The 244,723-nt window shown below is 44.4% G+C and overlaps 4 protein-coding genes and 1 pseudogene across 15 annotated transcripts; 2 read left to right on the forward strand and 3 right to left on the reverse strand.

The window, feature by feature from the left end:
- Positions 1-23,337: 23,337 nt before the first annotated feature.
- Positions 23,338-47,840, reverse strand: CTR9 (CTR9 homolog, Paf1/RNA polymerase II complex component). Of its 2 annotated transcripts, XM_030831392.3 has the most exons (25): positions 47,600-47,840; positions 45,965-46,063; positions 44,001-44,240; positions 43,370-43,487; positions 42,806-42,895; positions 41,594-41,742; positions 40,363-40,470; positions 37,378-37,485; positions 37,034-37,270; positions 36,717-36,806; positions 36,474-36,602; positions 36,180-36,363; positions 34,785-34,873; positions 34,088-34,273; positions 33,913-34,000; positions 33,622-33,770; positions 31,464-31,580; positions 31,176-31,321; positions 30,192-30,263; positions 29,159-29,294; positions 28,861-29,007; positions 28,102-28,259; positions 26,946-27,042; positions 26,607-26,719; positions 23,338-24,432 (listed from the first exon to the last, which is right to left on the reverse strand). In XM_030831392.3, exons 1-25 carry the CDS (start codon positions 47,642-47,644, stop codon positions 23,997-23,999), a joined length of 3,531 nt encoding a protein of 1,176 aa, XP_030687252.1. In that variant the 5' UTR covers positions 47,645-47,840; the 3' UTR covers positions 23,338-23,996. The 2 variants fall into 2 exon arrangements, with proteins under 2 accessions (XP_030687252.1, XP_030687251.1); XM_030831391.3 differs by having other exon boundaries at positions 36,474-36,806.
- A 22-nt stretch (positions 47,841-47,862) lies between these two features.
- Positions 47,863-224,840, forward strand: IRAG1 (inositol 1,4,5-triphosphate receptor associated 1). 11 transcript variants are annotated; one of them, XM_060303505.1, is made up of 23 exons: positions 47,863-47,963; positions 75,136-75,350; positions 75,713-75,770; positions 146,899-147,056; positions 162,451-162,551; positions 164,023-164,093; positions 165,789-165,962; positions 167,029-167,106; positions 167,848-167,900; positions 168,105-168,152; positions 169,449-170,066; positions 172,249-172,327; positions 186,902-187,025; positions 190,674-190,704; positions 193,096-193,236; positions 193,723-193,854; positions 195,868-196,009; positions 203,522-203,571; positions 204,105-204,212; positions 205,884-205,948; positions 215,103-215,222; positions 216,541-216,672; positions 221,560-224,840. In XM_060303505.1, the coding sequence occupies exons 4-23, from the start codon at positions 146,988-146,990 to the stop codon at positions 221,801-221,803; spliced, it is 2,580 nt and encodes an 859-aa protein (XP_060159488.1). In that variant the 5' UTR covers positions 47,863-47,963; positions 75,136-75,350; positions 75,713-75,770; positions 146,899-146,987; the 3' UTR covers positions 221,804-224,840. The 11 variants fall into 11 exon arrangements, 10 of the variants coding, with proteins under 10 accessions (XP_060159488.1, XP_069902244.1, XP_060159487.1 ...); XM_060303504.1 differs by lacking the exon at positions 47,863-47,963 and adding an exon at positions 61,936-62,347; XM_060303506.1 differs by lacking the exon at positions 47,863-47,963 and adding an exon at positions 65,377-65,422.
- Positions 50,976-55,384, reverse strand: LOC115839440 (large ribosomal subunit protein eL42-like). The gene is made up of 2 exons (XM_060304337.1): positions 55,362-55,384; positions 50,976-51,291 (listed from the first exon to the last, which is right to left on the reverse strand). The coding sequence occupies exons 1-2, from the start codon at positions 55,382-55,384 to the stop codon at positions 50,976-50,978; spliced, it is 339 nt and encodes a 112-aa protein (XP_060160320.1).
- LOC115839567 (ras-related protein Rap-1b-like) lies at positions 173,999-174,957 on the reverse strand (annotated as a pseudogene).
- Positions 224,841-227,773: 2,933 nt separating the features above from the next.
- On the forward strand, positions 227,774-241,006 carry LYVE1 (lymphatic vessel endothelial hyaluronan receptor 1). Its single transcript, XM_030831373.3, has 6 exons — positions 227,774-228,211; positions 231,637-231,808; positions 231,918-232,057; positions 237,974-238,279; positions 238,936-239,014; positions 239,555-241,006. The coding sequence occupies exons 1-6, from the start codon at positions 228,127-228,129 to the stop codon at positions 239,739-239,741; spliced, it is 969 nt and encodes a 322-aa protein (XP_030687233.1). The 5' UTR covers positions 227,774-228,126; the 3' UTR covers positions 239,742-241,006.
- The last annotated feature ends 3,717 nt before the right edge of the window (positions 241,007-244,723 follow it).

Below are 244,723 nucleotides of genomic sequence, written 5' to 3' on the forward strand. Positions count from 1 at the left end.
AATTCAAGGTGGTTATTCCTCTTTAGGTCATGTTACTGGAAGTAACCAATATACGATTCCTGTAATCAAGGGCAGTGCTGAGAATCACAAGTCTTATGACTTCAAAGGGACGTTGCTAATGCATAACGACAAACTTGGTGACATTTATCTTTTCGTCACCATACTGAACTATGTGGTGAACTGAGAGGTTCATCACCCTCATGGTCAAGACAAGTGTAACAATCCTATCATCATTCTCAGTAATTGTAATTGTTCTGTTTCAAGGAAGGTTCCCCCTTGAAACCCCAGAGTAGCCCAGTAAAACTGGCTCCTTAATCCAACTGAAGCCCTGCATGGAGGTTTAAAATATATTTTCAGAAACCACTTAATAAGCATTTGCTCAAATTGCCCTTGTTAACCAGCTCTAGGAATGTGACAGTCCTAGGCAGGCTTTGGCTTGGGTAGGGGCTCTTGAAAGTGTTGCTGGAGTCCTGGTTGCTCGTCTTAGCTTCTAAGAGCAACCTGTACTTAGTTTGGGGGGAGCCTCTGGGCAGACAGTAATACACCATACTGCTAAATCTGATTAATAGAACCTTTGTCTTCAGTGTTGCACCTGCTTATTCTCTGAGAGGGGTGGTAGGTAAAACCAGTATTTGTGTCCTCTTGGCGTCAGAAGCTAGCTCTCCCTGTGCCCTAGCAGACCTCTTCATTCTAACATGATTCATAGCTTTTGGTGGATATTGTAAATACCATGAAATTAAAGCTAAGTGGAGACTTGTGTAAATTAACTTTAGATAGAATATCAAGCTGACTTTACTAGGCTGTAGAAATAAATGGCATTCCTGGCGCTCTGCCCAACCCTCCGCAAGGGGGAAACTGATTTTTAACCCAGCAAGTGTGGCCTCTTTTGTTAGAGAGGTGGGCCTTGGCTTCAGTTTACAGCCAGAATTCTCCCAATTCAGCTAGAGAATTGGGCCAAAGGAAGTCCCAGAGTTCGACGTAGTGTGTGGCGGCTTGTCAGAAGTCAGACCTGTGTCCCCCCAACCAGTGCTTCAAGAACAACTCAGATGCCCCTTAAAGAGCAACACCTCCCCACTCCCATCTTGTTCAAAAAACACTGAACAGGGTGTTTTACAACCTACCATTACTATGGAATGACAATATTTGGATGTACTGGGCATGTGCCTTGTATGAAGGACATAATGCTTTTAGTATCAGCACACTGTCTACACTAAGTCTACAGTGACGTATCTTAAAGATAAGATTCCGCATCTTCGGGCTTCCCTGGTGCCGCAGTGGTTGAGAATCTGCCTGCCAATGCAGGGGACATGGGTTCAAGCCCTGGTCTGGGAAGTTACCACATGCCGCGGAGCAACTAAGCCTGTGCATTACAACTACTGAGCCTGTGCGTCTGGAGCCTGTGCTCCGCAACGAGAGGCCGTGATAGTGAGAGGCCCGCGCACCGCGATGAAGAGTGACCCCCGCTTGCCACAACTAGAGAAAGCCCTCGCACAGAAACGGAGACCCAACACAGCCAATAAGTAAATACAGTAATTAAAAAAAAAAAAGATTCCACATCTTACCGCCGACGTTGGCTTTTCCTTAAAATACAGCAAAACAGGGTTGCCTTCATTTTGCCAGCTCTTTCCCCACCCCCCCAAACAGGCTGCACTTCACTCCTACACCAACACTTAAGATCACCAGTAACTCCAGTGCTGCCTGTTACCCAGTATGTTTTGCTCATCTAGGAAGCATTTGACAGTAAATCACTCCTTGAGACTTCTTTTCAGGACACCTCTTAGTTTTCCTTCTTCCTCTCTGTTCCTTCTTAAGTCTCTAATGGCAAATGCCTGATGTCAGACCCAATGTCCAGTTATCAAATCTTGTTAATTCTTCCTTCAAAACATTAGAAATTGGACAACTCACCTCTTCAGCTGTGGCTCCCATTTCTCACCTAGATACCACACCACCCCAAACTGGATTCTCTGCTTGGCCTTTGCTCTCCTTTTAGTCTCCAACACAGCAGCCAGAGGAAGAGGAATCCTTCAAAACAAAACTCGCTTAGGACAAAATGCACCAAAATGACTTTCAACCTAGATTTTTAAGTGGAAATACTTAAAATTGATCTACACAGCCCTAGGTCTGATCTAGTCTCCCCTTCTCCCTGCCTCTACCCGCACCCTGTTTCTCGGGTTGTTTCCTGCCACTGGCTCTTGCTCATTCTGTTCCCACCACCCTGGCCTCCTTTGAGGTCCCTGGGCTGGGACATGCCAAGCACTGGAGGTTTTCTGTTCCTGCTGCCCTCTGGAAAACTGGATGACTGGCTCTCTTCCCCTGTCAAGTCTTGGCTCAGATACCACCTTTATTAGTAAGGGCCACACCTGTCTACCATATTTTAAATGTAATGCTGAGCACATCCTTCGTCTCTTTCCTGCTGTAGGTATCTCCACGTCTACCATTGTTACGTGACGTGCTGCGTATTTGCAGTTGACTCCCTCCAGAATGTGCGGAGCATGACATTTTTGACTGTCTCATTCACTGCTGGATCCCCAGAACTTGGTGCCTAGCATGCATAAGCACTCAAGTATTTGTTAAACCAAATCACAAATTAGCAAATGATCCTACATGGCAGGATCTGGACATAGAAGAAAGGAGGAATGGAAAGAACTTGGACTTAAGCTGTAGATCTAGGGTTCATTCCTGTCACTTACTAGCAATGTGATCTTAGGCAAGATATTTCATTTCTGAGTTGATTTCTTTTGAAAACGGGGCTAATGTTTAAGGGTTGCCATGAGAACTAAATAAGGTGGTACGTGGAAAGTTACTAGCAGAGAGGCTCACACAGTAGTCCTCCGATGTATATGTGAACGACCTTAGCAGATTTTCCAAGACTTCTCGCCATGAGAACTGCTTCCAGCCTGAGCTTCCAATTGCCAGCTCAGTCCAGTGGGCATTTCTCAGTCTTCCTACTTGACCTATCAAAAGCATTCAACAGTTGACTCCTCTCTCTCCTATTTCGTTTGTTTTCCTCTCAGGCTTCTCCTTGGTCTCCTTTTACAGCCCTCTTTTGTTGCCTGGTTCATGAATGTTACTGTTCTGCTTTCCTCTCTCAACACTGTCACTCCTGTAGCTCCACTTACCACCTGTGTGCTGATGACATCTGTATCTTGAGTTCACACCTCTTTCCAAAACGTCCAACTTGTGCATCCCACCAGCTTCTGGACGTTTTATCTGAGTGTAACACAAGCACTTCAAACTCAACATGTCCAACGCTGAACTCTTACCTTCAAACCAACATTTCCTCTTCTGGCTCTGAATGATACCCCATCCAAGCCAAAAACCCAAGTCATTCTTTACCCCGTTTTTAGCCAATCACCATGTGTTATCCATCTTACTTCCATTATAGCTCTTCAAGCCATTTACTTCCTATTTCTTCACTGCAGTGCTATAAAACCACCCACATCAGACTCCAGAGCGTTCCCTGCCAGTATCTGAACAAATTGCCCAGTGACACCAGGTCCAGGTCAGAGGCCTGGGCAGAAGCCCACAGTTGACAGCTTGAATCATGTGTCCACCCCTTGTTGCCTTGGTTTCCTTTAGTGGATCAAGCGTCTGGGTTTTGGGGCCCCTCTTGTGTCAAGCAGGCCCTGACTCCCAGCTATATAGTGTAGGGGGGGAAAAAGGAACTTTGGGAGGGATTTGGGTGGACAGCTAGGGAAGAAAACGATCACTGTCCACTGTGAGTCCACTCTGTACCCCGCTTCCCCACCTAGCACTTACTACACTGCATTGTGACCAACTGCTTAATGCTTGTCTTTCCACTTTCTACTCCTCCAAGAGGAGGGTGGGGACTGTCTCATTCATTGCTCTGTTCCCAGTGCCTAGCACAGTGCTGGGCACATATTAGGGAGCAGTAAATAGGTATTGAATGCGACATGAATCTAGGTTTTGAGAAACCCAAATTTTATGCAGTTGGGGATGTGGGGGGAAGTTGTGGCTCTTAAAAGAAGACAAAATTGCGTTCCGGGCCCAGAGGAGTCCTATGTAAGAAAATGGCCTTGAAACATAAGCTTCGTTGACTTCATGGTAACTCTGAGTGAGAGACTAGAGTCTATACACTACATTTTAATAATTTTCATACCTATCTGTACCCACTAGACAGAAACTAAAAACGGTATTTATCAAAAAATCCTTGTTGAAGGGACTTGACTTTTTCTCCTTAGTGGCTGCCCAGGCTTACCATTTCCCAATGCTTCCAGTCTAATTACAAAGCACCCAGTTCCCCACATTACATTATTTGTACATGCAAAAGTGAGTTCCTCATCTGTGCCAGCCTGGCGCTAGGGGTTGGGACACAGCATGAGTTAAGATGCCATCTCTCCCCCCAGGGAGCCCACTGTCCAGAGGGGGAGCAGACAGGAGCAGACCCTTGTGGCCATAGAGCAGGCAGTGGACACACTGAGATGGGAGAAAGGGGCCACCTGAGGGGAGAGGAGGAAACATCCTGGAGAAGTTGAGACTTCAAGGAAGAGTTGCTTTCCCAGCAAACGTTTGAGGGAGGGCTTTCCAGGCACAGGTGCCTTTCTCCTGGCTCTGCAAGGCTCCCATCTCCCTTCCACTCTACACCAGGACAGAGTCCACTTCCAAATGAGGGGGCATCTTTCATCTTCTGCTGGAGGATAGCAGCGGTGCAGTGGGGCCAGGAGGACAGGGAATCATTTACCTCAATAGATTCTGAGACTTCCAAGGAGCATCCTCCAAGGAAAGCCAGGGCTCTCGCCAAGGGAACTTCTCAACTCAGAGCAGAGAGGAGCAGAAGCAGGACACTGAAGTCACACAGGCTGTCCAGACCCACAGGCTGTCCTCTGAGCCTACATCACCTGGAGGATGGGATAGAGCAAGGCCACCCATCAGGATGCTGTCTCTATAGCGCCCTCTGCTGGGATCCCAGGAGAAAGACCCCCTTGGCAGGATATTGTATCCTTGTTCCACAGGAAAGGCCAAGACCTACTGGGCACGCTCATCAATGGGAGAAGAGGCAGTGAAAATTTTGGCCTCAATGATGCAACGCTGTGACTGATAAGCAGTGAATCCTTGAGGGCTGTTCACGTCTGCCCGGGACGTACAGAGTCACATACCAGAGACTTCATCCCAGGTCCCCCATTAATTAGTTCCATGAGCTTAGGTCAATCACTTTACCTCTCTGGGCTTCATTTGCCTTATCTGTGAAATAATCCTTGGTTTGTCCACTTTCTAGGGTTGTTGTGAGGAGACAGATAGGTAATGGAAAACAGCGTTGGACAGGTGTGGGATTGCTCTCCAAATCCATTCGTCTCATAAATATTTATTGAGTCCAAGCTATGTGCCAGGCACTATTCCAGTGCTGGGGATATAACAGTGAATGAGACAAAGTCTTCTTATGGAGCAAACATTCCAGGTGATTGGAGAGAAAGAGAACAAACACATGTATAATGTCAGTAGTAAAAAGTGCTCTACATAGAGAAATAAACAGAACAAGAATGATGTAAATGCTACTTGAAATAGGGTATTATGAGGACGTGACCTCTGAGCAAAGACCTAAATAAAGTGAGGGAGTGAACTCTGCAGATATCTGCAGGAAGAGGGGGCGCAAAACCAATGGCCTTGAGGTGGGAACACAGGTGGAGTGCCTGAGGGTCAATGCAGGGGTCAGTGTGACTGAGTAGAGTAGGGGCCTGAGGCTGGAAAGGGGCAGGGGCGACACGTGGAACTAGTAGGACATGGTAATAACTTCGGTATTTTTTCTAAGTGGAATGGACTGTCTTTGGAGGATTACTATTATTATTTATTAATGATATTAATAATGCATTAACACTATCCAGTGCTATGCTGTGGCTTATTACTATGATTATTCTAGCTAACATTTCTTGGGCATTTAGTATATGCCAGGCTGGACCAGGTACATTAATCATTCCATTTCATCTTCCCAAGCTCCCTGAGGCAGGTACTTTACCATCTGTATTTCATTGATGAGGAAACTGAGGCTCAGAGAAGTTAAGCACCTCACCCAAGATCTTTCATTTATTCAGCCAGCGTTTAGGAGCAACTTTCTTCATGCTCTTTCGAAAGTTTTAAGTCACAGCATCGTGATTTGGACCCTGCACTGCATCTCGAGAGCCAGCCCTCACCACCACGTGCACAACTGCATGTTGAGGGGACAGAGAGGGGGAAAGAAAGAAAGAGACCCGTCCCAGCGACAGTGAGCCCCTCCTTCCTGGGGGTGCGCAGAGCTAGTGAGTATGTGAGGGTCACAGGACCTGAAGTGAGGAGGAGTCAGCCTCCAGATCCCCCTGTAATAGGTTGTTGTGTCCCCCTCAAAAGATATGCTGACTTCCTAACTCTCGGTAGCTGCCAATGTGACCTTATTTGGAAATCAGGTCTTCGCAGATGCCATGAAGCTGTGCCAGAAAGCACAAAGAAATTTAACACAGATTTAATCATTATTCCTGGGGACACTATCACACAATCTAAAGAGTTAGCAGAAGTTGTAAACAAGCCATTTTAAGGATCACTTGAAAATTCTGTATGCTAGGGACTTCCCAGTCCAGTGGTTAAGACTCCATGCTTCCACTGCAGGGGGCAGAGGTTCGATCCCTTGTCAGGGAACTAAGATCCCACAATCCATATGTTAAATGGAGATGGAAAATACCCCACCTACTGGACAAATGGAAAGGCCAAATGTCCTAATGTGATGCAGTTGAGCACTTGTAACTCGGGTGCCAGGAGCAACGTTGCTCCTGTAGTTCTTACGTGCCGCCCCCAAAAGGACCTATGTGTTACCAGAGCTGCCGGAGCCGCTACCCCCTCGGCCCCACTCCCTGCAGCCTGAACTGGTTACATATCTTCCCACTGGGCCTCCCTCCCTCCTCAGGCCAGCAGAAGGCTAAGTGCCCCCTGTCATCCACCCTGGACCCCCCGCCCCCGAACGTCTCCATACACCTGATAATCTATGCCAATTCCCTGCCCCTGCTCTCTGAAGCCCTTCCTCCATACCCTCTGGGTCCCACAGTCCATCACCAGCAAATGTCCCTGTATCCCCAATCTCTCTCTGAACATTCCTGCCACCTTGTTCTGAAGGAAACCCAGCTGTCCCCTGATGCCGTCACTTCCCCTGCTGTCCTTCCTTTCACGCCAATGGCCTCGGGTGGGCCAGTGTCCACCTTGCTTCCCACCAACGCTTTCCAGCCACGTCTGCCCTTTCTTCCGAACACCCAGATCCTTTGAAGTTTGTGCCATCAGACGTCACTACCTCCCCAGTATGTTGACTTCCCTGTTCTTCAAGATAACCATCTCACAGCTTCTCCTCCTTCCCTAAGCCTTATCTGACTCTCCCCTCCCTGTCTCTCCACACCCCAGCCCTAGCTGGTGAAATTGCCTTGCCAGGCTTTTCAGCCCCAATGAAAAATAACTGTGGGTGTTCCCCCAGCGAGGGCACATTTGTAATGATATACAACCTTGCTACTCCAAGTATAGTCTTTGGACTAGTATCACCTGGGAACTTATTAGAATCGCAGAATAACTGGTCTTACTCCGGACCTACTGGATCAGAATCCCATTAAAGTTTGATGAGCCTTGATATACAACCTAATACAGCCCCCCTTGCTGACCACCAAGGATTGTACTGTGTCCCCAGCTGTGGTGGCCTGGGACTCAGCTTCTACTTCATTGAGAAGCAATTCTATTCCCCCATCTCTTCCTACCATTGAAACTACCGACTTGCCAACAATTGTCCCCACGTGACTCTCCTCCTTTTACTATGGATCAAAGGTCCTAGCTCTTTCCGGGACTTCCCTGGTGGCGCAGTGGTTAAGAATCCGCCTGCCAATGCAGGGTGCCTGGGTTTGATCCCTGGTTAGGGAACTAGATCCCACACGCATGCCGTAAATAAGAGTTCGCATGCCATAACTGAGGAGCCCATGAGCCTCAACTAAGGAGCCTGCCTGCCACAACTAAGACCTGGCACAACCAAAATAAATAATAAATAAAATAAAATAATAGTTAAAAAAAATAAAAAGATCCCAGCTCTTTCCAAAAGCCAAACCCTCTCTCCATTCTCAGACCCCATTCCCTGGGGCTAAATAACTATAAGTCACTTGCTGTCCGCACCACAGGGAACAGAGGGCCACTGGCCATAGCACAACTGTCCCTGGGATTACACTGTCAGCTCATATGACAACTGAGAGCTTCAAAGCTGCTTTGAATAGGGGTTTTGCACATGATCAGCTCTATGCAATGTGAGATTGCAGCATGAAGAGTCCCTGAGTCTTCCTGGAATCAGAAGAGTGGAAATCTGACTTCTGCAATTTCTATGAACCATGAAAAAGAGGGATGCTGATGGCTCCAATTCCAGAAAGTTCAGACTAGACCGATAAGAGGGTTGCAGGTGCTGAAGCAAGGTTTGAACATCCATTAAGCCAGTCCCAGCATTCGTCCCTCCTTTAAGTGCTCACGACCAAGGAATATGGTGGTGCTGCCTTCTCCCACCTCCTTGGCCCAAGAGTGCTCCTTTGCATTGCTTCGCTGCCACGAACACTGGGGGCAGCCGGAAGAGAGAGAAGCAAGGAACGTGTCTGCAGGCAGGCACGGCGCATACATGCAGGTCAGGACAGCCTGGCAGCGGGCTGTGGCAGGAAATGAAGTCTCCACTTCTTTCCAGTCAAGGAAATTGGAGCCCTGGCTCCCACTGGAGAAATCAAAGCAGCATTGTTTCAAAGAACAAAACAGTCCAGGAGAGAACAAAGGTTTTGGCATTGAGCTCTCTCGGGAGAAGATGCTGTCAAAGACACTCCACCCCACTTAGAGGAATCCAGTCTGTCTGGGACTAAAAACCAACCCACAGGTTCATTTATTAGGCTTATGCTCAGAGGGGTCATCTTTCGGTAGTTTGACTAATATTTGGTGCCTTCACAATTGTCAAAATGAGACCAAAATCTGGTGGGCCGTATTAAAGGTTTCTAAGAAACTGCAACGTTACAACTGCAACGTTACAACTGCAATTTACAACCATGTGGAGAGTCTGGCAGTGCACTTGCTGATGGCTGCCGTGTCTGGGAAGGGGCATCTGGGCTCGGACCAAATGGCTGCCATTGACAGTCCAAGTGTAAACATGGCTCCAACAAAACAAATTTGCCAAAATCCATTGTAGGAGAGAAGGATGGAGTCACCGGATACCTCAGAGCAGAGAGTCCAATCTTTTCCTGCAACCTCCATTTTTAGATAAGAAATTTGATTTTAAGAACAAAATATAAATGAGCACCTACTTCTTGTTGTCTTATGCTGGGCCCTTGGAAAAGAGATGAAAAAGATATAATCCTGGTCCTTGAGTTCACTGTCTGGTGGGGACATATGAATAGATCCTTTCAATCAACAGTCTGGGGTCATTCAGGGCAGAGCTAAGGAGCCTGACACACCTCACTTTCTATAGGAACACGCAACAATAACCAGTATTCAAATTATGACCCTGAATCATCACAAGAGGGTTAATACCTCACTCAAAGGTATCGTATGTGGGAATGGAGAGGGCAGCAACAGAGAAAGGGCACACAGGAAGCCTGTGGTAGGGGTATAGGTCTTGCATTGTTTTCATATTTTATTACATCACATATTCTTCTGTGTTCATGATAAAAGTAATGAATGAAGCTGAGTCTTTGACAATACTGAGTCTTCTGATTGAACTGTACCTTCCTTTCCCCAAATCCCAGATGTCCAGCACAGGATACAATAAATTTTCCTTACTGTTAAATCGGTTTGAAACAGTGTTTTCTGTGACTTGTCACTAAAAGCATCCTAACTGCAAACATCTAGCTGATGTTTCATGGAAAACATTCTGGGGAACACACTGGATTAGAGTTCTACTTAGGAGATAGAATTGACAAGAAGGTGAATTCACAAATTTAGTGACCTCTGGATAAGAGGCTTGAAAAATCCAGCCCTGACGTCTTTTACCTAAAATTGTCCTCTTTGCTACTTAGCTGTGGACTACATAAAAAAAAGCAAATACAGATTTGCTCCGGGAGTGTTGCCGCAGGCAATCTAGAATTGATCAGCTATGTCAAGGGAGATGAATAAAAAGTTAAGATATTTTCCAAAACTCAATATTTTCAAAATGAAAAATGTTACAAAAACATTTTTTTGCTGTAGTAAGCAGAATAAGCAAAAAGAGCAAATACATATATTTCATAAGCAAAAAATATAATCTGTATTGATGAAAAATGTTTCCAGTCACTCGACACAGAAAGACCTCAAGTTACTAATGCAGTTGACAAAGACTAGACAGTCTGTTTAAAATTCTCGGCAATGACCCTGGAACATGTAACTTAGAAGGATCTCAATCTTATTTTATAGGTAGGGATACTGAGGCTGAAAAGTGAAGCATTTTGTCACACCAGTGGGGGTGACAGTCAGGCTAGAGGCCAGGGCAGCCTTCCTATTGCCGGCGCTTGGTGCAAAGTAAGACTCTGAGGACAGGCTGCAATCTGTTCATCTACTCCACCCAAATCAGTGGGCGCACTGAGATCTAGATGAACTGGATTAGCCTGTAACATAAACCCTTTCCTGTGCCCCTGATGTTATACTGCGAGCATCACAACTGACCTGCACTGCTCTAACTTACCCAAATGACCAGAGCATCAAAACTACCTTTAGGAAAAGGCTGTGCTGCCCTACACTCCAGATTCTAGTTTTAGGAGTTGACTCTTATCTCTTTTAAATGGTCTTTCTTGCCTCTATTGGCTACTTACTCTCCCAGGGAAGAAACTATTCATTAGTGGAATCAAAACAAAGGATACTTAAAAATATTTTTCTCAACAGGAACTAGGAAGAAGTAAGCATTTTTAAAAGGATGACCTATGAAAGGGTAACTGACCCAGCCCCACTTGGTCTGAACAAGGATCCGTAAGTTTGACGAATACCGTCAGACATTCGGAACTAATTTGCTCATAGGGAGGACGTTACTGGGAATTGATCACAGGCTCATCACTGAATCTGCCTTCATAATCCTCCCAACAATCCGACGAGTTAGCTATAGTCTTCTGCTATATTAGAATAGTTGCCCAATTAGGAAACTTCATGTTATAAACATAAGCAACTCCAGTGGAGGAAGTGAGTTTCAAGTCAGAATAACAAAGTGGTTTTTCTTGCCACAATTTAAGCAAAATTTATTTTAAAGCTTAACAGCTAGAATTATGGTTGTGGAACTTGGTCTGGTTCTGAATTAACATCAAAGCCAGGGCAAATAGCATTCTCTAATTGTGACAGATCCAACTGAGGCTTTCAAAACATACAGGGTAGGAGAAATGGCTCGTGTTAGAAAGTGGCCTAACTAGGTAAGTAGCTTGCCTCAGGTCCCACGGCTTGTTAGTGGCAAAAGGGGAGATTCCAGGACTCCTGGACTCCAGTATCTCTGCTCTTCACCAGCTATTCCCTGCTGCCTTCTGCTAACACCAAGTCCACTAAGAAACGGAAGGCGAAGGTTCCAGTTCAAGGAGGGGACACAGAAAGATCCTGAATTCACCTCCTCCCACAGACATGCTGAATCTACAGCTACATAGGGAACAATTTTCTCTGAAAAAAAACCCCCTAAAAACTGGCAGAACAACTCCTTCCTACTGGGTACATGAGAAAAAAACCACATTAAAGTGGGTAGGAAAGGCTGAAACACCATTTTGTTATGAAGCCCCCAACCCACAACGGGCACAATGGGAACGGACCCCAAAGCCAGAGCGGCTCCCTGAGGAGCAGACGGCTTGAATCCCACGTTGTGCACTCCACCTTTCAAGACCTGCTCCCGAGACGAGCCCCCGAAACATCTAGTTTTGAAAACCACCGGCTCACGCTCCAAAGACCCGTGGGGCCCTGGCAAACCGAGAAACGTCTCCAGAAGAGCTCACACGGACTCGCGCACCCAGGACCCAGGGCAGGGCAGCCTTTGCAAAGTGCCCAGCCTTGAGGTGAAAGAGGTTCATCTGCTAATTTTAAAGCATCGGACTGAGGGGCCCCGGCCTGCTGGTCCGGACGGAGGCCTGTGGTTTCCTTCCGCGCTCCTTCTGCCTTGCTAAAGCCAGCAGGCACTATCTTTTTCTTTTTCTTTTTTTAAATCTCTTTTATCTTTAAAAAAAATTTCTTTCTTTTTTTTTTTTTTTTTTTTGCGGTACGTGGGCCTCTTACTGTTGCGGCCTCTCCCGTTGCGGAGCACAGGCTCCGGACGCGCAGGCTCAGCGGCCATGGCTCACGGGCCCAGCCGCTCTGCGGCATGTGGGATCTTACCGGACCGCGGCACGAACCCGCGTCCCCTGCATCGGCAGGCGGACTCTCAACCACTGCGCCACCAGGGAAGCCCCAAAATCTTTCTTTTTAAAAAATTAAAAAAATTTTTTCAGTGGGCACCATCCTTGCAACTCCCCCCTACCTGGCTCCAGCTGGGCGCCATCTCTCCTCCCCTGCTGCCTTCCAGAGCTGGGATCTCCTGGAGGGGAGCTGCTACACTCGGCCGGTGCCCCGGGTTTTACATCTGGTGACCCAGTTTTTACAGCTGTAGCCCAGGGGACGCCCCCCCATTGCCTAGCTCTGCAGGCCAGGGGGGCCTTGAGTTCCCTGGGCCCATGGGATTGTAACAATCAGAGAAACAGTTGTTGGCAGACATCCGAACCCCCAGGCAGCACAGACAGCAGATTGAAACTTACCCTGTCTTTCTGTTGAAAGAGGCCTATTTGCTTGTCCAGCAGCTGTGGCCTGAGGGGCAGACACACTTCAAGGACCCGCTCAGGGAACAGAGGCCGGTGGACGCCATCTTTGTGTTTTCCCTCTGCCGTGGCCCAGCTTACCTGAATCTGAAATACCTCCCACCCTCACGGCCAACAGACCCAGGAATTCAGCCTTTTTGTGAAAGAGGCCTATTAGTGTATTATCATTGCTGCTGCCTGAGAGTCTGGCTTCCAATCAGCCTTAATCCAGGTGCTGATTGAAATCCTCTCCTCTGGGACACTGACAGGTGTCAGCACTCCCTCAGCTACTAGGAGCTATTAAAAATAAAATAGGCTGCTTGGACAAGCACAACGGTTTGAGAGACAACCAAGAGCTAGGGCCGGGTTAAGCGATAAAGTTTATCTGTCACCATACATCGTTACAAAAAATTTTTTTTCTTGTGATGAGAACTTTTAAGATCTCCTCTTTCAGCAGCTTTCAAACATGCATTACAGTATTAACTATAGTCACCATGCTGTACATTACAGCCCATGTCTTATTTATTTTATAACTGCAAGTTTGTACCTTTTGACCCCTTTTACTCTTTCACCCACACTCCACCACCCCCTGCCTCTGACAACCCCAATCTGTTCTCTGTGTCTATGGGGTTAGGTTTGTTTGGTTTTGTTTTTTAGATTCTACGTATAAATGATCATATGGTATTTTTCTCTGACTTATTTCACTTAGCATAATGTCATCAAGGTCCATCCAAGTCATTGCAAACAGCAAGATTTTCTTCTTTTTTATGGCTGAGTAGTATTCCAGTGTGTGTGTGTGTGTGTGTGTGTGTGTGTGTGTGTGTGTGTGTATAATCACATCTTCTTTATCCATTCACCTATTGATGAACACTTAGGTTGTTTTCATGTTTTGGCTATTGTAAATAATGCTGCATATTTACAATATAGGACATTTACAATATACAACATAGGGGGGACATATATCTTTTTAAATTAGTTTTCATTTTCTTCTGATAAATACCCAGAAGTGGAATTCCTGGATCACATGGAAGTTCTATTTTTAATTATTTGAGGAACGTCCATACTGTTTCCATTTTTGTAAATAAGATGACAGACGTTAATTAGATTAATATGGTGATCATTTTGCAATATATACAAATTTCAAATCATTGTGTTGTACACCTGAAACTAGTATGATGGTATATATCAATTACACCTCCAAAAAAAACAACAAAAAAAAAGGAAGGGGGCTTCCCTGGTGGCGCAGTGGTTTAGAGTCCGCCTGCCGATGCAGGGGACACGGGTTCATGCCCCGGTCCGGGAAGATCTCACGTGCTGCGGAGCGGCTGGGCCCGTGAGCCATGGCCGCTGAGCCTGCGCATCAGGAGCCTGTGCTCCGCAACGGGAGAGGCTACAACAGTGAGAGGCCCGCATACCGCAAAAAAAAAAAAGGAAGGCTGATTCTGACACACAGGCTCCAGGTAATGGAAATGCTCTGGGTCCCCGAAGACAGTGTCAGCACAGCAAAGGCAACAGGTCAGTCAAGTGTCCTTTGTCAGAAGGGCCTTTCCCATCCTCAGAGGCATTCCCTGCTCCTCAGTCCTTTCTGTTATATCCAGGCTCCAAAATGTGGCCAGAAGGAGCTGCACCTGAAGAAACTGCACTGTGGCTTCTGATATCAGCAAAGCGGCTGGCAGAGAATGTTCCTGTTCTGCTGATCTGATGGCTCGCCTGGGAGAAATATCCATATTAAGATGGAACTGATTCAAAAGTGCAAATGAGGATGTGTACTCAAAAGCACCAGTATAGCAAAACCTGAAGCGGGCAGTGAAACATTAGAGAAATCACTCTCCTCCTTAGGTTAAATCCCTCCATAAATAGCTCTCCAAGGGAACTTCTACCGATGGACTTGGGTTTAGTTATTGCTTGAAGTGAGTCACCGTTTGAGAAATGATTACTAACGTCGTTGGATTTGTCATTTGGGGATTAACTAAGTCACCCCAAGTTACATGTGACATATTGGAAAAAGTAGGGAGAGAGGAGACAAAAGACCTGGATTCTAGTTTGAACCTCACCCTTACTAGATTCTGAATTTCAGGCTCTTCACCTTTCCCGGGGGGATATCTGCCCTGCCTTCCTTAGTTATTCTAGTTCCTGGAGCTGCACATACAGCTCTCCCCTCCGAGAACACCCTCCTTTAACTTTCCACTTGGTGGGTCCTTTGAGTCACCTCAAGTCTCCCATCCTTCAGGAAACCTTGCCTTGATTTTGTTCTCCCTTTGTTCCCAAAACCTGTGCAAACATCACTCCATTTGAGGACAGGAAAGACATTTCACCTCTGTGTTCTCAACGTCTAATATAATGCATTTCATACTTGTTGACTAAACTAATTGCAGTTCTTTTACAAACAGTACAGTGCTACATAAAATAATTACCCTTACGTTGTTAATCACAAAGTTATTAAAAATAAAAATAGATAGTAGTGCCTTAGTTTTCTTGCATCTTTAAACATTATGTTTTTCTTTTTAATTGAAGTATAGTTGATTTACAATACTGTGTTAGTTTCAGGTGTACAGCAAAGTGATTCAGTTATGTATATATGTGTATATATATATATGTATTCTTTTCCACTATAGGTTATTACAAGATATTGAATATAGTTCCCCATGCTATACAGTAAATCCTGGTTGTTTATTTTATACATAGTAGTGTGTATCTGTTAATCCCATACTCTTAATTTATCCCTCCCTGTCTTTTCCCTTTGGTAACCATAAGTTTGTTTTCTATGTCTGTGAGTCTGTTTCTGTTTTGTAAATAAATTCATTTGTATTATTTTCTAGATTCCACACATAAGTGGTGTCCTGTGATATTTGTGTTTCTCTGTCTGACTTACTTCACTTAGTATGATAATCTCTAGGTCTATCAGTGTTGCTGCAAATGGCAATATTTCATTCTTTTTTATGGCTGACTAGTATTCCATGGAATGTACATACCACATCTTCTTTATCCATTCATCTGTTTATGGATACTCAGGTTGCTTCCATGTCTTGGCTATTGTGAATAGTTTCTTGCATCCTTAAAAACACTCCACAAAACTACAAAAAATTATAAAGCTTGAGAGGGGCCTTCAAGATGGTGGAGGAGTAAGATGTGGAGATCACCTTCCTCCCCACAAATACATTAGAAACACATCTACGTGTGGAACAACTCCTACAGAACACCTACTGAATGCTGGCAGGAGACCTCAGACTTCCCAAAAGGAAAGAAACTCCCCAGGTACCTGGGTAGGGCAAAAGAAAAAAGAAAAAACAGAGACAAAAGAATAGGGACGGGACCTGCACCAGTGGGAGGGAGCCGTGAAGGAGGAAAGGTTTCCACACACTAGGAAGCCCCTTCGCGGGCGGAGACTGTGGGTGGCGGAGGGGGGAGCTTCGAAGCCGCGGAGGAGAGCACAGCAACAGGGGTGCGGGGTGCAAAGCGGAGAGATTCCCGCACAGGATCGGTGCCGACCAGCACTCACCAGCCCGAGAGGCTTGTCTGCTCACCCGCCGGGGTGGGCGGGGCTGGGATCTGAGGCTCGGCCTTCGGAAGTCAGATCCCAGGGATAAGACTGGGGTTGGCTGTGTGAACACAGCCTGAAGGGGGCTAGTGCACCACAGCTAGCCGGGAGGGAGTCCGGGAAAAGGTCTGGACCTGCCTAAGAGGCAAGAGACCATTGTTTCGGGCTGCACGAGGAGAGAGGATTCAGAGCACCGCTTAAAGGAGCTCCAGAGACGGGCGTGAGCCGCGGCTAACAGCACGGACCCCAGAGACGGGCATGAGACGCTAAGGCTGCTGCCGCCACCGAAAAGCCTGTGTGCGAGCACAGGTCACTATCCACACCCCCCTTCCGGGGAGCCTGTGCAGCCCGCCACTGCCAGGGTCCTGTGATCCAGGGACAAATCCCCCGGGAGAACACACGGCGGGCCTCAGGCTGGTGCAACGTCACGCCGGCCTCTGCCGCCACAGGCTCGCCTTGCATCCGTACCCCTCCCTCCCCCTGGCCTGAGTGAGCCAGAGCCCCCGAATCAGCTGCCCCGTCCTGTCTGAGCAAAGAACAGATGCCCACCGGCGACCTACATGCAGAGGCGGGGCCAAATCCAAAGCTGAACCCCGGGAGCTGCGTGAACAAAGAAGAGAAAGGGAAATTTCTCCCAGGAGCCTCAGGAGCAGCGGGTTAAATCTCCACAATCAACATGATGTACCCTGCATCTGTGGAATACCTGAACAGACAACAAATCATCCCAAATGGAGGAGGTGGACTTTGGGAGCAACTGTAGACTTGGGGTTTGCGTTCTGCATCTAATTTGTTTCTGGTTTTATGTGTATCTTAGTTTAGTATTTAGACTTTATTATCATTGATAGATTTATTAATTTGGTTGCTCTCTTCCTTTATATATATATATATATATTTCCTTTTTCTCTTTTTGTGAGTGTGTATGTGTTTGCTTCTTTGTGTGATTTTGTCTGTATAGCTTTGCTTTTACCATTTGTCCTAGGGTTCTGTCTTTTTTTTTTTTTTGCGGTACGCGGGCCCCTCAATGTTGTGGCCTCTCCCGTTGCGGAGCACAGGCTCTGGACGCGCAGGCTCAGTGGTCATGGCTCACGGGCCCAGCCACTCTGTGGCATGTGGGATCTTCCCGGACTGGGGCACAAACCCGTGTCCCCTGCATCAGCAGGTGGACTCTCAACCACTGTGCCACCAGGGAAGCCCAAAATTTTTAATAATTTTAAAAAATTTTATTTTAATAACTTTATTTTTTCTTCCTCTCTCCCTCCCTCTCTCTCTCTCCCTCTCTCTCTCTCACTCTTTCTTTTTTTTCTCCCTTTTCTTCTGAGCTGTGTGGCTAACAGGGTCTTGGTGCTCCAGCTGGGTGTCAGGCCTGTGCCTCTGAGGTGGGAGAGCCGAGTTCAGGACATTGGTCCACCAGAGACCTCCCAGCTCCAAGTAATATCAAACGGTGAAAGCTCTCCCAGAGATCTCCATCTCAACACTAAGATCCAGCTCCACTCAATGACCAGCAAGCTACAGTGCAGGACAACCTATGCCAAACAACTAGCAAGACAGAAACGCAACCCCACCCATCAGCAGAGGCTGCCTAAAATCATAATAAGGTCACAGACACCCCCAAAACACACCACCGGACACGGTCCTGCCCACCAGAAAGACAAGATCCAGCCTCATCCACCAGAACACAGGCACCAGTCCCCTCCAACAGGAAGCCTACACAACCCACTGAGCCAACCTTAGCCACTGGGGGCAGACACCAAAAACAATGGGAACTATGAACCTGCAGCCTGTAAAAAGGAGACCCCAACTGCAGTAAGTTAAGCAAAATGAGAAGACAGAGAAACACAGGGCAGATGAAGGCACAAGATTAAAAAAAAAACACCAGACCAAACAAATGAATAGGAAATAGGCAGTCTACCTGAAAAAGAATTCAGAGTAATGATAGTAAAGATGATCTAAAATCTTAGAGATAGAATGGAGAAAATACAAGAAGCATTTAACAAGGACCTAGAAGAGCTAAAGAGCAAACAAACAATGATGAATAACACAATAAATGAAATTAAAAATTCTCTAGAAGGAATCAATAGCAGAATAACTGAGGCAGAAGAACGGATAAGTGACCTGGAAGATAAAATAATGGAAATAACTACTGCAGAGCAGAATAAAGAAAAAAGAATGAAAAGAATTGAGGACAGTCTCAGAGACCTCTGGGACAACAATAAATGCACCGACATTCGAATTATAGGGGTCCCAGAAGAAGAAGAGAAAAAGAAAGGGACTGAGAAGATATTTAAAGAGATTATAGTTGAAAACTTCCCTAATACGGGGAAGGAAATAGTCAATCAAGTCCAGGAAGCACAGAGTCCCATACAGGATAAACCCAAGGAGAAACATGCCAAGACACGTATTAATCAAACTGAAAAATTAAATACAAAGAAAAAATATTAAAAGCAGCAAGGGAAAAACAACAAATAACACACAAGGGAATCCCCATAAGGTTAACAGCTGATCTTTCAGCAGAAACTCTGCAAGCCAGAAGGGAGTGGCAGGACATATAAAGTGATGAAAGGGAAAAACCTACAACCAAGGTTACTCTACCCAGCAAGGATCTCATTCAGATTTGACAGAGAAATTAAAACCTTTACAGACAAGCAAAAGCTAAGAGAATTCAGCACCACCAAACCAGCTCTATAACAAATGCTAAAGGAATTTCTCTAGGTAGGAAACACAAGAGAAGGAAAAGACCTACAATAACAAACCCAAAACAATTAAGAAAATGGTAATAGGAACATACATATCAATAACTACCTTAAATGTAAATGGATTAAATGCTCCAACCAAAAGACATAGACTGGCTGAATGGATACAAAAACAAGACCTGTATATATGCTGTCTACAAGAGACCCACTTCAGATCTAGGGACACATACAGACTGAAAGTGAGGGGATGGAAAAAGATATTCCATGCAAATGGAAATCAAAAGAAAGCTGGAGTAGCAATTCTCATATCAGGCAAAATAGACTTTAAAATAAAGGCTATTACAAGAGACAAAGAAGGACACTACATAATGATCAAAGGATCAATCCAGGAAGAAGATATAACAATTGTAAATATCTATGCACCCAACATAGGAGCACCTCAATACATAAGGCAAATGCTAACAGCCATAAAAGGGGAAATTGACAATAACACAATAATAGTAGGGGACTTTAACACCCCACTTTCACCAATGGACAGATCATCCAAAATACAAATAAATAAGGAAACACGAGCTTTAAATGACACATTAAACAAGATTGACTTAATTGATATTTATAGGACATTCCATCCAAAAACAACAGAATACACTTTCTTCTCAAGTGCTCATGGAATATTCTCCAGGATAGATCATATCTTGGGGCACAAATCAAGCCTTGGTAAATTTAAGAAAATTGAAATCATATCAAATATCTTTTCCAACCACAATGCTATGAGACTAAATATCAATTACAGGAAAAAATCTTACAAACACACGGAGGCTAAACAATACAATACTAAATAAGAGATCACTGAAGAAATCAAAGAGGAAATCAAAAAAATACCTAGACACAAATGACAACGAAAACAGGATGATCCAAAACCTATGGGATGCAGCAAAAGCAGTTCTAAGAGGAAAGTTTATAGCAATACAATCCTACCTCAAGGAACAAGAAAAATCTCAAATAATCAACCTAACCTTACACCTAAAGGAACTAGAGAAAGAAGAATAAAAGACCCCCAAAGTTAGCAGAAGGAAAGAAATCATAAAGATCAGATCAGAAATAAATGAAAAAGAAATGAAGGAAATGATAGCAAAGATCAATAAAACTAAAAGCTGGCTGAGAAGATAAACAAAATTGATAAACCATTAGCCAGACTCATCAAGAAAAAAAGGGAGAAGACTCAAATCAATAGAATTAGAAGTGAAAAAAGGAGAAGTAACAACTGACACTGCAGAAATACAAAGGATCATGAGAGATTACTACAAGCAACTATATGCCAATGAAATGGACAACCTGGAAGAAATGGACAAATTCTTAGAAAAGCACAAACTTCCAAGACTGAACTAGGAAGAAAGAGAAAATATAAACAGATCAATCCCAAGCACTGAAATTGAAACTGTGATTAAAAGTCTTCCAACAAACAAAAGCCCAGGACCAGATGGCTTCACAAGTGAATTCTGTCAAACATTTAGAGAAGAGCTAACACCTCTCCTCTCAAACTCTTCCAAAATATAGCCGAGGGAGGAACACTCCCAAACTCATTCTACGAGGCCACCATCACCCTGATACCAAAACTAAAGATGTCACAAAAAAAGAAAATTACAGACCAATATCACTGATGAATATAGATGCAAAAATCCTGAACAAAATACTAGCAAACAGAATCCAGCAGCACATTAAAAGGACGATACACTATGATCAAGTGGGGTTTATCCCAGGAATGCAAGGATTCTTCAATATATGCAAATCAATCAATGTGATAAACCATATTAACAAACTGAAGGAAAAAAACCATATGATCATCTCAATGGATACAGAAAAACTTTTGACAAAATTCAACACCCATTTATGATAAAAACCCTCCAGAAAGTAGGCATAGAGGGAACTTACCTCAGCATAATAAAGGCCATATATGACAAACCCACAGCCAACATCGTTCTCAATGGTGGAAAACTGAAACCATTTCCTCTAAGATCAGGAACAAGACAAGGTTGTCCACTCTCACCATTATTCTTCAACATAGTTTTGGAAGTTTTAGCCGCAGCAATCAGAGAAGAAAAAGAAATAAAAGGAATCCAAATCGGAAAAGAAGAAGTAAAGCTGTCACTGTTTGCAGGTGACATGATACTATACAGACATAATCCTAAAGATGCTACCAGAAAACTACTGGAACTAATCATTGAATTTGGTAGAGCAGAAGGATACAAAATTAATGCACAGAAATCTCTTGCATTCCTATACACTAATGATGAAAAATCTGAAAGAGAAATTAAGGAAACTCTCCCGTTTACCACTGCAACAAAAAGAATAAAATACCTAGGAATAAACCTACCAAAGGAGACAAAAGACCTGTATGCAGAAAACTATAAGAGATTGATGAAAGAAATTAAAGATGATACCAAAAAAAAAGAGATGATACCAATAGATGGAGAGATATAACATGTTCTTGGATTGAAAGAATCAACATTGTGAACATGACTATACTACCCAAAGCAATCTACAGATTCAATGCAATCCCTATCAAACTACCAATGGCATTTTTCACAGAACTACAACAAAAAATTTCACAATTTGTATGGAAATACAAAAGACCCTGAATAGCCAAAGCAATATTGAGAAAGAAAAACGGAGCTGGAGGAATCAGGCTCCCTGACTTCAGACTGTACTACAAAGCTACTACAAATCAAGACAGTATGGTATTGGCACAAAAACAGAAATATAGATCAATGGAACAGGATAGAAAGCCCAGAGATAAACCCACGCACATATGGTCACCTTATCTTTGATAAAGGAGGCAAGAACATACAGTGGAGAAAAGATAGCCTCTTCAATAAGTGGTGCTGGGAAAACTGGACAGCTACATGTTAAAGAATGAAATTAGAACACTCCCTAACACCATACACAAAGATAAACTCAAAATGGATTAAAGACCTAAATGTAAGGCCGGACACTATCAAACTCTTAGAGGAAAATATAGGCAGAACACTCTATGACATAAATCACAGCAAGATCCTTTTTGACCCATCTCCTAGAGAAATGGAAACAAAAATAAACAAATGGGACCTAATGCAACTTAAAAGCTTTTGCACAGCAAAGGAAAACATAAACAAGACGAAAAGACAACCCTCAGAATGTGAGAAAATATTTGTAAATGAAGCAACTGATGAAGGCTTAATCTCCTTTAATATGAGCTGCTCAATATGAAAAAAACAAACAACCCAATCCAAAAATGGGCAGAAGACCTAAATAGACATTTCTCCAAAGAAGATATACAGATTGCCAACAAAAACATGAAAGGATGCTCAACATCACAAATCATTAGCGAAATGCAAATCAAAACTACAATGAGGTATCATTTCACACCCATCAGAATGGCCATCATCAAAAAATATACAAACAACAAATTCTGGAGAGGGTGTGGAGAAAAGGGAACCCTCTTGCACTGTTGGTGGGAATGTAAATTGATACAGCCACTATGGAGAACAGTATGGAGGTTCGTTAAAAAACTAAAAATAGAACTACCATATGACCTAGCAACCCCACTACTGGGCATATACCCTGAGAAAACTATAATTCAAAGAGTCATGTATCACAATGTTCATTGCAGCTCTGTTTACAATAGCCAGGACATGGAAGCCACCTAAGTGTCCATCGACAGAAGAATGGATAAAGAAGATGTGGCACATATATACAATGGAATATTACTCAGCCATAGAAAGAAATGAAATTGATTTATTTGTAGTGAGGTGGATGGACCTAGAGTCTGTCATACAGAGTGAAGTAAGTCGGAAAGAGAAAAGCAAATACCGTATGCTAACACATGTATATGGAATCTAAAAAAAAAAAAAAAGGTTCTGAAGAACCTAGGGGCAGGACAGGAATAAAGACGCAGACGTAGAGAATGGACTTGAGGACACGGGGAGGGGGGATGGGTAAGCTGGGACGAAGTGAGAGAGTAGCATGGACATATATACACTACCAAATGTAAAACAGAGAGCTAGTGGGAAGCAGCTGCATAGCACAGGGAGAGCAGCTCGGTGCTTTGTGACCACCTAGAGGGGTGGGATAGGGAGGGTGGGAGGGAGACATAAGAGGGAGGGGATATGGGGATATACATATACATAGAACTGATTCACTTTGTTATAAAGCAGAAACTAACACAACATTGTAAAGCAATTATAATCCAATAAAGATGTTAAAAAAATGAATTACAAAACTTTTGAGTAAACAACCTCCAGCTTAGCTCAGTTTCTTCCAAATATTTGCATATTTTTATAGATGCTAAATTTTCATATACAGATGTACTGAGCAAAAAAAAAATGACACAAAGTTACACATAAAAGTTGGTAAAAGAATTTTATTATGTGGCTTAGGTAGGTCTTCGCATACTACTAACAGAAAAGCATTTTTCCACATCTTACTCAACCTAACAAATGATATATTTGTCGTTTTATCTACATGGCTGCAGTATTACACTATTGAAGAAAACCTTCCTTTCATTTGTACTTTGGTGCAATTATACAGTAGATACGTCTTCCTCCAGAAAATAAAAATATTCCTGATCTAAACTTGAAATGGAACAAAGACATTAATACCAAGTTCCTCACACCACTTGGTAAAAGATTGCAATAGAAGTCCTAATAATATGCTGCTTAACACACAAAGAAGATGAGACATCTGCCACAGTTTCAGTCAAATCTCGGGAGGAATGGTTCAGCATGTGGGTTTATCTTCCTGGGGTTTTCACATATGATAGGTGGAACTGTACCATAATAAAGAATAGTCACCTTTTTCTCAAGAGACTCAAATATTGGACTCTCGCAAGGGAAACATCTTTTGGGACATAGTAACGTACAAATGGATAGGAGAAAAAAATTGCCTTAAGAAAAATCCACCACTGTTTGACCAAACACCTGAAATGTTTTTATCACAGCTTTCATATATTAAAAAAGTTTCCTGCGGAGATGAAGCTTATTCATGAAATAAAGCCTAGTCGCTATCATCTGAACCACGTTCTGAGCCCTGATCCGAGGCCTCGTTGTTGGATCCCTCGGGTTCGGATTCATTGCCGGAGCCTCTGCCGGAGCCTCGGCCGGACCCCTCGTTGTCAGATGCTCTCTCGGAGTAGTGGTCCGACTCGGCGCTGGGGGACGCGGGCTGAGAGTCCATCTCAGAGCCCCCCGAGCGGCTCCGCCCGGACTGCAGGGATTCGTTGTCAGACTGTTCGGAGCCCGAGGGCCTGCGATTTCTGGTCGGCTGGTCGCTGTCTGAGTCCTCATCTGAGTGCTGCCTCCGGGGCCGCCGGGGGCTGCCGGCCTCGCTGCCGGACTTGTTCTGGTTCTCGTCGGAGTCGCTCTCCTCCGAGGAGGCGCCCGTCTTCCGCCGCTGGCCCTCGTCGGAGTCGCTGTCGCTGTTGCGGGGATGTCTGGCAAAGACAAACGCTCGTTAGACCAGGGTTCTGGCCAAGGGAGCCTCGACAAACCGGGGATGCGCTTGAAAAAAGAAGGGCATTTGATGTCTTGACCGGATCGCTGTTGACACAGGTGTTCGTTTTGTGATATCCTTTGGTGTGCTTTTTTGTAAATGTGATAGGGTTATTAAGAGAGGATTAAAAAGTTAAAAAGAATAAGGCACTTTAGCTCTGAGACAGAACATAGACAGTGAAGGGTGACCGCACTGGTCATCCCAGGCACCCTTCATCAGAATGAAGCATTTCTCAATTTCGTACGTAAAATTATGAAAAGGAAGGGATACATTTATTTATCTTTATAAACCAATACACAGCGGCAGAGGTGCAACCTGGGACCTCACTGGGCTGCAGAGACTCTGAAGAATGCACTCTGTCCCAAGGCTGGCTGGGAGGGAAGCTCCTCTGCGCCACTGCCATCTGTGCTAGAAGATCGCTGAGGAGCAAAGTCACCCTTTCTGTCCCAGGATCTGCTTCTGCTCCGGTGCCCTCCGCCACGACTAGACCTACTCAACATAGGAAGCTGGGGCTAAATAAAAAGGTTCTGCAGCTTGTTTGTGTACTTTTGCCAGAGTTCCCCCTCTACTTATCAGATGTTAAGGGCAGGGGACCTGTGCTAATGCTTGGGGGTGCAGTGGCACCCAGGGAATTTTGGCTTCTTGGAGGGAAGAACATTCCCTTCACCACTGTCACAACTGCTCCCCCACCAGAGCTGTGGAGAGGAGCACATGCTTCTCCTCGGGCATATTCGTTAGTTTTGGTTTTCATAACAGATATTCCAAGAAAGGAATATTAAATCCTACAGGGTCAGTCTAAGAAGGGTGAGGGAGGTGAAACATACTACTCTCCCTAGAAATGAAAACATCCCTGTAGACCGAAGAAAGGCTCTTTGTGCTTACATCTGAAAGAAGAAACCTAGACACACATCACATAACTCATTCTGTATACACGCTACGGGCCAGTGGGCCCCGGGATCTAATTCACTCCATTCCATCTGGCCAAATAAGCAAACACTTCATGAAGGTCTAACCATCACTCTGTAATCAGTGGACCAGGGTAACACTGTGGGCAAGGGTGAAACAGTGTTTTAGGGAAAAGCAATCCAAATCTGTGTCAACCAGCATCTTCAGAGAAAAAGGGAACTGCAGATCTTTACAGACGCTTTACCCTACCAGACCAGCCCTGCACCAGGACCCTTAGCCCCTTCGACATGCTAACCTCTCACCCCTGCCTCACCTCTAACCAACCAAGACTCTCTCTTCCTTTTATTTTTTAAAAAATTCTTATTATTTTTATTTTTTATTGAAGTACAGTTGATTAGGACTCTCTATTCTTCTTCTAAGACTTAAACAGCCTTTCTTCCACAAAAAAACACCTCAGTAGTTCCCCCCACTACCTAAACTCCAGATTACATGTGGTCACTGAAGAGCAATAAATGCAAAATATAAGTGATAACACTTTTCCCACTATAATGTAGTTTTGGTTTATTTGTCATTCTCCACTGTCTCGAAAGTACAAATTCCCTGGGGGCAGGGTCGATGTCTTTATCCTCTGCATCCCCAGCTCTCAGCTTGCTATCTCATAGCATGGATGTTCAAATGTCTGTTGAATGGATGAATGAAATGATGGCCGTCAGAAGAACCCAGCATAGTATGGTATTAAGAGCCTTAGTCTAGGAATCCAAATGCAGAGCTTGAGGGGCAAGTTCAGTACAAGTAAAACAGAATATTGTTTCACCAAGTAGGCTGTGAGCTAGCGGAGTCTACGATAAGCCCTCCATAGAGCAGGCAGTGCTGAGTCATCCCTGCCTGACAAGGGAGGAAATGGTCAAGAAAGTCCCTTTCTCCCTGTGACCAAGATCAGGCTACTCTTAATACTTTAAGCCAGTCAATGGCAGTGTAGCAAAATGATAGAAAATTTCAGCTAATATTCACGAAGAAATGAGATTTCAAAATAGGTTTCCTTCTTTAAGGGACAAACATTTAGTAGGACAAAATGACAAGACTGGAATGAGATGTGTGCTCAGGCTTCTTCCTGCTCTAAGATTCTAAGAAGCTGCAGAGATGACGCTTTGGCACAGTGACCACTCTTGGTTATCCTTCACTAGGAGAACATAAGTGAAAAATTCCTACCCTTCATCAGCAATTTTCAGTTTATCTTCATCAGATGAATCGTCACTTGATGATATTATGGCTTTGGATTTTATTTTTCCCTTCATTGAAGGAGGCAGACGTTCTGGCTTGGGCTGAAGAAAGAAGATCAAACGTAATAGATTAGTCAAGACTCTTTATGTTAGGATGTCTTGTTAAATTGGGTTTGCACTGCAGTGATACTGATACAATCAAACTGCAACCAACAAACTTCAAAAACAAGTGTCTGTGCTTGAAGACACTGCAGGGGAAGAATGTATTCTAGAGTACCGCAGTCTTTGATGCCTACTGGGGATGAAAACCACAGAGCTGGACACTTACTGCCTTCTTCTTCTCTGCTTTTGGTAGACGGCGCTTTTTCGATTTGGGGCCATTTTCTGTTTCATCTTCATCAGATCCTTCATCTCCCTTCGGAGGTCTAAAATAGTGAACACCAAGAGAAAGTTTGTCAAGGTTCACTCGTGCCTATAAAACCCAAGACTTCTGTGCCATTCAAACAGTATTAGTCATTTTGAACACCCTTCTTTACAGGGGCTGGCCTCGAGCAGACTTTACACCCCTCAAGGGCAGAGACCACAACTTACTCTTGCTGCACATGGCTCGGGAGTCTGCAAAAACTGAATTTATGCCATGTCTGCTGACTAACTGAGTCACTTTTAAGCCCTCTTACTAATCTAAGATAAGCGTGAATCTTGCCCTTGGTGAGTGACAGAAGATGTGAGAAAAGACCCAGGCTCCAGACTCAACCTCCTTCCCCTCCTCTTTCTTCCCTTCCAACTACTCATCCCAGGCCTGCTAATATCCAGCCACAGCTTCAATTCCACAGGTCTGAATGAATTCCACAAGCAGAGCCAGACACGGGTTGGAAAGAACAGGTCTAGCTAACACTGGAGGTTCCCGGACACAGAAGCACCATGAGAGGAACAGACAGCTTAGGGGCACTTCCAGGTGAGAGGGGGGCAGGGCACCACTTATCCTAACAGCGGATGGCACTAGGAGGATTAAAAGGCCCTTCTTTCACATAAATTCACATTTTATACATCCTGTAAAACCAGGAGGTGGGCCATCGCTACTTTACAGAGAGGAAACTGAAGCTCAGTGGCTTTTCTAAGATTTCAAAGATGGACAGTCAGTGTGGACACACTAACGTTTCTCATCCTAAACTGCATAGATTTTCCAATAAATATTGCAATTTTCAGTCATAAGAAAGGCAATTATTGACTGACTCGGAGCACTCAGAAGGAAAGCTGTGGACATGTGTGGAGACTCCAAGCACGCCGGGAATTTGGTAGTGGGGTCCATTTTAGGATTAAAGTAGGAAATGGGGGAATGAAAGGCTTCCCTGTCTGGGGGGATCAAGTGATAAAAAGGTGTTCACAGATTCTAAACCTAAGATTCAGAAGGTGAAAGGTCTTTTGCCACTTTCATGAGGTGGTTTAAAACCCAGGTGATTTAAAAGGTTATTCCATGACACTACCTTCTCCTCTTCTTCTTCTTTCTCTCGCCACCCTCCTCCTCCTCGCCTTCTTGCTCACTACCACTGCCCTTCCTTCTCTTCTTCTTTTTGGATATAGGCAGGTCATCATCGGTGTCATCGTTGACAAACTCATCAAACTCTCCTCCTTTCTTGGACCGCTGAAACCCAAACAAGACCACGGTCATTGCTTTCCTGGCTGGTGGAATGTGGGTGGAATGCTAAGGTATGAAAGAGGCCACTTCCCATCAGTCCTCTAAGTCAGAGGTCTCCGACCCCTGGGCCATGGCCCGGTACTGGTCCGTGGCCTGTTAGGAACCGGGCCGCAGAGCAGGAGGTGAGCGGCGGGCGAGCGAGCGAAGCTTCATCTGCCGCTCCCCACTGCTCCCCATCGCTCCCCCCAACCCCTCCCCACTGCCACCATCCATGGAAAAATTGTCTTCCACGAAACCGGTCCCTGCTGCCAAAAAGGTTGGGGACCGCTGCTCTAAGTCACGTGGAAGAAGCGCATGGTGAGGCCCATACTTTAAAAACTTCTAATTGGGATGAATGCCTCAAATAGCAAAAATCATCAACTACAAAGTTGCTACAAGGTAAACTGTACTCAGCTAACAGTGAAATGCATTTCTAAATACTGGACACCATTTAAAGCAGTCTCTGTTGCAAAACTAACTTTTAGCAAAGGAGGAAGCCAAAGCTCAGGACTAAGGACTGAGTGAATTTAACCAATTAGCTTCGTTTCTAACTGGAGTCATATCTTACCCGTCCACCACTGCCACCTCTTTTCTTTTCTTTTGTTGCTTCAGTCTCTCCAGTAAACATAAGAATATTTTTGGTCTTCTCTACGTACTGGGCCCGCTGTTCCAAAAGTTTCTTTTGCTCTTCTTTTTCTCTGAGACGTTTCTCTTCCTATGAGGAAAAAGAGTAGGAAAAAACCTCATCACAATGTTCTTATGACAGAAAAAAATCATGGCTATCATCAGAAGAACTTCTTTTTTAACATACAAAGTGTATGTATGTACACCTTTAATTCTAGTATAACTGCAAACACAATACATACCTGTTCTTTGAGAAGTTTCTGCCTTAACAGTTCTTTCTCTTGTTCTTGTTTGGCCCGCAATTCCCTTTCTTCTTCGTCCTGTTTGCGCGCCCTGGCCACGTGGTACTGGGCCTGGCTCAGTAAGTCAGAGCATTGCCTAGAACAATCCAAATTTAGAGAAATATGTATGTAGCTAATATACTTTTTATTAAAAAACTCAGAGCATCTGTATTCCTTACACACATTTAAAAGTTTGAAGCAGGATCATTAGGTGATACCTATGGGAAGTCTTTTTTTTTTTTTTTAATTCTTCAGCCCTTTTATTTTTTTTAATTTTTATTTTATCTTATTTTTTTGGCTGCTTTGGGTCTTCGTTGCTGCGCGCAGGCTTTCTCTAGTTGTGGCGAGCAGGGGCTACTATTCGTTGTGGTGCGCGGGTTTCTCATTGCAGTGGTTTCTCTTGTGGAACATGGGCTCTAGGCACGTGGGCTTCAGTAGCTGTGGCATGTGGGCTCAGTAGTTGTGGCACACGGGCTCAGTAGTTGTGGCACACGGGCTTAGTTGCTCCGCGGCATGTGGGATCTTCCCAGACCAGGGATCGAACCTGTGTCCCCTGCACTGGCAGGCGGATTCTTAACTGCTGCACCACCAGGGAGTCTTAGTTAGGAAAATTAACTTAGTTTCTCAGAAGCCAATACTGTCAACTATGTTAAGTTTGCAAATTATAACCGTCCTCCCAAAGCACAGCTAAAAAGATTCCCGACACTATCTTTACATGTGACAGATTCAGGAATCGTGTCTTGATTCTGACTACATAGCTGACATTAGTGAAATAGAAAAGTATTTTCCCATACAACTTAAGTACTTGAACTTTGCCATATTCCCTGAAAGGACCCTTAGGAAAAAGCCTTGGTCCAGGTTGGAGTGTCCCAGAGAGGAGTGTGAAAGACTGACCTCTGGAAGGTCAGAAACCCATTCACTACTGTGTCACTCTCCCAGTCCACACTGCTATCACTGCCTCACCCAGAGTCACCTTCCATAAATAGTACATTACCTGGCTTCTGTAGCAGCAAGGGCCAAATCAAATCTCATTTTATCTCCAACTTTACTCAAGTAACTGAAATATCTAAATAGAATGAGAAAATAAAATACTTTACTTAAAAAAAAATTAATGAAATACACCCTTTAGATTTTTAATCTGTTCTTAAAAAAACAGTCTGAGAGGAGGCTTACATACTGATTGAAACTTAATGAATACTTAATACTTAAATGAATGTATTCATGAAGGGCTGTTATCTCAATAGGAAAAATATATATACAACTCACTTAAAAAAAGACTCTCATCAATATACCACTCAATATTAGTAAGTTCTTGATGATAAAGTTAACGGTATCAGTAAATTCACAAACCACCAAAAATCAATTCCAGCAATGAATATTTACTAAACACCAAATTTACTAAATATGTCAGCATGGAGGTTAGGAGGCTTAAGCCATGAAAGCACTTACAATCTACTAGACAAGGCAAAGAATAATTAAACAAGAATTCAAATAAGGCTGGACAAAACCTGAAGAGATGTCAGGTTTTAATTTTACCATACACTGAATTACTAAATAAGTACTGTAAGGTTACATAAATTTTGAGCTGAGCTGAATAAATTTATTCAATATTTAAGAGGAAAGGTCTTAATCTCAGCTTAAGTAAAACTAATATCACATAAAAAGTCACTAGTATAACAAGTAAAACCAGCGTAAGTGGAGTCTAAAAATTTCTAGTGTGTAAAATACTGGGTCATATTATTGACAGGTCAATGAAAAATCTAGGGCAAGTTTGCAAAGCCAGCCAGCCAGTTCTAGGGGTCGGACTACATGATCCAATTCTATCAGGATCCTGGCTACGGTTGGGTGCCACCTGGCGGAAGCAGTCTGCTTTGGCTTAAAAATCGCTGGAATGATTCTAATAGAGAATGATTCTCTTTTGAGCCACGTGGGTTTAAAGAAACAAAGCATTTCAAAGGTTGTTCCTACAAAATCTTACCTGTGTGCAAGCTCCAGTTCTTTCACAGCATTGAGTACTTCCTTCAGATTACTCTTTTCATCTTTCAGGACAGAGGTAGCTAATCTTTGCAGGACCAAGGCCACATTAAACATAAGAACTGTATCACTGGGTGCCACGTGTCTAGCCTATAAACAAAAACAAAGCAAATCTTTCATATGGTATAATGACATGAAAAGGATTTTAGTCAAATAGAGTGTTAGGTGTGTAAGCATGCGTAAAACAGGATAAAAAATACAATGCAGCATAGAATTGAGTTCTCTTTTTTACCTTCAGCAGAGTCTGTTTGCATTCCTGTAACTTGCCACACTTGAAGAGAGCCCGGGCCAAATAGAGCACAACTTCAGTGTTCTGGTGCTTATAGAACTTTCTGAGGCAGTTTTCATACTACAATAAAAGAAAACGTTAATTAAAACACAACAAGGATTAAATGATATTGTCATTTTGTGACAAAATTTCAAGCGATTTTAAAGCTATGTGAAAAGGTATTTTGTCTTTTGAATGGTTAATTTCAGAGACTAATTTGAGAACGATATTTTACACTCACCAGCATACATTTTTCACAACATAAAAACCTGGCAAGAAAAATTACATACTAGAAATAGTTTTTCCATTTGAAATTTCGACCAACACTGAAAGGTTAAACAGATTGGAAGGTCTTTTTTTTGTATCTTCAGCAATACTATCTAGAACAGGCTCACTGACAACTTATTAGAAGTCATACACCTGGCTCCTAAGGTGCTCTACCACCTTTCTTTAGGACTGGTGGAAACTACTGGCAATGAGAATGATAAATCTCACTGTTCTTGCTGTTAATTTCTTAGTAAAACCAATATAGCAATACTGGTATTAATTTTGCTGTGAACATATCACTTTCTGACCATGGAACACATCTTATCATAGGTAAGTTCTTTTTTGTGGAAGATGGTTAGACGGTTTTTCCCTGAATATCCCTAGAAATTAATTTGCAGATCAAGAAGGCCCACCTCCAAAAACACAACCTCTGAGACTACCATATGCAATCTGGGTTCTGTAAGTCCCTGTGACCAGAACCTTTCCAATATTCTGAATACAATAATACCCATCCTTTTTAGAAAAATGGTTAACCACTTCCCAGAACCTATCTTCTTTTTTTTAAAAAAATAAATTTATTTATTTTTGGCTGCGCTGGGTCTTCCTTGCTGCACGTGGGCTTTCTCTAGTTGTAGCAAGAGGGGGCAACTCTTGGTTGCAGTGCGCGGGCTTCTCATTGTGGTGGCTTCTCTTGTTGTGGAGCGTGGGCTCTAGGCATGCAGGCTTCAGTAGTTGTGGCTCGCGGGCTCTAGGGTGCAGGCTCAGTAGTTGTGGCTCACAGGCTTAGTTGCTCCGCGGTGTGTGGGATCTTCTCAGACCAGGGCTCGAACCAGTGTTCCCTGAATTGGCAGGCAGATTCTTAACCACTGCGCCACCAGGGAAGTCCAGAGCCTGTCTTCTAACTTTGGTCAGAAACCTGTTTTTTCTGACCATAATAATTCCCCCATAAGAGCATTTTTACTTTTTACTATGCAAAAGATGCTAAGCATGACTCTTTTACTTCAAGTTCAAGTAATCAACAAATATGAAAAGCATAATAAAATTCTATAGCCATAGGCTCTCCTGGTGGTGCAGTGGTTAAGAATCCGCCTGCCAATTCAGGGGACACGGGTTCGAGCTCGGATCCGGGAAGATTCCACATGCCACGGAGCAACTGAGCCCGTGCACCACAACTACTGAGCCCACATGCCACAGCTACTGAAGCCCACACGCCTAGAGCCCGTGCTCTGCAACAAGAGAAGCCACTGCAACGAGAAGCCCACACACTGCAATGAAGAGTAGCCTCCGCTTGCCGCAACTAGAGAAAGCCTGCGCACAGCAACAAAGACCCAATGCAGCCAAAAATAAATAAATTAAAAAAAATAATTCTATGACCATGAAAACTTATCCCCATGGAGTTTCATTTTAAGTGTAATTTAACCCTCCTGAAACTCAGTTCTCTCATCTGAGAAGTAAGAGGGTAAAACAAGCAAACGGATATTAAATCCCACTAACTTCTGGGTACTTACTGCTATGCGAGGCAAACTAGTGCCAAGTACGGTGCCAAGTATTTTTCATTCTGGATGCTCAAAAAATTCTATGAGATTAAGGTACAATTATTTCTGTTTTATAGATATGAAAACTGGCTCAGAGAAGATGTCCTTTGTCCAAGACATGCAATTAGAGGTGGAACCAGGACTCACATCTCTGTCTGGACACCAAAGACTGGCCTTAACCATATATAATTATAAGCCTCTGAATAGACACAGTGTCGTAAGAGATAGCACCCAGCTCCAAGGCAGGACCAGAATGGTTAAGGAAACAAGTGCTCGACAATGAACACAAAATAAAAATATCTTGAAAACTAAGACATTACCATCTGAACGGCGCTGATATATTGCTTTTGTTCCACATAGATGTGTGCTAGGTTCAACCACACATCACTGATATCTGCCGTTGCTTCTCTTACTTGGGCAAATACATCACGAGCTTCACGGAAATATCCTTTGTGGGCCAAAACAGCTCCTAAAGTTATAAAAAGGTTCACAGAATTAGAATTTTCTAATTGTAGCCAGAAAAACAACTAGAGAGAAATTCTGATCTGCAAACATCCCTCCAAAAGCATTCATTTCACAAATTATTATGGATATCCAAACTGTATAACTACCTATGCCATTAGCAGCATACAGATTCTTTGCATCATTTCTGAGTACTTGTTTGTAGATGGCCAGAGCACGATCTTGATGACGCTTTTCCTATAAAAAGATACAAACATTATAAAAAAATTCAAACAAGAATCAAATAAGTATCAATTTTGTTTTAAAGAGATGAAAAAAGATTACCTTTTCTCTGTCTCGGGTGGGCTGATGCAAAGTTTGGAGCCAGACGTTGCCAAGGGCTAGCATAGAATAAGTGTCACTCTGAGTAGCTGGTTGTTTTAATATCCTCTCGAATTTCTTCTGGCCTGGACCCCATTCTTGTTTTGCCAAATGAAGATTACCAATCAAAGACCAAGCATCCGGATGGTCCTAAAAACACACATATAAAAAGAAGCAAAATCTGTAATTTGGATTCAGAGAGATCAATCATCTTTCCACAACAGCTGATTACTGGAGAGGTTTACAAGCTACATTTACAACAGTGTTTTTCAAACTGAGAGTTGAGATGGATCAGTGACTTGTAACATCAATTTAGTGTTTAGTTATCACCATAAGAAATGCAACAGAATGGAATACAGTAAAAATGTCAATGTACTGCCTATGGAAAGAGCACAAAATGATTTGTAAAACTTTGATTTCAGTTGTCTGTATACACATATGTGTATGTACTAGGCTGTAGTGTGAAATCTATTTCTTACCGTGGGCCACAATCAAAACGTTTAGATGACTTCTATACCCTTTAGTATCTTTAACAAGTAAATGAAAAAAACAGGGAGATGCCAAGTCTAGAAATATGATAGCCATTAAAAGGAAAAATTGATTTACTGGGGGGAAATGGTGAAATAATTATTTTTCAAATTTAAGAGTTAATATTACCAACCTGATTAATCTGAAGAGCTTCCTTAAACCAATCTGAAGCCTCATAAAAATTTCCTTTATCTCTAGCCATGGCTCCTAGGCGCAGATAGCCTGAAAATATACAAGTTTTCATGTTTAAAATATTAGCTATAAAGTAGAATCATAATTTTAAAGTCATACTTTTGAAACAATTGTTTTTCATTAATACATTAATAATGAACAGAAAAGTCCCACAGGTGAAACTATATCAAGCATCAATATAGCTAATTAATAACCTAATAAATTGAAGAGCAACTCTGCCACCATCAAGTCTTCCTGTTTGAAATCTCAGATTATCTCTTCCACTCTATTCCCCAGGCTAGCACCCTGGACCAAGTCATCATCTCAAGTTAAGTTATTTTAAAAGCTTAGCATTGTTCTGTTTCCAATTTCTCTCTGATGCACGGCACTGTGCTTGGCATATGGCACTACAGTGAAAGCACAGACTACTAGGGATTACTAGTTAGAAAACCTGGGCTCTAACTGCGGCTCTTCCACTTAAATAAAAAAAGTGCCATACGAATGTTGTTATTTTCTCCAAAAAATGTCACTCTCTCCAGGAAACAACAATGGCTTACTACTGCCTATCAACTCAGTTCAAATTTAGCCTGACATTCAACTAAAATCTTATTTATTTTAAATCACTTTTGCATCCATAACAGTACGACAGGGGCCAAATTGCTAGCCCCTAATTTGACCAGAGTCAAAACCTCATAGCTTTAGGTTCTTTTAAGGGAAGTACAGCATATAAAATATTTTTAGTTAAAAACCTACCAAATTTCACATTGTCTAGGTTGTAAAAACTCAAGGTAGGACATTTTTAGTAATAATTATTTCCAGGAAAAGCACTGTTCTTTCTATTATAAACATTGCAAAATGTTTATATGAATTCAAAGCAGGACCCATCATAAAGATAAACCCATCACCAAATATGCCAAGGAGTTGTTAAAAGCCTAATAAAGGTAGCTGACCCACTGAAGATGGCCTAGTCTATAAAATATGGTCCAACTGGTTTTTAGTTGTTTCTTTTTGTTTCTAGCATAAATTTAACTGAAGCTGCATCTTTTTTTCTTTTTTTTTTTTAAGGCCACAAATTTGCCTTGAAGAAAAGGGGGCAGGCATATAACCTTCAAAACTGTTTAACTTTTTTTTTTGGTCGCACCGCAGCTGCACTGCGGGGCTTACAGAATCTTAGTTCCCTGACCAGGGATCGAATCCGGGCTCCCTGTAGTGGAAGCATGGAGTTCTAACCACTGGACCGCAAGGGAATTTCCTAAAACTGTTTACTACTGGTTCTAAGAAAGATTTTTTTCAGGCTAAATTTTTTGCTGCTGTTGTGGACATTTTAATACACACAAAAAAAGTTTAAAATTCCTACAGTCAACATAATTAGGATGTTCCCGTAAGATGTTTTTATATAGTTTTTCTGCTTCATGGAATTCACACATCGCCTCATACAGCCTGGCTAAATTGTATGATGTTGTAACAGAAATGGCATTGTAATAATGTTCATCATGCTCAGCTTCTGCCTTTGCACGATCCAATGATGCCAAAAAGTATTTCTAGGAGAAAGAAAAGAAAATTACATTGTTAAAAGACTTGGTTGATACATAGGAAAAAGTGTGCATTGAACTTGATAGTATAAAAGAAGGGAATATTTCTACGTTCCTACCTTTGCCTCTCCCAGATTTCCAAGCCTGAAATGGAGGGCACCCACGTTATTCAGAATCTCTGGGGGGACATCGGCCTGCACTTTCTCCTGAAGGATCCGTGTCGCTGTTCCATAGGCTGACAGGGCACCCTGTATTTTCATGGTGGACAGAATACAGTGTAAGTGAAAATGAGAGGAAGAGAAACACTGTATTAGGCTTACCAAAAACACATCAGGTAGCAGACGGAAAACATGGCTAAATACCTGTATATCGGTCTGTTCTAAGATTTGTGCCAACTCAATCCAAGCTTCAACGTCATCAGGATACTGTTCTGTGACCTTCTTCAAATGGCCCTGGGATGAAAGAGATCATTAAGCTAAAGCATTCCAACTCTAGGGTATGACATTCAAACGTGGTGGCTACTCTACCCTGTTTGATAAGTCAAATGTTAGTTCGACTACAACAAACTCAGCTAACAGAACTGTGTCCATCATATTTCTACCAGCAATAACAAGACATGAGGAATGCGCATCTAGAGATAGCTAACAGAAAATAAAATTTTTAGATTTTTAAAACATACCTTGGCGATATCTCGTTTTTCTTGGTCTTCTGAGGCGGCATATAGAGAGCCAAGAATTTTCATAGTCTCATAATTATTAGGATAAGCTTTCAAGACTTTCTCAAAGCACTGAGATGCATTCTCTTTGTCACCTCGATAAATGTACATTTGTCCCAAACCAAAAAAAGGCAGCACAAAAGAGGATGAGGCAAACTGTGTGGCTTGATAGTAGTACTGGAAAGCTTGGTCATAATCTTCCTAAAAAATGAAATAAAACAAGGCCAACAATATGTACAAAAGTTTTTAAATGATTTGGAAAACCATTAAAGAATTAGATATTTAGAGAGGGTGTAAAGTTAACTTACCTGGACGTGGAATGATCTAGCCAACTGATAGCAACTTTCTGCTTGCATGGCCTCCACTTCTGTATTATGGAATGCATGGAGAGCCAAGTGCTGGACTTTACTGTAATCCTGAACAAGGAAGATCCAAAACTCAACTGAGTGAACCCAAACAACTCTACCAGTCTCAGTCATAAGGCTTCCCCAAATTTCACTTTTAAAATTTGTTCATTGAATGAACAATAGCAGCACTGTATCCAGAATTACAAATCATCTTCCTCATTCCCCTTGCTGATAAATTCAGGGAAGATGGGAACTAACAGTTGTACAGTACTTAACATTTCCCCAGTACTATTACTTCATTTAATCCCCACAACAATCCTTTGAGGCATTAGTCCCTATTTCTGTGATGAGAAAACCCAAGAGAGGTTAAGTCCTTTATTAACAGTAATGGAAGCAGTTACAATTTATTGAGAACTATTATATCCAAAGCCCTCTGCTAGGTATAATACTTATATTAGTTCTAAGCTTAATCAACCTCCCTGTAAAGTGTGTCATTATTACCATTTTATTGATGGGAAAATAGACACTTAAAGAAGTAAAGTTTGTTATCTAAGGTGAAAAGCCAGAATCTCGATTTAGTGGGTTGTTTTTTTTCTGACTCCAAGGCTATGTTCTATCACATGAGGGTAGCAAGTGCCAGCACCTGGACTTGTACTCAGCTCTATTTGAATGCATGGGTCATGACCTTTCTATTAGGCCTGACTTTCCTTTGGATTAGTCTCCCAAGTGTCTCAAAGTCAGAGTTCATACATCAGGGGTAGAAACAACTTTCCAGTTTTAATAGGAATGTGTTTTATTCATTTGACTAGAAATCTGGTCTGAAGTAGAGTTTTTGTTTGGTCAATGACCACTTTCGACATTTTTTTTTTTTAACATTAGAAATAATAATGGGATTGCAGCTTTTATCAGGAACTGAGTGCTTCACATTAGATAAGTATTTAATATGCATATTACATTTAATCCTAACTACCATCCCATATATCCTATACAGTAGGTATTATTACTATTTATAAGTGAGGCAATTAAAGTTTAGGGAAATTATTAGTTTATTTGTGCAAAGCAACAGAACTATATACAATGGTGATGCCAGAATTTGAACCAAGTGATTCAAACTCCACACTTTTAATTACATGACACAGCCTTCTGGCTTAATTTATATACTGTTCACTGGAATGAGCGTATGGAAATACCCTGCCTACCTTCTAGGGCTGTTGTAATGACAAACTGAGAAAACATATGTAAACATGCTCTGTAAACCTTAAAGACATATATCCAGTGCAAGATGACCTCATGACACCTGGCACAGTGCTGATCACAGATCAGGTGTTCAGTAACACCCAAATATACTGGCTTGATTTACATATTTCACCTACGTAATCTTTTCTTTTTTTTTTTTTTTTGCGGTACGCGGGCCTCTCACTGCTGTGGCCTCTCCCATCGTGGAGCACAGGCTCCGGACGTGCAGGCTCAGCGGCCATGGCCCACGGGCCCAGCCGCTCAGCATGTGGGATCCTCCCAGACCGGGGCACGATCCCGCGTCCCCTGGATCGGCAGGCGGACTCTCAACCACTGCGCCACCAGGGAAGTCCATCACCTATGTAATCTTTAAGGTTCTGAATATACTGATTGTTCTCAGTAGAAGCAAGTCTTTATCTTCTGCAGTGGAAGGGTGACTAGCATTGAAAATTAAAAACTGAATTATTTTCATTTGGTTCAAGGAAGCTGTCCCAACTGCTGTGAGCACTGACTACTAGATATGCCCTCAAATATTTAGAATCATCCATCCTCTGTTTTTGTGCTGTTGCTGTTTTTCCAGTAAAAACCAAACTAACTTGTGTAGCTGTTTTATCTTAAACAGTAACACTTCATTTACATATGAGATACATTTCCATCCTCTCCTTAAGTAGTTGCCTTTTAGTACTAGAACAGCTATAGCATAAAGCTTAATTAATAATTCATTATGAAAGGGGGGTATGCTTCTACAGCCAGAGAGAGTAAAGCATCATGGTGAATAGCTGTGTGACCTCAGGCTATTAACTCTTGCTTCCATACATCCACAAAATGAGGAAAATATTACCTACCACATAGGACTATTTTGAATATCATATAAATTCATAGCACGCACTATTAACAGTACTTGGCATTTTACAAGCATACGATGCATATTAATAGCAACAATAACAGCAACATAGCATCTATTACTAATAAGGATTGATGCAGTTTTGTGAACTCTTACCTAAACTGCTATTTAATTAAAGTTCTGGGTATAATTTAGTACCTGGTTTAAAAATGACTGATTAAACTCATGCTTACTAACTATATAAAAACTCTTTTAGTATTTGAGAAACCTAGAATGCCACTGCTTCTACAGAGTTAGTGGCAACTTAAAAAATTACATCATGATCAACATGTGAAAATAAACAAGCAAAAATTTCACCATGATACACTCTTACTAAACTACTAAGACCATTTCATAGATCTGTGCCTGTCTTCTTTCAGCTACCTAGTGACCTTCTTCTAAAAACATAGTTCAAGAGCTCTCTCATTCTTGGTGATGAAAACTCTCCTTAATCACTTCCTCTTTCATTTCTTTACCACAGCAGAGCAGAGACCTTTATTTTTACATTTACATTTGTTCCCATATCTGTGTTTTCTATGAAATGACTCCTTGAGTGCAGAAACCACATCTTACTGAACTTCACATCCCTATCGCAATGTTGGGTACAGTATACAGGGTCAATAATTATTAAATGAATGAATGAATGAATGAACAAACATACCCAGATACTAATTAGTATTCCCAGATACTAATCCAAACTCTAACTTGAAAAAAAACTCTTGATTCAAATTTCTTTCCAAGTTAAAAAGATAAAGTATCACCTGCAGTACAGAAAAACAAAAATCAGGATTTAAAATTAAACAACTTTAATAAATGATTTCTCCTACCTTTTTGAAGAAAAAGTGATTTGCCAAGTGGTTCAATACCATAGGGTTGCTAGGATCAATAGTATAGGCTCTGGAAAGAAGTTGGACACCATTTTTGATGGAATCAGCCTAAAAGAAAAACAATGATGGCAGGGTTGAGTGAAATATTACTTAAATAGCACTTTTTCAAAGTTTCCTTTATAGTTGAAGAAATAAGATTATACAAATCTAAGTTCAGATAGCAAAATATAGCTCTTGTTTTAGTTAACTTTCATCAGGGATTAAAAAATTTCCAACAGTGATGGTGAGAATGAAAATTGGCATAGCCACTGTGGGAAACAGTATGAAGGTTTCTCAAAAAACTAAAAACAGAACTACCATATGACCCAGCAATTCCACTCCTGGGTATATATCTGAAAAAAACAAAAACACTAATTCGAAATGATACATGCACCCCAAAGTTCATAGCAAGATATGGAAACTGCCAAGATAATGGAAACAACCTAAGTATCCATTAACAGAAGAATAGATAAAGAAGATATGGTATATATATATATATATATATATATATATATATATAAAATGGAATACTACTCAGCCATAAAAAAGAATGAAATTTTGCCATTTGCAGCAACATGGATGGACCTGGAAGGCATTACGCTAACTGAAGTAAGTCAGAGAAAGATATATAATGTATGATATCACTTATATGTGGAATCTAAAAAATACAACAAACTAGTGAATATAACAAAAAAGAAGTAGCTTCACAGATATAGAGAACAAACTACTCGTTACCAGTGGGGGGAAGCGGGGAGGGGCAATACAGGGGTGGGAAAGTGGGAGGTACAAACTACTGGTGTAAGATAGGCTCAAGGATGTACTGTACAACATGGGGAATATAGGTAAGATTTTGTAATAACTGCAAATGGAAAGTAATCTTTAAAAATTAAAGAAAAAATAATAAAAATAAATTCAAATAGTGAGGTAAACTTTTAGAATTTAGCTTTCTTAACAAACTTAACTGCAGAAACACTGCCACTGGAAAGCATTTCCTGCCCTTTGAAATTGGGTGCATGTAGTAAATATACTTGATATCACTGTCCTAAATGATTTACTGCTAAGGCAAATAACAGAAAAGACTCCAAAAGATTGCATTTTTTAACAGCTCTGTTGAGATATAATTCAATATATAATTCAATACTACTCACCTGACAAATCAGTCAGGAACTAGACAGTTTTTTCACTCACATACCTCTTTATTGTTGAGTTCTAGAACAGCCAGTCCCACCAATGCTCCCACACATTTGGAATTGAGTTCCAGGGCTCTGCTGAATGCCAGACGAGCCTTCTCCAATTTGTTAAGTTTCACAAAGCAATGGCCCATTCCTAAACGAACTTCCGCTACAAAAATAAAATCAAGTCATTCAGTCTGTCAAACTAGGGCATTTTTAGGATTAAAATTTTTTTAAATGCTTAAACATTCTCTATTTACAAGTTGCAAAATCGCAGAATTAACTTCAGTATAACTACACTATAAAATCTTCGGGTGTATCACAAACTTGGTTTCACTGGAGGTCAGAGCATACCACTCTCCCCTTACACCTCCCAACACTTACCCCCTCATCAAGGATACCTTTCTCACCATAGAACAGAACACCTATAATAGTGGTATTTTTCTTGTCTTCCAATGCTCCTGGCTACACTGCACCTTCAGTATCTAATTTTTAAAGAGCAATTTTTAAACAGAGAACAAAAAGCTTCATTAAGGTCTTAAATATAGTGACTGACTACATGCACATCTGCAGAGCTATGCTTATAAATGCTTCCCAATTCCAAAGCCATGCCAAAACACAACCATGTTTCTAAGGATAACCTCTCCACTGCTCACTAGTTCCTACCCCTTCTCATCTAAGGACACTGCTCCTGCAACCCTGCCCTATTTTTCCCACATCATCAAATTTTCCCTCTCAACTAGATCATTCTCATCCATATACATTCTCGCATCTTAAAAAAATCCCCTCTTGATTCCATTTCCCTTTCCAGTTGTCAACTCATTCCTACTCTTCCCTAGATAGTAAAACTCCTTGAGAGATCTACATTTGCTGCCTCCCAATTCCCTTCCTTCCCTTTTCTCTTTTGACTCCACCCTAATGAGTATCTCACCTCCACCATTCCAGTAAAACTGCTTTATCAAGGTCACTAATGATTTGTATGCTGCCAAATCCAATGATCAACTTTCATTCCCTATTTTACTTGGCCTAACAACAGAATTTGACACTGACACCCTCTCCTTCTGGAAACATTTTACATTTGACTTCAAAATTTGCTAAATGAATGAGATTTTGGAAAGAAAACTAGTATAGGGCAAAAAGATTATATTATGATCTACTATGCAGCTTTTGAATCAAATACCAATATTTTAAGTTGGATCATACACAGCCTAGACTTACAGTTTTTCTCTTACCTGGACATCCTGGGTTAGTTCGCAAGGCTTTCTTATAGTAAGCGAGAGCTCCTCTGTAATCCTTCTTGTTGAATGAAATGCAAGCTTTACCTGTAATGATTTTTAAAAATAAACATGCACTTATTAAAGAACACAAGTCTCATATGCTCTCTACTAACTCACCTAAATCAAATATATCTCTCAGTAACAAACACTTGAAAACAGCAAAAATGATTTCATATCTAAACTTGTTTTCCATGAGGGTATATTAATCTATGCCTATAAATAGAACGGTACTATATTATGTTAAATGTTATAAAATAATTAAAGTAGCTTAGAGTTGTCCAAATAGATTGTTTATTGACGCTTTAGAAGTGTATAACAAATTATGCTTAACTGGTATACATCTTATTTCTGTAATTTCAACAGAAATAATGATCTATTGTAATAGTTTTATTTTTAATAAGGTAAAGCTCTTCTACTTTGCCGCCCAGCCCAGTTACTAAGGAGTCATCAACAAAGAAATACATTCTAGGCACAGATGAAAAATATAGATTCCTAAGATGGTTGCCAAAAGTGACTTACCAAGAAGGGCTGGAATATTATTTGGAGACTGGTTGAGTACGAAATGAAACTGTGCATCAGCCTGATCCATTTTGTCACCTTCAAGTAGGCAGAAGCAGGCTCTTCCCAACAAATGGTTCTGAAAAAGTAATGCATCATCTTAGACTTGACTTTATCCGGGACTAACCACAATTTAACACAAATGTGTAACATGAAAATAAAAACCATATAGGAAGGAAGCAGATCATCACACAAATTCCTTTATCACTGTAATGTGTTTAAACTACCAGTAAGCAATTCTTAATTGCAAATTGAGGAACTATCCCAAAATGCAAGTTGTCTGTGCCAGGAACGATGACAAAAAGAAAAGTTCAAACTCCTTAAAATACGCTTGAAGTTCACCTGAGGATGTTGGAATTACCAACTCAACATGTGGTTAAGTTTCACATGCTAAATTTGCCCATATTACTTCAACAGTATCAGGACCAAAGAAATTTCCATTCTATTAAGGAACCCTTCTTTTTGACTATTCTTATCAACTATGTTATTTTAAGAAAAACTGAAAGAAAATCTGTTGCCTATTACACACATTTTACTTTCATGCGGTATTTTTTTCCCTTTCATAAATTCAAAGATATCTGATTTAATTTACCTGATCATACATAATAATTTTATCTGCCATCGTATACAATAGGGTTGCCTGTGTAATAAGATCTTTCTTGTTGTCCTTATTCTTCTCCTTCCGAGCCTGTTGTACATAATAGGCTGCCAATGTATCCAAGCAAGTCATCTGGTCTTTTTCATGGTCTCTATAGTCCAAATTGCCATCTATACGCGCTGCTTCCAACAACTTTACAAACTCTTCTGTTTTTCCTTGCTTGTAGTATTCCAGCTATAAGGTAAAGAATCAAACTAGAATTACTGGAGGATATGTCAATACAAAAAGTTGTACACAAATGTTTATAGCAGCTTTATGTGTAATAGCCCTGAACTGGAAACAACTAAATTGTTGAGCAAAAGGTGAATGGACAAACTGTGGTCTATCTGTATAACGGCTACTGCTCGGCAGTAAAAAGGAGCTATTGGGTACATGCTACAACATGGATAAATCTCAAACTAATCTTTAGTGACAAAAAGCAGATCAGGGGTTGCCTGGGCACTGTGGAGGGGCAAGGGAGAGGTGGGAGGAAAGTTTTAGGGGTGATAGATATATTCATTATCTTGATTGTGGTGATGATTTCACAGGTGTACATATATGCTAAAAATTCTCAAATGGTACATATGAAATATATGCAGTTTACTATAGATGAATTATACCTAATAAAGCTGTTTAAAAAATTATAATCACTACAAATGCTTCCATCTTCTTACCTAGCAATAGCTGATTTCAAACTAAATCAGAGCCCAAGAGAGAAAGCAATAGTGAGAGGGTATAAAGAATTCCAAACAGAAAACTTGGGTTCCAGTTATAGATCCATCAAAAATTGTCTGTGACTTTGGGTCTGCTGAATAACTTCCCTGGGTATCTGTTTCATTCATTAATAATAAAAGGAATAGCCACCATTTATTAACCCCTTACTGTAGGCCACAAACAATGCCAGGAGCTTCATATACATTATCTCTAATCTGTACAACCACCCTTAAGGTGAGTGCTAACAACCCCCTATTTTAGATGAGGAAATAGGCTCAGAATGTAGATCATTTGTCTAGTTAGTAGCCGAGTTGGAATTTGAACAAAGGACTCTCTAATCCCAAAGCCTACATTCTTTCTAGTGTAACAACCTACAGCCCACAATGCTTTATGAATTTATTTTACTACAGGTTCCATGCTAACCCTCCAAGACTTCAATTTTCATGTAAGTGCTGTTAAAGGAGGCATTTGTACTAAAAAAATACTAAGTTCCCTTCTGGTTTTAAAAAATATGTGACAAGCATTAATGTCTTGTTCTCCAAAGACCAGGAAAACTTAGCACTTCAAGTCAGGAGGGCACTGCTTGTCACTGAAAGTATCTCTCTGTAAATCCATACTTAAGAAACTCTTTAAGAGTTAGCCTTAAAAAAAAAAAACAAAAAAACAGACTTAGGCTTGAGCACTGGACACAAGCCCGATTCCAGATCTACTTCTCTGACTCTTCAAGGTCAGAGGCCTCCTGTATATCTTTATGTGAAAGGGACCTGTGACAAACTTGCTTAGGAATAATGATCAAAGTATTCACTGTATTTTATTCATAATCATTTACTATAATGTTCCCACAAAAAAGAAACATCATTATGCAGCTGGTGCTGGGGAGGGTAGAGGGTGTTAGATTGTTTAAATTGTGGCACCTCGTTTTTTCTGTTTATCTACAAACCATAAGCCAGTCTTCACTGAGTAATCACTAAATAATCAAATGCTCAATATAGAGTACTCTTTAACTTAAATGAATTCTGCTTTCACCAACATATACTAATTTACCAGAGGCCAACACATCACTTAGTAAACTTGCCTTTAATACAATTAACTTCCATATACATGGTACTATCATTCACCCAAGCTGGCTATTACTGTAACTGAAAACAGAACCACGTATTTTTTCCAGTCAACATATAAAAAATATTTGTTACATGAATACTCACCGCCAAAGCAATCCATATGTGCAATTGTGTGTGTTCCTGTTTCAGAATACTGATAACTTCATCTCCCTCCGGTAACTGATCGAAGTCAAGTTCAATGACCTAAAATACAAAATGTAGGTTTTAACTCTTATTTTTCTTTTTAAAATTCACATTTCTTCTTTGACTGCTGCTTTCCTAAAGATACATCAGTATGGTTATACATAGGATTTGTGTTCACTTTCAATAGGGCTGAACAAGCATACGTTAAGAAACGTTTAAGGAGCATATGACAAATACGTTATATGGTAATATTAAAGCATAGCAAACAAACCCTGATATTTGTCCTCAAATCACTAGAACTATAAAATGCTACAAAAGCTTTTCTTACTGAAAAAACTAAAAGGAAGCCCTGCGTAACGTATAATGCAGGTAAAGTACAGATAAACACCCCAGAGACTCAGGCCACAGACTCTGAGACTCGGTCTGACAACTTTTTTTTTTTTTTGGCTGCATTGGGTCTTTTGTTGCTGCACGCGGCCTTTCCCTAGATGTGGGGAACGGGGTCTACTCTTCATTGCGGTGTGCGTGGGCTTCTCCTTGCGGTGGCTTCTCTTGTGCCTAGAGCACAGGCTCTAGGCATGCGGGCTTCAGAAGCTGTGGCTCGCGGTCTCTAGAGCGCAGGCTCAGTAGTTGTGGCGCACGGGCTTAGTTGCTCCACAGCATGTGGGATCTTCCTGGACCAGGGCTTGAACCCGTGTCCCCTGCACTGGCAGACGGATTCTTAACCACTGTGCCACCAGGGAAGTCCTGGTCTGACAACTTGAGAAGCACAGTCCTAGAGGCAATGCAAAGTTGAGTGCCACCGTACACACTAATCATGGAAGCATCATTTGTGTCACACACACTCCTGAATGTGGCACAAAAATAACAGTAGGAAAATGTTCTGGAATTAGATAGTGGTGATGGTTACACTACTAAAAACCACTGGATTTTACAGTAAGTGAAACATATCTCAATATTGTACCTCAATCAAAAGTAAGAGTATGAGATATCGAATAAGACAACATCAATTCTGAGGACTTTACTCAGACAAGCCACAGGCCACCCATAAAAGAGGCGACAGGAAGGGAAATGGGGTTAATTCTATCAGCACACTGCAGCGGCTATTATCTTGGGGTCTCTGTTTCGTTGATGGAGCCTTGTGTGGCAGATGTGGTGCACCATGATACTCGAGTTTCTAAGGGAGGAAGGGCGACATCCTATATATTCCCAGGGAGAGACACTTAGTTTGAGTAGCAGAGAGAACACAGTGACATCTGCGCCCACCTCTGCGATCTATGAGGTGCCTTACATTTTATCAGGCACTGTCACACCCCTGCGCTCCTGAATTAGGAAAAGAGCAGAGTACTGTCAAATACGGACAGGTTGGTGGGGAACTTTCAAGAACTCCTTCTCGGGGTGGCTTCGAGGTTGCGCGGACCTGATGTTCCCAGCCTGGGAGGGCGCTGGGGCTGGGGAAAGACGTGATAGGAGCTTCGGCCGGGTAGCTGGATCTGGGGAGAGGGTGCTCTCGCTTCGGAAACGAAGTCGAGAGAAAGGGGGAGGGGGAGATCTCCAAGTTCAAGGTCCCCACCCTCCCCCATTCTCTACACTTACCTCGTCAGTGTCCCGGAGGGGAATCTCAATGGAGCCCCGCGACATGACGAGATCAGAAGGCGAGCGGGCGTTCGGCCCCGCCGCTCCGCAGCTGGTGCTCCTGGCTTCTGGCTCGTCCAGAGGCTAGCGGCGGCTCGGGCTCCGGCCGTGACTGCCGCCCCGCGGCGCAGCCGAAGCTCGGGCTTCTCCTTCCCGTCAGCAGCTCAAACAACGAACAGCAGACTGCGACCGGCGACTTCCGGCAGCCCCGCCCCCTGCCCCGGAAACTTTCCCCGCGGGAGGGCCTGTCCGATGGGAGGGTTTCTCCTGTGGCTCAGGTTCTCCGACTTTAGGAGGAGCCTTTCAATAGGATAAGTCTTTGCAGGTGAATTTTTAAATTGTGCTTTACCTTGTCATTTATTAAAATAAGGCTTGTTTCTGAAGTAGTAGGACATCTGATCATTAGTAAAACATTTTAGGCTTATAATTTGTCATTATATTTTTCTGGGCAGTTGTTTTATGATCTATGTCATAGTTTCTTCTAGGTGTTTTTTTTTTCCCTTATCCCTTCCCCACCTCTAGGTTTTTTTTTTTTTTTTTTTGCGGTACGCGAGCCTCTCACTGTTGTGGCCTCTCCCGTTGCGGAGCACAGGCTCCGGACGCGCAGGCTCAGCGGCCATGGCTCACGGGCCCAGCCGCTCCGCGGCATGTGGGACCTTCCCGGACCGGGGCACGAACCCGTGTTCCCTGCATCGGCAGGCGGACTCTCAACCACTGCGCCACCAGGGAAGCCCCACCTCTAGGTTTTTGATAAACTTTCATCTTTAAAACATGAGCTTATTTTCAGGAATTTAAAACTATATAAAATGCTCCCTTAGGTAAGAACTGGGAATGTAAAGATTAACAGAACTAATTTGATTGTCAGTAAAAAAAAACTATGATAGAAATCTTAGTTCTGGCAAATTAGAATAACCAGAAAATCCTCCTTCTATAAACACCTAGATATGCTGAATTAAAAAACAACAAGAACAGCGTAGCATAGCATGTCCTTGTAGATACATAGCTGAGAGATCTACTAATCTGAATAACAGAAATTGAAGCCTGTACTAAGACTACCCAGATGGTGGTGGGTACAAGCAGGATTCTGTTTTCTATTACTGCAGGGCATTGAGTTTTAATGCTCTCACAGGGACAGAGTTAGAGGCTTTGGGTTCATGCTAGAAGCCTTAAAAGGCTATTCCCTACGTAAAAGGGGGTAAGGAAAAAAATCCCTAAAGAAAAAAAATCCCACCAATACAGGTAACAGTCTGGCCTCAGGATATAAAAGTTGCAGCTGGTGATGGGAGACGAGTTGGGTGGGAGAGGGGTGGGAGAACTTCCCTGGTGGTCCAGTGGTTAAAACTCCACGCTTCCAAGGGAGGGGGCACGGGTTCGATTCCTGGTCGGGGGAATAGCATCCCACATGCCACCCGTCTCGGCCAAAAAAAAGAGAAGTTGCAACCACGGGTCTGTATATCAGGTACGTTGGGTGTTGGACATTTCCCACGTGGTCTGGGAATTCCCAAGACAAGAAATTAGCACAGGAATTATCCCTAAGTGTGTGGTATCTCTGGCATGTTTGGGCAAGTTACTTAATACTTTTGATTGATTGGTCCTTACTTCCCCTAGTGGAAATTAAATAATGGTGACTAAGAGGTATTGAATATTTACTTGTTTCAGCACTTTACCTGCCAAAACTCATTTAATCTTCAGAACAGCCCTATGACATGGATACAGTAATCTGCCAATGGTGCGAGGCCATGGTGGGTGGTCATATCTGTCTCCTGGGACCGTTATGGAAATAAGATGAGGTGTAAAGTGATAGGCCAATACTCATGTGACTTTACTTTGGAAACTGCAACCAACTCTCTATCCCTTGGAGTTTGCTCACTTCAGATAGGACACACACTCTCAAACTCTTCACTTCCTCTCTTTCTTTTTGTCCCCAAAGGTAGGAAGCACAAGATCCCTCTTATTTTAAGGATTTTATTATTGATCCTGGTTGAAGGAAGGAAAGAAGATGGACTTTGAAGTGGCTTTGAAAGATGGGTAGGATTTGAGTAGGCAGAATGTGGGAAGCGTTTCAAGCAAAATCTTAATGGCAAGAATTACACTCTTTAAAGGCCAGTGACAAATGAATACATCCCAGCATTAAAACTTACCAATTCTTTGACATCCATCATGTGTCTGTCGACAAATATTCAATTAGCAATCAAGTTAAGAAGAAAGAGGATTTTATTTAAGCCAAACTGAGGATGATAACCCACGAGACAGACTCTCAGAAGTTCTGAGAACTGTTCCACCTGTTAGAAGTCGAAGGCACAGTCATATAGCAATACGTTTGCAAGACAAATACATCAAAATGGTACACTGATATTTTACCTAAAGTTCACCAAAGATGCATAGTCCAGATAAACATGTACAAATCGAGCTGTTAAGTCACTATGACCACCTACAGAGTTGGGAAGAAATGTGAATCTTCTGAGAATTTATGTTGCTCGCATCAGAAGAAAGAAAAAAAATTGATGTTTAGTGTCGAGTAGGCATCCCATCTTTGAGGAGCTCTGGTTAACGTGTGATGCAGATGCACACTGCACATTAGGGAGGGAGGGAGGAGGCCCAAATGGACAGAAAGAATTTTATGTTTCTTTAAAATATAAATTTTATTTTATCGTGTCCCATCTCCTCCAGGAAACCTTCCTTGTTAATATCATTCAAGAATCTGTCGCCTGTTCGTCTTATTGTCTCCAAAAATAGCTTGGCATTGAACTATATTCAGTTTGGAAGACAGTATATATCACAGTATACTTATTTATTTATTTTTTTTACATTTAAAAAAATTGAAGTATAGTTGATGTACAATGTTGTGCTAATTTCTGCTGTACACCCAGAGGGGTGGGATAGGGAGGGTGGGAGGGAGGCGCAAGAGGGAGGGGATATGGGGATATATGTATACATATAGCTGATTCACTTTGTTATACAGAAGAAACTAACACAACATTGTAAAGCAATTATATTCCAATAAAGATGTAAAAAAAATTTCTTCTGTACAGCAAAGTGATTCAGTTACACATATATGTACATTTTTAAAAATATTCTTTTCCATTATGGTTTATCACAGAATATTGAATATAGTTCCCTGTGCTGTACAGTAGGACCTTGTTGTTTATCCATTCTATATATAATAGCTTACATCTGCTAATCCCAGCCTCCCACTCCATCCCTCCCCCGACCCCCTCCCCCTTGGCAACCACAAGTCTGTTCTCTAAGTCCGTATATCACAGTATATTTAAAATACCTATTTTTAAAAGTAAACAATCTCAAATTTTTATTCTCTTCGTAATAAAACAAAATAAACTCAGAACTGGGTCACTTGGCCCTTTCTTTTTTTATCTCCTCCCAGCACAAAGTGTTTATTACACCTCTTGATAGCCAGCATTCTCTTAGATCTGCAGTTGGGCTCAACGCATGCAAGCCTCAGCACAATTGTCTTTGTAGTTTTAGCCTTTTTCTGGAAAATCGACTTAATCTGGCCACCATAGCCACTCTGCTTCCTGTCATAATGCCACTTTCCCTTGACCTTCTCATACTGTGTGACTTTGTGGGGTTGGTGCCTGACACACTTCTTGCAGAAAGTCCGGCTGGTTTTAGGAACATTCACCGTGTTTGCAAGACTGCTATCAGCAGGGAAACAAGCTAAAATACCTTTTCTTTTTTTAAAGATTTTAAAAAATATATTTATTTTATTAATTATTATTTATTTTTGGCTGCGTTGGGACTTCGTTGCTGCGCGCGGGCTTTCTCTAGATGCGGCGAGCAGGGGCTACTCTTCGTTGCGGTGCGCAGGCTTCAGTAGTTGTGGCACGAGTGCTCAGTAGTTGTGACTCGCAGGCTCTAGAGTGCAGGCTCAGTAGTTGTGGCGCATGGGCTTAGTTGCTCCGTGGCATGTGGGATTTTCCTGGACCAGGGCTTGAACCTGTGTCTTCTGCATTGGCAGGTGGATTCTTAAGCACTGCACCACCAGGGAAGCCCTAAAATACCTATTTAAAAAAATATATTTTATTTATTTATTTGGTTGTGCTGGGTCTCACTTGTGGCAGGCAGGCTTCTTAGTTGAGGCTCTCCTGCTCCTTAGTTGTGGCATGCATGGGGGATCTAGTTCCCTGACCAAGGATCGAACCTGGGCCCCCTGCATTGGGAGCTCAGAGTCTTAACCACTGCACCACCAGGGAAGTTCCTAAAATACCTGTTTTGAATGTAGTCTTTTCTCCCCTCTGACTTTCCTCAAGGTCAGAATATTTTTCAAATACTCCCCTCTCACAGTGTAAGGAGCCTAGAATTCTCAGTACATAAATAGATTTTGAATTGCTTGATAAAAGCCACAGTTGGAAGCACAGCAAAGGATATTGCTTCCAAAAGCAAACGTACACAAGGAATTTGCATACCATTGCTTTGTGTAGATGAAGCTTTCTGCTTGAGTGTTTAAATAAATATTTTGAAGATATTCTCAGAACTTTGAAAAGTGAAGATTGTTCTTCTCATTCATCCCTAAAAATCATGAGAAGCATTTCAGATTCAAGGAAAGATGGATTATTTTGACTGAGTCATCTTAGATTTTGTATATTAAAAGATGTCTGTTTATAAAATGAGTTTAGAACAGTTTAAAAATACTTTTACCTGATTCTTTGTCCAGATTTGTGTATGTGATAAACATACCACTATATTCTGGGACTTGTTAGGGCAGAGAAAAAATTAATGTGCACTCCAGTGAGAATTCTTTTTACTTACCCTCAGGGTGACTTTCCGCCTAAAGAAGTATGTTATAACAACTTAAGAAATTCTTTTCCAGCTATCCTACCGACTTACCCCCTCTATGAGTGTGGGAAATCAACTCAACTGTGTAGTTTATGATTGGTCAAGTTAGTGGTTTACACAGTGTAACCAAAGTAAGCCAATTTATCAGTGCTTTTTCGCTGAGGGCATGCCAAGGCCCGGTCATACTGAAATATCAATATTTACCCCAGAGTGTAGATGACTCCTGCCAGTGAAGCCTGTTTACGAAGCCTGTTTACATATATATGTAATTTTAAAAGGCATTTGGATCAACATTTCAGCACTATTCTTATTTTAAAATAATTTTATATTATGGTGGGATAAAGGGAAAACTTTTCAAGTTTTGGAGAGATTTCCCATTCTTCTGTTTCAGAGACAGGACTGTTGCTTACAGCAGTGCTTTTCAAACTCTTTAATGTAACAAGCATCACCTGGAGAGCTAGTTAAAACTCAGATTTCTGGGTCCCAATCCCAGTTTCTGATTCAGTAGGTGTGGGGTGAGATGGAGAATTTGCATTTCTAATGAGTTCCTGGTGATGTTGGTGTTCTTGGTCCAGGTACCACACTTAGAGAACCGCTGCTGAGAAACCCTGGGCTTAGAGAATCCTAGAGTTGGACCTCTGAATACTTACATTACGTCAGACACTGTGCAAATCACTTTACATCCATTATATCTAATCCAGATGACAACCTTACAAGTTAGGGACGATTATTCCTATTTTATAGATCGAGGAACTGAGGCTCAGGAAGTTAAGTTATCCAAGATCACACAGCTTGTAAGTGGCAGAGCCAGAATTTGAACTAGGGTTTTCCTGTCTCCAGATGCATGTTACTTCTCTGTTAAAATATGCTTTTTTATCTGGATTAAAGTTCTTCTAGTCCCAGTTTCTTCCTCACATGGGAATAATTTCTCTAACATCCCTGAACCATGGCTCTTTGGCTTTTGCTCAAATCTGTCAGGAAGGGACACTCACTACTTCATGAAGAAAGTCTTGTTGGGGACAGCTAGAGTGATCAGCCACGTGGTTTGCCTGGGACCAAGTGGTCTCCCAGGGTAGGACTTTCAGTTTTAAAACCTACACAGAGCCAGGCAAACCAGAATGACTGGTCACTTTAGGACGGCTAAAGCCATTTCAAATGCTTTGTTATTAGCCCACCTTCTTTTCTATACTTTTCCATTTCTGTTGGAGTTTTGTCTAATTGGGTCTTGTACATGATAGTCCTTCAGATATTTGAAGATGATGATCCTTCCACCAGTCACCAGACTACCTTCATGTCCTTTGACCTTTCTTCACATAACATAGTATATACAGCACTTTCTATGTGTCAGGAACTCTTCTAGAAGTTTTATGTATATTAACCAATTTAATTTTCACAAAAGTCCTATGAGGTATGTACCATTATTATCCCCATTTTACAGATGGGGAAACTGAAGCATAGTTAAGTACTCTGCTCCAGGTCACAGTTTTTAAGAGGCTGAGCCAGGATTTTAACCCACAGAGTATGGCTCCAGAATCCACACTCTTAATCACTACGCTTTACTGCTTTCCACTTAGTCAGTAAGGGTCTACCAAGTACCGACTATGTACTGAAAAAGATACAGAAGAGAGACACGGTCCTTGTCACCATGGAGTGTATGGTCTAGTGGGAGACACACAAGCAACAAGTAATTAAATTAAAAAAATTACAAATTAGGATAAGTGCTATGAAATAAGTAAGTGCTAAGATAGAAAATATTGGTGAAGCAGTTCGGGTCCAGTCAGGAGACAGAAATCACACAGGAGGTTAAATAGAGGAAGTATAACATAAAGAATTATTAATTGTGATAAATGAGTAACCCTATGATGTAAAGACACTTTGGTACCCTAGGGCTGAGGGAGCATATCCAAAGAAGGACAATCCCTTAGGAGGAATTCAGCTTTCATTGGAGAATGTGTGTATAATTGTCAGCTTGGGCTGCCATAACAAAATACCAAGACTGGGAGGCTTAAACAACAGGAATTTATCTCACAGTTCTGGAGGCTGATAAATCCAAGATCAAGGCGCCTGCTGATTAGGTTACCTGGTGAGGGCTTTCTTCCTTGCTTGCAGATTGCCACCTTCTGGCTGTGTCCTCACATCACTGAGGGAGAGGAAAGCAAGCTTTCTGACAAGGCACTAATCGCACCGTAAGGGACCCACCCCCATGACCTTAGCTAACCCTATTTACCTCCCAAAGGCCCCATCTCCACATACCATTGCACTGGGGGTTAGGACTTAATTAATATATGAGTTCTGGGGGGAAGACAAGTCAGTCCATAGCAGTGTGGTTCTACCATGGGATAGCAGAGAAGTTGGCTGATTTGGGTAAACTGGAGCTGTTCTGGAGTCACTGGACAAGCAATAGCCCAGCTTCTGGGATGCAGGAAAGGGCACAGGCCATCAGTGTGGGTGGTCTGGGCCCTGGCTTGGGCAGGAGCCCTTTAGAGAATGTAGGCTGCCCTGAGGCTCAAGTTTTTTTTTTGTTTTTTTAAAATTAATTAATTATATTTTTGGCTAGGTTGGGTCTTCATTGCTGCTTGCAGGCTTTCTCTATTTGTGGTGAGCAGGGGCTACTCTTCGTTGTGGTGTGCGGGCTTTTCATTGTGGTGGCTTCTCGTTGTGGAGCACGGGCTCTAGGCGTGTGGGCTTCAGTAGTTGTGGCACACGGGCTCAGTAGTTGTGGCTCACGGGCTCTAGAGTGCAGGCTCAGTAGTTGTGGCGCATGGGCTTAGTCGCTCTGTGGCATGTGGGATCTTCCCAAACAAGGGCTCAAACCCGTGTCCCCTTCATTGGCAGACAGATTCTTAACCACTGCACCACCAGGGAAGTCCCTCAAGTTTTTGAGTTTTGTGAAAAGGTTATCCTACGAAGGCCGAGGCAGCAGGGTTACAGAGGGACAGCGCTCTTGGCCATGGCTGGGGCAGGCTCTAGCCTATGTCCTCACATCCACCCCTCCAACCCTGGAAAATGGCATGAAAGCCCCTTGCTAATGCAGCATCCCTCCAGTGCATTCGATTAAGAAAGTGTTCACATCTCGCTCACTGTAAAGGAGACACACTTAAAGGAATTCTGTTGTTTATCACAGAACATATATTGAAAGGGGCATTCATAGCTGAGACCATAATTTCATTACAAACAGTTGAGTGGCAAATTAAAAAAAATGTTAAAATATAATATAAATCCAAGGTAAAAGTTTTCAAGTCCTTTAACTTTACTCCAGAGAAGTACAAAATGAAAAGGGAAAATCTCACTCCTTCCCTTCCCATCTCATTTTCTCTCTCCAAAGGTAAAAAGCAAAACCTGTGATTCCTTCCAGGAAAAAAAAATACACTTACCCATATATGTGTCAATGCTATAAATTATACAAAGGGGATCATTTTCCTGTACAGCATGCTTTCAAGAATAAAAGAGAATTAATAAAGTTAATTAAAATTAAATTATTAACAATAATGTATTAAAAGTCTTTCCCCATTGGCATGTCCAGATCACCCTTATTCTCTCTAATCTCTGCACATAATTGCATCATGTAAATGACAGATGATTTTTTTCTTCCAGTTGTATAGAGATAAGTGACATACAGCGCTATATAAGTTTAAGGTGTACAGCATAATCATTTGATTTACATATATCATGAAGTGATTATCACAATAAGTTTAGGGAACATCCATCATCTCATACAGATACAAAATTAAAGAAATAGAAAAAAACACTTTTTTTTCTTGAGATGAGAACTCAGGATTCACTCTCTTAACAACTTTCATATAAAACATACAGCAGTGTTAACTATATTTACGATGTTGTACATTACATCCCTAGTACTTACTTACCTTATAACTGGAGGTTTGTACCTTTTGACTGCCTTCATCCAATTCCCCCTCCGCCCAACCCTTGCCTCTGGTAACCACAGATCTGATCTTTTTTTCTATGAGTTTTAAAATTTGTTTGTTTGTTTTTGAAGTATAATTTTTTTTACATCTTTATTGGAGTATAATTGCTTTACAATGGTGTGTTAGTTTCTGCTTTATAACAAAATGAATTAGTTATATATATACATAATTGACTTCTACACTATGTTATTTCCTGTTACACAACTTAGAGATTTAATATTTCTATATATTCCACACTGATCACCACAATAAGTCTAGTTACAATATGTCACTATACAAAGATATTACATAGTTATTGACTATATTCCCGCCAATGTACATTTCATACTTGTGGCATTTATTTTGCAGCTGGAAGTTTGTACCTCTTAATCTCTCTCACCTATTTCTTTCCTTCTCCTACTCCTCCCCTCTGGCAACCACCTGTTTGTTCTCTGTATCTGTAACTCTGTTTCTGCTTTGTTATATTTGTGTATTTGTTTTATTTTGTTAGATTCCACATATAAGTGGAACCATACAGTATATGTCTCTGTCTGACTTATTTCACTTAGCATAGTACCCTCCATGTCCATCCATGTTGTTGCAAATGGCAAAATTTCATTCCTTTTAATGCCTGAGTAGTATTCCATTATATACGTGCCACATCTTCTTTATCCAGTCATCTACTGATGGACACTTAGGTTGCTTCCATATCTTTGCTATTGTAAATAATGCTGCAATGAACATACAGGTGCATTTTTTTTTGAATTAGTGTTTTTGTTCTCTTCAGATAAATACTCAGGAGTGGAACTGCTGGGTCATATGGTAGTTCTATTTTTTTCCATATTCTTTTCCATATTAGCTGAACCAATTTGCATTCCCAACAGTGCAAGAGAGTTCACTTTTCTCCACACGCTCACCAACATTTGTTATTTGTAATCTTTTTGATAATAGCCATTCTGACAGATGTGAGGTAGTATCTCATTGTGGTTTTGCTTTGATTTCCCTGATGATTAGTGATGCTGAGCATCTTTTCATGTGCATGTTGGCCATCTGTATGTCTTTCTTGGAAAAACATCTATTCAGGTTTTCTGCCCATTTTAAAAAATCCGGCTGTTTGTTTTTTTGATGTAGAGTTATGTGAGTTCTTTGTCTATTTTGGATATTAACCTCTTATTGGACAAATAGTTTGCAAATATATTCTCCCATTCTGTAGGTGGCCTTTTCCTTTTGTTGATAGTTTTCTTCACTGTGCAAAAGCTGTTTAGTTTGATATAGTCCCATTTGTTTATTTTTGCTTTTGTTTCCCTTGCCTGAGGAGACGTATCCAAAAAAGTTACAAAGACCAATGTCAAAGAGCATACTGCCTAGGTTTTCTTCTAGAAGTTTTATGACTCCAGGGCTTATATTTAAGTCTTTAATTCATTTTGAGTTTGTTTTAGTGTATGGTGTGAGAGAGTAGTCACAGTTTGATTCTTCTGCATGTAGTTGTCCAGTTTTCCCAGCACCATTTATTGAGACTATCTTTTGCCGGTTGTATATTCTTGCCTCCTTTGTTGTAATTAATTGACCATAAGTTGTGGGTTTATTTCCGGACTCTTTACTCTGTTACATCGGTCTATGTGTCTGTTTTTGTGCCAGTACCATAATGTATTTTTTTTAAATGTTATTTATTTTTTATTGAGGTACAGTTGATATTAGTTTCAGGTATACAACATAGTGATTCAAAAATTTTATAGATTATACCCCATTTACAATTATTATAGAATATTAGCCACATTTCCTGTTCTGTACAATATATCTTTCTAGCTTACTTACTTTATACATAGGATTTTGTACCTCTTAATCTTCTACACCTATCTTGCCCATCCCCCCTTCCTTCTCCCAACTCATAACCACTAGTTTGTTCTCTATATTGGTGAATCTGTTACTGTTTTGTTATATTCATTCCTTTGTTGTATCTTTTAGATTCCACATGTAAGTGATAACATACAGTATTTGTCTTTGTGACTTATTTCACTAAGAATAATACCCTCCAGGTCCATCCATGTTGTTGCAAATGGCAGAATTTCATTATTATTCATGGCTGAGTAGTATTCCATTGTATGTATATGTGTGTGTGTGTATATATGTATCACATCTTCTTTATCCAATCATCTGTTGATGGGCACTTAGGTTGCTTCCATATCTTGGCTGTTGCAAATAATGGTGCTTTTAACATATGGGTGCATGTATCTTTTCAAATTAGTGTTTTCATTTGCTTCGGAGATATACCCAGGAGTAGAATTGCTGGATGATATGATAGTTCTATTTTTAGTTTTTTGAGGAAACTCCATACTGTTTTCCACAGTGGCTGTACCAATTTGTATTCCCACCAACAGTGCAAGAGGGTTTCCTTTCCTCTGCACCCTCACCAACATTTATTTGTAATGTTTTTGATGATAGCCATTCTGACAGGTGTGAAGTGATATCTCATTGGGGTTTTGATTTGCATTTCCCTGATGATTAGCAATGTTGAGTGTCTTTTCATGTGCCTTTGGTCATCTGTAGGTCTTCTTTAGAAAAATGTCTATTCAGTTCTTCTGCCCATTTTTTAATCAGGTTTATTTATTTTATATTGAGTTGCATGAGCTATTTATATACTTTGGATAGTAACTCCTTATTGGTCATATTATTTGAAAATATTTTCTCATTCAATAGGTTGTCTTTTCATTTTGTTGATGGTTTCCTTTGCTGTGCAAAAGCTTTTAAATTTAATTAGGTCCCATTTGTTTATTTTTGCTTTTGTTTCCTTTGCCTTAGGAGAGAGATCCAAAAAAACTTGCTATGATTTATGTCAAAGAATGTTCTGCCTATATTTTCCTCTGGGAGTTTTATGGTATCCAGTCTTACACCTAGGTCTTTAACCTATTTTGAGTTTATTTTTGTATATGGTGTGAGAAAATGTTCTAATTTCATTCTTTTCCATGTAGCTGTCCTGTTTTCCCAGCACCACTTATTGAAGAGACTGTTTTTTCTTCATTGTATCTTCTTGCCTCCTTTGTTGTAGATTAATTGACCATAAGTGCATGGGTTTATTTCTGGACTTTTTATTCTGTTCCATTGATTTCTGTGTCTGCTTTTGTGCCAGTACTACACAGTTTTGATGACTGTGACTGTGTAGTATAGTCTGAAGTGAAGGTGATTGTGATTGTTGTCTATTTGGGTTCTTTTGTGTTTCCATACAAGTTTTTAAATTATTTGTTCTAGTTTTGTGAAAAATGCCATTGGTATTTTGATGTGGATTGCACTGAATCTGTAGATTGCCTTGGGTAGTGTGGTTATTTTAACAATATTAATTCTTCCAATCCATGAACATGGTGTATCTTTCCATCTGTTGGTGTCATCTTCAATTTCTTTCATGAGTGTCTTATAGCTTTCTGAATACAGTCCTTTTACCTCCTCGGTTAGATTTATTCCTAGGTATTTTATTCTTTTTGATGGGTTTGTAAAGGGGACTGTTTTCTTAATTTCTCTTTCTGATAGTGTATTGTTAGTATAGACATGCAACAGTTTCTATATATAATAATTTTGTATCCTGCAACTTCACAGAATTCATCTATGAGCTCTAGTAGTTTTTCCATGGCATCTTTGGGATTTTCTATGTATGGAATCATAGATGATGGATAATTTATTTCACTTTTAATGGACACTTTGGGTTTTGCTTTTATAAAAATTCTGCCAGAAAGATAACTGTACATATGTGACTGAATTTTTGTAGGTATAACCATATTTTTTGCTATATGAAAAGACATGTGCCTTTTAAATTTTTGTATTTATCAGATTTACCTGTAGTAAGAAATTGCATCAATTTGTACCCCCCTCCCATCAAAAGTGGATGAGAGGATTAATTTCTTCACATCCCTGCCAGCATCAGAGAAGCCTTGTACCAGTTTGATAAGTGAAAAAAAAAATGTTTTCTTACCATTTTGATTTGCATTTCTTTAAGTATACATGAGTGAGAGCATCTTTCTGCATGTTTATCATCCTTTGAATTTGCTTTTCTATGATCTCTTTCTATCCTTTGCACACTTTTCTGTTGGGCTTTTAAATATATATATATATATATTCATTTATATCAGTTCTATTTAAGTTAAGGAAAAGAGCTCTTTGACAAATATGTTTTAAATTTGTTTTCCCTGTTTTGGAACCTAGCCTTTCATTTAAGTTTCAGTTTTTGTTGTTGTTTTCCTTTTTTTTCATACCAAAGTTACATTGCTACCTAGACAAGTTGACTAACTTTTCCCCTTCTGGCTTCTGGATTTCATAGCCTTCTCAGAAAAGCCTCTTTCTTAGATTAGTATTTAGTTAACCCCCTTTTTAGAGATATTTTATGATTTATTTTTTACAGTTCATATTTGATCTATCTGGAATTGACTTGGGTGTAAGGAGTGAGATAAGAACCCAGCTTTGTTCTTATCTCAGTAGGTACTGACTAGTTGTGCTACCACTACTTACTTTTATTTTATTTACTCTTTTCCCCAATGATTTGAAATCTCACCTTTCCACCTTTACAGTAAATTCCCTTGTGCGTTAGAGTCTATTTCTTATTTTTCTTTGGTTTCATTAATTTCTTCTCATATCAAACTGCTTTATTAATTGAAGTTTCAAAATATGTTTTGATATCAGATAGAACTAAAAGTGGACATGTTTTGGATGGGGAAGACAGAGAAGGTCTTGCTGATGGGTGACATTTAGGCTGACATTTGAAGAATAAGAAGTAACCAGTTTCATGGAGACGAAGGTAGGAGCATTCGAGGTAGAGGGAGCTGCATATCCAAAGGTTGGGAGACAGAAAACAGCTTGCCTTATTTGCAGAAGCTAAAAAAAGACAAGTGTGGTGAGCACATGAAAACACAGGAGAGAAGGACACAAGATGGAGTGGAAAGATAGGCCAGATTTTGTAGGGACAGCTTGGTTTTGTCCTAAATACAAATGGAAGCACTTAATGGATTTGAAGTAGGAAAGTGACATGTTCCAACTTCTCGATGTATAACATTGTCACTCTGGCTGTTACGTGGAGATGGGCAGGAGGAGAACAAAAGTTGCAGTGAGGAAGAGTTGCTTCCTCTTCATCCAAGTAGCTTCTCCTTGTTATATTTTATCCCAGCATCTTATTTATTCCTTTTTGGGATAGTTTCTTTCTTATTCCTTTTTGTGTCCTTAGTGCCAGCACGGAGTCTAGCAAACAGCATGCAATAAACATTTGAATCATGTATGAATGAAAAAGTAAGTTCTTTCAATTTTCACCCTGGCCCTGGGGAATGAGAGTTTTAAATCCCTTACAGCTTTAAAAAGATTAATTAAGCATCTGAGAAGCGATGGGTGGGTTAAAATATTGGTGAGTTATGTTCCAGCGGCCAGACCAAAGGGGGACTCTGAAAGAGTTGGGGAAGAGTCCCGTAGTCCCGGGGTGCTGGTGAACTCCAGGGCTGTGTAAGCAAAACCCCAGTAGAGGGCAGTAGAGGGCTGCACAGGACTGGTTCCGCCCGATTGGCCAGGGCCCAGGCGAGGGCAGGGAAGGGGACAGGGACGGGAAAGGGGAAGGGGAGGGGCTGGACAGCAGGCCAGGCAGCTAGAACCCGCACCAGACTAGGGGTTGGGGAGCAGGTGACCTTCTGGTCTCTCGTCGGAGTCTAAAGTGCGCTGATGGAGAGCATGAGGCCACCTTTCTGTGTTTAGATCGTGCTGCTTCTTAGCTTGCAGAGTATAATGAAGCTGTTTTACTGTGGGCCCCTTGCTGCTGGGAAGGGCAGTCTCCTGGAACAGTGATGGGAGGAGGGAGAGAGGAGGGGGTGGGGAGGAAGGGCCCTGAGGTGAAATGGTGAGCACAGATGGGAGTTTTGGCCTTGGCTGCGAGGGAACATGTTTCTTGGAGACTGTTCTGCAAAGCAGGGAGTGAGACGGTGTCCCTAAGTCACAGCCAGGAGCTGGAAAGAGTCAAAGGCGGACAGCGCTTTGCGGAAAACAGGAGGTAATTATTGGCTCCGCAATGTACGTTGTAAGAAACAACTTTGAATGTTTCTTATGCTCTCTGAATTGATTTCCGTTCTGTTCGTTTTTGTTAGTATAGTTGTTTTAAAAATTTCCAACCTCTCATCTGTGCTTAGGGGAAAAGGATTTTGTACACACATTGGCCAGAGGGTTAAAAGGGGAGCACAGTGCCCCCTAGTGGCCATCAAGGTGATAGCAGCAGAGATCAGAGTGAAAGGCCCCAAACAGAAGCGACACTTAATTTGGACACTTGTTCTTCTCAGCACACACACACATTTCACATACACACATATACACACAATCACATAGCATAGTACGGTTTTAAAATTTTTCCAGTTTTATTGAGATATGATTGACATCCAGCACTGTATAAGTTTAAGGTGCACAGCGTAATGATTTGACCTGTGTACATTGCAAAATGATTACCAAGCACACCTACACTTATATACACACATCTCACACACATTCTCACACAGACACATCACATACACATAGCACACTCATACTTTACACACACTGGCATATCACACATACAGGATGACACACACGCACACTGATAAAGGGTTTTGTAGCAGATAATACGGTTGCCCACCAGTAGCTATCCCACCGTGTATAACTACAATGTGGTTTAAGTCAAGGATCAAGTCAACTTTTGGTTTTGGGGTAGGTTCCAACTGACCTAAGTCATCAACATAATATCAACCCCCTTGGCATAGGAGTGGGCATGTGACCACATCGATCCATTAGCTGTGAATGAGGAAGCATGTCGCCCTGGAAGCTGCCAGGAGCCATCCTGCTACCCCAAGAGGCCAGTTTGGAAAGAGCTGATGGGGGTGAGGGGGGAGGGGAGAGACTCAGGCAAGCAGGTGTAGCCTGCTAAACATTGGGAGCCTCTGAACAACCCAGTGCTAGAAGCTCACCCTGCCTCTGAACTTTAGGCTTTGGGGACAAATAAGTTGCCTGGTATTTAATGCCTTCAGGTTGGGTTTTCTGTTTCTTAGATCAGAAAACCTCAGAACAGATCGAGTCCTCCCGGAAGTCATGTGTGGAGGGGCCCAGCTCTGCTTTAAGAAGGAGGACTGTTCCTTTCTACCCCTCCTTTGACCTCTTGGTCCTCAAAGTGATTATGATGGACCCGGCACAGTTCTTGGAAATTTTCATGGATAACAGAGAAGAAAATAGTATTTAAAACCAAGCCTCTTTGGCTTCGAAGGAAAGTGACACAATTCCGATTTGTGCAGAAATAAATCTCTAGATGGATCTTGTCCCTGGCAGAGGCTGAAATAAGATTCAAGCCAGTGTTTTTGAATTTCAAAGGACAGGCAACCTTGGCTGACAACACAGATTTTGTATACGCAGTTGGCCCTCTGAATCTGCTGGGTTTCGCAGCTGCTTCGTCTATTTTTTTTAAATGAATTTTTTATTGGAGTATAGTTGCTTTACAATGTTGTGTTAGTTTCTGCTGTACAGCAAAGTGAATCAGCTATATGTATATATATATATCCCCTCTTTTTTGGATTTCCTTCCCGTTTAGGTCACCACAGAGCACTGAGTAGAGTTCCCTGTGCTATACTACTATAACTAATGAGTAGTTTCTCATTAGTTAGCTATTTTATACATAGTATCAATAGTGTATACATGTCAATCCCAATCTCCCAATTCATCCCACCCCTTCCCCCTTCCTTCCATACATTTGTTCTCTACATCTGTGTCTCTATTTCTGCTTTGCAAATAAGATCACCTACCATTTTTCTAGATTCCACATATATGAGTTAATGTATGATATTTGTTTTTCTCTTTCTGACTTACTTCACTCTGTATGTCAGTCTCTAGGCCCATCCACATCTCTGCAAATGACCCAATTTCGTTCCTTTTTATGGCTAATATTCCACTGTATATATGTACCACATCTTCTTTCTCCACTTCTCTGTTGATGGACATTTAGGTTGCTTCCACATCCTGGCTATTGTAAATAGAGCTGCAATGAACATTGTGGTACATGACTCTTTTTGAATTATGGTTTTCTCAGGGTGTATGCCCAGTAGTGGGATTGCTGGGTTGAATGGTAGCTCTATTTTTAGTTTTTTAAGGAACCTCTGTACAGTTCTCCATAGTGACTATCAATTTACATTCCCACGAACAGTGCAAGAGGGTTCCCTCTTCTCCACACCCTATCCAGCATTTATTGTTTGTAGATTTTTTGATGACAGCCATTCTGACCAGTGTGAGGTGACACCTCTTTGTAGTTTTGATTTGCATTTCTCTAATAATTAGTGATGTTGAGCATCTTTTCATGTGCCTCTTGTCCATCTCTGTGTCTTCTTTGGAGAAATGTCTATTTAGGTCTTCCTCCCATTTTTGGGTTGAGTTGTCTGTTTTTTTGATATTGAGCTGCATAAGCTGTTTGTATATTTTGGAGATTAATCCCTTGTCAATTACTTCATTTGCAAATATTTTCTCCCATTCTGAGGGTTGTCTTTTCTTCTTGTTTATGGTTTCCTTTGCTGTGCGAAAGCTGTTAAGTTTAATTAGGTCCCATTTGTTTATTTTTGTTTCTATTTTCATTACTCTAGGAGGTGGGTCAAAAAAGATCTTGCTGTGGTTTATGTCAGAGTGTTCTGCCTGTGTTTTCCTCTAGGAGTTTTGTAGTGTCTGGCCTTATACCTTTGGTATAATCTATGACAAAGGAGGCAAGAATATACAATGGAGAAAAGACAGTCTCTTCAATAAGTGGTGCTGGGAAAACTGGACAGCTACATGTAAAGGAATGAAATTAGAACACTCCCTAACACCATACACAAAAATAAACTCAAAATGCATTAAAGACCTAAATGGGTTTCACAGCTTCTGATTCAACCAACCACTCAGTACTAGGTTAGATGAATCCATGGATGAAAAACCCACGGATACGGAGGGCCCACTGTACCCATTTTATATAAGCGACTTGAACATGCGTGGATTTTGGCGTCCGAGGAAGCTCCTGGAACTGATTCTCTGCGGATGCTGAGGAAGGACTGTATACGTACTCATTTAAACCCTTTAACCACCCTACAAGGTGAGGATCACTTATCCCATTTTACAGATAATGAATCAGGCTCAAAGAGGGTGTCACGTGCTCAGTGTCAAACAGCTACGTAGCGGTGGCACTGGGCTTTCAACCCAGGGCCCTTTGGCTGGAAAGCTCTCGGTCTCCCTTCCAGGGCAGCATACCACCTACCACACCGCTGGCCGCCTCCTGTGTGTGATTTGGTCTGGGTGGGCCTCTTGGGGCGGCGGCTGCAAAGAGGTAAGAGGAAAGTTATCCTTGTACGTTTATTTAACGTTTCATGGGGGCAGTGGTAGGAATGGGGAAGATAGAGAGCCTCTTACACCAGGGTTCTGATCGTGCTGGGAAGGAGCCTGAAATGGACCTTGAAAAGTCAGCCTCTGCCAGGGAGGCAGTGTGGTGTGGTGCTGGCCACCCAGCCTCGGAGCCCTACTGGACCTGGGGTCAGGTCTCAGGGTCACTGATGTGTTAGCTCTGTGACTTGGTAAGTCACAGACTGTGACTTTAACCCGTTGAAGTCTGAGTTTCATCCCTAATAATTAGACCTACCCCCTAGGGTCTTCATGTGGATTAAATAAGAAACCATGGGGCTTCCCTGGTGGCACAGTGGTTAAGCATCCACCTGCCAACGCAGGGGACATGGGTTCAAGCCCTGGTCCAGGAAGATCCCACATGCCTCAGAGCAACTAAGCCCGTGTGCCACACACCACAACTACTGAGCCTGTGATCTAGAGCCCGCGAGCCACAGCTACTGAGCCCACGAGCCACAACTACTGAGCCCACGTGCCACAACTACTGAAGCCTGCGCGCCTAGGGCCCGTGCTCCACAACAAGAGAAGCCATCGCAATGAGAAGTCCATGCACCACAATGAAGAGTAGCCCCTGCTCGCCGCAACTAGAGAAAGCCTGCACTCAGCAATGAAGACCGAACACAGCCAAAAATAAATAAGTAAATAAATAAAAATTTTTAAAAAAGAAAAAGGAACCACAAGTAAAGTACCATACTGAGCACAATGCCTGGTGCCCCACCCCCTCCGCCACCAATGGCAGATGTTATACTATATTAAACACATAGCGCTCCTGCAGATTTGGGCAGGTATTCTAAAGGCCCCTTCTCATCCAAATGGTAATCCTCAAACACTGTTATAAAGAGAAGGCAGAGAAAGGCAGCTCGTGCACAATGCTTTTCTTTTTTTTTTAAATTAAAAATGTTTTAATTGTGGTAAGATACACATGACATAAAATCTACCATCTTAACTCTTTTTAAGTGTACAGTTCAGTAGTGGTAAGTTCATTCATATTGTTGTATAAAAAAATCTCCAGAATTCTTTTCATCTTGCAAAACTGAAACTCTATACCCATTAAATTCTCCATTCTCCCCATCCCCTAGCCCCGAATCAACATTCTACTTCCTGTCTTTATGAATTTGATTAGGTGAGTGGAATCAAACAATTTGTTTTTTTGTGACTGGCATATGTCACTTAGCCTAGTGTTCTCAAGGTTCATCCATGTTGCAGCATGTTCAGAATTTCCTACCTTTTAAAGGCTGAATAATATTCCACTGTATGTATATATTTTGTTTATCCATCAGTGGGTACTTGGGTTGCTTCCACCTTTGGGCTACTGTGAGTAATGCTGCTATGAACATGGCAGTATAAATATCTCCTCAAGACCCTGCTTTCAATTCTTTTGTGTATATACTCAGAAATGGAGTTGCTGGATCATACAATAATTCTATTTGTAATTTTTTGAGAAACCATGATGTTGTTTTCCATAGTGGCTGCAGCATTTCACCTTCCTACCAGCAGTGCACAAGGCTTCCAATTTCTCTACGTCCTTGCCAACATGTATTATTTTCTGGTGGCTTTTTTGTTATTTGTTTTTTTTAAGGTAACCATCCTAATGGGTGTGAAGTGGTGTCTCACTGTGGTTTTGATTTGCATTTCCCTAATGATTAGTGATATTGAGCCTCTTTCCATGTGATTGTTGGCCATTTATGTATCTTCTTTGCATAAATATCTACTCAAGTCCTTTGCCCATTTTAAAATCAGGTTGTTTATTTTTTTGTCATTGAGTTGTACGAGTTCTTTATATATTCTGGTTATTAACTCTTCATTAGATAGTATATGATTTATAAATATTTTCTCCCATTCTGTGGGTTGCTTTTTCACTCTGTTGATTGTGTCCTTTGATGCACAGAAGTTTTAAATTTTAATATAGTCTAATTTATTCATTCTTACCACAATGCTTTTCTTCCTTTTTCTCCCTTTGGGAGTATGTTGGTGGAAAGTGGGGTGAGCTTAGCCATATTCTACCTCTTTCATTGCCTATTGGTGTGAAAAAGGAGAAGGAACTCCTTACTCCATAAGACAAAAGAGCAGCATCCCTCATGAGACTTCAGCACAGAGGGATTTAAATACAGCTGTTTATTTTCTACTTAGTTTTTTAAAAATTGAGGTATAGTTTTTTTAATACATTTATTTATTTATGTATTTTTGGCTGTGTTGGGTCTTCATTGCTGCGCGCAGGCTTTCTCTAGTTGCGGTGAGCAGGGGCTACTCTTTGTTGTGGTGCACGGGCTTCTCATTGCAGTGGCTTCTGTTGTTGAGGAGCACAGGCTCTAGGCGCTTGGGTTTCAGTAGTTGTGGCACATGGGCTCAGTAGTTGTGGTGCATGGGCTTAGTTGCTCTGCGGCAGGTAGGATCTTCCCGGACCAGGGATTGAACCTATGTCCCCTGCATTGGCAGGCAGATTCTTAACCACTGCGCCACCAGGGAAGTCCCGAGGTATAGTTGATGTACAATATTATGCAAGTTTCAGGTATAAAACATAGTGATTCACAATTTTTAAAAATATTTATTTATTTATTTAATTTATTTTGGCTGAGCCGGGTCTTAGTTGCAGCACACAGGATCTTCGTTGTGGCAAGCGAGCTCCTTAGTTGCAGCATGCGGACTCTTAGTTGTGGCAGGTGGACTTCTTAGTTGTGGCATGAGGACTTCTTAGTTGCGGCATGCATGTGGGATCTAGTTCCCAGACCAGGGATCGAAACTGGGCCCCCTGCATTGGGAGCTTGCAGTCTTAACCACTGTGCCACCAGGGAAGTCCCTGATTCACACTTTTTAAAGGTTATATTCCATTTATAGTTATTGTAAAATGTTGGCTATATTCCTTGTGTTGTACAATATGTCATTATAGTTTATTTATGTTATATGTAGGAAGGGCAAGATAAGGGTGGGGGTTAAGAGGTACAAAATAAATCAGTTTATTGAAGACTCCTGGATTCGGGAAGCTGGGCCTAGAAATGTTGGCTTTCAGACAGCCTGGTGCCCCCTCTGACATCTGGCCTAGGAATCAAGCTGGAGGTGGCAGGAAATCTCACCACGATGTCCAGCCAGGACCTGTTTCCAGATTGTCAAGGCTGGGGAAGGAGTGCAGGTTAGTATCCCCTGGGAGCTGGCTGGAGCTAAGATGAGGCAGGCAAGAGACCAAGTGCACAAATATTTAAGGAGACACTCACTCCAGGTGCTGACCTTGCACTTGCATCAGCCATAGAGGGAGTACCTCCTTCTACTTTGTGCCCCTGGAGCCCCGTTGCCTCATTCCAGTCCTGGCTCTGCCTGGGGGCAAGGATAAGGGCACACAAGTGTGTGTGACCCACATTACAAGGATGAGTGCTCGGATCAGACCACCTGTTGGGCAGGCCCAGTGGATCCTGACTGTAATGGACTCTCGGATGTCTTTCCTTGGATGGATGATCAGACCTCAAGGTATGAGGCAGAAGAGATCTGGGTGGACGCCAGGCAGAGGCCATACTTCTGCTGCCCCTGTTCTTTCTGCTGGCATTGCAGTTGAGGGACTGACTGAGCTCTCTCTGGTGGCGTGAGCAGGCATCCCGGTGTCCTGTCTCTAGCCTCATGGATGTTGGGAGGCCAGGATCATGCATTTTGCTGGTGACCTTGTGGCAGGAGCACTGGTGGTTTTGGAGCGAGCAGCTTCCCTGGTGGCCCAGATCTTCTTTGGGAGGCTTTTCTGAAAGCTCAACCTAAAGTCTTTTCTACATTTCTCCTAGTAGTTCTGTAAGACACTTAATATCCTGTCATAAATCCCTTCTTACCTAACCTAGCTGGAGTGGATTTTGTTCTCTTCAACTCACCCATACAAATGGGATGGAGAGACTTTTATTGCTGAATTCCTCTTAGAGAAGTCACTGCGTGTGTGCTTTGGAAGGATGCCTTGATCCGTCCTTGGAGAGAGGGTTCTTCTCCTTCCCCACCAACCCTCACCCCACCCTCACCCCGGACCTAGGTGTCAGCGGGCACTAAGGCTCAGGAACTCTTTAAGCTGCTTCTGAAAAAAAGGGGGAAAGAGACAAAAGTGTGGAGAGAAGGCAGAGGGACTCAGTGGTGGCAGAAGTCCAGGTGCTGTATAATATGACCCTTTCCCAGGACCCATTCTCCCATATTTTGTAAAACCTGTATGTATAAATGCTTGGTGGGATTGAATTTTTCTATCGTGGAAGCCAAAGGAGTGGCTGAATTTTGTGTTGGGGTTGGGGGATGTCATATGGGGACAGAAGTGGTGTGTGAGGAAGCTAGAATTTCAAGAGGTAGAAGGGCCAGGAGACTGAGGCCCCACAGGGAGCCAGCAGAAATGCTCGAGAGCACGTGGAACTCTCTGGTCCACGGGATTCAGAAGTCCAGGCCCCCTCACTTGGACATCAAGGTACAGAAGCCCTCGGTGGACGTCTGGAGGACGTGGGAATGCATTCAGGATTGGTTCCTTCTTGTTGTGCTTGACTCTTTACCTTACAACTTGACCTCTCTCCCCCATGAACTCTCAAAATACTTTAGCCACAATCCTTCAGAGTGCCCGTCATGTTGTCCTCCATATTCATGTGCATTTTTGTTTGTTTGTTTACCTTCTCTGTGAGACTCTTAGCTTCTGGAAGGCCTGTCTCTGAAGTTATTACATGCACAGTGTTGTGTGTATGTGCCTGTGTGTATTTTTCTGGGGAGAATACCCAGAACTTTAATCACATTCTGAAAGGGGTCCAGGATCTAGAAAATGTTTAGAAGCTGCATAAGGAGGCCTTTGGGGGGACATCTGGACACTGACTCTTTACTGCAATTCAAAAAAGAGTCATCATTCAGAAGTCAAATCCATCTCGTCCTCATGCTTGTTTCCCATCTAAGGCTCACGGGCTACGCAGGAACCCTAGACTTGGTTTCTGGTTTCAAGATTCTGTCAATTAGGGGCTCAACCAAGCAGTGTGTATTTATTGCCTCTTGCTCAGGACGCCTTGCCCTGCACTCAGAGAGGTTTACAAGCCAGGCTGACACCAGGCAAGTCCCACTGTGGGTGGGATTGATGGCTGTTGTGGGCTTTCCAGCCTGTTGTTTCTTAAGCTATAAATATTTATCAAATGAATGCGAGAAGGTCAGTCTCCCAAGTATCTGAAGCACTGTGTATGTGTATGTGTATGTGGGCGCAGGGATGGGGAGCCTGCTGGAGAATGAGAGCCCTGTGGAAGCTGGCACGTGATGTTGGTACATTAATGATTGAAAACAAGAGCAATAAAAACCCCATCACAAGTCAGTGTCTCTGCAGCCCAGGACTGGGGGGAGGTGAGCTCTGTTCTAACCTGCACATCCCAGGTACACAGCCCAGAAACCACAGGCAAACATCAGTTGCTGGCTTCCTGACATCTGCTGGGCTTATAGACTTTCTAAAGGTCCCACATTTATCCCTTAAATGAGTCCAGCGACACTTCCATTTGGCTGACAACTTTGCATGTGTGGATGGGTTCAGTGAAGGAGACAGTAAAAGACTGTAGAGGGCCAGCTTAAGTTTCTGTTGGCATTTTATGGTTTTTAACTTGGAGCGACTGGTTGTTAAAATGAAATGGCTTCACTCCCAGTTGTAGTTAAGGCTCCAAGATCCTGCCACTTGCCAAAGTAAGATCACCTCTGAGTCCTTGCAAAGGGGTGGCCTCTCACTCATTTAAGGATATGAAAGAGTTGAAGTCAAGGGGGCCAGGAGGAGTAGACATAGGAGGGAGAGTTTGAGGCAAGCTGTCCCTGTGCTCTGAGCCCTTCCACTCCAACTCTAGACGAGGTTCTGGAAGGCCTGAGCATTTTCTACCCTCAGGAAGCACATAGCTCCCACTCCAGAACTATGCCACACTAGCCACAGTCTCAACAGCAAAAGGATATCCCCGTGAGCCAGTGTCTGGGGCTGCTGCCACCTGTGCCGTAGGAAAAGCAAACACCTCCACGGCAGACTCGTCAGCAGAAATAGCAGAAGGGATGGGAGCTTGGCTCACACCTGATTCCTGCCCTCCAAATCTTGCTTTTGTGTGTTTTACAGAGTGGAACCTAAATCCTTTCCAGAGCGTCACCTGCACAGAAGTCTGGGAAATGTAGTTTTATCTTAGCAGCTCCTGCAGAGCAGGGAACACCAGAAGGAGGTTGGAATGGGGGCTGAGCATCAGTTCACCTGATCTAACACATTCCTACTCACACTTCAAGGCCCAAATCAGATTCTACCTCCTTTCAGAGACTCCTCTCCCACTGTCCTCCCTTCCCCAGGAGAAAACTTTGTCCTTTGTGTTCCCACAGCTTATATAATCCAGTATGACTTGTCAGTCTCCTTTGTTAAGCCAAAAGGTTTTTCTTTCTTTTTTTTTTCAAAAATATTTATTTATTTTTGCTTCTCTGGATCTTCGTTGTGGCACGCGGGATCTTTAGTTGCAGCATGCATTTGGGATCTAGTTCCCCAGCTAGGGATTGAACCTGGGCCCCCTGCATTGGGAGCACAGAGTCTTACCCACTGAACCACCAGGGAAGTCAAGCCGAAAAGTTTTTTGAGGGCAGAGAATTTTTTTTTAAAATTGTGGTGTAGTTGATTTACAATCTTATATTAGTTTCAGATGTACAACATAGTGATTCAAAATTTTTATAGATTATACTCCATTTAAAGTTATTGTAAAATATTGGCTATATTACTTGTGCTGTACAATATATCCTTGTAACATTTATTTTATACAGAGTGGTTTGTACCTCTTAATCCACTACCCCTGTCTTGCCCCTCCCTCCCCTCTCCGCATTTGTAATCACTAGTTTGTTCTCTATATCTGTGAGTCAGCTTCTGTTTTTTTTTTATAAATTTTTGTGTAAAGCTTTTTTTTTTTTTTTTTTTGCAGTACGTGGACCTCTCACTGTTGTGGCCTCTCCCATTGCGGAGCACAGGCTCCGGACGTGCAGGCTCAGCGGCCATGGCTCATGGGTCCAGCCGCTCCAGGGCATGTGGGATCCTCCTGGACCAGGGCACGAACCCGTGTCCCCTGCATCGGCAGGCGGACTCTCAACCACTGCGCCACCAGGGAAGCCCTCAGCTTCTGTTTTGTTATATTCATTTTATTTTCTAGATTCCATGTATAAGAGAGAAAATAGAGTATTTGTCTTTCTCTGTGTGACTTATTTCACTTAGCATAGACTCCAGGTCCACCCATGTTGTGGCAAATGTCAAAATTTTATTCTTTGTTATGGCTGCATAATATTCCATTATATGTATATTTATACCACATCTTCTCTATCCAGTCATCTGTTGATGGGCACTTAGGTTGCTTCCATATCTTGGCTGCTGTAGATAATGCTGCTATGAACATTGGGGGCATGCATCTTTTCGAATTAGTGTTTTCGTTTTCTTCAGAGATATACCCAGGAGTAGAATTGCTGGATGATATGGTAGTTCTATTTTTAGTTTTTTGAGGAACCTCCATACCTCCATACTGTTTTGCACAGTGGCTGTACCAATTTACATCCCCACCAACAGTGTACAAGGGGTCCCTTTTCACCACATCCTGGCCAACATTTGTTATTTGTGGTCTTTTTACTGATGGCCATTCTGACAGGTGTGAGGTGATATCTCACTGTGGTTTTGATTTGCATTTCCCTGATGATTAGCAGTGTTGAGCTGGAGGGATATCTCCAGCTCTGTTCTTCTTTCTCGAGATTGTTTTGGCTGCTTTTGCTCTTTTGTGTTTTCATACAAATTTTAAAGTTATTTATTCTAGTTCTGTGAAAAATGCCATTGGTATTTTGATAGGTATTGCACTGAATCTGTAGATTGCCTAGGGTAGTATGGTCATTTTTACACTATTAATTCTGTCAATCCATGAACACAGTATATCTTTCTATCTGTTTTTGTTAGTCTTCAGTTTCTTTCATCAGTGTCTTATAGTTTTCTGAGTACAGGTCTTTTACCTCCTTTGTTAGATCTATTCCTAGGTATTTAATTCTTTTTAATGCAATTGTAAATGGAATTGTTTCCTTAATTTCTCCTTCTGATAGTTCATTGTTACTGTATGTAAATGTGGCAGATTTCTGTACATTAATTTTATATCCTCCAGCTTACTGAATTCATTGATGAGCTCTAGTAGTTTTTTTGTGTCATCTTTAGGATTTTCTAAGTATAGTATCATGTCATCTGCAAACAATGACACTTTTACTTCTTCCTTTCCAATTTGGATTTTTAAATTTCTTTTTCTTGTCTGATTGCTGTGGCTAGGACTTCCAATACTTTGTTGAATAAAAGTGATGAGGGCTTCCATGGCGGCGTAGTGGTTGAGAGTCTGCCTGCCAATGCAGGGGACACGGGTTTGAGCCCTGGTCTGGGAGAGTCCCACATGCCGTGGAGCAACTAGGCCCGTGAGCCACAACTACTGAGCCTGCGTGTCTGGAGCCTGTGCTCCGCAACAACAGAGGCCGCGACAGTGAGAGGCCTGCACACTGTGATGAAGAGTGGCCCCCGCTCGCTGCAACTAGAGAAGGCCCTCGCACAGAAATGAAGACCCAACACAGCCAAGAATAAATAAATAGATTTATTAAAAAAAAAAAAGTGGCGAGACTGGGCATCCTTGTCTGGTTCCTGATCTTAGTGGAAATGCTTTCAGCTTTTCACCATTGAATATGATGTTAACTGTGGGCTTATCATATGTTATGTTGTTATGTTGAGGTATGTTCTGTCTACACCCACTTTGTGGAGAGTTTTTATCATAACTGGATATTGCATTTTGTCAAAAGCTTTCCTGAATCTATTGCAATGATCATATGGTTTTTGTTCTTCAATTTGTTAATGTGGTGTATCACATTGATTGATTTGCGGTTGATGGTAGGGATTTTGTGTGACTCATTTTTGTGTCTCTTGAAGCTATACAAGGGCTGATAGGTAATGACTGTGGTGTTTTAGAATATGCCCACAAATTCTTTCTTCTTGCTTCAAAAAGTGGAGGTTCATTCCCCTCCTCTTAAGTCTGGGCTAGGCTTACTAATTTGTTTCTAATGAATAGAATGTGGCAGAAATGATGTGTGACTTCTGAGTCTAGGTCATAAAACATGTGGCCTGATCACCCCTGGATCACCGGCTTTTGGGGAATCCAGCTGCCATGTTGTGAGGACACTCAGGCAGCCCTATGGAGAGGGCCACAGGGCAAGGACCTGAGGTGGCCTGCCAACAACCAGCACTAACTTGCCAGGAATTTTCTTCTCCCAGGAGGGAAACTTCCATCTAACCTGGGAGGACATTCAAGGCTCTTACTTCCCCTGATCCATTAAAGTGGTTACAAACCACAGCTTGTTGACTTACCTTTGTTTCCTATGAGTTGAGGCACAGTGGACAAGATAGAACTGAGGCTCTCTGTCTTCTCTGTTTTCATTCAGTGTTACTGGTTGGTTTTGGCCAAGCCTGATTAATCCTGCCGAGAAGGGTGAGAAGAGATATCAACAACTCAGAATCCCCTCACCTCTCTTTGTCGAAGAGGAGCTTGTGGTCCTGGTGAACCCCAGGTTTTTTGGCATGGCTCTCACCAGAGGAAGGAGAACCTATCAAGGAGTGGTCTTCCGGGCCCCATACAGCCCTGGTACACTGCGTGCGGGTGAGTGGTCTGGAAAGGCTGAGGGAGAAGGGTTGTTAGCCAGCAGTAATAGAAGAGCATTAAGCCTGGCTTTCTGAGCAATGCCTCCAACGGGAGAGCCCACTCTCTCTCAGCTTCCTGAGGCAGTTGGGGAAAAATGAGCAAACTAGCTGAGGGTAAAAATTTGCTTCTCCAAGAGGGCAGGGCCTTGGCAATCCTTGGCCTGCTTTCCCCATGCTGAAATCCTGCATCGTCTTTTCTTTCTTACTTGCACAATCAATACATTTTCATTGTAAAATAAACAAAGTTCAAATAATATATTTATATGGAGTAAGAAAGTGAATGCTCTCCATTATAACCTCAATCCCATTTCCTCCCCACAGGAAAGAAACTACAGCTAACAGATTGACACAGAGCCTGCCAGACCTCATGGATACAAAGGTATCACACTGTATATATGGCCCTGCAACTTGTCTGTTTGTTTCATTTGATGATAAATCATCAACATCTTTTGTTCATGTCAGCACATACAGAGCTAACCCTCTCTCTTTTCTAATAGCTTTTTAATTTCCATAGTATATGTGAGAGGAAGAGGAAAACTATGCTAAGAATAACCACTTTTTACTGCCTTCTCTGGAGTGGGGAGTGAGAGTGTTGAATGGAGCATTTGGGGGGGTTTGGGTGGGGGAGTGTTGGGGAAGGTGTTATGGAGAGCTGAGTTGCTCTTTAGAATGGGGGGGCGGGATTTGCAGCCTCAGAGGTCATCTGGGTGGACAAATGAAAAGGGGTGAGGGGAATGCAGGAAGTCAGAGGTTGCTGGCAAGATGGAATAGAGTGCCCTGCATAGTGATCCCTCACATGCCCTCACATCTTTAGCAAGCTTACTAAATTCATGAATGAGTATATTCCTCATCTCTTGAATGTTTCCTTAGAATGACATTGCAAGGGTGCTATTACTGGGTCAAAAAGCAGAATTTCTCTACGGTTCTTGTGACATCGTTTGTTAAACTTATCCCAAAGCGCTGTAAGAATTATGCTGCTACTTATAAAATTTTACCTTTTCAAAATGTACATTAGATTAGAATATACAAATAATGACATTTAAAATGCTTATCCATGTCCCACAGAAGGTAGGGTGAGGAAGTCCTGCAATGGTGTGAAGATGGGTAAATAGAGCTCAGAAGGGAAGCAAGTCCCCTGCCACCAACTTCCTGAAGGCTGGCCTTGGTCCCAACTGGCGAAGCCCATAAGCTCATATCTGAGACCCCAGACACTCAGGGAAGCGATGGTTGCTTGCTGATAGTGGCTAGGAAACACTTGGGAAGTGGCTGGGGCACATCTGCTGGGAGTGTTAGGACCCTATCTCGTAGGAAGTCAGGGCTCAGAATCAGGAGAGAAACGAGGAAGGCGTGTTCTGTCCAGAGCTGTTAAAGGCCTTTCATGACCCTTGGACTTGAACCAGGCAGAGTAGGGTGGAGAAACCCCAAATGAAAGCCAGGATGGCTCTAAGCCTGCAGTTGGGGCAACTGCCTTACACGGGATTTCCCCCATTTGCTTCATTTGCACAAGATAAGTTATTTCTCCAGTAGTTAGACAAGAAGCCTCTTCTCAACTCTACCTTGTTCTCACCAAAGTCAAACCTACAGGCATCATCCTCAGAGACCAGTTACTTCTGACCTTGGACAGCATCTTCCTTGAGGGGCTCCTGTAGTCTCTCTCCACCTTCTGGCCTTGAATTTCAGCCTCTTTGGTCTCCGTGGGTCCCAGATCCTGCATTTCTGCCCCTGTCTTGTCCTTATTCCTTTTCAGGCTCAATTCCTAATAACTGCTCGTCTGTTTCCTGCCTTCACAGAATTCTCACTGGCTTCTCTTAGTGCCCAGTGCCACCCACCCTGTAGAACCATGACTGAACCTGTCAGGTCCATGAATACTGGCCTCACCCTCTTGCCAAATCCTGTCAGCTGGGCCTCACCTGTTGGCCCTTGCTGGCCTGTCATCCACCCTGGCTCCTGTGTGGCCATCTGGGAGCTGCCAGGTGTTGTCTACCCCAGTGGCATGTCAGGAAGCCCATTGTGTTGACAACAATGAATTGAATGTGTCCACATGGAGAGCACGACTACCAGGCAGAGCTCACGTGGGCCTGGTTCCCATGACAGAATTATTCATCAGGACTTCCCTTCTTTCTGAGGCAGTGGTGGGTGGTGCAGAAAAGAACACGGATTTCAGAGTCAGGCAGCAGAGTTCAAATCTTGGCTCCACAACTTAATACTTTGGGCAAATTTCTTAACGTTTCATAGCCTCAGAGCCCTCGTTTGGAAAAATGAGGATAAATAAAAGTACCTGACTCATTGGGTTGTTTTAGGGCTAACTGAAATAAGTGATCATGACTTATAGTGAGAATTTTTCAATGGTAAGAGTGTTCATTTGTTAGGAATGTCATAACAAAGTACCATGAACTGAGTGGATTAAACAACAGAAATATGTTGTCTCACAGATCTGGAGGCTAGAAGTGTGAATCAAGATGTCTGCAGTGTTGGTTCCTACTGAGTGCTGTTTGGCAAGAATCTATTCCAGGCCTCTCTCCTTGGTTGTAGATGGCCATCTTCTGTGCCTGTTCACATGGTGCTCTCCTTTGTGTGTGTGTGTGTGTGTGTGTATCTGTCCATATTTCCCTCATTATAAGACACCAGTCATTGAATCTGGCCCACCCTAGTGACCTCATCTTAACTAATTACATCTGCAACAATCCTGTTTCTAATATGGTCACATTATGAGGTACTGGGGGTTAGGACTTCAACCCATAACAGTAAGTTATCATTATTTGTCAGGAGCTCTTATAAAGCTCTGATAACTGATGGGATTTTAGTGGAATTCAATGGTAACCATTCAACCTTCTAAGAGAACTGCGTTCTACTGAGATACCTATTGTATCAGTCACTCTCTGTTAGTGGCAGGTTTGTGGGGCCCCATAAGCCTCCAGGTTTGTGTGTAGGAGCTCATCTTACAGAGGTTTTTATTTTTCCCTTTTCCCTGAGCAGCGGTGGCAGTGGTGGTCGGGTGGTGGACTCCCAATTGTCACACAGGCTATCCCCGAGCCTGCTGTGCATGCTGGAACCCTAGGGCTAGGGCCAAGGCCAGATCCTCTGTTCACCTCCTTTTCCTCCTACCTCCAACCCAAGTCACTAGGAAAAAGCTTCCTGCCTCATGGCAAATTCCCACATCTCCGGGAATTCGTTCCCTGAGAAGTTCAGGGGATGACAGCTCACGACTCCCTCTGTTCTGTAGGAAACCTGGGTTCCTATGGGAGGGCAGGAGTGCAAGCAGTGCCCAGAGCTGACAACTGGGCCTTCTTTATGCCAGACCAGAGGAAGTGGGGAAGCTGAAAGCCAAAGACGTCAGGGCTTGTGCAGAGCGAAACAGAAGCCTTTTCATGACCTCTATCACTTCTGCACACCTCAAGCCATCTTGATGCTGTTCATGGGAGCGCAATGTAATGTCATGGCTGACTCTCCCTGCCCCTCCTCCAAGAGAGCCATATCATGCCCTGAGAAGGACACACGAACGTGGGTGCTTGAGTCTGGGCTGCATGCTTCTGGCATTAACGTCTCAGCATCTTAACACCCAGGTGACCTGGGTTCGGACAGTTGTTGTGTCTGCTTCTCACCAGGTCAAGGCTCTGTCTCTGAACACTGCGGCAGGATTTATGTGGCTGGAGACAGTAGTGAGCCCTTGGGATGTGGCCACGCCTAGGGGCACTGAGACTTCCTCCCCAGCCTCATTCTTGAGGGCGTGCTGGCTTTGTGAGGACACAGGGCCAGGATCTCTATTCTTTCTTTCTTCTATTAACTGCCCCAGAACTCCCTGTCTAATTTCATCCTCTAGATAAGTTCAGCTTCAGCAAATATTTATTGAATATACACACCATGCTAGCAATTTAATACATGACACTGCCCTCAAAGAGCTGACATTCAAATAAGGGTTAAACTGAAAACACAGGCAGAGAGCGACAAGGATGGCTACTTAGATGATGACAAGTACTTAGAGGCAGAGAGAAATGAGAAGTTACTTCCAACTAAGAAGGCTTTATGGAGGAAGTGGAATCTAAAATATGTGGTTATGGGGCTTCCCTGGTGGCGCAGTGGTTAGGAATCCGCCTGCCGGTGCAGGGGACATGGGTTCGAGCCCTGGTCTGGGAGGATCCCACATGCCACGAAGCAACTAAGCCTGTGTGCCACAACTGCTGAGCCTGTGCTCTAGAGCCCGCGAGCCACAACTACTGAGCCCGTGTGCCATAACTCCTGAAGTCCGTGTGCCTAGGGCCTGTGCTCCACAACACGAGAAGCCACTGCAATTAGAAGCCTGCTCACCACAACAAAGAGTAGTCCCCACTCACCACAACTAGAGAAAGCCCACGTGCAGCAAGGAAGACCCAACACAGCCATAAATAAATACATAAAAGAAATAAATTTATTTTTAAAAATAATAATAAAAAAATAAATAAAATATGTGGTTATGAGGAACCTAGGGACAGGACAGGAATGAAGACGCAGAATGGATTTGAGGACACAGGGAGGGGGAAGGGTAAGCTGGGGCAAAGTGAGAGAGTGGCATGGACTTATATGTACTACCATGTGTAAAATGGATAGCTAGTGGGAAGCAGCCACATAGCACAGGGATATCAGCTCAGTGCTCTGTGACCACCTAGAGGGGTGGGATAGGGAGGGTGGGAGGGAGACACAAGAGGGAGGAGATATGGGGATATATGTATATGTATAGCTGATTCACTTTGTTATAAAGCAGAAACTAACACACCATTGTAAAGCAATCATACTCCAATAAAGATGTTAAAAAAAAAGAATGAGCTGTAAAGAATAGCTAGGATTTCAATGAGTGCAGAGACAAAGGAGGGCTTCAGAGGGGAAAGAATAGGCTGAAAAGATAGGACGGTTGGAACATGCAGAACATTATAGGAGAACAAGAATTTAAATATGGCTCAAGCACAGGGTGGGGATCCATGTGAGACTAGAATGGGAAATGAAATGAGAAGGGAAAGTTGTGCCTGGATTGTGTAAGATCTTGATGTCCCATTGAGGGATTTAGACTTTATTCTCTAAGCAGTGAGGATGACACTGAAGAGGTTCAGACCAGCTTGAGCACCTGATCCTGACTGCGCCTTAAGAAAACTGATGGAGTAGCTTTCTGTGCAGTGGATTTGTGTGGTAGGAGTTGGGGGTAGGGAGGGCAAACTGGAGGCTGCTGCAGTAGTCCAGGAGAGAGATGAGGTGGGGCCTCAGACGTCTGGGTGGGTCAGGAGTCAGAGTGGATGAATGATTACTTACAGCAGGATAAGCAGGAGGGCTGGAGGCCAGGATTACCTGCTTTCTTCCCCAAAGCCCCCAGCTGGGCAGATGCTAGAGGAAGTGACCCAATGGCAGGTGCACACTGTGGATTCTGATTGGCATGTGTAGTGACCAAGGGGTAAGCAGCAATTGTTTCATTGTCCCTCAACAGCATGGATCTAAAGTAAGTTGGTGATGCATCTCTAGCGGTGAACCTGAGGACAGGGAAGCCCAAGTCGGCAACAGCTGGAATTCCAGATAAGTAGCCTGGAGCCAGCAGTTCTGTTATGGATCCTGCCTAGTTGTGCATTTTGACTGGGCACTTTCTTCATTCTGTTCCATACTCAGGCCCCTTGGTCAGATCAGCAAGTGTCTGGGCTACCTTGTCTTTCAGGTTTGTCCTTATTCAGGTGCCAGAGTCCAAGAGTCATGAATTCCATCCTCGGGCCTGATCCCCGTAACCTGAGCTTCTTCCCCAAAGCCTCCCAGGTTTTCCAAAACCCAAGCTTCAGTTGTAAAAAGTATATAAAAATAGCAGCTGGTCCTGTGCCCTTCGGGCATCTTTTCATATGTCTGTTGGCCATTTGTATGTCTTCTTTGGAAAAATATCTATTCAAATCTTCTGCCCATTTAAAAAATTTTTATTTATTTATTTTTAATTTTATACAGCAGGTTCTTATTAGTTATCTGTTTTATACATATTAGTGTATATATGTCAATCTCTCAGTTCATCCCACCACCACCCGCCCCTCCCTGCTTTCCCACCTTGGTGTCCATACATTTGTTCTCTACATTTGCATCTCTATTTCTGCCTTGCAAACCAGTTTATCTGTACCATTTTTCTAGATTCCACATATATGCGTTAATGTACGATATTTGTTTTTCTCTTTCTGACTTACTTCACTCTGTATGACAGCCTCTAGGTCCCTTCACATCTCTACAAATGACCCAATTTTGTTTCTTTTTATGGCTGAGTAATATTCCATTGTGTATATGTACCACATCTTCTTTATCCTTTCGTCTGTCTATGGGCATTTAGGTTACTTCCATGTCCTGGCTATTGTAAATAGTGCTGCAATAAACGTTGGGGTGCATGTGTCTTTTTGAAATGTGGGGGGTTTTTTTGACAGTTAGACCTGAGTCTTTTTATGCTAGGTTTGATCAAGAGTACACAGTCGTGGAGGAATATGATAGGTCAAGAAGTAAGAGGTAATTATAGTAAACTTGGGGAAATCTAACAAGGCCTGCTTGTTCAGATTCTTCCAGGTGTCACTTTGTCTTTGGAGACAAGGATGTTCCTCTCACTTGAGGGTTTTAATGCTTCTTTCAAGGGAGAAGGGCAGAGGAAGGTCAGAGTGACCTTCTTGCTTCCATCATTTTCTCAAATTTCTTCTTAAAATATACGGTACACCAAGATGCCATATTTTGGGGTAGTGTGTCCTGAACCCCATCAATGTGTACTATTTGAATGCTCAGTTTATAGACTTTGGCTCTCATTCATTTATTCCAAAGCATGAAGCACTTGTGGGAAACTTTTTTGTTTCTTGGGGCATATTTTCCTTGAAACTGGATTCTTCATGTATCCTTTCCTTGATATGTTTTTTCCTTTCTTTTTTTAAAATTTAATATAATTTTTAATAGAGCAAATTCTTATTAGTTATCTATTTTATGCATATTAGTGCATATATGCCAATCCCAATCTCCCAGTTCATCCCCCCCACCCACACACACTGCTTTCCCCCCTTGGTGTCCATACGTTTGTTCTCTACATCTGTGTCTCTATTTCTGCCTTGCAAACCGGTTCATCTGTACCATTTTTCTAGATTCCACATACATGCGTTAATATACGATATTTGTTTTCTCTTTCTGACTTACTTCACTCTGTATGACAGTCTCTAGGTCCATCCACGTCTCTACAAATGACCCAATTTCAGTCCTTTTTATGGATGAGTAATTCCATTGTATATAAGTACCACATCTTCTCTATCCATTCATCTGTTGATGTACACTTAGGTTGTTTCCGTGTCCTGGCTATTGTAAATAGTGCTGCAGTGAACATTGTGGTACATGACTCTTTTTGAATTATGGTTTACTCAGGGTATATGCCTAGTAGTGGGATTGCTGGGTCGTATGGTAGTTCTATTTTTAGTTTTTTAAGGAACCTCCATACTGTTCTCCATAGTGGCTGTATCAATTTACATTCCCATCAACAGTGCAAGAGGCTTCCCTTTTCTCCACACCCTCTCCAGCATCTGTTGTTTGTAGATTTTCTTATGATGCCCACTCTAACCAGTGTGAGGTGATACCTCATTGTAGATATTTTTTTTAATTTAATTAATTAATTAATTAATTAATTTATTTTTGGCTGCGTGGGGTCTTCGTTGCTGCGTGCAGGCTTTCTCTAGTTGCGGTGAGCAGGGGCTACTCTTCATTGCGGTGCATGGGCTTCTCATTGCGGTGGCTTCTCTTGTTGCAGAGCATGGGCTATAGGCGCACCGGCTTCAGTAGTTGTGGCTCACGGGCTTAGTTGCTCTGCTGCATGTGGGATCTTCCTGGACCAGGGCTAGAACCCATGTCCCCTGCATTGGCAGGCAGACTCTTAACCACTGTGCCACCAGGGAAGTCACCTCATTGTAGTTTTGATTTGCATTTCTCTAATAATTAGTGATGTTGAGCAGCATTTCATGTGCCTCTTGGGCATCTGTATGTCTTGTTTGTTTGTTTTTGCGGTACACGGGCCTCTCACTGTTGTGGCCTCTCCTGTTGCGGAGCACAGGCTCTGGACGTGCAGGCTCAGCGGCCATGGCTCACGGGCCCAGCTGCTCTGCGGCATGTGGGATCTTCCCGGACCGGGGCATGAACCCGTGTCCCCTGCATCGGCAGGCGGACTCTCAACCACTGCGCCACCAGGGAAGCCCTTGTTTTTTAATATTGAGCTGCATGAGCTGTTTATATATTTTGGAGATTAATCCTTTGTCTGTTGATTCGTTTGCAAATATTTTCTCCCATTCTGAGGGTTGTCTTTTTGTCTTGTTTATAGTTTCCTTCACTATGCAAAGGCTTTGAAGATTCATTATGTCCCATTTGTTTATTATTATTTTTTATTTCCATTACTCTAGGAGGTGGGTCAAAAAAGATCCTGCTGTGATTTATGTCAAAGTGTGTTCTTCCTCTGTTTTCCTCTAAGAGTTTTATAGTGTCTGGTCTTACATTTAGGTCTCTAATCCATTTTGAGTTTATTTTTGTGTATGGTGTTAGGGAGTGTTCTAATTTCATTCTTTTACATGTAGCTGTCCAGTTTTCCCAGCACCACTTATTGAATAGACTGTCTTTTCTCCGTTGTATATTCTTGCATCCTTTGTCATAGATTAGTTGACCATAGATGCATAGGTTTATGTCTGGGCTTTTTATCCAGTTCCATTGACCTCTATTTCTGTTTTTGTGCCAGTACCATATTGTCTTGATTAGTGTAGCTTTGTAGTATAGTCTGAAGTCAGGGAGTCTGATTCCTCCAGCTCCCTCAAGATTGCTTTTTTTCCCTCAAGATTGCTTTGGCTATTCAGGGCCTTTTGTGTCTCCATATAAATATTAAGATTTTTTGTTTTACTTCTGTAATAAAAGCCTTTGGTAATTTATTAGGGATTGCATTGAATCTGTGGATTGCTTTGGGTAGTATAGTCATTTTCACAATACTGATTCTTCCAATCTAAGAACATGGTATATGTCTCCATCTGTTTGTGTCATCTTTTTTTTTTTTTTTTTTTTTTTTTTGTGGTACGCGGGCCTCTCACTGTTGTGGCCTCTCCTGTTGTGGAGCACAGGCTCTGGATGCACAGGCTCAGCAGCCATGGCTCACGGGCCTAGCCGCTCCGCAGCATGTGGGATCTTCCTGGACTGGGGCACGAACCCGTGTCCCCTGCATCAGCAGGCGGACTCTCAACGACTGCGCCACAAGGGAAGCCCCTGTTTGTGTCATCTTTGATTTCTTTCATCAGTGTCTTATAGTTTTCTGAGTACAGGCCATTTACCTCCTTAAGTAAGTTTATTCCTAGGTATTTTATTTTTTTTGTGGCAAAGGTGAATGGGATTATTTCCTTAATTTATCTTTCTTATCGTTCATTGTTAGTGTATGAGAATGCAAGAGATTTCTGTGCATTAATTTTGTGTCCTGCAACTTTACCCAATTCAATGATTAGCTCTAGTAGTTTCCTGGTGACCTCTTTAGGATTCTCTATCTATAGTATCATGTCATCTGCAAACAGTGACATTTTTACTTCTTGTTCTCCAATTTGTATTCCTTTTATTTCTTTTCCTTCTCTGATTACAGTGGCTAGGACTTCCAAAACTATGTTGGATTATAGTGGTGAGGGTGGACAACCTTGTCTTGTTCCTGATCTTAGAGGAAATGGTTTCAGTTTTTCACCATTGAGAATGATGTTGGCTGTGGATTTGTCATATATGGCCTTTATTATATTGAGGTAAGTTCCCTCTATGCCCACTTTCTGGAGGGTTTTTATCATAAATGGGTGTTGAATTTTGTCAAAAGCTTTTTCTGTATCCATTGAGATGATCATATGGTTTTTATTCTTCAATTTGTTAATATGGTATATCACATTGATTGATTTGCCTATATTGAAGAATACTTGCATCCCTGGGATAAATCTCACTTGATCATGACGTATGATCCTTTTAATGTGTTGTTGGATTCTGTTTGCTAGTATTTTGTTGAGGATTTTTGCATCTATATTCATCAGTGATATTGGTCTGTAATTTTCTTTTTTTGTTGTATCTTTGTCTGGTTTTGGTATCAGGGTGATGGTGGCCTTGTAGAATGAGTTTGGGAGTGTTCCTCCCTCTGCTATATTTTGGAAGAGTTTGAGAAGAATGGGTGTTAGCTCTTCTCTAAATGTTTGGTAGAATTCACCTGTGAAGCTATCTGGTCCTGGGCTTTTGTTTGTTGGAAGATTTTAAATCACAGTTTCAATTTCCTTACTTGTGATTGGTCTGTCCATATTTTCTGTTTCTTTCTGGTTCAGTCTTGGAAGGTTATACCTTTCTAAGAATTTGTCCATTTCTTCCAGGTTGTCCATTTTATTGGCATAGAGTTACTTGTAGTAGTCTCTTAGGATGCTTTGTATTTCAGCAGTGTCTGTTGTAACTTCTCCTTTTTCATTTCTAATTCTATTGATTTGAGTCCTCTCCCTCTTTTTCTTGATGAGTCTGGCTAAGGTTTATCAATTTTGTTTATCTTCTCAAAGAACCAGCTTTTAGTTTCATTGATCTTTGCTATTGTTTTCTTTGTTTCTATTTCATTTATTTCTGCTCTGATCTTTATGATTTCTTTCCTTCTAACTTTGGGGTTTTGTTTGTTCTTCTTTTTCTAGTTCCTTTAGGAGTAAAGTTAGACTATTTATTTGAGATTTTTCTTGTTTCTTGAGCTAGGATTTTATTGCTATAAACTTCCCTGTTAGAACTGCTTTTGCTGCATCCCATAGGTTTTGGATCATCGTGGTTTCATTGTCATTTGTCTCTAGGTAATTTTTCATTTCCTCTTTGATTTCTTCAGTGATCTCTTGGTTATTTAGTAGTATATTGTTAAGCCTCCATGTTTTTGTGTTTTTTACAGTTTTTTCCCTGTATTGATTTCTAATCTCACAGCGTTGTGGTCGGAAAAGATACTGGATATGATTTCAATTTTCCTAAATTTACTGAGGCTTGATTTGTGACCCAAGATGTGATCTATCCTGGAGAATGTTCCATGTGCACTTGAGAAGAAAGTGTAATTTTCTGTTTTTGGATGGAATGTTCTATAAATATCAATTAAATCTATCTGGTCTATTGTGTCTTTTAAAGCTTGTGTTTCCTTATTAATTTTCTCTCTGGATGATCTGTCCATTGATGTAACTGAGGTGTTAAAGTCCCCCACTATTATTGTGTTACTGTTGATTTCCTCTTTTAGAGCTGTTAGCATTTAGCCTTATGTATTGAGGTGCTCCTATGTTGGGTGCATAAATATTTACCATAGTTATATCATCTTCTTGGATTGATCCCTTGATCATTATGTAGTGTCCTTCCTTGTCTCTTGTAACATTCTTTATTTTAAAGTCGATTTTATCTGATATGAGTATTGCTACTCCAGCTTTCTTTTGATTTCCATTTGCATGGAATATCTTTTTCCATCCCCTCACTTTCAGTCTGTATGTGTCCCTAGGTCTGAAGTGGGTCTCTTGTAGACAGCATATATATGGGTCTTGTTTTTTTTATCAATTCAGCGAGCCTGTGTCTTTTGGTTAGAGCATTTAATCCATTCACATTTAAGGTAATTATCAATATGTATGTTCCTATAACCATTTTCTTAATTGTTATGGGTTTGTTTTTGTAGGTCCTTTTCTCCTCTTGTGTTTCCCACCTAGAGAAGTTCCTTTAGCATTTGTTGTAGAGCTGGTTTGTTGGCGCTGAATTCTCTTAGCTTTTGCTTCTCTGTAAAGCTTTGGATTTCTCTGTTAAATCTGAATGAGATCTTTGCTAGGTAGAGTAATCTTGGTTGTAGTTTCTTCCCTTTCATCACTTTAAATATATCATGCCACTCCCTTCTGGCTTGTAGAGTTTCTGCTGAGAAATCAGCTGTTAACCTTATGGGAGTTCCCCTGTATATTGTTTGTCATTTTTCCCTTGTTGCTTTTAATAATTTTTCTTTGTCTTTAATTTTTGTTAGTTTGATTACTATGTGTCTCAGCGTGTTTCTCCTTGGGTTTATCCTGCCTGGGACTCTCTGCGCTTCCTGGACTTGGGTGGCTATTTCCTTTCCCATGTTAGGGAAGTTTTTGACTATAATCTCTTCAAATATTTTATCGAGTCCTTTCTCTCTCTCTTGTCCTTCTGGTACCCCTATAATGCAAATGTTGGTGCATTTAATGTTGTCCCAGAGGTCTCTTAAGCTGTCTTCATTTCTTTGCATTCTTTTTTCTTTATTCTGTTCTGTAGTAGTGAATTCCACCATTCTGTCTTCCAGGTCACTTATCCGTTTTTCCACCTCAGTTATTCTGCTATTGATTCCTTCTAGTGTATTTTTCATTTCAGTTATTGTATTGTTCATCTCTGTTCTTTAATTCTTCTAGGTGTTTGTTCTTTAATTCTTCCAGGTCTTTGGTAAACATTTCTTGCATCTTCTCAATCTTTGCCTCCATTCTTTTTCCGAGGTCCTGGATCATCTTCATTATCATTATTCTGAATTCTTTTCTGGAAGGTTGCCTATCTCCACTTCCTTTAGTTGTTTTTCTGGGGTTTTATCTTGTTCCTTCATCTGGTACATAGTCCCCTGCCTTTTCATTTTGTCTATCTTTCTGTGAATGTGGTTTTTGTTCCACAGGCTGCAGGATTATAGTTCTTCTTGCTTCTGCTGTCTGCCCTCTGGTGGATGAGTCTATCCAAAGGCTTGTGCAAGCTTCCTGATGGGAGGGCCTGTTGGTGGGTAGAGCTGGCTGTTTCTCTGGTGGGCAGAGCTCAGTAAAACTTTAATTCACCTGTCTGCTGATGGTGGGGCTTAGTTTCCTCCCTGTTGGTTGTTTGGCCTGAGGCGACCCAGCACTGGAGGCTACAGGCTCTTTGGTGGGGCTAATAGCGGACTCCAGGAGGGCTCATGCCAAGGAGTACTTCCCAGAACTTCTGCCGCCAGGTTCCTTGTCCCCGCAGTGAGCCACAGCCACCTCCTGCCTCTGTAAAAGACCCTCCAACACTAGCAGGTAGGTCTGGTTTGGTCTCTTATGGGTCACTGCTCCTTCCCTCCAGGTGCTGATGTGCACACTACTTTGTGTGTACCCTCCAAGCATGGAGACGCTGTTTCCCCCAGTCCTGTTGAAGTCCTGCAATCAAATCCCACTAGCCTTTGAAGTCTGATTCTTTGGGAATTCCTTCTCCCATTGCCGGACCCCCAGGTTGGGAAGCCTGACATGGGGCTCAGAACCTTCACTCCAGTGGGTGGACTTCTGAGGTATAATTGTTCTCCAGTTTGTGAGTCACCCACCCAGTGGTTACGGGATTTGATTTTATTTTGATTGCGCTCCTCTTACCAACTCACTGCAGCTTCTCCTTTGTCTTTGGATGTGGGGTCTCTTTTTTGGTGAGTTCCAGTGTCTTCCTGTCGATGATTGCTCAGCAGTTAGTTGTGATTCTGGTGCTCTCGCAAGAGGGAGTGAGCGCATGTCCTTCTACTCTGCCATCTTGAACCAATCTCTCTCTTCTGCCCATTTTTTAATTGGGTTTTTTGTTTGTTTGATGTTGAGTTGTGTGAGTTCCCTTCTGTAAGTAGTTGTGATTGTGGTGTGCCTTTGGGAGGAGGTGGGATCAGGCTCTTCTTACTCCACCATCTTGGCCACATACCAGCAATCTTTTACAAGTAATGGCAGGGACTGGTTTTTGAGAGAAGTTATAGGCATTTGGGGGATTCCAAAACTTCTATTTCACATGAACTCATTAGTCTTTTTTTTGGGGGGGGGGCTTTCATTATTTAAGGCAGTGGTTCTCAAATTTCAGTGGGAATTTCTTAGAAACCTTGTTAGAAATGACAGATTTCCCTGTACTACCACCTCCAATCTGGGGTAGAATCCAGGAACATCAATTTAAAGCATGCACAGAAGGTGATCACATGTTGAGAAACACTACTTTAGGAGGAGACTTCCAGATGTAAGCCTGCCTTGACAGAGTAATTAGGAGAGGATATACAATTCCAATTTCATAGAATTGTATTTTTATTTATACAAGGGATTTCGTCGAATGCAAAACCAAATGCAATAGGATTTTTAGGTTATCAGGAGACTTTTCTTTTAAATACATTCACAAATCAGAAAAGAAATCTCTCACTGAGTGTTTTCCTAGTTTTGGTTCAAAGCATATGGTCACCCTTCTAAGGGTAAACTTTAGCATGCTATTTGTTCGGATGAAATGGTAATTGCTGACTCTCCAAATGCCAAGTGTGGGGCTGCTTAAGGCCTTGAACGGTCTGGGCCTGCCACAGAAAGACTCTGGCACTTGGAGTATTTTCAGTGTTTTAAAATTCCTGAGTTGTTCTTCGCTGGATAGGTTTGTTTCTAGAAATGGGAACCTCTCCTTGTGAATTAGGACAAGTTAGCCTTCTGCTTGCTGTACATTTGCTGCAGGGTGTGCTTTGGGCTCTGCCCCTCTTGCCTCTTTTCTAGCAGAGCTGGACGCTCCCAGTGTGGGAATGGTGGCAGAGAGTTGCAGCCAGAGATGGACTTGAGGAGGGGAGGTGACCATTCTTGGCAGATGAGGAAGGGGTATGGAATCCAGGACACTGCAGAGCAATCTTGACCTTTAGGGCTGGACCTGAGCAGGTTAAATTTTGACTTTCAGGATGTGGAGACAGAGAATGGGAATCTTTCTTTGGAGAGGCTCCTGGTGCTACAGTAGCAGAGGGAGTGTCCAAGAGAAAAACAGGCAAAGACAGAAAAATGGGGTCAAATTAGAGGAGGAAAAGGGACTGAAGTGATGAGTATTAGAGGGAGGTAATCAAATGTGGTTTAGGGAGAAAATTCTGGAGTTAGAGAGGTTTGGGTTTGAATCAGAACTCTACACCTGCTAACTCTGTACACTTGGAAAGGATACTTCACCTTTATAAATCTTAATTTCTGTAAAATAGGGGTAATAATACTACCTACTGATAAATTCCTGTGTGGATTAAAGTAATTCATATGAAGTGCTTAACAGAGCTTATCTGGCCTATGGTTACTATTGATTGACTGCTAACTGTTACAACCATAAGCCACCTTCTTGATTTTGCATATAATTGTTATGAACTGCCTTCCCAGCTTGGAGTACAACTAAAATCATCTTCCTTAAAAATTTTAAGCACCCGCATGCCTGTCTTTTAGCAGGAAGTCCAGTATCTTCCACTGGAGGTATTTTTTTTTCCCCTTGAATTTTCTAATAACCTCAGAGCCTTAGAGACTGTCCAAAGGGACAGTCCTGCCTCCAAATGCTAGGCAGAGAGAAGACCCTAGAGTCTCATTGGTCCAATGATGATTTTGCTGCCCCTGTTTTTGTTGCCATCATATGGTGTCATAGTTGAAAACATGTCTCAAGTAGTTGTGGATTGTTGCCATAAAAATGCCCTCACTATTCTAGAATTCTCTGTGGTAGATTGTCTCTACCCTCCTTGTAAAAGGATTGTATTTCTCACTCCACTGCTCTCCAGGTTGGCCCTATGACTTGCATTGGCCAGTGAGATGGAAGTAACATGTGCTGCTTCTAATCAGAAACTTCAAGAACCATCACTCTCTCTCTTTTTCTTCTGCCACAAAAATGGCAATGTGGGGTTGCTCCTTCACTTTGAGTCCTGGAATGAAGAGTTTATGGAGCAGAGCTACAGCCAAACCATAGCCAGCATGTAATATGACTAAGACATAAACCTTTACTGTTGTAAGCCACTGAGACTTTGGAGATTTTTGTTACTGTAGTGTAACCTTCTCTAGCTGACTGATATAACCTCTTGGGTCACAGGAGTGTCTCTTATTTAGGTTCTAAAGTTACAGCTCTTTTAGTTCATACATTTGACTCAGGCATTACACCCAAAGCACACCACCACGTCAGGATGGCTTGGTTGAGAGGGACCTGCAGCCTCAGCTGCATGCTCCACCAAACCCCACTTCCCTCGTCCGTGACCACTTAGGCTCTTACCACGAGCTAGATCACCCTCATGATGTGTTCCCCTCTGGGGCCCTTGGTATCACTTTCTGCTCACAGATTCCAATTGGTGCCCTCCCAATATGTCAGTGAGATTGTAATAATGTTCCTGCAAAAGGAAAGGGTCAGGGGCTCAATGCCCTTGTCTCCTATGCAGATTTACCACAGTAGATATATCACAGATGTTTGGGAGAGGTAGTCTTTGTCAGGCTACAAGAGTTTGTTACATCTCTTTCCTGTGCACGAGTACTTATTTGCCTTATATTTGTTAGGGGAGGTCACTCAGCTGATTTTTTCCCCACAGTAGGTACAATCTACCCCAGTGTAGTTTGCTATTCCTACTTCTAACCATAGCAAAAACTATAGGGTTTTTTTTTTTTTGAAATTTACATTAACAGTCCCTCTGTTATATGTAGATGTTATATGGAGGTCTTATTGAGAGGATCTGGGGGCAGAGGGAAGACGTAAATGCATCACAATGAGGCAGCATCATTTGTCCTACCCCATTCTCCTTTTTCTCCTTCTAAAAACTCCAAAAAATAAGATTAAACTCTGAGAGTTCAAAGAATTACTCTAATGCAACATGAAAGGAGAGATCACGCAGGTCTTCATATTAACACAACTAGTGAAGGTATGTGAAGGGTCCAAGGTCAGCAGTGGATCTTTTAAGCAGGAAGGAGGAGGGCAGACTTAGCCGGACTCAGGGAGAGGAGCTCTTGATACAGGGAGTGGAGTCCTTTCAGTCACTGGTGTCTGTTCTCCCTCTGCCAGAGGGTGTAAGCAACCAAATAGCATTTTAGAAGTGTGTCTCTGGCTGCTCTGGGGGGACTGGATTGGATTAGACAAAGGCAAGAGTAAAGACAAGGAGACTCATTAGCAGGAAGTAGAAAAGAAACAAGTTTATTGGATGAATGAATGAATAAATGAATATTGAGATGTGGATTTTAAGCTATGGCTTGAGTCCCTACTCTAGCCAAAGGACATTCTCTGCAGTGTGTGTCATGTTCCCTAAGGACTGTGATGGGTCTTCAGACTTCTAGAAGAGTAAAACCCTTCCCTATTGCTCTCCTATTGGTGTTTCTGGAGCTTGATCGCCAGCTGGTATCAAATCTGGTTCTGTGCTTTGGCACACTCCCCTTCTTCACCTCTCGTAGTTCTGAGATGTGTCTTGCTTAATAGCAGACAATACCTTTTCTCAGAGCCTTTCTGGTTCACATGATATTTTTAGCCCATCAGAATCTCCACCCCACCCCCTATATCCACATTTGAAGCACAAGCAGATTCCTGTGGGTCATGGGTGACAGCCTCCATGCAGAGCCAAGGTTGCTGCCCAAAGCTATGCATCTTCCAGGGGGTAACTTCTCCGCTCAGTCCCTTACTGCTCTTAGGGAACCCGTCACCCAGGTGCCCTGCCCTCAGGGTCCTGCCGTATAGTTTTCCATTCCCAGAATGCTTTCAACATTCAGGAAAAAAAACAAAAACAAAAACTGAGCAGCATCCCCATCCAACAAAAATGAGGGCGGTCCCAACACCCCTCAAAACTAGATTTTGGAGAATCCAAAACATGCAGATGTCTTTTGCTTTTAATCCAGAAGAAGGAAGGATGATCACAAAGGAAGGCTCAGATCCAAAGTGAATTCTTTTGTCTAGTACATGGTTTATTTTAAATGTGAAAGTTCAAGCTTACAAAAACAAATGGATTGGATCGGGCATTTGTGAATTCTGAAGCATAGACATTTCTCCATGTTTGGAGGGTGTGCTCAGATATTTGTTTGTGCAATTTTTGTCATTGTTGAAATAAAAGAGGTACTGAGCCTGAGGAACATTGCACCCAGAATGATGTGAAAAATAAATAAATGATGCTACGGGGCCCAGAATCCCAAGGAGGGGAAGGAGAGTAAATATGGCCCTGGTTGGTATTATCCTCATATGGCCCCAGGGTACCTGGTGGAGAAACCTCTTTCTGATATATCGCACCATAAGTTGGGTAGATTTACTGATTGAACGGAATAAATTGGGCAGGTAAACTGCCATCAAGAGGACTGACCTACAGAAATGTTCTTCCCGCTTTTCTTCAATTTTTACCTACCTGATCTTGTTAAAATCTCTTTTTATGAACTTGGCTTTAGATTGCACTGACTTCAGCAGGGAGCTTTGAGAAAGGGATTTCCTGGGGATGAAAATCAGATTCATTGTCAGCAACTGGATTGAAGGAAAGAGCCAGGGCCTTGAGATGTTTGGGTCCAGCTCTTTCAAAGAATGGCTGTGCGATTCTGGATAAGGTATTTCATTTCACTCCCTTAACCGGAAAATGCAGACTGAACATTTTTGGGGATTACATTTTGAGAACAAGCGATGGATTTAAATTGCCGTGTATGGTACCTGGTACAAAGTAAGTCTTGTAAGTCATGATATAACTCATGATGGAGAAGAAACACTCTGCCTACTTTGTGGGGGCAAAAGAACAATTAGGAGGCAATTACGTTGATGACATGGCAAGAAATCATGGAGGCCTAGACCAGAGTAGCAGCGGTAGAAGTAGCAAGAAATGGTCAGATTCTGGACATATTTTGAAGATAGAGCCAACAGGATTTTCTGATCGATTTCCTGTAGGGTGTGTGGGGAGCAAGAAGGGGAATCATGAATGAGTCATGTTTTGTGTTTGAGCAGCTCGAAGGATGGACTTGCATTTTACTGAGATGGAGAAAGCTGAGGGCAAAGCAGGTCCTGCAGGTTGCATGGGTTAAGTTGGAGCTGACTATGAGACACCCAAGAGGAATGTTGAGTGGGCAGTTGGATATATGACTTTGGAGTTGGGGGCGAGGTCCAGACTGGACACGAGCATTTGAGAGTCTTCAGAGAGTTTAAATAGGTGGTATTTAAAATCACTGAGCTCGAATAAGATCCTCTTGGGAGTGAGTACAGTTAGAAAAGAATCTAGGTCTGAGAACCAAGCCCTGGAGCCGCCCAGCCTTCCCTATCAGGGAGATGAGGAAGAACAAAAGAACCTCCCCGTCCTTCTCCTCTTCCTCTTTCTTCTTCTTTTGTTGTTATGAAAGGGGACTGTTCTATTTAATTCACTTAACCTTCACTTGAACAAAACTACTTGCAAGAGGTCTTTTGGGTTTGCTCTTAAAAAATGATGTATGCTCTTCGCAACTTCAAAGTCTTTTAAAAAGGAAAAACACCCAACTCTGGGCTGTGGAAGAGGCCTCGTGGTGCAGGCACCCAACCAGTAAGTCAGTGCATCTGGAGATCAAGTTCCTCTCAGGATTAGTGAAATCGAGCTTTTGTTAGAATTAATTTAATGGTGCAATGTCAACTTGCAAACCTCAAAAATCCTTTTATGCTTCACATCTCTTTCCCTTTTTCATAAAAAAAAAAAAAAAACAAAACCCATCCCTATGTGAAGCCAGAAAGGACAATCTGAGAAAGTTTGGCTCTTCCTTTGGTGAGATAAACAATCTTTTGTATCATGGCACCAGCGCAGAAATCCTGTGTTTGGAGAACACGCTGAGACTGCAGAGTTACTCAGGATAGTTTAGGGGAGGGCAAGGTAGGGATAGCTCAATTTTTGTGATAAAGATCTGGGTGCCTCAGTGGACAATGGGTTTTCGATGAGCCAAGAATGACTTGGTTGTTACAACCAACAGCCAACTCAATAGTAGGTTGAATTCAAAGAGGTCCTGGCCATAGGAAATGAGAATTCTCTGAATAAAGAGGCTGCTGGTTGGTTGACGCCAGTATCTGGCTCTAAAAAGGGCCACTGTATTTAACGCATGGCCCCAGCTCTGACTCTTAGACCAGAGAGAGATACCTCCTCCAAAGGTAGCTAATGACTTAAGAGACTTGGCTTAAACAGACAAGCTAGGCCAGTCAGATGTTCTTGAAAATCTGAAACAAGACACTTGTCAGGTGGTTGGGGGAAGGAAACAGCTGGAGCTGAGAGACCATGTGAGCCACAGCAAGGGAAAAGTCCAGAAGAAGCAAGAGTAGAGAGAGGAGAAGGAGGAGGGAGCAGATGCACAGAGAGAAGGAGAGAGGAGAGAGGAGAGAGGGGGGTGAGAGGGAGAGAGAGACAGGCAGAGAGAGAGGGTTACATGGCCTGAGGGAGACAGAAGGACAGAGACATTAAGACAGACAGACAGAGTAGGGGCCTCAGGTCCCGACAGCTTTCTGCTCCCTTGAGGTCTCGGTATGCTTTCTTAGGTTTTGGGGGGATTCAGTTATCACTGGCACAGCCCCCTTTACACTTGAGCCAGCCAGAGTGGGTTTCTGTTCTTTGCCACTTAGAGAGTCCTACACTAGGGCCCCTGTCTTTGAGGACCTCACAGTTAGGTAGGGGAGGCAGAAAAGTTCCAACAACAAGTGACAGATGTCTAATATCGAGTTTCTCTTTGGTGTGCTCCAGCATTCCCATGGGCTATGAATGGGAAAGAGTAAGGCTGAGATACTGATTCCTCTCAGCTCTCTGCGTGTGTTGGTGAGGTCTGGGGCCACCATAATCCCCAAATGACCCCCGACAGCCATGAACAACTTTGTCCATTTACACCCATGTACAGGTATGTAAGCCATGAAAGCTCTGCTCTGATGGATGTGTGTGAGCACAGGGTCCAGGGGAGCCCAGAGGAGGAGACAGATTCATCCAGACTTCTCCAAAGAGCAGTACCGCCTTCTCTGAAATCCTCCCCAGTCCTCTACCCGCTTTGGGGATATCTAAGATCACCCTGGTATCATAGTCCATTCTTACCCACATCCTCCTTCCTTTTTCCACCCACACATGTCAGCACATAGTTGCTGAGTGCATGATGAAATGAGCCTCATCGCCATCACATCCAAAACCTCACCAAACCCCATAATTAACCCCTGCAAATTGACTTCTGATTCCACTTATTGACATGGCCCTCCCAAATGTCCAGTAGCTTGTTCACGATCTTCACCTTTGACTTAAAGGTCTCCTAGAGATCCATATTTCTAAAATCTAGGCCACCCGTCTGGACCTCTCTCAAGCAACAATCCTTGCAACCCCGTATTTCTAACCATCTGCTGGGCATCTCCACTTGATTGTCTGCATCCAGGTATCCCACCAGCATCTCACACTGAACTCATCTTTCTTAACCAGTGAGTGCCTGCTCCTGGCTGCCCTTTGGCATTAGCATTTCTCTCCCTGTCCAGGGGCAAAACTCTGGAGTCACCCGACCTCTTCTTTCAGCGCCTCACATGCAGTTAGGTCACAAATTTATTGAGTCTATGTCTTTCTGCCCACCCTCATCACTGCTGTTGCCACTTCTGTGAAGAGCTTCATACGTCCAGCTGTCCATGTGTCATCTCCACTGGGATGTTTCATAGTCATCTAAAACTTCACATGTCCAAAATGGGACTCTTGTGAGTCTATTACTCCTGTCCCCCAGTTCACTTTCCCATCTCTATAAATGACTCTATTATATATCCATTTGCTCAACCTGGTCATCCTAGACATCTTCTTCTCTCTTGAGAGCCACATCTTTATGGGGTGTTTCAGGAGCACCCAGGCTAATTAATGTTTACCCCAGCCACCCCACCATAGCCATGTGTTGTTCAAATATTGAGGTACTTCCCTGTCAGTTGGTAAACAGCTCCTGCCCCGAGACCCCTGACTTCTCTCCCACCACCCCAGTTGCCCTGGACTCCCCCCCAGAATTCCCTGGATCTCCCCATGATCTGGCAAGAGAAGAGTTCGTGCCTGGAACTGCAGGGGGCCTCTAGGACCCAGCAATTCCAGCAAGACAGCCATTGGTACCTATTTTAATTGGCCAGCCTGTGGGCCATAACAGGTCTTTTGAAGATAATCCCCAGTGTTACCCATTTTGAAGAAGAGGAAACGACACTGGAGAGATTAATTTATTTCCCCACAGTTCCTTGGGATTCATCTGGCTCCAAAGGACATTTATCACTAATCTCCTGACTGGTTCCCCTGTCCTAGAAGAATCTTCCCAAAGCCTAGCTCTCATTACGCACTGGTCCTGCTTAGAAACCTCCTGGGGCTCCCAACCCACATGGAGTCAAGTCCAAACTCAAGCCTAGGGTTCAAGGTTCCCTTGTAGTCTGACCGTCTCAGCCCAGCCCCATGACAGAAACCCTGCCATGGCAGCCCTGAGCACTTTCCTGCTGCCACATTTAGGCCCACACCACTTACTTCTCTAGAGACACCATCCCAGACCCACTCTCCACATCTTGAAACCTTGACCTGTGTGGGTGCATGACTGCCTCAAATGCCCACTCCTCTAGAATCGAACCTTCCTTAATGCCCCCACATCTTCCTTGGAATGCCTGCAGCCCTTAGTTCAAGTTCAATGAACCCAGCCCAGCCCATCCATGGTACTCACCACGTTCTTCCTTACAGAAGAGTTTTACTCTAACACCTTCTGTAAGCATACCGACAGACAGTTTGCAAGCCACTTTTACACACCCCATAGTCATAGATGTTACTTACTTTCTTGACTCTTATACCATAAGCTCCTGGAGGTCAGCAGTCACGTTTTGCTCGCCTCTGCAACCTCACTGCCTAGAAGAGGCCCAGGCCCAGGGTATGTGCACAGTGCATGTCCTTGAAGCAAATGGGTAAGTCATGCTCTGGAGGCAGAGTGGAGAAAGTGGAGGACAATTTTTCCAGTGGTTGTTCCCTTCCAGGGCTGGCCTAATGCAGTCAGGATGCCAAGATCTTTTCTCTCCCCAGCGCACCCTGGGACCACTTGTGAATTCTTCCTTTATTCATGGGTTATAATCCTTTATTATCATTAGTTACTTTGATGCTCATATTGCCTCAGATTTTGCCAGTGAGAGCCCCTTCAAGTGGTCCTCTGTACTTTTGACATGTCACCATCATTCTTGAAGCAGTTCCTTACTTTTGGGCACAGTAAGATGTTCCAGGCTCATCTTGAACTTTCCCATCCCAGCCCTAGAATTACCCACTTCTCCAAGGAGGCCTGGATCCTTTTACTGGCGAATGGTATTTATAAACCAAAATTTGTGTGCAAAGTGTGTTCATTGCTACTGGAGCATTGTTATTTCCAGGCCTCTCAGTGGACAGAGCTAGAAAATAGATATATGTCATGAACACACACATCTGTATATATGTATATAAATGTAAATAAATATGTTTACATGTACATGCCCATATACATATCTACCCATCCATTCATCCATCCATCCATCCGTCCAGTTTATTCCAGTACTATAATTCCAACACAGCACTGCATGGTTTATTCTATTTTCTCTCCTTTCCATATTGGTCATTCCCTCCTTTGACAGTGAGAAACTTGACCTGCATTATTTACAATGTATTTACTAATTTAGTTAATCCTAGAAGGCACAGAAAGCATTCTGAGAATTGCTAATCCATATGTCTATGAAAAAGAAGTCTACTCAGTATTTGTTTACAGCTCTTCTTTCCCTTTAGCCGGAAGAAGGCATTTAGTCCAAGTGCTGTTGTACAAAAGTTACTTGAGGTAGTTCCTTGCCAGCCCTTTCTGCCCACAGATTTTAATCACCCCCTTGACTCTACATCTCATTTCTGTCCTTGTCACACCTGGCTTTTGAAGTCCAGAGCCTCTCAGGGGCACCAGAGTGGCTGAGCCCCCTTCTCTGGGGGTTGTCCAGGGTCCCAGCTTCATTAGGCAGCCCTCCTCCATCCTCTTGCCAGTTCCAGGAGTGTGTGCACTCATGCCCCACCCCATCCCCTTTATGGCTAAGGATTTGTTCCTTTTTAAGGCTTCCTTTGCTATTATTTTAATGGGATCCTGGGAGGGAGAGGAGACACCTTATGTTCCCAGTCTGCACTCTTGAACTTGACATCCAGGGACTCTAGAGTCACAAAGATCTGGGTTCACAGATTGTGAGGCACTAGCAGGCTACTTGACCTCTCCATGTCCCAGATTCCTCATCTAGGACTTGGGGATGAGAAGCCCTACATCACGTGGATTTGGTGAGGACTGACTAGACCTTATATGTAAAGTAGCCAACACAGTGCCTGGCACCATGTTCAGTAAATAACCCCTGTCATTGTCACCTTCATTGACACCTGGATGCCATTCCTGCCGATTTGGCCACTCATCTGTTCGCTTACTCATGTGGGGCCTCCTAAGTGCTGGGTATTGCGCAGAGTCCCTAAGTATAAGAGGGGTGAGGAGGCCAGCACTGCCAGTGCGGTTATCCCAACAGCCAGTCCCTGAGCTGGCAGTGTTCTTGGCAAGCTGCTGCTTCTCCTGGCTTGGTCTCCCTCAGCCCCAGGACGTGCTTTTGGCATGGGATTTTTAAACTTTTTCCCTGGCCTTGAGTCAGAGGGCCTGTGGGGAGAGCTTCCCCCAGCTGTGTGCCAGTGCGCCTCAGCTGGCCCACCTCTTTGATGCTGAGGACACACGATTGTCTCTGATGGATTGAGTGATGAGCTGGAGATTTTGGTCGAGTGAGGCCAAATCCCTGTGTGGCTCCAGGAACGAGGATAAATATAGCCCGAGTAATTGCTCATGCTCTTTTAAGGATTAAAAGTCAGCTTTCAGGCAAGCTGTGAAGCTCCATGACCAGGACAGCAAGGGACTCAGTGCCTTTTTTAGAGCTGTGGTCAGCACTCCTTGTGCACTGCTGGGTCCCAGGCCTCCAAACGCTGTTTCCATTTAAGTAAGGGGTCACCTCCACTGGTCTACACCCCATGATGGCAGGGATGGCTCTGAAGTGTCCCTATTACATCTCATCAGCCAACCCTAGTGTGGCACACTCAATAAACATTTTAAATGAGTATACGAGCTATGAGAAGGCTATATTTTTAAAATAAGCTTTAGAATAAGATCTGTAGTCCAGTTAACAATAACGTACCAATGCCCACTTCCTGGTTTTCGTATCAAACAGCAGCCATGTACAATCTCACCACTGGGGGAAGCTGGGGGAAGGTGCGTGACACTCTTTGTACTATTCTTGCAACTTCCTGTGTGTCTGTAAGTATTCCAAAATAAAAAGTAAAAAAACAAAAATAACCTTTAATCAGGCTCATGCCAATACTCTGACATTTGGGGGAAGCAGTGCTGGAAGATGAATTGATTAAATCCCTTTCCAGCAATGCTTGTTTTTCATTACTATTTTTGAATGCAAACACATGACTTATTCATATGATTCAAAACTTGAAATGTATAAAGAAGATATACAGTGGATACCCTTTGCCCCAGCCACTTAGATTCCCTCCCCATAGGCAACTAATGTTAATGTTATTTGTTTCTTGTGCTAATTTTAGCAAGATTGTGTGCACACACAGACATATGTACTTGTGAGTATGTGTGAATATGAGCACATTTGTGTGCATGTATATATATCTATACTGTCCCGTTATCTTACTTTTTCCACTTAACCATGTGATCTTGGGGGCTTTTCATGTCACTACACAACGAGCTTTCTCATCCTTAGTTGTGGCTATACCCATCACCTTTCATGGCCCCCAACTGGTGGACATTTATGTTGTTTCCAATCCTTTTGCTTTTATAGACAAAGCTGCAATGAATAATCATGTTCATTTGTCATTTCCCAAGTGTGGGAGTGTGTTTGTACAATAAATTCCTAGATGTGGAATTGGGTCAAAGGATACGAGCCTTATAATTTTGATCATGCTAAATTGTCTTCTATAGAGCATGCTCCATTTCACATGCCTATCAGTAATGTGTTTCATGAAATGCTTGTGTTAATGCAATGATTTTAAAAGTTATTTGGTGACCCCTTTGTGAAAACTATGGAACTGTACCCAAGAAAAACAGAAATCACACAGTGTGGGGTTTTTTTTGTTTGTTTTTTTTAAAATTTTTTGGCTGCGTTGGATCTTCGTTGCTGTGCGTGGGCTTTCTCTGGTTGAGGCGAGCAGGGGCTACTCTTCATTGCGGTGCACGGGCTTCTCATTGTGGTGGCTTTTCTTGCTGTGGAGCACGGGCTCTAGGCACGCAGGCTCCTGTAGTTGTGGCTCGCGGGCTGTAGAGCACAGGCTCAGTAGTTGTGGTGCACGAACTTAGTTGTTCCATGGCATGTGGGATCTTTCTGGACCAGGGATCGAACTCGTGTCCCCTGCATTGGCAGGTGGATTCTTAACCACTGTGCCACCAGGGAAGTCCCCACACAGTGTTTTGCATACAATTTCAGTTGGCTCAGAAACCCCTGAAGGCTATCCATAAACCCCAATTTAAGGAGCCCTGGCTGAAGAGGAGGAAGTATGGTACAGAGGGGAGAGCTTTAGGGCCAAACCACGTAAGTTCACCTCTTAGCTCTACCACTTACTGGCTGTGGAACAACAGAGAAGTCTTTTCGCCTCTTCAAGTCTCAGTTTTCTTTCCAAAAGAATGGTATAATAATTCTATTTCATAGGGCATTTATGAGGGTACATGCTTTTATGTAGAGCATCTAATATAGTGGTTGGAATATAGTAGGTGCTCAACATACAGTCTGTATACACACATACAGACACATAGAAACACACACACAGACACAGACATACACACACACCCTCCCTCACATGCACACGAAGGCTTCAGTTCCATTTCTTTGTGTTTTGGGGTTTTTTTTGGCTGTGTTGGGTCTTCGTTGCTGCGCACGGGCTTTCTCCAGTTGCGGTGAGCAGGGGCTACTCTTCCTTGGGGTGTGCGGGCTTCTCATTGCAGTGGCTTCTCGTTGTGGAGCACAGGGTCTAGGCACGCAGGCTTCAGTAGTTGTGGTGCACGGGCTTAGTTGCTTCGTGGCATGTGGGATCTTCCCAGGCCAGGGATCGAACCTGTGTCCCCTGCATTGTCAGGCAGATTCTTAACCACTGCGCCACCAGCGAAGTCCCTTCAGTTCCATTTCAACCTGTTTCTAGTTGTCTTTGTAGTATTTGCTGCTAGATTCACAAAATTAACTTTTGGAGCATCATTCCCTAAAGTGAGGTCTTTGGACTAACTACCTAAGAATCACCTGAGGGCCTTAATTAAAATATAGATTCCTGGGTCCCACTTTAGATTCACAGGATTAGAATTTCTGGAAGAGGGGTCCAGAGAACTTCACACTTGGGGGTTCTGTTGCACAATGAAGTTGGAGACACAGCACTAAAGAGTTTGGTAAATTCCTTCTATTCCCTACACCTGCAATTCTAGTAGTTACCACCATGTGGCTTTACCAGGGGGGCCTGTTCCCAGCAGATGTATAGGGGTGGACGCCTGAGAGAAAGCGTGACTAGTAACCAGGAGAGTCGCCTCTGGTTCCATCTGCAAAAATACAGTTATTTATGGGTGTGACAGACGGCATGCACTGCAGTCTCATCAGGAATCTCTCTCATAACAAGCAGGGAGGAGAGACAGTCCAGGACTGGATGCCCATGGAAGGGGCTGGGATGGAAGCCCAGTGGGCCAGGTTTGGCAGAGAAAGCCTGCCATGGCTGGGGTGACTGACCCATGGCCAGGAGCTGGGGATAAGGACTGTGTACAGCCAGGCAGCTGTCCCCAGGAGGCCTTGAGACTACAAGCCTTGAAGTACCAACCCCTAGAGCTCTCAGCATGACAGGTGAATGCTTTCTGAAGTGTCAAGTGATGGCCTCCGGCTAGAATTGCCAGATTTAGCAAATAAAAATACAGGATGAGCAGTTAAATTAGAATTTCAGATTAAAAAACTTATTTTCTTTTAGATATACAGATTGCCAACAAACACATGAAAGGATGTTCCACATCACTAATCTTAGAGAAATGCAAATCAAAACCACAATGAGGTATCACCTCACACCGGTTGGAATGACCATCATCAAAAAATCTACAAACAATGAATGCTGGAGAGGGTGTGGAGAAAAGGGAACCCTCTTGCACTGTTGGTGGGAATGTAAGTTGGTACAGCCACTGTGGAGAACAGTATGGAGGTTCCTTAAAAAACTACAAATAGAACTACCATATGACCCAGCAATCCCACTACTGGGCATATACCCTGAGAAAACTGTAATTCAAAATGAGTCATGTACCACAATGTTCATTGCAGCTCTATTTACAATAGCCAGGACATGGAAGCAACCTAAGTGTCCAACGACAGATGAATGGATAAAGAAGATGTGGCACATATATACAATTGCATATTACTTAGCCATATAAAGAAATGAAATTGAGTTATTTGTAGTGAGGTGGATGGACCTAGAGACTGTCATACAGAGTGAAGTAAGTCAAGAAAGAGAAAAACAAATACCGTATGCTAACACATATATATGGAATCTAAAAAAAAAAAAAGGTTCTGAGGAAACTAGGTCAGGACAGGAATAAAGACGCAGACGTAGAGAATGGACTTGAGGACACGGGGAGAGGGAAGGGTAAGCTGGGACAAAATTAGAGAGTGACATGGACATATATACACTACCAAATGTAAAATAGATAGCTAGTGGGAAGCAGCCGCACAGCACAGGGAGATCAGTTCGGTGCTTTGTGACCACCTAGAGGGGTGGGATTGGGAGGGTGGGAGGGAGACGCAAGAGGGAGGAGATATGGGGATATATGTATACGTATAGCTGATTCACTTTGTTATAAAGCAGAAACTAACACACCATTGTAAAGCAATTATATTCCAATAAAGATGTTAAAAAATAATAAAAATAAAAAACATATTTTTTAATATAAGTATGTCTCGTGGACTTCCCTGGGGGTACAGTGGTTGGGAATCCACCTGCCAATGCAGGGGACATGGGTTCAAGCCCTGGTCCGGGAAGATCCCACATGCCACAGAGCAATTGAGCCCGTGTGCCACAACTACTGAGCCTGCGCTCTAGAGCCCGCGAGCCACAACTACTGAAGCCTGCACGCCTAGAGCCCGTGCGCTGCAACAAGAGAAGCCACCGGAATGAGAAGTCCACGCCCTGCAGTGAAGAGTAGCCCCTGCTTGCCACGACTAGAGAAAGACCACGCGCAGCAATGAAGACCCAACGCAGCCAAAAATAAGTAAATAAAAAAAAAATAAGTATGTCTTGTGCAATATCTGGGACATACTTATACTAAAAGATAAGTGTTGTTTATCTGAAATTCAGATTTAAGTGAGTGTCCTGTATTTTATCTGACAACCCTACTCAGGGCTTCTCTGAGCTGCCTCTAACTGCAGAAGAGGGCTGGAGCCCACATGTGACTGGTTCAGGGCCCGCAGTGCCATGATCTTTCTCGCGGGTGTGCTGCACCCAAGGTGGTGAGGAGTGAGTCAGGGCAGGGTGTGGACTTCCAGGAGACAGGCAGCCCTTCCTCACCTGTGTCCAGGCAGGAAACTAATTTCTGTTGATCAGCAAGTTTGAGGTGCTGGCACTCTGCTAAGCCCTTCAATATTATCTCATTGAATCCTCCTGCAACCCTAGGAGTTAGGCACGTGTGATCACTATGATTCCCACTTTAGAGAGGAGGAGACTGCTGAGTCTCCATGAGGTTAAGAGCACAGGACTGTCAAGTGGAAGAGAAGGAATTGAAGCCCCGGGGCTGGTGCCAGGTCTGGGATTAGCTCATCTTCCAGGCCCTTCTCTCTGTTAATCCCAAGGGCTTAAGGTGGGGAGCAGCCTCCACCTCCGAATCCCTGGGACAGGAAATGTTCCCAGTTTCCCTGGCACTGGGCCAGGGTCTTGTCCAGGCTCACATGCTTGCTGGAGACTCCAGGCTGGGAGACAGATCTGCCGAGTTCCCCTGGTCCCCGTCTGGCCAGGACATGCCCAGCGGCATGAGCTGCCCGTGGGCACTGCCCTCCGCTGTGCCGGTGCCCGTGGGAGGGGCCCAGGACCAGCTGCTGCCTCTCAGGCCCAGCCTGCGCTGAGCCCCGGGGTGGCCTGGCCAGCTTCCCTGCCGTTAGCCCCCTGAGCCAGGCCAGAGGGGTCCCTGAGGAGCTCTGGGCTCTAAGTCCCAGCCCCTCTCCGAGGAGGCGGGCAGCGGGGCTCGGCAGCCAGAGGCTTCTCAGCTCTGAGCTCTGGAGCCAGATGTAACATTGACCTTAAATGGTAAAAGCTCCCCAGAGTGAAGAGAGGCTGGCCGGAGGAGGAAAGGGGAGTAACTCAGTTTTAGGTAAGTCGTTGCTATCTCCAAGAATAACCTGCCTCTTCAGCTGGGAGCAAGGGAACACTTCTCCTCCTTAAAGGTACAGGGTGCTGGGATGGGGGCGCCTGACTTTAACTTTCCAGGGGAGTTGGCTTGGTTGGATGGCATTTCAGCCGAGTATTTTTATTGTTGCTGTCATAATTTTCAAATAAGAAGTGAATCTTGCCCGTCCTAACTTAACTAAATTGTGCTCCTTTTGCTTGCTGTTGTAAAGCATGCACAGGTTAGGGTGCAAATGTGGGTCTGGCTGGGCGTCCGCGACCCCAGATTTCCTGTGGGCCCCTGTGGAGCAAAGAGGGTCCCCAGATTACATGCCAGCTGGTCAGGGCTTTCCCCACACCGCCTGCTACCCCTTCCCCACCCCTGCTCTGTGCTTACTTATGCCTCTCTCTGCCCCCCACTCCCACCCTGTGCCACCCGCCCCCTGTCCACCTTGGACCTTGTGATGGCCCAGCCCTGTCTCCCCGCCCTGACCTGCCCCTGCTTCTGTCCCTGCACTTCCCATCCTGTATTCTGGTCACAGCCCCTGATTTTTGTCCCTGTGCCCATCTCTCCTGTTTCCAGCTTTGCCCCCGTGCTCCTTCCCTGCACCCTCAAGGGGTTGCCTGTGCCTTGCTTGTGCCCCTAGCCTGCACACCTCCAGGAGCTCGGAGTCAGAGCTATTCCTAGAGTGAGCGGCACTCAGGCTGCCTTTCTCCAAAGGAAAGGCCGGTGGAAGCCAGAAGCCAGAGAGGGGCCCAGTTGTCTGCTCCCTCCTGCCCAGTAAACGGCTGTAAAAGGCTGGAGATGCTCTGCGGATTGAGTAAATACAGTGCAGGATCTGGGACCCCTGGCTGGCGCTCCCACCTCCCAGAGCTTGGCAACTGCTGCCTTTTTAACACTCACTCTTCAGACTGCTCTTTGAGGGTCTCGGGAGAAGTAAAGCAGCCCACGGATCTCCTACAGGAAAAAGGAAGCAGCTTCCCAGGGCTGTTAGGCTGGGAGCACTAGGGAGCCAGACCGGCCAAGGGTTCTGTTGTCCCCACCAGGGGGCAGTGACGTGCTGGTGAGACAGGTGGACTCTGGACTGCCCCTCAGCCGTCCTCTCTGTGGCTTGGCAGTCAGCAGAGGGACTGTTTGATGAGGAGGAACAGAGGCCCTGATGGGTGGGGAGGAGAGATTTAGGAGCCCCCAGACTCTGCTCTTTGAGCTCTTTGAGGCAGGGGGACAGAGATAGAGAACTCAGTTCTCTTGTAGTAAAAGCAAAAGGAAGCAGGAGAGAAAATGGATATGAATTGACTTTGTGCCAGGGTCTGTGCTAGAACTGTTATTTAATTTAATCCCTGTGGTAGAGGTGAGGACATTGTGGATGAAAGAGGTAAAGCGATATGCTTAAGGGAACACAGTCTGTAGGTGATGAGCAGGGATTCCAGCTCAGGCCAGCTTGGTCCAAAGTGGGCACTTCCAGTGTTAGATGCCACCCTGCCTCTAGTTAGTAACCAGGGTCTCGGGCAGTTATTGAGCATCACCGTCCAAATGATGGGAAAATCAAGAGGATTGCATTTGCCCCATGAACCTTGGAGGCCAGACCCTGAATTCAGGTGACAGCCCAGGGCAGCCTCACTGGTTGAGATGCAGAGGCAACACCGACTCCGTGACCTTGGACACACCCTGCCTTCTCTGCGAGGGCCTTCCCCATGGGAGAAGGAAAACAGGTCAGCCAGCCAGACAGAAAACCTCTCTGCTAATAGGCTACAGATGTAAAAAAAGAGTTAGAGAAAGCTGGGCTTAATCACCTCTCATTACTTTCTTCCCAGTACTTTTAAATTTATAATTCTTATTCAGAGTTTTTCCCTGGTAATAAAAGTAATGTGTATTCTTTGCTAAACTTTCTAGGAAAATATAGAAATAAGTATAAGTAAGAAATTCAGAAATAAACATAAAGAAATAAAAGTTTCCTCTGGAATCCTATCACTCAGAGATAAATATTGTTAATATTATGGTGTGTTTCTTTCTTTATATTTCTCTATATTTTATAAAACTAGGGCCTTATCATGTGTGGTTTTGTAGTCTGATTAAAAAAACTTTTTTTTAAGGGAATTCCCTGGCAGTCCAGTAGTTAGGACCCGGCACTCTCACTGTGGTGGCCTGGGTTCAATCCCTGGTAGGGGAACTAAGATCCTGTAAGCCGCGAGGTGCAGCCAAAAAAAAAAAATTTTTTTTTAAAGTCTTTTTTTTAGAGCAGTTTTAAGTCACAGCAAAGTTGAGAGGAAGGTCTGCATAGAGATTTCCCAGATCCCCCTGGCTCCCACACATGCAGAGCCTCCCTCAACATAGCAGCCCGACCAGGGTGGCACATTTATTACAACTGATGTGCCTACACTGACACATCATAATCACCCAAAGTCCGTGGTTTACCTTAGGGTTCACTCTTGGTGCTGTACATTCCATGGGTTTGGACAAATTGCATAATGACATGTATCCACCATTATAGTATCATACAGAGTATTTTCACTTCCCTAAAAATCTTCTGTGCTCCAGCTCTTCATCCTTCCCCACCAACCCCTAACAATCACAGATCCTTTTACTGTCTCCGTAGTTTTGCCTTTTCCGGAATGTCATACAGTTGCAGACAAACACTATGTAGCCTTTTCAGACTGGCTTCTTTCACTTAGTAATATGCATTTAAGATTCTTCCATATCTTTTCATGGGTTGATAGCTCATTTCTTTTTAGTGCTGAATAATATTCCATTATCTAGATGCACCACAGTTTATTTATCCATTCACCCACTGAAGGACATCTTAGTCTTTTTTTTCAATCTTTTAAACACCAACGTATAGTTGATGTGTAGTATTATGTAAGTTACAGGTATACAACATAGTGATTCACAATTTTTCAAGGTTGTACTCCATGTATAGTTATAAAATATTGCTATATTCCCTATGTTGCACGTTATATCCTCGTAGCGTATTTATTTTATACATAATAGTTTGTACCTCTTAATCTCCTACTCTTATCTTGCTCCTCCCCCTTCCCTCTCTCCGCTGGTAACCACTAGTTTATTTTCTATATCTGTGAGTCTGTTTCTTTTTTGTTATATTCACTAGTTCATTTTATTTTTTAGATTTCATATATATGTGATATCATGCAGTATTTGTCTTTCTCTGTCTGACTTATTTCACTTAGCGTAATGCTCTCCAGGTCCATCCATGTTGCTGCAAATGGCAAAATTTTGTTCTTTTTTATGGCTGAGTAGTAGTCTGCTTTTTTTTTTTTGCGGTACGTGGGCCTCTCACTGTTGTGGGCTCTCCCGTTGTGGAGCACAGGCTCCAGACGCGCAGGCTCAGCGGCCATGGCTCACGGGCCCAGCTGCTCCGCGGCATGTGGGATCTTCCCGGACTGGGACACGAACCCGTGTCCCCTGCATCGGCAGGCGGACTCTCAACCACTGCGCCACCAGGGAAGCCCTAGTCTGCTTTTTTTTAACTGAACATTCTATCATGATTATTTTCTCATGTCATCAAAGATACCTCAAAACATGATTTTTAAGGGGTTGTATCCTACCAAATAATTTTAGCTGTGCAAAATTTAATCATCATTCCTCTCGTTGGGCATTTGCAAATGTGGTTTTTCTTTGGGGCCTGTCTCAGTGGCACACACATGATGGCTTTTCTGTCCCTTTTGTGGAGTTTGGAAACTCTGCGCTCCCAGGTGGGCTTGTGCAGTACACCCTAGAGTGTGGGCTTGTTCTGCAAGACGATATTAAGTGGGATACTGACTCAACTCGCAACACATGGACTCACATCGGAATTGCTTTTTAAGTTCTTTTCTGTCCATCTGAGTTAGCCCAGCAGTGCAGGTGCTGCAGGACTTTCAGTACTAAAACCAGACGTCAGGCAAAACCAGGCAAATCAGGGCAAGTTGTTCTCCTGGGTTTGAACCTAGTGTGCAGGTTTGAACAGGTGTGGTCAAAAGAGCACCGGCTCCAAGTTGGGAGGAGGGCTTGGCCTTGACCAACTCTTCCCTTGTGATCACAGTGGCAGCTGGTGCCTGGAGCTTGAGGCAGCATCTTGCCCTGCTGGAGAGCGCAGGCCCTGGAGTGACCATGCAACTCCACCACTGACCAGCTGTATACCTTGAGCCACATCTAACCTCTCCAAGCCTCGGTTTCCTCTCCTGTAAAACAGAGATAATGATGGTGTCCACTTTGTAGGATTAAATCCCTCAGCCTGGTGTCTGCTCTTAGCACCCAGTAAACATTAGGTATTATTATTTCTGGCCTCTGTCCGTCCCCCCTCAGAGATTCCATCAAGGACGCTTCTGGACTGGTTGTGAGGCTCTGACTGACCGTAATTCTGGGTCCCAGTCTCACCTCCATTAATGCGCCAAGGGCAGTAGCAGACTTATGCTCTAGATGACTGGCCATTGGTAGCTGGTGGGGTCTTTAAGGAGGCTCAGTAAAAACACCTTCTTCCTCCACTTAAGTTCTAATGCTCGTCGAGAAGTCAGCCTAATATCACCCTTATGACTGATAAAGTTAATAGGAGAATGTGGTTTCCATTCCATTCCAAAGGCAAGCAGGCTTTCTAATATTGAATTGAGCAGACTTACCCCCCAGCCCTATGTAGTGCCCTCCAGGGGAGGCAGGCCCCTTTAAATCTTAGAGCCTGGAGGAGCAGAGCAGAACGTGTGTCCCAAGAGGAAGGGAAGAGGAAAGGGCTGACTATTCATGTTAACACTTCTTGAACTCACCATCAGACAGCCATTCCCCGGGGGCAGAGCCAGGAGTCTTACATTTTTAAGGCTTCTTCCACATGGAAGGAACAGTCATGTATGGAGAAGAAGCGTTATGCTTCTAACAGAACTGCAGTGATGGTCTGGCCCAAGTCATGTTGCTAAGCTGCAGGGCAGCCATGTGGTCCCAGGAGGGCAGGCACCCCAGCTCCTCTGCTTTCTGCCTGATGGAACGTCACCCTTTCTCCTCCTGAGATGCCTGAGAGGCACCTGTTTGAGGACAAGTGCTTCCCTGGACAAGATAAGCATCCAACTAGAAGTATCTGGTGTGATCTTTTTCTTTTTTTTAATGCAAGTTCCATTTAGGTAGCTCCAGTGAGGGAGAAAATGACCATTCTCTCCTCTGGAATACTTCATATAGACAAGAGAAGAGAGGGAAGGAAACTACCTTTGTTTGGACATGCTGTACATACCAGGCATCTTGTGTATAATAGCTCATTAAGTCTGTACTGTGGCCATATAAGGGAGATATTAATGAGCAACAGATTCAAGGAGGTTAGGCCACTTATCTAAGAGTGTTAGCTAGTAACCAGTAAGTGAAGAATGGGATGTCAAATCCAAAACTATCAGATCCCCAATCTGTAGCAATTCCCATCACTCTGTGGCTTATACACCAGGCCACAGTGCAGAGTGAGAATGTCCAGCCCTTGTCCCTGCTCCTACAGTTTGAGCCCAGGAGGCCCCCACACTGCTGCTCAGAGCAGAGGCCCTGAGCTTTGGGGGCAGGAGTCTGGGGCAGCTGTTCCACTAGGCCAGCTCTCCTTTGCATCTCTCTTTTGTCTCCTTTTAGCCTGTGACTGTCTTTATCAGGTCTCATAACCTTGTCCATGAACAAGACCCTTCTTCTGTTTAGTTGGAAAATACAAGTCTAGAACCATGAACTTTTTATTGGCAGGAAATGCCATGTCCTACATTGTGAGCCTTGAGTCACTCTCTCTGACTCACCAAGGCTTGTGTTGGAAAAGTTCATAGATATGGCCATGGTCACCCAATCTGCCACAGAGGCAGCATGGAGTAGGTTGGGACCTCAGGTTGTCAAATCAAATGACCTGAATTCAAGTCCCAGCTCTGCAACTTACCGTGTGACTTTGGGGGAAATGATCTAACTTCTGTCTTACTTTTCTTAACCGTAAAATGAGGCTGATGGTGATAATGATATAACTTGATCAAAGAGTTGTTGTGAAGATGAATGGATTGATGTATCTACAGTACTTGTATGTGTATAAGTACTCAATAAATAATAACCGTTATTTAAGCTCAGATTAACACCAAGCACAGGTAACTTCTCTATTTTGTGGCTCCAAATGGTCATGTTTCCCTAAGGGCTGTCTTGCCATGATATTTTCAATTTGTTTGGGGATTAGTTCCCTGGTAAAAAGACTGTAATGTCCTTCTGGACTTCTTAGCTAAGACATGTTTCCTGTTTCCCAGCTGAAACAGGAAACTGGTCCCTGATGGAAGGTGATGCTGATGAGGCTGAGTATTATTAGGAGGAATCTAGATGGTGGATGCCAAGAGGACTCCCTAAGGAGCATGATCTTGGGGATATTCAGGGTCCTGGACCTATCTCTAAGCCTGGTCATTGGTCTGGAGTTGATTATGTACATGGAGACTGACTCATGATAATCAAACTCACAAGAGACTGAAGTATGTAATTCTGAATGTCTGTGTGCTAATGTATTGGGAGGGATTACCCTTTCCAGTGACCACAATGCCTGGGAGATGGAGATTTTGCTCAGAAGGTGGAAAGTTCTGAGGGGTATTTCATGTAGGCCATAAAGTGGCCTGATAGCCATCTCTGCCTACAACGGAGAGACTCCCCCAGAGCACAGGAGAGGTCTCTCCCCAGGGAACTTTAGATAAGCATTTCTCTTTGGAGTTTGCTTTGTCTTCTGTAGAAAGATGGGATTTGTTGGAAGGTAGTTCAGAGAATCAAAGGAAGGAGTAGACCGTTAGGCTCCAGGAAGACAGCCCCCAGGGCAGTGCTAGGGACCTGGCAGTAGGAACTTGCCAGTGTTTTCTCTAGAGCAGAGGGGTTCTCTAAAGCAAAGGGTTTTTGACGGTTCATCTCATCAATTAAAAAAATTTTTTAGTATGCATCTCTAATTTATGTGTATTTATTTTTTTATGTGTATTTATTTTAAATTATATTCATGAGCTACTGTATTAATGTGAGTTATTTTATAAAACATGTAAAATTAGAAATTTTATGTTTTTAACAGTGCCAGCAGCTTTTTTTTTTTTTTTTGCTTTCCTTAAAAGAGTTTTTTTTTTTTTTTTTTTTTGGTACGCGGGCCTCTCACTGTTGTGGCCTCTCCCGTTGCAGAGCACAGGCTCCAGACGCGCAGGCTCAGCGGCCATGGCTCACGGGCCCAGCTGCTCCGCGGCATGTGGGATCTTCCCGGACCGGGGCACGAACCCGTGTCCCCTGCATTGGCAGGTGGACTCTCAACCACTGTGCCACCAGGGAAGCCCTAAAAGAGTATTCTTTAGTAAGAGAAATGTGATTAATTGTGCCTCATTATATTTTAAGATCTCAGTACTTTGGAGAACCCCTGGCTTTAATGACTCTCATGGTTAAACCAGCCACTGTACCAATCAGTCTCCCAGTAAGGAACCAAATTCAACTCAACTGGCTCAAGAGACTTTAACAAAGGACTATTTATAGAGGTTTGGAAACCACAAGGGATGAGGCCCAGGTACGCCCCCAATCTAGCAGCAGCAGGGAGCCGTTACTAGCCCTACCCAGGAGGGGTGAGAGAAGAAAATAATGTGATTGGAAGCCAGTGAAGAGCCGGGGAAGAGGGACCATCCAGGATGAGCTGTAATTAGGGAAGGATACAGTCACTGCCACAGATGTAGCATGGAAGAAAGGAGGGGGCAGGGAAGGAAATGCCCAACCTGTCTCTCCCCCCACCTCCTGCTGGCCCATTGGCCAAACTCAGCCAGCAAGCATGGAAGCCCAAGTGATGCATCCCATAGTTGTCATCTGGGAGCAGAGAATGGATCCTGGGGCAGGGCAGGGAGAGGGAGGCCAGACAGAGGATAGCCAGCTCAGATAGCTGATGTGGAAGAAGGGTATCCTTACTTACTGAATTCTAAGTGAAATTTTCAATTTGATCCACCAGTTTGTAAAAACTTTTTTGAGAGTTGCTTGTGGTGTTAGTGGTAGTAATATCTTCACTCCTCATTTTTTGCAGGAGGCTTTTAAGGCACTTGCGCATTTTATGGTGGTTGGCTTGGTTAAAACTAGATAAATATATTTCATGAATCCACTTGGGCACATTCAAGATATATCATACTTCGCTGAAAGCAAATGACTACATGAGTGCAATGTCAGTCCCTTAGCATTGGAGAATTTCCCCTGTTCCCTCAGGACATCTCACAAACTGGTTGTGACAGTGACCTTTCAACATTGAATGAAGGCACCATTGCCAGTCTACTTATTTAATACTAAGGAAGTAAAAATAAATAACAGTTTCCAACTGTCTTCCCATATTCCACTGGATCATCTTGCATATTCCCTGGGCTTGCATACCCCACCCTGAAGACCGCTGCAGTAGGGCTCAGCTCCTATCTTGACCAGGTTCCAGTGGTTCCTAGTCTCTGTCCAAGGTCTTGGGGGAGAGACCCCGATGGGCCCAGCTTGGTTGGGTCAGTACCAATCAGCCATGGTCAGGTGACAGGAACATGGGGTATCGATGTGGCCATGGGGAGCCATCCCTTGTATATAGGGGTTCCTTTTAGAGAAGGGAAAATTGCTGAAAGCAAAAGTCTCTTCAAAAGATCTCATCACATGCTTATAATTGTCTTCCTGTCCTGCCTTCTGGAGATCCTGGTCAAGCCTCCCATCTCTTCAGCCACATTTACAGACAATTTCTTGGGTTACTTCCATAGATGACTAATCATATCCCTTGCATGTGGTTTTTCACATGGCTGTACTTCAGACGGCAGCCTTGTTTCCCTGCTGTTGTCCCCGTGTAGAGCCAACATTCCCAACAATTCTGGGGTTCACAGGACCTTACACTGGTTGGGGCAGACTATTTCTCTGGTTAGCTGGGTTCAGCAGAGAAAGATGGGTGTGGTGATTACCTCAAGGATGTGGCACATTTAGATCCAGAAATGCTTGCAAGTTGTCCCTCTCTAATGACTGTAAACCATAGAAGTTGCATAGGCACGGGAACAAAGAAAGCCTGACTTTTCAGAGTCCTGGAAGGGGACGTTCAACTTGCTGAAATCCCCAGGAGCTTGTTTCACTTGACAATAACAAGAGTAATAATAATGTACTTATTTCTATCACAGCTATCATTTATTGAGCACCGGCTACATAGTTTGTTAAATGCTTTACATACATTATCGCATATTTCTGCAATGCCTTGTAAGATCGGTAATAATAATATCTATATTTTACTGATGAGAAATCGAGGCTTTCTGAGGTTCGCTAGTTCACTCGGGTTTACACAGTGGAAAGTGGCAAGGTCAAGGCTAGGTTGCCCTTGATGCAAAACACACACAGCCCATCAACAGATAGAATCTCACACTTGGAACTATCAGGCCAGGAGGAGATAGACGCTGGGCCAGTAAGAGTTTTCAAAAGGTTAGATCATTATGGGTTTATTGAGAAGTATTAAGGGAGGCTAGAACCATGGCAGGTTTAAGGTGGTTCTTGGTAGATAGTGAGTGAATAAAAGAATGAACCCTCCCAGGTCTGAAAACAGTAAAAGCCTTCCAATGTCCACCCCTGGTGCTGAAATGAAGACAGCATATAAGCAGTGGTCCCAGGTCCTAGGCTTGGCTCTGCTTCCAACTCATTTTGTGCCCTTGAGCACAAAGGTCCCTTCTGAGACCTTGGTTTCCTCATCTGTGAACAGTTCACCCTCCAAGGCCCAGTGGTTCACCCCAGTGATTGCATGATTGAGGCCAACCCAGAGCAATAATTGTGTCAGATGCTGCATCTGTGACAAAGGAGGATCGCAGATGTGTTAGAAGGGTCAGCTGTTATTGTCCATTCTCTAAAAGCCCATGCAGTGCTTTTGGGAACAGTCAGAACTGGCGTCAGGTCCAAAGTAAATGGATGGCTGTGTTTTTAAGAAAACATTTACTGCTGAAGGGACTGCTTATTCATTCTCTTTTTATTAACAAGGCATTTGACTCATGCTTTGGACAGTTGCTGCTCTGATCATTGTCGCTAACAAAAGCAGCCTCTGGAGCCTGGTCCCTCTTCCCTTACACTATGGGGCCAGCTGCTCCCAGCCCTCCATCTCTAGGAGCACATGAGTGTGTCCTGTGGGGTGGGGATCGGGGACAAAAAGACTGGAAGTCCCTTGGAAGGGATTTGGGGCACCAGAATTTGGGGGCCTCCAAGAGGCATTGGGTACCCCTCAGAGCTCCCTACGTGGAGATCTGGAGAACTGAGGAGACTCAGAAAAATGGTATAAGCAGCTAACTACATCTTGGGGACTAAGTCTAATGCAAGTTGAAATGCCCATCTCCATCCTATAGCCAGAAATTCTAGAAGAGACCATCCTATATGGAATATATAGCCAGCACTAAGTGAGTATATGAATGCCAAGAGCTCCTGGATGGCCTTGGCTGACAAAACCGTTCTCTGTTGCCCAGTAGCACATTCTCGTTCTGTATCTCATGTGATCCTCCCAGAGGACCATGGAGCCACGTGATCTGTGTCACCTTTCATGAATTCTTCAGATTTCACAGTCTTATGCACTACAGATATCATAGCTCCTTCCATTGCCCCCACCCCTGCCCCCAGGGCCACAGTAGGATTTTGGTGAGCTCTAGGCTTTTTTTTTTTTTTTTACTTTTTGGCTGTGCCACGTGGCATGCGGGATCTTAGTTCCCTGACTAGGGATCGAACCCACACCCCCTGCAGTGGAAGCGCGGTGTCTCAACCGCTGGACTGCCAGGGAAGTCCCTGGCCCCTAGGCATTTTTGACTTCATGAGCCCCTTCTTGCTTATGAAATTTATAACTCTGTTGGTGTAAAGATAAATATATTAATGTTATCTATTAAAACATTTTTTTACCTAAAAGTTCATTTTTTTTCCTTCTGACTCTTAAAAGCAATTAAAACATTTTAATGGGCACTAGGCGCTGTTCCTACCCGATATAATGGATGAGTCAGCCCTGGCCCCTCACCTTACTGTTCAGAGCATGGTCTAGGGAAGAGCAGCAACAGCATCAGCTGGGAGCTTGTTAGAAATGCAGACTCTCAAGTGCCGCCTCAGAACTACTGAACCAGAATCTGCAGCTTAACAAGACCCGCAGGTACTTTGTGTGTGTATTATAGCCTGAGACATGCTGTCTACCACACTGTCCCGTGGTACCGCTGGGGATATCTGAATCATAGGTCACACTGTTACCCCAAATTACAGCAAGAAGTTCAGTAACAGAAAATCCTATGTGAAAGATAACATCTAGCGTTAAATGGCTGTGTAAATGCCAAGAATTCCTGGACGGCCCTGTGTGCCAAAGGTGTCCTCCTCTGTTACCCAACTGATGTTCTCTCTCCTCTTCCCCTCCCCCACCCCCATACACACACACACACACACACACACACACACTCAGTGGAGAAGTCAGTCCCAGGCGGAGGGGTCTGACCTCTTTTGCTTCTGAGTTGGTCCTTCCAGTTTTTCTGTGAAGCACCTGGCCTCCAGAGCCATCTCAATAGAGGTAGAGGCAGATGTAGGAGGCATAGCCCTAAGTTCCTCTACTCAGAGGTGACACCCAGTCTCTTGGGCAGAGCTAGTTATACGGCCCCAGTCAACTGCAAGGGAGGCTGGGAAATGCAGGGGAACACAGGAGTATTCAGGGAGCACTAACCATCTCTGCCCCAAGTGGAGAATCAGTGAGACAAGTAACAGCTACTGCAGGGCCTGAGGCCTCCCAGAGGCAAGACATTAAGAAACCAGGATGTGAACAACTAGAGACTCAGAGTTTGCAGAGAAGTCTTTTAAAAGCTGAGAGAATTAACTCAGAGACAAATGCCTGCCCTCCCCCAAGGTCTTACTCTTCCAGTAAGGGGGAGGGGAGAATCAACTGGGCAACAGAGAATGGTTTTGGCAGCCAAGGCCATCCAGGAGTTCTAGGCATCCATAGACCCACTTACTGCTGGCTATATATTCCATACAGGATGGTCTCTCCTAGAACTTGTTGCTACAAGTTGGAGACTTAGTCCCCAGGATGCACACTTAAAGCAGCTAAGATTTTAGGTCGGTTGCAGCAGCTACTGTAAATTACCCTAATTCATTACCCAAGCACCCTTGTCACAGACCCCTCTCCCATCTCCCCAGAAGGAAAGTGACAACCTGTCACTCATGCTGTCCTCTCCTCGTGGCTTGACCATCCAGCCTCTGCCTGCCTAGTGCTCTAACCCCACCTGCTCTGTGCCTTGCCCCTGGATTAGAGGCTTACTACATTCTATGTTATAGGGAAGGAAACTTGAGATCCCACTGGAAAATAAGTAAGGAGAGTGCAGAATCTTGGTCTTCTGACCTTTACATGCCAGTCTGTGAGGGAGAAAAAAATGAAGTAGAAATAAAAGGAGGCTTTCACAGGCATCAAGGGTAGGAAGGGTTATTCCTAGGGAGCCACAGCTGTCTTTTAATTGGCTTTGCACCATCTTCATTAAGAGGTTTTATAATATCAGAGGCCACTGTTGGCCTGGGGGCGAGGCTCGAGAAGGATTGAAAATGCCAGCTAACATCTAGTGAACGCTGACTATGTGCTGAACATTGTTCTAAGAAGCTTATGTGTAGAATATAATTTACATTGTTATCATCATCCATGTTTTACAAATGAGGAAACTGAGGCACAGATAGATTAAAATAACTTGCCCGTGATCACACAGCTACTACGCAGCAGGGCTGAGAGGTGATCCCAGGCAGCTTGGCTCCAGAGCCCACGTCACAACCACCATGCTCCCTGAGCTCTGGATACCCACTAATTAGAGGGCTTGGGGGCATCTCTGACCAGTACTTTGAGGAGGACACATTGAGCTACTCCTTGAAAAAGGAGTCATTCCATAGTCATTCCATTTGACATTCCGTAGTCAAATAAGTCTGGGAAACTATCTATACTTTCTCTCCCTCTCGGAGATTTATCCTGCATCTTTGCTTCTTAAGGGCTGAGAAGGCCTACAGGACAGAAACCTGCCTCATGCTGTCATCCGCAAGTGTATCAAAATGTGGAACCTTATTTTCAGAGCTCATAGCATCACCCAGAATGAGGGTTGCAGAGGACATACTTTGGGAGAGGCTGGCTAGGGACATTTGTGCTTGAGCGGCATCTAGAAAGCCCTCACCCCTTGCAGGACTGCCGAGGCAGGCTTTAAGGGGGCCAGGTCAGCTCCAAAAGCTGGGAGGCAGCCGGTGGCCAGAGTGGGGACAGCACGGGCTCTTACTGGTTTCCAGTCCTGCCTGGTCACCCTCAGCTCTGTTGCTCTGGAGGAGTCGCCACAGGGCACTGGGTCTCAGTCTCCTCATCTGCAAAATAACATCTTCTTCCTAGTGCAGTCGGGGGATTGAGTGAGCAGATGTCCCTAAAGCGTCAGCGACAATGGTACGCTCTGATGAATGGTGAATGTTGTCATTCTGTTGTCTATTTTGCTTGCCTTATTCTTTACAGTCTTCTAGGTGGTTCCACGTGGAACTAGGATATGAGGGTTGGCAGCTTCCAAGGAGCAGGCTGGGCCAATTCCACCCCGTCAGGCTGGAGGTCGTTGTGCCTCTTTTCTGCTCCAAAGAGGTCAGGGGACTCCCCAGTCCAAGAGAGAGTTTCCTCCTGAGAAGGGGAAGGGGATGCTCTCGGGTTGGACGAAGGAATAGGCAGGAAATGTCAAGAGCTGAGGTTGAGCTGTGGGACACACTCAGATTTAGCTTCAGATCAACATCAAAAGGGAGCATTATCCCAGGACTCCGGCAGGTCCCAGAAGATCCAGAAAAGGCACAAGTTGGTCTCCCTGCTACAGGCAGAATCCGCCCCAGGAAAAACATTCTGATTCTAAATGAGGTGCCAACTGGCAGAGCGTGTGAAGTCTGGGCCAGCACTAAGTCACCTAGCAAGGCGCATGTCTAGACAATGAGGGACCTGAGAATACATTTCAGAAGGCGATTATTTTAAAAAAGACCTTGGACAGAGAGGGCCACTGTGGTTGTATGGAAAGGGCGCTGGGCTGGGAGTCAACCTCAGCTGGGCCCCTGATGGCTGTGACCTTGTCAAGTCATGCCACCCCACGGGAACTCAGCCTCTTCATCTGAAAAACAGACATAATAGTATCTACCCTGTAGTATGTCTGTGAGGGACAAATTAAATAATGGATCTTAAGTAGCTTAGACAATAGAAAGCTCTAAACAGCAAGAGGTTAATATTAAAAACTAGGAACACCCTTTAAGGATTGCCATCAGGAGACAACAATCAAGATGAAATAGCTTCCTTCTAAAAAGCTGATGGGGCTTCCCTGGTGGCGCAGTGGTTGAGAGTCCGCCTGCCGATGCAGGGGGCGTGGGTTCATGCCCTGGTCCAGGACGATTCCACGTGCCGCGGAGCGGCTGGGCCCGTGAGCCATGGCTGCTGAGCCCGGGCGTCCGGAGCCTGTGCTCCGCAGCGGGAGAGGCCACAGCAGTGAGAGGCCCGCATACCGCAAAAAAAAAAAAAAAAAAAAAAGCTGATGGACTCTCCCAAGGTGATGTCAGCCAAGTGGATCTAGGATGTTAGTGAAGATTAAAGACAACAAGTGTAAGAGGCTTCCCAGTAGATGCAGAATTACTATCTGACCCAGCAGTTTCACTCCTAGGTATATACCTAAGAGACTTGAAAACAGGTGTTCAAACAAAAACTTGTGCAATAATGTTTATAGCAGTACTGTTCACAATAGCCAAAGGGTGGAAACAACCTAATATCCATCAACTGATGAATAGATAAACAAAATGTGATATATCCATGCAATGGAGTATTATTCAGTCATTAGAAAGAATGAAGTACTAATACCTGCTACAACCTGGATGAATATTGGAGACATGAGACTAAGTGAAAGAAGCCAGACACAAAGGCCACATACTGTATGACTCCATTTATGTGAGATACCCAGAATAGGCAAATCCGCACAGACAGAAAGCAGATTAGTGCTTGACCGGGCCTGGGAGGAGGGAGGGAACGGGAAGTGAGTGCCCGATGGGTATGTTTCCATTTGGGGTGGTGAAAAAGCTCTGGAACTAGGTCATGATGATAGGCGCACAGCATTGTGAAGGCACTTAGTGCCACTGAACTGTACACTTTAACATGGTTTAAACTGTACAATTTACGCTGTGTGTATTTTACCACAATTTAAAAAAAGTTCCTGGTGAAGAGGAAATGTGACCCCCAGGCTAGATTCCCCTCTCCTAGAGTTCAGTTGAGGGGAGGGGTAGGGGCTTCAGAGCTTGTCGGCTGGAAGCTGAGGTCTCGTGTCAGCAAATTTACCAGGGGCCTGTGGCAGGCAATCCTTGTGTGAGGGCCCCAGGGGGCTCCAGAATTGAGGACGACATGCTTCCTGCTCTCAAAATGTATATACATTATTCTCACTTAAGGACAGACTGACAAGTACTATAGATGACAAGGGATTAAGTGCAGGGCAGTGGGACATTCATTCTGCCCTGGCTATCTGTGCAGGCTTCTTGGAAGAGAAGATAGTTGAGGAAGTGGAGTCTTGGCAGGTTGGTAAAGAGGGGAAGGGCTTCCAGGGAAAGGCATGTGGTGGGTATGCGGTGGGGGGATGTTTCTGAGTGGGGAACACGTTGCTGTGAATCAGGCGCGGTATCTGTGGAGTCAGGGGATGGGGGAGAGGGTCCCGAGAGAGATACGCTCCAAAGGCAATTAGGTCAGCTTGTGGAGGGCTTTGAAGATGGAGCTGGGGAAGTGGGGACTTGCTCTCCAGGCCAGGGGGAGCCAAGGAGTCCTCTAAGTGAGGAGTAACGTGACTAAGCCCGTGTTCGAGAATGATCAGTGTGGAGGAAGATGGCCTGAAGACAAGGAGACTGAGGACGGGAAGGTGGGCTGTGGCCTCATCTCTGCAGGGCTCAAGGAGGCCCCCTTCCTCCCCCCAACATCCCTGCCCCAAGAAATGACAGCAGGAAGGGTAAACCAAACCTGGTGAGCTTTGCATTAGCCAAGATTCTTGTTTGCATGGAACAGAAACTCATTCAAATTAGATTAGGCAAGAACCAGAATTTTCTGGGTCTCATAACTGAGAGGTCTAGGGCAGTTCCAGAAATAGCTGGATCCATGGGGCTTGTTCCCTCTATCTCTCAACTGTCCTTGGGTTCAGATCTCTCCTTAGGCAGCCTTTGCCTCTCACTGTGGCACACACAGGTCCTGGCTTACAGCCTCCTCTCAGAACCCCCAGCAGCAAGAACTCCCCCAGTCATTCCAACAAAAGTCGCCAAATTGAATTTATTGGCCCATTCTTAGTCTTGTGTTCATCCCTTGGTGAATCACCAGGGCCAGGGGTGTTCTGATTGGCCAGGCCTGACCCCACCCACCCCAAGCACGGGGATGAGGAGATGCTGCTGTTACCAGAAGAGGGGGGACTTTCTGCTAAAGGGGCATAAATTGTAGCTGTCTCCCCAAAGCATCAACCCTGTGCCAAGCCATTTACATATCTCATTTCATCGTCTCAGCCATCCTGAGATGGAATCAGTTACCTCCCTTTTACAGAGGAGGAAACTGACTCGTAAGCTAACTTGTCCTCCCTCCCCACCCCAGCCCCAGCACTTTCTCTCTTCTGTGCTGCATGGCATCTCTTAGGGACGCCAAGTACAGCCACTAAGGAGGGTGACAGCTAAGGAAATGAGAACTAAAGCGCATGATCTTTAAGCTGAGAGACACTAAAACTGCATTCAGTCAGACAGCTCATGCGGGGGTTGGAGATCCTGGCCACTTAGGTGTTGGAAGATTGGAGGTCAGTCCAGTTGTTGGAGATGCTCCTTCTCTGCATCACTCCTGTCCCGTGAGCAAGGCAGCTGGGAATCACTGTTGATCGGGAGGTGGGAGAGTAGGGGGGGGTGGTGCATCTCTAGACATGGAGTACAACGCAGTGGTGATGCAAAAGCATTCACTGCAGACAACTTCACGAACACCATAGCTTCCTTGCCCTTAGCAAGACATCGCGGAAGAGGGTGATGGGGCATTTGTCAGGGAAGAGGGAGTAAAGGGCATTCACGCATAGAGCACAGGATGTACAAAGGCACTGAGGCATGCTTGGCGTGACAAGTCTTCATGATGATAAAATTCCCTGGGAACCCAGAATAATTTTATCAGGGAGAGACAGGCTGCCATGGAAATGGCTTCCTGTGGCATCAGCACCAAGCTAGAAGCTCAGGCTTCCCCAGGTGATTCTGCTTCCCTAGTCTTCATTTTTAGGAATTAATTTACAACTAATGACAGAGAGTCACCCAGGTCACTCTCTGCCCTTCCAAGCCATGTGCCAGGTTAAAGGCCTTTGACTTGGTAACAGCAAGCAGCATAAATCTAGAGCATTTCCTGTTTGGGAAGCAGGGCAAGTGATGCAGTGTCAAGAGGGCCTGGGCAGGAGTGAACACAACCAGCAGAGCTTAATGGTCGCCCAGATCCCCACTGGGGTCTGACACAAGGCACTCTGGGTGAATGGGGACGTTCTAGAAATACTGACATCCCCAGGGGACTGGCCTGGCCCAGGGTGGAAGGCAATTTTAGTTGCTGGACTACTATTTTTGGATTCACTACTGCTCCAAATGGTGGGCAGCCGTGGAGGCCTTCAGGGAACCCGAGCACTGTTTCCCAGCACAGCTCTGATTCAGCCTGCCCAGAGTCTGCAGGCCAGTGCCCACTCCCGCCGTGCTCTGGGTTTTGTGCATTTCGTAGTTATATGCTGGTAGACAGCACCCAAATCACCCAATACTAACTCCTGCAAAGAGAATTCGTCACACACTAATACAAAGGGATCAACCACCATCTTAGGATATGACTCAAGACTATGTCAGGGATACTGTGCAGCTCGGACTCTGGCTAACCTAGGAGAAAAGGGATCAGAGCCAGAGACATCCAGAAACTTCCCTGGCTTTCCCTTCTCAGAGTTGGCTGAATCAGGCAGGGAGCAGATTCTGTGCAGGGAACAGAGTCACTTTTCCTGTTGAGCTGAGATTTCCTCTCACGTGCTTGTCAGCAGTAGAGGGGCCACAGGACAGGGGAACAGGCAACACAGGATGCCTTTATTGGGCTAGCTCTGGATGGACGAAAGGAATATGTAAGAATGTGTTCTGGGAACTTTACAGCTGAAAGCCCAGAGGAGCAGTGCTGGTGTGCTTGTCACAGGTCACATTCCTTTCTGTTTCCAAAGCTAGTCCTTACTGATGAAGGGGAAGAGTACAGGGGATCTCCAGACTGATGAATCCTGTCCTTGAGCCTCGTTTCATAGAGACTTCAGGGTGAGAATAAAAGATGTCATTCCTATTTGTGCCCATACCTGTAAAAACAATATATATTTGAAGGTCTTTGCTAGCAGAATTCTAAATGCCTCAGGTGAGAAATGATGTACCCTGCAAAGATGATTTGACTTTTGGGAATGTTGCATGTGTTGAGTGTGGTCTGGAGTGAGTGTGTGGATGTGGATGTGCAGTGTGCGTACGTGGGCACGAGCACTGCAGCCCAGCTCTCACCATCCGTGCCTTGAGTGCCTGATGAGAGCTCTGTCTCTTACTGTGGAGCTCAGTGGCTTGCTCTGCCTGGTTTACTGCTGTACACAGAGCTTGGCTTTGAAGATGCTCAGTAGATATCTGCTAAATGGAAGAACAGACGAGCGATCTGCACGTGCATCTTGGCAAGTTTCTCTTTCTTTTGGGTGTAGTCTTGTCTCCACGTCTCTATGTGTCTGTCTCTCTGAGCTCATGTCCCTGGTCCCTTCATCTCTTCCTATTTCTTTTCGTCTTTCTGTTGTCTCTTTCTCCTTCATTTCTCCTCTCATAACCCCACACACACACATATACTCCATCTCTTTTCCTCAACCCGTCTCCCTAAATTTCTTGTTGTTTTCTTGTTTTTCTTTTCTCTTTTTTGGGGGCAAAGGTTCATTTTTTAACAGCTTTGTTAAGATATGATCCATATACCATATAATTTACCCAATTAAAATACACAATTTAAAAATATACAATTCAGTGGGTTTTAGTACAGAGAACTGTGCAGCCATCACCACTATTTAATTCCAGAACATTTTCATCACCCAAAAAGAAACCTGTATCTATTAATAGTTACATCCCATTCCCCCACATTCCTCTACCCCATAAACAACCACTAATCTACTTTCTGTCTCTATAGATCTCTCTATTCTTGACATTTTGTATGAGTGCAGTTATACAATACATGGTCATTTGTGACTGGCTTCTTTCACTGAGCATAGAGTTTTCAGGGTTCAGCCATATTTCAGCATGTGTCAGCACTTCATTCCTCTTTATAGCTGAATAATATTCCATTGTATGGATATACCATATTTTATTAATCTATTAATTAGTTGGACATATGACTTGTGTCCACTTTTTGGCTATTATTAATAATGCTGCTATGAACATTGGGTACATGTGTTTGTGTAGACACATGTTTTCATTTCTCTTGGGTATATACCTAGGAGTGGAATTGGCAGATCCTATGGCAAATCTGTGTTTAACCTTCTGAGGAGCTACTAATGTGTTTTCCAAAGTGGCTGTATCATTTTACATTTCCACCAGCAATGTATAAGGGTTCCAATTTCTCCATATCCTTGCCACTTCTTGTTCTTATCTGTCATTTTTCTTTTAGCCATCCTAATGGGTGTGAGGTGGTATCTCATTTTGATTTGTACTCCCTGATGGCTAATGACGTTGACCATCTTTTCACATGTTTATTGGCCATTTGTATATCTTCTTTGGAGAAAGGTCTTTTCAAATCTTTTGTCCATTTAAAAATTGTTTTTTGTCTTTTTATTACTGATTTGTTAGAGTTTTTATACATTCTGGATACAAGTGCCTTATTAGGTATATTATTTGCAAATATTTTTTCCTCTCCTATTGGTTGTATTTTCACTTTCTCAATTGTACCATTTGCAGTTCAGAAGTTTTTAATTTTGATGATGTCCAATTTATTTATTTTTTCTTTTGTTGCCTGTGCTTTTGGTATTGTATCTAAGAAGGTACTGCCTAACCCAAGGACACAAAGGTTTACTCCAGTGTTTTCATCTAAGAGTTTTATAGTTTTAGCTCTTGCATTTAGGTATTTGATCTATTTGGAGTTAATTTTTATATATGGTATAAGGAAGGGGTCCTACTTTATTCTTTTGAATGTGGATATCCAGTTGTTTCAGAACTATTTGTTGAAAAGACTATTCTTTCCTCCATTGAATTATCTTGGCACCCTTGTTGAAATCAACTGACTATAAATGTAAGGGTTTATTTATGGACTCTCAGTTCTGTTCCATTGATCTATATGTCTATCCTCACATACTACCCAGCATCATGTTATCTTACTGTAGTTTTATCTATTAAGTTTTGAAATTGAGAGTTGTGAATTACCCTTTTTTCCCCTTCTTTCTTAAGGTTTGTTTTGGTTATTCTTGGTCCCTTGCATTTCCATATAAAATTTAGGATCTACTTGTCAATTTTTGAAAAAAGGCTACTAGAATTTTGATAGGGATTGTGTTGAATATATAGATCAATTTGGGGAATATATCATCTTAATATTAAGTTTTCTGATCTATGAACATGGGATGGCATTCTATCTATTTAGGTCTTCTTTAATTTCCTTCAACAATGTTTTGTTATTTTGAGAGTGTAAGTTTTTTGTTTCTTTTATTAAGTGTATTCCTAATTATTTTATGCTTTTTGATGCTATTATTAATGGAACTGTTTTCTTTTATTTTTTTTAATATTTATTTATTGATTTAGGCTGCACCAGGTCTTAGTTGCATCACACGGGATCTTCGTTGCAGCATGCGGGATCTTTAGTTGTGGCATGCAGACTTCTTAGTTGCAGCATGCAGACTCTTAGTTGTGCATGCAAACTTTTAGTTGTAGCATGCATGCGGGGTCTAGTTCCCCGACCAGGTATCGAATCTGGGCCCCCTGCATTGGGAGTGCGGAGTCTTACCCACTGGGCCACAAGGCAAGTCCCTGGAACTGTTTTCTTAATTTCATTTTTGGAGTTTTCACTGATAGTGTATAGAAATATAGTTGATTTTTGTATATCAATCTTGTATCCTGCAACCTTGCTGAACTTGTGTATTAGTTTTAATAGATTTTCAGTGGATTCCTCAGGATTTTCTCTGTATACGATTATGTCATCTGCAAATAGTGATAGTTTTACTTCTTCAAAACCAGAATTCTTGGGGCCTACTCCAGAGCATTTTTATTTCATTAGAGGGTCCTGAAAGGAGCTTTGTGGCTGGGCTAGAGAAATACTAAAGCAGTTATTCCCCCAAATTCATTGATACCAATTCCAAAGATTAGCTGTTTGAAAAAGAATTGAATTTAAACCCGATATGGCTAAGAAATTCTGTCAGTAGCTGTATCCGTTTGCTAGGGTTCCCATAACAAAATACCACAGACTGGGTGGCTTAAATAACAGAAATTTATTTTCTCACATTTCTGGGAAAGTCCAAGATCAAAGTGTCAGTAAGTTTGTTTTCTCCTGTGGTCTCTCTCCTTGGCTTGCAGATGGCCACTTTCTTGCTGTGTCCTTACATGGTCTTTCCCTGTGCACACACATCCCTGGTGTCTTTCTGTGTGTTCAAATTTCCTCTTCTTATAAGGACATGTGTCATGCTGAATTAAGGCCTAGTGGCTTCATTTCAGTGTAATCACCTCTTTTAAGACCCCATCTCCAGATACAGTCGCATTCTGAGGTGCTGGGGGCTAGGGCTTCAATATGTGAATTCTTGGAGAACACAGTTCAGCCCATAGCAATAGCCTCATTGGTTTTCCTCTGAGAGATCTGATTTCTGGTTAGTTGCAACTAGTGAAGCCAGAATTTATTTAAGTAACCCATTCACAAGACTACCAAATGACAGTGACCTGCAGCCAGAATTAAAAGGCACTGTCTCTAGTCCTGAGCTAAAGGATCCTCACTTGTGATCTTGCATGTTCCTTGAGTTCATTTTTGTCAACCTACCCTAGAGCCACATCAAAGAGGGTCCAGCCATCAGACTCAGACATGCATATAACATCTAGAACCTCTATTTATACTGCCTGCTTGAAAGAAAATAATTCCAAATTCTGCTGGGTAAACAGTATGGTGACATACTTGCATGAGGAGTCCTTCTGTGAAATGAAATGTGAAGTTCTTAAATGGAAAGATTCCCGTGAAATGAACTTTAAAGTTCTGAAATGCAAAAGCTCACTCTAATTTTGTTCTTTTTTGAGCAAAGGGTCAGCTGTGGAAGCTCAAGATGCTAACTGTTCTTTGCTCCTTAATTCTTACAATAGCCAAAAGCAAAATTAGTTACGTCTATAGAAACCAAAAATCAAGCTTTCTCTCCAGGTATTCTGAGCTGAGGATACATCTCACTTCAGCTGGTGAAATTATCTCCCTCTTTCCTCTGCACAGTCTCTGCTCCCTTTTGCAGTCTTTTATTTTTAACTCTCTTGCCTTCTGAGTGTTTTTATTGACATCTGGCCACAAACCCTTTTAGCAGGCGTTGTAAATCACCCATAGGGAAATCAATAAAAACCAGTTCAATTCATAGTAATACTGATTTGCTCCCAGGTAACCAGGATCCTGCAGCCTCAGAAGTTATGCCCATGGGGGGATCTGCAAGGAGGGTGAAGGGTAAGGGGGGCATTGTGTTCTGAAACAGGAGGTGGGCAGCCAGCTCCCAGAAGCTCAAGGAAGCGATGGACTTTGGCCTATGTCCATGCTTTTCTCATCGGGCCTCCAGGGAAAGCTCTGTGTTTCCATTTCATCCAGCTCAGATTTTTCCAACCACATCAGTGGCATTTTCTTATCTTCCAAGAATCTGCTTCAGAGCTAAAGTATCTTCTTTAAGCCTCTAGAAGGGGCAGCAGGAATGAACTGCTGGATTTGCTGGGGAGGGAGAAGGTGGCAGAGTAAGTTACTGTAGCACAGAGGCATGGAAGAGGAAAGAAGCTCTGTCAAGCTGTCTGTTGTCAGGCCACTGCTTTCCGTCCCCTCCAGGGGTCAAATGTCAGAACTTTATTGTACAGAAGGTGAAAGCTAGGCCCAGAGAAAGGCATGACTGGCCCAAGGTCACAGAGTGGTTTCATAGTGAGGTCACAAAGAAATGGCCTCACTGCTTTGAAATCCTAGTTTTCTTCCCCAAAGGAACTTTGCTCAGGAAGTGCAAATTCATGGGTAGTCAGAACTAAAAAAAAGTAAGTCTCCAGAGAAAAAACATCAATCAGCTAGTTCATTTATTAAAGAGGAGTACATCAAATTGCCTACTGTAAGGGGCATCTAACAGTTTGGACCAAACGTTTATGCCCTCTTGGGTAAGGGGAACATACTAATCTTTGAAAAGAGAATTTCCTAGAAGGGGGTTTTCCTCTCCTCTCTGTCAAGGAGAATATTCTTTTTTTTTAAAACATCTTTACTGGAGTATAATTGCCATACAATGTTGTGTTAGTTTCTGCTGTATAACAAAGCGAATCAGCTATACGTATACATATATCCCCATATCCCCTCCCTCTTGCGTCTTCCTCCCACCCTTCCTATCCCACCCCACGGAGAATATTCTAACTGCAAGGCCCAAGGTGCTTGAGTTGGTGGGAGTCAGTGAGATCCTCTGTGGTGCCCTGAGAGCCGGGCCTCACCTGCCCCAGGAGGGAGAATCAGGCTCACAAGCAGAACTGCAAGGTAACACTCAGAATGCCTGATTTTACTCCCCAGGTAGCCCTGGTTTCCTCAAGTTGAACATCTCTGACCCTCCAGGGAGTCTTGTCCCCTCTCCCCTTAGGTGTTTTCAGAAGACATATGCATGTAATCTGGGTTAAAGAATTATTTGATTCAGTTCAACATTTGCCAAACCCTAATTATGTATCTGGTGCTGGGGATACAAAGATGAAAAGACTGGGTTTTGAAGGATGAATAGGAGTCTGCCTTGAAGCCCACTGAGTTGCTATCAGCCAAGTGGGGAAGACCAACCTGAAAACAAATAATTGGAATTGTGTTAGAACAGGTTTGGCCAACTTTTTATGTAAAAAGCCAAATAGTAAATATTTTAGGCTTCGTAAGTCAGATAGTATATGCCTCACTTACTCTACTCTGCCCTTGGAGTGTAAAAACAGCCATAAACAATACATAAATGAATGGTTGTGGCTGTGTTTCAATAAAATTTTATTTACAAATAGAGTCAGTGGGTCATATTTGGCTCAGAGGCCAAATAATTTGCTGAACCCTTTGTCTGAGCAATGTCATCATAATATGGAAACCAACCCTCCTAAGGGTCCATTTTCTGGTTTGTTATCAGCCTGTCTCACCTGGAAGTGCAAGTGAGAAATTTCCAGAAGCTTCAGCATTTCCAGAAGCTTCTTAAGAATTACTCAGCTTAAACCCTGGATTGAACTTTGCTGTTTGCCAAACAGTTAACATAAGGACAGGTACTATACATATAACAAACTGCAATTTAACAGACAGAATGTACGGGAATCTGATGTTAAGGATAATAACTTCTCCATGATGACTTGGTGAATCCTTAGCCAGAAAAACCTCTTCTGGTCCTGTGCTGGTGTTTCTTTTGTGCCACCTCTGCTGCCGGGTTCTGTATTGCCCTCATCATGGTGTGCTGAGCCGAACCCTGGGCTTGGAGACAGACTACCCTGAGCTCAAACCCTGTTTACAGTGCTTGGTAACTGTAATGCCTGGAGCAAATTACTTAGCCTTTCTGAGCTTCTCATCTGTAAAATGGGAATAATAATATCATGCAGGGCTGTTGTAAGGACTGAATATGATAAAAGGATGTAAAGAGCCAGGTAGAGCACCTAGTGCAATAAGTATGGGTTTTCTTCTGCTGATGCCTTGGAATTGTTTCCGTGCACTCACCATCTTCATTGTGGGAAGATGACAACTCTCCTGGAGAGAAATCCTCTATGGTTCCTTCCTGTCTCAGATCATTAAGCAGCTGCAGTTGCTCATGCCTGTTCAAGTAGCAGCATACTGTAATTCATGTGCCTCAGGCCACCAAAATTTGCGGTTGGGACAGTCATTCCCAGGCTCCTGCCTTTGCCCTCCCTGCCCCCAGCCTCCCAGGCCATTGCACATCACTGTTTACCATAGCCTGCTCTCAAGCTGTGCTTAAAGACTCAAATCCTGCAGCTATTTGCATAAATCTGGACACCAAGGGAATTGCTCTATTTTACTTAAGCACATGGTTTCTTGTGGCCACAACCTCTATCCAAGGAGCATCTTTTGAATTGACCAAACTGCAAATGCAGTTCAATTCAGATTCTCTTGGTGAAGAAAAGACCCCGGCCGAGATCCACAACTGCTCCTGTCCCCTCCACAGGCCTCGCTGGGTGAGGTGTGAGCTTCCTCCTTGTCCTGCAAACTGAGGTCCTCACCCCAAACTGTGGGGCTGGGGTCCAGGGCAGAGGGTGGCGATCATGTTCACACAGGCTCCCGTTGCCAGGGTCTCAGGGTGTGCTCTCCTGGGGAGGATTAACAGGCGCCATCTGACTCTGAGCCGAGGGGTAGATGGCATGAGTCCCTGGTGGTCATCTTCAGGAGGCAACGACATTTGAAAATCATTTAAAGGTTGAAATTTAACTCAACAAACACGTCTTTGTGTTCACCGTGCTATCTTTTAGGCAGGAACATGCAGGCTGCTCAAACCTAGTTCCGCCTCTGCAGACTGAGTTTAAAAGAGTGTGTGTGTGGCTTCCCTGGTGGTGCAGTGGTTGAGAGTCCACCTGCCGATGCAGGGGACACGGGTTCGTGCCCCGGTCCGGGAGGATCCCACGTGCCGCGGAGCGGCTAGGCCCGTGAGCCATGGCCGCTGAGCCTGCGCGTCCGGAGCCTGTGCTCCACAGTGGGAGAGGCCACAACAGTAAGAGGCCCGCGTATCGCAAATAAATTAAAAAAAAAAAAAAGAAAAAGAGTGTGTGTGTAGTAGGGGGAAGGGTGAGAGACAGGCATGGTTGTGGGGGTTGGTTTGGGCGGGGCTTCTGGGAGGATGCCGAGCCCATCAACAGGTGCAGGGGATGCAGAATGAGGAGCAGGTTCTCAGGACAGGGGCACGGTGATAAGTTTAGTCAGGGAGTAACTTAGGGCAAGAGCATTTGCTCCAGATCTGAGTTTTTCAGCTCAAACTCTCATGTAGGCAGCGGAGCGATGAGGGAAGCGAAGGCTTTGGTGTTGAGAAAGACCCTGAAAGCCAGTTTTACAAAGGATAAGCTGTTTTTCCCAGTTGGAAATCTTTATTGCTAGAGCCAAAAAAGCCAACATAAGCCAGTTTAAGCAGAAAGGGGTATTTATTGGTTCTTGAAACATAAAAGGCCAGGGATATCAGGCATGGCTTGATCAGGGCCTTAGATGGTAGCCTCAGAACCTAGTTTCTTTTGGCTCTTTGCTGTGTTCTCTTTCACACTGATTACATTCTTAGACAAATTCTTTATCATCACAACAAGGATTCTGTTTTCACCTTCTTAGATTCAAGGTCTGCAGTTAGGAGTAAGAATCTCATTCCCAGGGATTTCCCTGGTGGTCCCAATGCAGGGGGCCTGGGTTTGATCCCTGGTCAGGAAACTAGATCCCACATGCCACAACTAAAGACCCAGTGCAGTCAAATAAATAAATAAATATTAAAAAAAGAAGAAGAAGAAGAATCTCATTCCCAGGATGCCCAGCAAAGTCTTACTGTATCTCATTGGCTCTGGCTGGTCACATGCTCACCCTTGAGCCAATCACTGTAACAGGGAAAGTGATACAAAGATGGCCTCAGACTGCCTCCAGCCCTGGGGTTGCCAGTTAGACCCCTCGCCACTGATTATATGACTGCTCTCAGTAGGCTCCATGGACCTCAAACTCATGGGGCAGGAAGTGGGGCACAGTCTGGCAACTTAGCCAGCCCTGTACTGAGATGGGGAGACTGAGGGCAGAGTGGTGAAGGAACTCATCCCCACACAGGCCGCTGATGTCACAGTCTGCTCTTCACTCCCCCAGAAGGCTCCTGTCACCAACCCATTATAATCCTCCCTTTGGCCTCCTGAAGCACATATTGGGCTGCCCTGCAGCCCAGCCCAGGTTACCGGGCCTATTTCCACAGCTTCTGAGAACTAGGGTTCCCAGCGTGGAGATAAATAGGGGGTGGGGCTTGAGCTGGATGCTCCATCCCAGCAGGGAAGAGCTATCTACTCTGGTTGCCTTAGATTGAGCAGCTGCTTCCTATCTGCCCCGGGGGATGCTGGGAGAAGGACTTTCAGTTCTGTACCTTAGCTAGGGTTGCCCTTGCTGGCCCTGAGGTAGGGCTGTGATGTGGAACAATCCAGACCCCCTGTCCGGAAACCTCTGCTAATAACCCTTGTTCTGTCTCTGTGGAGGTTAGATAGGAACAGGAGTGACTCTGCTCTTGAGAAAGAACAAAGATCCCATTTTAGGCACAGAAGACCCAGATCTTAGTCCTGACTCTGTTACCTGACTGTGTGACCTGGCACAAGTCACTTTACCCCTCTGAGACTCGATTTCCTCATCCGTGGAATGGAAATATAATACCTCCCTCACAGAGCTGAGAGGGTTCAAAAGCTAATAAATAATATCATACCTACTGTGCTGTGTGTGGAGTAGGCCAGATGAAAGGTGTGGTTTGATTCCTAGAGTTCTTTCTTTCAAAAGGAGGATCCACCAGGTACTGAGCTCTGGACCCGCACTACGTTTCCACAGCTGGGGCACAGATGAAAGCTCTCTGCCTTCAGGCTTGGCAGATGTGGTTTTGTACAGGAAACTGCTGCGTGGCAGATGGAGGCAGCTGCAAGGTGCTATCGTGGACCAGAGAGCACACAGCATCCCGGAGAGGTCAGGGAAGGCTTCCTGGGGAGGCAGCCTTGAGGGACACACTTGGAGCCCCAGTGCCCAGCACAACACTGACACTGAGAGCCACTCACATGTGTTTCTTGAATGAATGAATGATTTAGTCACTGTGCAGACCATCTTTTCCTTCTGACTTTCCCAAACCACTTCCTGCATGTAAACCCTGATGGTTATTCCCCAGAGCAAAGCTGGGAAGGGAGAGGGAGAAGGAGGGGTCATGGAGGGAAGAATGGCAAAGAAAGGCACGCTGGGAATTGGACATTCATTTATTTTTGTTTGTTTGTTTGTTTGTTTGGGGATGGGGTGTTGCCAAATCAAGGAAGAAATTTTATTTTATTTTACTTGATCATTACCATTTTTTTGGCTGTGCTACGTGGCTTGTGGGATCTTAGTTCCCTCACCAGGGATCGAACCTGAGCCCTCGGTAGTGAACGCACAGTCCTAACCACTGGACTGCCAGGGAATTCCCAAGAAATTTTCTTTTTGTTTGGAACAAAGTTCCCAAGGTGGTAGGGTGCTGTTCCTGGCTTTTCAGATTGGCCGCTCCTGGTGGCTCCCTTTAATTTCTCAGGACACCAAAGAGACTATCTTTTTTTTTTTCTTTTAACAATGCCATTATTTATTATGCAAGTAAGTCAAGCTCATTGTAGAAAAAAATGGGAAAATATAGACATAAATATTCAAAAGATATTACATTGAATTTATTCATAATTCCATTTGAAGATAACCATTTTTAACATTTGGGTTTTAACCATCTTGACCTCTGTCCCCCACCCTCATGAACAGATAGAGCCATATATTAATCTACACATATTTCACATAAGATATATATATTATATATATATATATATATAAATATAGATGATCTTTAAATGAAAGTAGAATCGTGCCAGCCGTTTCCCCCCCCCCAGCCAATATATTCGAACAAAAATGACTATGTCTAAAACATCAAACCTTTACGCCTTTGAAGCATTTTGGATGGAGACGTTCTAAAATGGAACTTGCTCTCCAGTCTTTCCCAAGGAGCCAACATGGGAACTCTGCTTCATCCATGCTCACCGTGGACATGCTGGCTGTACGGCAGGGATGAATGCAGGGCCTGGGAGGCTGTCTAAGAGGCTGTCCAATGGCCCCAGGGTCTGGGCCACACAGAGTGCTTGCGTCTGCTCTTCAGAGTGTGGCTGCTTCCTTCCTTGTGGTCAGTTGTGTCTTCTGTTTTTAATCTGCTGTGGGCTGGAAAACCAGAAAACCAAGCCCAGAGAGGAGCATTATCTAGGTTTTAAGTCAAGTCCTCTGTTGCATGAGGCACAGGTGATTTGTGTTATCAGTATTTTCTTTCCCAGATGTGAGTAAAGGAACACTTCTTAAGTATTTACTATGTTCTGGATACTTTCCATGCCTATTTTATTTAAATCTCATAGCAACACTTTGAGAGAAGTAGCTTAATCCCCTCTTACAAACAGCAGACTGGTCCCATAGAAGTTCATTGCTTTGTCAGGGGCCACTGAGCTGTAAGTGCCAGAGCTGTGATGGGACCTGGTCTGTTTCCCTCCCAAATCCCTGCTTTTCTCCTTGTACCACGTCTCATGCTTGCTGCCAATTCTGGGCTGGGTTTGGTTTGATATCATTGCCAGGGGCAGGGCCACTGGACTGGGGAGATGTTTCTGCATGGAGCAGGGCTTGGCTCCCACAAAGGTCTGAGGCCAGGCAAAGACCCGTCTCCTCAGGCAGCAGCTCCAGGGCCTGGACAGCAAGGAGAGGCCTGTAGAATCACACATCACCCAGAGAGCCCGTGGGAGGGGGCCTCATCAGTCTGTAGAGAGGGCCAGTCTCTGCTTAGCTGACTGGCCTTCTCAGATAGTGCTCATAGCTGGCACTGCTTGTTGGCCTTGATTTGGGTTAGATTAATGAGCAGGAAAAGCCCAGGAGAACGTTTTCTCACGGTATAAACCAGAGGTGGCAGTTGGTAGCTGCAGACCGAATCTTGACCAGGGATGTTTTTGTCTGGCCCGCATGGTGTTTCTCTAACTTTTTGAATTACATTTAGCATTTATAAATTGGGAGATTCCATATTTAAACATCTGGGATTTGGGCTTTTCTTGAAAAATTGGGAGATCTAGCCAACAAAGATGGGTATTTTTTTCATGAGCCACCCCCCCCCCCCCCCCCCCGCCGTTGAATAGTAACTGCCCCGGTTAGATGGTACCTGTGCTCTGTGGTCAGCCACACCCCATAATGACTGTCCTTCATTTCACCTGCCTGGCCCCTGAAGGATCTGAATTTGTCGCCTTTACACGAATCCTATTTTTACAGAAGCTAGTTGCCAATTAAAGCAAAGCCTTCTTAATCTGTTTATTAGTGATATGGTTTCATTCATTAATTAATTCAGCCAACATCTAGTGAGTGGCCATTATGTGTTTCACCCTGTACTGGATGTGGGTCATAAAAATATGAATATTTATTCAATATTTAAAACAGTCATAAAAATGTGAATAAGGTATAGTCCCTGCTGTTGAGGTGCTCAAATTCTAGCTGAGATGGGACCTGTGCAAATTGCTCTGGGAGAACAGAGAAGTGTGGTAAACTGAATAATCCTCCCCTGCTCCCCGCCAAGAAGTCTGTGTCCTAATCCCTGGAACCTGTTACCTTAAATGGAAAAAGGACCTTTGCAGATATGATTAGATTAAGGTTCCTTAGATTTGGAGATCATCCTGCATTAGCTGTGTGGGCCCAGTGTAATTCCAAGGGTCCTTATGAGAAGGAGGCATGACAAAGTCAGACAAAAAGGAAATGTGAGGATGGAAGCAGAGGTCAGAGAAGAGAAAAGATGCTACACTGCTGGCTTTGAAGATGGAGAAAGGGCCACCAGCCAAGGAATGTAGGCAGCCTCTAGAAACTGGAAAAGTAAGGAGATGGATTCTCCCCTAGACCCTGCAGAAGGAACACAGCCTGCTGATACTGATTTTAGCTCACTGAGACTGATTTTGGACTTCTGACCCCCAGAACAGTAAGATAATAAATCTGTGTTGTTTTCAGAGACCAAGTTTGTGGTAATTTGTCACAGCAGCCATAGGAAACTAATACAGGAAGGGAGAAATTTTTTCTAGGGTGAATGAAGGAAAGAATATTTGAATTAGATGAATAGGAGTTCATCAGGTATAGAAAGGGGATGGAAGGCATCCCAGGCATAAGGAAGAGGATCATGCAAAAGTTATAAAGAAGCAGGGCATGTTTGAAGGTTGGCTATTGGTTCATCGTGGCTGGACCATAAGGTGTATGATGGCTGAAATAAGAGATGAGGCCAGGGAGAGGGGCTGGAATCTTGACTTAGAACTGGTTACATGGGAAAAGAGACCAGTTCTAAGTGAGGATTTCTTATAATCTCAAAGATTATAAAAAAGGGAAGGGTGATCCAATTTATGTTTTAGAGAGACTGCTCTGGCATCTTGTGGATGGTGGTTGGAAGGGACCAGACCACAGGTAAGGAGACCAGTGAGACTGTTGTAGTGACCCAGGTCACACAGAGCCATGGCTGGGATGGTGGCTACGAGAAAAAGCGAAGTGATCAAAGACACCTAAACTAGGATTGACAAGACTCGGAAGCGAACTGAATATGGGGAGTGAGGACTGCTGGGTTTTTAGCTTGAGTGCATTCGCTAGTACACAGGAGTGGGCTTGTGGGAGAGTAGGGCTGGGGGCAGGAAGAAATGATGGGTTCTGTTTGGGACATGGTGAGTGTGAGGGGACCATAGTGCACATGGGAAGAGCTGCCTGAAGGGCTCAGTAGTGTGCTGGTAAATGTTCAACAGCCGGCTCTCTGGGAAAAAAAGGACTTTGATATATAGCATTTGCTGACTCCTGCGATATAAATATTCCCATCATGACCAATTTTAAGTTACTAACTCAACATCACTAAATGTGGAGTTAGGAAGAGGTACACAGTCAGGCACCAGCATACCACTGGAGAAGTTCCCACAAAGTACAAGAAGGAAGGGCCTAAAAATCCACCTCCTTCCCAAGACAGGCTCAGTGACTCACTGAGGCCACACACCTGGGGAAGGTAGGACCAGGCCCAGAATCTAGGAGGCAGCTTCTGGCCCTGCATTGATTAGAGGCAGCATCAAGCCCTGCTGATGGCCCCTTGGTGCCCTGGTCAGTTTTGCAGACCCGGGAATACCATGTGGTCCTTGACCCCAGGACAATGACTCATGTCACTCTGGAGTGAGTGACTCAGGGAAGAGGCTGCTGGGTGGCCTGGAACAAAGAGAACTGGGAGAGATTTATTTCTCCTGGGAGCTCAAAGGGGGGCTCAGATACTTTTCTGCTGTTCCCTGTGCCTTTGAACTGCCTCCGATTAAGCAATTGCACATATTTCCAAGAAGAAAAAAAAATTTTTTCAACTGGACTTAGTTTTTAAAAAAAGAATTGCTAAAGTGAACAAGCTGGAGAGGAAAGCTGGGGAGATGTTCTGGCTTACTTCCTGTCCTGGCTGAGGCCGGGGCTGGGGGTGGATAGAGCTCTCGCTGTGACTTGACCACTTTTCAGGGGGTGTGGAACATGGATCCCAGGCATTTCAGGGTTTCTCCAACCCTCCCCTTCTTCCAGAGTGGCATCTAAGGTCCAAGGGGCTTCCTGAGTGCCAGAGAGTTGGGGTGAGGAGTGCCCATCATTTGACAAGGTGATCCTCCTGTTTCTGTCAGTCCTTGCTTAGTAGGTAACTTCTGAACCTGCCTTTTCAAGGCACCTTCAGGTCTAGCAACTGTCTGCTCCTAGGTGCACAGAAATGATTGTGTTCTCCGCCCTGTGCTCCCCACCCTACCCGCTGTGAGGATGGCTAAAGGCCTCATCTATCAAGTCATATCAAATAGCCATTTCCTCTCTCTGGGGTCTTCTCCTCTGGGTTCTGTCTGGGAAATGGGGCCCAAGACCTCTCTGCTCTCAGATTTGGGGATCTTTTCCCACTTCCCCAGGGAAGCAGGGCACAGGCCCCGTTCTCAGGGACTCACCAGAGTCTACCCTCTCACTGCTTCCTCTCCACTTTTCCTGTCTTTCCTTTGTCCCATAATCTTTACTAGTCTTGGGTTGGGGGGAGATTTACCATTACTTAGGATGTTTTTGCCCAAATCCTTTTTTCTGTGCACTGAGCCCTTCCTGTTTCCCTAAGGGCTAGTTCTTTGTGATATATAAGGCAGAGATAGACTCCCTTTCCTCTATCTCCTGCTGCTACAACTGCCCCCAGCCCCCCTCCTGGGCAGTGAGCACAGAATGGCCTCCCTGTTTGCCCGAGGGGAAGGGCAGTGGGGGAAAGGAGATGTGAGGGGAAGCAAGGCATCTGTTAGGATTCCAGACATGCCACCTACTTGAGTAGCCCCTGCACGTCCCCCAGCAGCTGAGCATCGTGCACACTCCTGTGCTCTTCCTCTGAGGGCTGACCCGGCCTCCCCTCTTGCGTATGGCCCTGGCACAGGTCTCAGCAGATGCTGGCTCACCCTCAGGGCTAGAATGGGTTCTGAATCAGGGGAGAAAGGCACCCCCAGCCAAAAGAGCCCGTGAGAGACCCTTGGGACTGGAGAGCGTGGCCAGAGTGTGCAGACTCCAGGCCAGAGTGTCGGGAGTGCTCAGGGACTCCTTGCCGAAGCACCGCTGGGCCGCAGCCCCTGTACTCCCAGCCCCTGGACCAGAAGGGTTGTGGTGACGGGGAGAGGTCATTGAGGGTGTCCCTTCCGGTCCCTCATCCTCCCCTCTCTGTTGCCCCCAAGGCCCCTTCCTTCTACCCTTCTACACCCCACCCTTGCTCCCCACTCCTCCTTTCAATCCAAATCTGCTTTCAGGATGGAAACTTGGGGCTCCCACTGACATGCCGAGGACTGTGCCCCCTTCAGTCATCCATTCTCCCATTTATCCTGTGCAGCCTGAGCACTTGCACCAGGTCTCAAGCTAGGTTTCATCTCTCCCTTGCAGAATGACAGCCTCTGTGCTTTGGGAGTCAGCACAGGGGTGGCAGAAAGGTCAGGGTCTTTGGAACCAGATAGACTCAGGACTGACCACAGCACAGATCTGGGACAGGCCACATCATAGAACTGAGCTTAGACCCAGGACTGACCACTGCACAGAGCTTGGATGACCACAGTGCAGACGTGGGGCTGACCACAGTACTGCATGCTGTTTCTGTAAACCCACCACTGCAGCCACTGGTTGCCCGACAGCAGAGTGAATGGCCCCTGGTGGGTTTAATTCCAATTATGTCTGATGGTCTTTTATCTGATTGTCAGTACAGAGGAGAAGCCCTGGCCAAGCCAGGACTCTGCCTCCTTAAATTGCCAGAAACAAAGGCAAGAACTCTGCCACCCAGGATGAACACCAAACTCTCTGGGCCTTGGTTGCGTTTTGGTGATGCTGTGGCTCAGAGAACTCAGCTGCCCGATTCAGAGAATAGGAAAGGAACTCATTGAGGGTATAGTCTGTGCAACACCCTGCGTGTATTTCCTAATTTAATCCTTACAACAACTTTAAAATGCATGTACATACATTTTATGTATGTATGCCTCCATTTTACAGATGAGGAAACTGAGGCCAAGAGGAGACTAATCCAGCAAGAAAGAGGCAGAGGGAGAATTAGAACCCAGTCTGCCAAGGTCCAGAGCCCTCTCACAGCATCTCAAGGTTAGGAAGCAACATAGGGCTATTGTGAGGGAGACCCCAACTTGGACTCACTTGGGGTACAGGACTCAGCTCCGCAGTTGGCCAGGTCTAGGAACCCACAGAGGCACCTCTTAGCACTTTGAGCTGATCTCTGATGCCCAGGGAGATTTTCCAGGTGTATCCAGTGCTGCCTGGGGCGGATACAGGGAGCTGGGAACATCTTCACTCACCCAAGATCAGAGGCACTGCCAAGGGATGCCTGCTTTCACAGCATGGACACATCAGCTTATTATTTACTAAAAGCAAACCTTTCAAAATAAGAAGCCAGAAGGCTGACATGTGTAGTGGGGCTGGGGGGCAGGGTTCTGGGACCTTCTCTGGCTGCTCCTCACTCACAGGTGTGACTTTGGTCAAGTCCCTGCCCCTGTCTGGGCTTGTCGGATGGGAGCAGGGGTAGGACTGGCCCTTCTCCAGTGGCCTCCTTGTCATCCTCTGAGTTTGCAGAGGGACTGAGAGGGATGTGTGTGCAGCCACCCCAAACAATTCCCTCCATCGAATTCTTCATCTAGAGATAGACCAGTGGTATTAATAGCAACTTAATCTCTTTCAAATTCTTTGTGCTGCTAAAATGAAAGCAAAAATTCAAAGCTGGAAGAACAAAAAAAAACCCTCCCTTCTGAGAATTCGGAGTCACTCCAGAAAGGTCAGTGGAGTCTAGGTTAACTCATTATTTCCCAGAAGGGCCTCTGGCTCTTCCGACACCCAAAGCTTAACAGAGGGAACGTGAGAGCCACTCAGTTTGTAGGCTGTGCTCCTGGGACACTGTGTTTTCAGAGCGGGGTTTGGTCTCTTCTGGACTGGTCACAAGGCTCTGGGAGAGGCATCCCAGGGGCCACTGTAAGAGGCCACTGCTTACCAAGAATGCCACCCATGAGCTAGTGGACTTGGCCCTGCAGGGAGCTGGGGAGTCAGACTGACCTGTGGTTGACTTCCAGCACTGCCACTCATGGGTGATGCGACTTAGGGCAAGTCTTTGAGCCTCTGTTTCCTCGTCTGTAAAATGAGACTAATCATAACGTTAAGAATAATAGTACTTACACTATCCACCTCAAGGCTTGCTGAGAGCACCAAAGGGGATGTAAAGGCCCTTGAGAAATCATGACTCTTAATGTTGGCCCCTGTGCCTGCTGGCACGTAGGCAGCCCCACAGGAAGCCACCCCCCTCCCATGACTGAGATGGGCAGGATGGAGGTGTTCTGCCAGTTGTGGATGGGCATGCCTGTGCTTTACGGCTGCTCTGTCAGAACAGCCCCCTCCTGCCCTCTCCCCACAGCCCACAGGGTCCTACAGCAGCTATTCCCAGGGGCAGAGTCTCTGCTACTCACTAACAAGTGTGGGCCTTTCTGGGGTGAAAGGTAGGATGGACAACTAATGAACAGTTGTATAAATAGAAGATTAAGAAGTTGAGTGGTTGAACACATGGACCCACAGACTGATGGATGGATGAGTGGGTGCGCTCGCCACCCTACACAGTGGGGATCATGCAGACCCTGACAGTGGGCCCGCTCTTTTGTCCCTGTAAAACCCCTAGCCTCACAACCTGCTGCTTCCTCTCCCCTGCCCCACCACTATCTTATCCCCTCTGGGAATGCACACTGCAACTCTCCCCTGCAGGACGGCGAGAACCCATGTGGCGTTCAGCTGCTACACACTAGCAGAACTCCTGGTGGAGGGGACAGAGTAGAAGAGGGGAGAGATGAGGGGCCTTGAATCAAACTAGCCTGGGTTATAACCCTTGGCCTGCCACTTATTAGCTGTGTGGTCTTGAGCAAGTTGTTGCAGCTCTCTGATCCTTAGTTCCTTAATATATAAAATGGAAATAATAAACAAGATAGCATCTGAAATGCACCTCGCATAGTGTCCGATATTCAGTAGGTGACCTAGAAATAGCTGATGAATAAAAAGGAATAAAAGTATATTAGTTTGCTTTCTTTACTGAATAACCAGGGGCAGATAAAAATATTTAAATGTGGTTTAGAGGCTTTTGGCCTTTTCGGTGACACAAATCATTGGATAGTTATTCCAGCAGAGGCTTTGGTAATTTGTGCCAGGAACAAAGGTAGCTGGACCAGTCAAGTTGCTTCACTTCTCTGCACCTCAGTTTTCCTTCCTGTAAAATAGGCCGAGCTGTATAGTTAAGCACTGGCTGGGGGCAGAAAGAGTAGAGTCCAAAGGGCTGATGGCGCTTGGCAATGACCCACCTAACCCTTTGCTGACCAAGCTGGAGAGGCAGCAAGAAGGGCCCTGAAAATGGGTTAAAGAAGGAGCGGCTCAGAGACCAAACATCACTAAATATTTTCTCCTTTTTTGGGTCGTTGCTCTAGATCACCACTTCCTGGAGACTATATTCTAAACTTTGCTGTGATGGATGTGAGGTCCACGTGCCCACGAGCTCCAGAGGAACCCAGATGTCACCCTGGGGGAGGAACTCTGCTTTTACCTTGCTATTTTAAGCAGCGAGTTTACAATAATGGATGGGAGAGAAAGCGATGGGGCAGGAACAGCGTGGGAATGGCCTGGGAGGATGGGGCTGCTGGGGCTCCCCCTGAGGAGCTTGGGGTTCCATCCTGTCAAGGGTGGGACCTCAGCCAGCCTCCACTCTGCTTTATCCTGCAGTAGCTGACACCTCTTAGTGCTTGTCTGACTTAATTCGTTTCTGTTTTACTTTGCTTTCTGACCCAGGGACTGACTTAAGGTCTTTCTTGAAGAGCAGGAGGTGAAGGAAAGGAAGTGGAGGTATTTCTGATGCGACTTTGGAATTCCACGGTCCTAGAATCCTATGGGATGGGGCCCTCAAATCTGTGGTTTTTTGTGATTAGGAGGAGAGCAGGATTTCAGGGACTCCCAGGGTTAGAAAAGGCCCCTGAAGTGGGTTAGGAATCCTATGACCCTTGCCCCAGCCTTTGATGAAACTCTCCCAGGAATGGGGAGCTCATTACCTTAAAGAGTAGCCCATTTCATTTTCCGATGGTTCCAACCACTAGAAAGTTTTCCCTTGCCTTGATCTCACCTTTCAGTCATTGGCCATGCATCTACCCTTCGGGGACAATAGAATTACATGAATGGCTTTCAAATATCTGCAAAGAGGTTTTATTTCTTCCTGTACCTTCTCTTTTCCAGGCTAAAGGTCTTTAGTTCTTTAAACACAAATTCTTGTCCTGCTTCCCCTTTTTTTTGGCAGTACGCTGGCCTCTCACTGTTGTGGCCTCTCCCGTTGAGGAGCACAGGCTCTGGACACGCAGGCTCAGTGGCTATGGCTCACGGGCCCAGCCGCTCCACGGCATGTGGGATCTTCCCGGACTGGGACACGAACCCGTGTCCCCTGCATCGGCAGGCGGACTCTCAACCACTGCGCCACCAGGGAAGCCCCTGCTTCCCCTCTTTTGAACATGCCCCAGATCATCTGAATCCCTCTTAGCATGCAGAGCACAATACACTTCATGTAGATTAAGACATAAAAGAAAAGTAGAACTGTCAGCTTCCCTGTTTTGGAAACCATACTCTTATTAAGACAGCCTGGATGGACTTCCCTGGTGGTGCAGAGGTTAAGAATCCACCTGCCAATGCAGGGGACATGGGTTTGAGCCCTGGTCCGGGAAGATCCCACATGCCGTGGAGCAACTAAGCCCGTGTGCCACAACTACTGAGCCTGCACTCTAGAGCCCGCGAGCCACAACTATTGAGCCCTCATGCCACAACTACTGAAGCTCGTACATCTAAAGCCCGTGCTCCACAAGAGGAGAAGCCACCACAATGAGAAGCACACACACCACAACGAAGAGTAGTCCCCGCTCGCCGCAACTGGAGAAAGCCCACGTGCAGCAACGAAAACCCAATGCAGCCAAAAGTAAATAAATAAAATAAATAAATTAAAATAAAATAAAACAGTATTAAAAAAAAAAGACAGCCTGGAGACCTGCACACACATCACACATCATTTTAAGAGTTTTCTTTGGATGTGTAGTGTACTTCTCTGGTAGAATTGGGGTTTGTGGGTATTCTTTTGCTACCCTCAAACTCTGTTACCATATGCTTTGCCCAGCACCACTGTTGTCACTGCGGCTGACATCCAAGTCAAGGTGATAGTAATCAATCCCAGAGCTCACCTTTGGGCAAACCCGATGCTGAGTTTACTTATACAGAAGCAACCTGAGCTGGGAGGCACAGCATGCTCTGGCCCCAGAGCTCTCATTCCCAAGAGCCAGGTTAAATCTGTCCTCTTGGCCATGACCCACCTTCCTGTCCCACCTCCTCCACTAGGCCTCCAGCTATTCTGTTCAGAGAAATTCAGTCAGCATTTCAGTGTTCATGATTCAGTCTAAACACCATTCTAGCGTGGACTCTTCCCTAAAACTGTATTCCACTCGTCCCAATTTCTGGAGTTAGGGACCCTTTTCTGGGACCCTGCAGCTTCTCACTTCCAAAGTGTTTACCTCTTAATCTTGTTTTCCAACTTCCTCCCACCATTGGACTCCGTGTTCCTTGAGGGCCAAGACCACATTTTCATCATCCTTATGGTAGAGTAGGTGTGAGTGTTGGTGGTGAAGGAATGAATGACTCTGCTCACAGATCATCTTCTTGAAATGAGATTTCTCGAGCCGACCAGCAGGGGTCACCCCAACTGTTTCAGAGCTGGATAGGGCTCCCTGTCCACCGCAGAGAATGACAAAAGCCAAGATGGTGGTCACAATGACTAAAACTCCGGGGCTAAAGTTCTCCAGTTCTTTAAATACAAGTCAACAAGCATTTCTGGATGAACCTTCTGGGTATCCGTGATCAATAAGACCCCTTGCCTGCCTCAGGGAGCTCAGTCAAGAGGTGTGTGTTAGCTGGGGGCATCTGTCAGAGCTGTGACTGATGCCACATCTGAGCTGCACCACAGCACTCTGGCTCTAGGGCCTTCGCAAGCCATTTCTGTGGTACAGGAAGAACACTTGGTGTCCTGGGCGATGGCAGGGCTTCCTGGCTTCTCTTCCTGCAGCCTCCAGCAGACAGCATCTTGCATAGGACCCAGGGTATAGTGGATACTCAGTAAATGGCAATGTCCTTCGTTTGCCCTGTGTGTGTCCCAGCAGCCCCCTGACTGCAGCCGAGGGCAGGGTCTGAGGACGACATCTGCCTCTGGTGCCTTTCATCTGCTGTCTCCCAGAGCAGCTCCTGCAAGGAACCTCCGAAGTTGCAGAACCAGGCCGGTTGTTGGTTTTTCGGGTCCCTGGAGGTGTCATCCATCACCCTAGGGCAGGGGACCTAAAGGAGTTTAGGGGTGGGAAGAGCCCAGGCAGAGCCCCCTGGACCTTCTGGGCTGCAGAACAGCATGCAGGTAGCCTCTGTGAGCACCTACTCCATGCTGGGTGCTCTGTCTCTTTTCGTCCTAGGGACAGTCCCACCTGGGAGGCATTCTTATCTCTGTTCCCCTGACGAGGAAACCAAGGCTCAGAGGTGAAGCAAAGGTTCAAGGCTACGCAGCCAGTGAGTGGCAGAGTGAAGACTCAGATCTAGGTATCTGGTTCCAAAGCCTGTGCTCTATCTACTATTTCTGCTCTCCTGCCTCTCCAGATGGAGACCTGACATGACTGGCCCCCTTCTCTGAGAGGAAGCAGAGGAGCCAGACCCATTGGCTCAGGTTTATTGGAGAGATTTTGGTCCTACACCTCTTGACTGGCAAGAAACATGAAAGTGTGAAAGCGCAATTAGTACTTACAAGTAACAGTCGTTAGTAGTTACAAGTTAGTACAAGTAGTTACAAGTTAGTAGTTACAAGTAAACCCAGTTCAAACTGACTTAAACACTAAGAGACTTAATTGTTTCTGTAACTGGCTAGTTCAAAAAGAGTTTCAGCTGCAGGTGAGCTTTGATCAGGGCTCCAGCTCCGTTTCTCTGCAGATCTCCTGGGTCTGCTCTCCTCTGGGCGTGTCAGATTTCTCCTCAGTCTGACCTTCCTCGTGGAAGGAAAATGGCGTCTGCAGCACCAGGTCTCACATCTGCACACTCCACCACCTGGAGCAAGAGAAAGCATCTGGGTCCCAGAGCATTGCCACATGCTCATTGGCTTAGGCTGGACCCATTGTCTATCCCTGAGCCAGTCACTGAGGCAAGATGGATGAGATTATGCTGACTGGAGTCAACCCCGGCCAGGCCTTACCCCATGGGGAGGGCTAAGTGTAGCTTTGGGGAAGCAACCCAAGGTTGCTGAGGGCAAGCACTGCACAAGGCACAGGAGACTCACCCTGGCTGAGCCTCCAGACTGATGACTTTAGCAGGCCTGACAGGTCCAATGAGAGCTGTCCTCAAGTGAGAGAGCCCTGTACTGAGGGTTAGAAGAGCTGCTGAAGGGCATGAGGTGAGCCATGGGGCAGGAAGTTGGGAGACACCATCCTTTCCTCCTCCCCCACCTGGCCAAGCAAGGCTGTGTGGTATAGTGGCCTCCAAATCAGGAAGATCTGGATTCAAATGCTTCGTTCTTTGTATGATTTGGGCAAGTGACTTCTACTCTCTGAAGCAGTTCTCTCATCTATAAAATGTGAATAGTAATGCCTGCATCAGAGGTCATCGTGAGGATTAATTTAGGTGATGTCGGTAATGCTCCTAGGATGGTGCCTGGCACCCAGTAGCTGCTCAACACATGTTTGACAAATCCAAGTCTGGCTCCCAATGGAGTGTCCTCCATCGGCTATGGCTTTGAGGAGTTCGAAGCACTCTTCTCCCTTCTGGGATCGCTGTGTTTACTGTATGGCCCAAATTAGATGCAAAATCTCTGGGTCACCTCTGACTTTGTAAACAGAGCCAGGGAGCAGGAGGAAATGCAATTCCAAACGCCCTCTGCTCGCCTACTTTAGCCCTTGTTGATGCAAACTCAAGCAGGCTCTCTCCGCGGCTTGTGGCACCTGGAAACGGGACCCAGCATGGGTCAGGGATGGGAGTGGATTTGACTTGTCCTTTTGGCGTCTCCTCAGCCTGTGGAGCCCAGGCCTTCTGGAGCATCTTTGGGGCTGACGCAGCGGAGGTTCCGGGCACGCGCAGCCACTCCCACCAGGAGGCTGCCATGCCCCACATTCCCGAGGACGAGGAGCCCCCTGGAGAGCCGCAGGCAGCCCAGAGCCCGGCCGGCCAAGTAAGTGCCTCCCTCCTGCCTGCAGCCCGCCCGGCCCGGGCCACGCCAAGCGCCCTGGGCTGAGGCCACATGGTTTGCTGACAGCCTGTGCAGGCTGCAGTGGGCCTGGGGAAGGTGTGCGGCTTCCACGCCGCGGAATACATACCCAAAGGTCGTTTGAATTGACCAAGGTCCCCACACATCCTGAGGGTGCTACCTTGTAGGCTGTGTCTGACTGAGGCCCCCTGGGAAGTCACACCACCCTCCTAGGATGGAAAGAGGCTCGGAGGAGGACCGTCAGCATGGAAGGCCTCATGTATCAGGGTCGTGGGCACAAGCACCAGGTCACTTAAAGTGAATCCACTTGAAATGAAGGTCAAAATTCCTCAGTAAATAGTGAAAAAGGGTTTCAGTGAGATTATAAAAAAGGAAATGATGAAAGTGAATTAAAGGGGCTCATTGAGGTTGTATTGTACAAATGAAATGGTGAAGACAAGTTATTTTTAGCTGTACATATTACAAAATATAGCTTATACGCTAATTTTTAGAATGAACAAAGAATCTTAATCAAGTGCGTTGACTTTGGTATTGGTATATTTTTTATGCCAACAAAATTAGCTTTTCATGTGTTATCACAACCTTCACATTTTACTTTATAGCACCTTCATTAAGAGATTCTGTTTGTTTAATATTTAAAGGGTTCATTCATTTTCCTAAGGACCTCTTTCAATCCTTCAATATTCAAATCATTCCCTCATGAAGAACCCATCTTGCCATCATCCTCACAATTCTGACTCCATTCGTTAACTGGTCCGGCTACATCTGCTGCTCATTGGTCTAAGACCTTGTACGTGAAGTTCTCAGACATGGTTTTGTGAACTTCGTGAACTTTGCAGTTGGTTTGCACTGAACTTATATCATCCTGTTGTATCTGACACTTCTCCAAACTGCCCTGAGCCAGAGGGATAGACACTTGTTAAGTGAGGGAAGCTTGTACGAGTGAGCATTAATTTGACAAGTGGGCAGATTCTTAGTGAATAGTTTCATGTTATGATGACATTTGTTTTCTTTACACATCATAACTGTGGGAACTAAGATAATAAACGCTTAGAAAAGAATGGCCTCTTGTATCCCCACATCCCGAGCTCATGGGATTGAGATGTTGCAGAACTTGGCAGCCTTGGAGAGCCCTTGAATTTCGAAACGACAGCGAGCCAAGCCCCCATGCCTTTGGCTGCAGGCACCAGCTCAGGTCTTTATTGAGCCCCGCTCCCAGAAATGTCCTGGGCTACGGTAGGTGCTGCTTGCCAGTTGCTTTCAGTGGCTCTGAGCTGTTCCTCTGCTCCTCCACGGGTGACATCTAGTCTTCCCCGAACTGTGTGCTCTGCTATTGCCCCCTTCCTGCAGCTGCTGTTCCTTACCACGTGTGGACCGTTCCCCCAAAGAGTTGCCAACAGTGGACTGTAAGGTTTAACCAACAAAAAAATTTTCTAGTCTACTGAAAGCTTGGAGTTTAAAGAAGGGAAGGACAACACAGAGTAAAATAGATCCGGATTCAAACGTCACGGCTCCCTATCCTCAGGTCACAACTTTCCCAGGTTCTGTCCCCTTAGCATCCCCACCTCCCAGCCCTGGACCACTTCTTGCTGTGGTCATCCCTGACCCCTTCCACTTTACTCACAACGATGGTGCCCTTAAGCCGGACTCTGATGCAAAATCCAGCTCCCGAATCCTGGGCAACTCCCCCAAACAGCTGCCATGGCCTGCTCCCCAAGAATATAAGTGTTCCTAAAAAATAAATAAATGAAAGATGGGCAAAGATGGAACTCCACCCTCAGTGAAGAGATCCTTTTACAATGAGTTCAGCTCCTTTTGGTTCCAAACCTCTCTAATTAAAAGACACTTCAGGGGCTTCCCTGGTGGCGCAGTGGTTGGGGGTCCGCCTGCCGATGCAGGGGACATGGGTTCGTGCCCCGGTCCGGGAAGATCCCACATGCTGCAGAGCGGCTGGGCCCGTGAGCCATGGCTGCTGAGCCTGCACGTCCAGAGCCTGTGCTCCACAACGGGAGAGGCCACAACAGTGAGAGGCCCACGTACTGCAAAAAAAAAAAAAAAAAAAAAGACACTTCAAACCTTCTCCTCAAGAAACACAAAACGAGACAGCACAAAAGCCCGCTGGCCTTTCTGACCATCATGGCTTCAAACCACATGTAGGTGTAGCTTCACTGGGTCAGAGGTGAGGGTGAGTTTCTAGGGCTGGCCAAGCAGGGGGAGGGCCCCATGAGCTCACCACACAGCTGAGGGTTAGAGACCCCTAGCTGAGCAGCAGAAACTCCAGATTCTGGGCCCCCACAAGCTCACTTTCCCTGTGACCTAGAACCAGGACCAGACTTCTATACTATAGACCATGGGCCCTCATGGTCTCTGAAGGTCCTTCAAATGCTCAAGGGAGACAAGATAATAAAGAGACTGTTTGCAGGTCCCAATAGCCTCTGCATTGCCAACATCCAGCGGGAGAAGGGCCCACGAGGAACTCAGGTGAGCTGGAGCCAGGATGCCCAGATCCTATGAGGGAGGGCCATTAGCACAGGATTTAAGAATGTGGACTCTGGAGTGAGACCACGCTGGGCTCAAGTCACAGCTCCTCCACATCCTGGTCAAGAGACGTGGTGCTGAGTCTGTTAACTTTACTGTGCCTCTGGTTCCTCATCTCTTCCCCGGGCAGGTGTTAGTGGCTGCCTCCTGGACTCTTGTCTGTTCAGCCCAACCCTTGAGGACCTTCTTTGGCCTGAGGGACCATGGAGCTGGGGCAGGTTAGACCCCAGACTGAAGGCCACATCAGATTCAGTATTATTTTATTCTCTGCCCCGACTGACAGGCACTGGGCCCCCCTGAGTTCTCCAGAAGCCCACGGGCATCATCAGTGAAGGGGATCTCCCTCTACTGCACCTATCAGATGACCCACATTGGGCTTCTCGGGCAGCCACAGCCTCAGGGGAGGGTCAGGCCTTGTGAGTTGGGCCAGAGCCTCCGAGGGCTGAAGCCTGAGTCCCTGGGAGCAGCAGAGGCCATAGAAGCAGGGTTGGCCAGGAGGGCTGGCTGGAACTCCCAGTACTGTGTGAATTCCCACTCTGTGAAGCAGGCAAAGAACAGAGCATCCTTCTGACTTTACGGCTCCCCGGGGTCCAGCCCTACTTCTGGTTCCTCAAGCCCCAGCCCTCATTTCCCATCACTGACACGAGCACTAGCTGAGGCCTTCTCACACAAAAACACAAAAGCTGTAGGCCTAGATCCTGTTTTTCTTTCTGCACATACACTTGCATACACACACACGCACAAACACATGGATGCTAAACACACTTTCACACACACACAGACTCACACAGACAGACGCAGACAGAAAGGCAGACCCTTTAGGACCCTAATCAGAAGCTGTAATCAAAACCCACAAAGAAATAAAGCCTCCTGACAATGTACTGTGTGAGACTGCATCCTGAGCAGTGTTTCCTGGGTTGGCCCTTGAACAGGGAGGAGCTTAACGGGATGAGCTTGTAGCCAAGAGGTTCTTGCAGGAATAGAAGCTGTCAGGACAGAAGCCTAGGACCTTAGGGGACCCCAGAATGACAGGCCATCAGAGCTAGAAGGGGTCACAGGAAGTCCCTTCCTCCAAAGGCAGGCAAAATTCTGCATAGTGTAAGTCACCTGGGAGCTTGTTAACCCCAGATTCCTCTGCCCACCTAGACCGGCTGAACCAGAGTCCCCTGGGGTGGGTCTATACTGTGGTTGGCAGCTCTGTTTCCTGGTCCAGCTGGAGCCTGACTCTCCCTCAGTTCTGCCCTCACAATGGCCTGTCGTGGGGTGAAGACCCACAGATGCAGGACGGCAGTTTTTGCATCTTCCCAGAGCCTCTCTGCCTCTGGTTCCTCCAGACTTTGCTGCCATGACAGCCTTCAGAGCGTCCTCCCACCCCTCCCCTGCACACATACCAGCCTGCCTCTGCCTCACCGTGGGGCACCAAACTTGGCCCCAGGCCCCAGGGACAGTGTGACCAGGACACCAACTGTTTCCAGGCCTGTGGCCAGCAGCCATATCAGAAACTCCACTCACTGGGACCACATGGCCTCCTCAGAGGGGCCTTACAAACCTGAAGGTGTGGGGAAGTTCTTATTAGCTATAAGAGCCCAATTTTCACTGGCTCTCACTTCCACCTGGAAAACCCCCCATCCTCCTCCAAGGGTTTCAGGAAGCCCCCAGGGACAGGTCAGTGCTAGCTCATAAGCTGACCTCACATCCTTCACATCATCTGCTCCAGCATCCCTCTGACCACCACTCCCTGACCATCCCCTCACCCTGTTCTCCATTATCCGCAAAACCACTAATAATAGCTAACCTCGTGCCAACAGGTACTACACTATTAACTCATTTAACTTCCAAGCCACCTTATGAGGTAGGTATCATCAGCCCCATTTCATAGCTGAGGAGACTGACGCACAGAGAAGTTAAGTACCTTCCTCCAATGTCATACAGCTCGTAAGTGACAGGCCCAGGATTTGAACCCAAGCAGCCTGGCCCCAGAGCCCACACTCTTAGTCTCTGCCCTGCTCTGGGGCCTCTGTGAGAGGTGCCTGGACCAAGAGAATACTGTCCTCTGCTCCCAAAACCACTTGTCTGAGAGGGCCAACCTGGGCCCTGCAGAACTCACCACCACATAAACCCCGAAGCACCACAGCTTGTGGCCCTGGGTCTCACCAAATGCCTTCTGCCTACCATCCTCTCAGGTGTGTGAGCCTGTGCAGCCAGGGGACGAAGCTCCATGTCACACGTCTTGCCCAAAACCCAAGCTGCCCCGGCCCCATCGTGTGCAACCCCCTTCCTCATTCTCCTTCAGTCGGATGATGAAACAGCCCAGTTGGATGGGTACTGACCCCTAGAAACCCGGGCCACTGTGCTGTTCCTGCTTCAGGCCACAAACACCTGTTACTCTCACCCCAGGCCTCCCTGAGCACCTACTTGGTACTGCACTTTCAGATCCTCTAGACAGAAATTGATGCTTAACCCTCATATACAGCAGCTTCTGGTTGACAAGATCACTGCAGCGCTCAACTAACCAGTGGCATCCCTACTCTCAACCCAACCCCTATCCCTAAATGTTAGTTAACTAAAAATGAGGTTGGAGTGTTTTTTGGAGAAGCAGCCCTCTGCATGCGGCCCTAAAAGGAAGGGATCCGTTTGTGGAGCTCTTAGAAGCTCTGACCACGAAGCTGTGGGGTCTCCCCTTGTTTTGGCCCAGAACTGGAGAGCATGGTAGCTGCCACCATAACAAACCTGGAACTCTCTTCCTGCTTAGCGTAGTAAGAGACCCATTCAGTCTTACCACCATCATCCTGCACAGCTGTCCTTTAAGAAGCGTTCCAAGCAGTGTTCCCCAAGCAACCAGGGAGTTCCGGAAGGTGCAACAAATGCTTCCATTCCATAGGAACATGAGATATAAGCTATGTGGCAGAGTGGAAATGGCCTGGGCTTCACACCCCTGTGTTACAGTAAAAGCCTGCACCCTCCCGACTAACTCAGTGAGAGCCCTCATACCGTGCTTCCTATGTGACAGGCACTGCTCTCAGCACTTTACATACAACAACACTAAGAGGTTGGTATGATTATTATCCCATTTTCCAGGTAGAAAACTGAGGCAAGGAAGTACACTCTAATCCCTAGAAACTGGGCAGTACCTTGAATACTCCACTTGAGGATTTTGAATTCATACTTATCTCATCCCACCCTTTGCAAAAACAGCCTCCATTCAGATCTTCAATGAAATATCTTCAAGTAAATTATCAGTAAAGCATTAGAGTCTGATGTACAAAATATTGGAGACATCTATTGGGCACCTGCTATGTGGTCTCATCTCCCAAGGTAGATATTATTATTATCTCTATTTTATAGAAGAAGAAACTGAGTCTTTGGGAGGTTGTATAATTGTCGAAGGTCATATGGTTGTGTCGTGGTTGAGTGGAGATCCAAACCCATTTCTGCTGAGCTGTTCCCGCCACCTTTGTCTCCTTCCCTGGCTCCACCCAGCAGTAAAACCAGTGTCCTGGACACCAGAAGCCCCAGGTATGGGAGGCAGGTGCTTGATGTCCCATCCTCTATGGAAAAGAAGCTTGGAAAGGGTCAAGAGGACTGTTCCACCAGGATGGCTTCTAGTGGTTCTGGTCAGAGAGTAAGAGCTATGAGATAGTAGCTGTAGAAGTGCCTAGGACAGAGCAGAAAGTGCTTTGGAAATGTTGGTTGTTATTACAGATGGTCAGGAATGTACATTACAATTATTTGTCCTTGGATCCTATCGTGAGCAATGGAGTAGCTTGTCATTTTTTGTCTCTCTGAGTTCCCTGTCAGATTGCATGCCAGCTACTTAGGGTCAGGGGCTATGTGTGTGTCTCCAACCCTCAGCATAAGCTCTAGTGTGTGGTAGGAGCTTAGCAAGGGAGGGAGAGATGGATGGAGGGAGGGATGGATGGATGGATGGTTGTGTGGATAACTGGCTGTATGGATGATTAAATGCCTAGAATTAAAGGAGGAGGAGATGGACAGGAGGGAGGAGGAGAGGATAGAAGATGATGGATGAATGGCTGGCTGGCTGAGTGATACCCCCCTACCCCACAGAGTAAGGCTATAATAGACACTGTGAGCACTGTTACACTCCTGAAGTCTGTGACACGAGAGTAAAAACAGTGATGAAGAAGGCAGGATAATCTCGGGGGGAGGGTGTTGACCCCTGACTGCTAGGAAGAGACTGGACAATGGCAGGAAAGAGGGTCCACGGAGGCAGGGCAGGCCATGGGCGCATGGGGGGATCCACACAGTGGGCGCTGGGAGCCTTCAGGAAACCGGGATCTGGTCCTCAGCACTTGGCAGGGAGGAGCCCCAGGTCCAGCCGAGCTCAGCAGAGGCACTTCTGCTCTCTCCCGTGCTCTTAGCACTCGCTGTTGGAATAATCATTTGTTTCACAAGTCCGCAGAGAGTCCTTTTATCCTGTCACGAGAGTGCTAAGTCCTCTTTGCGGCCAGGGCCCCCTATCCAGAGGCAGTCCCTGTTTGCCCTCCAGGCTGTGAGAGAGGGACCTGGGGATACAGCTGCAACAGTGCCCACCCTCTGTCACCATCCTCACTGTCATTTTCACCCTTAAAACTAGCCTGGAAAAGGGGGATTATTAGCTCCACATAATGTTTGAGAACTTGAAACTCAGAGAAGTTAAGTGACTTGCCTGAGGTCACCCAGGTGAGACTCCAGTGTGGACCTCCCGACTTCACCACCCCACACTGCCTTCCTGCACAGTCCTCTTCCAGGCTGTCTGCCAGCATCCAAGCGCAGGAGCTAAACTCCCCACTCCTGCCTGGACTGGGGCTGGTCTGTTGCCCAGAGCTTCCGAGCCAGGCCTAGTCACATGACATTGGGGAAAGGAAGCTCATATTCCCGTCTGTACCACTGGCCTATATTTATCCCTGCACCCAGGCAGTTAGGAAACTGTTGTGCATTCCTGGGAATTTATGAGCGAAATAAACATCTAAATGTTTCTATAAGGTTTATTTAAGGAGAACAAAATGTGACCTGCTGGCTTATTAAAGGGTGAGCTTTCCGGGAGATGGCCCAGCTCCCGCAGTGCTCGGCTGACTCCAGGGAAGGGGAATGGATCCCTGGGAAGGCTGGGCCCCTGGAAGGTGAGAGGGGTACCCCTGCTGTCTTTCCTCTAGCTGTGTGTTCAGCCTGGAGGGCTTCCTGGAGGAAGGGGCTCGTGAGGGAGGGTGCAGCTGGGAAGAATAAGAGAGGCATGTCAGAGGCCTGCAGAACACCAGGAACCAGGGGAAGTGAGACCCAAGACCTGGAGACGACTTGTAAGGGCAGTGTGTGTAACAGGAAGGCCAACAGGCCTGGTGTTGGTCTCTTCCCCTATTTACCAGCTGTGCAGCCCTGGACATAATATGTCTGTTTTTTTGTTGGTAAAGTGGGGATTGAAGTGGGAAAAGAGGGGAGAGAAAAGAAATGTATTAATTCCCTAATTCCATGCTCAGGGCTTTTGCTTTCATCTTCTCACTTCCTCTGCACGATTCTGTGAGGTCAGGAGGTATTATCACCCCAAGCTGTTCATGGGTGCCCTGAGGTTCATTCCCAGAGTTGCTAGGAGGATTATGAGAAAACACACGGGAAGTGTCTGGGACAGAGCCCCACATGCAGTAGGTCTGAGTAAATGTCACTTCCTTCTATCCATGTTTGTGTCTTTGCCTCTGCTATATGTAAAAGGCATCTCTACTTTGTCTGAGATGCAGATGGTGAGAGAGGGAGTGGAGCCAGGTGAAGGTGGCCTTGGAGGTGGGCTTCCCTGGGTCATTGATTACTTGGGCTTATGTGGCCAGATGCCCCAGGGGAAGATGCTCTGTGACTCTGTGACCAGAAGGGTGAGGCCCTCCTAATTTAACTCCAAAAGGTTGTTCAGACACAAAACACAGAACAACAATCTCCTCAAAACCAAATTCCAAAGTCATTAATTTAGCCCCAAAGTTACCAATAACAGAATACAACATCTGACACTCATTGAGCATTTACTAGCTGCCAGGTGCCCTTCCGCGAGCTTTCCATCTGGAGCTGCCAGATTTAGCAAATGAAAATACAGTTATGGCCATGCACTATTTGGGATATACTTATACTAGAAAAATTATTTGTTGTTTATTTGAAGCTCAGATATAACTGGATATCCTGTATTTTGTCTGGCAATCCTGTTTCTACACCAATCTGTGGAATTCTTGTAACTACCCTGTGAGATAGTCATTTTACAGATGAGGTAACTGAGGCACAGAGAGGTGAGGTCACTTGCCCAAGGTCACACAGCTAATGCGAAAAGCTGTATGATGAATTAGTGTGGCTCCGGAGCCTGACGCCCTTGAAGTCCGGAAGCCAGGAACTTGCCTGGCGAACTCTGTTTGAACCCGCTGACCCACAAGCTTCCTTGAGGTCCTGCCTTCTGTTTCAGCGGTTCAGAGTGGGAGCAGGGATGGGTATTTACACTGCATTAAAACCTGGCAGAGTTCACCCAGAGGGCCGCTGGAATCTTCCCACACTCTCCTGATTACTCTCTCTCTAGTACCTGCGAAAGTGAAACCCAGCCAGCACAAGACTGAATGTTCCCCACAAAATCAGTTTTGCAGAACATTAGAAGTTGCCCAGAGCTTTCTGTGAGCTGATTAGGGAGAGAACAATTTGATTTTATTACCATGTAGTTTGCACACATTGGAAGGAGAGAGTGAGGATATTCCAGAACATTCCATCAGTGTATTAGAGGATTTCTCCCTGATTGCTTTGTGTCTCCTGATTTTTAAGCAGCTTCAGACTGCGTGCGTCCATGGTTACATGCTTGGCGCTTGCCACCATGGCTTGTGTCTGCCTTTCTGTGTGGGGACCTCTGCTCCTGACCTTCCTCTGACTGAGGGTGCCTGCAGCCCCATGCGTGACAGTCACCTCAGGAGAGCTTTGCTGCAAGTGACCTTTCACCAGGAGGCAGAGAAAACTCCTACCAGAAAGCAGCTCCTCCAGTGCCTTGCAGACCATTACCTCACAGTGTCAGCATTAAGGGCATCAGGCCTGGGCACCACCTGGGATGGGGTAGGGGTGAGGAGGAGGGTACTTCCACCCCACTCCCCATCACACTGTGCTAACTGGGATGCCTTTCAGAGGCTGCCTAGTTCACCTTTGCCTCCAGGCCCTAGCATAGACCACAGCAAGCGCTAGGCATTCAAGGAACGTTCGCTGTATGAATGGACAGAACAAAGCATAGTAATGTGCAAATGTTACAGGCTGGCCCCCTCTCTTAGACTCTAAGACTTTTGAAAACCTTTGTGTCAATCATAAAAAGCAAGGGTAAGACAATGTGCACGAGAAAGAATTTAATGAAGCTGGAGGAATAAGCCGAGGGGGGAGGGAGGGAAGAAGGTGGGGAGGGAAGGAGAGAGGGAGAGAGGGAGGAAGAAAGAGAGAGAGAGGAGACTGGGGCGGCGGGTAAGCAAGTGAAGAGTCAAAGGGGAGAGGAGAGGGGAGGGTGGGAGTTAAGGTTTGTTCTCCTTAGAGGTGAGAATGAAGAGTGGACTTCTCTCTCTCTCTCTCTTTTTTTAAAAATAATTTTTATTGGAGTATAGTTGACTTACAATGTTGTGTTAGTTTCTGGTGTACAGCAAAGTGAGTCAGTTGTACATATACATATATCCACTCTTTTTTAGATTCTTTTCCCATATAGGCCATTACAGAGTACTGAGTAGAGTTCCCTGTGCTATAGAGTAGGTCCTTATTCGTTAACTTTTATATTTAGTAGTGTATATATATCAATCCCCATCTCCCAATTTATCCCAATCTCCCAGTTTATCCCAGAAAACATTTGCTTTTTATCTGCTGAACGATTCTCTAAGGCAGACTCTCTCAGAGACTCGCCCACATGGATCACAGCTTCATTGGCTTTCAGATCAAATAGTTTAACTTCCGGGTCAAACCATGGATGCTAGAAGAAGCATATATTTTTCTTTATCTGCTAGGGATGTCTGTATTTATCCAATTGTTCCCTCCTTTTTATAGTTTCATCTTCTTATGTCTTATAGTTTATTGTTGGTGACTTCAGATTGCTTTGGGAAATAGGTAGTGTGTCAACAAAAATAAATAAACTGCATTCTACTTACTTAGCAGCTGGAACATATGAGACTCTTGGAAATGGGTATATGGTATAACCCGAGCACCACCACCACCATTTTATTTCTAGAATACAACATGCAGAAATTAATGTTTGGCTCCTTCTGCCCCCTTATGTAGACCTAGCCCATCATCACCAGTGCATGCTGGGAATTTGTAAAAGCCCCTCCAAGGGATGTCAGAAACCATATGATAGAACAAATGGGAAAATGATATTTTAGCCAAAGTGCATTTCTTCTTGTTTACCAGAGGATTCATACAAGAAAAAAATTCTCTAAATGTGATGAACATGGAAAAGGTGATTTTCAGAGGCCAAATTTTCACTGTAGAGATAAATTCCACCCAGGGAAGGAACCTCACACATACTATAGGCATAGTCAGTGTTTTGACTGGCATTGCCATGGTAACAGTCACCCATGAGGCCATATGGAAAGTAGTTCCGTCAGGATGTTGTGGAAGTTACACGGCCACGAATAACTTCTAGAGATCTATTGTACAGCAGAGCGCCCAGAATTAACGCTACTGTATTGTATACCCAAATATTTGCTACAAGGGTAGATCTTATAAGTGTTCTTATCCTCAGGCAGGAGGAAATTTTGGAAGTGATGGATAGGGATTGTGGTGAGGGTTTCACAGTATATACTTATCTCTAAACTCATCAAGTTGTGCACATGAAATATGTCAATCACACCTTAATAAAGTGGTTTGAATAAAAAAAGATGACGTGGGTGGAGGAGGCTTTAAGCACAAACCTCCTGCTCTCCAGAAAACCAAGACAGGCTAAGAATCATGGGTCACAGGAGCAGTAACTCAGATGCTTTTGGGGCCAGGCAGGGAGTGTGAATGACTGAAACAAGCCAGCGTGAGCTGACTCCAACCAAGGGTTACTCGGCAGAACTGTGGAACCAAGATGGCTTGATCTCCTGGTTTTTTAGGAAAAGCAGGAAATCCAGACTTTTATGGGAATTCTTCTAATTATGAAATGTTGGTAACTAATATAAAAACTTGTAAATGCTACTCACAGCAAACAGGCTCCCAGGTCTCCAATTTGTACCTCTGAGCTCAGAGGATAGGATTCAGAGGATGCTAATTCTCTCACTGAGATCCAAGAGGCCATGTTAGCAAGAAACCCTTTTAGTGAGGTGAACAGAAGCCTCTGGGAAAACTTCAGCCCTTTCTGCTCCCCAGAGAATCTACCCAGGAGAAACACCTTCCCCCTGCACCACATTCCTTCCACTTCACTGGCTCTCCCATTTAGCTTGGCACTGCCTGGGCCCTGCCTGCCCCAGCTCCATCATCACCTGCCATTTTGACACTCTGCTTCCCCTTCCTGACCTCAGCAGCTCCCATGGGTGCTGTTCCACTGTGTGTCCTCAGGCCCCACACCATGACCCAAGATCCTCTGCTTCCCTCCTGGCCCCTTGGAAGGCGCCAGCCCCTCTGCTGCTTGCTAGTCTCCCACCAGTGAAGCCTGGTGGACAAAAGGTGGGGAGAACTGAGTGGAGCTGCTGTTCATTTGAGTGATAACCATGATTAATGGGTATTTGTAGATCAGATGACAGTTATAAAAGGGCATACACATTCACCACTTCATTTTATTCACACAAACATCTTCTGAGACCGCAGACCATTGACTACTTTATAGTGATGGGAACTGAGGGACAGTGCAACAAGAGGACGAAGCAGGTGACTAGCTCATCACCAGCCCATCAGGGTGAAACTATCCACAGAAGGAGTTGTTGCTTTTGGGGAACCTTCCTGAGTGTCTCTTCCAGGAGGAGTCTTTGACAGAAAGATGTATATCTGCGTTCTTGGAGGGACTGGAGCTCTGGGGTCATGAGGACAGGTTGGCCAGTCCTGGCTTCAGCCACAAGCATCATGCTGACTCCCTGTCGCTCTACCTTCTCCAACCGTGCATATCCAATTGGAGAGTGACATGGCTCCAGTTTACTAGGGAGCTCCTCAAAATTCCTATGGGGCAGAATGGTGCTTCAGTAACAGGGCCTCCTCCAGCAACTCAACCAGTGGGAATCACGGGGATCCATGGACGGATCTGCTGTCAACATTTCTGTTTTCTCTTTGGGCAGTCAAGTTATTCCCAGGCCTAATCCTCAGTGTTCCCCATCTCCAAAACCACAAAGACCAAACTCACTGGAGTAGCAACCAAGGTCTTTCAAAAGCTGGCTCAACCTCTTATTCTGGTTTCATATTTTGCCCCAAAATTAGTTTCTTGGACCTCATTATAACATGTCAAGCAATTCTCTGAAGCATTTTCAGGAACTGAGGACAAGAGACCAAATATTATAACAAAAGATGTTTCCCCAAACTTTTATCACTCAGGAAGTTCCAAGTGTTTGGGGAGCTGTAAGCCAGGAACTGTGGATGAAGACCAAATATATATGAGGAATATATTTTTGTCATCTGAATGACCAAATATATACATTTCTTATAAATCACAATATGGCCGCCCCCATCCCTGGGCCCTCCTATTTCACATACTCTATAGTCTATGCTCTAGCTACATTGTGAATCCCTAATGCCCAGTTATGCCTTTTACTTATGCTGTTCCCTTTGCCCAAAAACCTCTCCCCTAATATCTTTGTCTTGCAAGCTCCTATTCATCCCTCAAGACCTAGCTCAAATGTCCCCTCCTCTTGAGAGTCTTCTCCAGCTCCCCTCCTGAGAGAGTTTTCTTTCCTTTTCTTTGAGCTTTCACAGAATGTGCTTCATTCCTTATCATTTCACAGAATGTGCTTCATTCCTTATACTTATTATAAGTATTAATTACTTCTCTGTATCCCTTGCTTGGCTGTGAGCTCTTGAGGGTCTTTGTATCTCAAACTGCCCCTGGCACATGATGGATAACTAAACTGTGTTTGTCGAATGAGAGACAGAAAGGTAATCTGACAGTAATATTACCATTTATTGAAAACATCAGTCATGTGCCAGGTGCTGTGTCAACATTATTTTTAATCTTCACATCAACCTTGTGAGTTAGATTTTATGATCATGGGGCATAGAGTGGTTAGATAACTTGCCCAAGGACACACAGCTAGCAGATAATGAGCAGAAATTTGAGTGCAGTGTGATTCTTCCAAAAGGCAGTGCTGCTTCCTGTTCCTCCTACCCAGCCAAAGTCCCTGCCCTTCCATGTGCTCGAGGATTCTGAGGGCTTCCCCCTCCTCCCATCACTGCAGCTCCCTCCTGCTGAAAGGTCCTGGAACATAGGGGTCCAGCGTTCCCTGGCTAGACTCAGAGACTCTTCTCCAGCTCACCCGGCCTCATGTTTGAGGCCAAGGGAGGGAAGAGATGCAAATGACAATGGGAAGAGCTGGTTTCACTAAAAGTTGTGGGATTTGAGAAGTCCACATGGTACTGTACAGCACCCACTTGACAACAAAGAATGATGTGAAAAGGAGAGAGAACCTCCTCCTCACCTCGCAAGGAACCAACACCTGCATACCAAGGGCTCAAGAACACAGCTCACCCTGGCTCTGCGAGGGCAGCCCCCAGGCCATGGCTTCAGTGGGGCCAGTAGAGGTAAGAGCACTTAATGCCCAGGGACTCCAGAAGGACACGACCTCCAGAGACAGTGGCCATGGGCACCTGCTGCTCTGAAGATTCAGGAGGCCACACCAATAGTGCAGGTGGTGTGACATGCTCGGGAGCCCAGGGAGACAGGACTTTGGCAGGGAGAGTAGGGCATTCACAGAAGGCCCGGGCTGTACCCATCAGTAAGGGGGCAGGGCAGAGGAGAAGGCAAATGATGAAGGGTCCTCTGGAGGAGTCAGGACCTCTGGAGAGTCTCCCAGACATAGCTGGGAACAATTCTGAGATGGAAATACCGCAATAGCACGTGGCAGAAGAACCAGAGAGATACTGTGTGTTACTGTTAACTGGTCCTATTTTTACCCCCAGTACACTTAGGTGTAGGAAAACACAGGTTGATATGCATCTTCATGGATCTTATTGTATATCCTATACAGTATTGCTTTTATTTCATTCACTCATTTACTCACTCAGCAAGTATTTTTTCTACTCCAGATAGGGTTTTACAACTCACACAGCCATTAGCAGCATAACGGTATACCAATTTCACTACAACTTCTCCAACCTGGGATGTAATAACTCTTTCATTTTGATGGTTAGTAGTTTTGTTCTATTTTGTTTAGTGGTTGCAAACTATCTCAAAAATCTAAGGATTGGCTCCTAACTTTTGTTCTTATTTCAGAAATGTGTATTTATGTAGATAAACATTTTTACAAAGTTACAAAAGTCAAAGCGTGTTCCATTATCCATGGAACAAATCACCTTTATTGAAAGGTCACAATTAGCCAAATGTAGAGCGTCACTGAGTATTGGGAATGTGTGGTGTCACTGCCTTTTCTGCTGGCCTCCATCCTTCCCCAACCAGGCTGGTTGCAGCCTGAGGACCCTGCACCATTCTTTTTCTACATTGTTAGTGAGAATTAACCAGGGATGGCTTAGAAGTTCCCTAATCTTAGTGCATGAAAATAGACCAAGTTAAGCTCGGTAAATGAAGGAGAAACTGCCTTTTTTTTCCCCCCCTGAATAATCCAAATAAACAGCATTTGACCCTCGTCAAGAAGTCTCTGAGTGTCATGATACTTGAATAAGGGCTCCAGCTCCTGGGAGCTTAACTCCATCTGTGTTTTTTGTTCTAAACAACCAGGGCCCTCCCACCGCAGGAATATCTTGCAGTCCACCCACCATCATCCTGACTGGGGATGCCAGTTCACCGGAAGAAGAAACTGACAAAAACCTGGTCAACAGGTAACCTCCTATTTGCCTAATCTGTGCTGTAAAGAGCAGTATTTCCTAGCATGTGCGGATTAGACAGCTCTATTTTTTACAAATCTTTTCTTCGTTCTTGATCATTTTATTGATGAAATACAATCAAGCAGTTTTTCAAAATGCGAGAGAGAGCTTGGGATTTTTCCATTATCTTTCCCCACAAATTATTTCTTCTCTCCTAGATTTGGCTCTTTGCACCTTGTTAACCTTTAAGAAAAGCACAGCTCATAGCAGGGGAGTTTTCTACAGTAACTGCTCAGATATTTTCAAACAGACCTAAAAGATGTGAATTTTTTACTAGAATCCTGCTTCTGGCCAAAGTGGGTCCTGTGTGGAAGATGATCTCTTGGAAGGGACACTGGCTCACATGCACAGGGATGTCCCTGCCTAGGTTTTACACAGCACTAGCCCATGCATTGGTCTAGCTGGAATGAGATTTTCTAAGTTTAATTTCCAAAAAGTTACAAAGATAATTCTAATACAGATATATAGTGAGCATGTGTCAAAGATTTACTTAACTCATTAACGAGGGGACCATCAGGATAACAAAGCCAGCTCAAAGGAGGATACGAGAAATGGATGTACGTAGTATAATCAGTGAGGAGGAAAAGAAAGCTGGAATAAGATTGCTAAGTTAGAGACTTCCCTGGTGGTGCAGTGGTTAAGAATCTGCCTGCCAATGCAGGGGACACGGGTTCAATCCCTGGTCCGGGAAGATCCCACATGCTGTGGCGCAAGTAAGCCCGTGAGCCACAACTACTGAGCCCTCGTGCCACAACTACTGAAGCCTGTGCACCTAAAGCCCGTGCTCTGCAACAAGAGAAGCCACCGCAATGAGAAGCCCGCGCAAGGCAATGGAGAGTAGCCCCCGCTTGCTGTAACTAGAGAAAGCCTGTGCGCAGCGATGAAGACCCAACGCAGCCCCCCAAAATAAATAAATAAATACATCTTTAAAAAGAGAAAAAAAAGATTGCTAAGTTAGATACAAGATAGGTTAATGTTTCACAGGGCAATGAAACCTTATTTTTATCTTTTCTCCCCAACAGAAATCATCTGCATCTCTACCAGGCAATTATTCACAGTTTATGAGTTTTCTGCAAGTTAGATATTCACTCAGAGTCTGAGCCCTAATAAATACTAAATCGTCAAAGTTACAAAGGGCAGTGGTTCGAAAACTTTGGAGAGCATCAGGATCACCTGGGTTTGGGGCCGGGGCTTGTTCGGTCACAGATGGTTGGGCCCCATCCCCAGAGTTTCTGATCCTGTCGGTGGGTGAAGCCTGAGAACTTGCATTTCTAACAAATTCCCATATTTTTTCGCCCTTGAAAAAATAACAAGCTTGTAAGATGATGCTCTAGGATGACTCTGAAAGATTATGCAAGCATCTGGTCTCCTATTTACCAGCTGTGGACAAATTTTCCTAACAAGATGACTCTGTTTGGTCTTTCAGAGCTCACAGTCCCCACCGGAGGCTTTCTCACCGACACCTGAAGGTTTCCACTGCTCCCCTGACTTCTGTGGGTAAGGGCTAGCCGATTTGTCTTATTTCTGCCACCGGAGATAGGGGTCCAACTGAAGGTGTGTTTGAGTAGGAAGAAGACTGAGGTCTGGCAGCTTGGCCGGGCTTGGCCCCTTCCCCTCTTCTTCTTCTCAGATTAGTAGTCCAGAGGGGATAGTATCTGAGTTGTGCCTTAGAGAGTCGGACAGATAGACAAGAGGGAGGAAACGTCATTTGGGTGGAGGAAGCAATTGTGTTGCTGGGCAGGAGCCATAACAGAGCAATTGCCTGCTTGGCTGTGTGTCAGGACTCTTTCAAATGACAGAAACTCAATTAAACTAGCTTATGCCAAAACACATAAAAATAAATAAAAGCCAGGGTCTGTGTGTTCACGGAGCGCTGAGCCCAGATGCTCATGTTGGGTCATTAGCAATCATCCCATCCCATCTCCCAAGTTTCCTCTCTTGCGTGTTGGCTTCCTTCTGGGCAAATGGCTACCAGCAACTTACATCCCTTCAGTGAAAAGAGAGCTCCTCTTCCCCATATACGCACCACCATTCTCAGAGTTGCCTCTCACTGGCCTCCATGGCCATCCCTGAACCAGTCACCCAGGGGGATTGAGCTCATTGGCTGGCTGAGGATGGTACGTGGTCCCCTTACTGGCACTTGGGCTGAGATGGGCAGTATTGTTTAGCTCCTTCCTAACATGACTGAGACTCAGACGAGTTTCACCCAGTGCAAACCGGGGAGCTATGACCAGAAGGAGGAGGAACGGAGGCTGGAGAGGCAAAATGGGAGCCATTCACTACCAAGGGGCTGGAGGAGAGGAGTATGTGGGATCAGGGAAAGTGGCTGGGCGCAGTTTGGCATCTGGACGTCACACGGGGGACCAGGAGGAATCCTGATGAGCTGAGGCAGGAGAATCGCATGGTCAGATATGGCCCTTAGGAAGGTCACTGTGATAGGCAGTGGAGGATGGGACGGAGCAGATAGCCTGGAGGTGGAGGGCCTATGAGGTGGCTGATGTAATTGTGCAGGTAAGTTACAGCTGATGAGCAACAGTGGCGATGAGGCACAGGTTCCAGAGATACTTACTTGATGCTGAGTTGGTTGGACCTGGGGGCAGCTGAGGAGGAGGGAAGAGTGTGGAGTGACTCCTACGTTTCCGAGCAGCTGGGTGAGAGGTGGTGTCACTCACCCAGGGAATGCGTCCTGGAGAAGGGGCAGTTATGGAGAAGGATGGGGGTAAACAATGTGAGTAGAGGGAAAAAGGAGGGAAGGTGGCCATGGGGTTGTGTCTTTGGCCCATGATCTTTGGAGTGCTTCCTTTATCCACATATGTTAAGCTCACTATCTTGTTAAAGAAAGAGAGACCGAAGGAAGAACACTAGGGGAGCAGGTAGAACAGGTGGGTCTCCTGGTGGCCTCCCTCATGGCAGAGTGGAGGACAGTACTGGGAACCTAGGTGGCTTCACGGCCATTTGTGACAGAGGACCTGCCACATCCACCGGCTACAAGCTGGAGGGGTCAGGCCTGCTGGGGGAGCCCTGGCTGTCCCCACGCAGCCCTCTCCAGGACGCGGCAATGGGCTGAGATTTGGCTGGCCAAGTCCCCTCTGGGCAGTGTCCCTGGGCTGAGGGGTAGGGACTGGGGGCAGGGCTGAGGTTGGGGACCAAGGATTCCGTGGCTCTCGCGCCGTGCTCACCCCTCCTCTGCAGACCCTACGGGGCACATCATTGACCTGGTAAACGGCCAGCTGCCGGACATCAGCATCTCAGAGGAGGACAAGAAGAAAAACCTGGCGCTGCTGGAGGAAGCCAAGTCGGTGAGTGAGCGGTTCCTGACCCGCCGCGGGAGGAAGTCCAGGAGCAGCCCCGGCGACTGCCCGTCAGGTAGGACGACAGGAGGCCGCCCTGAGCCCCTCCGACGGGGGCGGGCGTTGGGGAGGGCCCAGCCCCAGATGCAGCAGGAGCCCTGCTTCCCAGGGGTGGCTCTCGACGCGCCTGCCCCCAGGCCTCTTGGGCCCGGGAGGACTGAGGCTCGTGGAGAGGATCCTGTGGGGAGAGGGAATCGCACCCCGTAGCAGAAGCTCTGAAATACTGACCCAACTCTAGCCCAGAAAACTCTGCTTTCCTTTTTTTGGGGTCTATGTGTGACCATTTTGTCTTCCTGCTTTGCCAAGAATTGCTAGCCCATATGACACCCATGAACTTGACCTGGGCTCCCCAGTCCCTGAACCCTGCCTGGAGAGAAACCCACTGTGTGATGCCCGAGTGCGCAGACTCCCGGGCCACCCTGCAGGGCTGGGGTCTGTGTGGTCTCCCACCATCCCCAGGAGGCCCTGCTCTGTGGGCACCTCCTCTGCAAAGGTCAGGAGAGGCTGGCCCTGGGCTTCCTCTCCCTGACCTCCAGCTGTGCCCCGGGAAGGATCCTAGGGAAGGGAAGTGTGGTCTTTGGTGTCTCTCTGGAATTTCTGGATTAGAAGAAAGGTTTTCTGAAATTCTCCTGCTATCCCTTTGGCTAAAGTCACTCTTTTTCTTGAGGAAAAAATTGGGGGCAGCTAAACAAGTCTGAATGTACTTAGGAGGGAAGGGGCACATTTGAAATCAGAGCCATCCTGGCAAGTCTAGGAGGTATAGCCTTTGGAGCTGTACCAGCCAAGCAATGCCAGGTCCTCTGTTTCTAGAAGGTGCTTTGGGGTGAGGCCAGGCAGACTTGAGGAGTGTGACCCCAATCACCCTCCCTCTCCCCCAAATGACCCCAGCGCCCCCTCTGTTGGGCTGGCAGCAGGGAGGCATTGGGCTGTGGTAGGAGCCTCATATGGAGTCCAGAATCAGCCCCTGAACCTGACGAGGCAGACCCAGTCCCCAGAGGCGAGAAATACCTGAAAGGATGTCTTTGTTAGGCTGAAGTCCTGAACCTTCACGAATGCTGGCCAATTTGTGTCTGTCTCCACAGCTGTTTCCCCAAACCTCAGCCCCGGAACTTCTCCTGGGTCCTCTCAGAGCAACTCCCTCACCGTCCCCAAGCGGCCTGGTGAGGTCCACCTCCCCCCCGAACCCCACGGCATTGCCCACTCTGGCTCCCCACCTTGGGTGGTGGCTCAGTCCCTCCCCTGGGCCCCAGGACTCCTGTCCTGCAGCCTTCCCAGTCAGGATGCCCGTTTGGTCCCCTCCCCAGGGGCCTGGCTGGGCTGCCTCAGAGGAGGAAGATGTGCTTTCTTTGGGGTTTCAAGCTAGCGTGGGGAGGTAGGCCTAGCCCAGGGTGAGGATGGAGGGAAGGGGGCTATGGCCGGGGCCCTCTGCCCAGAGAGGACCTGGAGAGAGGTCACCTCAGAGCTTATTTGCAAAGGCCTCTATTTGGGCCACTCTGTGTTTTGACTGCTTCCCTTTCATTAGGCTGCGTTCAGGGCCACACCCTCAGCTCAGCCAGGGTAGGGCTGGGGTGCCAGGGAGAGCAGCCTACCCTTGTCAGAGCTGCGGGGCAAGCTCAGGCTCGGGCCAGGCAGCCCGGGTTCAGATCCCAGCGCTGACACTCCGGCTGTGTGGCCTTGATTTCCCCCTGCCCTGGCCTCATGTGGTTTCTGTGATGATTAGATGGGGACTCCCCACAGAGCCTGGCATTGTGAGAGGTACTCAACAGGCATGGGCATTACTGGCTCCTGGGCCCGAGGGACCCAAGGGAGGACACTCTGGGGAGGTAGATGCGTTTTTGCTAAAGGGACAGCTGAGGGTCTGGGGTGCTGGACATCACTTGCCAGTGTCTGGACCATTTTAGGTTTGGATGCGTGCAGTGGCCCAGGGTCCCCTCTGCCCGGAGCACCACCACAGGTAACGGGGCACCGTTTGGGGTTTCTATGTCAACTAGTCTCTCCTCTAACCCCGTAACACCTGAGAGGCCCTCCATGACCCGCTGGAGGCGAGGGTGCTGGGTGGGGGAGACATCGGCACCACTGTAGGGGTCTCCTTGAGGGTGTTTCAAGAGGAGACTCGGCCTCTTCACGTTGCTGACTGACTCGTGTTTACTTTCTCCAGCAGAAGGGGGATGAGGCCGAAGTCTCTTCACCTCCCCTTGGCGAGCCTGTGAGTTTGAGGTCTGCCCAGTTTGGATGATTTGAGTGTGGGAGACACGGTGTCCCAGAAGCCTAGGCTGGCCCTGGGCAGCCTGCCAGTGGGTGTGCGTGAGTGGAAGGTCAAGGCTGAGGAAGCTAGAAGGTTCCTCTGCCCTACGGTGACTGGAAGCCTGAGGTGGAGGGGGTGAGGCTGCGGGATTCAGTGGGGGTGACCTCCATGGTGGTCCTGCCCATAGTCCTACATTCCCAGTCAGGCTGCTGCCAGAGGCTGGGGGGACCACTGGGCCCAGCAACAGCCAGGGAAGACTGCTGCCCCCGTCAGCTCTAGTGAAAATTGCAGGAAAGCTCCAGCCCCTAGCTGGGACTCTACCTGGGGGCAGCCTGGAAAACCTCATCTCTGCTGACGAGCAAACGAAGAGCCCCACACCTGCTTAGAACCACCTGCTCAAGGTGGTGTCAGGGCAGCATAGAATATAATCTCATCTAGAACTGGGTCTGGGATAGAGTCCTCTGGTAGAGTTTCAGCTCACACACAAGACAGCCACACAAATACCCAGACAGACACACGAACCTGCACCTCACAAAGCAGCTTTCCCTTGGGAAATGAAAGAAGAGCACAGAATCTTGGAACTTCTGAACAGCAAGCTATCAGCTTTGCAAGAACCCCCTTATTCAGTGATCTGTAACCTCTTTTGGATCATAGAACGCTCTGAGACATTGTTGAAAGCTATGGACTCTCTTCCCAGAAAAATACATACAACACACAAACACACACATACATTTGTATATAATTTCAGGGAGTTCACAAACCTGATGGGAAATCTGAATCCCTAAGAGTTAAGGGCCTTGCCAGGCAGAGCTAGGACTAGAATCTGGGGCAGCAGAGTCAAAGCCAAAACTTGTGGCTGCACTCCATTCCACTGTCCTCTGCAGCGCCTAGCCCTTGGGAAGTTCTTGGCAGGTTTTGAATGGCAGGTCCCCTTATCCTGTCTGTTTTACAAACCTCAGGCTTGTTTGTAGGTCCCCTTTGCCGGCTCAGATGTGACTGAGAAGTCCTCCCTTTCTACCTAGCCCATACCTCTCCAACACCTCCCCACCCCTACACACACACACACACACACACACACACACACACACACACACACACGTACGTACACACATACACGTGTGCGCACGTGTGCACGCACACACACGTGCGGGTCCCTTAGCAGGGTCCATGGGGTTAGAGACCCCACAGCAGAGGTGAATCCACCCTTCTCCCCTCCAACCTGCCCCCGGGGTCCCAGCTCTACCTTGTCTCTTTCAGAATGTCCTCAAAGGGCTAGCTGACCGCAAGCAGAATGACCAGAGGAAAGTGTCTCAGGGCAGGCTGACTCCTCGCTCTCCCACAGTTGAGAAGTCCAAAGAAATTGCAATAGAACAAAAGGAAAACTTTGATCCCCTCCATCGCCCAGAGGCCATACCCAAGGGCCCAGCTTCTGGCACAGGCAGTGGTGGGAAAATGGCCCTGAACAGCCCCCAGCCTGGCCCTGTTGAGAGCGAGCTAGGGAAGCCGCTTCTGAAGACAGCCAAGGAGGGCAACCCTCTGCCCAGAAGCCCAACCCAGGGCTCTGGAGGGGCGGCTCCCCAGTCCCCCCAGGGGAAAAGTACAGTCGGAGAGCCCACAGGGTCCAAGGTTGGCTCCAAAGCTGAGCTGTGGCCCCCTGTGTCCCGGCCGCCCCTGCTGCGGGATGTCTCCTGGGACAGCAGTCCCGAAGAACCCGGCCCCCGGCTTCAGAAAGTGCTTGCCAAGGTGCCGCTGGCAGAGGAAGAGAAGCGTCTGTCAGGCAAAGCTGGCAGCAAGCTGGCCAAGGCTCCTGGGCTTAAAGACTTTCAGATACAAGTGCAGCCAGTGCGGATGCAGAAACTGACCAAACTCCGTGAGGTGGGTTCCTGGGGTCCTGCTGGGCAGGGTGTGCGTCCAGGTCCCCAACCTGGGCTGAGGGCCTCTGGGCCGGGCTGACCTGGGCCTGGGGTGGGGCAGCTGTGGCCCAGACGTGGGCCTTGTGGAACCCTGAACCTCCCCACCCCAAAAACCAGCCCACTGGGCAGCATGTCCTTCATAAATATCACCTTTCGTGCCTCTACCCTGCTCACTCGGGTGAGGTCAGCTGGTGTAGAGCTGCCACATTTCAAGGGGAAGGTGGGTATATGGAAGGACACATGGGCCCTGAGTCCTGGGCTGTGTTTTCCTCTCTAACTGGAGCTGGTGGCTCACGAACAAGAAGCCTTTGATGGAGCACCTTGTCATGCCTAGGATAGGGCAAGGATGGAATGGCTTTTCCCTCTGTCTTGCCCCCCAAGCTTTCCTTCCTGATACCTGTTAACAAAGGGCCTCAAACCCATCCAAACATGGCCGTGAGGGGCTGCTCCCCCTGTGGTGAATTTCTTCTAACACCCCTGATGTCCCTAACTGTCATTGGCCATCAAACCAGGCACAGCTGTCTCTCATGGGGCTACTGCCCTATTCATGGAATGACTGGGGGTCATCCAGAGATGCAGGGGGAGAGAGCCCAGGGTGTGAGGAAGAGAAGAGTTTAACAGGACAAAGAAATCCTTACCCAAGCTCCACTTCCCCAAAGGGCCAACCCAGGCCACAGGCCAAGGCAGCCGGGACTCCACGGGGTGAGGCCTGGCGCCCGCACAGCTGGAGTTGGACGAGGCCCTCCTGGCTCCCCTACAGAGGGGCCGTGGGACAGGGAAGGAAATGAGGCACTTGACAGCGGTCAAGAGCAAGTGCGGGGCTGGGGGTCTGCACTAGCAGGAACACGTTCCAACCGTGGCCACTGTCTTGCACAGAAGCCTTCTGCGTTGGAGGCTCCAGGGGAGCTGGGGCCTGGCTGCTGAGGTTAAAAACATTATACACGGAAAAGCCCACCCAGCCAGGAAGACCTCACTAACTAGCGGGTCAGCACAGGCCTGCAAGAGCCGCCCCCGGTGGGCCGCAGCCCCAGACCCCTGGGGAAGGTGACGCCAAGGAGGCCAGACAGGCATTTGCCTTCACGTGCCTCTGGGCAGCAGAGGCCAGGCCAGGCAACAGACCACCCCCAGACCCCTGCCAGTTCCCCTCTGCAGCAAAGAAAACCACAGAGAACCTGGAGGCCCCATCCCACTAACCACTGCCCTGCGTCTGACCACACCTCCAGCCCAAGCCAGGGTGCTGAGAGCCGCTTGGTTGTGGGCCTCTGGTTAAGGAAACAGGTCAAGGGCCCTGGTGCATGACTTCCATCTGGGCCAGAGCTCCCTCTGCTGGCCCTTTCCTCTCCTTCACCGGGGAGGAAAACCGTCCAAGTGGCCTTTGCTACCGGGACACTGAAAATCCCCTTAGAAGCACAGGTCACAGGCCCAAGGAGCTCTTTGTGGCATTTCCACTTGGGAGCGCCGGTCTTGGACTTGGAACAGGTGTGAGCCTACCTGTGCCACATACCTGCCGTCAGCATCCCCATCTCTCCTCGGCTCTGCTGGCCGAAGCCCCAGGCAGCAGTGGCTATTGGCCTGCAGCCTTGGGACGGCAATCTGCAGGCCTCATTCGTCTGGAGAGTTTAACAACTCAAGAGGTGCTATCACAGGCCACTGAGGAACTGGGGGCAGGAGAGGCTGCAAGTCCTGAGAGTGGGCACTCACTGCCCAGAATAACAAGGCCGGAAGCTCCAGGCAGCTCAGAGCACAGCCATGAGATCACAAACATTGTTTCCATCTTTGGCGGCTCCATACGCACCCAGGGGACCCTCCTATCCCCAGAGCCCTGGGCTCTGCTTCTGTTTGTCCTCCAGCCTTCAGCCACCATGTGGCTGGCAGCTCCCTCTCCCTGAGGCTCACAGGCTTATTTAAAAAGCCGGCCATGCGAAGGACCATTCCTGACCCAAGGAATGGGGCACTGATGGTGGGGTTTCTAGCACCTTTACAGGCTGGGAGAGGAGCGGTCTTCCTGGTGCCCCTCAGATGTCGTGACTGTCCCCGCCCCGGGTGCTGCCCCGTGAGACTGAGGGGTCACAGAGCCATAGAACCGAGGGAAGAGTCCAGCCTGAGGTCACCATCTGAACTGTTGTCTTTCTTTTCCTAAAAAGGAGCACATCCTGCTAAGAAATCAGAACTTAGTGGGGCTCAAGCTTCCAGACCTTAGTGAAGCGGCTGAGCAGGAAAAAGGTAGGTGGGATCGGGGAGATGCTCTCCTCAGGCTGGGGATAGATTCATTTTCTCCAGATCAAAGAAGGTGAACGTGTAAACACTGCACATCCTGTCAGGGCCTTTGTCCATCCCAGTGGCGAGTGTGGGCCAGACGCAGAGCAGGCCCTCAGTAAATATTTGCAAATGGTTGAATAAGTGAATCAGATGGCGTTTCCTGCCCACTCAGAAAACCTCTAAACTTGTCTTCTTCCAACCAGCCCCCCTTCTGGACCCCTCCAGCCCTCCCTGAGCCTTGTTAGCACCTAGTGGGTCTGGAAGGGTGACCCAGGCCTGAACTTCTGATGCTTCCTTTTCCTTGTCCTCTCACACCCAGGAAGCCACCCAGATAGAACAGTTCCTCTTTCTGAGACATCAGAGTCATCTCTTGCTTTCTAATCTGCTGTCACTACAAAGTCCAGACCCCAGCCCTTCCCTCCTGGTGGCTGCAAGGCCCCACCCACCCACTTGCCAGACTCGCCTTCAGAAAGTACAACTTGGGGTCTCTTGCCTCACCTCCACCCCAGCTCCCATCTCCTGACTCACTTCTCCCGATGGCTCACGCTACTCGTGGTCATTCTCAGCATAGAAACCTTCTGCTTAAGGACTGTTCTGTGGCTGTGTCCAGGGTGCCACCAACCATGTTGGAAGCCCCCAGTCTGAAATGTAGTAACTAACACCTACCTATTCAACATTGACAAGAAGATTCCCAGAAGTAAAACATCCAACAATTATTTTTTTTTTTGGCAATCCAAATTTATTGAACTACTGATGCTAAGTTATGCAAAATTGCACCACTTTAATTAAGGCTTTTAGTTTACGTTTGGCCACCTCAAAAGGAGTTGTAACATTAGGTTGGTCAATTTAAATACTGTGGCTCCCTGTTGGATAGACACACAGTGTTTACAGCCAAATGTTAGTGCATACAAAGCAACAAGGCATCGTTAAATAAAACAGCAATAGTTACTGCAACTTAGGCCTTGTGACCAATTACAGATGATTAAAATTACTTCCCACATTCACATCCACAGTACTCATCCACCATTTAACATCGCAACCAAAACGTTACACATGTGAAACAATCACTAACAGGCAAAAATACTAAACCTGTATATTTGGTATTGCAAATACACTTATGCATGAGCAAGCAGGGGATTCACAGTGAGAATCTACAGCTGCAGAAGCCTGAAAATGATTTACAAAAATTGTTAAATCATTAAAAGATTGTTTGAAAATATACACTTCTTGTTGTAGACCCCCCACTGTACACACAACTATAAACATTGTTCCCTATGTAAACAAAAACGGAAACATATAATAAAAGATTTGAAAAGTCTGGACATTTCCTTCCCAACAGATATTAAAGGCAACGTCTTTAAGACATTATACTGAAAGGACTATTATATCTTAAAGACAAGATCACTGTCTCCACAGATTTTTAAAAATTAAAAAACTGTATCGCTGTGTTAAAGCACTTATTTGTACAATACAATGATAATGACCTTGAATTTATGTTTTAAAAATTACAATAAGCTACAAGTATCAAAGAAGTGAAGTTATCTGGAGTAGTCTATGTAGGAGCTCTTTGGACTCTCTTCTATTATGCTAAAATAATAGTGGTGCTTTTAGGATTTACATTATTGTACTCTCCAATATAAAGTATGGGGCATGTTAAAGTATACAGTACACCATTTTCATACATGTACAACATTGGTGGATGAAAAATGTCTGTTAACAGTAATACTGGATCGTAGCCTCTGGTTTTACCAGCTGCATACTCTAGGACTATTATATAAGTAAAAATCTCTCTTGTGATCCTGGAAAGTGATTAGAATGTGCAAACTGATGTAGTAGCTTTCATCCGCCCCTTAAAGGGTACCACCACAGAAAGTCCGTTTAAGGTGTTGGCAGGTTTAACAAAGTTGGAATGCTGGCACTGTTGAATTGGGCAATAGTTCTTCAGACCTGGCTCAGAGCTACAATGCATTTAGTATATTAAAGCAGCTGACATGACGACTTTTTGTGGGCCTTCCCAGGCACTGGAGTTTTTCTGTTAATTTGCCACACTAGGTCATAAAAGATCTCATTAACATTTATTTTTGATTTTACAGAGGATTCTAAGAATGCACTGTTGTTCCATTGTCTTGCTAAATTTTGACCTTGTTGCTTTCCTACAACTCCTTCATCTTCCAAGTCACACTTATCACCAACCAGAATCATTGGAGCATCATCAGTGTCTTTAACTTGAAGAATCTGTTCTCTCAGATCTTGTAAATCATTAAATATGGACTGTGCTGTGATGGAATAAACTAACGCAAAGCCTTGTCCGTTTTTCACGTACAAATCCCTCATTGCTGTAAATTGTTCCGTTCCTGCAGTATCCAAGATTTCAAACATACACTCTTGTGCATTACTTCAACTTGCTTTCTATAAGAATCTTCTATTGTAGGATCATATTTTTCAACAAAAATTCCTTGAACAAATTGTACAGTCAGAGCAGATTTTCCAGCTCCTCCTGAGCCAAGAACGACTAGCTTATACTCACGCATGGTGCAAACTTGTAAAATCTAGTACTTCTCGCACTGTCACCGGGTCCCCGCAGCCAGCGTCGCCTCGCGCTCCCTTCCGGGTCGCTGCTACCGGCGCTGCCGCTCCGGCTGGCTTACACGCCTGACTCTCCAACAATTTTTTAAAGTACTAATTAAAAAAAATTATTCATCTTTAGATGAAATCTTTGGGAAAATATGATATACTTCTCTACTTTTAATTTCGAACTTGTTTTTAAAGCAGATTTAAAACCCTAGGAAAAGATTTATCTTAAAATTTCACCCGCAACCCCATAAATTCTGAAAAAGCAACAGTTTTTACTCTTTCCAGTATTTACCCTTATTTATAATTTTTTCACAATTGATTTGGTGGTGTAGATGTAACTCCCTGTTTCTACCTTTTTTTTTTTTTAAGATTTAATTTTATTTATTTTTGGCTACATTGGGTTTTCGTTTGCTGTGCGTGGGCTTTTTCTAGTTGTGGTGAGCGGGGGCTACTCTTTGTTGCGGTGCACGGGCTTCTCACTGCGGTGGCTGCGGAGCACAGGCTCTGGGCGCGTGGGCTTCAGTAGTTGCGGCTCGCAGGCTCAGTAATTGCGGCGCACAGGCTTAGTTGCTCTGCGATGTGTGGGGTCTTCCCAGTCCAAGAATCGAACCTGTGTCCCTTCCATTGGCAGGCGAATTCTTATCCACTGTGCCACTGGGGAAGTCCCCTGTTTCTACTTTTAAAATACTTATTTCACGACTAATTCCATTATAGTTTGACTTGTCCTCATATTTATCATTTAATGGGTGCATAGTTTCCTTTTTTGTATTGATGTATCTATTGTTGGGTATTTCAGATGTTTACAGTTGTTTTAACTATGATTAACAACACTACTATAAACAACTTTGTACTTGTAGGTTTTTTTTCTTTCTTCCTCTAAGTTACTCTCTCGGGATAAATTCTCAGGCTTGAGAGTCACGGGGTCAAAGTGTAGGAATATTTGTAGGAATATTTGCGTTTACCATATTGCCTCCAATGGGTGATGCTCCCTGTAGACTGAGTGAGGGGTCTTCTCACTAAACACTACCTGCACTAGACTTTGCTTTGCTTTGCTTTTGCTCCTTATTGGCCAGAATGTAATGAGAACAAGATGATCCAAAATAACAATTACTACTATTAGTAGTAGTAGTGCGAAATACCGTTCCATTATTACTTCAATTAATTTGCTTAAACTTAAAATTTTAAAACATTTTTTTCTTAATGGGTGAATTAACTATTTATTTCTTTACTCGTGTGTTCATTTGGGTCTTGGGTTTTTTGTTGGTCATACATGTAGACCTTATAGATAGTAACCGTTCTTTGGCTGTATTTTTTGTCAATACTTTTTCATTTTTCTTTGCCTTTGAACAAATTTTGTATTATTTTAGAGAGATCATAAAGTTTTTATACAGTAATTTTAACCTATCTTTTCCTTTGAAAATCTTCTATTATTTAAATCATTATAAAAATATTACTTCTCCTTAATTGGGATAGCAAATCTATTTTCTGGTAGTTTATCTACAGTTTGATTTATTTATATTTATTTTGCTAATACCTCTGAAATTTGTTTTAAGATATAGGTATTTGAAGACTTAAGATTCTGTTACCTCAATAATATTTTAATAGTGTTTATATTTCTTATTACATTGTGGCTTAGATAATCATACACTGCATCTTTTTTTAATGTATAGCAAAGACTGGTTCTGGGCCCTTGATTCTGTTTTATTCTGATCAGTATTGTACCATTTTAATTACTGCTGCCTTATAATATGTTCTAGTGTACAGTGGGTTACTTCTCCCCCATTGCTCTTCTTTTTCAGAGTATTCATTATATTCTAGATACAAAGATTCAGTGCAAATTAATAGAGCAACTGGACAAGAATTCAGGAGATTGGAGCTCATGGCCAGACACCACTTAACGGTGTCCGGTGTCTTTAAATATGTTCTTCAGCCTCTGTGGGCCTCTGTTCCCTATTGGACTAGGACACTTCAGAAAGCTCTTAACTGTAACCTAAGATTTATGGATTCCAGGTCTTTTCCAGTTTTGCCTCTCACCTACCTATTCTTTAAGTGAAATTTATGTCATCTTATACAACATTTTAATTGTGATTGCTCTAAGGCTACACACTGGATTCAGAACTGTCCTAGTTTTGTTTGTTTTACAGTTCATAGATTTTTCAGTTATTTAGTTTGCAAACATTTAGTTCTCATTCAGGCCCGTGGTTTGTCCCTCTATTAATTTAAGTATTCCTTTCTTTTTCCTGTACTAGATTTAAGGATCTTTGTAAAGGTCTTCCATATCTCTTATTGAGACAAATTCTACATGATTTATATTTTTGCTTATTTATGAAGAAGACTTTTTTCATTAGATTTTCCTAACTGATAATTAGTGTCATAGATGAATGCTGCTTGGTATTATACATGTTTCTTGTATAATAAATATTACTGTTAACAAATGGTAGTGATTACAATAGTGGTTAAGTAGCATGATTATTATAACTAGGGTGATTACTATGTACCAGGACCCATGCTAAGCATTTGACAATATTTCGCTTAATGCTTACAACAACCCTGAGGGGTGGGTCTTATTATACCCATTTTGCAGATGAGGAAATTGATTCAGGGAGGTGGTAATTAACTGCTAAAGCCAGGATTGGAACCCAGATGTGTCTAAATCCAAAGGCTCTTGACCACTTTGCAAAATACCTCATTTTTTCACATTCACAATCTGTTATTTTATTTTATCAAATTCACTATTTGTCTTAGTTGTGTGCTTGTGCATGTGTATGTGTCTTTCTCTTGTATATCTGTATATGGTTTATTATTTTGGCAACATTCTCTAATATGACAATGGTGATAAGGAGAACTCTTGCCTTTTTTCTGTTTTTAATTGAATTTTTTGTGTGTTTTTCTTTCAAGGACCATGTTGTACCTAATTATTAAATAGATGCACTATTTTAACTTTTTATTATTATTTCATATTTATATTATCACTAAATAGAAGAACATATAATATGTAGAAAGAGAAAATATATAAAATATAAAAATATATTATTTCATGTATTATTTTATATTTTTATTTTTCATTATTTTAAGGAAATATATTCTTCTCTTCCGAGTTTTAAGATTCATGTTGAATTTTGTCAATTTGCATATCTATTTAAAGAATCATATAAATTATATCATTTAATATATTAATTAATAATTTTCCATATATAGTAATAAACCCTTATGGTCCTGCAATAAAATGCATGTTGTCATGATGTACTTTCTTTTATATTTACTACCAAATTTTCTATGTAAGTAACTCTTTTAAAGTATTCTGCAACCTTCCTGCTTTAATTAAGATAAAATCTAAGTTGCTTTGACATGAGGCCCCAAAGTTTGCTAACCTATAGGAGAGAGAAGATTGTTTCATGCTTAAGTAACAATTCTAAGGTGAGCTGTCGGGTTACAGGTGGCTCTGCTCCATGTGATCATTCGGAGACCCTGGTTTCTTCTCTGTTGTCATTTTGCTATCCCCTGAGGTATTACACTTGTCTACATGGTTGAAGCTGGATCATGGGTAAATCTGTGTTCCAGTTTGTAGGAAGGTGAAACAATGGAAGTTCAGAGCAGGCTTTTTTTTTTTTTTTAAGTAAACTGGGAGTTGCATATCTCTTTTTGGCTCCCAGTTCATTGGTGATGATGTGGCATGGCAATACCTAGCAGCAAGGGATACTGGGGAATGTTGTCACTAGCTGGGCTGCTGGCCATATGTCCATATTAAACTCCTTTCACATGGAAGCTGAGGAGGGCAGATTTTGGTGGATGACCAGTTGTCTCTGTCACATTGTCTTTCTTACATAACAATATTAGAAAGTTTCTCATTTAGTGCATATGGAGCTTTGAGTTTTTTAATAGAATTTAATACTGCTTTGTAGCATTCTGTGGTATGAGGAACTATATAAATTGTTTGACCTTTCTCTTATTGATTACTATTTAGGTTGTTTGTATTCTTTCTCTACTATAAACGATGTTATAATGAGCATTCTCCATGATATATTTTTATAGAAATGCATGAGTTTTTCCATGGGATAGTATCTTAGAAGTAGAATTGCTTGATCAAAAGGTATTTATATTTAAATATATATGCATACTGCCAAGTTAACTTACAAAAAATTATAACAATGTAGACATCCACTACTACAGCAACACCTCACTATCTAATACCAACAGGGAACAAGATGGATCTTAGAAATAAAATTACCAGGTAAATGAGTTTGATTCCTATAAACACTAAACTGTAAAAAATTAACCATGGAAGATGTTCAGTAAAGGTACCCTCCCTCCCACTTTTCTCTCATTTCTAGAATCTGAGTGGTTAAAAGCTCAAGCTTCCCCACTTACCAGCTGCATAGCCTCAGGCAAGTTTCTTATGCTCTAGATGCCTTGTTTGCTCATCTATAAAATGGGGGTGAGAATAGTACCTACCTCACTGAGCTGAGGTAATGTTTTTATGCGATACTGGTCTTTATTCCAGCAGGAACCTGTCATACATTTTAATTCCTGTCATCAAGGTTGTAGAATTCTTTCTTGCCAGCTAAGTGGGACATTGTACTCTGTGCTCCACAGTATAGAGGGCAGTCTGGAGATGTGGTGGGCAACCACATGTGCTTGATCAGCAGGGTTGTGACTTCCTTTTCCTACATTCTGAAAGCTCCATCAAAGAGCCTCGTCCCCGCCTGTACCTGGGACCAAAGGTATTGTAAACCCCTCCCGGGAGCTAGAAAGTCTGGCCCCCTTAACAGGTTCTAAATACAACAGTGCATATGAGCTCATTGGGAAAAACTCAGATCTCCTGATGATTGTTGGCTGTTCCTCTGGGAGATGGGGAAAATCTAGAACATTCTGGAGTCTTAAGAACTTTGGCTCTCCTTCGGTTTCTGAGGACTTGGAGACTCTCTTCCCTGTTGCATCTGGTCTTTCCAACAAGCCAACCAGTTCTCTTCACAGGGACCCTTTGAAGGATGTTTGGGTCTTGATCATCTGCAGGTCATTTCAAGCCAAAGACATGAGGCTGACTGTGGACCAGTTCCTGGGCTGCATGTTGGGGGTGCAGAGGTGAAGGAGACTCAGGCCCTGCCGTCATTACCAGTCCCTTGGCTCCCTCAACAACCTCCTATCCCAGCTCTCTGCTTGCACTCCTGACCTCCTCACCCAGTTCAATCCACCATCCGCAGGCAGCGAGAGGAATCTCTGAAATGCAAATCTGGTTCAGCCTCTTCAGAGGCTTCATTCTCCTCTCAAAATGAGCACTAGAATCCTTAGTAGAGCTTAAGAGGCCCTGTGCGATGAACCCTGCTCACCTCCCCAGCATCTTCTAGGACCACTCTCCTCCTCCCTCTCAACGTCTTGGTCTTCCTTCAGCAACTCATTCCTCCTCCTTCTTAGGCTTGGCTCATGCTGTTCCCTCTACCTGCAATGTTCTTCCTCTCTTCCTCTTTGCCTAATGAACTCCCATTCAGTCTCTAGATATCTTCTCAAATGTCACCTTCCTAGGGAAGACTTTTCCAGCACGCTCCAGATGCTTCTCCCTTATAAAATCTATCACAGCATGAAAAGTAACATTTGGGTATTTCTCTAATTAATCTGTCCTGCCAGGTAACAAGCTCCCAGAGGACAGTGACACATCTGTTTTGCTCAGCATTATATGCCTAGCTCCATGCTCATTGCCTGGAGCGTAGTAAGCACTAAATAAATATTGAATAAATTAATGAGCTCACCCTCACCTTGTAGGAGAGGAAATACAAGGGTAGACAATGTCATTACAATACATTGTGTCAAGACTTTAAGACCATAAAGTACCTAGGAACACAGAGGAATACGCAGCCAGCTCAGTAGGGGTGAATGAGTCAGGGCAGGATCCTTGGAGAAGCAGCTTTGAGCTGAGGAAGAGAAGGGCATCCCAGGCAGAGGGAATAGCAGGAGCAAAGGCACTCAGGCATCTTCTAGCACTTGGCATGTTCCAGGAACATAAGGAATCCCAGGTGAATCAAGTGTGAGCCATGTGTCCCAAAGAGATGGGCAGCAAGGGTGGAGTGGAGGTGGGAATCAGAGAAGGTGAAGTCTTTGAGGTCTAATTAATGAGTTTGAACTTCCTTTAGCACCCCTTGCAAAGCCAGAGAAGCCTGTAGGTAAGGAAGCATGAGGATCAAAGCTGAGTCTGAGAATAATTCTTCTGGACAGTTTGTGAAAGCTGAGGCTAGAGGTGGGAAGACTAGGTAAGAGGGTATGGAAGCAGCCTGGTGAGAGGTGATGGGACTGTAGACTGAGATGGACAGGAGGGAACGTGGGGAGGATAGGTTTGAGAGCCATTTGGAGGTCAGCTTGGCAGGACTTGATGAGGGGATGGGGTGGAGAGGGAGACCAGAAAGACCAACAGGTGTGCGTCTGCACGGCCAAGGGGGTGATGGTGCTATTAATCAGGGTGGGGAGCACAGAAGAAGGAGCTCCCTTAAGGAGAAAGACAACGCGTTTGGGTTTGGACATCTGAATGCCTGTGGGAAGAAGACTGGATGTCGCAGTCTGACAGAACTGGCTTTGCATCCTGGCACTACCAGTATTTAGCTGGGATCCTGGGGAATCTACTTAACTTTGCTGAGCTTCGGTTTCCTAGTTCGCAGCATCCCCAGAAACTGAGCTTAGCAATATTTGCTCTGCAAATATTCTAAGGAGTAAATGAGAAAGTGCATCTAATGCAAGCTTATGTTTGATCAATGGTGGCTGTTGAAGTGGTTTTTGTTATCCTGATCCAGAGGGTAATGTCTAGGACGTGGCTGGATATCTGGACCTGGACGTTGGGAGAGGTGTGGGCTGAGGCAGTCCTTCCAGACACCCCAGTCTGGGGCTCAGGGCCCTCAGGTCTCAGGCAAGGAGAAGGCCTCCCTGAGAAAATAGATCAGAAGAGAGTTGATCCCCAGGTCAAATATCTTTGACCTTTTGGGGGATCATCCTGGACCTCAGCACATCTTTAACCAGAAGCCCCCAAAGTTACTTTTCCAAGTCCTGGAGATTGCCAGAAACAAAAGCTTTCATTGGAATGAGGTGGTATAGGCAGATATTTTTAAAATAATTTTACTGTTTTTATTAAAAATAGCTCGTCGATTTTCAAAAAATTCAACTAACAGTGAAAAATACAAAGAAGAAAGTAAAAATCGCTTACATCAAACATCCCCTTTCCCACAAATACAGAAGGAGTGAGGGAGATCATAGATTGCTCCATATACTTTTTTTTAATAAAAAGTATGAAAATTTAATTGAACTTGAATTAAAGTGAAGTGAAACTGTAGGCCTTGCTGAATTTTGGTAATTGCTTCCTCCAAAAAAAAAAAAGAGGTTAGTTTTAAAAAGTTTTAAAATAGATATTATGAAATGCATTAAGGGTTTGGAGTCATTGAGGTTCGTTTTTATATTACATATTTCAAGTTTGGATTATTGCAGGGAAAGATGAGAACGGCAGTATTTCTTCCCACTTTCATATTTCTTCCTAACCTTTCCATCTCCACCTATACAAATGTTAAGTTATTCTTTTTATACTCTCAAGGTTGTAACATTTACATTCCATTCTATAACCATAATTTCCATAGTTGTTTAGCTTTAAGCTTATATGTAAGTGAATTTAATGTTCACCACCAGTCCCTTTACTGTGGCTCACAATTCCCAAGCTTATGATTTTGATTTATGTCTTGTTTAGCTGGATTTCATCATCCAATAGTTTTCCTAGAAGGGCTTAGAGTGCATTTTCCTTGAATTCTAGCATGTTTGAAAATGTTCTTATTCTTGAAGGACAGCTTAGATGGTTATAAATTCTGGATCACTCTTTTCCCCAGAGCTTTGTAGATGTTACGCTGTATTCAGTGTTGTAGAGAAGTCTGAGACCAGCTTATTTCCAGCACCTCTCAACCCTTACCTTTCCCTGTAGGTTACTTACTCTTTCTATGAGGGTAGTTGGAGAAGCATTTTTATGTTCATATATAGCTATGGATCTATATAAGATATATATACATGCATAGAAAAGAGTAAGGTTTTATATATATGTATATATATATATATATTTTTTCTTGGTGTGCTTTTTCAGTCTGCAAGTTCAGCTTTTCTCTCAGTGGAGGAAATTTTTTCTTCTCTTATGTCTTTGAATGTGTTCTTTGTTCCTTTTGTTTTTTCACTACTTCAGAGCCACCGTAATCTGTAAATTTCTCCTCAGTGTCTCCACTGTAGGTCCATTACTCTACCTCTCAATACTTTAATCTTTCTTTCCTTCTTTACTTCCTTGTGCTCATCTCAATCTCTCCCACTAATTCAGCTTGACGCTCTATCTGTTTTACTCCTGCATATTTCCAACATATTGGTTAGTTCTATATTTTTAGAATTTTTTGCTTCATTTTGTTATTTTGGTCTTCAGTTTATTTCCTTAAATTGTAATCTTCTTCCATTTTGTGCGATCCTCTCATCTCACCTCTGATTCCTATTTTCATTTTTTCAGGTTCTAATTTCTCCTTGAGTCAAGACATTTGTGGTATACATTTTGCACAAAAAATGCATTTTATGTGTTTCTTGCATCTATGTTTCTATTCTGACATCTGTCTCCAGCATGTTTCTATTCTGACATCTGTCTCCAGCATGTTTCTTTTCTTCTTTCCTTTATACCTTCCTCTCCTCTTTCCTTCCTCTTTTGACTATACTATTTTTGTGTAGTTGCCATGCCATTTGTTTTCATTTAATTTTTTTTTTGATATGGACATTTCTACCTGGATTTTCTCTTGACCTAGATATATTGTGTAGGTCAATTTTCACCGACTTTTTCCTACCTTTTCTGAGATCTCTGTCCTCCTGGCAGCTCTTAGTTGAGGACTGGGTATTTTGTGTCTGCGTTGTCATTGCTTGGGTGGTGGGGAAAAGAGGAAGTTCAGCTGGTGCTGTGGATAGTGGTGTTGTGGGTTGGTTTCTGCTCTTCTTCTATAACTTTGTTAATAGTCTAACACTTGAATTTATTCCACTGAAGTGGGGGCATATCTTATTCCCTTGGGTGGGCAGTAGTGGGGCATGGATTATTTCACCAGTTCAGGGTAGAATTATAGGGACAATCTGCCCAGGTGTTTATTTTCCACACTTAACCCAACTATTCCCAGCAGCCACTCTCACTCCCCTGCCAGATAAAGGAAGGAAAAGATAGACAAAATCCAAAGAATTTGGCCACTCTGCTATTTCTCAGAAGTGCAGGATGGGGGTAGGGGTTGTGACAGCTTCAGTTGGGGCTTTCTATGTGTCTCCTGTCACTCACTCTATCAGAAGGGATTGTTTTATTTGTTTTCTCTTACTTTCCTTTCTGGTAAGTCCCTCTGTGTTGTTTGGGATCATCAGCTCTGGTAGAATACTATGCTGTCATTCTGCTTCTCCTCTCCCCTCCTCCTCAGTACGAAAAGCAAATAGCAGCACAGGCAGTTTTTTGTCTTGTTGGGTGTTCTTATGGTGGGATGGATATCCTTCTACTCTAGAGAAACTTTCTGAATCGCCTCTGCAGCTGCCTGCCCACCCCTCGGTCCACTTCTCCCGGCTCTGTAGTCACAAAAGTGACTCTAAAAGTTTGTCACAACGTTTCCTCTCACATCTTCCTCTCAGTACTGATTCTTTGAGGGAGGAAGGAAGGGTTATCAAGGGTGGGAGCTCTACATTTATTTCTAGTAAGTTCTGTTTTTCTCTGGCCATTATTTTTAAAGATTATTGCCTTTTCCTGTACTTGAGAGTTGCTGGTCTATTTTTAGTTGACTTTAAATTTTTTGTTGTTGTTATTGTTGTTAATTTGGTTGAGATCAGGAGGGTGGCAGGTTCTGGGATCACTCTATTTATTTATTTATTTATTTATAATTTTTATTTACTTATTTATTTTTGGCTGCGTTGGGTCTTCGTTGCTGCGAGTGGGCTCTCTCTAGTTGTGGCGAGTAGGGGCTACTCTTCGTTGTGGTGCGCGGGCTTCTCATTGCAGTGGCTTCTCTTGTTGCAGAGCATGGGCTGTAGGCACGTGGGCTTCAGTAGTTGTGGCATGAGGGCTCAGTAGTTGTGGTTCACTGGCTCCAGAGCGCAGGCTCAGTAGTTGTGGCACATGGGCTTAGTTGCTCCACGGCATGTGGGATCTTCCCAGACCAGGGATCGAACCAATGTCCCCTGCATTGGCAGGCGGATTCTTAACCACTGCACCACCAGGGAAATTCTGGGATCACTCTTAAGACAGCCATTTTAGCAGGGCTAGAAACCCATCCCTTTTTGGGGAGTGGGGTTCTACCTAGCGGACTTTTCTAGGCAAAATCCCCTCGTATGACTTCCCTGTGATTATTAGACCTCATACGGTTATGTCAATCATAGATTTCTCAGGAGCCCACTGCTTCATTATCTCTCTGCTGGGTGCAGTGGGGAATACATAAAGGTAGAGTGTGACCAGAGGCACCACAAGGTTTGCCATCTGTCACATGGAAACGTCAGACAGCAGTAAGTGTCAGGACAGAACCCAAGAGGTGACAGGTAACTAAGAGAACTAGCTACCTGATATGAGTTGAATCTCATATCCAAAGAAGAATCGCTGACTGCCCTGACTCTGACAGATGGTCCTCCGGACTTTGCTGGATTCCTTGAGTACCAGGAAACTCATGAACACTGTTCAGTTATCGGGAAGCTCAAAGTGTTTAAACATTGTTTACCTGGAGCCAAACTATACCTCCTCTTCTCTCTGCATGGTCTCCCTTGGGGAGGCTTCTAATTCACATGACTCCCAATCTTAGCTCCATTTAGATGGCTACCGCAACCTTGCCCGTAGTCCTGATCTCTGGCCTGGACTACAGTTCTGGAAATCTGTTGGGTCAAACCCATGAAAGACGGCAAAACACGGATAACTAAAAGTCCTGCGTGCAAATGGAAAATAACCATTGTATGGGACGAAGATACCTGATTTGGTTCAAGTAAAAGAGATTCAAGGCTTTTAATCCTAAATGTGCTGTGAGCCCATAGTGTAGGGCACAGCAAGTCAGTGCTAAATGAATAACTAATGTCAATGCCAAGACCATTTGCCACAGTGCTCCTGAGCTAAGAGCTTGTTAGAGCACATCTGGGCTCTGGGACAGCAACAACCAGAATGTGTGCAGTCAGGGGGCGGCATCTAGAGGCCGCAGTGAACAGTTGGGAAAATCGGGCTACAACCTGGAGAAGGGAAGCTTTGGAGAGGTACAAGAGCTGTCTTCAAGCAGGAGAAAAATTAGTGGGAAAGAGAGTACTTGGTTTGTTCTTTCTGCCTTCAGAGCACAAACCCACAACAGGTTTAGGAGATTAAAAAAAAAAAAAAGGCTATTTATTGGTTCTGTTGATGAGGAGGCATCTATTTCTGAGATCTGTAAAAGATCTAATGACCTTAGCTTTACTCTGGAAAAACCCTGTTTCTACTCCTATCTATGGGGATGTGGAACCAGATGCTGATTTCTAAGTAGGACACAGATGATAGAACTTCTGAATTCATCTGAGGAAGAATAGTTGGGCAGCAGGCCTCTTGAGAAGCCTGCCAAAGAGAGGGGACTTTTCCAAACTTTATAGCCAAAGAGCCAACAATTTTCCAGTTACCAGAAACCAACCTCAGACCCCAGACACAAGAGCCTGCTTGGTACCATGGAGAGCAATGGGAAGAACATAGAACTTAGAGCAGATAGAATTATTTGAAGCCTATGCCATTTACCAGTTCTGTGACCTTAAGCAAGTTATTAATCTTGCTGAGTCTTAGTTTACCCACCTGAAAAATGGGATGATTAAGGTCTAACTCATTGGGTCATTGTGAAGATAAAATAACAATTATAAAGCCCCTGGCATATAACCAGGTTCCAATTAATGTTAAAGCTATTCCTTACCCCCTGAAGCAAATTGCCAAGAGTATTACATTTTATAAATTAAACACTTTTTTTTTTTCAGGGCCCCCTTCTGAACTCTCCCCAGCTATTGAGGAAGAAGAGTCAAAGAGTGGCCTGGATGTCATGCCCAATATTTCTGATGTGCTGCTTCGCAAACTGCGGGTCCACAAGTCTCTCCCTGGAAGGTAAAATTGGGGCATGGGTTGCACAAGACCCCACATTGGGTGGCCCCTGTATTCAATTGTAGATAGGACACAGGAGCACCAGACTTGATTTTTGACCCCAGAAGGGTCAAAGTCCAATAGTTCAGACAGGACTAATACACCCAAAACAAAAAGAATAATAAAGGGCCAGGTGAGGTGGTTCGAACTCAAAGAGAAGCAGGTGGGGTTCATAGGTGAACAATGCCATCAAGAAAGTGAAAAGACAACCCCCAGAATGGGAGGAAATATTTGCAAAGCACATATATGATAAGCGACTTATTTCTATAATATATCTTCGAAGAACTCTTATAACTCAATAAAAAAAACAACTAATTTTAAATTTTTTTAATTGAAGTGAGGTTGATGTACAGTATTATATGTTACAGGTATACAACAGAGTGTTCACAATTTTTAAAGATTATACTCCATTTATAGTTATCATAAAATATTGGCTATATTCCCTGTGTTGTACAATATATCCTTATAGATTATTTTATACATAATAGTTTGTACCTCTTAATCCCCTGCTCCTATCTTGCCCCTCCCCACCTCCCCCCCAACTGGTAACCACTAGTTTCTTCTCTATATCTGTGAGTTGGCTTCTTCTTTTGTTATATTCACTAGTTTGTTGTATTTTTTTAGATTCCACATACGTGGTATCATACAGTATTTTTCTTTCTCTGTCTGACTTATTTCACTTAGCATAATACCCTCCACGTCCATCCATGTTGCTGCAAATGGCAAAATTTCAATTCTTTTTTATGACTGAGTAGTGTTGACAACTAATTTTTTTAAGTGGGCAGAAGATTTAAATAGACATTTCTTCAAAGAATATATATGGGGGTCAATGAGCACATGAAAGGATGCTCAGCATCAGTAGTAATTAGGGAAATGCAAATTCAAGTGGTTTATCATGAATAATAAATGAAAAATTCATTAAATGAATGATTTATCATTTATCATAAATGATTAAAATGAGGTATAATTTTATATCCCTAGAATGGTTTTAATAAAAAAGATGGGAAATAACAAATGTTGGTGAGGATATGGAGGAATTGAAATTCTCAGTAAAATGGTACAGCCACTTTGGAATAACAGTTCATCAAAAAGTTAAACAGGGCTTCCCTGGTGGCGCAGTGGTTGGGAGTCCGCCTGCCGATGCAGGGGGCGCGGGTTCGTGCCCCGGTCCAGGAAGATCCCACATGCCGCGGAGTGGCTAGGCCTGTGAGCCATGGCTGCTGGGCCTGCGCGTCCGGAGCCTGTGCTCCGTGGCGGGAAAGGCCACGGCAGTGAGAGGCCCACGTACTGCAAAAAAAAAAAAAAAAAAGTTAAACATACAGTTATTGTATGGCCCAGCAATTCCACTCCTAGGTATATAACAAAGAGAAATGAAAAGTATATGTCCACACAAAAACTTGTATGTGAATGTTCAATAACAAGCATTTTTCATAAAAGCTAAAAATGGAGACAAGCCAAATGTCCATCAGCTAATAAATAAATAAAATCAGATATATCCATAAAATGGAATACTATTCAGCCATAAAAATGAAATACTTATATATGCTACCAGATGGATGAACCTCAAAAACATTTTGCTAAGTGAAAGAAATCAGTCATGTGTTGTATGATTCCATTTATATGAAATACCCACAATAGGGAAATCCACAGAGACAAAGTAGATTAGTCATTGTATAGGGCTGGGGATTGGGGGAGTGACCACTAATTGGTATAGGGTCCCTTTTTGGGAGGATTAAAAAGTTCTAAGATTGACTGTAATGATGGTTGTACAATTTTATGAATATACTAAAAACTACTGAATTGCAAATGGAAGAGCATGAAAAAAAGGAAAGAACAGTAAATGCAAAGGCCCTGGGGCCACAACAACGTAAGTGTGTTTGAAGAGCAGAATGGCGAATGTGGCTGAAGAGTGGGAAGAATCCGGTAGGGGCCAGTTCGCAGAGGCCTTTGATTTTATTCTAAGGCCTATTAAGGCAGTTTGAATTCTGAGGCACATCCAGAGTGGTCTCCTTGTACGTCACCTGCTAGGCCTCCACCTTTTTGGAGGGTAATGGCTCTGCCCCTCCCTGCCTGTGCCAGTTCATGAGGCATAGCTCTCTGCTTCAGGAGCTGACCTTGTCATGTGGCTTCTTTACCTAAACCACACCTCCCTGGGTCCTCAGGGCCTTGTACATTTTTCAAAAATGCGTTCTATAGCAAAAAAGCAGAACGTGAGTAATCAAGGTAGAAAAGTAAGTTTGGTTAATAATCGATGAAAACGTAATTTTCACATAATATCCAAACAAAGCCAGGAATCAAACGCAAGCTCAGTGAGTTTGATAACCCATTTAAGCAAGATGTGCATGTCCTATATGACAGCTGAGATTGTGTTGGCTGGCCCCCAGAGGAAAGGGCCTGACGGGTGGGCCTGTGGCCAGAACTGCAAGCCTCACACAGCTTTGCACTTGTTTATCTCGTGCTCTGTACTCTGCTGACTTGATGGCCATGGGGTCTTGTTGCCTCATCCTGACAGGAAGGTTCTCATAGTCCCTAGTCAGGGGTGAGAACCAACCCCTTGCAGAGATTGCTGACCCCTACCTTTGCTCTCGGGGTCCCTCCACACCCGTCAAAGGGAGGAAGCTGTGTTTCCTGAGAACCTTATCGATGGCATGCTGGTTGCCAAGTCCTGTGACGCCAGTAGGACTCCTCCCCGTTCTCCCACCCCAGCACAGGAAAGGGCCCGGTGCGTTATTTACGTCGTCCGGGTTTCAGAGCAGGGCTTGCTTTAGTCACCAGCCAGAGCAGCAGCCGAGCAAGGGTGCAGAGCGGAGGATGCTTGCTGTGGGAACCGCACCCTCTGCACCAGCTGGGGCTCTCTCGGCCAAACTCTGATTCCAGCCATCAGAAGAGGCTCTTGCTGTGGAGAAGAGCTCTGGCCACTCTTCCCTACCGTCTATCCTCTGGCTCACATGCACCCTTGTCACACCCCTCAGAGGCAGGAGAAGGGTCAGGCTTTGCAGACCTGGGCAGCCCCAGAAAAATTATAATGGCTGTTCAGATGTATACAACTTATGAAGTATAGAGCTTGTATAGTCTTTTATTAAGTCCTCACAGCATGCCTGTGAGTTAGTCATAATAATAAACATCTCCTGAGTGCCTGCTGAGTGTGGATGTCATATGAATATACACATATGTACATATATATACACATACATACACGTGTGAATGTCATATATAGGTGAATATAGACACATATATATACACATTTATACATACATATATATATTCCTTATAAGACTCCTGCAAGGTAGATATTATTCCCAATTGACAGATGAGATTAAATAACTTAGATTAAATAACTCATCCAAAGTCACACTTAGTAGAGGCACTGGTGGAGCACTGACCCCAGGATCTAATAGTTTCCACCATACTTCCTCTGCAGGAGTCACTATCTTGGCGAATATCTCACGGGTTACAGAACTCACACAAAGGGTACCCTGCATCTTTTCCATCTCGCCAGCCCTGCTTACTCTAATTCCTGGAAACACCTGGTCTGCGTGCTGTTCAAAGGCACCTTTTGGTTTATTTCAAAGGTTGGATAAAGTTCATTTGCATGTCTTTTCTTTTTCACAGTGCCCCTCCACTCACTGAAAAGGAAGTTGAGGTAAGTAACTCCAGTGTTTTATGAAATTGAGTACTTGAGCTTGAGTGGGTTCATTCAGAACATTTCCTTCTCCAGCCTCTGCTCCTGACATTTTTATACAAACATGAGAATGAGTGGCCATGGGGGGAATATGGGCATCGTGATCAGCCCTATTGAGCCACCAAGCCCCCGACCACCACTCCAGTTAATGGAAGATTTTGTCAAATTTCGTCAGGGATGAGACGGTAGCTGGAAGTTCCACATTTCTTCAACGGTTGTTTGTTTTCTTTAAAAGTATGACTTAGATACACAGAGCAGCTGGGAGGCTGCAGAACTGAATCAAATTTATTTCAAAATTATTAAAAGATGGTCAGATTTCACGTTTCAGACTTTGATCTGGAGGAAGAAGGTGCTTTCCTTCTGAGGGTTTCAGACGTAAGGAAGCCAGCTCAGCCAAGGTGGTGGCTATGCTGTCAGCTCTCCCACCTTCCCTGATTCTCCCATGATTCTCCTCGGGGCCTCCTTGTCTCTGTAGAGAAGCTGTCCCAATGGGGCTGGTGAGTGAGCTCAGAGGAATTTGCATTTCGTTCTGTCGAAGGGGTACATGGTCAAAGAGAATGCATCGGAGGTGAGACAGTGAGGACCTCCGGCACCAGCAGTAGTTTGTTTCCATGACAATTACATTGGAATTGATAGAAGGAGGGGAGCAAGAACATGGATGATTCCAGAATACTTCACTCCGGGTTGGGAGGATGGAAGATTTTACAGTTTACCCTTGATAACAAGAAAACGAACATACACTTACTGAGACCCGGTGGACCCCATAAGCACAGGGAGATGGACTGCGTAAAATATCTGGCACAGATAGTAACAATTACCTGGCACACAGACGTAGAACTCACAGTCCTTGGCACACACATATCCATCCTTTCAGCTGACCCCCCCATCAGCTCTGAGAAACAGGTAGAGCAGGTAGCAGAACAAAGGAGGAAACTGAGGGATTAAATAAGTTATCTGAGATCCCAGACCCAGTGCTTAGCAGAATCAGCATTTGGAGTCAAGTGTTCTGACTGACTTCAGGGCTCTTTATATCACACTGCCATTAAGGGGATAACCCAGTTATAGAGAACTAAATATTGAGCATTATTGATAAACTTGACTGAGGCTTGGGCAAGACAGAGAATCCCCACCCACTGACGCTGGTGGTGATGGCCGCGGGCACTTTGGTTAAGGGTGCGCTCCTGTCCTCAGGTGTGTGCTGACACAATCTGTGCTCAGCATGGTGAGAGGAGCACAGGCTTTGGAATAAAATCGTCTGAGGCTGAATTCTGGCTCTGCTACTCCCTTGTGACACCTTGAACAAGTTAATGACCTCTCTGCTCTCGGTCTCTTTACCCATAAAGTGGACATAACAGTTCTTATGGCAGAGGATTGTTGAGGGATTAAACAAGCTAAGGTGCGTAAAACTCCTGCCAGTGCTGGCGTATAGCAGATACTCAACAGGGAGTAGCTTTCAATGTGGCCCTCATCATCATCATCATCGAGCAGTTCAGGGTCTTCAGTTCTCCGTCTGGAGATGTCTGCCCCCCGTGGGCCATGTTACATGAACTTCAGATGCTCAGGCAGAATCAACTCACCCTAAGGGTGTAAATCTTCTACCACTTGACACAGGCAAGGTAAATGAGGGCTGTAAAAATGAAGGCCATTGCTTCCTTCCTGTGTAGAGTCCATCTGTCTATTTCTCCTCCCCAGTAGTTTCCTATTAGACCAGGAATTCCATGTCTGATCAACACCACCTTTCAAAGTTCATTCATGCAGGCCGCATTTTTGGCATGGAATATTTGTCCCAGAAAGCTTCTCCTAACAGGATCATACTTGGCTTTGTTTAATCTCCTGGCAGCTTGTAAAAGCTGCTTTCAGCGTAGGATTTGGAATATTCAGATAAGATGCTGGTTGAAGTTTGCTCTGAGTCAACAGGCCTACATCTCAAGTGGGGTTTCTTTAAATACAGTGGTTTCATGTGAAATCTCCAGAACCCGCATGCCATAAATCCTAGCATGAATCCAAACTGCTTACGCAATCAGCTGTGTTGGCCCGAGTTTATCTAAACCCATATACAGGATGTTATTTTCTTGACATTCAGGAAAAAGCAAAGTGTTATTCTCTTATTCTTTTTCAGTAAAATGTGTTTGGTCTTCTGGTCCTGGGAAGGACCTGGCATGGACCTCAGGTTACTATTTCGCCATCTTTTGTGCAGTTTACTTCATTAAGGGAGAGTTTCACTTGTTCTTGGCTGCTTTGGGGGCTGGTTCCAGGAGCTGATTTAAAATCCTTGAGCAAAAACTCCACCAGGAGCCTTGCTCCCAGCACTAACTCCTCCTAGCACCTCTCCAACACTCTTGTTCCCAACAGAACGTGTTTGTACAACTGTCCTTGGCCTTTAGAAATGACAGCTACACCCTAGAATCTAGAATTAACCAGGCGGAGAGGGAACGCAACCTGACAGAGGAGAACACAGAGAAGGAACTGGAACACTTCAAAGCTTCCATTACGGTAATTGTGGAGCCTGATTGGGGAATCCTTGCAGGAGACACTTTCCCCAAGGGCTGTGCCGGGTCTCCTGCTTTTCTCAGTCACCAAGTAGAGTCTCCTGAAGTGAGAAATGGGGCCAAGGCCCTGAGCCAGGCAGTCTTCCTCAGAGCTGGGCGGAGCTGAGGCCGAGATCCCAAAGGCTTGGTTACCTCAGGGCTGTGGTTAAGGCCTCTGAGCCCTTGGCAGCCTCTCAGGAGGGGGCTGGATGACCTGGGATGGCAAAGGGAGCACCCTGGGGACCAGAGACCCAGAAGTGATTCCCTTCCTTCAGGCCAGCCAGCTACAGAGTGTCCACGTTGGGCTTCTCCAATCCCAGCAGTAGCCATCGCCTGGGCCCTGCCGAGGCCCCTCCTCTCGGCCAGGATGGGGCCAGGGCTCGTCTTGTGACAGCCCTGGTCAAGTCTTTGTCTGTGAGGACCCCATGTGATGTTCCTTCTCCCTCCTCAGTCCTCAGCTTCACTCTGGCACCACTGTGAGCACCGGGAGACCTACCAGAAGCTGCTGGAGGACATTGCTGTCCTGCACCGCCTGGCTGCCCGCCTCTCCAGCCGCGCCGAGATGGTGGGGGCCGTCCGCCAGGTGAGCTCTGCTCTGTCTGCAGTAACTGGAGCAGGGATGTAAGCAGTGGCAACTACAGATACTGCTTACGGATGGCTTCCTCTGTGCCAGACATCCTACGTCCATAATCGTAGTCGTCTCCGTGTATTTTTGAAGGCCCACCATATTCTTGAGGTGCTCCCCAGAAAAAGCTTTCTGTGGATACCCACATTTGAGAACTGCTGCATACTACCTTCCTTTCTTGGAGATTTCTAATGTATGTTGGCATAAGCAAGGCTTTGAGAAGTCCTGTAATGAAAAAGTCTGTTTAACATTACCGACATATTTCTCAAATGTATTTGAGTAAAGAATCACTTCCCCCTTCTTGTTCCCACAAAATACCTATTCAACTCCCAGGGAACTAGTATTTGGCAAAATGTGCTTTAGGAAAAACTGCTTTGTTTCATTAATCCTCCCAGCAACTCTGTAAAGTAAGTAATCTTATCCCCTGATGAAGACGTGAAGTCTCAGAAAGGTAATAGCACTAGCGTGGGGCAAAGCTGGGGTGCAGGCCCAAGTCTGGCTCCCTCGCAGCCACTTTGAAGTCGTGAGGCACTCAGGGTGCCACCCTGATCCAGCATGGTGTTGTGGGGTCAGACCGCCTGAGTTCTCATCCTGGCTCCACAAGGATTCACTGTGTGGCCTTGGGCCTCTGTGCTCCAGCTTCTCCAACCGTAAAACGCGGATGCTGACAGTACCTGCCATACAGGGCACTGTGCCACTTGTAAAGCACCTGGGTGTCGTTATCACTGTTGCTGTCACTGTGGACCCATGTCCTGCTGCGTGGTTTGCATGACAGGGGTGTTCCTGGGGCCCAGCCCTGGGCAGTTCTCATAGAATGAAGGAAGGACAAGCCACGGGGCTGTCCCACCCGTGTGCTTCCGGCGAAAGGGCACCCAACTCAGCAGCAGCACCCAGGAAGCCACTCCAGCTGGGAGCAGCAACAAGGGAGGGCTTTAGGGAAGTGGCTGGTCTCAGCTCAGGGCTGTGGGGACTTTGTCCAGGGGACAGTCACTGAGCATGTCCCTCTGTGGACAGGCAGGCCGCGGGCAAGGATCTCTGAGGGATCCACGGGGTGTCAGTAGAGAAGACTCTTCCCCATTTTGCACAGCCCTCGTGAAAGTGTTTCTCAGCCCACGCACGGCTCACTCCAGCCTTCACCCTTCTCCAAGTGGCTTCCGTGTCTCTGTCCTCACTGTCTTCTCTGGTTCCACTGGACTGGTTCAGGCACTCATCCTCTCTTCTCTTGTTGCTCTTGCTGCCACCAGTCTCACACCCTTCAGTCCAGTCTCCACTGGCGACCTGATTATGACACTCCCTTACTTTAAGACATTCGATGGCTCCCCTCTTCCTTCAGAATAAGTCCAAATTCCTTAGTCTAGCATTCAAGGTCCTTCACAACCCAGCCCTAACTCACCTTTTCTTCTTGCGAACAAACCCAGCCATTTGCTGATTCCTACATGAGTAGGATGACCTGTGCTTTCCTGGCTTTCCAGACAATTCTGGTATATGTTTATTGTCCCAGCATAATTCGTGATGGCATCCCCTTTCACTCTGCAAAGGATCCTGTCTGGAGGGGAAATCCTCACCTCGATAGAAGCCTTGTGATGTCCTGCCTCTGGACCTTGGCTCTTGGAGTTCCCTGGCTAATGCTCTTTGTCTCTCCTGCCCATAGCTATGTGCCCAGATGCTACAGCACTTCACTCCGTCTCAAGAAGCCTCCCCTGACCCATTCTCTGCAAGCAGAGGTGACTCTGCTCCCTCTCATCTCCTGAGGCTTTGTGGCTGGGCTCGTCCTTGTTATCCCTGAGTGCAGGTGCCTGAGCCCCTGTCTCAACTCACATCACCGACAGCAAACTCTTAGAGGGCAGAGTCACGTCTGATTGGTCCTTGTATCCTTTCAAGTCCCCCAGCCCAGAGCTTGGCTCAGAGCAAACAGTGCTGATGAGCTTTTCATCCAAATGCCCTGTGTGTTCACACTCTTCTTCCCTGCAGGAAAAGCGCATGTCGAAAGCAACAGAAGTGATGATGCAGTATGTGGAGAACCTGAAGAGGACGTATGAGAAGGACCATGCAGAGCTCATGGAGTTTAAAAAACTTGCAAATCAGAATTCAAGCCGCAGCTGTGGCCCCTCTGGTAAGAAACTGGGTTCCTGCCCACCCCCGACCTTGGCCCTGTAATATTGGGTCCCTGATGGATCCAGGCTAGCATCATACCTATGGGACAGCCCCAGGACCTGTGTTAGGGTGAGCAAAGCTTGCTGCCTGGCCCAATGCTGCCCACAGGGCCTCACAGTCACTGTTCCTGTGAGCTTGGGGGCCTGGAACCAGAAAGCATGAATGGCCCCCAAGCAACTCCTAATAAAAGTAACCAGAGAAACTGATCACTAATGCAAAGCCCATAGGCTGCAAGAATTCAACCTCCTTTGTGAGAGTGGCACACCCCAAACCTTACAACCTTTGTGCTTTGGGGTCCCCACTTTGGGCAGCACATGCTAAGGAAATTGCACTTTATTCTGGAAAGCATTAGGGATCCAACCAAAGATTTTAATCAGGGAAATGACATGATCATATATAGTTTAGAAGATTCCCTCTGGCAGTGATGTGGCAATTACATTACTGGGGTAAAGCCAGAGACAGGGAAACCCACAAAGCGACTATTATAGTAATGCAGGTGAGAGATGGAGTCTGGGCAGAGGGGTGGAGTGAGAACCTGGGTAAAGGAAATACTGCTGAGATAACTTTTAGACTCGTGGGCAAGACAAATGTTTTAAAGAAATACTCTTTTTAAAAGAAGTTCTATACAGATTGCTATAGAAGCACAGAGGAAGGGCCATCTGGTTCCACTTGATATTGAGTTGCTGTGGTTTTGTTTTGTTTCGTTTTGTTTTTTATTGAAGTATAGTTGATTTACAATGTTGTGTTAATTACTGCTGTACAGCAAAGTGACTCAGTTATACATATATATACATTCCTTTTCATTTTCTTTTCTGTTATGGTCTATCACAGACTTTTTTTTTTCAGGAGAATATCATTGTTATTTATTTATTTATAATTTTTTTAACATCTTTATTGGAGTATAATTGCTTTACAATGGTGTGTTAGTTTCTGCTTTATAACAAAGTGAATCAGCTATACATATACATATATCCCCATATCTCTTCCCTCTTGCGTCTCCTTCCCACCTTCCCTATCCCACCCCTCTAGGTGGTCACAAAGCACCAAGCTGATCTCCCTGTGCTATGCAGCTGCTTCCCACTAGCTACCGGTTTTACATTTGGTAGTGTATATATGTCCATGCCACTCTCTCACTTCTTCCCAGCTTACGCTTCCCCCTACCCGTGTCCTCAAGTCCATTCTCTACGTCTGCGTCTTTATTCCTGTCCTGCCCCTAGGTTCTTCCTGACCTGTTTTTGTTGGTTTTTTTTTAGATTCCATATATATGTGTTAGCATACGGTATTTGTTTTTCTCTTTCTGACTTAGCTCACTCGGTATGACAGACTCTAGGTCCATCCACCTCACTACAAATAACTCAATTTCGTTCCCTTTTATGGCCGAGTAATATTCCATTGTATATATGTGCCACATCTTCTTCATCTATTCATCTGTCGATGGACATTTAGGTTGCTTCCATGTCCTGGCTATTGTAAATAGTGCTGCAGTGAACATTGTGTCACAGACTATTGAATATAGTTCCCTGTGCTATACAGTAGGAGAGTTGCAGTGTTTTAAAGTAAAAGTAGGAGTTCTCCAGGCTAAAGGGGGAAATACACCCCAAGTGGAGGAAATAGCATGTACAAAGGCGTGGAGGTTGGGCTGAGAAGACTATGAAACAAACAGTCTGCTGTGGTTTGGGGTGTTGGAGCGTGACAATGACATGTTGAAGGTAAGACTTGTTAGACCAGGGCCACATGCCAAGCCCTGTGAACAATCTGGGTCTTTGTCCTCCAGGCAGTGAGGAGACACCGGTGGGTTTACACCAGCTGACATAGTCAGATTTTATTTTTAGAAGATTGCTGACTTCAGAGTGGACGAGGCATTAGGAGAGTGTGGACATTGAGGGATGGAGAGACGCGTTAGGAGGCTCTGCCGCAGTCCAGGAGGAGGAGGACGGTGCTGTGGACCAGTATCTCTCCTTGGGAGCTTGCCAGGGTTTGGGCTCTGGCTGATGAGGTGTGGTGTTAGCAGGAGAAGACAGACCTTTTAGCAACAGGAATCCCTGTTGGAATGCAAACATCCGTGTTACCAAGAGCAGAAGGAGGGAAAGTACACAAAGTATAACAGATGGAGAAACCTTTATAAACAGGAGGTTTCACAAGTTTCCTGGGGAATATCAGTGACGCTTCCCAGGGTCCAAAGGCAGCGTACACATGCTCCAGACCGTCTGCTTTGGTCTTGGCAGCAAGGCTCCTGACCCACATGCATCTGGGCCTCTAAGAAATCTCTCTCTGTCAGTGTTGGAAGTTGGAGAAGCTACCACCAAAGAAATCCTAACACGTGCACTCTTACAGTATTGTCCTGCAAGGTGCAGGGTCTCCTGTGAACCACCTTACCCATGATTTATGGAAAGAGCACAGTTGCCTGTGAGTCTCATCCATTCATTCTACAGGTGTTTATTGAGCATCTCCGGTGTGCCCACGTGATACTGGAATACAGAGGTGAAGTGTACCCAGCCCCCGACCCAGAGGAGTTCCCAGCCTGTGGTGAGGGCAAGGCAGTGTAAGCAGTGCTGTGATAGATGTAAGCAGATTTTATGGGCGCACATGGCAGAGTCCCACGGTTCAGTCTGGGGGCCTGAGAAAGTGCTTACAATCAGATGGGAGCCGGTAGTGGAGTGTTGAACGGTGAATGGGTAGTTTTCACACATCTGTTCCCACTCCACTGTTTTTCCAAGCTACACCTCAGCTTGGGCTGGTGCAGAGGGGCCAGATGTGCCCATCAGATACTCTGTGACCATTCCCTGATGGTGGTTGTTCTTTAAGCTTTTATATGACTTCTTTGTCGTATATGCAGTCTTTGTCTGTGCCTGAAGACTACAGTGAAAAAAAAAATCTCTGATTTCAAGAAAGATGATACACATTCAGAAGAAAAAAAAATCTATTTTTTTTTTCTGAATATGAAACATGCTGATTGCCTGCATTTTGGATTATTTCCTTAAGGTAGATTTCCAGAAGTGTAAATACTAGCTCAGGGGAAAGGAATATGTAGAAGGCTCTTTTTTTTTCTGTATAAATAAGATCTTTATTAAACAAACTGAAACAGAGAATTGAATAGTCACTGGGGAGCTTTAGGGGAAAAGTCAGTTTTACCAAATATCCAGAGAGGGAAAAAAACACAAACTTCAGTTGACAGGAGTTGTGAACAGAATCATCAATAAAGTAGTGTCATTGCAATGCCTAGCTTTTAGAAGAAATTAATCAAGAGTCAATATAAATATCTCATAGATTCTCTCTAGTCATAGTACTCCAGGTTTACCTTTAAAAAATGGGAAACAAGTGAGGTTTGTTCTCAAGGCATCTTTTCCCACTTAGAGACCCTCATGCTGTCCCTTGACTGAAATATATCCCTGAAATCTTACCTTTGTCCGTTCTACTGTAAAAAATGCCCCAGTTTTGTGTTCAATTCCTTGTATATTTGCTCTCTATATTTAATGGTGACAAACTAATATATGCTCAGTTTTCTGTGATTAATAAAGAACAATCATTCCCTCTATCAGGTGGATTTGCATTTTAACGGGGAATTCTGATGACAGACAGATTCAGAGTTTATGTCACTAATCTTTTTTTTTCTTTATACAGCAGGTTCTTATTAGTTATCTATTTTATACATATTAGTGTATATATGTCATATAAGGCTCTTAAAGCAAATTATTTCCAAATAACCCATTGATATTTCCATTTAATGGGTAACGGTGATGCTCAATTCATTGTGCCGTGGACATTCTTGGCTTTTCTTTTTGAAAATATTTTTGACTTTGATGGGCCAATGTCGTATCTCTTCCCATAGTTTTAATTTGTATTTCTTGACCTTTTCAAATGTTTCTTGGGCATTTGTATTTCTACTTGCGTAAATTCTCTAATTCTTTGCCCACTTGTGACATTGGTATTTTATTAACTGTATGAACTCTTCATACACAAAGAATATTTTCTGGTTCTGCTGTTTTGGCTGACAGGAAAACTTGAAAATCCTTTGACTACAAATACTTAGAAATGTCTGCTGGATAAAGTGAAGCAAACATTAGTCTAAAAGAATAGCTGACTCCACAAGAAAAGAAATTGAAATACTCAGATACAAGAAAAGAAAAGAGAACTGAAACCAAGCTGACCCTGCAGCTTTCCTTGAGGATAAGAGTCAGCCTCAGCTATCTGGGCTCTGGGCTTTTGCACTCACATGCAATCTGAGATGAGGCCTCGGACACCCAAGGCAGAGAGTTGACTCTGAGCCTCCCATAGAAAGTTAAGACTTTCCAAGGACTGCGTCTGTGGAATACTCACCAACTCACAATGGAACAAATCAAGGAAGTTTGTCTGTTTCACCCTGGGCTCTAGTAAGAAAAAAACACTTTCTCCTTCCTCATAGGAAAAGTGCATGCCCACAAAGTACATGCCATAACAAAAGTGATGATGCAATATGCAGAGATTCTGAAAAGAACATCACAATGGTGCTGCTAGGAACACCGCGGAAACAAACATAAGTCGCTCTGGAGAGACACACCCTGCGCCCAGGAGACACAGGATCCTCTAAGTAAAGCTTCACAGAAGATGAGTTTACAATATAGAATTATAAAATAGGAAAACAATCTACCACAAGCAAGAATCATCAGACACCCAAACCACAGGATTATATGCTAAAGATAGCAGATAATAAAACAATCTGATACATTTTTTAAAGATATGGGTAAAATTATTAAAGGCATAAAAGAACAAATCAGAAATATGAGAATAGAAGAGTACAACCATCAAAAAAAAGAATAAAATAGAATCCTAGAAATGAGGAATAGAGGCATGGAAATGAAAAACTCAGTTGTTTAGGAGTGGTAGTTATTAGAATTGAAGCTATTCCTCAATATTCAGATCTCCTCCTCCTGAATGTGCCCATTCAGATGGGCACACTTCTTCTCCATCCCCTTGAAGTTAGGTGAGGCCATGTGATTTGGCATTAAATGTCAGTGGAGGGACATGTGTCGCATTTGAGCTGAGGTCCGTAAGAACTAGTGTGCCATTTGCCTTATGTTTCTTTCTCCAGACATGACAGCCATCACTGCTCCAAAATAGTAGAAGCTCCATCAGCCTGAGTCTTGAGTGAGGGGATGCAGAGCAGAGCCTGCTGCCAACTCATAAGCAAATGGACACGTAGCAAAAGCAAGAAATAAATCTTAGTTGTTATAACCCACTAAGGCTTTGGGGTTGTTTATTATTGTAGCATAGCCTAGCTTATCCTGATTGGTACAACATTTACATCAGATTAGGAACAGCTGAGGAAAAAATTTGTCAACTAGAAGACAGATTTGAAGAAGTCACCCAAAATTCAGTTCAGAGGGATAAATTAATTTAAATATGAAAGAAATGTGGTACGGGATATAGAATGAGAAACTTCGAAATACTTTTATTAGGAGATCCATAATGAGAGAATAAGGGAGAGAAAATATTCAAAGGAATTTCCCAGGATCTGAGAATTTTCCAGAACTAAAGAAAGACATGAATCCTTGCATTTAGGAAGTACAGAGACTCCCAAGCAAAAGAAATAAAAACACATCAGAGAGAAACTTTAGAACCCCAAGGACACAGTGCAGTTCTTAAAAATAACCAGAGAGAAGACGGATTATTCACAAAGGAATGGCAATTTCCAAGACCAATAATAGGACCAGGAGACAATGAAGTATTGTCCAAAGAGCTGAGAGAAAATAACTGTCAACCTGGAGATAATACTACCAACTAAATTATCATACAAGCTTGAGGGCTTTGTAAAAACATTTTATGGCAACAACTGAGAAAGTTTACCTCTCACAGATCCTTGCTAAAAGAACAACTAAAGGATGTGCTTAGGGAAAAATAAAATTGAGATCAAAAGAAAGTCAGAAGCAAGAAGGGATGGTGATCAAAGACATTTGTAAACATGTGGGTAAATCTAAATAAGCATTCACTGTGTAAAACAACAATCATCATAATTTGGGATTTCAAAAACAAAGTAAAATAAAAATACTGAAAAACAGGGACTTCCCTTGTGGCACAGTGGTTAAGAATCCGCCTGCCAATGCAGGGGACATGGGTATGAGCCCTGGTCGGGGAAGATCCCACATGCTGCGGAGTAACTAAGCCTGTGCGCCACAACTACTGAGCCTGTGCTCTAGAGCCCGTGAGCCACAACTACTGAGCCCATGTGCCACAACTACTGAGTCCGTATGCCACAGCTACTGAAGCCCGTGCACCTAGAGCCCATGCTCCGCGACAAGAGAAGCCACCGCAATGAGAAGCCCACTCACCGCAATGAAGAATGGCCCCCCACTCGCCGCTACTAGAGAAAGCCCATGCGCAGCAACGAAGACCCAAGGCAGCCAAAAACAAAATTTAATTAATTAATTAATTTAAAAAATACTGAAAAACAATATAATTTAAGTTCAAAGGAGTGATCTTTTTTTAAGGTTGATTCAGGAAAAGGATAGAGATCTTGATTCATTTAAAATCTAATGTCATGTAACATGTTAAAAGTTTAAGGGGGCACACTAAAGATTACAACTAAAATATATAAATTCCAAACCAATTTGGGGGGGAGGGAAGGTTAGAAAAAATTCAATTAATGAAGGAAACATAAACTACAAAATGAGATGGTAGAAATATATCAATCACAAGAAATATAAACAACTTAGACTTGTTGGTTAATAGAAAACCTCAGATTAGATTAAGAAAAAGTGTTAGTTATGTGCTTTTCAAGAGAAACACCTAAAGTACATGAATATGAGGAATAGACAGCTATACAGACTAGATGGTACTGGTCAAACTGAATCAAACTGAATTGAGCTGTCAAAAACCTTTCTCTACGCATGCTGGTGTTTTCTAGTGGTAGTATTATCCAGGTGTGGTGCTAAATATTTTACATGAATTTTACATATTTTCCATATCACTTAATATATGTACTAAGGAGAAGAAAACCCAGGGGTGCTAGTTTCTTTTGTTCTGAATTATTTTGTAGATGACATATTGAAATTACTGTTGTCAACACGTTTCCATTTTTTATTGACACCACACCTTCCTTGCTCATAATTTCTGTGAATGTACCTTCCTTGAATGAGCAAGAAATGACCCAATAAGCCCTGGTATTGCTACGAGGAATCTTCACATACTCTCCACGGCATAACCCAGAGACCGTGTGGTGGTATGAGGTGGAGACCAGAGGTACAAGACTAGGGATTCTCATAGTGCCCAGAGGAGTTAGGATGAAGGCTGTGTCCCAAAAAAAACCCACTCTGCAGATGATTGTTTCAAAAGGTCAAGTGTCAAATTCAGTGACCTCTGCACCTAGGCCCTTGGGACATCCCTTGAGGGTCAGTTCTGGCCCATAGATACCTTGGCTTAGTTTCTGCTATCTGCTTCCTGCTGGAGCCTACTCTGAGAACTAACCTGGGTTCTTCTCTGTTCCCTCCTGCTGCAGAAGATGGGGTCCCTCGCACAGCACGGTCCATGTCCCTCTCGCTGGGAAAGGTATGCATGTTCAAGGAATACTGGGGAAAGAAAGACAGAAGTTTCCACAGTCAGCCAGGAAATCAGTCATTCTTGGATCCACAGGTGCAAAAGAACCTCTGGACAGAGTCTCTCATTCAGCTTCCGAACCTTGCTAGCTCATCCTCCAACCTTCCCTTGCTCGTGGCTTCCAGTACTGCACCATTTCTAATGAACATGAAATGATGCACAAACTTTGGTATTGCCATAGATCATTTTCATACACTATCCAGGGTTTCATACACTGTCCAATGACTGGGCGTCATTTCTGTTCCATCTCTTCAGGATCTGAGAAATTAAAATCAGAACATGTTGAGAAATCACTCATCACTAATAAAAAAAATTTGTTAATTTTGGCTACTCTCTCTACACCAACCCCCAGCACCATCACTACCCTAAAACCAGGATATCCATTGAACACAGCATTTGGAATTAGTAGGCATTTCCCAGGCCTTTCTGAATTTTGGGTGCTGCCCCCTCCATGACAGTGGGCCTGATCCCTTCTCTTCCCACAGAACATGCCCCGCCGGAGGGTCAGCGTTGCCGTGGTGCCCAAGTTTAATATCCTGAACCTGCCTGGCCCGTCACCCAGCTCATCTCCCATCCCCTCCTTACCAGCCCTGGTGAGTATGATAATGCTTGCCTCCTGGGCCTCAGGCTCACAACTGTGGGGGTGACCTGGATGGGGTAGGGTCAACAAGGAGAGGAAATTCCAAGCACAGATTCTGGGCTATGGGTTCAGAAGCCTCAGTACAGACCAGGCCCCAGGTCTTATACTGCCCTGAGAAGACTCAGTGTCCTTGAGCAAGGTGCTGGCAGCTCAGAGAGTGTTCCTTGCAAAGCGTATGTCTTTTCATGCTTAAACCAGAACCCTCCACTCTGCAGTGGGTTTAAGCAGCTGAAGATTGCATTATGGAGTACTTGGTAAGCTGAGCTTTGAACCCTAGGCCCTCTGATTCCAGAGCCTGAGTTCTTAAACCCAATGTTACCCTGCTTTGATTCATTGCAGCATTGTTTACAACATTGAAAAATTGGAAATAAGCAGAATTCCCATTAATAAGAGATTGGTTTAATAAATTAGGAAAAGCTCAATAAGGGGTTTCTATGCAGCTGCTAAATATATGATTCAAATATAAAACTTTATTTATCGACATGAAAAAAGTCCATAATTTATTATTAACAAAAAGCAAAACCCCAGTATATACTGCGTAACTGTGTTTTGCAGTTTAAGAAAGAGTGTTTTTCTGTGTGTAAACAGAAAATTCTGAAAGAATGTAAGTAAAACTACTAATAATGGTTATCTCTGGGCAATGGTAAAATCACAGGTGATTTTAATTTTCTTGATGCCGCTATATTTCTAGAGTAAGAATGTATTACTTATAATCAGAAAAAAAAAATCTGCTTCAATTTTTTTTTAAAACAAAGACTATTCCTATAAACAAAATATTTTCTAGATTCCAGAACTTTGTAAATCTGGTTAAACCTACCTAAAACTCTTAGGAGAGCTAGTTAGTGGTTTTAACAGGGACTATTTCCCATTCTATACTAAATGTATAATGTGGCTTCCAAATATATACATTCCTTTAGACTAGGGGTTAGCAATCAGGGCTATCCATTAAAATCACATAGGGTACTTCTAAAACATTCAATGCCTAGGCCCCAACCCAAGATTGTGGATTGGATCAGTACTTTAAGAAAATATCCCCCAGGCGATTCTAACATGCAGGCAGAGTTGAAAGCCATTGTTTAAACCGAATCCATTGCAGCAAAACAATGTGGTATTCCTGGGGAATTTATTATAAAGAAATTTCTGATGCCTTGAGCTTTTAGTAACGGCAGGGATCTCCTGAGAGTTGTGCTTGGAACTGTATCTCGAGGGCAGTGATGGGCTTGTGTGAATCCATCCCAGGAGCCTTGGGACCTGCATTTGGTAGGAGCCTCCCTGGTATTTAGTCCAAGTAAGTAAACAGGGAATAGAGAGAAACTGATGGCTCCCCTCCAGAATGGAGCCTCAATATGTAAACTCTTTCCCTTATTCAAGAAAACTTGGAAAGGAGAAGGAAAATGTGCACATTGTCTGTGCCCCAGAGGGAAAGAACACCCAGGAAAGGAGGGCAGAGAAGGCCTGAGGAAGGGCCAGTGCCTGAGCTCAGATGCAGATTAGAAAGCTTGGGGAGGGGGAAGAGGAAAGAAGAGCAGCAGCAACTCTTCCCCAGCATCATTGGAAACCTGTCGGCCCGGGCTTCTTCCTTCCTAGCTGATCCTCAATTCTCTGTCTCCTGTTTTCCATTCAGTCAGAATCACCCAATGGGAAAGGCAACCCACCTGTCCCCTCAGCACTGCCTGCACTTTTGGAAAAGTAAGTATGTCCCTTTTCCTCTTAACTTTGGGGATCTCTGAGGAAATTTCCCCAACTCACCTTTCCTCCCAACCTCACTCCCCAAATGCGATGGAAAGCAAATTAAGTTCTAGGGGAAATGAATGGGACTCTGAGACCCACAAAGATTTCAGACCCAGTTTGCAAAATTCCTGGACCAGGAAGATGCTGCAGCTGAGTCCAAGTGTGCCTCCGTCCCAGAAGAGCCCAGAGGGGCAGAAGCCTTCTTTATTCAATGGGATCCTTTGGGCTACAGATACAAGAAAGCCCCAGCTCAAAGGGATTTAAATAGTAGGTCCACAGATGAGGCTTTTCCAGATGTGGTACAGCAAGGCCCCAGCTCAACCTCTACAATTTCCTTTTCTCTGCCCACTTTGTGTGTTGACTTCATCAGCAGGTTTGTGGCAAATGGCTACTACTTACAGGTATTTCATCCAGACATGACAACATCTACAGGAAGAAAGGAACCATCTCTTTCCATGTTTCTTTCTTAGGAATGAACTCAGAAATCTTTTTTCAGTCTTCCTTCTTATCTTGTTAGCAAATTTGGAACACGCTCCCTTTCTAAACCAATCACAGGCTTTAGGAATGAGATTGTCATCATGGGCTTAAACTATGCCCTAGAGATGGGAAGAGCGTGTCAGCTTCCCATTGATCAAAATGGCTCCATTTTGTAAATTCATGAGCAAAATCACGTTGCTTTTAGGAAGTAGGAGGGAGAGTGAGTATTGAATTTGCAACAAACAGTGTCTGCTATGCTTACCTCTTCTAGGCACCTATGCAATTTGCGAGTCTTTTTATCCTCAGCCAAAGCAAGGCAGGCTATTTCTACATACTCAGAGGAGTTTATAACTTGCTTTTCCAGTTCTTTCATTTGCTTGCTGGAAAACATCTGGATCACAGCTGCCACCTCTCAGAACTTTCCCCACGTGTCTCTCCTCATTTGGTAAAACATACACCTCTATTCTTCCTTCTTCCTTGCCTTGAGACAGCTTTAGTCCTTCATTTTTCATTGATGTTAGAATAGTTTGGCTTGGCCTGGCAAGGAATGTCTGTGTTGGGCCCCTTTTTTAGTACAGACAAACTCCCAGCTCCCCACCCCCAGACTCAGCCTGTTTTCCTCACCTCTCAGAATATGCAACCACCAACCTGTCATTCAGTGACTCTCCCCCCATTAATCTTGACGTTTGCGAGACAATTCCTCTCTTTGCCACCTCACCCCGGGGAAAGCTAACAAGTTCTTCATGTTGTGTAGGGTGCTTTTGTCTGTTTCTTTGTTTCTTTGTTTTCTTGATCACCACAGGGACATTGTAAAGGGGTGACAAACTAACAACCACGTGGAAGTAACCGAGGCTACAGAATTTTACCAAGTCCCTAAAGTCATAGTGTCTAGTCCATGGTCTCTGAATTTCTCCAGAAATGGTCATCTGATACCCTGAGTGAGAAGCGCACTGAAATTCTCCCTTCCAGTCCTGCCTTTGGGCACACCAACCCCTTTTTCCCAGCAAGGCTCCATTCCTAACTGTCGACCTGCAGAGCAGGTTAAGGGAGAAAATCCATGTCCCCTCTCTCCCCAGCAGACTCTCATGATGGGGCAGGACCTGGACTCTGTAGAATGAATGCTCAGGCCTGCTGAGAGCTTCCATCTGAGGCAGTGGAGGTCATCAAGAACCTGAACTCTCCTTGGTAGGAGCAGGCGAGGTGCAAAATGGGGGACAGCAGGCAGCAGCCCTGAATCAGGGGTGGCAACGAATGAGGATCAAAGGTGGCAGCACCATTCCAGGGGGTTAGAACCAGGAGAGATAGGGACAGAGTGAGGATTCAGGCAAGTCAAGCAAGAAGCTGTCTGCTGCTCATTCTTATGGGCTATTCAGAGAGACCACCATGATACATTACCCATGCTGTAGTTGACTTGCCTGTTGGGAATATACCCAGCCTATAAAGATGGCTGCAAAAAGGGGAGGGGATGTTCAAAGGAGGAGGGATTCAGACTAACAGCTTCCCCCTCTGGATTTCTAAAAGATGCTAAGTAATTTTCATCTAAATTTACGGAACTGGAAATATCGATTGCCAAGAGGCTGACAATGAGACAATCTGTGAGTGAAAATGAATTCGTGTCTTCCATTCTAACAGAAATACAGTTGATTCTAGCCACCTTTTCCAAACTGTTAAAGAGAAATAATGCATTATGTGTTAATATGCATTGCTTTCTAGATTGCTGTATTTAAATGATCTCACATTTCCCTAAGCATACAGTGACTAAGCAGGTAGGGAATTGGCTAAGCACATGAAAGATGATGAGAAGATCATAATGCCTGTGGATACTTCACAAGCAAATACCTAACTGCAGACCGCACTCCCAATATGACTTGAGAGAATTCTGAACCTTGTTCTTGCAGGTCACTTCATAGTAACCTGTTCTTCACCTCAACAAGGGTCTAGGAACCTGTAGATTTAGAGAAAAATAGAGAGAGTAATATTTAAAATTAGTATTAAAGGTTAAAATAGAACAAGGCTCAAGAACAGTTTCATAAGTAGAAAAAGCTATGTATTCATAGTCTTTCATTTTTCATTCCTTCAACAATTAATAACCAAGAGCCAGGCACCTAGAATGCACCCAAGGAGCTCGCAGTATAATGGGAAAGACAGATGGGAAACAGCCTATTGTAATACAATGTGATGGGTGATATCAGAAGGAAGTACAGGTTACCAAGGGAGTAAGACACAAGAAAATGATCACGCAACCCAGTTTTGGTATGGGGGGTCAGGGGACAGAGGCTTAGAAAATGTTTCCTCTAGGAATTTACTTTAAAAGTGAAACATGAAGGTCATATAGTTAACCAGGTGAATAGGAGGTTAACAACATTCCATGCTCTAAGGCAAGAAAGTATGGAGTAGTCAAGGAACACTACTGATGATTTATCCCATGCTTACAATACTTATTATTTATTACATGCTTACTTTTTGCCAAATGCTGTTCTAATTGCTTTACATTAATGATCTCATTTAATCCTTACAATAATACCATGAGGCAGATATACTATTAATATCTTTATTTTATAGATGAGGAAACTGAAACTCAGTGAAATCATCACTTGCCTGAAGTTACACAGCTAGTAGATAGCAGAATTCATGTGCTTAACCACTTAATAGACCCTCAACTGGAAGAACAGAAAGAAGCTCAGTGTGACTGGTGAGAAGAGAGTGGATTTAAGAGCAATTTTTGAAAAAGCTCCTGTGAGCTATTGTGAAAGAAGCTGGTGACTGCCTGGGTGTGGAGTGGAGGGCAGAGTGGGTGGGAGCAGAGGGTGTACACAGAGCCATTCACTGAGGGATCAGCGCCAGCGTAGATGCGGATGGTGCACAGGGCTGCTTTCATAAGGGGGGCCATTAAACTGCTGTATCACAGAGCAAATTTTCACTATAATTTGTAAAATAACCATTTGCTACACTTTGGGAGCCCTCAGGATAAATTGCTTAAAGGTTTTATATGACATTAAATATATACAGTAAAGAACTCCCCTTTGCTGATAGTATTCTGGAATGGATTAGCCCTCAATCAACTAGTAGTGGACCCCAGAAACCTGGGATTGAGTAACAGAGATTAAGGAAGCTACTGTAGCCCAGGTCCCCCGGGCTGGGCTTGTCTGAGGGAGCCTCGGCAGTGGGGGTGGCTTAGAGACCTAGATGAGCCCGAGAAGGTAAGATCTGTCCATTGGAAAGGATTGGAGTCACTTTCAAATATTGTTAACCATGTGGAAAAGATAGACTCTACTATATCTGCAGGTCACACAACACATTTCGATAAAACAGCCCCTCATGTTACTGAGAGCTGAGCACAATGACAAATGTTTTTGACCCAGTGGACATGAGAGAACAATGAGCCTTATTCTAATTAATCATCCCCGAAAGAAAGCATGCAAGATTATGGCCTAGGAATAGATGCCAAGATCCATGAGTGTCTGGCCCAGAAGTCCTTAGGTGGGCACAAGCTGTGCTCAGCTCCACGTTTATAGGCATGCATAGGGATTCCTTCAGCTCAACCCAAGCACTGAGTTCTCAGGCAATAGTCATTTACATAGAGGACCTGCCCATTTTGTAAGATTAACGGACAGGGATGAGATGAGCCACGGTGAAGTCAATACAACTCAGCAAACAATTAAAGGCACTTACTATGTACCAAGCACCATTCAAACTGACTGTCTCCCTGCAATCACAGTCATATGGAGGGATGGACATGTGTATAAAACATAAAAGTGCCCTAGCTCCAAGTTATACTATAAAAGAGGTGCAATGAGGGTATAAAGGGAGGGAGAGATCAACTTTAACCAGAGGGTGTGAGACAGAGGAAAACATTAGCAACAGTTCCACAAAGGAAAGGGTATTTGAACAGTCTTTAAAATGCATAGGGAGAAAATTCCAGATAGTTGGAGAAGATAGTTAAGGAACTATAAGCTCAGTCTAAGGGTCAGGAAATAACAGTAAACATTTTACACCCTACCATATTTCATAAAATAATTGCTTTCCCTACCCTTGGCTGTAGCTGTGTTTTTCTGCTCTTGTTCCAGTCATTAGGACAAATAGGAAACGGCACATTAGGCAAAGATCGCATGGAAGGGAGTGGATAATGTAATTTTAAAAAGGAGAAATGTTATGAATAGCTGATATTTTTAGAGCATTATCTTTCTTGTTCACAATGGGTTTTGGTTTCCAGCCTGATGAAATGTAAATTTTACAAGGTCTGAGGGAAACCAAGACATGGGAGACTGATGCCGAGAATGAGGAGACTCATAAAGCCTGTCTAAGAGGTCGGGGAGGGTGGCAGCTGTGATCTGTCAGAGTCCTGGCTGAAAAGCTCTGCTCGCTGTTCTGCCTCGTTCGAGGGCTCCTCCATGACAAGACTCCCATTGGGATTCCAGACACCTAGGTAAGCTGCAGGATTTATAGAGAAGGCATGGCCACCAGTATACTTCCTTTAAACTCATGATTTCATACCTCAAATGGGCTCCCAGCACCGTCAGCCATCCTACTGTGGTCTTCTAGCACGTGTGTCCCCCCACCTCCACCCCATGATTCTTACACCTTCTCTTCCCTCTTCAAGCCTTCCTAGACCTCCCTACCTCTCACTTGTAGCAGATGACCTTGTCTTCCATTTTATAGAGAAAATTTAAGCTATCAGATAGGAGGATCCCTCTCATCTTCCTTTGCCAAACTCCCAGCTCACCATCTTCATTTCCTTCCTCCCTTTGTTATGACCAAGGAGAAGTTTCTCCACCTTTCTAAGGTCTGTCCCTACTTTCTTTTTTCAAAGAATTTATTCCTTTGGTCCTCCCCTTTCTCTCATCTCCTCTACTGGATCATTTCTATCCACATTCAAATGTGCTTTCATCCCTTGACCCACTTTTTCAGCTACTTGTTCCCCTGACAGTCTTCTATTCCCTGTCCTTGTCAAATTCCTGTCTACGTCTCCCCCTTTCTCACCTCCCATTCTTCCCTCAGTCCGTTCCAATCTGTCTTTGCTCCTACTGTGTAACCAAAGCTCCTCTTGCCCTCCATGTTATCCAATCCAATAGTTGCCTTTTCTGTACTTATCTGACTCAGGCTCTCAAAAGTGTGTGCGTGACACACTTAATGCTCCCTCCTTGACACACTCTCCTTTTGTTATCAAATGGGGGTCCCACTGTGCGCTGCTTACAAAATCACTACTCACAAATAGTAGAAAGGAACGGTGCCTTTAATCAGAATGCTGGCAATCTGGGGAGATGGTGGACTCAGTGTCCCCAAAAACCACCTCCAAAGATTCTGCTCAGCCATGAAACTTTTAAAGGGAAGGAGGGAAGTAATCTCAGTTAGTCATTGGAATGGGGGTCAGAGTGGTCACCATCCCCCCACTGCATGTAGGCTCGTTCACTCTAGATGTTATCTTGTTCACACAGTTTGGTCACACGGTTTGTTTGGGAGATTACTGAAGGGGAAGCTAGGGAAGAGATCTGGTCATCTGTTAATTACTTATTCTTCATTTCTACCTCTTTGATCTACGGAAAGAACCAACAAGTTAGGCAAGGTATCATGTAATTAAAAGATTTGAAAGGTGTGCGTGAGCTGGAGATGAGTAGAGCATGGGGGTGCCTGACTTAAAAGGGGTAAGAGACCTGTACTCAGAAAACTATAAGTTACTGATGAAAGAAATCAAAGACGACACAAACAGATGGAGAGATATACCATGTTCTTGGATCGGAAGAATCAATATTGTGAAAATGACTATACTACCCAAAGCAATCTACAGATTCAATGCAATCCCTATCAAATTACCAAGGATATTTTTCACAGAATTAAAACAAAAAATTTTACCTTTTGTATGGAAACACAAAAGACCCCGAATAGTGAAAACAATCTTGAGAAAGAAAAACGAAGCTGGAGGAATCAGGCTCCTGGACTTCAGACTATACTACAAAGCTACAGTAATCAAGACAGTATGCTACTGGCACAAAAACAAATATAGACCAATGGAACAGGATAGAAAGTCCAGAGATAAACCCATGCACCTATGGTCACCTAATCAATGAAAAAGGAGGCAAGAATAAACAATGGAGAAAAGACAGTCCCTTCAATAAGTGGCACTGGGAAAACTGGACAGCTACATGTAAAAGAATGAAATTAGAACACTCCCTAACAGCATACACAAAAATAAACTCAAAATGGATTAAAGACCTAAATGTAAGGCTGGACACTATAAAACTCTTAGAGGAAAACATAGGCAAAACACTCTTTGACATAAATCGCAGCAAGATCTTTTTTGACCCACCTCCTAGAGTAAGGGAAATAATCAAAAATAAACAAATGGGACCTAATGAAACTTAAAAGCTTTTGCACAGCAAAGGAAACTACAAACAAGACGAAAAGACAGTCCTCAGAATGGGAGAAAATATTTGCAAAGGAAGCAACTGGCAAGGGGTTAATCTCCAAAATATACCAGCAGCTCATGCAGCTCAATATCAAAAAACAAACAACCCAACCAAAAAATGGGCAGAAGACCTAAATAGACATTTCTACAAAGAAGACACACAGATGGCCAAGAGGCACATGAAAAGATGCTCGACATCACTAATTATTAGGGAAATGCAAATCAAAACTACAATGAGGTATCACCTCAGACCAGACAGGATGGCCATCATCAAAAAGTCTACAAACAATAAATGCTGGAGAGGATGTGAAGAAAAGGGAACCCTCCTACATTCTAGGTGAGAATGTAAATTGATACAGCCACTATGGAGAACAGTCTGGAGGTTCCTTAAAAAACTAAAACTAGAACTACCATATGACCCAGCAATCCCACTCCTGGGCATATACTCAGAGAAAACCATAATTCCAAAAGATACATGCACCCCAGTGTTCATTGCAGCACTATTTGCAATACACAGGACATGGAAGCAACCTAAATGTCCATCAACAGAGGAATGGATAAAGAAGATGTGGTACATATATACGATGGAACATTACTCAGCCATAAGAAGGAATAAAACTGTGTCATTTTCAGAGACATGGATGGACCTAGAGACTGTCATACAGAGTGAAGTAAGTCCGAAAGAGAAAAACAAATATCATATATTAATGCACATATGTGGAATCTAGAAAAATGGTACAGATGAACCTATTTGAGAGAACAAACATATGGACACCAAGGGGGGAAGGGGTGGTGGTGGGATGAACTGGGAGATTGAGATTGACATATATACACTACTATGTATAAAATAGATAACTAATGAGAACCTACTGTATAGCACAAGGAACTCTACTCAGTGCTCTGCGGTGACCTAAATGGGAAGGAAATCCAAAAAGGAGGGGATATTTGTATACGTATAGCTGATTCACTTTGCTCTACAGCGGAAACGAACACAACATTGTAAAAAATGTTATTCCAAAAAAAAAAAATCGTCACAGGAAAAAAAAAGTTAATTACAATATAGCTTTGCTAAAGTGACAAGAAAATGGGCTTCCTGCTGAGGGCAGTTTCCTGCAAAGAGCTGCTTACACTCTCTCAGCTCCCAGGACTCCATGCTCTCCGGGTTCTCCTCTTACCTCTGTGGCTGCTACTTCTCAGCTCCTCCACAGGCTCCTCCTCCACCTGAACTAAGGACAGAGATGCCTGTGGCTTGGTCCTGGGTCCTCTTCTCAATTTTCCTCATACTATGTCCCCAGACAGTCTTATCCATTCCCCTGGCTTTAAATACCATCTATATTCTGAATATCTCCAGCCTAGAGCTCTTCTCTCACTCACTTTGGTATATCCAACTACCAACTTGACATCTCCACCTGGATACCTCACAGGCATCAAAAATCTTGTCCAGAAGTTAATTCTTACCTCATTGCTCCTCTTCAGTTCCTCAAACATCTCCACATCTTTTGTATCCCGAGGTGTTCACACATCCTGGATCCTCTACCTGGGAGGATCTTCCCTCTGCTATAGATGTGGCTGACTTCTCATCTTTCAGGTCTGTGCTTCAGTTACTCCATCTCTGAGAGGCCTTTTCTGGCCACTCAATCTAAGCAGATTCTCTCCTCATTATTTTCTGTCATTGCACAGAGTTTGTTTCTCTCATAAAAGTTATCACAATTTGTAATTAATTTCATATTTTTTCTTTCCTTTTTTGGGCATTCTCTCCTGCTGTGCTCCGTGTTGGCAAAGACCTTTTCTTTTGTTTTCTAATGTATCCCCAGCACATTACAAGGTGCCTGTGACTTAGCACTGGGTAGATATTTACATGAATGAAGCAGAAGATGGACTACAGGGATGGGATGACTCTGAACGTTTGGTCCACCTCCATCTTCCTCCTCTTAGTGCCCTGGAGCTCCCAATATCTGTCTGTCCACTCAGAGCCTCTCCTGGAATAAGAATAAAAGTGGATTAGAGAGCAGGAGGAAAAAGGCAAGCTGGTGCAGTACTTGATGTCTGGGGGCCCAAGGAGGATTCATGGACTAAGGCCTTTATAAAATCTTAAGGTAGAAAGATTGAAATAAATTCAATCCAGAATGAGTTTCCTCACTTCCGGCCAGGAACAGAACAAAGACATGGTTTGGTTTTCAGAAGTCCCATCTGTCCCTGAAAGGACGCCCTGTACTTCCTTCTTCTTGCTAGTGGGAAGACGAACGGGGACCTGGATTGTGAGGCCTCTGCTTCTGTCCCGACTCCAAGCTGCCTGGAGGGGTTTAGCCAGGAGACCAAGGCCAGGATGGAGGAAGAAGCATACAAGAAGGGGTGAGTCAGCCTTCAGCAGCCCTGAGGTCACCTGGCATTGCTCAAAAGATACCTTCCCACGGGCCTTTCCTGTCTCTTAGAGGATTTAGGGAAGCAACCCGTGGCCCTGGGACCTCCTTGCCTGAGTAAGGAACTACATAGGAAAGAGCAGTACTGTTCCACAGGAAAGACAGGAGGAAACGAGGCAAGAGTGTGTGGTAGATAATAACTAGGCTGCCCTCTTTTTTAGGCAGAAAGCCACCAGAATGATCTGGAAATCAGGGGCCCTGGGTGGGTTCCTCTTGGTGGTGCCTGAGGCTTCCTGACACATGCCCAGAGCAGTCACGCCACTGCCAGCAGTGCCCAGGAGCAGCTGCAGCCCCACTTCCTGGAACTGCCCCAGCCATCCCTTCTTCCTGTCAAAGGAGTCCCCTTTCAGCTGCCCCCTTCTCTAATTGAGCTTCAATAGCACTTTTGGCTCGTTGTTAGTCACTGATGAGGCAGAATACTGAGCAAGGCCCCAGCTAAGCCAGGTAGAGAAGTACCTCTGTCCAGGTACCACATCCTGAGCTTCTTTCCCAGTAGCTCCTGAGGGAGATACAGCTTCCCTCTGACGTGGGACCTGTGGGCTTCAGTGTGGTGGCCACCTGCACCGTGGTGGGGTTGCCCCAACCCAACTGTGCTAGCCTTAAACACTCAGCTGTAGGACAAGCAAAAATTATGTTCAAGGTAATATTAAACCTGGGAGAAGGAAGTCAGAGGGTTTCTCTTGGAAAGCCTGTCTTTTCACCCACACCTGTCCTCTGTACTTAGAATGCAGGGGAGTGAATGCTTCCATCAGCTTTGTGAACATTTACTGTGAACCTGTGTGCCTTTCACTTTCACAAAGCTTCCCAACAAGCCTGTGTGACAGGTGTCACCTTCCCCAGGTCAAACCATACACCTGGCACTTGCTTAAAATGTTCCAACATCCGTGCAATGAGTGCCAGCCTCTCCTTTTTAGAGGGGAGGAGCTGAGGCTCCAAGGCCACACAGTCCTTAGCCCTCCCAAATGGTTTGTAGAAGAATCCAGCCAGGAGACTCTGCACCCATATTTTTTCCCTGTCTCTTTTGTCACACTTTCACATAAACAGGAAGAATGGCCGAGGGGTGAGGGGAAATCATCCTGACAGGAGCCACCATAGGATGCGGTGGAGCTTCCCAGCTTTTTCCTCTTGTGTGGAACCACAGGAAGTGAGTGTGTAATCATCAGAGATGCTCAGTGCCTCCTCTAGCAACTCAGGAAAGGATGCTCCGCCCCTGGCCTTTCCAGACTCAATTGTTCGTTGTTGCCTCCCAGATACCAGGAAGGGCTAAAGAAGACCAAGGAGCTTCAAGACCTGAAGGAGGAAGAAGAACAGAAGACCGAGAGCCCTGAGGAAGCTGAAGAGGCAGAAGAAACTGAGGAAGAGGAAAAGGAGCAGAGAAGCAGGTTGGAGCCCTCGCCATTGCTGAAATGGGTCCCAATTCATTTCATTGCACATCCCTGGAGGTGCCAGTCCAGGGCAGTTGTGGGTCTAGGTCCCGAGTGAGCAGCCAACAGAAACCAAGAGGGCACTCATGTTGGAGGAGGAGGCAAAGGAAATCCCAAAGAGCTCAAATAGTTAATAAGAGGATGTTTGCAAGAGCTGAGGGGTCAGGGGTTGTCAAGGGCTGGACCGGCAGCAACCAGCAGTTCTCAGGAGCTGAGAAAATGTGAGGGACCACAGTTAGCTCATTGCCCAACCATTCCCATGAAAGAGCCGAGTTCAAGGAAGTTGGCCTGAAGCCCTAGAGGGGAGCTGGGACAGAGAAAACACAGGGAGGTAGGGGATGAACTCAACTTTGTGGCAAAGGAAGTGTCCAACAGGTTCTTTCCATGGTGATCAAACAAGTTTGGTCGTCTGGACATTGTTTTCACTTTGGTTTGGAAATACTTGGATTTTTCCTTTTAATATACTTTATATTTCAAGTGCATTTTCCACTAAATCATGAAAGATATATGTAACAGTAGATAAAGGTAATGTAGATCCTGCATCTTAATCAATTAACCTAATCAGCTGCTACCTTTGGGACAGGGTATGTGTCTGTGCCTCATTGCTGGCAGACTCTGGAAATCACATGCACCCAATGAATAAGGTAATAAAATGCGGATTAGAAGTGAGATGGACATGCTTCAAAACACATAGGAATGACCAGTAGAGCCTAGTTGGTGGAAGATTCAACCAGAGTGAGAGGTGTCAGCCTGCATGAGTCAACCCCAGTGTTCAAGGGGAGAGCTGGAGAAAGGGCTTCACTATTGGAAACAAACCTGTGCAAGGGCCTAGTTGGTGGAAGATTCAACCAGAGTGAGAGGTGTCAGCCTGCATGAGTCAACCCCAGTGTTCAAGGGGAGAGCTGGAGAAAGGGCTTCACTATTGGAAACAAACCTGTGCAAGGGCACACCACCTCCCCTAAGGAGAGAAGCCCAGTTTTCACAATGAAAGCACAGTCCCTACTCCAAGTGGCTTGTTCCTATCCTTCTTGGTCTTCTGTCCCTCCTGGGTGTCCTCTGCTCTTGTTTTCCAGGCCACCAGACTGTCTTCTCTCCTTTAATGCAGTCAAGCCCAGGCCTGGGCTTCAGCCCTTTCTTTGGCTCCCTTCAAAACAGAAACACAGGCTGGGACTTCTAACCCTTCCAAACACTGGGAAAGAACAAAAGAGAACTAAGCAGAGAGAGTACATGGAATATAAACAGTCTGGTTTACAAAGCACAAGGCTGGAATCCTTATCTAGCTAATTTGATCTTGGGAGATTGTCCCTCCCATTTCATGAAATCCCAGAGGAAGTGAGCCTGTGCCCGGCTTCCCCTCTGTCCAGCTCCTGCTCAGCAGCACATGGCAATGGCCGCCCCTTGCGTCCAACATCCAAGAGTATCCTCTTGGTCCTGCTGAGGATACTGAAAGGCCGCGTTCTCTTTCCCAACTTCTGCTCCCTCTCAGATTCACTTCTTGGTCTTATGAACATGCCTGTACCTCAGGTGGTGGATACCAGGCATCAGCACAGCCCTGAGATGGGTCCTCGGCCTTCAGCACATTGTGTAGCTTCACCTGTTCAGGCACAGCAGTGTGGCATCATCTTCTCTATAACGACAGACACTGCTATCATAGAAACTGCCCACCCACAGTTACAGGGTCCCTTCCTCACCTGTCACCAAAGCCAGACTAGCCCCGAGAGCTGTTGTGTTCAGTGCCAGGCAATCCATTCATTCGCAAATCCCTTACATACACAGTTGCCTATAGGCACCTGTACTCAAGCATGATTCCCCCCATGAAATTTTGGCATCTCATTAACAAGCAAGGTCTAAGGTTATTAAAAGTTCCATGTCCTACTTAGTGCATTTTAAAAACACTGAGCTAACCCCAGCAGCTGGCCCCTTATTTAAGAGATTCAGCATCAAACACTAGAGTCTTTTTATCTGAATCTCTCCTCTATTATAATAATATGTAATAATATCTGTTGTCAATATTACTTTCTGGAGGATCAGCTTAAGTGAACTTTGGGTGAATCCATCCAATATCTTAACCATATTAAAACACAGAACACAGTCTTCTGACATTTAGGTAATGCATGGAACAAGCGGGACTCATAAGATGCAACAGGGAACTGTTGTCTTTTCTCCCACTGTCTGCTCACACTGGCTTTTTGGGGTTAAGATGATATTAGGCAGACTCCTTTACTCTTCCAATAACTCTCAGAAAATAGAAGTCCTCTGGTCAAGTTTAAGTCCCAAGAATAACCTCATTTCAGTAATGAAAATGGCCAGTTCCCTGAAATAGTCAAAAGCCTGAACTTCTCCCCATACCCCCTGGCCTCCAGCTCCACTCTGCTTCAGGAAGGAAGCCTATAGTGGAGACAGAGCTGACTTCTTGCTCTCTGCCACTCCCGCCCTCCACCCCAGCTGTGCTAATGCAGCGCCTGACCTCTCCAGAGCTAACGTTGGGAAAGGGGGTGGAGATCAAGGGTAGGAAAGGTATTACCTGACTGGTCTTCTTGTGAGCGGGTTCCAGGCCTTAGCAGGCATTTAAGGTTGACCTTCTGATTTTGTTCAGTGTGGTGTTTTATGGGACCTTCAGAGAAAAGCACCCCTCCTACCCCCCAGCCCACACATGTTCACACCATTTCTGAGGATCTCTCAACTGCAGGTCCCCTTATGAGGTCGAATGCAGCTCTTCTGGCCAGCTACTTAAAATCCCTCTCTCAGTCCTTGGGCAGCTGGAAGTATACCCTCCACGCTCAGCTTCTAGGTAGCATTTCCGGGCAGGGTCTATGACATCCCATGCCAGCCTTCCTTCTCCTGACTACATCCAGTTACAGTGAACTATGCACCTTTGACCCACTAGTGGTGGGAGGATGGTTTTCCATATCGTGGCCCCCTGTTCTGATGCCACCAAGCAGTTCAGCAAGATTCTCACTCTTCACATCTCTCAGGTGGGAGTCACGCACAGTCTACTCACTGTGCCCCCAAATTACAACATATCGAGCTCGCCAAGCAGCATCTCCGAAGCCCCTCTCTCCAGGCCCAGGTGAGGGGGCAGCAACCTCACCCTTCCCAATGGAGGAGTAGGTAGACCTCAGAACAACCACAAATTGATTTCCAAAGGACTTCTATTTCTAATCTAATTCCATTCCTAACAACTTTTGTAGGCTGGAAATGGGTAACCAGCTAAGGGTCACGAAGCCAGATCTTGCCCTCCTCCTTTGCCAGCCCACTTAAGGATGGGGTGAGAGCGGGATTCTCCCTGCTCCAGCAGCTTGTTTTGGAACACAGAAATACAGCCCAAAAGAGAGACTGTGTCTTAGCATCCAGTTGTATCTGAACAGAAATTAAAGAAACTAAATGGGGCTGAAAGAAACTAAGCTTCCACTTCCAAATTCTCTCTCCCCAACAGTTGTGAAAGTAGCCAATGATTTTCACCTCAGCTCATGTACTCACTGTTTTGCTTTGCTTAATTGTTCCTGAAACAATCATCAGTGGGTCCCACATGGAAGAGAAACCAACCAGTGCTTTAGCATCCAAGGCAGGCACTCTGAGCATCTGATCCCTTTCTACGGACGAGTATGTGTTGAGTCTCTGTACCACTGTCAGGCACCTAGCTCTCTGCTATTAGAATAGCAGAGAGAGAGAATAGCTAATCTGCTATTAGCTCTCTGAATTAGAGCTCTCTGCTTCTCAGCAAATGGTCTGCATATTTCAGTGTCTGTGTGAGCCTCAGGATCTTCAGAAAGACCTCATGTCCCTTTTCTCACCTCTTTCATTTGGTGATCCTCAGTATTCTCACTGTTATTTTTTAAAATAGATCCGGGATTAGAAACAGGAAGAAATTCTAGCTTAATGAATGTGTCCAAGGCTTCTCCAGAGAGCTCTAAGAATGGACTCTTCAAAGCAGACCATCTGACCAAATGTCTTTTCAAGGGGCCACAAAAAAGAGTGGAAAAATTGAAAGGCAGTGGGGAAAAGAGGAAGAGGGAAAAGTGGAGTGAAGCAGGCAAAAAACAGAGGGGGAGGGTTGAAAGGGAAGGAGGGAAGAGAGAAAAGAGAGAGATGAGAGGGAAGAGAAAAGTGTGGAGAGAGCAGAGAAAGTGGAGGAGGGGTTATTTGGGAATGAAGTTTAATAGGGCTGAGAAAGTCACCAGAGGTTGCTGGAGGCCCCGGGACAGTTTGAAGTGAGCTCTTGAGGTTGATCTGGTTCCTTGAATTACTTGTCCAGTTATTTATTACTCGACGTTGAGAGTCTTCTAGGAGTTTATCACAGTCCTTCCACTCTAGATACAGTCAGATGTGGAACTGAGGACAACAAATTAGGCATCTGAACATGGAGGCGGGGGACAGGTTAGAACTCGGAACTGATCACTGGTACCACTAAGTGCAGAAAAGCTGTTGGTCCTGTCTGGTTGCATGGGAGAATGGGTCAGCCAACCTGGTATCTTGGGGCTTGGGGGAGTTCAGATATCAGTGACCATCTCATGAGTAGATGAGGGCATGTGCGAATGGATGAATGGTCACACAAATAAGTAGCGTGTTCTAGCCTAGACTCTCCCAATATAAAGGCTATAGACTGGTGGCATCAAAATCACCTGGGGAAAAATTTTTAACTATAGATTCTTAGACCATACCTTTGGAGATTCTTATTCAGTAGACCTGGGGTATTTTGATTAATTGCTGCCAAACAACACTATGCACAGCTGAGTTTGAGAACCACGGCGCAAGACAACATGGAGAGTATTCCAGATGGAAGTTCTGGGCATCGTATATGTGCCCAATATACTAAACCCTCCACCTATGTTTTTCATTTGACAGCAAACTTGAAGAATTGGTTCATTTCCTACAAGTCATGTATCCCAAACTCTGTCGGCACTGGCAAGTCGTCTGGATGATGGCCGCAGCAATGCTGGTCTTGACTGTTGTGCTGGGGCTCTACGGTTCCTATAACTCTTGTGTGGAGCAGGCCGACGGGCCCCTTGGGAAATCCACTTGCTCGGCAGCCCAAAGGGACTCATGGTGGAGCTCAGGACTCCAGCATGAGCAGCCTACAGAGCAGTAGGAAACCCGACACCCGGCCAGTGCCCTGCTCCAGCACACAGCCTGCTGCCCTTTCCCCAAGCATGATGTGTCAGGCCTGGGCATGGGCACACCACTGCTGCCGTCAGGGGAACAAGCAGGGGTTCTTTCACACTCGGCACCCCTATGGGAGCTATTCACACACAGTAACTGATGTTCTTGGAGGATCAACAAAAAGCATCAGTGGACAAAGAAGTGGCCTTCACCAGGGAACTCCGACGGAAGGGACAGTTGCCTGCGCCAGCTCAGATGGCTGGGGAGAAACAAAACACCTTCTTTATAGGCTACAGTGCGAAGCCCCCTCCCCCTCCCCATTTTCCTCTCTGCCATTGATCGGAAATCAGGAAGGATTGTGTCTAAAGCCTAACTCTGCCCCCAAGGATCAGACCTGGAATTTGGAGCCTCACATGAATATCTTCCCATTTCCCATCTCATTCTTACTGACTCTCCTTCAGCCTTCCCTTCTCCCCTTTGCAATCAGAGTTTCTCTTTACAGAAGTCAGAAAGGTTTATCAGAAAAACGTTTAGGCTGCTTTTTAGCTCAGTGCTTGAAATGAAGTGGGAAGATGTAAATGAACATATATTCCTCTGTACACATACACAGAGCGCACACACACACAGCACACACATGCATGAAGCCACCTACCCTCCAAACGTGTGCTCTGGGTATGTGTTAGGGTTAAAGCCAACCCACAGATTTTCACTAGGTGTGGGGCAGCCACCAGGCACCTGTTCAGTGAGCTTTCTACGTGGGCTTAAGATGTTTGAGAAACACTGAAAACTCATGGCTTCCATGGTGAACTTGCTGGTCTCCATTTCCAGGGCTAATTCTGAGCTGCTGTAGAGCACAGTCTATCCCCTCTTTGTTCTCTCTGGTTGACAGCAGTTAACCCGCCTCTCAGGGGGAAAGAGGAGACAATGCACTTTCAGCTTCGCTGTGCCCACATGCGAGTGTGCATCTCCACTGCAGTGTTCCAGTTTCAATGGCATTTCCAACCAAAGTGTAGGTCTCAGAGCATTCCCATTGTTTAGCAGAAAACTGAGAGTGCGTCCCACCTCCAGCTGGACTTCTCACTCCACCTTGACAGCTGCCACCTGCCTTCTTGCCTCATCAGTTCTGGGGGGCGCTGGTTTCTGTGTGGGTTTTATGGTGGTGGCTTTGCTGTTGTTTTTGTTTTGCTGTTGACATTTGTTTTTGTTTCTGACACTCATATAGAACTTACCATGAGCCAGACACTGTATTAGGTATTATATAGGGATTCATTCAATGAGTCCTCAAGAAAAAGAAAAAAACTGTGACTCTTCCCATTTTCAGATAAGGAAACTGAAGCACAAAACATACAAAGTAACTTGCCAAGGATACCCAGTTAGTAAATCATGGGGCTGGAAGTCACACCCAGCCAGGCTGGCCCCAGGGGCTGTGCTCTCAACCCCTGCACTAAGTTGATTCTTCCAAAGGCCTCCTAACTGGACATCTTACATTCCAGTCCCACTCCCCTGAGTGGCCCTTCAGCCACTCCAAGCCATTTCTGGTTCCCAGACTAAATTGTTTTCTCTCACTAGTTTTTCTTCTGCTGCTCTCCTCTTTTCTTCTGGTCACTCCTCAGGACCAAGTGCAAAAATCATCCCCTCCATTACACCTTTAATGGCCTCCCTCCAACTCCCCACCATGCCCCACATTATAGGTCACACCCTTCTCTGTGCTTTCTGGCACTTTTTAAACATTTTCATTACTACTACTAATGACCATTACTATAGTGTATCAGAATAACTTATTTATGTGTCTGCCTTTCCTAGCATTTTTCCTCAAAGACAAGAACCATGTCTTACCCATTCTCTGGGTAAGTGCCTAGCATGGTGGCCGATGCTTGGGAGGGTATCATTAAATGTTGGTCAAAAGAACAAGTGAGCATTCAAGGGGGTGGAGAGCAGTCTGGGAACAGCCGACGTTTTGCATACTTCCCAACACCAGCATCATCACCACCAACAACTCAACGAAAAAAATAACACCTTTATTAGCCTCCACTTATTCCAGTATTTTTCAGTCTCCTCTGTGACCTGATTAGCAACAACATTTCCAAGCTCAAGGGCTAGGCTTGATGCAACCACTCCTTTCAGAAAGACCCACCTATGTTAGGCCCCACTGTGAAAGCAGCCTGTTGTTCTAAGGGAGGCATCCTTTCCAGTGGCTAGAAAACCACTGTGAGAGAAGCCCAAGCCAGGGTTGACCAAGGATGTGCCATTAAGGTAAAGAGGTGCAGATCATGGCAGACGGACTTTGGCCGCATGGATGGATGGTTTGCCCTGCCTCTTCCAGGGCGACTGGATACACTGGAGGACGTTGAGGCCCTCAAAGCCAAAGACAGGATACAAATGGCGCTCCAGAGAGGCTGGCTGTGGGGCAGGACTCTAGGCTGGCAACATCCAGTCTCAGCCTCCCGTGAAGAAGGACGAGGCGGAGCTGGCCCATCACCCACTTGGTCACAGGGTTCCCACCTTTGCTTCCTGTTGAGACAAAGGCCAGGAGAGGAGCTGCAGTGAGCTCTTGACCCTCCAGCTGCTCCACAGAAAGGCCTGCAAGAATGCTTCCAGACCAGGCCCTCAGCCAAACGACTCTGTGAGTAAAGGGAGGTTGAGGACCAGAAGGAACAAAAGAGTACCCACGTTTCCAAGGGCATTCCTGAAACAGGACTCCGGATAATTCTTCAAGAAAAGCGAAGATGACCTGAGGCAATTGGAACTGTTGCCAAAGCAGCAGTGAAATGGACAGAAACAGGCCCTGTATTTCCAACAGTGATATTGATCTGAAATAAAAGTTCCCTTCAAAATGCCTCTGAGGTCTGACATTTCTGCTTGGCCTTAGGACTCTCTGTATTGCTCCCTGTGTACAGCCTGGCCGCATAAGTGGAGAGGGAGATGCTGGATTTGTGTATCACTGGTTGTCAGCTCCTAACGTTGTTAAACCTCACACAGGTGTGCTAGCCTTGAAATATAGAGTGTCACATACCTGAGTTTGAAAATAAAAGCACATTTCCAAACCTTTGGCAGCAGCTGAATGCCTCCTCATTTTGTGGAGCTGGGCCACAACCTTGCCCAACCCTGAATTAGAATCTACTTTTGGATAACAGTGCCTCCCAGAAGTCCCCAGCCCTCGGGTCACTATGGGCTCCCTCCCAGGGGCTGGATCAGTTCCTCTCCTTCTCATCCTCATTCCTGATCCTAGTTTCCTGTATCTTCCTGGCCTACGTTTCTTTGTTTGTTTGTTTCTTGTTTTTTTGTTTTAATTCATACATTTTGCTGTGATAGAGACTGTTAAGTTTTCACCAGTCTGATTTCCACATCTAGATTTTATTTTTTTTTTAAGATTTTTTCAATGTGGACCATTTTTAAAGTCTTTTGTTGAATTTGTTACAATATTGTTTCTGTTTCATGATTTGGTTTTTTGGCTACAAGGCACGTGGGATCCTAGCTCCCCGACCAGGGATCGAACCTGCACCCCCTGCATTGGAAGGTGAAGTCTTAACCGCTGGGCCACCAGGGAAGTCCCTAGTTATATTTTTTAGTCTTTTCTTGCAGCTAGGGGCAAGGGAATGCAGACCTTCCAGATCCAATTTCCTACATAGACTCTCCTGCCCAGTACTTTATATCCTCTATATTCCCCCTTCTGCCTGCCAAATTCAGAGCATGCATTTGAGGACCTGAGGCCCGAGAAGTTGGTGGGACCACCAGGTGGAAGCCAAGTCTTTGAATGGGCGCTCACAGAATTCAACTGTGACATGAGCAAGAAATAAAATTTTAGTATATTAAGCCACTGAAATTCAGGAATGTTTGTTATAACCATTAGCCTACCCCAACTAATGCATACAGAACCAGAAACAGGGTACTTAAACAACAAATTTTCAAAATATGAGACCCTGGCTTATCAGTCAAGTGGCAGGAAACCAGAACACGGATATCAGGGACTAGAAATATGGTGACCTATGTTGTGAAGAAAACAAAAATATTTGGTAAAATCGTACCCAGGGTAACTTGAAAGACAGTCCATGGGCAGCCTATAGCTCTAGGAGAAGTGACTGGAAAGAATCAGAGCGTTGGAGTGTGTGAACCTTTATTGGCTGCCTTTTGAGAGGTATTGCAAGACAAAGAAGTACTTGGGAAGGAAATGGCTATTGGGAAACAGAAAGGAAAGAGGATATAGAGTTCTTAGATTGAGGCTTAGAAAACCTGACTCCTTCTAAACCCCAACCAGACTGAAAAGAGCTTGAGTGAAAAAGAAGCAATAAAACTTTTCAGCTGAATTAAGATCAGAGCAGCCCTATGGTAAAGGCCAGATTAAGAATATGGCCCTTTCATCTGTGGTTTCTAATGAACGCAGGGTAGCCGCCACTAAATTAGAGAGGGGGCAGCATAGGGCTGAGGAAGAGAAATACATCTTGAGAATTGTGACTGGGAAAGGATTTGGGGTGTGATTATTGTACATGGAATCAAATGGAAGCAAATAGATCAGAAATCTAAGTTTGTGAGGGAATTGTATTTATTGTACAGAGATACAAGCCAGGACTAAAAACTCCTTTGATTGTTAAGTTAGAAAACAACTTTTGGGATCCTAAGCTTATATCAGCAGAAAGCAGATTGTACAAGCTGTGCTACCCCCAAGGAGCCCGTATTCCCTAATTCCCACCACAAATGTGGCCAAGGAAGATTCTATCCAATGAAGGTGGACATGGGACGTGAGAGTTTCTCCTAGAAAGCAGAATCATGATCTAATCAAAGGTAGGTAACTGTGGTTGGCAAAATTTCTAAAATGCCTCCCCTCAAGATGTACCCCCTACCCCAATCCCTGGAACTTTTGAACGTGAGACATCACTCCTGTCATGTTACATGGTGTGGTTGACTTTCAGTAGGGAGACCCTTTCTGGTTCTTTTTGTCCCTTCCTGTCTTCCTTCCTTCTTCCTTTTTGTAATACTTTATCAAATGCTTGAAGGCTAACTGTCTTTCAGGTGTGATGCTAGCTTTAAGGATAATGACGAAGAGAACACAATTGCTGCTTTCCTGTCTCTCTGGCTCCATGGTGATAGAGGAGTCATGTATATTTCTGAGGTCCCCGTAGCCTAGGTCTTGTGCTCGCCCAAGTAGTGAGGTCTAAGCTACAGCTATTTAAGGGATATTCCCCTGGTCCCTTAGAAGCTCTCTATGTTTGTGCAGAGCAGATTCTCCTCTCATTATTGCTGTCTTCCACACCAATATCTAACTTTATGACCAATAACTTTTGTATGGGAAAGAACTAGTTATCCATACACTATTCCTATAAATGACATTCCTTTTGGAGAAAACTAATAACCCTTTGCCCAAGGCATTACTCTCAAGCCAGAATTCCATAATTGCCATGGAAGATAAACCACTGAAACTCTAGCAGGGGAAACAGAGAGTGCAGACGGCTTGTGCACAGTGCAGATAAATCTCACATTCATCAAACAAAAAAGAGGAAGTCTAAATTGAATTTTCACCTATCAGAATATGAGAAGTTATCAAAGAGAGAGTTATTATATAAAGGACCCCTGTGGTGACCACTATTGTAAAGTATTAAATGACTGATTTTGTAAATTGGCCCCCTAGTCATGTTTTGCATGAATTTTAAAGTGTCTGGTTTCTTTGAAGCAGGAATCACCTGTAGCGGGGTAGAAATTTCAAACATATAAAGAAATCCTGAAGGGAAGCATGAGGACTCTGTCCTTGGTATTTAAATAATCATTCATTTTCATGAGCCTCGGCCTCATTCCCCCACAGATCACAAGGATATGCAGTCGGAAATAAAAAAAAAAACCCACTGATAGTGGGAGGAAAGGCAGCACAATCCATGCTCAGTTTCCTTTAGAGACAGAGGCATTCCTAAGAGTATATAAATGAGCGGGCTCCACGGTCAACAACGAACCTCGTAAGCACTGAGGTGGCGGGGGAGGGAGGTGGTGGCAGGGAATATGGGAATTGGGGAAACCTTCAGCAGTTCACCCTGTGCTATCTGCCTTCCTCGTTTGTGTGTTTTCTGAGTCAGCATTAGCTAAATTTTCCAGAAAGCCTTCCACAAAGTACAGCCTGGGCATTCAAGGGACGTCACTCATTTCCCCTAGTGACCTTGACAAGTCAGAAGCTTGAAAGCAGGGAAATCCGGATGTCTCAGTTATGAAGTGGAGCCGTGTGGGCCCCCACTTACTTCCAGAAGTCTCCATCCAGACTGGTGATCGTCTGCCTCTGATACTGCTGGTGCCCATCTGAGGTGCTCCTCTGGCTCTGAAGGGGCTGGCGCAATGGCCAAGTACTTCAGCCTGGTGTTGCTTCTTGCCTCCGTCTGGACCACAAGGCTCCTGGTCCAAGGCTCTCTCCGCACAGAAGGTAGGTTTCTTACCAGATTGCCAACCTGAGGCAAGGCAAGATCTTGCAGATTGTCCTAAGACTACTAAGTTCTTGACTGAATTTCTGGGGTGGGATGGCACTCAGTGTCGACAGAAGGTCTCATTGGTAGTATTGCTCTGCCAGAAATGTTTTCACCGTGTTGTCAACTTCACCAAAGTGATTCTCATTTACCTTTATGTTATCTTGACTTTTATTTTTGGTTATGGGATATTTTTAATGAGAATATTTTGAAACAAAACATTGAGGAGAAATCACTTGTTTTAAAAAGTGTTTCATTGAAGAAGCAAAGCGTGATTGTGAAAAATTTTAAGCAATCACCTAGCCTGGGGAAAATGGTTAACTTTCACAGAATATTGGCCTGTTTTATATTTTTGGAAGTGTCAGTATCATTATTTTTAATTTTACTATACTATCATGGAATGCTTATGTTTTTAATATGCAGTAAATAGCAAATTAACTGAAAAAAATCTGTGAAAATGTAGGTTTGAAAATTAGTCATCAGCTCCCTACCAAAGGAATGACTTGAAATGATTCCTGGGCTTTGGAGCTGCCTAAATGGTAACCTCATTCTGCACTGTAGGCAAAACAAAATTGTAACCACAAATCACTCATTGCAGCTCTGGGCAAATGAAAATATGAGCAATTTAAAAGGAAAATTATGTGTTCCTCTGTTGGAAGATGCCCTGAGGTATAAAATATGTCCGGAACAGGCATCCAGAGTTGATTCCGATATTGTCATACTCCATTTTATGAGGGAGGTTAGAGTTAATATGGTTGATTTTTTTTTCAAATACCAGAACTGTTACTTTCAAATAAGTTTGGCCCTCTTTGACATCTCCCTGGGGAGACTATTCACTTTTCCCCAAAAATACTGCCATTAATCCTCAAACTATTATGGAAATTGTTCTTTGACATTGACTCAGCACAGTCTTTGGACCATCCTCAATAATGGCAAAATTTTCCTAAGGGAATTGAAATTTTGGAAACAACTGAAAGTTATACAGAGCCATGATTAGGGAAAAGGTGGTTGATGAAGGTGGATGGATGAGGATGGGCGCTAGTATTTTTGAGGGCCTATTTTTATGTACTATATATAGTATATAAAATATATATAAGAAATATATACATATATTTCTTAAGAAGACACTTTATAGATGAAGGAACAGGCTCAGTGAGGCCAAGCAACTTGCCTAATGTCATGAGGGCAGTAAATAATAAAGCTTGGGTTTGAATTCAGCTCTGATTCCTAGGCATATACTGTTTCTACTATGCTTGTTGTTTCCTAAGAATGCTTGAGGAAGGGGTTACTCAAATATCACTTGGATTCCAGCTCCCTGTTTTTGCCCTTAAATAGGAAAGCATAAAATCTATGAATATTTGTTGACTGTCTACTGTGGACCCAGCCTCCACTAGGTACAAGTTATATAATTTTAAAATTCTGACAAAAATTCTGTAAAGAATATATAACCATCCCCCTTTTACAGCTGAGAATGCTAACTTGCCCAAGGTCCCACAGCCAATTAACAATAGAAGAAATATCCAAAGCTAGGTCTATTGCCAAGAATAGGTCTATCATTACTCATAACAATAATATTTAGAGTAAAAATGATGTATGATGAGAGTATCAAGACCACATTACAGTGTAATTAATATACCTTCTCTACAGGTATTCCCAAAGAAGCAGCCGTAAACAAGCTTATGAGTGAAATGGGCCAAATTCCAGGACAAATGGTGTATTCTGAGAGTTCAGCTCTAGTGGTGTGTGTGTGTATACGTGTGTTTGTGTGTGTGTTCATCTTCCCCCCACACTGCACAGTGGGAAGCAGAACAGCGTCCTAGTTAAGAACTGAGGTTTTAGTATCAATCATATTTGGGTTTGTGCCCCCAAACTGCCACCTAGTTGCTGTATATCCTTGGGCTCAGGAAAGTTACTTAATCTCCCTGAACCTCAATTTTCTGTCAAAAGAGACAGGGTTTGGCACAGAGTGGCATCTACAGGTGATAGAAGTTGGAATTAACATTGACATTAGTATTAATATCAGTGTTGGTGTAGGTATTAGTGTTAGTGCCCACAGTCATAAGAGGCTGTTCTGTCACAAACACTCATATTGGGTGTTGGCTCTCTGGTCTCTCTTTTGGTGAGAGCAGGGTCTGGAAGCAAACAAGGCTATCCACAAATACCATACATTTCCCTTCCCCCCAGCCCCCTGCTCCACAGCAAGGTCACATGGGGGACTTAGAAATGCTCCTTCCGTGTTTGCAAGAAGAAACTTCCTTTAAATTTAGATACCACCTTAGACAGTGGTCAAAGCATTTGACAGTGCACAGATCTGTGTTCAAGCAATTACGTGGGAGATTGAAATGCCCTTTGGACTTTTGTGGATGAAGCCCAATTGGAACAAAGTACCAAAATGCAATGCAACTTTGCAATTTCATACAGGTCTATAAATCCCAGAACCCAGAGAGAAGGGATCAAAAGAATTCTCAGGTTTGTTAGATTTTGAGTAAGATATTATTTACATCTTAACTCTGCAACTGCCTCAGCTTCCCTAGGGAGATCAGTCATTAGCAGACTAAAACCAAAGTGCTTTGAAGGTAACATAATGATACTATGTTATGATTTATTGAGTGCCTACTATGTGGCAGGCACTATGCTAAGCATTTTTATTTGAATTAACTCATTTAACTTTCACCACCCTATACAATAGATACTGTTATTCTTTCAACTTTCTAAATATGGAAACTGAGGCTCCAAGAGATGAAGTAACCAGCCTAAATCCACAGAGCCAGCAAGCGACACAGGCTAGACTCAAATCCAGGTCTGACTTTAAAAGTCTACTTCCTTTATTTAGTTTCTCTGCCATGCAAGTTTTACTATCTGACTCCTCTAGGAACTTCTGAGTAAGCCTGCCCCCCAATGGTCAGAGAAGGTTCACTTTCTATTATACCAAGTGCAACATTTTTCAGCCCATCTCAGAAATAGTGCTGTCCCCAACAGACATTGGAGTATTGTTCACTATTCTGTTAACCAGAGCCCTGGATTCTATCTTTCTCAAAGTCTCAGACCCTTCATTTTATAGACTCCATAAAGGTTTGCAGAAGCTGCATCCCCTAGACTGCAGCCCGGGAACTGGTAGCCAAAGCCTCCACGTAATGAACAAGGAACCTGAGTGCAGTGAGGGACGATGGACTCGGACCTGGTGAGAGGTACAGCATGGATCGGGGCAAGCACCTTCCTAACCCAGCAGGATGTCCTTGTGGAAAATGTCTGGTCTGTGTCCTATTATTTCTAAACCTCAATCCCAGCTGCTGCGTTGAGGCAATGATGCTCTACTAGGAAGGAGAGCCTGAGGGCTAGGGGCAAGGACAGCAGTACATTGAGGGCCTATGTGATTCCTTTGCAGAGCTTTCCATCTCAGGACCATGCAGAATCATGGGGGTCACTCTTGTGAACAAAAGGACACACCCGCAGCTGAATTTCACAGAAGCCCAGGAGGCCTGTAGGCGCGTAGGACTAACTCTGGCCAGCAAAGAGCAGGTTGAAGCAGCATGGAAATCTGGCTTTGAGACCTGCAGGTGAGAAACAGCTGGATTCACAAACACTGTGGGAGCTCTTTTGGCTCTGTGCTCTTGTTCAGCAACAGAGATCAATGCATCCACTCAGGTCATGTGTATTCTGTTACAGCTATGGATGGGTTAAAAATCAGTTCGTGGTCATCCCTCGGATTATCCAGAACCCCAAGTGTGGGAAGAACGGAGTGGGCGTCCTGATTTGGAGAAGTTCACTCAACCAGCGGCACAGGGCCTATTGTCACAACTCATCTGGTGAGTCAGATCTGCAGCCTCTCCACGTGGCATGTTTTGTCTGGATTTCAATAGCTCTATAACCATTCTGAGAAGAGTAACCCTGAGCAGTAGCAGAAGCAATCATGGTGATGGCCACTGAATCCTCCCAAGACTGCCTCTTTGACCAGGGTAGAGGTGTCCCTCTCAAAGCAAAAAGTTAGAGAAAATATGACAGATTGGCAACATAGGGAGAGGGCATCCCTGTAGGCTCCATTACCCACCCCGCCTTCATCCTACAAGTTAAACAGGACGAAGGGAGGGAAACATCCACTATGGACAAAGCAAGGTACTAAGTTATCTCGCTGAACCTTGACAATCTCCATAGGAGGTGTGCTTTATCATCCCTATTTTGCAGAGGACATAAGTACGTTCGTCTAAGGTCTCCTTACTATGAAGATTCACACATAGATCTAACTCTTTCCTTTATCCCACATTCCTTTACAGGAGTGGAAATTCAGATGCTATATTAGATGTTTTTAAGAACAAGACCCAATTTTCATTTTATGAAGGAAGGAATTAAAGCTAGAAAATAGAACTGATTTGCTCACGGTCAGCCCTTTAACCTTCTTGGGAGACCTTGGAGGCCTTAGCCCAAGTGCTTTACCTAAGTAACTTCTCAGAAAGTTTTTCTTTGACTAAACACTTGTTCTCACTTTATCATAAGAACCTCTGTCTGATTTATTACTCTTCACACATACTCATAAATTTGACCTTCTGAAGGTCAGATGGGTCAGTGGTCATTCTCTAAGATCCGAGAGATAAAAGTGCACCCGCAGTGTTCTGTTGCCCAAAGGCAGCATGAGGTCCAAGAGGTTCTGTGAACCAGGGAGCCTTGGCCCAGGAAGGGCCGTGAAAGAGACTTCGTCCACTTCGCTCACTTCATGGATGAAATGACTGTAGCTCAGAATGGAGGTTTGCCTTATTCAAAGTCTTACAGTCAGCTAGAGGCCGAGTGAAGACTGGAACATAAGCTTCTTCCCATATTTTTTTCACCATCCTCCTCCCCTTGCCTCTGCCGCCTATCACTTTTGACTGTGGAATTGGTGGTTGGCATGCTTGCTCATCTGACGGCTAGTCCATGCCGGTCAAATGGCCTGGCCTTTTAACTTCCTGGCCTTCCTGCCAGCTGTCAGTGCAATGATAGGACACCCAGCCCTATGGACTAAATGAAAAGGAGTCAGGGGAGATGACTTGGATTTGCATGCTTCCTCGTGGTTTCATTTCACTTGTATTTCCATTCCCTGCGCTTCCTATATACTTAAAGTTAGGTGTAGATTCATGTTCGCTAGGTTTGGCAAAAATACTGGATAGACGATATTGTGTACTTTAGATCACATCCCAACAAAAGGCCCTTAATGTAAGTATGTCCCCCTATTACATGCTAACTTTGATCATTTGAATAAGACGGTGACTGCCAGACCTCTCTAATGAACTCAGATGTGTTTTCCCCTTTGCAATGAGGAGGTAACCTATAGTGTGACATTTTGGCACCATGTAAATAGTCTGACCCCCCAATCGTCTTTTACCTGATAGTTCAAGCAGACATTGATGATCCTAGCTGGAATCAATTATTATATGCAGGACTGCAAAATGATAATTTTCTACATCTATTCTTCCTTCTACATTTGTTAGCTGGCATTCTTTGATAAAGAAGAATCTCTCTCTCTCTCTGTCTCTCTGTCTCTCTCTCTCTCTCACACACACACATACACACACACACACACGCACACACACACACATGTCCTCCCTCCCCTTTATACTACCATGGACATGTAGCATTTTACTTACTCTGTGTTCAATATGTTATAATCAATTTTACAATTATTATTCTTGTTGATGCTCAAATTGTCCGAAATTTGGCGAGTGGGAGCCCCTTCTAGTTGACTTTTGTTTTCATCCCGTTAGTATTTGAGCAAGTCATTGCTTTCTGGCATGATAACATGTCCCAGGCTCACTTTGTACTTTCTTTATCCCACACATGGAATCAGCCGTTTATTTCTCCAAAGGGCCTTGGTTCTTTTTAGTAGAGAATGTTGATTCGAAACCAAGATCTGCATGCAAGTTGTTCTTATTACTACTCTCATTTTCAATGCTTCTCAGTCCTTTTTAGTGGGCAGCTAGGAAAAAATATACATATATATATTGCATTTGCATTGATATTTCCAACTCATCAGTTCAAGTTTTTTCTTTGTTTACTTTGTTCTATACTTGCATGTTTTTTCTCTTATATGGAAAATTCTTGTTCCCAATAAATAATATATTTTCTTATCCTACAATAATTTCAAAATTATAAAAACAGCATTATTAGGAATAATAAACCTACTGAATGGAATTTGCAATTCCTTTGCATTTCTTTTAGTCCTCAGAAGACATCCCTCTAAGGATGTACTGTCAGAGAATTGTGTACAAAAGTGACTTGAGAAAATTTGCTACCCTGTGTGGTTATGTTATCATTTTGAAATAAATCAGGTTCACCTGCTTCTGTTTGCCATCTTTGTGAGGAACAGAGTTACCCTAGCCCTCATCGTCACACTAACCTAGACTTACCCTATGCTTCTTTGTTTTTGTAACTTTCTTTCTTATTGCTATCTTGTGAGCTCTGAGGATCCCAGTAACCCTAAACCTGACCCCAAACCTTATCCTAATTGTCTTTCTTACTGCTATCTTTGTGAGCTTTGGGAATCAGACCAAAGTGTTTCTAATGCTCGGCGTGCACCACCTGTTTCATGTTGTTCCCTCTGCCACAATGCCCGTCCTCTTCATCACCTGGCTAACTTGTATTCTTTATTCAAGTCTCAAGTACCGTCTTCTTCAGGCAGCCTTTCTATACCCCTGACTCCTATCTTTCCTCTTGGACACCAACCACACTGTGTGTTTAATATCTATCAAAGCATTCAGCACATTCTAGAGAAATTATATTTGTAGTTTGGAGGGAAGGAGAGCCAGGTCCTAACGCTTCCAGGTGAGACACATTGTGCCCCCGACCAGTAAGGGACCACGGGATCAGATTGCCGTTGCTCCCTCACACGGCGGCCTTCCTGGCTACACTTAATGAACAGAGAGGCAAAGGAAACTAATTCTTACAGATATTACAGATTATGCCATAGATTCTGCTAGGCCCTACACATGTACTGTCTCGTTAATCCTCAGTGAAATGATACAAGTGTACCACTTCCACTTTCCAAGAGAAGTAGCTGATGCTTAGAGGGTGATTTGCTGTGGCAACAGTCAGTAAGGGACAGAGCCAGGATTTAAACCTTGGGCCCTGCCACTTCCACGTCACCTGGTGATGACCACACGTCAGTAATATACCAGGCCCAGGGTGGGTCCTTCACACGAGTATTTTTTTAAAGTTCCCCAGATGATTCTAACCTGCAGCCAGAGTTGAGGACCACTTTTCTCTAGAAGATCTCTAAGATATAAGTTTTAGAATTCCAGACAGTTCCGTGTTCTCCCATTTCTGTGCAATTGCAATAGTCTCCTTCTTGGCTCCTGGTTGCCCTTTCTCCCATCTCTATTTCATCCTCCACACACCTCCTCTGATGATTACGTCCCTCCTCTTCTGCACAGCCTTGGGTGGCTTCCTATCAGAGAATCTGATGTGAACTATGAAGACTTGTGCACATAAAACTGGGCACATATGAGAACTTCTGTATGTCAGTTGGAAGGTCTGCTGCCCCCAGTTGAAAATTCCTTCTCCTACAGAATAAATTCCAAATTCTTTACCATGGCAATTATGACTCTTGATATACTGGCTCTGACCTATCTTCCCAGTCTCATCTCCTACTTGCAGTTTTTCCTGCTCCCCATCATGCGTACACCCTACACGCCAGCCACATTGTGCTCCTTGTCATTTTCTGACATACCTACACTTTCAAACTTCTGGATTCTTGGGTCACGCTGTTCTTATTGACTGGGATATCCTATTCCCTCTTCCATACTAGACGACCTGGAGCTCTATTCCAGCCATACCAGCCTTCTAGTCATCAAACATGCTGAGATTATTCAAATTCAGGCCCTTGAACTTCCTGTTCTCTTTACTTGGAATGCTTTTGCCCTAGATCTTCAATGACTTGCTACTTTCCATCATTCAGGTTTCAGCTTAAGTATCACCTCCCCAAAGAGACTTACTCTTATCACCTTATCCAAAGTATCTGTCCCCATTCCTGCCCCTTCCAGTTTGATCCTTATCCTGTTTAATTATCTTCTCAACATTTATCATCCTCTGAAATTTCTGGCTTTTTTTTTATTATTATCTCTATCCTTCTTTCCAATAACACATAAGCCCTTACGAGCAAGGACTTGGTCTTATTTGCACCACATCCCTAGCATCTAGCACAGCACCTGGCACAGAGTTGGAGCTCAATAAATATTTGTTGAATGAGCGCATTAACCCTCCACATCCTGCTTATGCCATCTCCTCTGTGAATTCCCAGTTATCGCCCCCTAGCCTCATCAAAATACTTCTGTCCTCTTGGAAACAGGAATCATCCCTTATTTGTCTCTGTATTCTCAGTTCCCAGCACAGTATATCGTGTTCAGTATACTTTTCCCCTGATATTAAAAAAAAATGTTCATTTTTTTGAAGGAAGTATATAGCACCTGCTTAAGAACGGGAAACGTAGCTAAAAATCCAGTGCGGCATTGGTGGTATAGTGGTGAGCATAGCTGCCTTCCAAAGTCTAGGGCAGAGTTCAAGGATGATGCCTATTTGAATAGAGGTCTTTTCAAAATGAAATGAATAGTATAAAATATTGACTGAATGCATGTGGTGTCAAAATGTTTTATCATGTTTACCATGGCCTTGGTTGGTAACTTTTACTTAATTTTCAAAAATAATAGAATAACTTCTTCTTCATGGCTAACATTCCAGCTGATGCTACCCACTATCACAAATAACTAGAGATTTAAAAGAGATGCAAATGCATATTGTAATATATTGCATGGCTCTGCCATTTACTGGCTATGTGATTTTAGGCAAGTTATTCAATTTCTCTGAATTTCAGTTTCTTCCTGTATAAATGAGGGTTTTATAAAATTGTTTAAGGAAGTGCCATGGTTGACTCAGAGCAAGATGTTCAACAAATATTAGTTTCCTCTCTACCGCATTCAACAGATCGGAGAGCAAACCTACATCCCTCCGGTCTCCCACCTCCTTTAAAAACAATTTTTTTTTAATGGGCACAGAGAAATCTGGTTTTAGTAGATCTCTGTCCTCAAGTGGTGTCATGTGTGTATATTTGGTCTCCCCATCTACTCCTTTCTTCATTTCACTTTTCCTTCCTTCCTTTAGACATCAAGTATTGAGCATGTACTATGTGCCCGCCACATTGCACATACCATGATGACCAAGACAGACAGGAATCCTGCTTCCAGGGAGCTCACAGTCCAGTGGGGAGCAGTGTAGTGAGAATCATGACAAGGGAAGTACAAGGAGGTACAAGAATGTATGTCTAGGGATCCAATCTGGTCTTCAAGTCTGCCTAAGAAAGAGATATTCAGTCTGAGACCTGAGGGACAAGGAGGAGTTAATAAAGAGGGGCAAAGAGTCTTACAAGTGAAGAAAGCATTCAGGTCAAAGTTTTGGATGTTAGAGAAAGCATGTCAAAGAACTGAAGGAATTCTAGCATGGCGGGGGAACGAGAGAAAGACCGATCAGGTGAGGCTGGCCGTGTCAGCAGGGGCCAGATCATGGAAGGCCTTATAGGCTGTGCAGTACAGGCAGTCAGGGAAGGATTCTAAAGGAGGAAGTGATATGATTATCTTTACATTTTTGTAAGACCATTCCAGCTGCAGTATAAAGAGATCAGAGGAGAGTAAGACTAGAGACAGGCAGACCCATTAGGAGGCTATTGCAATACTTCTTTCTTATTTCACTTTTCCCTCCCCGGACAGATACCTGGGTTAACTCATGCTTTCCAGAAATTATCACCACCGATGATCCCATATTCAACACGGAAACTGCAACATACACAACAGAAATGATTGTCAGTGAGAGTACACACTCAGCGTTGTCTACTGATGGACCTGAGTCTATTACACCCACTGTGGCTCCTGCTCTGGCTTCCACTTCTATTCCACGGAAAAGAAAATTAATTTGTATAACGGAAGCTTTTATGGAAACGAGCACCATAGCTACAGAAACTGAATCGTATATTGAAAATAAAGCGGCATTCAAGAATGAACCTGTTGGGTTTGGAGGTAAAAACTTTCTGTCTGCATTATGTGTATGTGTTTGAGTGTGTGTGTGTGTGTGTGTGTGTGTGTGTGTGTGTGTGTGTAGCAGACAATACATAGAAACTAGCCTGTATCCAGATTGGGCACTCAGGACCTGACGAATACAAATAAAAGCTTAATGCAAATTCAAATTTCATAAAGTCCTAGAACTTGAGGTCTCTAAAGAACCTTAATGATTAAACTAAAAATCATGAGTCTAAAATAGCTTCACTTTTAAAACGCAAAGACTTTTCAGAATAAATTACTATCTATTCATATGCAGAAGTTTTTAAAGTACATATACACACCTTAAATGCCTATGATTAGCAAGTTAGTTTTCCTATTTAAAGGGTCTTACACTTGATTTGCTCCAAACTTGTCACCTCAAGGCCACAGAGAGGAAATGGACTCTGTCATATTGCAACTTATAGAGTAGGGAGAGCATGAGGCAAGGCCAAGGATTCTATAGGCAGGAAGCAAAGAAGCTCATGTGGGCCCAACGCCGTAAGTGGCCCCTGTGTGGTCACAGAGAAGGCTCTTCTGCTCTGTGGTCTCCATCACGTGTAAGGATGAGTCATTAGAAGAGCGGTGCACAGTAATGTCTACATGGAGGAACAAGGCGCGGTCTCTGTCTCCCCCAGGTGTTCCCACGACCCTGCTGGTGCTTGCACTCCTCTTCTTTGCTGCTGCAGCTGGCCTCGCGGTTTGCTACATCAAAAGGTGGGATTGTTGGCACATGGTTAGTCTCGTCATCTTTGTCACATCCATATCTTGTGTTTATCCAGGGTTTTTATCGACATTTCCTTCGTCCAGATGGAGATGGTAATCCTCTTATACTGTAAATGTTCTCCCTCACCTCACCTGTCCTCCCTACTGCCCAACCTTGCCTTTATTTCAGCACTTGTACGTTATCCAGCCTTTAGATACAGGTCAATGGCTGTCCCTTTGAATATCAAGAAATAAAAAGAAAAGATTGACATCTAGGGAAAAACGGATATGCTTTATTTGGTTTTCAATTCTTTGTTTTTGACGAGAGGGTGTTAAGGCCAGCCTAAAGTTTTGCATGCAAACTTACCGTCCTATCTAAATGAATCCATCCAGGTGGGGATGGTTAAAGTATTTGAGGGTGCATGTGTTAGCATCTCTCTGAAATAAAAGTACCCAAGGTACTATGCCAATATGGGCCATCACAAAACATTATCTGTTGTTCTATGTGTTACGTAGAAGTCTCTCACTTTAATTTTGTGTTTATGCCTACAGGTATGTGAAGGCCTTCCCTTTTACAAACAAAAACCAGCAGAAGGAAATGATAGAAACTAAAGTAGTGAAGGAGGAGAAGGCCGATGATAGCAACCCTAATGAGGAATCAAAGAAAATGGATAAAAAACCCGAGGAGCCCAAGAGTCAACCCAAAACCACAGTGCGATGCCTGGAAGCTGAAGTTTAGATGGAAGCTGAAAGAAATAAGAGGACACACCTGAGGTTGTTTTCCTTCCTGATACACATCCTGGTCCCAGATGGGGAGCCTATAAAAGGTCCAAAGAACCAAACAAGCAAGTCTACCCTTGGTCCCTAACTAGAGTCAGCTCAGGGCTACCTTTGGACTCTGGAGTTCACCAAAGGGAATTCCCTTTTCCTTATTGCAATCCTTTCTGGATCCTACCCTCCTACCTCCAAAGCTTCCCACAACCTTTCTAGCCTGGTTATGTGCTAATAATATCCCAGTGGGAGAAAGGAGCTTGTGCAAAGCACCTGGACCTCAAACAGCTAATCAGAACCTGTTTGTCAAGAGGCCTTTAGGCTACCTGAGAATAGGTGAGCTGAGAGCCAAGAAACCATTGAGATCAAGGCTTTGTCTATTGATTGACTCTACAGCCCAGATCCTTTCTTCAGCTCTGGAAAGGAAACACTTATACCATCTGGCATGTCCTTCTGAGCCAGGCAAGAGAAAAAGAAGGAAGGAAAAGTTTAGCAGCTGAAGGACATGGAGATTCCCGTGACTTGAGACCTAATCTCTGTAAAACCAAAATAAATAGAGAAAAAGGATAAGGCTGAGGATATTAGCAGCATTTGTCAGTAGGGACTGTAAATACAGACAGGGTCAAAGTGTTCATCTCTGAATAATTCTAGTTGGAATCACTTTTTAGAACTTATACACACTTACTTTTCTCTCTCTCTCCTGCTGCTATTTTCTCTAGAAGAACATACTTTCTAGGGAAAAGAAAGTATATTCTTTTCTCACCCCCCAAAAAAAATCTCTGAAAAATTTCTATTTTTATCAAGTTATAGAAATTATTACTGAATAAAATTACTGTGTTAAAAAGCAGTAAAATTTAATAAACATTTGCTGAATGCCTACTATATGTCAGGTACTGTGCAAGTTATTACATTCTATAATTGAAGATTATTAATAAAAAATTGCATATAGTAGAATGTATGAAGCTAATTTTTTTCAATGTTGATATCCCCAGCTTTCCACTTCCAAAACCATTTTTTTTTTGGCTGAGACTAATCTACTCATTATTTTCTCGTGACTATGGCAACAATTATAGCCTTAATTTATTATTAACATACCTAAAAAGTACATCATTACCTCTATACACCAAAGTACATTTTTTAGATGTCATTACCAAATGTATCACTAACTCTCCTTTTTTCAGCAAAAGGAGTCTGAGAGGTGCAGAAATATTTGTGCTGAAAAAATAAAAGCATTTAGAAAATTCCTTTGCTCTCTTATTTACATAGATGCATTATACCTTTCGTGCAAAATTGAAGTGATCTGTTGTTTGCAAAAGTAAGAGAGACAACTTTGGTAGCTGAAATACATTTGTAAACCCAAGAGTATATATATCACTATGTGAGGCTCTTCTTGCTTCAGATGGTCTTATTTTAAGTAGGTCAAGTATACACACATAAATTAGTCCTTTACTTTGGATTCAGGTTCTACATTCCAATCTGTTCCAGAGTTCACAGGAAGCTGGAGATTCAGATAGCTCCTTTGTCCTGTTTCTCTAACTTTCTCTCCCCCTCTCTCTAGTCTTTCTCTCTGAGATTGCTAATATCTTCTTCCCCTCACAGTTAACCCCACAATTCCATGATCCTTTCAACTCAGAGGCCATAACCTGTTGGCATAGTCTTTTATGGTTGTCCCACAAATATTAAAATTTGGCTTAATTGCCAAGAATTAAACATCAAGAGAATTCATATATTTGTATTTCCGTTCCCTTGAAAACTGGCAAGATCTGGAGCTAAAGAACCCATATTCCCTCATAGCCATAATTACTAATACTGAGCAGTGACTGCCCCCTTTAAATGGGAGGTGCTTTCTCCACCTCACCACAGTCCTCACCACTCTCTATAGCAACCTCACACCAAAGTAAAGGTGCCATTTCCTATGGATTTTATAGTACTATTGCCTTTTTTTCCACACCCAGCCCATTCCACTCATTCACAACCTACCTGGCCCTGAGGTCTATGAGTTTAAAACTCTGATTTGTCAGTCCTTAAGCTTTATCAGCCTCAACCAGTTCTCAGGGAGTGAAGAAGAAAGGGAAAGAGCCTAACTGGTGGTCTTCTGTGTTTGCTAACTGGAAAACAATCAGAACTTCCACACTAGGTCTCCCACCCGTGAGCATCTACCGTATATTAGGATACTATCATCTTCTGTTAATTTAGACAAGAATATGCCCTACTCAGGAGGGCACATGTAATCGCTAGATAGACCAAATGTCAATTGCAAAAATACTGACGAAAATGTAAAACTTCCATCATTATGGAAAAAAGGAAGGAAGGAAGGAAGGGGGGGAGGGAGGCAGGAAACTATCACTTATTGAGCACCTACTAAGTGACAGTCATTTTCACATGTTGTTCTGTTTAACTGCCACATCTTCCTTGAGAAGGATTATTACTGTCATTTTTTATTAATTAGAAAGTTGGCTTTTTAGAGGAGTTAAGTCACTTTTCTGAGGTCACACGTCTAGTTAAGTGATAAAGGTAGGATTCAATCCCAGGTCAGAATGACCACAGAGCCCACACTCCTTTCCCTACAATACCAGGCTTTCCTTGCAGATGACAATGTAGGGATGTAAACCATTCCAATATGCAAGGTTGAAATCAGTCACTTGCCAAAAACCACAGAGGCAAAATAAGAAAGACAACTCAGGACTCTTGTCCCAACTTCAGGGAATTTTTCTTCAAAACCATTGAAATAACAAGGGAAAAAGAGAACCACTAAACAACTTTGAGAACTGCTCCCTCCCTGAGGCAGACACCAACCTCAGCAAAGACTTACCTGATCCAGCTCATATGATCAGAAAATGTAAGGCTCAGAAGGACCCAAGATAAGCTCCTCTAAACTCTCTTTTCTTAGCTAAAAAAAAATGGAGCCCAGTGTCACAGACAGCTAGAAGTAGAGCCTGTTCTAGAAGTTTCCTTCTTCCTAGTCAGATTCTCTTTACTCTCCATTGAACAAAGAGAAATTGGAAGAATATGAGGGGTCATCCCAGGTTAGACCTACAATGCAGCCTACCAAAGCCAGTCTTCAATCGAGGCAGGTAGACAGCCATGTGATTATATTTGCAGGTGGTGCAAAGGATTTCCCTGCCCAGAAATGACTCTTCTCTATGCCTGTGTCTCTGGCTCAAACATTACAGATCCACTCCTTTGGACAAAGGCACTCTGTGTTGGGAAGGAGTCCCTTGTAAAATTGCATGCTTTTTATAAAGTCCAGGCCAACTGTCAGATATTAGCATGCCAATGCGAGTCCAGTAAAGACAAGCTGATTTCCAAGGGCAGAAAGCAGGATTAAAGCAGATGGCTTGAGACCCAGCACATGCTTGCATATAGTGGGAGTTTCTAAATGTCCATTGGCTTGAGCAGAATTGAATCATATTGACTTTCAAGCCAAAGAATTTTACATTTTATTGCCCTTCTCTAGACCTTTACCTAGTGCCCAAAGCAAAATCAGTTGCTCTGGGGAAGAACAGGTTTCTAAAGACAATAATAATAATATGCAAGTAAATAAATTCTTCCTAAGGAACAGGAGGGTCACTCACACACTAAAAAAGAAAACATTTAAGTCTCCAAACAGGAAGAAAAGCAATTATTTGTCAGTTCAATCTCCTAGTTAAATGTAAATAAAATTTAGTTGTTTACCCTGTAATAGTCTACACGCAAGGTCAGGTTTGAGCTCAGAGCATTTTAATAATACTGAGGTCAGCTGGGAGCGCTCTTTTTTCCCTCTTTCCATACCGTACTCTTTGGAAAGAAGTCACAACGTATAGCCCATACTTAAGTAGGGGAGTTATGTTCTGCCTCCTTGAAAGTGGAATGTCTACATAAGTTATTTGGCATTCTCTTGCACATGATATTGATTTATTAATCTCCATTAATATATTCAATCACTTATTTCTATCAGTATGGACTCATGAATATTTATTTTCTACTTTAGTATAATCTAACTTTATGTAATTTTTTCTTTTCTTTTTTTTTTTTTTTTGTTCAAATTGCTCCAGCTTTGACCATTGGGAACTCTTTCCATTTGCTCCTGTGTCCCTTTGACCTACCCCTATCATTGTGTTTTTATTGGGCACTTCCTTACTTTCTGGTACTATACAATGATCCAGGAGTTAGACGGCAGAAGGAAGGAGAGACCAGCTTTACACTACTTCAGCTATTGCCACAGGCAAGCATGATCGTGGAGATACTGGGCTTTTCTGTGGCAAAGTTCCAGAAGCTGGCCTAGCTTCATGGGTGGTGAGAGGCAACTACAGTCGTAGTAGCTCTCAGACTTAGTTTCTAAGCCCTTCCAACAATGTTGTAAGTACCTAATTCCCCTTGTTAAGGTTTTTCTGTTTAAAATAGTTGGAGAGGTTTCTTTTTGCTGCGAGGGAACACTGACAAAAACAAATGATTCTTGAACACATTTTACAATTTGGCCTCGAATCCTTATCTCAAATCTTATCTCCAGTCATTCCTGCAAAGACACTTCATGATGCAACTACACCAGAATATTTGCCATTCCAGAATGTAATCGGTGTTGTGCTCTCTCATCTTTGCAAGTACTGTTCCTTCTGTTTCAATGACCTTTGCTTTTCTTCCTTATTGTATTCGTTATCTGTTGCTGCATAACAAATTACCCCTAACCTAAACGGCTTATAATAACACTTATTATCTGGAGTTGTTGTGGGTCAGGAATCTGGGTATGGCCAACCAGGCCCTCTGCTTCAGGGCTCTCACAGAGCTGCAGTCAAAGCGTCAGCCAGGGCTGTATTCTTCTCAAGGTTCTTCTACGGGAGGAATCACTTTCGAGTTCATTCACGTGGTTGTTGGCAGGATTTAGTTCCTTGTTTGCTATTGGCCAAAGGCTGCCCTCAGCACTTTCCCATGTGGAACTCGCTATTGGGGCAGCTCACAGAATGGCAACTTGCT

The sequence above is a fragment of the Globicephala melas genome, chromosome 8 (assembly GCF_963455315.2).
Source record: "Globicephala melas chromosome 8, mGloMel1.2, whole genome shotgun sequence".
In the NCBI taxonomy this organism is placed as follows: domain Eukaryota; kingdom Metazoa; phylum Chordata; class Mammalia; order Artiodactyla; family Delphinidae; genus Globicephala; species Globicephala melas.

Excerpts from the sequence above, each read along its gene's own strand:
- LYVE1 (XM_030831373.3), top strand. The coding sequence starts at position 228,127 with ATGGCCAAGTACTTCAGCCTGGTGTTGCTTCTTGCCTCCGTCTGGACC. Across the intron at positions 238,280-238,935 it reads TGAACCTGTTGGGTTTGGAG|GTGTTCCCACGACCCTGCTG; the intron begins GTAAAAACTTTC and ends TGTCTCCCCCAG. Across the intron at positions 239,015-239,554 it reads GCGGTTTGCTACATCAAAAG|GTATGTGAAGGCCTTCCCTT; the intron begins GTGGGATTGTTG and ends TTATGCCTACAG.
- CTR9 (XM_030831391.3), bottom strand. The coding sequence starts at position 47,644 with ATGTCGCGGGGCTCCATTGAGATTCCCCTCCGGGACACTGACGAG. Across the intron at positions 34,274-34,784 it reads AAGCTCTTCAGATTAATCAG|GACCATCCGGATGCTTGGTC; the intron begins GTTGGTAATATT and ends GTGTGTTTTTAG. Across the intron at positions 24,433-26,606 it reads CTGAAAATTGCTGATGAAGG|ACATCCCCGCAACAGCGACA; the intron begins GTAGGAATTTTT and ends TGTCTTTGCCAG.
- LOC115839440 (XM_060304337.1), bottom strand. The coding sequence starts at position 55,384 with ATGGCCAAGAGCGCTGTCCCTCT. Across the intron at positions 51,292-55,361 it reads GCCAAGAGCGCTGTCCCTCT|TCTTGCAAACACGGTGAATG; the intron begins GTAACCCTGCTG and ends TGCTGATAGCAG.
- IRAG1 (XM_030831376.2), top strand. The coding sequence starts at position 105,339 with ATGGTAAAAGCTCCCCAGAGTGAAGAGAGGCTGGCCGGAGGAGGAAAG. Across the intron at positions 165,963-167,028 it reads CCCCGGCGACTGCCCGTCAG|CTGTTTCCCCAAACCTCAGC; the intron begins GTAGGACGACAG and ends CTGTCTCCACAG. Across the intron at positions 204,213-205,883 it reads TCCCCTCCTTACCAGCCCTG|TCAGAATCACCCAATGGGAA; the intron begins GTGAGTATGATA and ends TTTTCCATTCAG.